This window comes from Corylus avellana, chromosome 6 (assembly GCF_965113065.1).
Source record: "Corylus avellana chromosome 6, dhCorAvel1.hap1.2, whole genome shotgun sequence".
In the NCBI taxonomy this organism is placed as follows: domain Eukaryota; kingdom Viridiplantae; phylum Streptophyta; class Magnoliopsida; order Fagales; family Betulaceae; genus Corylus; species Corylus avellana.
In genome coordinates this window covers 21,292,779-21,581,136 of record NC_142495.1, presented here as the reverse complement: position 1 = coordinate 21,581,136, position 288,358 = coordinate 21,292,779, and the positions used below count along the sequence as shown (strand labels likewise).

General features: G+C 36.6%; 21 protein-coding genes, 1 long non-coding RNA gene, 1 other non-coding gene and 4 pseudogenes across 35 annotated transcripts in view; 12 read left to right on the top strand and 15 right to left on the bottom strand.

The window, feature by feature from the left end:
• Positions 1-7,073: 7,073 nt before the first annotated feature.
• LOC132188522 (protein REDUCED CHLOROPLAST COVERAGE 3) lies at positions 7,074-21,219 on the bottom strand. The gene is given in 24 exon segments (XM_088517324.1): positions 7,074-7,918; positions 7,920-8,983; positions 9,917-9,998; positions 10,086-10,198; positions 10,411-10,542; positions 10,655-10,838; positions 11,094-11,227; positions 11,667-11,771; positions 11,870-11,971; positions 12,164-12,256; positions 12,337-12,651; positions 12,817-12,918; positions 13,013-13,075; positions 13,279-13,753; positions 14,552-14,706; positions 15,120-15,656; positions 15,786-15,827; positions 16,518-16,649; positions 18,191-18,255; positions 18,469-18,789; positions 20,140-20,212; positions 20,393-20,485; positions 20,616-20,677; positions 20,775-21,219. Coding segments are annotated over 24 exon segments (5,076 nt in total). The 5' UTR covers positions 20,845-21,219; the 3' UTR covers positions 7,074-7,356.
• A 7,377-nt stretch (positions 21,220-28,596) lies between these two features.
• LOC148585018 (uncharacterized) lies at positions 28,597-29,127 on the bottom strand. Its single transcript, XM_088517656.1, has one exon. The coding sequence runs from the start codon at positions 29,125-29,127 to the stop codon at positions 28,597-28,599; it is 531 nt and encodes a 176-aa protein (XP_088373782.1).
• A 555-nt stretch (positions 29,128-29,682) lies between these two features.
• Positions 29,683-32,602, top strand: LOC148585017 (uncharacterized; annotated as a pseudogene).
• A 15,493-nt stretch (positions 32,603-48,095) lies between these two features.
• LOC132186785 (formamidopyrimidine-DNA glycosylase) lies at positions 48,096-63,896 on the top strand. 2 transcript variants are annotated; one of them, XM_059600846.2, is made up of 10 exons: positions 48,096-48,405; positions 48,638-48,689; positions 49,688-49,745; positions 50,476-50,544; positions 50,654-50,779; positions 53,154-53,204; positions 60,609-60,686; positions 60,944-61,043; positions 63,210-63,244; positions 63,332-63,896. In XM_059600846.2, exons 1-10 carry the CDS (start codon positions 48,177-48,179, stop codon positions 63,731-63,733), a joined length of 1,200 nt encoding a protein of 399 aa, XP_059456829.1. In that variant the 5' UTR covers positions 48,096-48,176; the 3' UTR covers positions 63,734-63,896. The 2 variants fall into 2 exon arrangements, with proteins under 2 accessions (XP_059456829.1, XP_059456830.1); XM_059600847.2 differs by lacking the exon at positions 60,944-61,043 and adding an exon at positions 60,791-60,890.
• On the top strand, positions 54,471-58,400 carry LOC148585016 (uncharacterized). Its single transcript, XM_088517223.1, has 3 exons — positions 54,471-56,108; positions 56,175-57,349; positions 58,105-58,400. The coding sequence occupies exons 1-3, from the start codon at positions 54,736-54,738 to the stop codon at positions 58,398-58,400; spliced, it is 2,844 nt and encodes a 947-aa protein (XP_088373349.1). The 5' UTR covers positions 54,471-54,735.
• Positions 63,897-64,574: 678 nt separating the features above from the next.
• LOC132186782 (formamidopyrimidine-DNA glycosylase-like) lies at positions 64,575-75,188 on the top strand (annotated as a pseudogene). The gene is made up of 10 exons (XR_015912627.1): positions 64,575-64,865; positions 66,643-66,694; positions 68,363-68,420; positions 69,167-69,235; positions 69,344-69,475; positions 71,147-71,197; positions 72,291-72,368; positions 72,608-72,707; positions 74,498-74,532; positions 74,616-75,188. The product of XR_015912627.1 is annotated as a formamidopyrimidine-DNA glycosylase-like (transcript).
• Positions 75,189-77,239: 2,051 nt separating this feature from the next.
• On the bottom strand, positions 77,240-89,268 carry LOC132186783 (alpha/beta-Hydrolases superfamily protein). The gene is made up of 12 exons (XM_059600844.2): positions 88,888-89,268; positions 83,979-84,054; positions 83,803-83,888; positions 82,875-82,968; positions 82,721-82,797; positions 82,342-82,469; positions 81,161-81,232; positions 79,970-80,040; positions 79,812-79,887; positions 78,354-78,497; positions 78,154-78,279; positions 77,240-77,435 (listed from the first exon to the last, which is right to left on the bottom strand). Exons 1-11 carry the CDS (start codon positions 89,161-89,163, stop codon positions 78,240-78,242), a joined length of 1,140 nt encoding a protein of 379 aa, XP_059456827.2. The 5' UTR covers positions 89,164-89,268; the 3' UTR covers positions 77,240-77,435; positions 78,154-78,239.
• Positions 89,269-91,664: 2,396 nt separating this feature from the next.
• Positions 91,665-94,437, top strand: LOC132187039 (protein FAR1-RELATED SEQUENCE 8). Its single transcript, XM_059601192.2, has 2 exons — positions 91,665-91,778; positions 92,283-94,437. The coding sequence occupies exons 1-2, from the start codon at positions 91,710-91,712 to the stop codon at positions 94,392-94,394; spliced, it is 2,181 nt and encodes a 726-aa protein (XP_059457175.1). The 5' UTR covers positions 91,665-91,709; the 3' UTR covers positions 94,395-94,437.
• Positions 94,438-96,422: 1,985 nt separating this feature from the next.
• On the top strand, positions 96,423-102,713 carry LOC132187996 (protein FAR1-RELATED SEQUENCE 6). Its single transcript, XM_088517422.1, has 3 exons — positions 96,423-96,523; positions 99,469-99,642; positions 100,289-102,713. The coding sequence occupies exons 2-3, from the start codon at positions 99,619-99,621 to the stop codon at positions 102,341-102,343; spliced, it is 2,079 nt and encodes a 692-aa protein (XP_088373548.1). The 5' UTR covers positions 96,423-96,523; positions 99,469-99,618; the 3' UTR covers positions 102,344-102,713.
• Positions 102,714-107,196: 4,483 nt separating this feature from the next.
• Positions 107,197-111,655, top strand: LOC148585015 (protein FAR1-RELATED SEQUENCE 6 pseudogene; annotated as a pseudogene). 3 transcript variants are annotated; one of them, XR_015912664.1, is made up of 5 exons: positions 107,197-107,325; positions 107,884-108,011; positions 108,131-108,195; positions 108,280-108,327; positions 109,551-111,655. The product of XR_015912664.1 is annotated as a protein FAR1-RELATED SEQUENCE 6 pseudogene, transcript variant X2 (transcript). The 3 variants fall into 3 exon arrangements; XR_015912665.1 differs by lacking the exon at positions 108,280-108,327 and having other exon boundaries at positions 108,136-108,195; XR_015912663.1 differs by lacking the exon at positions 108,280-108,327.
• Positions 111,656-126,386: 14,731 nt separating this feature from the next.
• On the bottom strand, positions 126,387-128,887 carry LOC132187492 (Pentatricopeptide repeat (PPR) superfamily protein). Its single transcript, XM_059601820.2, has one exon. It carries the CDS (start codon positions 128,797-128,799, stop codon positions 126,532-126,534), a length of 2,268 nt encoding a protein of 755 aa, XP_059457803.2. The 5' UTR covers positions 128,800-128,887; the 3' UTR covers positions 126,387-126,531.
• Positions 128,888-130,786: 1,899 nt separating this feature from the next.
• On the bottom strand, positions 130,787-136,257 carry LOC132188345 (zinc finger BED domain-containing protein DAYSLEEPER). The gene is made up of 2 exons (XM_059602769.2): positions 135,930-136,257; positions 130,787-133,120 (listed from the first exon to the last, which is right to left on the bottom strand). The coding sequence occupies exon 2, from the start codon at positions 133,105-133,107 to the stop codon at positions 131,047-131,049; it is 2,061 nt and encodes a 686-aa protein (XP_059458752.1). The 5' UTR covers positions 133,108-133,120; positions 135,930-136,257; the 3' UTR covers positions 130,787-131,046.
• Positions 136,258-148,766: 12,509 nt separating this feature from the next.
• On the top strand, positions 148,767-165,523 carry LOC132186333 (Phox (PX) domain-containing protein). Of its 4 annotated transcripts, none has more exons than XM_059600249.2 (11): positions 148,767-149,145; positions 153,393-153,503; positions 153,873-153,937; positions 154,494-154,584; positions 154,788-154,874; positions 156,158-156,266; positions 156,407-157,188; positions 158,655-158,819; positions 158,907-159,149; positions 164,503-164,721; positions 165,093-165,523. In XM_059600249.2, exons 1-11 carry the CDS (start codon positions 148,888-148,890, stop codon positions 165,354-165,356), a joined length of 2,394 nt encoding a protein of 797 aa, XP_059456232.2. In that variant the 5' UTR covers positions 148,767-148,887; the 3' UTR covers positions 165,357-165,523. The 4 variants fall into 4 exon arrangements, with proteins under 4 accessions (XP_059456232.2, XP_059456233.2, XP_059456234.2 ...); XM_059600251.2 differs by having other exon boundaries at positions 148,999-149,145; positions 153,914-153,937; XM_059600250.2 differs by lacking the exon at positions 153,873-153,937 and having other exon boundaries at positions 154,486-154,584.
• On the top strand, positions 159,187-164,034 carry LOC148585014 (uncharacterized). Its single transcript, XR_015912641.1, has 2 exons — positions 159,187-161,456; positions 162,828-164,034. It is a non-coding gene; the product is annotated as an uncharacterized LOC148585014 (long non-coding RNA).
• Positions 165,524-166,183: 660 nt separating the features above from the next.
• On the bottom strand, positions 166,184-174,213 carry LOC132186921 (signal recognition particle subunit SRP54 2). Its single transcript, XM_059601040.2, has 9 exons — positions 173,804-174,213; positions 173,045-173,144; positions 172,668-172,821; positions 171,414-171,564; positions 171,178-171,326; positions 168,102-168,202; positions 167,863-168,020; positions 166,873-166,987; positions 166,184-166,770 (listed from the first exon to the last, which is right to left on the bottom strand). The coding sequence occupies exons 1-9, from the start codon at positions 174,032-174,034 to the stop codon at positions 166,442-166,444; spliced, it is 1,488 nt and encodes a 495-aa protein (XP_059457023.1). The 5' UTR covers positions 174,035-174,213; the 3' UTR covers positions 166,184-166,441.
• A 1,027-nt stretch (positions 174,214-175,240) lies between these two features.
• On the bottom strand, positions 175,241-175,759 carry LOC148585013 (uncharacterized). Its single transcript, XM_088517655.1, has one exon. It carries the CDS (start codon positions 175,757-175,759, stop codon positions 175,241-175,243), a length of 519 nt encoding a protein of 172 aa, XP_088373781.1.
• Positions 175,760-183,657: 7,898 nt separating this feature from the next.
• LOC132188382 (homoserine O-acetyltransferase) lies at positions 183,658-184,437 on the top strand. Of its 2 annotated transcripts, none has more exons than XM_059602814.2 (2): positions 183,658-183,996; positions 184,104-184,437. In XM_059602814.2, exons 1-2 carry the CDS (start codon positions 183,733-183,735, stop codon positions 184,302-184,304), a joined length of 465 nt encoding a protein of 154 aa, XP_059458797.1. In that variant the 5' UTR covers positions 183,658-183,732; the 3' UTR covers positions 184,305-184,437. The 2 variants fall into 2 exon arrangements, with proteins under 2 accessions (XP_059458797.1, XP_059458799.1); XM_059602816.2 differs by having other exon boundaries at positions 183,659-183,978.
• Positions 184,438-186,485: 2,048 nt separating this feature from the next.
• On the bottom strand, positions 186,486-209,804 carry LOC132186071 (Molecular chaperone Hsp40/DnaJ family protein). Of its 2 annotated transcripts, none has more exons than XM_088517332.1 (11): positions 209,250-209,804; positions 208,050-208,118; positions 206,827-206,919; positions 205,568-205,689; positions 202,506-202,701; positions 201,212-201,387; positions 200,574-200,703; positions 188,837-189,000; positions 187,828-187,919; positions 187,608-187,704; positions 186,486-186,818 (listed from the first exon to the last, which is right to left on the bottom strand). In XM_088517332.1, exons 1-11 carry the CDS (start codon positions 209,577-209,579, stop codon positions 186,773-186,775), a joined length of 1,515 nt encoding a protein of 504 aa, XP_088373458.1. In that variant the 5' UTR covers positions 209,580-209,804; the 3' UTR covers positions 186,486-186,772. The 2 variants fall into 2 exon arrangements, with proteins under 2 accessions (XP_088373458.1, XP_059455836.2); XM_059599853.2 differs by having other exon boundaries at positions 188,837-188,997.
• Positions 209,805-217,681: 7,877 nt separating this feature from the next.
• Positions 217,682-231,464, bottom strand: LOC132186070 (uncharacterized). Its single transcript, XM_059599852.2, has 6 exons — positions 231,065-231,464; positions 229,464-229,596; positions 220,033-220,253; positions 219,080-219,253; positions 218,154-218,276; positions 217,682-217,882 (listed from the first exon to the last, which is right to left on the bottom strand). The coding sequence occupies exons 1-5, from the start codon at positions 231,230-231,232 to the stop codon at positions 218,190-218,192; spliced, it is 783 nt and encodes a 260-aa protein (XP_059455835.1). The 5' UTR covers positions 231,233-231,464; the 3' UTR covers positions 217,682-217,882; positions 218,154-218,189.
• Positions 231,465-232,251: 787 nt separating this feature from the next.
• LOC132188489 (seed dormancy control protein) lies at positions 232,252-234,196 on the bottom strand. The gene is made up of 3 exons (XM_059602965.2): positions 234,087-234,196; positions 233,566-233,711; positions 232,252-233,083 (listed from the first exon to the last, which is right to left on the bottom strand). The coding sequence occupies exons 1-3, from the start codon at positions 234,113-234,115 to the stop codon at positions 232,395-232,397; spliced, it is 864 nt and encodes a 287-aa protein (XP_059458948.2). The 5' UTR covers positions 234,116-234,196; the 3' UTR covers positions 232,252-232,394.
• Positions 234,197-234,612: 416 nt separating this feature from the next.
• LOC132187280 (protein KINASE OF THE OUTER CHLOROPLAST MEMBRANE 1) lies at positions 234,613-239,160 on the bottom strand. Of its 2 annotated transcripts, none has more exons than XM_059601544.2 (5): positions 239,137-239,160; positions 237,782-238,156; positions 237,596-237,687; positions 236,785-237,258; positions 234,613-235,802 (listed from the first exon to the last, which is right to left on the bottom strand). In XM_059601544.2, the coding sequence occupies exons 2-5, from the start codon at positions 238,145-238,147 to the stop codon at positions 234,842-234,844; spliced, it is 1,893 nt and encodes a 630-aa protein (XP_059457527.2). In that variant the 5' UTR covers positions 238,148-238,156; positions 239,137-239,160; the 3' UTR covers positions 234,613-234,841. The 2 variants fall into 2 exon arrangements, with proteins under 2 accessions (XP_059457527.2, XP_059457526.2); XM_059601543.2 differs by lacking the exon at positions 239,137-239,160 and adding an exon at positions 239,023-239,122.
• A 1,404-nt stretch (positions 239,161-240,564) lies between these two features.
• On the bottom strand, positions 240,565-243,787 carry LOC132187519 (Ubiquitin-like superfamily protein). The gene is made up of 5 exons (XM_059601858.2): positions 243,426-243,787; positions 242,686-242,773; positions 242,507-242,606; positions 241,704-241,792; positions 240,565-241,294 (listed from the first exon to the last, which is right to left on the bottom strand). Exons 1-5 carry the CDS (start codon positions 243,643-243,645, stop codon positions 240,976-240,978), a joined length of 816 nt encoding a protein of 271 aa, XP_059457841.1. The 5' UTR covers positions 243,646-243,787; the 3' UTR covers positions 240,565-240,975.
• An 842-nt stretch (positions 243,788-244,629) lies between these two features.
• On the top strand, positions 244,630-255,109 carry LOC132186109 (uncharacterized). 2 transcript variants are annotated; one of them, XR_015912610.1, is made up of 2 exons: positions 244,630-244,922; positions 253,527-255,109. It is a non-coding gene; the product is annotated as an uncharacterized LOC132186109 (transcript). The 2 variants fall into 2 exon arrangements; XR_015912609.1 differs by having other exon boundaries at positions 252,818-255,109.
• LOC148585012 (protein FAR1-RELATED SEQUENCE 1-like) lies at positions 250,023-250,810 on the bottom strand (annotated as a pseudogene).
• A 7,605-nt stretch (positions 255,110-262,714) lies between the features above and the next one.
• SUS2 (Pre-mRNA-processing-splicing factor) lies at positions 262,715-275,371 on the top strand. The gene is made up of 25 exons (XM_059602677.2): positions 262,715-263,141; positions 263,928-264,051; positions 264,177-264,269; positions 264,410-264,800; positions 265,432-265,921; positions 266,056-266,846; positions 266,962-267,230; positions 267,483-267,797; positions 267,898-268,202; positions 268,291-268,745; positions 268,892-269,018; positions 269,631-269,872; positions 269,959-270,082; positions 270,186-270,375; positions 270,462-270,569; positions 270,659-270,912; positions 271,494-272,110; positions 272,197-272,303; positions 272,395-272,649; positions 272,757-273,230; positions 273,607-273,768; positions 273,881-274,078; positions 274,220-274,498; positions 274,609-274,851; positions 274,961-275,371. Exons 1-25 carry the CDS (start codon positions 262,900-262,902, stop codon positions 275,153-275,155), a joined length of 7,050 nt encoding a protein of 2,349 aa, XP_059458660.2. The 5' UTR covers positions 262,715-262,899; the 3' UTR covers positions 275,156-275,371.
• A 1,128-nt stretch (positions 275,372-276,499) lies between these two features.
• On the bottom strand, positions 276,500-281,986 carry LOC132188407 (Protein kinase superfamily protein). The gene is made up of 4 exons (XM_059602849.2): positions 281,558-281,986; positions 280,928-281,075; positions 277,534-277,796; positions 276,500-277,456 (listed from the first exon to the last, which is right to left on the bottom strand). The coding sequence occupies exons 1-4, from the start codon at positions 281,599-281,601 to the stop codon at positions 276,793-276,795; spliced, it is 1,119 nt and encodes a 372-aa protein (XP_059458832.2). The 5' UTR covers positions 281,602-281,986; the 3' UTR covers positions 276,500-276,792.
• A 6,068-nt stretch (positions 281,987-288,054) lies between these two features.
• The window catches only part of TMM (Leucine-rich repeat (LRR) family protein), a 1,500-nt gene continuing 1,196 nt past the window's right edge, over positions 288,055-288,358 (bottom strand). Inside the window, exon 1 of the mRNA XM_059601993.2 lies at positions 288,055-288,358. This exon is cut by the window's right edge and continues 1,196 nt beyond it. Within this exon, the coding sequence (XP_059457976.2) occupies positions 288,088-288,358 (271 nt within the window). The 3' untranslated portion in view covers positions 288,055-288,087.

The following is a 288,358-nucleotide window of genomic DNA, read 5'->3' as shown; positions in this document are numbered from 1 at the left end:
AAAAAAAAAATCACGGATTGATTTTCATTACTACGTCATTCCAATTGTATGACAGACATAATATTTTATTTAATAGCATTATTACTCTCTTGTATTTTTTTTTTTTTTTTAAGGCATTAATGGTTTGCTACACCAAAGATGGAACGGCAGCCCTCCAAGAGTCCCAATCCCAAATCCCTTTCGCTGCATAAATTGAACCTAAAATTTTTCTCTTGTTATAAAGTGAGACATATTACATATTATTCTTTCAACCAATTTTTTTTTTTTTTTTTTTTTTTGTAAATTTAATAGATCTATCATTGGATTTGTGGACTCATGTTGGGTTTTCTCACAAATTCAATGGTAGATTCACTCATTAACTATATAGAGATGGATGACTGATTTTTATTATTTTTTCAAAATGAAAATGGGAAGAAAATCAATTCCCAAATCCCTATCATTTTGCGACCACTTGATTATCTTTGCGTAATTGAGAAACACTTGCTAATTAGAGAATATGCCATTTGAAATCTCAATCTCTTATGATAATAATCATCACAAGCTAAAATTTCACCTTCTACCCATTTCCCCTTTTGGTGCTTATAACCCACTAAGATGTGATATGTCTCTTCTTTGTTTTTTTGCATACATATATATGTTTTTTGTGTTTTTTAGAATAGTCCATTAAGTGCATCATGATAGTGATTTGGCTCTTTCTTCACCTCTCATTATGTGACATTCTTTTCCTCTCCCCTCATGAGACTTTGTTCATAAATACATGTGCTCTCTACCTAAATGGATATGAAACCACTAGACAAACTTGCATGCTTTTGGTATATATCTTCTTGCCAATCCAATCACTTCTTTTCTATCCATTCTATCAAGGCTGTCTTTTAGTGGGCAAATAAAATATATATATTTGGACATTAAGAACTCATCTCAAAATTCTCTTAATAAATGAAGTTTAACACATAAAGAGTAATGTTATAAAGAGGATTAGAGTCAGTTTCAAAATTTATTATATATATTATTTTGTATCTTGAAAATATTTTAAAATGGAAAGTTTTAAAGAGTATTGAATGAAGAGAGTCTCATATTGAAAAGAGAGAAAGTAGAGTTGGGATTTATAAGGTACAAGAAATTTTAAACTATTAAAAATGCTTGGGTGTATACATACTAGTGTATTCTCTAGTAGGGTGTGAGCACCCAATTCACACCCACACATGGTGTGGGCTGTAGGGCTGTAATTAAAGTTACTTGGCTGATCATAACCATTCATTTTTGGATGGTCAAGGTCGTTCGATAGTTTGATCTAACATTCTTCTTAGGTAGATCCAATGTTGGATTTATTAGACTCTAGTTACCCTTTTGGCTTTTGCATACCATATCTTAGGGGTGAAAAGGCGGTTACAGTTAGCGGTTTAGCAGTTATTGGCTAAAACCGCTAGTCGTAACCGCCTTGTGGTTAACTGCTTTTTAATGGATTTTTTTTTTTTTTTTTTTTTTTAAAAAAAAAAGAGACATCATTTTTAATACCCTACTACATATGATGTCGTTTATGGCGGTTAACGGTTAGAGTGGTTAGCAGTTAGTGAGCGGTTATTAATCGCCCGCCTTTTTAGCCTTACCATATCTGGTGGAGACAAATAATTTCTTTAAGGAAAGTGACGTTGTAAGCTTATGAGCAATTTCGATTTCTGTATTTTCATTATATTTCTTATGAAGTCTTCCTTAAATTCCCTCAAATATGATGTGACATTCAAAATTCATACCCCTTCCTTTGCTTCTTTTGTTTCTGACCGGTCTTTTTTTTTTTTTACCAATTTCCTACTAATTGGTTGAATATTATGTACTATAATTTTTATTTTGGGTCTGTTGTTGTTGGAGAGTTCATCCCTTTTTTGGTGTTTTGATTCTCTCTAATCCTTTCCCAATTTCCTTTTAAAAAAAAAAGAGTGGAACATTTTAATTCACTGAAATCACGAACAAATGTTTGTGATGGGGGAATATTTCAGTGCAATGTCAAGTACCCACCAAAAGCTACCATCTTCAACGGCCCACCCTTCAAAAGGTACAAAGGATCTTAAGAAAGTAAATTTGAAAGGAAGAAAGAAGTACCACTTACAAATGTAGACCATTGACCCCCACATGTTTTTCTTTTTCTTTTTGTATTAATAATATATTAAGAAGTCGTTATTGTTTTATCCAGAAAAAAATGAAAAGAAAGAAAATGGTCCAATATGAAAAACAGCTTCCCTCCTCCCCATTGCCTATTGGTCCCAAGATATACACATCGGAGCAAAAGTACAAATGGGTGAATAGTTCAGGAGGTAAAATGTATTTTTTTTTATATATTGGAGTAAAAGTACAAATGAGTAAATAGTTCAGGAGGTAAAATGTATTTATATATATATATATATATATATATATATGAAAAAATACATTTTACCTCCTGAACTATTCACCTATTTGCACTTTTGCTCAAATGTTTAAAAAGTGTCACTTTACCCCCTCTCAAACTTCTAAATTGTTGCAATTCGACTATTCTCACTTTCAACAATTTAAAAGTTTGGGAGGATAAAATGTCACTTTTTAAACATTGAGGTTAAAAGTGCAAATGTATGGATAGTTTAGGCGATAAAGTGTATTTTCTCTCTCTCTCTCTCTCTCTCTCTCTATATATATATATATATATATATATATATATATATTAGTTCAATAATGTTTAAAAAGCTGATATATTTAGGAGTTGAGAAAGCCATTTCCAAACATATTTAGAGCACAGAAAATCTCTTTCCAACATATCAATCATACTACTTTTGAAAGCAATTGAAATAAGGAAAAAATATAATTTAGCCCTCTAAACTACCAGTCATTTCTATTTTAGCCCTCTAATATTCAAAAAGTAATAAAGTAACCTCCAAACTACCAAACAGTTATAATTTGGCAACTCCGTTAGTCATTACCGTCAAATAGGATGAAAAATTCAAAACCACATCGTTTTGGCAAAGTTAAATTACTAAAATGCCCTTTTGAAAAAAAATATATCAATTTAAAAAATGTTTCCCAAAACGATGTTATTTTGAGGAAAGAGAAAGAAAAGAGAAAGAGAAAGAAAAAAAAAAAGAAGAAAAAAAAAAAAAAAGGGAAATCCGGTGGTTTAGGGGTGTCTCGCCGGCCACCCCACAAGCTTGTGGGGTGGCCACCCAGCCACACCCACAGGTTTGGGGGTGGCCGCCGAGCCACCCCCACAGACCTTGGGGTGGCTCGGCGGCCACCCCATAGGTCATGGGGGTGGCCGGCGAGCCACCCCTAAACCACCAGATTTCTTTTTCTTTTTTTTTTCTTCTTTTTTCTTTATCTTTTTCTTTCTCTTTCTCTTTCCTCAAAACGACATTGTTTTGGGGAGCATTTTTAAAATTGGTTCTTTTTTTTTTTTTTTTTTTCTCAAAGGGCATTTTAGTAATTTAACCTTGCCAAAACGACGTAGTTTTGAATTTTTCATCCTAGTTGACGGTAATAAATAACGGAGTGGCCAAATTGCAACTATTTGGTAGTTTTGGGAGCTACTTTATCACTTTTTGAATATTAAAAGACTAAAATGGAAATGACTGATAATTTGGGGGGCTAAATTATATTTTTCCCTTGAAATAAACATTTAAGTCTTAGCCCACGCAACAAAGAAATGTCAAGATGTTGAAATTTAAGTCTTAGCTAATGCAACATTTAATAGCATCTCCAGTAGTAAGAGGTATTCTACTTAGTCAAAAAGCACAATTCTCTATTTTAGCTACTCATTTTTTAATACCAACTCCAACAGATTCTTTATTTCATTCTTTATTTTATTCAATATTATTTTTTAATCTTTCATTTTTTTTTTGATCCACGACCGTTTTTGCATCACCTTGTAAATTGCAATATAATTTATTCACGCAACATACCTGTGTGTTATTTTTATTTTTCCATTTTTAGTTTGTCAATTATATGCATGCTATTCTTTTTTTTCTTTTTTTTTTTGAGTTTTTAATGATTCAAAATACTTGAATTTGTATCATAAATTCATGAACAGAGAAGAGAGAGAAACGTTGAGGGGGGAGAAAAGAGAGGGAAACGTTGAGGGAGAGAGAGAAGAGAGAGAAAATAATGTGGAAATAATATTATATTCAACAATCTAGTATGCTACAGTGAATAGCAATATGAAGTTATTCACTGTAGAAGTTAAGGTATAATAACTAATATGAAGCTATTCTGTTGGAGCAAAAAAAAGGGCAAAAATAGCTATATGTAGCTAATATCTCTCTTTTAGTTACACTACTGGAGATGCTCTAAGTCTATTATTTATCAATGTGAATTGTACACATCCTAATAAATGGAATCACTACATGTACGTAGTCAATAAATTTCTCATCTTCATGTTTACTGATTCTATTAGATCTATGGGTTTACGTGAGTCTCACACATGACCCCATAGATCTAATAGTGATTTTAAAAGTAAAAGGATAAGAGAATAATAAAGGGAGAATGTGAAGCACATCTCATTTTTTAAGTTCTCAATATTGTAATTTTTTGTACCATAATTGAGGGCCTTATTTAGAGATTATTTATTAACTTTACACCATATTATTGGAGCCTTAAATATAACTCTTTGGTCTAATGCAAAGTAGATACAAGCCAATAGTTTCTCTCGTCTCATTCTAATTTCTTTTGTAAAGCTCTTTATATGGGTGATTTCTTGTTACTCTAGAAAGTGCTATTCTAGAGTAACATTTGGGCTTCATCGTATCCCTGTAAACTTTTTTGTCATATACCCTTAGCACTTAAAAAGGGAACAAAATACGTTCTAAAAATATTAGAGTTACGATCGAGCCTTGAAATCTTATTTTATTTTTGCCTTCATATTTTTCCTCTCTCTCTCTCTCTATATATATATATATATATTCCAACAAGTGGCCTCAAGGAAATCCTCAAGTGGCATGTACTAGAGTGAAAATTCGACTGCCGAAATGGGAATTCTCAACCTATTAGTATCAACCCCTTTGGGTCCTACCTATGTTCTGATGGGGCTGGTTCAGACTACAGATGCATCAGACTTGAGGGAGCGTCTGCAATTCCAAATATCTAGGCCCCTTCTATGCAGCTTTCAATGGACTACTATGGTCACACTCAGGTAGAATAGCTACAGTTAATCTTACCCACCTGCCTTTTTTAAAAAAATAAAAAATAAAGTTCCCCATGCCTAGGCAATGCCTTGATAAAATGCATCATTTATAACTACACTTTTTCTTTTTTCTTTTTTTCAATTTTGCGTGAACGTAGGACCTTAATTTCCACAAACATCACTGTTACAAAGTTCTCCAAAGTATACTCTACAATTGGCACTTGAGTTTTTATGATTTTATGATGCAAAAATGACTCTCACAAAAAATAATGACACAAAAAACTGTCAGCAACTTTCGGCAACCTTTAGTGGTGGTCCAGCAGTGGTTCAACAGTTTAAAAAGGAGAAACTCTAACTCAAAAAATGGTTTAAGAAATTTAAAAACATAAACTTTTTTCTAAAACTAAAGAAGTTTACTATTATTTTCGGTCGCATCAAATACCAAAAAATATGAAAAAAAAAAAAAAAAATTTCTAAAAAATATTTTATATCAAAACAAATGAAGCCTTAATATATGATTTCTGTCCAAGAGCCCTATTGAAAAAAAATAGACATATTGTCCTATGTACTTCAATGTTAATTACTCATGTCTCCTGTTAAACATGTCAGAAAATAAAGAAGCCCCTGCACCAGTTAGAGTATTTACAGTGGCTTCAACAAAATAGCCTTTTAGCTATTTTGTTGAGCCAAGATGCTAAAAACCCTCCCCAACGGGCTGGCTAAAATGGCCTAGCAGTTGTTGAGGAGCTACGGTACTCAGCATGTTTGCTGAGAACTGTAGCCTCAACAATGCATATAATATATAATATAATCTTCGTTTGAAGCAAAATGAAATAAAGAAAGAATAAAAAAAAGAATAAAGAAATAATATTAAATGATAGAGAACGAATATTTAAATGAGATAATAAAAGTGATAAATTAAAATGTTGAGCCGAATGTGAGTGATTTAAAAAAGTGAGTAGCTAAAGTAGATAAAAGGTGGTGGTTTGGCTAAAATTTTGCTAAAAAATTGCTGAGTCGGATGTGAATGCTCTTACCACCTTTGGGCCTAGAAAAAGCAAAACCAGCAAAAATAACCAGAGATCAACATGGATTTGAAGGGGTAGGGAAAGTGACACTCCAAGGGAACTTCCACCATCTCCTAAAGTGCCTCCTGGCAAACGTCCATATATAGTATAATGCCTATGTTATGTAAGTACTCCCAGCAACAACAAACTACACTCTCGACAGTGTTTATTGAATTGAATCTCCTTTAATATTTCACAGTGACCATAATCTATGTTGAGTCTGTGTATCGTGATAAAAGATAATCTGTATATCTTCTTGTAGCAAAATCTCTCTCTCTCTCTCTCTCTCTCTCGTGTTAGGGAGATTGAGAGTGTCTTGAGGATCACTTGTGTGTTATGTGTGTTTGCTCGTGCTACGCACCTTTGCTCCTTCTCAGGGAACACTTTGAGGAGTCTTTCAATGAGACCATAATATAATGTGTTGAGACACTGCTCAATTCAAAAACTTATGTCTATGGATTTAAGCTCAGTATGCTATATTAGCTCACTCATACTTGTGTCCCCAATGAGTAGCTTAATCAGCTGGAGATCATGCTTCATGAAGCGAAGGATACTAGTTCGAATCTTCCTCCCCCTCTTATATCAATATGTCAAAAAAATAAAAAAATCAAAATAAAACTCACTCACACTTGTGAAATATTTCCAATGTTAGACTCGAAAGCTACTTTCTGAGCAAGCATAAGGGATATGACAGACTGCAAACACATTATCATTTCCAAGGTTGTCAATAATTATCAGAAATAACACTTAAAAAGATATGTATACAATTCATCAGAGCATATAAAGAATGGGAATAAGTTAAAAATCCACTTTGTATCATAAAAGAAGGAAATCACAGGGGAGAGAGTGAAAGTAAAAGGAAATCATGGTAATTAATAATTAGCCAATTAGCTTTTATTGATCAAACAAAATCTCTAATAAGAGAGAAATTTCTACATGGGTTATTAGGACGTCCAAAGTGAGCTTATGAACCAATAGAATGAAATTTGATTATGACCAAAACTTCCCTTTCAGTAATTTGTGCATTGTTAAAATGTGATGCAGAGAGACACACAAGACTAGAACTAAAGACGAGCAGACCTTCCTGGTGACTTCTTGAAGATGAAAAGGCAAAGCCTTCCTGGTGACTTCGTTTCAGGTCTCCCTCACTCCTTAACGAACGGAAGCACAGATAGATTGCTGATTGTACAACCCAGTTACGCTATTTGTAAACTGCTGCCTGTTTCTTCTCCTCTTTCTAACTACTATAAATCCTTCACCATCCCCATTTTGTTTCTTATTTGCATCTGCTGTTTTTGGCTGCTTGACATCACAGGATTGAGAAACCAAGTCCTTTCCCTCATTGCCATAGAGAATTTTTATAATTGCACTGTCATTTGCTATTGCATCTGAAGAATTTTCTGAAAACTCAAAATTCTTCTCGCTAACAGCAGGCTCACCCAAAGGATCCATATTTTGCCGGAACGACTTTACAATGAAGCTAAGCAGTACCTGCCTTGCAAGCTCCAACTTCTCAGACCCAGAGAAGCTCTTTTCTGAAGCACCATCTTTGACTCCATTATTGGATTTGTCATCCAGCTTCTCCTCCTCTGCCCTACTTGTTTCAAACACAGAATTTGAGTCAGTTTGAGTCGGACAATTTGCATCACCAGGATTTGTTTGCCAAGCTCTCCCAGGTACAAACTTGGGTGCATTTGGGTTCATGATTCTTTGACCCAAATCTACCTCTTTCCTTGCTAGGCGTATGATATCTCGAATGGCCATGTTTCATGCGGAAAGAATAATTGTCTCTATGATACAGAGGTGCACAAGGAATAAGAACAGGTTCTGCAGCTAGCATGCCTTGACTGACGTTTACATCATATATACTTGTGACAGAAACTGAGTTTAAATGGTGAGGCATAGACAGTGATCCTGGATTAAATGGTTCAGCTGCAGCAGAAAGCTTACTCCCATTTGTTTCTACCGGCTTTACTTGATCAGAAGAACATGAAACCTCTTCAAGTTTTGGGGTAGTAGGCTCCATCTGAGTGCTTTTTTCATTCGTCCCTTCTATTTCGACATCTTTTGGGATTGCTTCAATTACAGATTTATTGCAGCTTTCTTCATCCTTTGATGTCTCAATTGGAATGTTGTGCATCTGGATTTCAGTTTTCTCCTCGTTTAATTCTTCTACTGTCTCTAGTAATGGTTTTAGAATGGTACCTGGTGGTGCCAGAGCAACTTCTTTGTAAGAATGAGATTTTGAAGCCAAGGAAGTAAGAGTTGCTGGACTAGTGGGAACCTTGGAAACAGGAGCTGTTGCCCGCAGATTAACTGAATCCTCTCCAGAACTCAAGCTACCAGCCTTTGACTGCTTCAATGGAAACTCAGTTGAATTGGTCTTCGGAGTTGCCTTTTGCTCTGGTGAAATGAGGTCCCGCCTGTAGATGGTTTCTTTAGAATTTGAATGTTCACCATTGCTAACGTTTAGTTTTGCAAGAACTGGTCGCCTCCGGCCAAATTTCCGGCCAGCCGTTTTTGCAGACCGTCCTTTTGAATTGGCTTCTTGCCACCCTTCATCTGAAGTGAATTCTTCCACAACTTCACATGCAACTTTCAGCCCATATCTAGTAATATCATCATTTTCTTCAGGTTCTTCAGGATAAACCTTGCTGACTTTTACTTCTGTGTTACCATCTTTTGTACCTGCAGTGTTTTCGGAGCCACCATAGTGCAAGTCATCATCCACTATAGCGTCATCTTGTGCTTGATGGCTTTTATCACTTAGCTGCAAAACCTGAAAAATTATAGATAAAATCAAGATAATCATGTTATATGCACTTAAGGTAATTTTGTTCTGTTATTTATTTAGTGGATGTATTAGATGAACGACCCTAGATATGCACATATGCTGAATTTCGTAGATTTTAGTAGCCTACTCTGATAACATCTTGAGAACTTGAAGTTTCTTGAGTTCAACAACACTCCCATTAATAAGGACTCTGAACAGCTTCTAATCGAACCTTTTCCTCTCTTTTGTATTTTTCGTTTTTGTCCTCTGCCACTCGGTAACTCAGATTATCGTTGAAACATGCTGACTAAGATTATCCTTTTACTCAATCTTTCTCAAAAACAATAAAACAAAAAGTATCTAATTTGTCTCAGATGCATTGGAAGAAAAACAGTAAGTTCCATATTATGGGCATGGAATCACGTGTAAACGTGTTCTAGAAGCATGGATCTTGGTTCTGTTAAGCTCCTATTGGTTAAAAAATTTGCCCCTTATATATACCCTTTGCTTGGGCAGTTTAAGAAACCAAAACAGTTGACTTCACTTGGCTAGATGCTCCAACTAATTTTGACTGTTACAAGACTTATAAAACGAAGCCATATTAAGTAAAAAATCAGCAGGCACTACATTTCATTTCCTAGACATGCCCAGCAAAATTAGGCGTGGAAGCTACAGTATGCTATCTGACTCGAACTGTTAGTGTATACAAGCCACGCCGAGAAACCCAACCAAACCAAAACAAATAAAAGGGCACTAAGACAGCTTAGTTTAACATACTCTTTGCGACAAGTAACGATTATATTAGGGCAAGAAGAATATATAGGCATTAAAGAACATTAGCATCAAATGTTATGAATTTTCACTCCTAGCTGGTGGAATAGTTGATACCATAAATCAATATGTTCCTAAATTCAGATAAAGCAAGAAATATCTGCCTACCTTTGCACGTCGCTGTTTCCTCTGGGCATCACTCCCCTTAGAATCTTGATCAGGACTTATATAATCCAGGAGATCTGATACACTGCAAGAAAGGGTCAAAGGGTTTTGGCACCGTGAAACATAATAATTTGATTTGGAACCAAGTAATTTGGGAATACCATATCAATACCTAAGGTGACCTTTGCTAGCAATGGATGCATCTGGCTTTGGAGTTCCATTTCTTGCTGCTTCTTGCTGCTCCAGAGCTTTTGATTCAAAGTATTCAAGCCATGCAGCAGCATCCTGCATTAACAACATACAGCATTTTAATATGTCAACTCTGGAAATCTGAACGTCCTTATGCGAGTTAATTGGCTTAAAAAAATCCATTTAATTGAACTGTTGGGTATTGCAAAATTATCTTCTTTAACAGATTGCAATAGAGATGCCAAATTAGCAAACACTGCATGATAGTAAAATCAATAAGCACAGACAACAGTAAAGGACTATGTGACCTGAGTACGAAGATCTTCGGGTCCAAGTTTGGCTTGAAGTATTTTAAGAGTAGTTTGCTCATGTTGCACACTCAGGGAATACGCTTCCATTAACGAAAGAGCTATGGCTATAGCATGATAGCTTGCAGCTGTCTATAAGGATAAATAAAACATTTAGCTTATGAGAAGACTGCATGTAATGGGGGTATCCATATGTGTGTGTCTGTGTAGAGAGAGAGAGAGAAGAGAGAAGAGAGATAGGAACCTGTATATGATCTGCTCCTAATAATCTTTGGTTGCATTTTAGAGCTTCATGTAGGTATCTGAGAGCAACATGGACATTTCCCATGCCCTCTTCCATCATAGCTACATTTATATATGTTGCAGCTGTGTTTGGGTGAGATAGTCCACATGTAAAATGAAGAAGGAACAGAGCACGGTTTACGTACCTGCCCATTGTGCAACAGTTTTAATCAAGAGAACCAATAAAAGGCACCGAGTGAACAACAAAGAGTATTGGAACTATGCTGATGAAATTAATTATAATTTCACAGTTATGGAAGTGACAGATTTGATGGGAAATGAATAGTCATCAAAAGTTCAGTTTTTAAATAGTATACAGCGTAGTAATCTAGAATGAAGAGTGCAAAGATGATCATTTTGGACAAATATACAAATTCAACAGCAGGTTATTTTCGACTTACTTCAAAGCCAATTCAATGTGTTGGAGACGATAGTAGAAAACAGAAAGATCCCCATAGCTTTTCATTGTATCTGGATGGTCAAGCCCAAGTTCTCTCTCATTGATATCCAAAGCCTTTTGCTGATATATCGTTGCCTAGGCAATGAGAAAAAAACTCCTAAAATTTAGAATATAAACCACCATAACCACTCTCACGTGGTGAAAACCAAATTTAAAGACACAGCCCACAAGACCACTTGGCAGTAACATCACATATAAAATGTTCGTGCAATGGCACTGATGGCCTCAGAGATTGTAAATTGTTCAAACTAAAAAATCTAAGGTGCACACCAGTATTTAAACATGTAAATCCCAAATGCAGAAATTTATAGCTGTGCAAAGCATATCTATGTTCGACTTGTTTGTACAGATAATGTAAGCCCACATCTGCTATAGATTGAATTTGAGAATTGCACACTTTATTAGCCCTAAACACAATAGCATCCATTTAATTAAACAAACTGTAGACTAGTACTCTGCCTCAAGAAATAGAAAATAGATATTTTGCACAAGTAAAGCTGACAGATTTTCTTACCTGATTGAAGTCTCCAGTGTGGTAAAGAACTACTGCTAGAAGACTGTAAGCACCTGCAGTAGTTCGATGGTAGGGACCACAAACAGCTATCATCTTTGCTAGTGCCTTCAAATGCAAGTAATACATACTGTGAGATTAGTTACTGTTTTCTATTTAAGAAAAGAAGTCAGTTGTCTTTTATGATGGACTTAATGGGAGAGTACCTTTGTTCCATAATTAACAGCATCCTCTAACTTTCCTTTATCAAGAGCAACTTTAGATGACTCCAATAGATTCCGTCCATCTGCTGAAGAGCATCCTACATGCTGTTGAACAAATTCAAAAAATCTAAGATACATTGAAGCCAATTTTAGCTTACTCAATGAGATAATAAGTATCAAATCAAAAACAGAGTTATCAAAGATCTAAGATATTTTAAATCCACTATTAGTTGGATCAAAGTAGTTGGATCAAAGAGGTGGCAATTAAGAGAGAGAGAGAGAAAGAGAGTTTCCCACCTTACACACAGGAACCATGCTGATGATATCATACTCCCTGAATGGGTAAGGGTTTTCCATGTCATAATCTCTTGAAACCATCTCTAATCCAACCTGGGAGAAGAATAACAAGACGAGCAATGATCATGCTTTGAACAAAAATCATAGAAAGAGCAGTAAAAAGCAATAATTACCTTATGGCAAAGCCCTCGGAGAATTGATAACTTTCTCACATGCTGCAACTCATCTTCAAGCATCCAACCAAATCTTCTGGCTAGAAATATTTGTAACCATTCGAATCTAAGAAGATGGTCATCATTCAATTCTTGGTCGTCTTCCATTTCGCAGCATCCCAGTAAAAAATTTAGGGATGCAGCTATTGCTGCAGGTAAGTCCTCGATATTGTCAACAGAGGCAACAACCGCTTTAAGTACATGCTTAAAGGCTCGAGTAACCATCTCATGGATACAAAGTGATTGTATATGGGGAAGTTTCTCAGCAAGTTCAACCTGATTTATATAATGAGATTAGGACAAACAAAATTAAATATTGCACACGTACAAGTTCCAAAACCTGCCAGGATTCCCCAAGGACCAGAGTCGGATGGGCTTTCACTTAGAATGTTGAAAGAGAAGGCAAAGAAGGAGAAAGAAATAGAGGGATTGTTTTCTCACCACTCGACCCAAAGAGTGCATCTGTAGTCCCCTTAAATGCATGAAGTCAGTTAGTGTACGGCCATCAACTGGAGAAAGTTCAAGTGATCCGAAGTCTGTTACCTAACAAAGTAAGATATTTAGTTCATAACCCTCTGCATATGATAATTGTAAACCTAAGCATGTAACAGAACTCGGTGTATAAAAAGAATATTACCAGTTTTGGTAGTGCAACTTCATCATAATATTCATGTGCCAGGCTGATAAGCTCATCTATTGACTGTTGGAGGAAGCACATTGAGTAAGTCCAAAAGATAATAAGAAATAATTATGGTACCATAATAACAACACAAGAACAAAGTAAAGTTTATTTTCTAAATAATTCTAGTTAAAATGAGCAGCAAAGAGGAAAAAAAAAAAGCGGATTACAAACTGAATTAACAAGTGAATAATGTGACACATTGACAAGGGTGTCAAAGAAACCTTTAAATGAAGACCAGTTCCAGTTTCTTTGAGCCGGAAGAAGGCATCTTCAGAAATTAGTTTCTCCAGTTCTGCTGTTTTGTTGACTTCCCCATTGCTTAGTTCTCCCAAATCAGTTTCCACATGCATATTGTCAGGTTCAGAGTCATTTTCTATGATCTCCCTTTTCTTCAAAAATTTAAACTGCTTTCCAAGTCCTTTGACAGCATGTAAAGCCTCATTATCATGATCAGGGCCTTTAGAATCGTTTCCTGGTTGAGTTTCCTGCTTTTGTAGATGTTGTACCCAAGAAGAACCAAGTTCCCATCTGATGGACTTCTTAGAATCAATTGGCTTTTCCTTCAACTTTTTCAAGCTCTCTTTGATTACTCTTCTTACCAGACATCTATGCAGTTCTAAACCATCCAAGTTAGACTGAGGTGACCAACCTCCTCCTGATGATTCAGCAGTAAACTTATGAAGCAGAAACCTCAAGCTGTAAAAGAATTTTGTACTTGATCAGTCCGTTGGATAATATGCATGTAGCATCGGCAAACCTTTTAAAACAATATTTTAAACTCTTGAAAGCACTTCAAAAGCAGTTGATCCTTTCTATTGAACCAATAACAACCTAACAAATCTTTCATACTTTACCTTGTATTTTAGTATTAGCTACTAATTTGCATGTATCTAAAACGTAGAAAACAGTGTCAGTGAAATGAACTAAATCCATTGGCAATTGTTTTCAAAGCCAAAAATCTTCGGTCCCACATGCATATCTACGATTTAGCGAGTTATATATGCAGTAGAAGAATACCCCTATTGATTTGCAATTCTCCACACTTTTTACTTTTTAGAGAGAACCCATTCTCTTTGAAGATTCAAACATGTCTGTTAGACAAGTAAAAAAGAAATCAATTTTTGCGGCCCAGTTTTCTTAGTATTAATTTCCCTGACAGAAACCCTTTAGGGTTTTAACAGCCATAATTATACTCAGAGCATCATGTTGTATGACAAGTATGGCATTTTTTTGCTAAAAGAGCGAACAAAAACCTCATTTTTACTTTTGAACTGCCATTATTTCATTTACAAAATAACTTCAAAAAGTTTGATTTTTTTTCCTTTTCTCAGTAAACATAAGGCAATAATCGTCGGTGCCATTAACATATGCAACTGACATGATTGGTATACTACTAATTCCAGCCCACAGTATTGCTGTGTGCGATATGTGCATGCAACTACAAAATGTAAAAATCAAACACCGTGTAATGAGGCATTAGCTTGTCCTTCAAACCTGTTAATGTTAAGAGCATTCGCTCCTCCATCTGGTTGATCATCTATTTCAACATCCTGAGTCTCAAACTTTTCCTTCTTCACATTACCAACAACCTTTATTGTTGCAGTGTATCCACAATGTCTTACAATGACAACACCCAAGGAGGAAGTATCCTGCAAAAGTTCCACTAGTGAGGGTTGAGGACATTTAGATGTCAAGGACAAGGAGAAGACCAAAAAAAGTGGGTATTCATGTAGTAGAATAGACATCTTGGCCTTTGATATCAAAGAAAAATATGATCCTCAATGAACAAGGCTGCAGATAGAATTGGTCTAGCTTATAAAATAGTTGGGATAAGGCAGACATGCATATGTTGAGGAAAGAAACTAAACCGAAAATGCTTAAATGAAACTAGGTTTATAAATAGAGATAGACCAGCTGAAAATCAGCGACACCCAAGCGCAAATGGATGAGTAGCATCCAATGATGTAGAGCGAAGCCTTCACCGATATACTTGCATAGATTCATATTCCTCATATTTTGAACATATATATATAAACTTGCAGCATAGGAGAAAAGTACTTACATGAACCACTACACTCTCATCTGCAGTCAAGCCCTTGAGCAAATTCCTTTGAGCAGTTTCCTTGTCAGACATATTGGATAACTGATTGTAATTAATTTTTACTTCAGATTTTGTGCTTGCGTCAGTTGTATCATGTTTTACTACAATGGACAAATCCCCAGCACGATCCTCATGCAGGACTAAACCTGTTTGACTTCTTGTAGCATCATCCTTTGCATGCATATTGGAATCAATGAGACGGCGTATTGCTGCAACAGCTTTAAAGATTGAGATATCAACAAATTGACTATGAAGCAAAAACGCTTTCCGGTCTCTGACCACCCTCTCCTCCTCAGTTTTGCAAGGAAGGTGAGCCAATATGGCAAAATCTGTTGCCCAGGATCGACGATCAGATTCACCATTTCTTTGCTGGCCACCACCATTGCCACCCCAATTTTCGTCTTCTGTTGGTAGCAATGGGAAGTCTGATGGAGAATCAGCAATAGATGGAGGAACAATCCATGTATTTGCTCGAAAACCATATGGAAGATTACCAAACTGAAAAGGGAAGGAACAAAGAGAACTCAATGATTTATTGAAAAAGCTTATACGTTTTAGCTTTAAAAAGAAAATTACATTGAAATTAAAAAATTAAAAAAAAAAATTATTTACACATAGAAGATGTACCTTATTATGTTCCACAAAAGCTTTCATTAAAGTTTCATATGCCTGCATTTATCACACATTTGTTAGTTACAAACTAAGAGGTTAAGCTCAAAACAGAACAGCAAGATTATATAGCAGATGAAAAACATGACAGTCCAGTTGACTTTCAACGAGCTGAAACAAAATTTCAGCAGAATCCAATTAGCAAGAGATATTCTAACTTCACCTGACCAAGGTTATTCTACAGAAATCAACAAATTCGGTTTGGTAGGTGACTGGAATCAAAATTGAATGTAAATTAACTCCAATGAAAATTCAGCTATTTATTCCAGGAAAGAAATCAAAATTAGAAAAATTTTCAGAAATAAAAATCTAGTTGTGGTCGGATTTTTCCAGGTTTTGATGAAATTTCATAACAAATAACGTAACCATCGTGCGGTGATTCGGTTTGGCAGTAGATTAAAGAATTTACATAGAAGAAAAACAAAAATCTAATTTTTGAATTTTCACCAACGTTTAAAAGCATACTAAGCTTTCTAGCCAGTTTACTTATATATATCATCCGGACATAATTCCGGCAATGGCCTACTCTTTGCAATTTGCACTTCACTAAGAGTTGATTCCAAGGCAATATATTTCCAACTTTGAAAATCTACAGAGTGGTTCAATATGCAACATATGTAGACAAGAGTATGGAATTCAAGCAACTGCGATATACAATATTGAAATTCAAGAAACATGTACAGTACCCACATTGGCAAAAGCTCGGCTAAGCTGTTGTAGAAGATCCACCAGGGAGTGGCTTTGTAGAAGCCGCTTTTCCACGGTATAGAACCCTTTCACTGATGCAACCACTCGTATTAGCTTCCCATTGCAGATCTTAATCTGTATGCATCAATTGCATTTTAAGCTTCTTTAGTCAAAGAAAAAATTTATTCTGAGATTCAGTCAACCTCAATTGAAAGGAGGAATCAATTAAAACACAAATATCATGTAGCGAGCCAAGAAGTTAATGGGAGAAAGGAGAACAAACTAACGTATTGAAAGGAGTACATGAACTCCTAATATATCATAATAAGGAATTTGTTCTTTCATTAGTAATGGAATATTTAGGCTCTCATGTAAAGACAATATTTCCAACAAAATCATTAAATATATTTTTAAGCATTTGGCTCGTACTAAAAATGAGAGACAACGAAAAGGCCGACAACTTCCAGCGACCTCTAACGGAGGTCCGACAAACTCTTGCAGTAGTCTGGCAAACTCCGACAATAGTCAGGTGAACTCTAACAATGGACCGACGGAAGTCTAGTGATTTGAGTAGGAGAAGTTCAAACTAATAAAAAAAAAAAAATTACGGTATTAAAAAAGGAAAACTAATTTATAGAAATTTACGAAGGTCTTCTTGGTAAACCGAAAATATTTTCAATTTGACCACAATTTTCGATCGTACAGCACTGAAAAATAGGAAAGCATTTTCTAGAAAATATTTTACGTCGAAACAAACAAAGCATTAGTAATGAAACAAAACGTCCATAAGTTTTGTATTTAACTACAAAAATCAACTCAAGGTTAAGTTGATAAATGGATACTTGAGTAACCACCATCTTAATGCTTAAGTAAGTATCAAAAAAATAAAAAGTTGGTATTGTCAAAAAGATAAATTAACTGAGCTTGAACTACCTAATACTTAGGGTCTATTTAGTTTTGCAATTTCAAAACATACAATTTAAAATTAGTAATTTTAAAACATGCAGTTGAGCGTGGTTAAATATTAATTAAAATGATTAAATTTACAATTTTCTATTATCTTAAGCTTTTGGGACAAATGGTTATTGAACATAATATCAAAGCAAAGGTCCTGAATTCGAACTTTGTTTCTACAATTAACCCATCATTTCAATTAAATATTTTACATGTTGAGCCTCACTTATTGAATTGGAATTTGAACCCACAAGTGAGAGAGAGTGTTAAAATATTAATTCAAATTATTAAATTTATCATTTCTTATCCTCTTAAACTTTTTGAATAAGTGGTGATTTAACAACAATCGTTTAGTAAAATCGCAGTTTAATCTTAAATTTACTATTTCTTCTCAACTTAAACTTTTAGAATAAGTTCTATTTTAACAACCATTTCATAAAATTGCGATTTAGCCTTTAAAATTGTGTGTTCTTTACCTACTATTTGAAAACATAAAAAAATTTCAAACCGCCATTTTTTAAAAACACTCATAATCAAAACACTTTTTTGCAATTTTGTTTAAAAACGTACTTTCAACATTCGAAATTACATGCCCATATGGATTCTTAGTTTGATCCTACTCATTATTAATTTTATCAAAGCATATTTGGATCAAGTTCCTTCTTCACCTAGGCCAAGAAGAAACACAAAGAAGTGAAGAAGAATGCTAGTAGTACTAGTACCTGAATTTCAAAATAGTCCCCATCACGCCTTTCTAGTACATCCTTCTGCTCACATCTCCTCAAATCTGCAAGTCAATAATCATTTACCAAACAATCAAATTTAACGACGTCATAATAAAATTTTCTCCTTTTCCAATTAACCATAACGACGTCACACCCTCACACGAACATATATAACATTTAAAGGAAATAATTAATAAATAATTTAAAGGAAATAAAAAGAAAAACGACAGCAAATTCTCGGCCAAAACCCCAGAGACCAAATGAGGGATACTCACGTAGAATAGGAGGAGAGAGGTGAGAGAACGAGAAGAACTCGTAGAAGTCGGAGAGCTTCGGCGTGGGGTGAACGGCGGCCATCCCGAGGTTCTCCGAGATCGCCGCGGAAACGGACGGCGCTGGTATCAACGGGGCTCCGCCATCTGGCGGCGTCGGAGGGCCGGAGTTACTCTTGGCCTGCTGGTGGGCCCTGCTTTTCTTGGACCTGGATTCCGGTGTCGATGGGCCTCTTCTGGTCTTGGCGAACCTCGTGGTGCAGGCCGCGATGTCCAGTAGCCTCCGCACGTGCGCAACGGCTTGGGCTTCCTCGGTATAGTCCTCTGAAGATAGTGGCACAGATGTAAATATTTCACCAAATTAGGGCAATAATTAAGTAAGCATAAGTCCATGCAGTCAGCGTTCATTTTTTTTCCAACATTTTTCTGTGTCGTAAATTATACCATTCTTTAGGGTCATTATTGGAAGAAAAAGTAGATGATTACTGATTGCAAAATTTAATGCTACGGGCTCGACGACGAAACCAATGTGGGTTTCTTTTACCATTTTACTTTTCTCGTTTTGTTTTTCAATAAATTCGAAGGATTTTATATATAGCAAGACAAATGGGAAATACTTTTGGACCCGACACAACTTCAATTTTTTTAATTCTCCACTTAATCCCTTCAATTTATTATTTTAATTGCGACAATTTACCCTCTAAATTATCAAAATAATGACAATATTATCCCTAATATTAACAAAATGATAAAATTACTTATAAAAAATTTTAATAAGACAAAAATGCCCTTAATATTTTGAAAAAATAAATAAATTTTAGCATTTTTATTTTTATTTTAGTAATGATAATTTTGTCATTTTATTAAAATTTGGGGTACATTGTCATTGTTTTGATAGTTTGAGGGATAAATTGTCGCAATTGATAGTTTAGATGGTAAATTGTCATTGGGGTGGTAATTTGAGGGAGTTAAGTAGACCTGTTCTTTAATTAGCATATATATATATATTATATGTTTGATAAATATGTATTTCAATATAATTAAGCTTTATGTCATTTAAAAAAAAAATTGTGCATGCGAGCACAAAAGACAAAGGGTATCCCCAAGGACCCCAACCCTCCAAATTCCAATACGCATGTGACTCACACCAAAGTTAACCAATATTGTAAAATAAAAAGTGTATCTCTTATGACATAACTGTGGCAGCTTTTAATAAGTTAACATATTAACTTTTCATCGATGAGCGTAATAGTTTATAAATTAATGTAATAGTTTATGTCACTTAATATTTAATCATGTGATAATCTATATAACAATGTATAAACATTTATCACACTAATCACTAAATACATTCATTTTTATAAAATATAAACTACCAAATAAGTTTATAGGAAAAATTTTAATACAAGTTGCACTACCTCCTCAAACATTTTTCTTTCATCTATATTTTCTTTTGTTAACAAATACTGTAATTTTTTTTTTTTTTTTTTTCTAACGGTCATCTTGCATATATTACTACATCTTTGTTGAATTAGCTGGAATATGTTTAAGCTGACAAAAATCTACGTCATAATGAAAAAATATATAGATATATATATATTAAATAAATGAGTAATAAAAGGCAGCCGACATTAGCGGTGGAAGCTGAATTACTAGTACGAGAGCTTCACCTACCTTCAACCATTCTCAAACAACACGGTTTTAGGGTAACCACTTCTGCCCTGTCATTCAATCTCTGCCCTTTGACCTGATAATCCAAGATTTAATTATGATCCACGTCAGGTCGAGATTAAAGGGATCGTGTCTAATTAGCAAACAGAAACTATTAAATGGTAGTATTAATTTTATTATGTCTTCAGGAGTATTAATAAACAATTAAAAGGGTAGTAAATTTGGACATAAAATAAAAGAGAAATGAAAAACTCACCTCATGAGATAAGGAATAGTTGGTGAGGTGGCATGTTTCTACATGCACAGCCAATAGCCTTCTTATATCAAGTATCTTGTCAGTGGAGATACCCTTCAAGAGTTTTTCATTGGTTAGCAAAAATCCAACCAAATGCATCATAATTAACTAGAAAAATAGAAAGAAAAAACAAAATTACAAGATATTTATGGAGAAAAGGAGGAAAAAAGAAATGGGTATATACCTTGAGAATAACTTGGGAATCATATGGGGTGATGACAGTGATGTCAAGAACACTAGGCACTACTGCACAACTCAAAGAGATCGAAATTAAATCAGAAATTTAATAATCAAAATATTGAGATTCTTAATTTGTAAGTAAAGAGGAATCTCAGAATCTGACGTTTTTCTTCCTTCTTCTTCCTTTCTGCCTTGGCTTTGCTTGCTTTGCCTCTGCCTGACCTTGGGGCCATTTCCTTCAAAACCCAGAAGATATGTGTGTAATATTTTGATACAAATTCAGAAACCCATTTCAGAAATCATTGACACAAAGAGGAAGAACAAGAGGGAAAGAGAGAAAAACAAAAGGGGGGAGAGGTGGAGGGGGTTGAAGGCTAGAAAGAGTGAGAGTGAGCTTTAAGGAAAATCTTGTGAAAAAGGTTTGAAGAAAAGATAGGATAAGGGACTTTCAGCTTCAACCCTCTTTATGGATTTGTGAGCAATCCTGGCCTCTCCTTCTTGCTAATAAGCTCGATTGCGCTCTCTCTCTCTCTCTCTCTTCTTTCTCTCTCTCTGTAGAAACATGTGATGTGTCTTACAGGAAGGCAGGGAGAGACACATGCACTGAGACAAAAACAAGACGAGAGGGTGGGACAATGACCCCTGAAGTTGTAACGCGGCAGGCGATAATGTGGCCGTTCATATTTTGTTTTATCACGTGTTGGGGCCTTATAGATCTCCCCACCACTAAGGGAATGATTATGGACTGTTAATTTGGCACTAAGAGGCAATAAAGGCGATACCGAATCTAATGAGCAACTCCATTATTGAACCCTAAATTTGTCACATTTTCCTTGGTAAATAGTCCCCCGTTGAGGTGTCCATTTTTACTTCGCGTGTGTCTACCTCAAATCATCTCAAAAAGCTATGCATGAATTGTTTAATTAAATGGGTCAGATATTTTAATCTTCATTTGTTAATTTTGTGTCAAAAATTGTCAGCTACAAATGTTGTTTATCACGTTCAGTTCGTGTTGATACATGGATAAAAACTATATAGGTCAACCATAATTCGCAACTCATTTAATTAAACGAGTCAGACTCTTCAACCCTAATTCATTAATTTTATGTTAAATCCATACCAAATTCATGAGTTGTATCTAAAATTGTCAGTTCTAGTCCCCCTACCACCAAAATCATTTGAAGATCGTCTAGCGACTAGTTATATATCGGTTGAGATATGAATTAAAACTATATACGTCAATCATAATCCGACTTATTTAATTAAACAGTTCAGACCTATCAGCCTTAACTTATTAATTTCATATTTAATTCATGTCAAATTCGTAAGTCATATCTAAAATTGCCAATTCTAGTCCCCTGCCACCAAAACCATTAGGAGATCCTCTAGTGACAAGTTACAAAGAAAATTGACTCTCTCCTTTGAAAATTGAGATGATGTGAAATTACAAGGCATGGTTTTCCTTATTTTGAATCAAATATTAACCTTCCTTAAACTATGTCAGACGACATCTAAATGGCGCAGCCCACGGCTTAGCTAAGGAAGCTTTATCTTTGAGTTCGGAAAATAGCCTTATTGAGAAAGTCCCCCATTTATATTTCTGATATAATTTCTGTAGAGTGTTGTGCTTAAGTTGTTTTATTTATAAGATCCGCTCGATTTCTCTAATATATATTAACCTTCCTTTAAATTATAAAATATCATTCATCTGTCATCTTCAAGGCATTAAATATCAATATTTTTAAATTATTTTTATTTTATTCTTACACAAATACTAAAAATAACTATTTTTTCGGTGACTATTACGTACAATGATTATTAAGTCTAATTTTGGGGATTATTGCATTTTAAAGGCAAAACTAAAAGTATTAATTAATCCATTTACATTAGCTAGTGACTTTGTTTAACTTTTTTCATATATATTACTGTCTTGATCGTGATTAGTATATATATATATATATATATATATATATATTTCACTTTCACTTCAAGAGAGGTTGTTGTCTAATTCAAAACAAGGGGAAATGTTGTGTAGTTTTATAAAACTCTAGAAAACTTAGTATAATTTTCCCCAAATTATTCCACTTGGAAGACCAAATAGATGCATGATCTTCAATTCTTGACCTTCCAAAACTGGATCACAGAGAAGAACAAAACAAATTACTTGATTTTATAGTAAAACTGACATTATTTCCCAAATTTTAATCTTGAAACTCCAAAAAAGAACAATTTAGAATTCAAAAAGTGAGCTGGACTGTTTTAGAGTGAGAAATTTGAAGTATTTACTCAAAGATTCTGTGTAATCTCTTTGAAGAAGGGGATCCATTTCATGGTCACATCAAATATATTAGAAAAGTGACATATTAATAGCATTAAAAAAATGTTATAAAGTCTGTTTTTTTCTTAAAAACGAAAAATGGAAAGTCTACGTACCCTCCTCAAACTACCACCAAATTGACAATATCTCCCCTAAACTTTTAATTGGGACAATGTCTGTCCCAAACTATCAAAAACTGTCAATGTTCACCACAATGACAAAACTACCCTTAGTAAAGTAAAAAAAAAAAATACTAAAACTTCTAAAAAAACCTTAAAACTTAAATAAAAAAATAAAAATAAAATAAAAAATCTTTTTTATAAGAAAATGATTAAAAAAAATCGATTTTTTTTTTATAAAAATTGAAAAATTTTCCCTTTTTTTTTAAACTTTTTTTCATAATTTCTTTTAAATAAAAGTTCTGTTTTTAAAAAAATTAAAAAAAATTTCGTTTCAAAAATTAATATATATATATAAATTTCCTTTTTTAAAAAAAAAAAATTGTTCAAAAAAATTTTGTTTAAAAAAATCATTTTTTAAATAATTTTCGTTTTGTTTTTTTTTTTTTAAAAAAAAATACAAATTAATTTTTTTTTTTGAATTCATAGGGGTATCTTTATCCTTTTATTAGCCTTAGGGAGACATTAACAATGTTTTGGCAGTTTGGGGAGTACAATATTATCACAACTGAAAGTTTGATGGGACATGATCAATTAGGTGATAATTTGAGAGGGTTAAGTGGACTTTACCCAAAAGAAAATTAAAACATGAAGCAAGAACATTTCCATCTACAGGGTTATCAAAATCTTTGACAAAGAAATTTAATTTATTAACCATTCGCAATTATCACTTTCTTTCTAAGCTTGTTTATGAGAAAAAGGAGCACAACATTGGCAAGTGATCAATAATAATTAAATTAGATAAATCAATTTTAGGTGGCTTAATAACTCCTATTCTCGATTTCAAATAAATAAATAAATAAATAAAAATATTATTCTCCTTCAATTTCGTTAAGAGAAAAAAAAAATAAAAAATAAAAAATAATAATAAAAATAAAAAGATTTTGACTCTGTTTATTTTGGTGTAAAATATTTTTTGTTGAAAATTGTTTTCAAGAAAATCATTTTTTTCTTTAAAATATTTTCCAAAGTTTGGCACATACGAAAAATCACAAATATTTTTTATATTTTCATTCAATCATATTAACCTATAAAAATCAATTTTTATTCATAACAGAAAAAATATTAATATAAATACTTCTTAAAACAAGTAACCTAAAAGTTTTGAGTTTTAATGGTGGTGGCCCAATGGTGGCACAACTATAGTCTGGTAATGGTAGGCGAAGGTCGGGTGGTGGTCCGATGGTGGCCTGGTGGGGGCTTGATGGTGGTCTGGCGATGGTCTAGGGGTGGCACAGCTATGATTCAACGAGGCCCAGATGTACACCACATGTGGTCTGATGGAGATCTAATAGTGGCCCGACTGTGGTTCAACAACAGTTGAAGAAGGTCCAATGGTGGCCTAGTGATGCTCTGGTAGTGGCCGAATTCTGGTCCAATGATGGTGTGGTTGTGGTTTGGCAGTGGCTTGGGAGTGGTCCGACAAGGGCCTATTGGTGGCACAATGGTGGTTGAGGTTGTTTGGCTATAGTCAGTGGTGGTTCGACAATGGGTTGGTAGAGGCCCGATGATCCGACAAAGGTTTAATGGTATATATATATATATATATATATATATATATATATGGGACCACGATGCATTGCCATTAGAAATCAAGATACTGGGATTGGTTCGGCGATGGCTCAGCGGAGCTCCATCAATGGTCTTGTGGTGTTCCAACAATTACATAGTGGAGGTTCATCGCTGTTCTAATTCTGAGAATGATAAACTCAAACTCAAAAAATGGCTTACGCAATTTAAAAACATACCATTTTTCTAAACTAAATAAGCTCTTTTAGTCAAACCGAAAATATTTTCAATTTGACTATTATTTTTTGTCGCACCAAACAATGAAAAATACATAAAATATATTTTAGTAAATTTTTTACACTGAAACAAACGGAGCCTTTGAATCATTTTAAACTCCATTATTTGTTAAATCAATTATGAGTATTGCCATTTTCACTTGCTTGCTCACTCACCATCATCAAGTGAAGAAAAATGTACTTAAATTTGTCGAGGTCATATTCCTAAACGGTATATGTGGCAATCATTTTCTTCATCCACGAGGTCATGAATAGGCAATAGAGTCAAGATGATTAAAAGGTTGAATTCTATAAATTTTACAATTCAATTAGTATTATCTGATTAAATGATTATTAATTGTAAATTAAAATAAACATAAATATATTTACTGAAGTCATTGTTTTCATTTTTTTTTCCTTTAAATCATTTTCAATCCTTGCTCCTTTTTTTTTTTTTATCTTGAATGAAGAATTTTCTACTCCTTCTCCCTCTCAATCAAAACAAGGTACTAAATTTAATGAGATTTAAATTACAAAAGACCACAACATTTTCACTTCTATATGATATCTCAAGAAATTAAACATTTCATGAAATTAAAGAGTCGATTTGTTTTCTCAATCTTCCTTCAAGAATATCAAAGGCTCTTTTACAAATAATATATTCTTTCAACGAATAAGACATCTTGTTTCAACAGAAAATAGTTTATAAGAAAAAAATATTTTTAGTCGAAAATATATTCGAAAAAAATATTGAATCTTCCATTGTTTGGTTAAAAAAAAAAAAAAAAAAAAAAAAAATCAAATACCGTTGCCAATAGTTTAAAAACAAATCCCACAAAAGACCCACAAACGCAAGGTGGGGAAAGGAATTGCTAGGAGGCTATAATGTAAAGGGACAAGGGCAATCGTGAGAGATGGGAGAGGAATTTACAACGAAACAAGTAGGATGGCAAGTGAAAGTTGAAAAAGTGTGGTGATGAAGAAAAGGGGCAGCTAGGTTTCTTTTTGGGTGTGGTTGTCATTAGAGGAGGAAGGTTGGGATGAAGCAGGGAGATTGTAACACCATGGACAAATCAAATTAAAAAAAAAAAAATGGAAATGAAAATAGTGGAGTAAAATATTAGATTAAGTATATGTGAACACCATATAGAAATAGTAATATCTGAAAAAATGGGATAGTAATTTGAGACTTAGAAATTGAGGTAAAAAGAGATTAGGAGAAGGGAAAAAAGAATCATAAATAGTGGAAGAATAAAGCCTAGCCACCCCTAAAAGAGAATAACTATATCCTAGAAATGGCAGAGAATAACTTAAAATAAAATTTTGAAGGTGAAAACGATAAACTTTGATCCTGAAAATGCGGTCACCATGAATAGTGTGGTGACCATGGCGTGTGTACCAAAAAGAGCTTTCCGAATTAGGGTATTATACACAATTCTAACGCACATAGCCTGAGTTACGCCCAATTTACTATCATGTGTGTGATATTGCCAATCAAATTAAGCACGGAAGGACTCGGGAGTGATAGGTTCACTCTTCAACGACCTATCAGTAGACTTCAAACGGTTTGTTGATGTAAAACTTGATGTAGTTTGATCACTCCAAGATATTGAACTTCATACACTCATATGAACAATATTTCTTTGTAGACAAATAATTGCTAAGCTCACAATGCATGAAAACAATCCATATCATCATGGAAGAACAATGCTTAGCTCACTGAAAATCATGTATTCAAAGTCCTTTTATAGATTTGTAAAAATTAGCTTTGAAACCTAAAGTCTATTTAGGTTTTTTGTGGAGGCGTCCAAACATCCTTAAGGTTTCAACCCTTAAAACAATTTTATGACTAGACATTTTCGAACGCCTTAGTGGACAAAAAATTGTCTCACAAAATTGTCCAAATATGTGCGACTGACCCAAATTGTCTAGGACATTTGCAAACAGGCCTGCAACCGAAACTCACTTGCTAGGCATTGTCCAGACATCAACAAACAACATTGCATACGAAACTCACTATCTAAGTATTTTGTTGCAAACAAAGCTCCTTGTACTTGATTTTCTTGAGCATTCTTCAGCCGAATCCTAAGTACAAATCTACCTAAGCCACAAATTATACAGGTACATGTTTTGGATACTAAATAAACCAATAAAAAACTTAACAAATTCTCCCTTTTACCATTTGGTGATAAAAATAATTACAACATGAATGAGATTACAAGATCCCTCCAAGACTCAATCTAATCCTAACAAGTAACAAACATATGTTAGATGAAAATCTTGAAAGAAATTTCCCGAAATCCACAAACAAACTTATAAAACGCATGAAGAACTGATAGATACTTTAAACAACTCAAAAATTAACACAAATAGCATACATGTGAGTCAATCGTTATATTAAAGGGTCAATTTTTTTTATCTAATTGAATAAGGAAAATGGCTACAAAGGATATCCTTCCCACTCCTAATCTAAAAGGAAGAGAGAGTGGGTGATCCTAAAACCAAAAAATTATGGGTTCTCCAACGACAGACCCAAAACAAATTAAAATAGTGCAAAAATAATTACAAACAATAAGAAATTGGTCAAACGAGTGACCTAGTCCTTTCAAGGGACTGCTTAAGGTGGTTATAAAAGCAAAAGAGATACAGATTAAGGCGAACTTATCTGAGCCCCCACTTAAAACTAGCAACAACCACCTAAAGGAGGTTGAAGCCGAAAATGCACTATCATAGTCCGATACAAAGACTACTGGAGAAAGAGGATCCACCACTAAAGTGGCTACAAAAGTTTCCACTAGAAATGCAAAGCACAATAAAGTAGGGAGACAGTAATCTACAAAACAAACAAGCAGCAAAATACAAAAAAGAAAGCTACAAAACACAAGGAAGATAAAAATGTATGGAAAAAATATATATTTTTTTTAAAAAAAAAAAAAGTGAAAAAAAAACCCACTAAGCAGCGACTTCAACTGAGTGTGGGGCCGAGGAGGATTGGCGAAGGAGCTTCTGGAAGCAGCTTGGCGAACATGCGTCGGCGCATGAGGACCACACGCCAACGTGTGGTGGTCAAAGGAAGAAAGTGGAGGCAGCAGTGGAGAGTTGGGAGGCCGGGGAGCCCAGTGTCGAGGCTATGGAGGAACGAAGGGAAATAGATCGGGCCTAGAGAGAACCGGATTTGAGATCCGCTGTAGAACCAAGCATGGTGAAACAACTGAGGGAGGAGAACAGTCAGAGAGTGATGACGAGGAGGAGGAACGTCTTCGTGGTGAAAATAGAAAACACAAAAGGAACCCGGTAACAAAGGGGGTATTAGGGGCGGCCGCACTAGGTGGAGGTGAAGAGGTCTATCCCTCCTCCATCGAAAAAAGCCACATAGAGGCAATGGAGAGCCCTTACGGAGGAGGTGAATGGGTCAAAAGAAGGAAAAAAGCAGTAGCGAGTGCCTAAGCAATAGAATTAAGTTTTGGACGGAGTTTTCCTTTAAACTAGATTGGAGAAATTTCTTTTAACCAAGTCTATAAAAATGACATGGGTCCATTTTTTTAATAACATGTGAAATGTACATTAGTTTTAAATAAAATTTATTCCAATTTTGTCTCTGACATTAAAAAAGCATGTGTTTTTCACATGTTAAAAGGACACATGTCATTTTTATAAACTTGGTTGAGTAAATTTGTAATCTTATTCAAGCTTAGTTAGAGCAAATCAAGGAAAGGGGGAAAATTCCTCCTTCCTAATAATACCACCAATACATGATAGAATAGAATGCCACCGATTTTTATCGATGACATGGGTACAGGCCTCTTTAGCTGGACCGTGGGTAGCGGAATTTGCTCCCCGAACCACATGAATAAAAGTTGACGTGTCCAGAGAGCTCATGCATTGCTTAATATCTTTCACGAAATGATTGTAGCCACTCCAACATGGCTCGTTTGAGTTCACTGTAGTAACAATCTCTAATGCATCCCTTTCAAAAATGACATTCAAGAACCCCTGCTCTTTGACAAAAATCTCCGCATGAAGGGCAGCTGGAGCCTCGACCACTATCGAATCTTTTGCCATCTTCTTTTTTATACCACAAGCTACCAGAAATCTACCATTAGTATCCCTTGCTAAGAACCCCAGGCCAATGCTTGTGTTCTTCTTATCTACAACTGCATCCCAATTAATTTTTACTAAATTCATGGGAGGTGGCTGCCACGTAACTTTTGGAATTTGCTGGTTTGATCTTCCCATCTCCTCAAACTAAGCATTTATCCTATGAAAATCCTCCAGTGCGGATACAGCATCCATATAAACCTGGGTGGGAGCAGTAAACAAACCCCCGTGGACTACATCATTACGCTGCATCCAAATCCTCCTTGCCATAATCGCGGAAACTTCAACTTCTGCTTGATCACAACAATCTATCATCTCTTCAAAGAGCTACGCGAAGTCCTTTCTATCACACGTACTTTTTTGTAGTTTGATGGAGTCGTACCCCCACATGTCGGTCGCTGATGGGCAAGACCACAGGATATATTCAACTCTTCCCTCTTCTAAGTTGCATATTGGGAACTATCAAACTGTATTAAACTAATCTATTTAGTTAGTTTTACAGTTTAGGAAGATAATTAGATAGCAGCTGGTTAGTTAATATTCATGCACGTGTGCATTACATGTAATGAAAGCAGTTAGGTTAGTTGCTGATCAGTTAGCTTGATAATCTTGTATATAAACAGAGTTCAATGTAATCACATTCATTCATTGAATAAGAAAAAGAGAATCAGTTCTTCTCTTTGTTTTCTTGTCATGGTATCAGAACAGTAAGAGTTCATGCCTTCCTCTGTTTTCCATTCTTCCGCCATTAAACTTCCTTCAAAGCTTTTCCTCTATTTTTCATTTTTTTCTTTTCTCTCAAACAATCTCCTGCAATGGGCGATAATATTTTGGTTTCTGCACCCTCTGCAGCCCTCATGAGACTTCTGTAGAAAGTCCATATTTTCTTCACCATGCAGACAGTCCTGGAACTATTCTTGTTTCTCAACAATTGAATGGTGACAACTTTGTCACATGGAAATGATCAATGGATATGGCGCTGGTGGCCAAGAACAAGTTTGGTTTTGTGGATGGAAGTCTTCCCAAACCATCTATAGGTGATCCTAACCTACATTCTTGGGTGCGTTGCAATAATATGGTTTTGTCATGGTTACTAAATTCTGTTTCCCGAGAGATTGCAAACAGTGTCCTGTTCCTCAACACTGCATCTGCTGTTTGGAGTGATTTGACTGAGAGATTTAGCCACAGCAATGGACCACGAGTATTTGAATTGAAGAGATCATTGTCCTCTCTCCAGCAGGGTATAAATTCTGTAAGTACATATTTTACTCAGCTTAAGAGTTTGTGGGATGAACTCTCTAGCTTTCGTCCTCCTCCTACTTGTACTTGTGGTGGTTTGAAAATTCTTCTTGATTTTCATTCTCAAGAATATATTTTTCAGTTTCTCATGGGATTAAACGATTCTTTTTCCAGTGTTCGAGGTCAAATCCTTCTGATTGATCCTCTTCCACCCATTAATAAAATTTTTGCTATGGTTCTTCAAGAAGAAAGACAACGTTTGGTTTCTTTCTCTCGTACAATTCCTTTGTATTCTGAGCCTACTGCCATGATTTCCAAAGCCATTCCTAAACCTCCACCTCATTTCTCTAAGCCATATAACCACAGGGAACGCCCCACTTGTACTCATTGTGGTTTCTCTGGCCACACAATTGACAAGTGTTACAAGTTACATGGTTATCCACTGGGTTACAAACCAAGAAGCCAAATTAATTACTCAGCTAGCTCTGCTAATCAAGTTCAGGAAACATCTCAAGCAGAACCTATACTGCATATTACTCCAGATCAATGTCGTCAGTTGCTTGATCTGATCAAACCACAAGAGAATCTGAATCATGATATGAGTTATGCCAATCATGTAGGCCCTGCTTCATCTACTCAAGATCATTTGTTTTCAAACATGGTAGGTAATATTTCATCTTCATATTGTAGTTCTTTGAACCAACAATATTCTGTTTTTTCACCTTTGCATTCACAAATGCATGTTCAAACTTCTGTTTGGATTATAGACACAGGGGCTACATATCATATGGTTAGTTCCATATCATTTTTCACTTATATTACTGCAAAAGTGTCTAGAAATGTTAAGTTGCCTAATGGTCAGTTTGTTGACTCACATAGGGACTATCAAAATTTCTGACTCTTTCATTCTCAATAATGTCTTGTGTGTTCCATCTTTTTCATTCAACCTCATTTCTGTTAGTAAACTTCTTCACAATGTTCATTGCTGCATTATTTTTCTTTCTGGACATTGTTTCATACAGAACTTACTCACTTGGAGGGCGATTGGTTTGGGTGAAGAGAAGAGTGGCTTGTTTCATCTATTGCTGCCTAAATCAAGGAGACATTCACCTGCTGCCCAGACTTTCATTTCACCTGGAGCTAATGTTTCTGCTTTAACTCCTTTTAAAAATTCAGTTGCTGATGTTTGGCATTTTAGGTTAGGTCACATTTCCAATTCCAGAATCAAACTTTTACATGATTCTATCCCTGCCATACCATGTAATTCTCCTACCATTTGTACTGTTTGTCCCTTAGCTAAGCAACGTAGGCTTTCATTTCCTATTAGTACCTCAAGTTCCTGTTCTATTTTTGAATTGGTCCATTGTGATTTGTAGGGACCTTTTACTGTTTCATCAATAAATGGAAGTCACTATTTTCTTACCATAGTTGATGATTTTTCCAGATATACATGGGTTTACTTACTTCATTCTAAATCTCAAACTAGCAATATCATTCAAACCTTTTACAACTTAGTTCTTACTCAATTCAAGGTCAAAATCAAAACAATTTGATTTGACAATGGCACTGAGTTTTCCATGCATGATTTCTTTAACTCTCATGGAATAATTCACCAACTTAGCTGTGTTGAAACTCCACAACAAAATTCTGTTGTGGAACGTACACATTAGCATTTGCTGAATATGTCTCGAGCATTGCGTTTTCAAGCTCATTTACCTCTTAAATTTTGGGGTGATTGTGTTTTAACAGCCACTCACATTATCAACAGAATTCCTACTCCAAATCTTTCTAATAAGTCTCCTTATGAGCTTCTGCTCTCCAAAGTTCCATCATATGATCATCTTAGGGTGTTTGGTTGTTTGTGTTTTGTTTCTACTTTACATCGAAATAGAAATAAGTTTGATGCTAGGGCAAAGCCTTGTGTTTTTATAGGATATCCTAATGGCATTAAGGGATATAAACTTTATGATCTTACTTCCAAAACTCAGGTTATATCTCGAGATGTTCATTTTCATGAGTCTGTTTTTCCTTTTGCTTATCCTCATCACTTCAATTCTGATGGTTCCTTTGTGATTCCACATTCCTTGTCTGATATTCCAACTCCCACTAGTTCAATTCCTGTTTCTGCATCAGAAAGTCTACTCGGTAGAAATGTAAACCTGGATATTTGCAACAGTATCATTGTAACTTAGCTACTCAATCTTTCAATTCAATTGATCCTAAGAGTGATATTTCTGTTTCAGGTATTCCTTTTCCACTCAATTCTTTCCTTGATTACAGTATGCTTTCTGATTCTTACAAACACTTTAGTTTGGCTGTCTCATCCCAAGTTGAGCCTCAGTTTTTTCATCAAGCTGTATCTTCTCCTCAATAGCGTGAGGCCATGGCAACTGAAATCAATGCCCTTGAAGCAAATGATACTTGGGAAATTATTGATCTGCCTTCTGATAAGCACCCTATAAGCTGCAAGTGGGTTTATAAAATCAAATATCGAGCCAATGGGAAAGTTGAGAGGTATAAAGCTCGTTTGGTTGCAAAAGGGTATAAACAAAGAGAAGGTCTTGATTATAGTGATACATTGTCCCCAGTTGCCAAATTAACCACAGTGAGATGTCTTCTAGCTTTAGCAGCAATTCATAATTGGCATCTTCATCAATTGGATGTCAATAATGCATTTCTGCATGGATCCCTTGATGAGGAGATTTTTATGAAGTTACCTCCTGGTTTTGGTTTGAAAGATTCATCTAAAGTTTGCAAGTTTAAGAAATCACTTTATGGTCTTAAACAAGCCTCGAGACAGTGGTTTTCTAAATTCTCTTCTACCCTTATACAACATGGTTTTACTCAATCCATGTATGATTACTCTCTTTTTACTCAAGTAAAGAAAACCTCTTTTATTATTCTACTTGTATATGTAGACGATATTGTCATAGCAAGTAATGACAATCTAGCTATAGAAGAGCTTACAAAATTTCTCAATTCTGCTTTTAGTTTGAAAGATCTTGGAGAATTGAAGTTTTTCTTAGGGCTTGAAATTGCAAGAAGTGCAAAGGGCATTTCCTTATCACAGAGCAAATATGCCTTAGAAGTTTTAGATGATTGTGGAATGCTTGCATGCAAACCCTCTTCTGTTCCTATGGAAGCTAATTTCAAGTGAGAAGAAGGTGAATTGATTTCTGATCCAACCACTTACAGAAGACTTGTGGGAAAGCTGGTTTATCTTACAATTACAAGGCCAGATTTATCATATTCTGTGCAATTGTTAAGTCAGTTCATGGATTCTCCTCGTCAGCCTCATCTTGATGCTGCACACAAGGTCCTTAGGTACATTAAATCCTCTCCTGGACAGGGCATTTTCTTCTCGGCTTCTTCAGAATTACATTTGAAGGCATTTTGTGATTCTGATTGGGCCGGATACCCTGATAGTCGTAGATCAGTCACAGGGTTTTGTATTTTTCTAGGAGATTCCCTAATCTCTTGGAAATCCAAGAAGCAACATACGGTCTCAAGATCCTCTGCTGAGGCAGAGTATCGATCCATGGCTGCTGTCACTTGTGAGCTTACTTGGTTACATGCTTTACTGAAAGATTTGCAGCTTCAACTTCATCAACCAGCTTTGGTTTTTTGTGATAGTCAAGCATCTATTCATATTGCTGCCAATCCTGTCTTCCATGAACGCACTAAGCACATCGAAATTGATTGTCACATTGTAAGAGAGAAAATTGCTACTGGTTTGATTCGCACATTACATGTCCAGTCCAAGCATCAGCTGGCTGACTTACTTACCAAGCCTCTCTCTCGCACAGATTTTCATTCTATGTTGTCCAAGTTGAATGTCATCAATATTTTCCATCCTGCTGAACATTCCACTTGAGGGGGCGTATCAAACTGTATTAAACTAATCTATTTAGTTAGTTTTATAGTTTAGGAAGATAATTAGATAGCAGCTGGTTAGTTAATATTCATGCACGTGTGCATCACATGTAATGAAAGCAGTTAGGTTAGTTGCTGATTAGTTAGCTTGATAATCTTGTATATAAACAGAGTTCAATGTAATCACATTCATTCATTGAATAAGAAAAAGAGAATCAGTTCTTCTCTTTGTTTTCTTGTCAGGAAAAGTGGGGTAGTAGTCACCCCCCTCTGAAATAGATTGGCTTTTGTAGGAGAAGATTGTGGCACGCCCTCGATCCATACAAACATTTTAACAATGTTGGGAACATTTAGTTGCCAGCATATCTTTCACATCTCACTCCTTTGTCCTTGGGTGGAAGCTCCCCCACGTGAAGCAGCCTGCCTCTCTATAGCTAAGTGGTATACACTACGGACTAAGAACAACCCATTTGAAATGCATCTCTGTAAGTTTTTATTAATGGGTTGACTTATTCAACTATAAATATTAAATCTAAATCAAATTATACAAAGAAATATAAATCGACCTATACTAAAAAATATATATCAATAATATTAATATCGGATCATAAAGGAAATAAAATCTACCTTCCAAGGGCTTTTGTGACAATCAAGCACTTTAATTTACATCTCCCTTAAAACTTTCTTTAATTTATCAAATAGACATCTTTATGGACCATGGAGGCACATGATCGTGACCTACCATTCAAAGCTTTAGGCCTTGAGGGTCAAATATTCTTGATCATATCGAGTAGCAGGAAAAATTTGATGCTACTGCTTCCATAATCGAGAAACACGAGTTCATGACTTGCAATTGACAAGCTCCTATCAAAGCTAGTAAGTTGTAGACTTTTGTTCCCTGTCCCTCCAGGCTCCATGCGCTCAAGTAAATAAATAATGAAGGTTCTATTTGGAATTTGCGTTAAATACTTTAAAATACATTTTAATATTTACAATTTTTTTACTCTAAAAACAACTTAAAATTGTGTGCCGAGAAAAGCTTGAAAATGAGGTTTTTTTTTTTTTTTTTTTTTCTTTTCTTTTAAAAATTCTCATTTAGACGTTTTTTATACAAAGAAGCTAGCTCTATTTTTCAACTCAATCTCCCACTAGTTCTAAGTAGTCGCTTTATTTCTATAGCTCCAAAACCGCCCTTACCCTATGGCAAACAAGTTATAGTAGATTCATATTGTTAATAATATTAAGTAATTTAAAGGGAAAACTCTACTTATCCCATTCAAACTTACACTTAAATTGCAATATTTCATCTAAACTTTAAAAAGTTACAATTGGCCCCTCAAATTACCTAACCCTTTCGCTTAATTTTTCTCTACTAGAATTTTTTGTTAAATCCGACAGAAAATAAATAAAATATCCATAATTATCCCCCTATTTCCTCGTGTGACAATACAATTATGCCTTTAGTTTTTTTTTTTAAAAAAAAAAAAAATAAAATAAAATAAAATAAAATTCCTAAGCCATGGAAATCCACGGCCATGGTGTTTTCTTTATTATTTTTTTAAAAAAATAAATAAATAAATTATTTGATGGAAGGGGATTGTTGTCATATTTAAAATTTCAATTGGATTTAGCGTAAATTTCTGATGGAGGGTTAAGTGAAGGAGATAATTGGTTTGGTGTCAATTACAATTGTTAAAAATTTGGGAGAACAATGCAATTTGGGTGCAAGTTTGAGAAAATAAGTGTAGTTTTTCCTATATTCTATATGTCAAACAACGAAAAATAATCTTAGGCTCCGTTGGTTTAGACATAAAATAATTTTTTAAAAATAGTTTTCCTATTTTTCAATGTTTAGTGTGATGTAAAATAATAGTCGATGAAAATTATTTTCAAGATGATAGTTAAAAAATGGAAAATTGACTATTTTCCTAACAAAAATTTTCAACTAAGAACGTTTTAATTTACATAAAATTAAAAAAAAAAAAAAAAAAAAACACAAACACAAGTGTTGGAAATTGACTACACAAGAAAAGATGGAGACATAATTGGTTGCTGAACATACTGCTAGCCACAAAAGAGTTGGTCGTACCCATTTCTTTCTCGTTTACTTGCTGCTCCTCGTGCTAGTTTTTTGGTGGGTTTGCCTCCAATCAACTACCTAGGATTAAAATATATATATATATATATATATATTGAAGAAGCACTTACTCTTGACGGGGACAACACTGTTTTTTCCCTAAATATGGTCGACAGCTGTTGTTAAAGGAAAGGTAAGGGGTGTTTATATGTAGAGTGTATTGATTAAGGGTCCGTTTGGGAGTGTAATTTCAATAAGTACGATTTTAAAAATTGTGTTTTTGAAATCGCTACTTTTTAAAATCGCATAGGCGTTTGGTAAAACATGTTAAGAAGTTTTTTTTTTTTATTCAATTTAGTGTTTTGATAACATTAGTATATAATTGCGGTTTCATGGCCAAATAGGTAAATATTGCGCCAAATATTGATTTAAGTAAAATCATGATTTTGATTTAAATTCACACTTTTTCAAATAAGTACAACCTACTAAGGTTATAGAAATCACGGATTTTTCCACGATTTTAAAATTTGCGTTTTTAAAATCGCAACCCCAAACATTCAAAAATTGCGATTTAGTTTAAAAATGCAGATTATTTTTTTAAAAACGCACTCCCAAACAAACTCTGAGTATAATTTGATTGATTTAATTAAACAAGTTAAACCCTTTAATTATAATCCACTAATTTTGTGTTGGGTTCATATTGGATTCGCAGATTGTGTCAAAAATTTTCAACCCTAAATGTTACATGTTAGGTGGGTCTTATCGATGCATGCATACATAGAATATAAGATTATATAGGTTAACTATAACCCGACTCATGTAATTAAACGGGTCAAACTCCTAAATTGTAACCCGTTAATCACTGTACCATTGTCACACACTGTACCACTGTCACACAAGGACTGAGAAGAAGCTCAAATGATATAGTAAAGGAAAAGAAATGTGACAAATAATCAAATTGCAAATCGTCTATATATATATATATATGAGACAATTGCATGCTACCAATCAGTTCACAGAATTCTGGAAAAGTAATGTTGATGTTACCAAAGTTTTGTAGGACAATACTAGAGAAGAAACTGTTTTCAATATATATATAATGTTCATTCCAATGCATTGGCATTTTCTTCAAAGCTGGAGGCTGGATGGGAGTTGTTCATCTCAGTTGAAATTTTCAGCTCGTTTCAACCAATGCATGCGATTGGAATTGGTACGGTTGGGATGACCATCACCTTCACATGGAAAATTTCAAAACAAAAATGCCCTGCAATGTCAAAGGACAGGCTGCCATGGGTCTCCTCACCTATTCACATCCAGCTGCCTTCTTCTTGAGGGATTGTATATATATATATATATATATATATAATTTTGAGTATTTGGTGAGTGTTTTAAGTTTAGAGTTAAAAAGCAAAGAATTTACACCCCCCCCCCCCCCAAAAAAAAAAAAAAACATTGTCAAATGAGGCCTTTTAAACTTTTATGGTTTTCTTCTATATATATATATATATATATAATTTTGAGTATTTGGTGAGTGTTTTAAGTTTAGAGTTAAAAAGCAAAGAATTTCCCCCCCCCCCCCCCAAAAAAAAAAAAAAAAAACATTGTCAAATGAGGCCTTTAAACTTTTATGGTTTTCTTTTTCGTAAAGAAGGAAACTACTCATGATTAGTAAATTTCCTTGAATCTCAATCATTGTTTTGAAATTAAGTTATTCAGATTTTATCATATGGAAGTTTATTACAATATTTATTTTTAACAATTCAATATTTGTCACCTTCCTATTTATCATATTTTTCAAAATTATGGTTGAAAAGAAATGTATTTAAGAGAATACCCTAAATAATTCAGAAAATGTTTAGGGTATTATAACTTTTACTATAACTTTCTTCACATGAAACAAAATTTAACATGTAAATTTGATTGTATATTGATTAACGTGATAAGTATTACGTAAACTGTATCAAGACAAAAGTTACAAGAGTTAAAGAAACAATAGTTACAAGAGTTCAAGAGACAATAATTATAAGAATTCAAGTGACAAGAGTTACAATTATGATTGTTGTTAATATATAAGTAAAAGAGACATGTAACGTTCAGACTTTTTCTCCATAAATATAGTCTTGTATACAATCAAATAATCAAGGAAAAATATAGCCATGAAAAGGCTTTGATGTGTGGACGTAGGCCATAGACCGAACCGCCTTAATTCTCTAAGTCTCTCTTCCTTATTCTCATATTTTTCCTAAAGCATAAGTTCTTACAAATTGTTATCTCAATTTATAAAAAAACTTTAGGCTATATATCTTATAAATCCCTGAGTCAACGCACAATAACAGAAAAAACTCCCTAAACCTTTTTTTTTTTGAATTGTTAATCTCTGTGTCAATCGAAAAGGCAAATTAACCCCTACCGTTACATTTTTACCCAAATATTTTCGTTAGTCCCAACCAAACACACCATTTTGTCACATTAGCATATTAATTTTTTATTAATTTAATTTAAAAATTAAATCTAAAAAAAAAAAAAATTGAAAGGGTGGCCGGAAAGCCACCCCTAACGCCCCGGGGGCAAGCCACCCCCAAAGGGTTAGGGGGGCCCCTAACCCTTCGGGGGTGGCCGCAAGTAGGGGTGGCAATTCGGGTAATTGGGTAGACCCGATTAAGACCCGCGACCCGATTACCCAAAACATGAACACGACCCGTTTAGCTAATCGGGTTAACGGGTTTGACACGATTATGACATGGAAAATACCCAGGTAACCCGACACGACCCGTTTAACATTACCAGGTAAGATTGGGTAAACACGACCTATGCGTTAAACAGGTAATTCGACCAGGCCCGACCCGAAAAAATATGTAGAAAAGCCATTTGAGCAACCAACATGCTTCTTTTGTTGAGTTGCTTGAGCATTAGATCTACAAGGAATTAAATAGAATCGAAAATTAAATGGAAAGAATGTGCAAGAAGGACCAAAATACAAAGAAGCATGGATGTTCTCCACCCTTAGGCATTCTTTCCATCTCCCTTCTCTAAGATTTTAAGTGTTTTTGTTATATTAATGTAAAATAGAATTACTGTAACAATTTTCTTCCTTTTTCTTTAATAAATTCCCCCTTGAAAAAAAAAAAAAAAAAAAAAAAAAAAAAGGAAAATGTAAAGAACTACAAAAGGGAACATTCACTTTCACTGCCAGCATAATAGCAAAGACAAGAAGAAGAGAGTAGGATTAAACATATAAGCACAAATATTTTCAAGTGAATCAAAGACATACCGCCATACCGGAGGGTCAGAGACAGAGTGGAGTCGGAGACAGAGAGGTGCGACTGAGTCGGGCTAAGTGCTAACGGAGAAAAACTGAAACTGAAAGAGTGACCGTGAGAGAGGGAGATAGAGCCGAGAAGGAGAGGGACAGCCGGAGAGGGAGAGAGGAGATACAGTCCGGTGAGTGGTGACCGATCGCCGGTTTGGGTGGGGGGAGCTGGTGGAAGCAGGGGTTTTTAGATGAGAGAGGGTTCGAGGGAGATAGAGCCGAGAGGGAGAGAGGAGAGAGAGGCGTCGCTGGTGGGGGGTGGGGGGGGGGGGGGCTGGCGGCTGGTGATTGGTGGGGTAGTGGGCTCGTGAGGCCGTGACTGTGAGGGTGAGCAACTGAGGTGAGTGTCTGAGAGGGAGTAATCGTGTTTAGCTGTTTAGGAATTAGGAAATTTTGATTTTAGGGTTTCACTTTCACTGTTTCACACTTTCACTTGTTAGTTGTTATTCACTTATTCTTAGTTCTTAGTTCTTACCGGGTTGCACTTGCGGGTTGGGCTTACGCTTGGGGTGGGGTTTTTTTTTTTAAAAAAAAAAATTAAATAAGTTAACGGGTCTGGCGGGTCACCCGAGACCCGCCATACCCGTTAACTTAAATGTGTCTTGCGGGTCACCCGAGACCCGCCATACCCGTTAACTTAAACGTGTCTGGCGGGTCGACCCGCCAGACACGAATTTATTTGGGTCTACCCGATTAAGACCCGAACCCGATAAGTCCAAACCCATTACCTGCTAACTTCGTGTCGTATTCGTGTCGGATTCGCAGGTTGTGTCCAAATTGCCGGCCCTAGCCGCAAGCCACCCCATAGGTTAAGGGTGGCTTTCTGGCCAACCCTTCAATTTTTTATTTTTTTTAGATTTAATTTTTAAATTAAAGTAATAAAAAATTAATATGCTTATATGTCAAAACAGTGAGTTTAGTTGGGATTGACGAGCGTTAAATATTTAGGAAAAAATGTAATGGTAGGGGTTAATTTGCCTTTTCGATTAAGCCAGTAAGTAAAAATTTGGACAAAAAAAAAAAAAAAAAAATTAGGGAGTTTTCTATTTTAGCACGTTAACGCAGGGATTTATAAGATGTTTACCCAAAAATTTATATTAAAAGCTATAATATCCATATCCAGGGACGGCTCAATGGATCTTGACGCCTAAGGCGACAAGTTTAAGTGAGGCCTATTTTATATTTAAATATTAATCATGTTATACTTTTTTTAATTTAAAAATCATTATTCTCGCTTTTCGAGATACAAAATTTCTAAATAAGTTTTTATATTTAAGTTATTCTAACATCTCATTTTCAATTGATAATATGGCCAATTCATTTATCTTTCTTGTGACATTGTCAATTTAAAATTTGATATTATCAATTTAATTCTAAAAAAATTATTTATGCATAAACAACTGTAACATTAATAAATTTTTTAAGTAATACATACATTTCGAGAAGAATCAAGTCTTTTTGTATAATTTACTATGTCAATTAGAGCACTTTTTTCTATTTGTAAAATTTATTTTAAAACTGTTTTCTATCACTTATTAGATATAGAATAAATTATGACTTAATTCAGGAACCTGAAATAATAAGACTTAAAAGGAAAAAATGAAGAGAAAAATGAAAAGTTATAAAGAGTGATTTGTAATGAAATATGATGTGAACAAAAAAATGGAGGATATTAAAAACTCATTGAGATGAAATTATATCTAATGCACAATCCAAATAATCAAAATTTATGCACTTTGAAGACTTTTCAAAGGAGTATTCAAATGAAAAGTTCATTTAAAATAGTATTAAGTGTATACAAACATGAACAATTAATTGTCTATAAAAAAAAAATAAAAAAAAAAAACACAAAAAAAGAAGAAGTGATAAATCATTTGAAATAATAAGACTTTTTTCTATGATATTTCATTTAAAATAGTGCCAAATAATGAAATATGATTTATCACTTTTTCTATTTATCTTTCTTTTCACTTATTTGTAATGAAAAGAAAAAAAAAATTCTGAGACAAAGACAAAACATTTGAAGTGGAACAATAAATTGATTGTAAGTTTTTAACTTCAAGGGATAATTTATTAGAGCATTCATAATGGAAGAGCCAAATGTTACTTTTATCTAAAATAATTCTTCAAATTTGTAAAAACTCTCCTACATTGGATTAGTCAAAAGAAAAGCTAAATGTAGCAGCACTTTTTAAGGGAGTGATTTTACTTTTTATTGTTTTTCTAACCTGTTTTCTCTTTTTCTTAAACATTTTCCCACGTTTCAAGGGGGTGATTGGTTGTTTTTGGTGTTTTTTTTTTCCATGAAAATGGTTTTTTGAATTAAAATTAATAAAAAAAAATTAAAAATAAATATTATTTTAATATAATAGATAGAAATATAGCTAATCGGATGAAGATGTATTTAAAAATTCATTAGCTAAATTAGATAAAAGTGAGTTTTGATGAGCCATTTTGCATAAAAATTTGCCTCTTTCATTGTGAATGCTCGCTCTTAGGGACATAAATTTCCTTCAAATCAATGTGGAGGAAATATCCTCCAACACATTTAAAATAGTGCAAAGTGTCTATAAATATTTAAAACACACATTAAATTCTTAAATTCATTAATTGCAGTTTACTAACTTAGACTAACGTTTTAAATATTTATAGACACTATTTTAAATAAGTTGTAAGATATTTCTTCTAAACTGATTTAAAAGAAGAATAATGGTAGGGACCATTTTTTTATTTTCCTAAAGCTGATGTGGCTTTTAAAATCACCATTAAATTTTAGATGAACCATACTTGAATTTTGATCTAATAATAATTTTAAAAGCCATATTAACTATAAAAAGATAAAAAAAAAAATTAAAAATATAATTTCTAATATTACTTCCATTTATTAGGAAAGTCCATTGATTTAAGTACTTCAATTCTATTTGCATATTCCTCGAGTCAACGGAAAGTAGGTAATTTATTAGTGCAGCGATGAACTTTTTTCAAAAAGTTTCTCAAACAAGACAAAATAGCCAACAAGGGCCCGCAAATTTTTTATATATAGGAAATGTGGACAAAAGCATGAATGATTAGCCCAAAACAAATTCAATCAAAGTTGTTGGTGATTTAGACATCCATATAGAGTCCAGTAAAATTATATTTTAAAAATTAAATTGTAATTTTATCAAAAATTTAATTATATTTTTAAATCGAATATTTTAAATTTATTATTTTTTAAATAAGACCTTTTGAAATTTTAAAACAATCATGGTAGGAGAAATGGGGGCACCAACCACACGAACATGTTATCACTGTCGAAATCGACAGGAAATGGAATCTGTCTCCATCTACCAGACAAAGACATTACGTTCCTCAAAAAATGATGGAACAAAATACTCATCTACCACTATGGGGCCATAGAAATCATTGGGGCATTTTCAATAGTGTTTATATATATATATATATATATAATCATATTTCTTTTACACTTTAAATAATTAATTTGTAAGAATAGTTGCAGCAGTTTATTTAAAATAAATAAATAAATAAATTAGAGAACAAAACTATTTTTTCTTCTTAATCTAAATTTACTTTACTATACTATTAAAATATAATTTCTTTATAAAATACAATTTTTTTTTTTACCTACTCTCATATTTTTTATAAAATTTCAACACAATCCCAATAAAGGCAAAAAGAAGAGAGGAGAAATAAATATTTAGTGTTAAAATAATAGATAGGGAAGCTATTGGAAAGCTAAAGTGATTCCCAATGCATTTAGTAGTATTAGCACTGTACTATTTTCAATGTTTAAAGAAGCAATAGAAAAATTGTTGCATGTGACTTTTTGTGATTTTTTTGAAATTTTTCCTATATTTAAGAAGATGAAGATTCACGTAAAGTACAAATTAAATATATCAATCATTAAATTTATGAACTCGTGTGAACCTTTGATAAATTTAACGATAGATTCATCAATTTACTATAAAAATAATTATAAAAAGAATGAATTCTATCGTTTAAAAAAGTAAAAAAGTTATAAAAAAAAGTGTTAATACTACTATGAGACAGACACTAGCGCTCTGCCTCAACCTTACCCTTGGAACAATAAAGATAATTACAACATATAATAATAAAAAAAAAATTAGAAAAATGTCAAGTCTCCTCAAAGGGATTGGTTGGTGAAAGGTATAATTGACAACCTTGATTCGGTGGGCAATTGCCTCGACCTTAACCTTGGAATGGAACAACATTAATAATAAGTAATGAGAAATGCATGTCAAAAAAAAAAAAAAAAAAAAATGTAATGAGAAATGCCATGTCTAATTCAAAATTTAATAATAATTTTTACGGTCACATTAAAGGATAGACACTTAAGAGTAAATACTTAAAAATATATGTAACATTTATAATAAGTAAAAGGGTCCATAAAAAAACATTAAGGGTGATAGTTCAGTGACTTAAAGATAATCATTATGTGGTTAGATATATATTAGGACATGAGTTTGACTGATGGGACTGAGTCAGACGAATGAGTTACTATGGTCACACTTTTTTTTTTTGTTTTTTTGCTTTTAAAAACGAAAGGAAAAAGAGGAAAAAAAAAGTGGGGGGGGGGGGGGGGGGGGGGGGATGGTTAGTGAAAGCAAAGGAATGAAACAACAACTTTGAATTGGTTTAACTTGTGTTGGTGAGTCCGGCATCTGTATGGAATCTGGCTGGCAACGTGGGGACAGCCGTACACGGTACGTGAGGAGAGGAAGGCATGACGATGGGATCCTTAATTTGCATCCCCAAATTCCAGCTTTCTAACGTGCCCGCACACAACTCATCATTGACTCATGCCCCCCATAACTCATCATTGACTCACTACAATTAACAAATCCCCACCGTCCATGATCCATCACGCATCATGCCCACTCTCAATTAACTGTGTTTCCTCAAATTAATGAACATATATAAGATATTGGACCACATAATCGATCTGGCTTATTCAACATGTTACTACATGGCTCCATCAATATATTTTTAGTTGTATTTTTTTGCTGCTAATACAAATCTTTCATAGTCTCTTAATATAAGGGCCCTTTGTGATGGTTCATTATCCCCAATCTGGCCTTAGGGTGGCTTAACCACCTACAATGACCAAAGAACTTGCATGCCCCCCTTAACTCATCATTGACTCACCACAATTAACAAATCCCCACCCTCCATGATCCATCATGCATCATGCCCACTCTCAATTAACTGTGTTTCCTCAAATTAATGAACATATATAAGATATTGGACCACATAATCGATCTGGCTTGTTCAACATGTTACTACATACATGGCTCCATTAATATATTTTTAGTTGTATTTTTTTTTGCTGCTAATGCAAATCTTTCGTAGTCTCTTAATATAAGGGCCCTTTGGGATGGTTCATTATCCCCAATCTGTTTGGCCTTAGGGTGGCTCAAGCACCTACAATGACCAAAATGGCCACCTGTGGATTTCTGTTTTTTTTTTTTTTTTTAAAGATTTAGTTATTATTGTTATTATTATTATTTATTTTTAATTTAGGACACGTGGCATGTTTATATGGTGACACGTGTGATGGAGGCTAACGGAACCTAACGGAGGTATCAACTTAGTCTTTTCCCATACGTTAGGTATAATTTGTGATTGTTTTAGAAACTTAAGGAGAAAAAAATAAAAAACTATAAACCTAGGTATTAAAAAAGTTATTAACCGTAAAAAATAAATTCTCTCCCTCTCATGATAAAAAGGGTTAAATATATTATTCACCCATGTGGTTTAACTTCTTTATTTTTTTGACTCTTAGGGTTTACTTTTTATCACAAGAGATCTCTCTAGTTTGTCTAAAGACGGAGATGGTCCCTCTATCAAAATTTCGTCCAAAATTTGACAGAACAACGCCAACACCAATCACGGTTTGACACGTGCTTATATAATTAATTAATTAATTAATTAAAAAAAATTAAAATTAAAAACATTAAAAATTTATATTTAATTAATTTTTTTAAAAATAAATAAATAAAAATTTGGGTCCTTTGGCCATCTAGCCACCCCCTTTGGCCATGGGGGTGATTTGATCACCCCTAAGGGCCAATTGAATTTTTTTTTCTTCAATTTGCCGGAATGCCATTGGGGTGGCTGGATGGCCAAATGGGGTGGCTTCGGCCACTCTCAATTTTTTTTATTATTATTTTTTTTAAATTTATTAAATATAAATTTGTAATGTTTTTAATTTTTTTAAAAATTATTTTTTAATTAATTAATTATATGGACATGTGTGAAATTGTGATTGGTATTGTCGCGACATTTCATCAAATTTTAGACGGAATTTTGACAAAAGGACCATATCCGTCTTTAGGCAAATCAGAGAGATATCTTGTTATAAATAGTAAACCCTAAAGGTCAAAAAATAAAGAAATTAAACTACATGTGTGAATAAGGTATTTAACCCTTATTATTATTATTATTATTTATTTATTTATTTGCAATTTCTTCTTTCCTCTTCTCTTCCTTTCATTATCTCCCCAAACGCACAAAAAATACTTCATTCTAGCTCCACGTTAAGAAAAGACAAGTTTTGAAAATATGGCGTTAAGAAAAAGATAAATTTTGAAAAATATGACCATTAGGAAAATATCAATTTTTTTAAAATATGATCATTAGAAAAAATACAAATTTTCAAATATATAAATGTTGGAGAATGATTAAAAGGACAATAAAAAAATATTTAAATTAAATAGTAAAAGTGAATATATAGCTTGAAAAGCCTGATGTAGCTAGTGATTTTAACTAGGATTTGACTAGCTGCTACAATAGTTAACAAATTTGCTGAGCATAAAAAATCAATCGAATTCTCTCTCATGTTTGGAAATAGTGAAAAGAGAATATCTTTTGTCAGGATGTGGTGTAAAGCCGGATCTGTCCACATGCGGTAGTTACGCTGTTAAACCAACTAATGGCACGAATTTAATCAAAAAAAAAATTTAACCAAGCGTTGTCATTTTAATGGTGACATTTTCTACATTTCCTTCTCTTTCATACAATGCATAATTCCAAATCATTCCACTACCTGCAAACAGGGCAAGACCCATGATTCCCCAACCACTTGTGTATATTTCTTACCACTTCAACAAATTGACATGAATAATTTCAGTTAAAAGTAGAAAAATAAATTTAAAAACTGATATCAATTGCTGGCCTCCATGATCGACAAGCTTAACATTTGATTTACCCATGTCATATATGTGCGTTTCTAGGTTCTTGATCTAGGATGTCCTCTGGTTGTGGGTCTCTTCTTAGGCCAACGAAGCCCAGGATGAAGGGTCTGAACTATGAACGGAGACGGGTCTCTGTTCCTCACCAGCCTTTCAAACATTGAAAAAATCTCGACACCTCAGGCCTGAATGCCATATGATTGAGGTTTAGAGAGAGATCTAGGCAAGTACAAGGGGTGAAACCGTTGAATAATGGAGAATTTTTTTTTTAGTGTAATGGAGATTAAGAGTAGACGATATAAGGCCAAAGAGGTGTGCGCCCCAATCTTGTGAGCACCGTGCGAGAGGGAGAGAGAAGGAAATTAAAAAACTTTGGTGAAGAACCACTAAAAACGACGACGCTTGGTTGATTTATTTTTTATTCTTTTAACAGCTTACATGCAGTAGTGAAAACTACGTAAGCCAGATCTATGTAAAGCCCATCTTTTACAGCATCCTCTAAAAAAGTGATACATCAGCTAAGAAAACAAAATACAATAAACATGAGAACAACAGATCTTGTGAGGAAAAAAAAACCGTAATGTAACAAAAGAAACACCGCCTCTCCTCTGCCCAAAACCATCGCCTAATGCTATTAGATCTTCAACCTAAAGCCACCACCATAGACCGATTGGAGGATTGGGAGGGGCTCGTCACGTTGCCATCCACTATCTGGCCAGATTTGCATCGGTTTGGCCATCGTTTGAGCAAATTTGCATCCGTTTGAGCAGATTTGCATCGGTTTGACCACCGTCTAGCAAGATCTGTGCCAGTTTGGCTACTGTTTAGCTAGATATGTGCCGATATGGCCACCGTTTGGCCATCGTTGCCATCCTGAGTCGATCCGCCATGGCCTCTCCATCTCTCCTTCTCATCCGCGCGTTAAGTTTGTGCTTCGTGGTGGGCTGAAGCTTGGGCGGTGCGGTGGTGTTGGGCGGAACCCGACAATGGCATTAGGTTGAAGAGGTGGTAGAGCCTTTTTATTGATTATTTATTTATTTTTTTCCATAAGATCCTGTGCTCTCATATATATTGTATTTAGTATTTTTAAATAATGTGTCAACCTCTCATTAAAGATGCAAAATAATACTTCCATCCCAATAGTAGTGCCTAAAAATCAGTTTAAGTGAAATAGTAAAATTGCATGACTAAAATGTTATATGAATTTTAAAAAATTTAATAGCAAAAATTTTAAAAAAATATTCTTTAACTAAAATTTAGATAAACATTTGCTTACTCTTAAAAAGAAACAAAAACCAATAGAATTTTTAAAGCCATTTTATTGTATAAAAATTTTCAAAATAATTTTAAAATATTTATTGTATACATTTTTCAATTCTCAACATGACAAGCAAAAGGTCAGAAAACGCACGCGCCACTCTCACTCAGTCTGAAAAAGCGCGCGAAAGCTCCATAGCAGTCCGTGCGACGAAGCAGAATGCCGGAGCTTCCGGAGGTGGAGGCGGCGAGGCGGGCCGTGGAGGAGCACTGCGTGGGGAAAAAGATAAAGAAGGCGATCATAGCAAACGACACCAAAGTCATCGACGGAGTCTCGCCCTCGGACTTCGAGGCCGTTCTCCTGGGCAAGACCGTAATTTCAGCCCGCCGCAAGGGCAAGAACCTCTGGCTCCAGCTCGATTCCCCTCCCTTCCCTTCCTTCCAATTCGGTACAGTGCTCTTCAGGAACCCTAAAAAAATCACAGAGAAGAACCTTGTTTTTCTTTTTTAGGGCGTGTTTGGTTTGTGTTGTATTGAAAAGAATGGTTTTTTTTTTTTTTTGAGAGAATCATAATAAACTAATATGTGTTATCTGTTTCTCCAAGTTTCCCTTGATTGTACGAATATGACCGTGTAATTGAAATGTGAGGTCCATGACCTGTGTGGTCTTATTTGTTTCAGGCATGGCGGGTGCTATATATATTAAGGGTGTTGCAGTTACAAAATACAAGAGGTGAGGCATCGTTGAAAATACATTGTACACAATTTTTCTGATAACATTATGATATAGAAGCTGTTCTAGTTAGTATTCTTAGATGGTTTTAGTTGACCCCATTAAGGGCTATAATATAATAGTTCCATTAATTTCTTAATATAGGAACTGTTCAAGGCATGTTTGTCACATTTTAACTTTGAACTTAGTGACTTATTTAAATAGATTAAAAGGAGTAGGGGATTTCATGCAGAGTATCAAAAATTAGTTGATAGTAGTTTTTATTAGTTATGCATATTTTCTTGGAAAGAAAAAGACCCTGGCTTTTCCAATGTTTCTCCATAAAGGAGAGAAATCATGTAATTGTATGGATATTTGTATTTTTAAAGTATAGCTTGTTACATGCATAACATGCGTCTCTTAAATGCCAAATTCCAGCTTATAAATCTAGAGTTTGTAAAGTTTCATGTTCAAAACAACACGAAATTTTTGTGGCATTTTTAGAGTCTTGAACTTTTCAGGGCTGAAGCTGAAAATCTTTCTTTTGGAAATATTTTCTTGCGGTGAAGTTCTTTTAAGTGACTAGAGAAACTTCTCTGGCAAATAATAGCGAAGCATGCTTACCAAATCCATGGTACTGCTTCCTAAGTAAGCCTGAAAAGGAAAAACAAAAAAAGAAAGGAAAATCTCGTGTGATTAAGGAAAGCTCTACTGATTTTGTGAAGTATAAAAGTGAAACAGGTAATTATATGATTTAATGAGTTACAAGAGTTTTTCAGGAGCATTGAACTTAGTCTACTAGTGAAGCACACCTATTGTGTCCCAATTTATTAGTTCTGCCAAATCTGAAATTTTCCTGTAAATAGACAATTTCTCACAACGTTGGTCTCAAATTTCATCTGTGTTTATTATGATAACTATCTCATATTGTTAATTGTTCCAGATAGACGCCTGTTTAATGATCGCCATTTGTATGATAATTTCCAGTTGTTAAATGTAATAACGGAGTGTTTGCACAGGTCTGCTGTAAATGACACTGATGAATGGCCATCCAAATACTCAAAGTTTTTTATAGAAGTAAGAATTTTGCTCCTTCAATGTATGGGAATATTTATGCTTGTATCCTCGTGTTTTTCTTTATTAAATTAATAATATGGGGTCATACATCATTGCGATTTTGAGAATTATTGTACTCTACATGGGATCTAGTGTGGTTCAGGTCATTTATGTACAAGTTTGTAGAATTAATGTCAGCTGAACTGTGTTTTTTTAATTAATAAGGAATCACATATTTATGCATATTCGTCTATTCTCAAGTTTTTCATTAATCTGGTTACATCTTTTTCTTTTTTTCTTTTCTTTTTTTCTTTTTTTATTTTTTTTATAATAATGAAGTTCCAAAAGTCCCTTATTAGTTAGTTGTAAATATCTCTTGGTCTCAATGTAATTAGATCTAAGAAGATGCAAAAGGTCTCATGGAGCAGATAATTAGATTTGTTCCATCTAGTTGTATTCTCCTTGTGCTTAGTATTGGAGTGGGTGGGCATTTGTATTGTTTGGTTCCCACATGTGGCATTTACACTCCATTTTGTAATAATTTATGGAATGATTTATTTTTTGTTTATTGACTTTCAATTTGATTTGATATTTCCATATCTACACATAAAAGTGATGAGAAGGCCCCTCTGCACTTTATAATGAGATTAAATTACTTAAAAAAAAAAAATACGAAGGCACTTTTTTCACTTTGGGATCTATTTGAACACTTAATTAGGATTGTAAATTCTCATTGAATGTCCTTGTGCAGCTAGATGATGGTTTGGAGCTGTCCTTCACTGACAAGAGGCGATTTGCTAAAGTCCGCTTACTCAAAGATGTATCATAACATCACTTGCTAATGAGCTTGAAATTTCCACTGGTGTTTTTGTATTTTTATTATCACACGAAGTAGACATTTTATATTGCCAATGGTTTTGTTAATACAGCCAGCTGCAGTACCCCCCATATCTGAGCTTGGACCTGACGCACTTTTGGAGCCTATGACAATTGATGAATTTATTGAATCCTTGAGCAAGAAGAAAATTGCAATTAAGGCTTTATTACTTGACCAGGTTAAAGCTGTTTTGCTCACTTCTCTTGCTGTTCCTAAGACTATACTGCTAAGAAATCTCTGCTTAATGGTTATTAAATAAATTTATGTGATTTCTGTATCATGCTTGCTTTGGAACATCAGATTTAGGTATTTAGCATTGTGTTCTCTTCTATTTTCTCTAAATATAGTTAGATGTATGCAAATTGTTTTTCATCTTTAAAATTATCTGTATCTAGGGCTGGGCGTCGGTTAAAGTTGGTCGGTGTCGGTAGAAAAATTTTTGTTTCGCCAAAATGTTGGTAAAGTCGGAAATTTCACCGACTTATTCCGCCAAATTTTTGTCCCGACACCGATAGGTGGTCGGTAAAGTCGGTTTGGTAGAGTCGGTCGGTATGTGAAAAAATTGAAAATTATCGGTGAAGTCGGTCGGTAAAGTCAGTTCGATTAACAAATTTTATTTCGCCTACCGAACCGAATTTGTCAAAAGAAAATAAAAAAAATGTTTCGCCTACCGCCCATTGGTTAATCGGTGTCAGTAGAAGTCAGTTGGCTATCGGTCAGTAGGCGGTCGAAAGTTCGTAGGCGGTGAATTTGCCTAGGCCTATTTGTATCTAATGTGAAATGTGAACAAAATGTCGTGCTGAATTATGTTCTTGGATGCATTGGCATATACTACTATAATTTGTGTGAAGTTTCATGCTTGCATAGGGTGTTATGACTTATGTGAAGTAACTGAGAGCTAACATATGGATGGTGAGAAAGATGGTTTAGAATTAAGGATTCGTGACTAAAATTGCAACACCACATGTGTACACCGCATATTCTGCTATATATACACATGGTGCCTAATTGGAATCTTGGTTGTCCCTTTCTATAGCCAGATATGCATAACTTAATTATTTGATTCCCTTTTATGCTTGATGGATCAAACTGGTTAGAATGGAAGAATCTGTTATGTACTTGATGTTGCTTGCCCTGTGTATTTCCTGTGGCTTTCCAATATTTGAAACATGGCCTAGATTCTAGGTTCTGATAACTTGAGAAGCCACAAAATAGTTTGTTTTAAAGTGATTAAGATGCAAAAGTGTTCCCCCAAATTGCTCGTTTCCAGAATCTTCTTACATTCTTTATTTGAAGTCATCACTTTTTGGATCAGCATTCGTACTTTGGTGTTTGCTTTTTATATTCCAATGAGACGCTCTCGATGAGCTTGGCACTTAGAGCTTCTGAGAGTCTGAGATCTATGTTCATCACTTTCTTGGATCTATATATTTAACCTGTCCATATTTTCAAACATGCCTTACAAGGTAGTGAGATCATTCTCTATGTTGAACCTCCTTGCACTTCTAAGACTCAATTTCAATGACTTTAAAATGGTGTAGGTAAGCCAATCCTAGTTGATAAGCTTCATAAAACAACATTAAACTCTGGATCTTGTAGATTTATTCAAGGACAAAGTAGAAGATCGAGAAGAATTAATCTTTTTATTTTAATTGTTTGCACTGAAGATCAATCAGTTCAATGTGAGACAAGCAATGTAGTTTAAATGAAGGCTTCATTTATGGGGAAGGCGAAAGACGGGTGTAAGATGTATTCTGACCTTTCTCCCCCTCCCCACCGCTACCCCCACCCCCACCCCCACCCCCTTGTTGTAGGTAGAATTTGATCCTAGATCCATGGTATGGCGAGATTTTACCAGTTGAGCTAATTCATAGTTGACATCCCCTGAAGTAGTGTGACTTTATGTTCTGAGTGATGGAAAATTTTCCCTAAAAGAGTGGAATGACATTATGAGATCTGTATAGCTGAACCAATAGTTGGGTTCAGTCTTTGTTGAGTCGAGATGCAGACACCTACTTTAATGCTGGAAAAGTGAAATACTACCAGCTTCTTGCTAAATTTGGGGAGGCTTTATCTGAGGGACAAGCTGAAATATTAGCACGTAAACACATCCTAATTGAACTACCATTGAATCAATTAGTCACTGAAAGGGATTGATTTTTTGAAAGAAATAAGTAGTTGTTCAACAAGGAGTCTTCAAAAGCCACGAGAAATAATCATAATTAAAAAGATAAAAAGGAAGAAAGCAAAGAAATTCTAAATCCATAAGCAGGGTAAGCAGCCTAAAATGATTCTTTGTTAATTGACTTTTGTAATTTTCAGGGTCCATTTTGTTTTTCTAGAAAATTAGTTTTGTCAGACCTAAGTGCATTAGAATTATCTCTATTATTTTTCCTTGATGATCTTGAGATCCTTGTGTACAAACTATGCAGCGAAGTAGCAAAAATTAGAATGACTTATCTAGTTCCACATGCAAGTGTTTTTTTGAATGATCATTACTTCATTTTGTATACTTATTAATTTTTATTTTCTCATTTTGTAAATCTTTGCAGAGCTACATTGCAGGTATTGGCAATTGGATCGCGGATGAAGTGCTATACCAAGTCAGTCTGCCCTTTATATCGAACATCAATTAAATTTTATTTTCAATAAATATTTTTGCTTCTGATTTTGGTGACTTTAGTTTGGGAACTCATTGTGACATATTTCATTTATGCTTTTGAGTTTGTTATTTCTTCATAATTTTCTCCAGATTGATGTATATAGTTTTTCTTATGAGTAAATGAATTTCATTAAAAACACAAAGGGGCACTCAGGTACATAGGAAGTATACAAGAGAAACACCTAATAAAAAAGTCATGAAAACTAGAAATATGAGAACACTCATGGGCAACCATCCATTGGTTTGGAGTGTTGAAGAAGAAGGCCTTTAATTCCACCACCATCCTTTCACTATCTTTAAAGCTTCTCATTTTTTTTTCTCTAGATACACCACATCAAGCAAGGCGGGATCATCTTCCAAACAATTTCACTTTGAGGACTACCACACTGCCCTCTCCAATAAGCGAAAGATATATCACTCAATGGGGCATGACCCACGCTAAATCAAAGAAGCCCAAGATAGAGTTCCGTAAGGCACTAGCTATTTTGCAATGAAGTAATAGGTGGTCAACAGTTTTTCCATTGTTCTTGCACATGCAATGCCAATCTACCGCAATGATTTGCTATTTTTTGAAGTTGTCCAAAGTGAGGATCTTACCTAAAATGGTTGACCAAGTAAAGAAAGCCACTCTTAAGAGGGCCTTACTCCAAATACTCTGAGGGAAATGATTGCAAACATGGATAATTAAGACACTATAAAATGAATGTGTAGGGCATTTTGTAGTAGCCTGTGTCTTCAGAAGTGTCACGGAAAATTTTGAATGGGCTTTTGCGGGTGTGTATGGACCAACTGATGCTAGCATCCGAAGCAATTTTTGGGATGAACTGGGAGGTGTAATGAATGTGTGGGATCGACCTTGGTGTGTGGGAGGGGATTTTAATATCGTGCGTAATCCTGGAGAAAGATTACGGGCTACAAGACAAACACAAGCAATGACCGATTTCGTTGATTTCATCTTCGAGCATGGGCTTATCGACCTTCCAATGGTAGGAGGGCGGATCACATGGTCTAATAGGCGTGCAGGGTCCAGACTTGATAGATTTTTGATCTCTACAGAATGGGAGGAACACTATCCAGATGTATGCCAAAAAAGATTGCCTAGAGTATTATCAGACCACTTTCCAGTGATATTGGAGTGTGGAGCTGGAAGAAGGGGTCGGATACCATTCAGGTTCGAAAACATGTGGTTACAAGCGGAGGGGTTCGTGGAGCAGGTACAGAATTGGTGGAATTCCTATTCCTTCGAAGGTAATCCTAGTTATGTGCTGGCCCGCAAGCTGAAAGCTTTGAAAGGGGACCTCAAAAAATGGAATGTGGAGATTTTCGGCGACATAGGCAAACGTAAAAAGGAGTTGGAGGAGGCTTTGGGTGGGCTGGACAGAATAATAGAAAGTAGAGAATTAACGGAAGAGGAGACGATTCGGCGAGATGAATGCTCTCAAAACTTAGAGAAGACACTCTTACACGAAGAAATGAGTTGGAGGCAGAAATCTAGAGCATTGTGGCTAAAAGAGGGCGATCGGAATACGAAGTTCTTTCATAGGTTGGCAAACTCACACAAGAGAAATAACACGGTTGCGGCAATGATGGTGGGTGGGAGAAGGACCGAGGATCCGGTAGCTATACAGGAGCACATTGTACATTTTTATAAAGCGTTATATTCTGAGCAGTGTCAGGCGAGACCAACCTCATTATTAGATCCTCTGATGGAACATATTAACTCTATTGAGGAAGGGGAGAGAATGTGGCTGGAGAGAGATTTTGAGGAAGAGGAGATTTGGGTGGTGGTGAGGAATTTGCAGGGTGATAAGGCACCTGGACCGGATGGTTTTACTATGGCGTTCTATCAGAAATGTTGGAAGGTCCTTAAGGAGGATTTGATGGCAGTCTTCAAGGAATTCCATGATAGTGGTAAATTCGAGAAGAGCATTAATGCTACTTTTGTGGCACTTATCCCAAAGAAAGCTGGGGCGGTGGACATAAAGGATTTTCGACCTATTAGCCTGGTAAGCGGAGTGTATAAAATAATCTCAAAGGTGTTGGTTAGCCGGATGAACTCCGTAATGGGGAAGCTTGTATCACAAACCCAAAATGCTTTTATACCAGGCAGGCAAATTTTAGATTCTGTTTTAATGGCGAACGAATGTGTGCATAGTCGGATTCGATCGGGGGAACCGGGTCTTATTTGCAAATTGGATTTGGAGAAGGCTTATGATCATGTCAACTGGGATTTTCTATTATACATGTTGGAGAGATGTGGGTTCGGGGAAAGGTGGAGAGCATGGATTCACCATTGTGTCTCTACTGTACGATTTTCAGTGCTCATTAATGGAACACCGGCAGATTTTTTTGGTAGTTCTCGGGGAGTGAGACAAGGGGATCCTTTGTCCCCTCTTTTATTTGTGTTGGTGATGGAGGCTTTTAGTAGGATGATGAAGGCAATGGTGGAGAGAGAGCTTATGGCTGGTTTCTCGGTGGGTTCGCGGTTTGAAGAGGTAATGGAAGTGTCGCATCTACTTTTTGCTGATGATACTATTATCTTTTGTGAGCCAAAGGTGGAACAACTTCGGAATTTGCGCTGTCTGTTATTGTGCTTTGAAGCGGTTGCGGGGTTGAAAATAAATTTAGCAAAGTCTGTGATTGCTCCTATAGGGGTGGTGGAAGATGTAGAAGGATTGGCAAGTATACTTGGATGTGGTGTGGATTCAATACCATTTATATATTTGGGGCTGCCTTTGGGGGCTCATAATAAGGACCCCTCTATATGGAATAAGGTCATAGAGAAGTTGGAGACGAAATTGGCGGGGTGGAAGCGAATGTATCTATCCAAGGGGGGGAGATTAACGTTGATCAAGAGCACGCTATCTAGTATACCCACATACTATTTATCGTTGTTTCAAATTCCAGTGAGTGTGGCGAAACGGATCGAAAAAATACAAAGAGACTTTCTATGGGGAGGTGTCGGAGATGAGTTCAAATTCCATTTGGTCCGTTGGTCCAACATTTGCATGCCTATGGAGGCGGGGGGATTAGGAGTAAAGAATTTGATACAATTCAATCAAGCTTTATTGGGTAAATGGCTGTGGAGATTTGCACATGAAAGAGATACATGGTGGAGGAAATTAGTGGAGACAAAATATGAGGTGATGAGGGGTGATTGGTGTACCAAGGAGGTAGGAGGGTCACATGGGGTGGGATTGTGGAAAAGTATCCGAAGGGGGTGGGATGAGTTTAAGCAACATGTACGATTCGAGGTGGGAACCGGGTCTCGTGTGTTGTTTTGGCAGGATGTGTGGTGTGGGGAGGCACCTCTGCAGAATTTGTTTCCCGCCTTGTTCAATATTGCATGTGGTAAGGAGGTATGGGTAGAAGAGAATATGGAGAGGGTAAATGGAGCTATATATTGGAATGTAAGATTTACTCGACCTGTTCATGATTGGGAATTGGAGGAGGTTTCAAGTTTCTTCGAATTGCTGTATTCACAACAGGTAAGGCAAGGTGGGGTAGATAAAATTTGTTGGTTTCCCTCGAAGAGGAAAATTTTTGAGGTGAAATCTTTCTACAAGGTGAAGTTAAATCCAGTCCCGGTGGATGGTCCGTGGAAGCTTATTTGGAAGAGTAAAGCTCCTCCGAGGGTGGCTTTTTTCGTTTGGACGGCGGTTATGGGGAAAATTTTAACATTGGACAACCTACGAAAAAAGAACATCATTGTGACAGAATGGTGTTGTATGTGCAAGAAGAGTGGAGAATCTATTGATCACCTTTTAGTGCATTGTGAAGTTGCTGTAGAGGTATGGAATATGATACTCCAGCTATTTGGTATAACGTGGGTGATGCCGAGGAGTTTGAAGGAATGTTTGGGAAGTTGGAGAGGGGAAAGGGGAAAGCGATCAGCCGTGCACATTTGGAGGATGGCTCCTTTGTGTGTAATGTGGTCCTTATGGAGAGAAAGGAATGCGCGGAGCTTTGAGGATCATGAAATGGGCAATACAGAATTGAAGCAAAGGGTGCTACAAACTCTCTTCTCTTGGAGGATATTGGGGTTTTCTTCGCAAGCTTCAACGCTTACGGAATTTATAGATTTATGTGCGTCCTTTTCAGTTTAAAGCTCGTGTAGTGGGCTTTTTTGTATACTTCCTGTGTACATGGGTTGCGCCCCTTGCGCTTTTTATACAATGACTTTTACTTATCAAAAAAAAAATGATCTTACCTAAAGTGGTCTGGGCAATGTCTAGGCAACCTCCTCTAGGGCACACTAGGAAACTGGGCTTCTCAATCAGAAGAGACGAGAAATCTATCAATTCTAGACCAGAAAGGAAGATCTTGATTATTCTACCAAGGGAATGGTCCCCTTACAAGAGAAAGATCTATAAGACCCTGATAAAAAATGAAATCTGAGAATTCTGTCATAGTTGGACTAAACTGGCCCTCTCTCGACGTCTCACTAGGGAAATGAGTGACCTTAAAGTTTCCCCTAATCCACCAATGTTATATTCCACCAACTAAGCAAATTTGCTAATTCATCCCTGAGAAGCCTTCTAGCCCCATTAGAATTAGGGCCATAAACACCTGTAAAAGCCCAAGTAAAATGATCTTCGACCTTCTAAATGAGCACATAATAGTAAACTCCCCCACATGCTCATTGATTTTCTCCACCACCCTCCTATCCAACGTAAGCGAAATTCCAGTAGAAGCTCGTCTAGAATCTAGACAACAACAATCCACATGATGGAAACCCCATAAACCATGAACCACTCTACAAGAGACTTATGATCTAGTTTAGTTTCCTGAAAGCAAACCACATCCGCCTTCCAATCTCTGAGCAAATTCCTTATCCTTAGGTGCTTATCCCCCGCATTCAACCCTCACAAGGATAACAAAGGACTATGTCGAGTGGTGCTGTATGTGCAAGAAGAGTGGGGAATCCGTTGATCATCTTTTGCTTCATTACAACGTGGCAGCCGCATTGTGGAATTACATTGTTTGGGATAGAGTGGGTTATGCCGAGATGGATGTTGGACTTCTTGACATGCTGGGGTGGTTCGGTTGGTTGTGGTCTAATGAGGGAAGTTTGGAGGCTGGCCTGGTTGTGCGTAATGTGGTGTATTTGGAGGGAGAGAAACACATGGACATTTGAGGATGTTGAGCTTTTGGTGGTTGAGTTGTGAAGGAATATGATTAATATGTTGCATATGTGGATGGTGGCACATCATCGAGTGGATGTTCCTACTTTAGTAGTTTTCATGAACTTATTTTATTCTTCTTCTTATTAGGGGCTCATCTTTGTATATTCCCAGTGTACTAGGGTTGCACCCCTCTGTGCTCTATTAATGATACTGAAATTACTTACATAAAAAATATATATATATATTATAAAATAAAAAATAAAAAAATTTAGGCTTCATTAAGAACTGAGAAACCTCTACCCTTACCTCATCCACGACTAGAACTTCTACCTTTAGTGTCATAATTACTAGAGCAATCCAGCCTTTTTAACTCTTTATTATCTCTATTTGCCCATTCAGAAATGGAGGCTGAATCCATACGGAACGACTTGCTTTGATGACTGTCAACAATGCCATAAGCTCCTCTTCAAAACCTTGATAAGAATGCCCCACAACACGATAGATATCTGTTACTTTTTGCAAAACTCAGTATAAATATTCCGGCTCTGAGCAATCAGTTCTCCCGAACTCAACAGGGTGACAAGGATTCAGAGGTGTGCACTGTGCAGATCATGGCCTCCTACCTATTGTGGATTTCCACATCTAGGCAAGGCAGTGGCTCACTATCAAATTGGTAGTTCCCTTTTGCACAACCCAATTCCCTCCCAAACAAAGTAGACAGTTCGTTACCTCCTCCCTATCAATAATAGCAATGTCCTCTGGCGAATTCTTAGAGGATGAAAGTGATGAAGAGGGCATGTAGTCCGCTAAAGAAATATGTGTCCCCCCTTCACCACTTTTGCCCACTCTGAAGGCTTAGGAATTTACTCAACACCCACAGGGCCCAAACTGGAGGTTGTCGACCTTGAGTCAAAAGCAACATCACCCAAGCCCTCTATTTGCCAGATTAAACGAGGCACTCTCCCAAAACAGGACACATCACCAACATTGCCAGCATCAGGTGGCCCAAACCCAAGAGCAACCAACACTACTTCTTCCTCGGCGGTATCTGAAGAGTGGGATTGAGAAAGTGGCCGAGAATGATTTTCTGGGGACAACACCTGAGAAGAACCATTGGCGAGATACCCCACTGAAACTTCGACCCCCATGACATTCTGTTTGGGGAAACCAAGGCTGCCAAGCTATTGCCGGCAAGTTCTAAACACCTCATCAAGCTTTCCTACACATGCGATGGTAGCTGCAGGGAAGGATCCAGAACCTTAGAATTCACTGGCGGATGAGTTTCCCAAAACCTCACTCGGCATGGCTTTTAGATCAACAACAGAGATGACAACACTGCATGAAGAAAATGGAGAAAATGCAGAACCAAGTGTAAATTGAGGGTGAAGGATCTCTCGTCCGGCACTACGATGAAGCCCTTCCAACCAACCCTACCATACTCTGCCACAGCTAAGTAGCGCACATGTTTATTAGAGCAACACTGCACGAGGAAGGCTGTGACCCCAACTCTGGAGGTTCTCTTAAAAAATCCTTCATCCCTTCCTATGGAAACCATGGCCTCCAAGGTGGTTGGTTAACAACCAAGCAAGTTAACCACCAAAGCTAACTTTTCCCAAATGGATAGATCGAACAATACCTCGACTCCTTTCACGAATTTGTAACATTGTAGACCCGTCCTCTGCTGCAAGCTCAAAAGATTTGGATTCAATAAAGCACTACCTTGAATTCCCCATAGGACTAACAAAATTCACTAACAAACAACTAGGACCACTGCAGCTGCCGGAAAAGCACAACAACTGAAATGGCTGTCAGGACGTGCCAATGAGAAGCCTCATTTATTTCTACAGAACAGAGAGGGATGGGGCGATGATACAGAAAATTTATTGATACAGTCTTATGTGTATAGTTCTAGGATGATCCTTAGACATGAAGATGTGTTGACATAATTTGAACACTGATCTGCTCTCTTTTCACCAAACTGCAACTTGAGATTAAATTTTTGTTCCTAGGGAGGCAAATTATGTCACATGGGGGTTGAGGCTGCGATTCTCTTTCTTTTTCTTGTTCTCTTGGAATCCTAAGAAATGTATAATCAATGGTCAGTGAAGTTTCAAAGAATATTAAATGTTCGGTGGCTTCTTCATGCTTCGATTTTTTTTTTTGTTCTCTCATCTACAATTCAATTTTTGGACTTCAATGACTAATTTAATTCCTCACAGGCAAGAATTCATCCACTGCAAGTTGCTGCCAGCCTGTCCAAGGAAAACTGCAGAGACTTACACAAGTGCATAAAAGAGGTGGGTGATAGTCTTTTGTTTTGGAGTATTTCCTCGCAATTTAGAAACCTTTCTTTTGTGGGACATGCATTCTTCATGGAATATATAGAGGACAATACATGTAGGTTATTCAATATGCGGTTAGAGTTGATGCTGATTGCAGTCGGTTTCCTCTTGAGTGGTTATTTCATTTTCGATGGGGCAAAAGGCCTGGAAAAGTTAATGGTAAGATTCTTCTGTTATATGTGATCATTTTGACAAAATAATTGATTTTACAGGTCATTGAGAAAGCAATTGAAGTTGGGGCGGATAGTAGTCAGTTTCCTAAAAACTGGATATTTCATTCCCGCGAAAAGAAGTCTAAGGCTTTTGTTGATGGTTTGGCTCCTGATCTTATGTGATATCTCATATAGAACTACAGAAACATGTTTGGATGGTATTCAATACCTCTGCCATATTTCATATCTGGTTATCTTCAAAATAAAAATCATTGACAACTTTCAATTATGAGAGCTTTCTTTCATCATTAACTTGATGAAAATAATATAATCAAACCTTAGAAACTAAGCTAGCACATTGTAGCATGTGCCTCAGATCTTTTTTCACATGGTGAAGATATTTTTTCATTGATGGTACTAATTAGTATGCACTTTGATACTGCAAGATGATGAGCATATTTCTCCTTCTGAATCTTTTGTGCTATTCATTTTGAGCAAGTGGTCCTCTAGGTTCTATTTCTATCATATCTCATCTGTTTCTCTTGTGGATTTCTTCTCAGTTTGATGATATCTTGAGACTAATATCAAACTTGAAGGATCCAGATTATGATTAATTCAATAACTTTCTTTTCTGCTTCAATTCTTTTCATAAAGGAAATTGCATATAAAGTATTTGGGTGCAGTTATGTTTACAGTTTGATTTGTTTAGTGGCATATTTTAATACTGGGATTCGATAGTCAACTGCAAGAGAAAGTGGCACTGAAATTGCAAAATTGAAAATTGAAAACTTCAGTTGTGAAAACTAATGGAAGATTTGGGATGCACAACAGAGGAAAGGTTCCATTTTTGGATCTGATAATAATACTGTTGTCTTGCCATGCAATAGGGCTTGATTGTAGTTGCTTAGGGTTACGCTGACAAAAAGAATAAAAAATTATTGAGGAGTAATCTTTCAGTAAAAATAAGGGAAGGAGATTAAAAGTTCTTGTCTCACGTGGGAAATTTGCTTCCTTGTTCTATAAATTAAAGGGAAATGGTACCAATGAGCTTTAGTTCAAATGGTACTTCTTTCCTTTGTAGCAAGGTGGAGGAGGGTGAGGTCCTGGGTTCATGTCACCAAGAGCATGTGTATGTGTAAAACTTACCAATCAAAAAAATAAATTAAAGGGAATGGTTTTCATGAGTGTTTCTTGCTATTTAACATGCTATTGGAGATATGTCTTCGAAACTTTTAGATCTAGATGATACTTACATGGAGCTGTTTTTTATATTTTAAGTTCCTTTGAAGCATCTAGTTACTTATAAAAACAAATTTCTTTAATTTCCTTTAAAGCATCTAGTAAAATCATTTCAAATTTAGGTTTTACCGACACTTTCTTGATGATTTCTGCCTGTTTGATGCACCTTTTCTGGTTTGGGTTTTCTTTAAGTTTCCCAATCATCTCCTAATTGTTTTCTGGTATGTGCCCTCATTCAATAAAGGAGTTAGCTACTGTTGATTATTTAGATTTACAATTTGAAGCCGATGTAAAAAATGGCCTATGTATTAGATATTAAAAACAAAGTAAAAAACGACCTTATTAGATATTAAAAACAAAGCGAAAAAAGGTATGCCACTTTCATGAAGTAGCACGATAAGGGATCATAAAAAATTTTACTATAGAAGACAGTGAAGCTATGTGATTGAAGATTTCCTTAGTCACTGTATTTTAGACTAGTGTTTGGTAACGATTATGTTGCTTTTTTTTTTTCGTTTACGTCTCTCTCTCTCTCCAATTAAGTGTGAAAATGGATTTCTTTCTTTTTCTTTTTACTTGGATGATTATCTATGATTATCACTCCCTACTAGACCTACTTGTTTGTCCTTGGCATATGAGTTGAAGATTCGATTCTAAGTCTAGAATACTGGCCTAATGCGCTCATTTGAGATCCATGTATACATGTTTGAAATTAAATGGTATTGATTATTATGAAACATGAACTTGACCCAGTGTTTAATTTATATCAGATATATTATGATGTAATATATTTGAACTTTTCTTCTATTCTTACACCTACCTTTTCCTAATTTAGAGAACCTAGGTAGTCCATCTCATATAAAGATTCAGACTTTTCTTTACAAAGAATGATATATTAACCTTTTAACATGCTAGTGTTGAACATCATTCTTTTAATAGGCTTTATGTTAGTTCAAAGATACTAGGTTTATTTAGGACCAAGGAATAATCGTTCATTTTCTTATTTTATTTCTTGAGCACATTTTATCCTATTTGTTTTATAGACATCTTGAGCTACAAATATTTATGAAATTCCATGTAATGGCAGGGAAGAAAATTGATTTCATCAATGCTGGTGGCAGGGTATGTCATTCTCAAACAGCACCCTTTAATAGTTATAGCTTTAATTTGCGGTTCATGTGATGAGAATGTTTTTTTTTTGGGTCTTAGACAACAGCATATGTACCAGAGTTACAAAAGCTAAGTGGAAACCAAGCTGCAAAAGCAGTGGGTGAACCCAAAAAGAGAACTTCAAAGAAAAAAGGTGGTGGGAAAGATGACAGTGATGAACCAGCAAACAAGGAAGAGGAAATTATTGAAAGTGATGAACTGAAGAAAGGACCTAAGCCTAGAGGTCGAACTAAAAAGCCTCTTATGAAAAGAAAAATTGAGGATAGTGACGATGATGAGGGAGGTGATAATGATATTGGCGGTGCTGCTGCTGCTGATAGTGATAGTGATGAAGTTCAAAAGAAGAAAATGAAAAAAGCAACCTCTAAGGCAGAGAAGGCATCCAAGAGAAAGGTGCAAACCAGTCAAAATAGTAAGAAGGCAAAGAAGAAAGCAAAGTAGGTAGGTAACAAGATATTGAGAAGGTTGTCATCCCCAGTGCATGTTTTGGAAGAACTGAAGGACCAGAATATTTTGTTTGTAACTATTGTCAGTAGGCTGACCTATTTTTTTCATGGAACTGGTCAATCCTAACCTTTTTGTCATGCACATAACTTCTATCATGGATGCACAGGACTTCTATATGGTACATGGAAGCATGGCATTACTTCATACAACATATGTTCTTTTACAAGTATGTATTGGAGAAAGTAGAGCGGAGGGAATGTCCCCATGCATCGAATGTATCCAGATAGTAGGTCCATACCCTGAGGATATTTTTTTCTAAGCAAAAAGGTAGGCTGGGAAGACCAATATTGGCTATCCTACCGCCGTGACTATAGTGGCACCTACTTGCTAGGAGTTGCATATGAGAGCCTTCAACGATGAGAACTGCCAGTGTTTTTTCAAATGCAACTACCCTGAAGATTAAACCTTTACTTATTGAAGAGTGCAGGTTCAATCTGGTTCTTCACTTAGAAAGCCCAAAATAATTTTTAATGACGTATAAGAACATTTAATTAAAAATAATAATTAATTAATTATTAAGGTATTTTATTATATAAGAATTTCAAATATGAATTATTATTTTAAAATGTTTTATTGTATAGATTTTTTTTTAAAGAATCAATGTTATATGTTAATATTTATTAATCTTTAAATCACGATAGATAATAAATAAAAAATAATAAATACGGATAATTGGATAAAGACAAATATTTTCTTAATCTCGAATTAAGAAAATTTATGCGAGCAGAAGTATTTTAAGGGCCACAAATAAAAATTCACAAAACGCCCGCGCCACTCTCACTCTTGAGTCTGAATAAGCGCGCGAAAGCTCCATAGCAGTCTGTGCGACGGAGTAGAATGCCGGAGCTTCCGGAGGTGGAGGTGGCGAGGCGGGCCGTGGAGGAGCACTGCTTGGGGAAGAAGATAAAGAAGGCGGTGATAGCAAACGACTCCAAAGTGATCGACGGAGTATCGCCCTCGGACTTCGAGGCAGCTCTCTTGGGCAAGACCGTAATTTCAGCCCACCGCAGGGGCAGGAACCTATGGCTCCAGCTCGATTCCCCTCCCTTCCCTTCCTTCCAATTCGGTACAGTGCTCTTCAGAAACCCTAAAATAATCACATAGAAGAACTTCGTTTTTCAGTCCACAGGGCGTGTTTGGTTTGTGTTGCATTGAAAAGCGTGGTTTTTGCTTTTTGAGAGAATCATAACCACTTAAGTCTGATACGATACTTTGGTTTATTTTAGCTCAGATGGTAAATAGATCTACATAACATTCTACAAATTTCAAGCTCTTGGGTGCGATCATACCAGCACTAATGCACCGGATCCCATCAGAACTCCGCAGAAAAATTACTTATCAAAAACAAATTTCAAGCTCTTAAGTATCATGATTTTCACAATAAACTGATTAAAGAAGATACCAGAATCCATGGTGAAATGAGATTTCACAAGAATTTGAATAATTATGTGATTAAATTAAATTGGGTACTCAAGGATAAGATGGAGTGAATTTAAAAGTGACAGTTTATGAGGTCTTTAATTTAACTATGGAATATTTCATGGAGGAATTAAAAGTCAAGAATAAGAATTGTCTGATGGATTAATTGCTTTAATAAAAATATAAAGTAGAGTGCAATTACAATTATTTGTTGGATTCGATTGTAACTAAATAGCAACTTGTGAGAGCATTCTTTACAGCCTCACCAAACTAGTGAGGGCATTCCTTTTTTTTTTTTTGATAAGTAATAATGTTATATCAAAAGCGCAGAGGGGCGCAACCCCGCCTAAGAGGGAGAGAAATGAAAGAGGAAGTCAGAAAAACTAATTACTAAAGGAGCTAGCCAAGCGGCCGTCCAAGAGTAAAGAGTAAAGAAGAAAAGATGAATCAATTCCTCTATAGTCCTAGTAGAGTCCTCAAAACATCTAGCATTTCTTTCAATCCATATACACCACATAGAACATAGAGGGATCATCTTCCAAACTACCGCGCTTCGAGCACGTCCTCCTGACTGCCAGCAATAGTGAGGGCATTCCTTGCTAGGTTTACATGATATATATGCTCTAGCTTGAGGGGAAGTGTTACAAAGTTTGTTAGGGTTTAGAGTACATGTGTATTTTAGTCATTGTAATATTTTTCAGCCTATATAATAAAGTATGTGAGGCTACGTGAATGTAATGTGCCTCCACTTCTCTCTAACTTTTCCATGCAAGCTACAACAAAAGCCTTCTTGAAATCTTGATTTGAAAGCATAAACACCAGAAAACGGGTTTCTCTTACTTGACCCTCTTAAGTTACACTAAACTAACCCCAAGAGGTTGGCTCAAGTGGTAAGGGCTTTGGTCTTGGTGGTCTTTCCATCATGTCTAAGGTTTGAATCTCCTTGGGTGCAAACAATTTCTTGGGGCCAGCCCATTGATGAAGCCGAAGTATTACCCAATCCGTGTAGAGGGAGCGCTTTACATGGGTTCGAGGTTTATCCAACAAGGTTAAGTACACGAAGTGACCCTGCTTTGGAGGGGTTCCTCGTAATAAAAAAAATGTTACACTAAACTGATGGATGATGTATATATTTATAGGCTAGAGAGAAGACTGGTTTTCTTAGTCAACTATAACTCCACTTCCCATCAAAGTAGGATTCCAATGGGAAACTACTTCTCTTAATGGACCAACAGTTTAATAGAATTAGGATTAGATAACGTTATAACATTATGAGTCTTAACAGTTTTTCATATGTGCCATGTCATGTGGGTCATTAAATTCTTACACGTGTTCCTGTTTCTCTAAGTTTCCCTTGATTATACAAATATGATCATGTAATTGAATTGTGAGGTCCATGATCTGTGTGGTCTTATGTATTTCAGGCATGGCGGGTTCTATATATATTAAGGGTGTTGCAGTTACAAAATACAAGAGGTGAGGCATGGTTGGAATGCATTGTACTCAATTTTTCTGATAACATTAAGATATAGAAGCTGTTCTAGTTAGTATTCTTAGATGGTTTTCATTGACCCCATTTAAGGCATATAATGCAATAGTTCCATTAATTTCTTATTATTGGAACTCTTCATGGCATGGTTGTCATACTATATTATTTTTAACTTTTTTTTGGGTGAATAAAACTATACTATTTTAACTTTGACCTTAGTGACTTATTTAAATAGACTAAAAGGAATAAGGGATTTCATGTAGAATATAAAAAAAATTAGTTGATAGCATTTTTTATTATTTATGTACATTTTTTTTAGAAAGAAAAGGACCCTGGCTTTTCCAATGTTTCTCCATAAAGGAGAAATCGTGTAATTGTATGTATGTGGGGCTACATAGCTGTATATTTGTATTTTTAAACTTCAGCTTGTTATATGTGTAGAGAGCTGGTCATGCGTCTCTTAGATGCCAAATTCCATCTTGTAAATCTAGTGTTTGTAAAGTATCATGTTCAAAATAATACTAAATTTTGGTGACATTTTTAGAGTCGCCAAAAACTACTTGTACAAATTATATTAACTCGCAAGTGCACGAATCGATTGTAGTTAATGGATTGCAAGTGAGAGGTCAATCCCATAGAGAATTGTATTCTTGAAAACAAATTTATATCTAAATCAATTGAACCCTAACCTAATTCCAAATTTTTTAGAGATTATAGTTTGAATGAAAAATCAAAAGCAAAAGCAATTTAAAGTAACTGTAATCTAATGACGAAGCACTAGGGTTTCGGAATTCGCACTCACAAATTCATAGGAAAATAGTTCTATGATCTATAATCTTTCCCAAAGTTCTCACATGTAAATCTTAGGTTTGTTTTACTATTGCTTCAAATAATTAATCAAAACATCTCATGTATCCATTCATAACCCAAATCACAAAAGAAATTCAATATTTAATTAAATCATTAACTGTATCTGTAAATCACAAGAAAATATCCAATTTTTATCAAAACATCAATTGTATCCAGAGAATAAATCACAGGGGAAATCCAATTTTTAACGAAGAAAACCAAGCAATCAATTGCATTGAATAATCTTAAATCATCAAGGATATTCTTGAATCACAAAAGATATCCAAGAATTATTCAATACAATTGATTAGAAGTAAAACAATAGGGCAATTAAATCATTAAATTGGGAAACACTACATATATGGAACAAAGTGCTAATCATAAGTGAGGCTAAACCTTCGACTTTTCAGGGCTGAAGCAGAAATCTTTCTTTTGAAATATTTTCTTGGGGTGGGTTTGTAATACTACTGGCTTTTAATGGAAAAGTTCTTTTAAGTAACTAGAGAAACTTCTATGGCAAATAATAGCGAAGCATGCATACCAAATCCATTGTACTTCTTCCTATGTAAGCCTGAAATGGAAAACAAAAAAAGAAAGGAAACTCTCGTGTGATCAAGGAAAGATCTACTGATTTTGTGAAGTATAAAAGTGAAACAGGTTATTATGTGATTTAATGAGTTACGAGAGTTTCTCAGGAGCATTAAACTTAGTCTATAAGTGGAACACGCCTATTGTGTCCCAATTTATTAGTTCTGCCAAGATGATGATTTACAATTGTTAAATGTAATAACAGAGTGTTTGCACAGGTCTGCTGTTAATGTCACTGATGAATGGCCTTCCAAATACTCAAAGTATTTTATAGAAGTAAGAATTTTGCTCCTTCCATGGATAGGAATGTTTACGCTTGTATCCTCATGTTTTACTTATAAATTAATGATACGGGATCATAATCCTTGCAATTTTAGAATTATTGTACTCTACGTGGGATCTAGTGTGGTTCAGGTCATTTATGTACAAGTTTGTTGTTTTAATGCCAGCTAGACTGTCTTTTTTCAAAAAAATAAAAAATAAAAAATTAAGGACTCACATATTTAATGCATATTCATCTATTCTCAAGTTTTTCATTAATCTTGTTACATCTTTTTTTAAATGGTGAAGTTTCAAAAGTCCCTTATTGGTTAGTTGTAAATGATCTCTGGACCTCAATGTAATTAGCTAAGATGCAAAAGGTCTCATGGAGCAGATAATTATATTTGTTCTTTCTGGTTGTATTCTCCTTGTTCTTAGTATTGGAGTGGGCAGGCCTTTGCATTGTTGTATTCCCACATATGGCATTTACACTCCATTTTGTAATAATTTATGGAATGCCTTTTTTTTTTTTTTTTTTGGGCTTTTAATTTGATTTGATATTTACATATCATACACCTAAAAGTGATGAGAAGGCCCCTCTGCACTTCACAATGAGATTAAATTACTTATCAAAAAAAGAAAAAAGAAAAGAAAAGAAAAAAAACAGTGATAAGAAGGCACTTTTATCACTTTAGGATCTTTTAGGATCTATTTGAATACTTAATTAGGATTGTAAATTCTCATTGAACGTTCTTGTGCAGCTCGATGATGGTTTGGAGCTGTCTTTCGCTGACAAGAGGCGATTTGCTAAAGTCCGCTTACTCCAAGATGTATCATAATATCACTTGCTAATGTGCTTGAAATTTCCCAAGGTGTTTTTGTATTTTTATTATTATACTTAGCAGGCATTTTATATTTCCAATGGTTTGTTAATGCAGCCAGCTGCAGTACCCCCCATATCTGGGCTTGGACCTGACCCACTATTGGAGCCTATGAGACTTGATGAATTTATTGAATCCTTGAGCAAGAAGAGGAAACAATTTACAATTAAGGCTTTATTACTTGATCAGGTTAAAGCTTTTATGCTCGCTTCCCTTGCTGTTGCTAAGATAATACTGCTAAGTAATCTCTGCATAATGGTTATTAAATAAATTGATGCAATTTCTGTATCATGCTTGCTTGGGAACATCATATTTAGGTATTTAGCAATGTGTTCTCTTCTATTTTCCCCAAATATAGTTAGATGTATGCAAAACTATTTTCATCTATAAAATTATCTGTATATGATGTGAAATTTGAGCAATATTTCGTGCTGAATTACATTTTTGGACACATTGGCACATACTACTAGAATTTTGGCGAAGTTTAATGCTTGCATAGTGTGTTATGACTTATGTGAGGTGACTGAGAGCGCTCATATGGATGGTGAGAAAGATGGTTTAGAATTAAGGATTCGTGACTACAATTGGAAGACCACCTGTGTATATAGCATATACTGCTATAGCCAGATATGCATAACTTAATTATTTGATTCCCTTTTATGCTTGATGGATCAAACTGGTTAGAATGGAAGAATCTGTTATGTACTTGATGTTGCTTGTGCTGTGTATTTCCTGTGGCTCTCCAATATTTGAAACATGGCATAGATTCTAGGTTCTGATAACTTAGAGAATGGCCACAGAATAGTTAGTTTTAAAGTGATCTAAGACTTAAAAGTTTTCCCCCAAATTGCTTGTTTCCAGAATCTTTTTACATTCTTTATTTGAAGTCATCACTTTGTGGATCAGCATTCATACTTTGGTGTTTGCTTTTTATATTCCAATGGGATGTTCTTGGTGAGCTTGGCACTTGGAGCTATGTTCATCACTTTTTTGGATCTTTATGTTTAACCGGTCCATATTTCCAAACATGCCTTGCAAGGTGGTGAGAGCATTCTCTATGTTGAACCTCCTTGCACTTCTAAGACTCAATTTCAATGATGACTTTAAAATGGTGTAGGTAAGCCAATCATAGTTGATAAGCTTCATAAAACAACAGTAAATTCTGGATTTTGTAGATTTATTCAAGGACAAAGTAGAAGATCAAGTAGAATAAAGCTTTTTATTTTAATTGTGTGCAATGGTGGTCAATCAGTACAAAATGAGACAAGCAATGTTGTTTTCTAACTGGTTTCAGTCTTTGTTGAGTTGAGATGCAGACACCTACTTTCATGGTGGAAAAATGAAATACTACCAGTCTACCAGCTTTGGGCAAAATTTGGGGAGGCTCTATCTGAGGGGCATAAGCTGAAATATTAGCACGTAAAAGTATCCTAATTGAACTACCGTCAAATCAATTAGTCATTGAAAGGGTTCAATTTGAAAGAAATAAGTAGTTGTGCAAGGAGTCTTCGAAAGCCATGAGAAATAATCATAATAAAAAGAATAAAAAAAGAAGTCAATGAGAGACGAGAGTCTTAAATCCATAAGCAAGGGAAGTAGCCATAAAATGATTCTTTGTTAGTTTACTTTTGTAATTTTTTTTCAGGGTCTTTATTTATTTTTTGTCATATCTGAGTGCATTAGAAATATCTCAATTATTTTGCCTTGATGATCTTGAGATCCTTGTATACAAACTATGCAGTGAAGTTGCGAAAATTAGAAGGACTTATCTTGTTCCATTCCACATGCAAGAGTTTTTTTTTCAAATGATCATTACTTCATTGTGTATGCTAATTTTTCTTACTGTGTAAATCTTTGCAGAGCTTTATTGCAGGCATTGGAAACTGGATTGCAGATGAAGTGCTATACCAAGTTAGTCTGGCCTATATATCTAACATCAATTAAATTTTATTTTCATTAAAGAGTTTTGCTTCAAAGTTGGTGACTTTAGTTTGGAACTCAACAACAAATGAAAAAACGCAGTCACCAAGTCCACATCCCAATCCTGCACAGGTCTGATAAAAGATAAATTCTGACAGATCAAGAAAAATATTTGAGCAGTAAGGTAGTCCAAAACTTGAAAGTAGAGGCTTCTCAATGGTGTGTGTAGGCGCATTAAGTCAGTCATCTCAGTTGTTGTGCTTTGTCGGCATAAACCGTGGTTCTAGTTGGTTATTAATGATTGTTGTTAGTCCTATGGGGAATTCGATGTGATGCTTTATTGAATCTAAAGCTTTTGAGCTTGTGGTGGAGGGTGGGTCTACAGTGTTACGAATTCTTGACAGGAGTCAGGGTATTGTTTGTTCTATTCATTTGGGTAAAGTTAGTGTTGCTTGGATGGTATCCACCGTGGAGGCCATGATTCAAGAGGAGGGGATGAAGGACTTCACAGGAACCTCCAAAGTTGGGGTCACAGGCGAGGATTGCGCTCTAATAAGCATGGGTATTATCTGGCTGTGGCAGAGTACGGTGGGGGTGGTTGGAAGGGCTTTATCGTTGTGCCAGAAGGAAGAGGTGGAAAGGGGTGGAGTTCCTTCTCCCTTGAGTTGCACTCAGTGCTGTATCTTCTCCATGAGAGTCACAATGGTGGGAGTAGACCTCAGCCAGTTGGGATTCAAAGAGGTGGCCATTTTTCGCATCGTTTGGTAGGGTGTTGTTGCAAGCCTTGAAACTGCCGGAAGAGGTGGTTGGGTATAGGTGTTATGTGGAGGTTCTGAAGGAGCATTCGGCAACATCCTCTTCAACAAGGGGTACTTCTGGAAATTTTTCTTCAACCTTGATGAAGGGAAAATTGACTGGGATGGCTGCGCTTGGCTATGTTTGCTTTTGGCTATGTTTGCTATCCCAATATGAATACTCTCAGAAATGTATAATCAATTGTAGATGAAGTTTCAAAAATATTAAATGAATACTCTCCTCTACAATTCAATTTTTGGACTTCAATGACTAATTTAATTCCTCACAGGCAAGAATTCATCCACTGCATATTGCTAACAGGCTGTCCAAGAAAAACTGTGCAAACTTAGGCAAGTGCATAAAAGAGGTGGGTGATCGTATTTTCGTGCAATTTAAAAACCTTTGTTTTGTGGAGCATGCATTCTTCATGGAATATATAGAGGACAATACGTGTAGGTTATTCAATATGCAGTTAGAGTTGATGCTGAATGCAGTTGGTTTCCTCGAGTGGTTATTTCATTTTTGATGGGGCAAAAGGCCTAGAAAGTTAATTGTAAGATACTTATGTTATATGTGATCATTTTGACAAAATAATTGATTTTACAGGTCATTGAGAAAGCAATTGAAGTTGGGGCAGATAGTAGTCAGTTTCCTAAAAATTGGATATTTCATTCCCGCGAAAAGAAACCTAAGGCTTTTGTTGATGGTTTGACTCCTGATCTTTTGTGATATCTCATATATAACTTCAGAAATTTGTTTGGATGGTATTCAATACCTCTGTAATATTTCTTGTCTGGTTATCTTCAAATAAAAATCATTGATTACTTCTAATTATGAGAACTTTTCTTTCATCATTAACTAATAATATAATCAAACCTTAGAAACTAAGCTAGCACATTTAGCATGTGCCTTGGATCTTTTTTCATATGGTCAAGATAGTTTTTCATTGATGTCACTAATTAGTTTGCACTTTGAACTGCAAGATTATGATCATGATTCTCCTTCTGAATGTTTTGTGCTATTCATTTTGAGCCAGTGGTCCTCTAGGTTCTATTACTATCATATCTCATCTGCTGCTCTTGTGGATTCCTAGTCAGTTTGATGATATCTTGAGACTAATGTCAAACTTGAAGGATCCAGATTATAATCAATGCAATAACTTTGTTTTCTGCTTCATTTCTTTTCATAAAGGAAATTGCATATGAAGTACTTGGGTGCAGTTATGTTTACGGTTTGATATATGTAGTGACATTTTTTTATACTAGGTAATGGATATTCCACTGCGTGAGAAAGTAGCACTGAAATTGCAGAATTGAAAATTGAAGACTTCAGTTGTGAAAACTATGGAAGCTCTTGGGATGCACAGCAGTGAAAAGGTTCCATTTTTGGATCCTATAATACTGTTGTCTTGTCATGTCAATAGGGCTTGAATTTGATTGTAGTTATTTAGCGTCATGCTGACAAAAGAGTCAAAATTGTTGAGTAATCTTTCAATAAAAATAAGGGAAGAAGAGTAAATGTTTTTCTCTCATGTGCGAAATTTGCTTCCTTGTTCTATAAGTTAAAGGGCAATGGTACCAATGAGCTTTAGCTCAAATGAGTTCAAGGTGTAGGGTGAGGTCACGAGTTCAAGTCCCACTGGGTGTGTGTAACTTTTCACTCAATAAAGGAGTTAGCTACTGTCGATTATTTAGATTTACAATTTGAAGCCGATGCAAAAAATGACTTACATATTAGACATTAAATACAAAGCGAAAAAAGGTACGCCACTGTCATGACATAACACGATAAAGGGTCATAAAAAATTCTTACTATAGAAGACAGCGAAGCTATGTGATTGAAGATTTCCTTAGTCACTGTATTTTAGACTAGTGTTTGGTAACAAATATGTTACCCCTTTTTGTTTATCTCTCTCTCTCTCTCTCTCCAATTAAGTGTGGAAAGGGGTTTCTTTCTTTCTTTTTCTTTTCCTTTTTACCTGGATTATCTATGATTATAACTCCCTACTTCACCGTCTTGGTTGTCCCTTAGCATATGGATTGAAGATTTGATTCTAAGCCTAGAATGCTAGCGTATGTGCTCATTTGAGGTCCATGTATACATGTTTGAAATTAAATGGTATTGATTAGGATGAAACATGAACTTTGCGTAGTGTTTAATTTATATCAGATATATTATGATGTAATAATATTATAACTTTACTTCTATTCTTACACCTACCTTTTCCAAATTTAGAGAAACTAGGTAGTCCAACACAGTATCTCATGTAAAGATTCAGACTTTTCTTTGCAAATAATGATATATTAACCTTTTAACATGCTAGTGTTGAATATCATTCTTCTAATAGGCTTTATGTTAGATCATAGATATTAGGTTTATTTGTGACCAAGAAATAAATGTTCATTTTCTTATTTTATTTCTTGAGTACGTTTTGTCCTATTTGTTTTTATAGAAATCATGAGTTACAAATATTTATGAAATTCCATGTAATGGCAGGGAAGGAAATTGATTTCATCATTGCTGGTGGCAGGGTATGTCATTCTCAAACGGCACCCTTTAATAGTTATAGCTTTAATTTGTAGTTCATGTGATGAGAATTATTTTTGGGTCTCAGACAACAGCATATGTACCAGAGTTGCAAAAGCTAAGTGAAAACCAATCTGCAAAACCAGTGGGTGAACCTGAAAGGAGAACTTCAAAGGGAAAAAGTTCATGGAACGATGACAATGATGATGAAATTGATGAACCAGCAAACAAGGAAGAGGAAATTATTGAAAGTGATGAACTGAAGAAGGGATCTAACACTGGAGGTCAAGGTAAACAGCCTCCTATGAAAAGAAAATTTGAGTAATAGTGTTGTTGATAATATTGGCGGTGGTGCTGCTGCTGCTGATGGTGATAATGATGAAGTTCAAAAATAAGAAAATGGAGAAAGCAACTACTAATGAAAGAGCTAAGACAGATAAGTAGGGATGTAAATGAACAGAGCCACTCATGAACAATCTTGAACTCGGCTCGGGATTGGTTCATTTATTAAACGAATCGAGCTTGAACAAAAATTTATACTCGTTTATTAAACAAGCCGAATTTGTATATACTCGGATTGGCTCGTATGACTTTTTTTTGTTATTCGCTTATTTGTATAATATTATTTATTATTTTGTAATGAGAACATTGTTAAGATTTATTATTGTGTGTAATAAATATATATACATACTATAAGATAAGCATATAAACTCGAGTTTAGAGTGCTTAAGATTCGAGTTAATTTATTTAATTATTCAAATAATAAATCTTAACAATAACTAAATAATTAATAATTAGTATGAATTTACAATAAAAAAGAAAAGAAAAGAAAAAAATGAATGAAGAAGTTAATTGAGTAGTTTGTGAACAACTTCGCTTTAACATATTATTTAGCTCTGTGATAGTAGGCTAACCTTTTTGCCATGGAAACAGATCAATTCTAATTGTGTCGCTTCCTCTCTAGTCATGCGCATGACTTCTATCATTTATGCACTGCATTTTATATGGTGCTTGGTATCATGGCTTTACTTCATACAATTGTACCTAAGAAAGTGTTTGGCCTTCCATTTGTGAACAAGTCAAATTTAATCCGAATGTAATTCATTGAAATCAAGAATCTTCCTGGATTTACAGAAGACAGATTGTTTTGTATTTGTTTTTTTTTTAAAAAAAAAAAAAATTAATATTATTATTAATATTTTTTTATTGTAAGTGACATGTGTCACAATATAATTGGTGTTGATGTGACACATTAACGGATACTGTCCTTTTCTAACGTTGGAGACCTATTTGTTTTTTTGCTTATCCTAGAGTCTTTAATCACTTTTTAAACCTCAGTGAGCTATTTGTCAAAATTAGGAACAAGACAAACCAATTTAGCTTTTCTTTTCCTTTTTTTTTTTTTTTTTTTTTGTAATCCTCAAACGCTGAAATGCATATATCCATTCTAATCTTTTTGGGGGGTTGATTGGATCCTAAAACAAATCAAACTTTGGCAGGCTGCAAGGTAGTATTATACTAGGTGTTTTTCTAGTGTTCTCCTGATGTTTTTTAAATTATGATATGACTTTCAAAATCACCGTTGAATTTGAAATTATCATTATTGACTTTTAATCTATTGGTAATTTTAAAAGTTACGTTATAGTTAAGAGTACACAAAAAAAACACTAAAAAAATACATAGCATTTCCCCAATAAAATAGATGGGCATACCATCTCTTATATTCTTCATGAAGAAGCTTGTTCTTAAGTCCTGGACCCTTCCTTGTTTCTGAAGATTGATTTAAAACTCGTATACTGTCGGTACCGTCCACAAGGTAAATTACAAAATTCCCCTTTTCCCCTCTCCCACTTTGACTATATTACTAAATTACTAAATTTAATGCAAATGGTCTATTATGGTATTAAAGCGTTGCAGATGCCCTCCACAAACTGACTGAAAATGCAAATTAAACAGCTGTGGAAACAAACCAATTTGTAAAGCAGTCCTCTTCTCTTTTACCTTGCTTCCTTCTGTTCACATGACTCTCAAATTTTATAAACTTGGGTCATTTTTTTTATAGAAAATCGAAAGAAGTAATTCTTTTTGTCAAAAAGACACCTAGATTCTCCTGGACAACCTCTTACATAAAAGTGTCGGGACTAGAACTTTGAACAGCTCAGAATAATAAGAACATTTATAATGTTGGAGCTGTATAGATAGGGGTGAGCAAATTAACTACCTACCGATTACCGACCGCCTACCGACTATGACCAAACCGAAATTAACCGTCAACTGACTTATGTAAGTCAAAAATCAGTATGAATTTTTTATACAAATGTCGATTTGATTCGGTTAATCGGTATAAAATTTTTGTTGTCGGTTAACCGAACTGAACCGCCAAATTTGACATGGATTAAAGCTGTGACAAATGGACTTTGTGGAGTGATATTTTGTTGAAGGTATTTGGTAAGTTTTTGGCATCTTATATTCTTATTGTTTGCATCTTATGTTTAGTAAGTTACTTTAGTCACAAAAAACAAAATTTTGGGCCCCCAAAATAACTAAATTTTGGCCCATTTAAAAATAGCATTGGCTTAATTAAAAAAGCTCACAGTTAACCGATTAACCGACCAAAATTAACCGAAAATTTCGAAATAATTTGTTATCAAAATGAAATCGGTGAATTAACTGACAATTTTGGTTAACCGACCAAAAATGAGTCTACCGAACTGAACCGATATCCACCCCTATGTATAGATAAGAAATGAGTACAAAGATTATACTCAAAAGGTTCTTAACATGATTCATCTTTCTTTTGGTAATGTGCAAATGGAAAAGACAAATATATATGCACATGTATTGCCAAGATCAAACCCGGAATCTCTTCAGCAGTTACACTGTTTGGCATAATTATGTAGCGGATGATCTGCAAGAAATCAGATTGCCAAGTAGGAAATGTTACTGCTCATGCTGAACTAGCAGATGTGTGTTCGGTTAAATGTAACAGGTATTTCTAATTTCAAGGTGTTCAAAAGTTATCTGAATCCATGTATAAGAAGAAAATTGATTGCGAAAAAAATTGCTCTACATTTTTTTGGCAGGAATAAGTCTATCTGAATCCATGTCTATGGTAATTTCTCAAGCTTGTGGGGCCATAGGAGAAAACTGTAGAGTCAAAATGTTGAGATTGGAGGACTTGGGGGGCGCCATGCCGGCCTCCCCTTGTAAATCTGTCCTTGATCGGCTTCAATCAAAAGGGACCAAGAGGTTGTTTCAAGACAAAATCAGTTATTAATCATATGAGCCTAGTAATAAACTAGCCCCAGATACAGGATCTACCTCAAAATGGAACATACTATAATCAGAAGGTAATGACATTTTCAGAAAAGGGGCATATTTCATATTTCCAAGGTGTCCAAAGAAATAAAATATTGCTCAAATCAATTAGCATCAGCTATTACCCTTGGTAATACCTAGGTTTGTGCAATGACAATGATTTTGACCATAATGACAAGGAACACTTTGGAAGGCTGATTATTTCTTTGCTCATGAAATAGGTATTTCGTAGAGATCACATGAGAAAAATTGATAAGAGGGACAAGGACTTTCAAGTGAAACATACACAGGGAAGAAGCTTTTCTTACCTACAAACAAATGGCAGCACATTTGGATATTAATACTTGGCAATGAACCAATCTTAAGGATTATCGCTTTGATTCATGCGTTGACATTAGAAAAACACCCTCAAAGAATCGACCACTTTCTCGGGCCTGTCAAAATATAAAGGTCATAATTTTTCACAAGGAGTTGCAATTCACATAAATGCTCTGAAAAGGTCACTTACCAGTCCTCTTGTGGCATATGACCGGCACCTTCTATTAACTTAAGCTTGATAGTAGTGGGATTTCCTTTCTGAAACTCTTCTGCCACAGATTGAGGCAGATACTTGTCTGATATTCCCCAAACAAGTAGTACAGGTTTATCCCATCTGCAAGTCCAGAATTCATTGATTCATAATTTATTGGCAGAAAGTTGAACACAATATTAGTAGCATGAACAATGTGCAGTTAGTGAAGTGCACAATACTGCCTCTCTTATGCTTTGGAAGTATTGACCATAACTTGATAAGAAACCATCCACAATGGATGTTGAATATGGCCATGGGTATGACTACCTTGATCATTGTTAAGATAACTATAACCCTTGCATGTACATGTATATATCTATTTAAAAGATGGACATGCATTTCTTGCCTTCAGTCTGCAGGGTTGACACACAACTTCATTGTACTCAAACTCAAGCTCTATTCTAGTAAGCCCTTGCAAAGTATGATGCGCACCTCAAGATGCCGGCTTGACAAATAAGTGAACTTTCAGATGCATAACTCATTTTGAAGTGAAAAGTTAAACATATTAAACATCATGAAGGGATGGAAAATATGGAAATTTGTCACCATTAAAACACCCATATAAGGTCATAGAATCCCAGCATTGAATAAGAAAGGGCATACTGAATCTCTAATACAAGTCAAACATAAATTAGGACCTAGAATGCAAGACTTTGTGAGCATACACAGTAACCAAAAGGTAGCTAGGAGATACAGGCACTTGAGCTTGGAGGGGTTTACTCATCTGGAGAGCAGGTTTCTTCCTGCTTTGATGTGGAGTATTTGATCACAAAGGAAAAAATGGGCGTTTAAGGGCAAGGGGAAGTTATATAAATGTGATATCCAAGGACATCACTTTCTTGGGTTTTTTACTCATAAGAAAAAAACACAGGCACCTGAAAAAAATAAAAAATAAATAAAAAAGAAAAGAAAAGAAAGAAAATCCTATCCTCATTTTGCAAGCAGCAGCATCTAATTGGAACTTCATAAATGACATTGAATCTTGTAGGTTTCTACAACATAAGATACATAAAAGAATAACTAAACGCTGAAACTGCAGTTTAGTACGTATTAGCACATTAAATAGCAGAGATTGATCGCTCTTTTTTAGTTCCAGAGCATTTGATCTCATTCCCTGTCACTAATACACCATCTCAATAATATTTTACTGGTTAAGTATTAGTACAGTCATTGATTTTTTGTTTCTTTTTTCTCTTTTCTTTTTTAAGGTCAAAATATAGATCTAGAATATTTTACACCAAATATAAAAAGGAGTTTTTAGATACTCTTATCTTCAAGCGTTTTGAAGTTCAAATTAACATGTCAGAAAGTATATCACTTTCCTCTCTCTAAAGCCAAAGAATCTGTGCTATAAACATGTAAATTTGATTCTCCAAGAGAAAAAAATATTTATACCTTCCAGATGCAAAGCCTGCTGCTATTTGGCTTAAGATATCTCTGAAATTAACCTTTCTTGCAGCTTCGAGCAGAGCTGAAACACCAACACATAAAACTTCAATACCCATAATTTTCATGGGTCAAAATCTTGTCAAAAGAAGAAATGGAATACAAACCAAATCCAGGTCCACCACTTGCCAAATATGGTAACCGATACACATCGGCCTTTTCCAGCTTCAAGACATAACTGTCAAAAGGATAGAAAGAGAAGCACACATATAAATAGTAGTTATTATGCTACAATGCAATCCTTATATATTAAGGAAATAACTTATGGGATGAATAATAGAATTCCTTAACAATGATGTTGGTACTATTTCTTTGATAGCATATTGGCAACAAATAAAACTATAATTTCATTTATTAACCACTTAAATGAATAATGACTGAAACAATTTCTAATGCACCTCTGGCACATATATGCATGCAGCTTCACTTAAAGGTTATTAGCAATTTTTTAAAATAATGAACATGATACCTAACGCCTAGAACCAGGTACATGTGTGTGTGTATATTTAGCTGCTAGTCATAATAAATCGAGAATTTGCAATTGATTCTGCTTATGCTTTTTCTAGATTAAGGTGCCAGTCATTCTTCGACAATCAGTTTTAGCTTTTAGAGATGTATGGATGTAATGTCCTTAACATCAGACAGGAATTATTATTATTAGCAAGTTAAATGGTAAAGGTTGATGCTTCCACACTCAGCTATCTTGCTTCTCTGGTTATATGACCAATAGCAGTCTGCTTTTCTTTGTCATCAGGTAAGGAATTCTCTCTAAATTTTTAGTCTTAATTTTTGTCAGCTTCAAGCATATTACATAGGATTTTTTTTTTTTTTTTTTTTTTTTTTTTTTTTTTTCAACCATGAATCCTAAAGTTCTCCAAATAGAAATGAAGTATCATTCAGGCAGGAATGATGCGTCACTCCATTTTGCGCTTGAGAAAAGTTCAATTTACAGCATGCTGACATATTCTTCTGTTCCAAGAATCTAGAAACCAATAACTTGTGAAAGCACAAGGATGATGGCAATCATTATGTTTGCATGCCCCGTTTAACATAGTATACACTCTTCTTTCCTAACAACATTGTTGAAAATAAACAAAGCCTTAGAGGATGTAATGCATGATGTTACCATTTATCGCAACATCGCTCTTCCTCTAAACAAAGCCTTAGAGGATGTAATGCATGAAGCTCTAATATTAAAAAAATCTAAACATATATGAGACAGAAGATGTTGATGACTAAAATCAGAGGTTAAGTTTAAAGTAGTATCTCAAAGAACTAGATACACTTTTGATACATACGGGCTACCTGCTTCAATAAAGCGCTCAGCCATAATAGCATTCTGGCATGTGAATTCACCATAAAGAGGGATTCTAGAAAGAAACCAAGAAAATGAGAATGAGAACATGTAATTTAATAAATAAATTAAAAAATTCAGAAACTGTAATGCCTTCGATAAGTTTAGATGGATTAAAAAAGGGGGGGGGGGGGAGGGGGGGGGGGAAGGGAGAATAGCAGGAATAGGCCTTCAGTTTTAGTGCTCATCGTTAGTGGGAAAATAAATTCTGTCAGACATCAATCAACAAAAAGGGTCTATTAGCCGAACACATCATACATCAATTAATCTTCTTATGACATTTTAAGGTACTTAAGATTTGGAAATAGAGTAAAATTATGCTGGTGAAAGATTGAAGAACTAAAATTTATAAAAAAAAACTTGCTATTTTAGATACAAAAATCCAAGAATGAATTCATATATCATTCTGCGTCAGGAAAATGGTCATTAGAATCTTACATCAAGGGAATATGAATGCAAAGTACCCAAAAGAAATGGATAAACATGAAATGAAGGACCAAAAAGAAACTCAAGCAGATGATCTAATAATAACGTGATAGAAAGGATGAGAGTTAAGACATAGTAACTACATGATGAGAGAGAATCACTTAGTGAACCAACCAATAGTACTAATATATACATATTAGTAACTACATGATGAGAGAGAATCACTTAGTGAGTCAACCAATAGTACTAATATATACATATTTTGATACCACTCTAGCCCAAAATCCTAAGTTAATGGGCTTGGGTTCAGTTAAGTATAGTAAGTACTCAATTTTTTTATACTTTGTCAATGTGGAATACAACATTCATAAGTGCACTCACAACAGTACTGTTGTGGCCAATGGGGTTCCATGGATGGCCTAATAACTTAATCAAGACCCTAAATTAAACCTTTATGCAGAGCATAGTCCCAATCCCAACTGTAATGAATGGATATACAAGATCAAAGTTTCAAGGACATATTGACTAAAACAAAATTTCCAGGACATATTATAAAAATATTTCACGGGTATTTTTCTATCTGCATTTGCATTGTCATTGCTTTGAGTGTAGCCAAAATGTTTTGTGAACCAAACATAATCTGCAAGATTATGAAATATAAACATTCCATTAGTAGAATAGGTAATATAAGAACTGAACCTTAGCTGTTGAAACAGTCCAGGAATGGGAGCTGAAACTGTCAACGGACTGTTCAAAATTGCAAGCTTTGATATCTTGCTGGTGTTTTTCAAGGCCCAAGTCAATCCATATGAACCGACAAGAAACCCCTTCATGTAAAACGTGAGGAGAACATGTTAGATATAATATTTAACTGCAACATAAGCTATAAGATCATGTAGTTATAAACTTGACTTGACACTTAGTAACTCTGCCAACCGGCATATCCATTGCAAATTTTGGGTGCTTTTGTACGTTATCCAACAAAGTAACATGATGCAGTCAATTCTATTGATCACACACACACAGTTTCATCAGAAATAACAATCCTCTACCTTTTTCTCTACTAGTTTATACAAACCTGAACAACGAGAAAAAAAGGAGATTTGACACTGAGAACATCGAGTAATCTATCAAATGCCTCGTGGAACTCCTTTTCTGTAAATGCCGAATATGAGCTCTATGAAGGAAGAAAAATATCATATAACAGTAATCTTATCAGAAAATATTAAAACCTGTGTAATCGAAGCCGTATCCTGGCTGTGGCTTGTCACTGAAACCAAATCCTATCCAATCAGGTGCAATGCAGTGGAACCCAACATCTGACATCTATGCAAGATGAAAGAAAAGATAAATATCATTTGAACAATAAATATGCGATAAAATCACTTGAGGACAGCTAACAGAAACAAAATCACAACAAATGGATGGACAAAGGCACTGACAGAAAAAATTAAATATTCAAGATCTGGTAATGGCGGCATCTTAGCGCATGTAGATGGCTTGAAGACAAAGTGTAGATGTAACGACCCAAGAAAAAGTGCTAACTACATCTGCGCTATGACCCAAAAAAACTAGTCAATTTGGAACTTCCCTAGAATTTCTTATAAAGTCTAGTTTCACCAAGTAACTACGCAATATGGAACTTAGCACTCATGACTATCTTTATAACCTACCCACTCTATATAGGCTACTCCCCATTTTCCCAATATGGGATCGGGGTGTTACAATAACACATAGCTTGGCTTTATTAGGTATTTCTGATACCATTTATAACGATTCAGAAAAAAAAGTTAACTATATCTATGCTATGACTTCAAAAAGACTAATCATTTTTGGGTGATAGCGCAGATGTGGCTAACGTTTTTCTCTGGGTCGTTACAATAGATAAAATCATATATGGTTGTTTAGTTTCTGATATATAGCAGCAATGAAACATAAACCAAGCAAAAAAAAATAAGTAGAGGCCACCTTGCAGCTCCTCTGGCAATAGTATACCAGCTTTTGACAAGCTAGAAAGCCAACTTCTAGACTCAATCTTGTGTCAGACTGAAAATCCTTTCTTTAAACAGGAAAATTTAAAAAGTTCTATGTTTCTGGTAGGTAATCTGATAAAAATGTGGAGATATGTCATAATGTCGAAAAAAAATTCGGCAAAACAACCTGAGACATAACAACTCGATAGCTATAAGATTGTGTTGGGGCCCCATGAAGGAAGACAATTGTTCCACGTCGGGTCTCAGCTGATCCTGCAAGGACAGAATATCCTTTTTTTGAAAATCTAACTTGATAAAAAAGAAAAAGAAAAAAGGAACTAATGTCGCTGCAGAGAAGTTTACCAGTTTCCCTTACAAACCATCTAAACTTCCCAGATTTGATGTATGAGCCATATTCCTTTCCCTTGTCTTCTATCCTCTAGAATTGGAAAACAAGCAAGTTATACAGTGGCAATGGATACAGCATGGATCCAACACGCTTCAAAGAACAGGAAGAATTCATCAATGTTTACAACAAACACCAAGATGGAAAAAGCAAATGGGTATTCAATCTGGATTAATTGATGCAGTAAATAAATAACAACATCCAGGCATCATATTGTATGGTGTTTTAGTGAGATCATCAACAAAAAAGTTCCTACGGAAATAGCAAACCAAGGAATGCAAGGTGGAATAGCCATAAACTCTACATTAAAAAAATGAGTTTATTATATATCAGCAAATTCCACCCAGACCAAATAAAGAGCTCAGAAAGTTACAAGTATTACAAACTTATATTCAATCGTTTATAAGAGGAAAATGATTAAATTGAGCCATTTCTTTATCGAGCAGCTAAAATTTTTGGGAATATTGTATACAATTACAGCATTTGAAAAATGGGCTGTTGAAATTCGGCTGAATATTGGAGGATCTTTTTAAGGCTATCGAAGCTTCTAGGAAGCAGTACGATTCGAACTTGGGAGGTGCTTCTGCATGTGTTCCTGAACTCGAAGGCCTTGAAGAGATTGAGGAAAGTGAGAGGGGCGCTTTGGTGGATCATGAAGCTTAATATTGTAGTATGGAATGTGAGAGGGTTGAATGCCCTCAAGAAAAGGTTGCGCATTAGGGGTCTTTTGAAAGAATGGAAAGTAGATGTAGTGTGCTTGATTGAGACGAAGATGGAGGTTATCTCTCGAGAGGTGATTCATAGTCTTTGGGGAGGTCAACATGTGGGGTGGAAGTATAAAGGTTCTAATGGTTTGTCGGGAGGGATGCTTATGATGTGGGATAGGAGGGTTGTGGAGTGTAAGGAGGAGTGTGTGGGACTTTTCACTTTGGCGTGCTCGTTTCAAAATGTAGAGGATAGATGGGTGTGGGCGTTTGGGGGAGTGTATGGTCCGAATGAGGAAGTGGAGAGAAGGGCGCTTTGGGATGAGTTGGCTGGTTTGATGAGGATTTGGGAGGTTCCTTGGTGTTTGGGCGGGGATTTTAATATTGTACGATTTCCCAGTGAGCGCTCCAATGTTTCTTATTATTCATCGGGCATGATGGATTTTTCGGACTTCATCTCAGAGAATAATCTGGTAGATATTCCGATGATGGGGGGTCAATTTACTTGGTCCAATAATCAAGAAAATGAGAGTTGGTCGAGGATTGACCGGTTCTTGTTTTCTTCGGATTGGGAAGATCACTACCCAGCAGTTGTACAAAGGATACTTCAACGCCTGCTCTCGGATCACTTCCCATTATTGTTGGATTGCGGGACTCCTTGTGGAGGTAAGAAGGGTTTCAAATTTGAAAATATGTGGCTTAAGGCAGAGGGTTTTGTTGATAAGGTTGCTTCTTGGTGGGGGTCGTATTTGTTTGAGGGTTTGCCTAGTTTTGTGCTTGCTAGTAAATTAAAATCACTTAAAGTGGACTTGAAAAAGTGGAATGAGGAGGTCTTTGGGGATATTGGGAGGAAAAAGAAGGAGTTATTGGGAGGTATCCAGGAGTTGGATGAGTTGGCAGAATCGAGAGGCTTAGATCAAGAGGAGAAAATCCGGAAGGCGGACAAGTTGAAAGATTTGGAGAATACTTTGTTGTGTGAAGAGATTCATTGGCGTCAAAAATCGAAAGCTTTGTGGCTCAAGGAGGGGGATCGAAATACTCGCTTCTTCCACAAGATGGCTAATTCTCACCGGAGGTACAATCGGGTGGAAGTGCTTCGTATTAATGGCGCTTTATCCGATGATCCAGTTGAGGTAAAAGAACACATAGTGCAGTATTACCAATCTCTTTATTCGGAACAAAGCTCTTGGCACCCTAGAATGGATAACCAGCAGTTCTTGTCCATAGATGAGGAGGATAATAGTTGGTTAGAAAGAGAGTTTGAGGAGAAGGAGGTTTGGGAGGTGGTAAAAGGCATGAATGGTGATAAGGCTCCGGGTCCAGATGGCTTTTCCATGGCTTTTTTTCAAGCTTGCTGGGGAGTTATCAAACAAGACATTATGGCGGTTTTTGCAGAGTTCCATAGCAGACGTCAAATGGTGAAGAGCTTGAATGCAACTTTTATTTCTTTGATTCCAAAGAAGGCGAATGCGGTGGAGATGAAGGACTTTCGGCCCATTAGCCTGGTGGGAGGGGTGTATAAAATTGTGTCTAAGGTTCTTGCCAATAGGATGAAAACTGTTTTGGGTAAGGTCATTTCCTTTTCTCAAAATGCTTTTATTGGGGGTCGGCAAATCCTAGATTCCGTTCTTATTGCAAATGAATGTGTGGATAGTCACATGAAATCAGGGGTCCCAGGTGTTCTTTGTAAGTTGGATTTGGAAAAGGCCTACGACCATGTAAATTGGGACTTTGTTTTGTATTTGCTGCATAGATGTGGGTTTGGTGGGAGGTGGAGGGCTTGGATAGAGTGGTGTATTAAGACGGTAAAATTTTTCATCCTAGTGAATGGTTCTCCGGAAGGTTTCTTTAGCAGTTCGAGGGGAATCCGGCAAGGAGATCCTCTCTCACCGTTATTGTTTGTGCTTGTTATGGAGGCTTTGAGTAAGATGGTGAATGCGACGGTTGACCAAGGCCTTTTGACTGGGTTTTCGGTGGGAAATAGGGTCTTGTCGGAGTTGATGGTCTCTCATTCCTTATTTGCGGATGACACTTTGATCTTTTGTGAAGATTCTATTGAGCAAATCCGGTATGTTCGTCTCATCCTCTTATGTTTTGAAGCTGTTTCGGGTTTGAGAGTGAACCTTGGAAAATCAAAGATTGTGGCCATTGGTGGGGTGGAGAACATTGGGGGCTTAGCTAACATCCTTGGGTGTAGTGTTGCCGAGTTGCCTATGAAGTATCTGGGTCTCCCTCTTGGGGCTTCTTTCAAGGATACGGCCATGTGGAATGAAGTGATTGAAAAGATGGAGCGTCAGATGGCAGGTTGGAAGAGAATGTATCTTTCTAAGGGAGGTCGCTTAACCCTCATCAAGAGCACTTTGGCTAATCTTCCGACTTACTTTTTGTCTCTGTTTCCGATTCCTGTAAGTGTAGCTAAAAGGATCGAGAAAGTCCAAAGAGATTTTTTGTGGGGAGGAATGGGAGATGAGCCCAAGTTGCATCTTGTAAGTTGGAACCAAGTGTGCAGCCCTCTTCGTTATGGTGGTCTTGGCATTCGGAAGTTGCACCAGTTTAATCAAGCTCTTTTGGGGAAATGGCTTTGGAGATACGCAAATGAAAACGGGGCTCTTTGGTGTAATTTGATCAAAGCTAAGTATGAAGATCAAGAAGGTGGGTGGTGCACGAAGGAGGCTTCGGGCCCTCATGGTGTGGGTCTATGGAAGCATATTCGTAAAGGGTGGAATTTCTTTGCCAAAGGTATTCGGTTTGAGGTGGGGGAGGGTTCGAAAGTCCGATTTTGGCATGATATTTGGTGTGGGGACAACTCCTTGAAGCAAGCTTTTCCGTCCTTATACAGTATCGCTAGACACAAAGAAGCTTGGGTGAAGGATAATTTTATTGGGAGGAATGGGGTTGTTGAGTGGAATGTCATTTTCGTGCGATCGGTTCAAGATTGGGAGATGGATTTGATTTCTCCTTTTTTTGATCGGTTGTATTCTTGCAAGGTTTCCTTAGGCAATGCAGATCGTATTTGTTGGTCTTCTTCCAAGAAAGGCAAGTTCGAGGTTAAGTCGTTCTATAAGGCCTTGTCTTCTTCTTCTCAAGAGGAGTTTCCTTGGAAGAGCATCTGGCGTACTAAGGCGCCTCAGCGGGTGGCTTTTTTCGGATGGACTGCGGCCTTGGGCAAAACTTTGACTCATGATATGCTGCGTAAGAGGAACATAGTGGTTATGGAGTGGTGTTGTATGTGCAAGAAGACCGGAGAGTCAGTCGATCACCTTCTTCTCCACTGTGAGCTTGCGAGTGCTCTTTGGCACATGATTTTTCAGCGATTTGGGTTGCATTGGGTCATGCCGTGCAGGGTGAGGGCTTTGTTTGCTAGCTGGTGGTCGGGAGGACGTTCTCGAAGCGCGGTTGTGTGGAAGATGATCCCTCTGTGTCTTATGTGGTGTATTTGGAGTGAAAGAAATGCTAGATGTTTTGATAATTCCACTAGGACCATAGAGGAATTGACTCATTTCTTCTTATTTACGCTTTACTCTTGGACGGCCGCTTGGCTAGCTCCTTTAGTGATTAGCTTCTCTGATTTTCTTTTTCATTTCTCCCCCTCCTAGGCGCTCTCTGTTTATACTTCCCGTGTATATGGGTTGCGCCCCTCTGCGCTTTTTTATATCATGATTACTTATCAAAAAAAATTCGGCTGAATAAAATGAGAAACCCAACAGAATATTGAGAAATTAGTCAGTTTCAATAACTATTTAGGCTGTTTAGCCCAAACGTTGGGAATTTTGATTGAATTTTTAAGGTACTTGAGAACTGGATCTTGGAATTGGTGAATTAGAAAAAAAAAAAAAAAAAAAAAAAAAAAAAACCATTAAAGAACCTGAAAAGTACCAATCTCATTCTGCCAAAGCCTGTGGATGAGAACCCTGAATTTAAAGTACAGAATGTCATGAATTCCACAAACACACCCTCTCATTTCCAAGAAAACAAAATAAAAAAAACATAATAAAAATCTCCAACGCTTAATAAGGTCCAAAAGTCCTAAACTGCAAGAATTAGCTCACTGATCATAAGAGCTTGATTACACAACCCCAGAAACTCAACAAACATAAATGATAACAATCTTTGAAGGCTGAAGCAGAGTAACTTCAATAATCAATCAGCTAAGTGAACTTACATTAAGCATTTGTCCAACATTGCCGTCCTCGGCGGGGTTCTCCGGAAGCTGGATAGAACTCCGGCTTGAAGGGTTGTCTGTTACAAAACCAAAGGGATTGAAGGCAGGGCTGTCTTTGTCCTTGTCCTTGCCCTTGTTTGCAGCATTAGCTCTGATAGTTGTTCTTCTTCTTGTTGTAGCGCTGCTCCACTGTCTGCTGTAGTTGGTCTTGGCGTTGATGGTGGCGTGAGAGAATGGGACGTTGATCAGTCTGGGAGAGAGGAGAGCCCAAGCCATTTTTGGGTGATTCGGGTGGAGAGAGAGAGAGCTTGAAAGCCAACATATAGCACGAGCCACTAGCTCCTCCTTTTGTATGTTCTGGTGGATGAGGAAACATTGGCAATTGGCAAAGCTACAATTTTGAATATTCTGTGGATGAGGAATGCTCTTATTCAATCATCCCAATTACATTAATTCAGGGAATGTTAGGCGTTATTCTCATTTTTTTTTTTTTTTTTTTTTTTGGAATAAATGTAAAATTGCTCTGGCCTAAATTATAAATTACTCATTATAATGTAACAAATAATTTATACGTCTTTGTAATTGCCTAAATTATAAATCACTTTATGTCGTATAAAAAATAATGTATAGGTTCTTAGGATAAGCCAAAATAATAGTTTACTGCTTAAAATCAATTTTCGTTAGGTAATTTAACAGAATTCATTACTTTGTCACGCCATAGTACTATAGTAAATTAGCATAATCTCTTCTATCCCCAAACTTTTACTATGTTATCTTCCTTGCCACAATTTGAGAGTATTTTGGGAGAATTTGATGATTGCATTTTATAAAGCTGTTGACAAATATGAAGATAAGGAAAGGTTATGCACATGGTAAAGTTTTGGGGATATAAAAAATTATGTTAATTTACTATAGCCCGTATGACGTGGAGTAAGAATTGATGTGTAATCTTAACTAGCGTCGTAAATAATATGAAAAATCCTAATTGTCATTTTTGAAAGTCGAAAATTAATAATAACATATGTCGCGTTTTTATTGGGTATGACGTGGCAAAATATCATATTTTGTTAAGTTATTTAACGAAAATTGATTTCAGTGAGTAAACTGTTATTTTGGCATACATTGAGGATTTATAAATTATTTTTTATGCCATAGAGAGTGATTTGTAATTTAGGCTAACTATAGGGACCTATAAATTATTTTTTATACTATATTGAGTGATTTGTAATTTAGGTCAACAACAAAGACTAATTTTACATTTATTCCCTTTTTTTTATTGGTATTTTGGTTTTAGGTAGATATTATTTTTTAAAAATGGGGTGAGATAAATAATGACCAGTTTCTTTTTTACTATTTTATAAAATAATATTTACCTATGACCAATAAAATACTAAGGTCCCGTTTGGTTTGCGGAATGAGTATTCCATTAGGAAAATGGATAGGTATTACTGGGAATAGAAGATGTTGGAATGAAATAACTATTTCAATTCTTTACTTTGGTAGCAACACATATTTCATAATTGAAATTGAACTAAAATTACTAAAAAGCCTATTTTATTTCTAATTTTTCCAATACTCAAATTTTTTTTTAAAAAAAGGATAACGTGTGGTGGCTGACCACCCCAATAGGTGGCCGGCCACCCACAGTATTGCCACCCCCAGAGGACCTAACATTTCTTTTATACGAGAAGAACACCTAACATTTCTCTTATATTTCTAAACTTTGATTCACCGATACTCAAACCTATAAATTATGAAAATGTTTTAAAATATACCTTAACTTAGATTTAGCCGTTAGTTGGAATAAAAATTTGAACTCATGAACCATTCATTCTACAAATGGTCGAATCTAACTCAAAGTGTAACTCAAAATAATTTGATAATTTATAGGTTGAATTGTTGTAGTGTGTTGCAAACAATAATTCTTTACCGTTTGATCACTTCAAATTTTACAAAATTTTACCTTATGTCCGGTGGTCATTAACACATATTCATGACCCTTAGAAGAGCCATTATCTACTCACATATATAAAACAATTAACACATGAAGTGAAACATGTGTGCGACATATGTTGACAAAAAGCACATTTTGTTTCTAGAAATCAAAACTTCGTATATACAGAGGCTTTTGTCCTATACTCTCTCTTTAGCAAAAGAAACAAGAAATTCATCTTTTACATTGAACTCCTCAACTCTACATTTTATTTGGCCAAAATCATACAAAGCATTTCGCCTTCACATTTAATAGAAGTGAAAATGCGGTTACGGTTAGTTGTTATCAGTTAAAATCACTAGCCGCAACTGTCGAGACACTTAGTAAAATCGATTAACTACGTAGGAAGACAACCGACGGTTTGCCGTTATTTAATAACCACATTTAAAAAAGAAAAAAATCAAAACGACTTCATTTTTAGAGTTTTATTAATTTTTTATATATTTAAACACCAAAATAACTTTGTTTCATATGTATAGGTAATTAGCGGTTAGCAATTAAAGGAATATTTTTAAGATCTTTCTAAAGAGATTAGATGATTAACATTAACGATTAAGGCGGTTAATTGGCAGTTAATCACTATTACGGCCCTATATGTTGCACCGGCGCGAGTGCCATCCGTGAACACGCTTTGTATATTCCCTTAATCCCTATACCTTCATATAATTCCAAGAAAACCCCAAACCTTTCACTTTCTGTTTGACAGAGATCGTAGTTACACGGAACCACAAGGACCTAAAAGCAAAACAAAATAACGAAGCCAAAGCAGTTTAGGGCAAAACTAACCTCTCATACTTTGACGCAACGCGTGTGAACCTCTCCGCCAAGCATGACCGGCGATAGCACGTTTTCTCCGACCGACGATGCCTTATCACCGCACACCAACCTCGACATCACCGTAAGTACCCCATCTTCCCCTCCAATCTCGCCCTGTTGTTCTTTAATTCAGTACTTTCTCGTGTGAGATTAGTATCTCTCTTCCCAAGATCAATCTTTCCCTAGGTTCCATTTTCTCTTCATCTTTAATGCTAAATTTCAGTTTGAATTTTATTTTCCAAATTGAAGCTGATTAATTAGTTTAATTCGCTCACTTTTGTATTTAATTTTCGTTTTATGTGTATAGGATGGTAATTATAACTGAAATGGTTTGGTCCATCAGTGAAAGCGGGGGATATGAATTATATATAATGATTTTGGATGGGATGTAAGTTAAGAATTACAAATTTTTCCCAAAAATGTTGAATTCTGCATGATGTTTGTATTTTTTATTTGTTTTTTGAAATACGACGAGTAAATGGTTTGTAATTTCAAACACAAATGAGATTTATGTTGTTTTTCTGTTTTTTTGTAGATGTTATCTTTTGAAACATCATTGATTTTCATGGTTTGTTTCTTATACCAGCTAGAAGAAGGTTCTCAAAATAGTGAGCAACTGCTTGAGCATGATGATGACCTCGAGAATGACCATGAAACTGAGCAATTGTTTGAGATTGAAGGAAATGACCATGAAGGCAATGATTTTGAGAATGAGTGTGAGCAATTGTTTGAGATTGAAGGCAATGACTTTGAAAATGACAGGGATGATACAACCCTAGATGATGGTCAAAATGGGTTATTTGAAAGAAAGGACTATCCTCCACCAGTTGTGGGGATGGAGTTCGAATCATATGATGATGCTTACAATTATTATAATTGCTATGCCAAGGAACTCGGATTCGCTATCAGGGTGAAATCTTCTTGGACGAAACGCAACAGCAAAGAGAAGCGTGGTGCGGTGCTCTGTTGCAATTGTGAGGGTTTCAAAACAATTAAAGAAGCAAATACTCGAAGGAAAGAAACTAGAACCGGTTGTCTAGCAATGATAAGGTTGAGGCTAGTGGAATCGAACAGGTGGAGAGTTGATGAAGTGAAGCTTGAACACAACCATTCATTTGATCCTGAAAGAGTGCAAAATTCCAAGTCACACAAGAAGATGGTGACTGGGGATAAAAGAAAGGTGGAACCAACTGTTGATGTAGAAGTACGAACAATCAAGTTGTATCGAACACCTGTAGCAGATGCAATGGGTAATGGAAGTTCAAATTCCAATGACGGAGAAACTAACGACCATGTCGATCGGTCCAGGCGCTTGAAGCTAAAAAATGGAGATGCGCAACTCATTTGTGAATTCTTCTGTCGGGTTCAGTTAACCGATCCGAATTTTTTCTATGTGATGGATTTCAATGATGAAGGAAATTTGAGGAATGTGTTTTGGATTGATTCTAGGTCTAGAGCTGCATACAGTTATTTTGGTGATGTGGTTGCATTTGACACAACATGCTTGTCAAACAATTATGATACTCCACTCTTTACATTTGTTGGTGTGAATCACCATGGGCAGTCTGTTCTGCTGGGTTGTGGTTTGCTTGCAGATGAGGGGCTAGAGACATATATTTGGTTTTTTAGGGCATGGTTGACATGTATGTCCGGTCGCCCTCCGCAAACTATTTTAACAAACCAGTGTAGGACCGTGCAAAGCGCAATTGCAGAGGTGTTCCCCAGGGCTCACCATCGATTTTGTTTGCCGCATGTCTTTCAAAGCATTCTTGAAAATTTGGGAGACTTGCAGGAATATGGGGTATTTCAGACAGTATTGAGGAGGGTGGTGTATGATTCTATAAAAATGGAAGAATTTGAATTGGCTTGGGAAGATATGATCCAGAGATTTGGAATAAGGGAACATGAGTGGCTTCGAAATCTGTATGAAGATCGAGAGCGTTGGGCTCCAGTATACTCAAAAGACACATTTTTTGGTGGGATGTTCGACTTTGAAAAGGGCGAGTCCGTGAGCCCTTTTTTTGATGGTTATGTGTATCAACAAACTTCTTTGAAAGAATTTTTGTACATGTATGAATTAGGTCTACAAAAGAAGCATCAGAAAGAAACTCTTGATGATCTCGAGTCAAGAGATTCAAGCCCCATTTTGAAAACAAATTGCTATTATGAGTTGCAGCTCTCTAAATTGTATACAAAAGAAATATTTCAGAAGTTCCAAGATGAGGTAGTGATGATGTCTTCCTGTTTTGGCATAACACAAGTTCATGCAAATGGGCCAGTGGTAACTTTCATGGTTAAAGAACGTGAGGGAGAGGAGATTATGAGGGATGTCAGGAATTTTGAAGTTATGTATGATAAAGCAGGAGCAGAAGTCCGCTGCATTTGCAATTGCTTTAACTTGAAAGGCTATCTTTGCCGGCATGCTTTATGTGTCCTAAACTATAATGGCGTTGAGGAAATTCCTTTTCAGTACATATTGTCAAGGTGGAGGAAGGATTTTAAGCGTTTCTATGTGCCAGATCTTGGCTCCAATAATGTTGATATTACAAACCCAGTACAGTGGTTTGATCATTTGTACAGACGAGCCATGCAAGTTGTTGAGGAGGGGATGATATCCCAAGATCATTATATGGTTGCTTGGCAAGCATTTAAAGAGTCTTTGAATAAGGTCCGCCTTGTAGCAGATAAGCATTTGTAAATTACAATAAGACTAATAACAATGTGGATAACTCCTTCTGTCATCTCTTGTTTTCTCCTCTCTCTTTAATGTGTTCATGCAGGCTGCACTGCTTGCTGCCTTGGAGTTGGATGTGCTTTGAGCTTTGTCTTTTCAAAAGTAAAATAAATGAAGGAAAGTATATACTCAGATAAAAATTATATATAACTGTGAATTCCTCTGGGTGATCTATACGTGATTTGGCTTAGCAAAGCTTACATTCACATGCGGAAATGGTCATAGGACTTACGAGGAAGGGGTTCATGATGTGGATGCATACCGTTAGGCTATTGAAACAAAGTTGGAATCTATGTATTCCAAGTTTCGAACCAAGTTTGGAAACTTCTAAAGGCTCAAAACGCAGAAAAAAAAAATCCTATAGGATGTAAATGGTTCTACAAGTGGAAGAGATGGGTAGATGGAAATGTTGAAACCTTCAAACCAGGTTGCAAAAGGTTTTACTTGGAAAGAATTGATCGATTATGAGGAAATATTTTTGTTAATTATGCTGAAGACTATTCGGACTCTCTTTTCCGTTGTTGCTTATTATGATTATGAGATTTGTCAAATAGACGTGAAGATGGCATGTCTTAATGGTCTTAACGGTGACATCTAAATGATGTAGGCAGATGGTTTTTCACTCGTTTGGTTTGCGGAATAAGTATTCCAGTAGGAAAAGCAAAACATCCACAAAGCGGATATGAAGTATTGATTTGTTTGAGAGTAATAAAAGAATCGGTTTCATAGAGTAACACAAAGGAGTCGTGATTGAGAGAACGCGGCGTGCTTAGCATGCCGTGAAGGAATTTTTTTTTTTTTAATATTTTAATGCAAAAAAAAAAAAAAAAGATTTGCACTGGCGTGCTTTGCACGCGGCGTGCCCTTTTGTTTCACCCAACACAAAGAGATTCAAGTAACACAAAATATCAAAGAAAACAAATGGGGGAGAAGAACGAACAATTCTTTTTACTTTTTTCTTCTAGATTATTTTATTTTATTTATGTTTTCAATTTGTTTTTTATTTTTTAAATTTATAAACAATATTAATAAATCATGGGACATGTGTCACGTTTTGAAGGGCAATCATGTGTACTTTCGTTAGTTTTATTGATAGAAGATATATGAAAGTACCATCCCTGTATTTACTTATAAGAGATTATCAACATAATAGTCCCAGGAAAATATTTTCTATTTGACCAAAAATATTTTTCGTTTGACCAAAATTCTTCTTTAATTTTCGGAAAATAGTTTTTATTTTTGAAAACTATAAACCATTTTTTGAGTTTGAGTATCTCATACTCAAATTGATAGACCTAGCTGAGACGTCGTCGGGACCCCACCGAGACCCCATCTGGACCTGCCCAGGACTTGATTCGGACCTTGCCAAGAACTGATCGAGACTTGACCATGACTTGCATGGGACACAATCGAGACTTGATCAAAACCCGTACGGAACCTGACAGGACCCCATTTGGGACCCAGTTAGGACACCACTTGGATGAGGTTGGGATTCCATTTGGACTCGGTCGGGACTCGTGGGATCCAACCAGGTCACTGCCGAGACCTAGTTGGGACATTTTTGTAATTTAAAGTTTAATATGATTGAATGAAAATATATATCTAAAATACTTGTGATTTTGTGTACACACCAAACATTGAAAAATATTTTCTAGGAAATCTTTTGTTAGGAAAATGCTTTCAGAGGAAAATATTTTTTGACAAAAACATTTTATGTCGAAACAAACGGAACCATAGTTAAAAAAAAAAAATCATTTAAACCCATGGACCAAAAGGACATTTAACCCTTTTCTCTTATTTTATTTTATTTTATTATTATATTTTTATTTTTATGAGAATTAGTCATGAACGTAATTGGAGCAAAACCGTAAACAACCAACCATAGGGTAGCCAATGAATTTTATTTATTTATTTATTTTTTAAATTGTGTTTTTTTGATGTGGGGGTAAAAACGGAAAACGAAAATACGAAGGCTCCACCCAGTAAAAATTGAAAAACAGAAGCAGAGAAACTTGAGACTCTGATAGAGTCCGACCGGCGACTCTGCGAATTCTCAGGTCGGCGGATCCAACTCTCAACTCTAACACTGCACTGTAAGCACTCACAAAATATGCTTTTCCCTAATTTTCATTTTCTTCTTTTAATCTTTTTCTTTTTTATTTTTGCTCTTCGGCCTTCTTATGATTAATCTTTGTTTCTCTTGATATATTTTGAACTGTTCTGTCAAATAGATTTTTTGCGTTTGATTCCCGAGAAAAGGGAAGAAATGGAAAAGAAATTATATGAAAGCTTGAGTCTCTTGGCTTAAGCTTTCAATATTATAGTTTTCTTTTGTTTTCTTTTATTTTCTCGCTTTTTAAAATTTTTTTTTTTCTGCTTCCAAACGCAGCTTAATGTAATATAAACAAAAAAATAAAGTTGGCTTGACAAATTTTTAACCTCCGATGTGGTCTTGCTTGTTTGATTTTTCATGTGTATATTTATAGAGGCTAATTATTATCTCAATTTAGAATCGTGTTCTAATGCAAAATCATTTTCAGTATATATATATATATATATATATATATATATATATATAGATAACATTTTCAATGATATTAGTATTAGAGAAAGATAAGTTTGTGGGTTTATTTGAAGTATAGCTGTGCATGTCATGAATGTTGAAGGTGTCATGGAAACTTTATGATAATTTTTGGTGTTAAAGTGTAACTTACACTAATTAGCTCAACTTAATTTAGTTTTGCTCATTGGCTGTAGAAACAAATCATTATAGAACTTGCATTTTTTTTTTGATAAGTAATCGCAAGTTCAATAAAAAGCGCAAAAGCGCAACCCAAACTAATAAGATGCATACAAGAGAGACACCTAACTAGAAGAAGAGGAGAGATTTAGAAAATACAGCAGCTTAATGATAAAGTGTCTTAAGGAAAAAAGCATTTAATTCCACTGATGCTACCTCACGGTCCTCAAAGTTCCGATAATTTTTTTCTCTCCAAAGACACCAAATTAAGCCACATGATGGTCTAGGGCATCATTTCCTAAAAGGATTACCAACTTCCATAATTTAAACATAATAAACTAAAAATAGAGGTATCGGAGTACCAATTTCATTTCTTGCTATTAGTGCAACCAAGAGTAGTATCATTGGCTTATTGGATAGATTATACATTTGCACTTGAATCCCTTTTTTGGTGTTCAATTTTGATTTGAAAAATGCTATTTTTTGGAGTGCCCCATTTCAGATCTATCCAGAAAGATGTGGTAGGGAGTATTTAGAAAGTAAGAAGTGAATGCTTTTTTTTGGATGAAAGGGAAGGTGAATAGTTGCATCATCGTTAGACTCTTTATAGGGAAATTCCTGGATGTATGACAGTGCTTCTACTCAGAATCCGAAGAAAGAAAGGGTTTTGGAGGGGGGGATGTGGGGGTGGGGTTGGGGTTGCCTGCGGGAGGGTGGGGAGGGGGTGCTGTGGGTGGAAATAAAGTATGACAGTATTGGTGGCTTTTGAGTTTAAGCTAGTGCATGGACCCATAAAAAAGTTTATGTTATTGCATTGTGTGATGTAAGAAACTGTCCAGACATACATACATATGTAGATTGGCAAATTGGAAGTGCCATTTAAGCGGAGCTCATTGGCAAGAAATTGTAGAATAATATTAAAAAAGGTAGATGGGATTTAAAGATGCTGCCTTGACCATTGCAGATATTTATGGATTTTGGCATCAAATGGGCTATGAGATTTCCTCTGAACAGTGAGAAAAAGTGTAGTGTCAGTGATGATATAGAGCTACTATTATTTGTTTTGGTCATCTTGTGAACTGCAGATCTGAAGGTATTTCAAAACTCAAGTTTGCCCTTTTCTGCAAGGGAAAATCTTGTCCAAGCCCTCTTGCAATGAGTTTTTTTCTTTTATCTCAGACAATTAGGCACCAAAGTTGACAAATTGTGTGTGCCTGTGGTTATTTTTCTCACATAGAATGCGTAACTTTATTCTTTTCATTTTTTATTTCTTGGTTATTTTCCCAGGATTTATGATCTTATTAACAGAAAGAGGAGCACTAAGATGAATAGAATGAGGGATTCTGTAGAATACCACATGAGAGGAGGTATAAAGGGGTAAAAACATGGGTGACGCTTTATCATTATAGTAGACTTTAATGTTTGGCCTATATGCATCATTCCTAGTTCATATGTTCAAGTCTTGGGGAGCATTGCCCTATAGTCCATATTGAAAAAGGGAAGTAAACAATCTGGATGGTTAGCCAATAGCAGAAAAGGAATATGTAGCCGTGCTTTGCTGAGAGATCTGTAGCCTGGTTGCTCTCTTGATAAGTATGCTACCATATGGTGTAAAGAAGTGTCTGCAGATTTCAGGAGTTGGTAACACAAAAGCATCCACCGTAACAAAGCGTGAATTTTTGGCAAATGACACTGATATCACACAATACTGATATACCCATATGGCTAATACTGATATACCCATATGGCTAATACTGATATCACACAAAAAACTATAGTGCAGCATATTAGGGATATGCTAATAAATGAAATGTACATAAATTATTTTCTGTTTATACAATTTTCAATATTTTGATATGTGTAACTAAGTACCTCAGAATTTTAAAAGGATATATAAAAAGGAGAACAAATATTCTGGCATAACAAGTTTAACATCTCATACAAATTACATTCTCGCTAGTACTACATTTTCCCCTTTTAACTTATTTGCATGCTAACCGCATCTTTTTTGCATGTACAAACCATAATCAAAATGCAAAAACAATATTATGTGTGGCTAGCCGTGTTCACCAGTATGCTACACATGACAAGTCATGTAGCACCTGTATCCTATGTGTTTCCAGCTGTGTCTCCTTAATACAAAATTTTATTCTTGTTACATAGGACACTTTTTGGACATGTCGGTGCATCTCGGTGCTCCAAGTACCCAGCATGCCATGCTTCCTCCGAAGCAGGGTGCTTCATAGCTTCTAACTGATTTATGCTGATATCAGCAACTAATGGAAGTCCATCATGCAGGGTCCATATTTTGGCTGCGATACTGGACCCAAGACCTATATTACGCATAAACCCACAAACCCCTTTCCTCCATAATCAATCCTCAAGCACCCCTTATCTCATGCTTTTTCATAACAGAACCATCAATGTGGAGTTTAGACCACCCTGAAGATGGTGGGTGCCCTAAATATGATGGTAGGTACTGTAATTATTGTTCTATACCTGACTCAACTTTTACATTCTCCCTGGAAGTTTTTTTTAGAGTGTTTCTCTCTTTCATTTGCGCAAAATAACTATGTGTTTGAATTTTGACCAGTTTCCAAAAAGCCATTTTGAACTTCCTGGTGTCCATTCGAGCCACTAATTTTAAGTTTCTCATGCTCTAGGAATCAGTGCGAGGTCCTTAGGGAATTTCTAATTATCAGAAAGCCCAAATGTCCTGCATGCCCCTGCTCTGTAATATGTATATAGTGTTTAATCCCCTGCTGTATCTGATTGCTTTTTGGTCTTCTGCTATTTTATTTTATGCAGTAGTCATGGCGCATAAAAGTACATTGCCCAAAAGCAAGTTTAATGGGACCCGAATGATACCAATTTATGTACACCATGATTCACCTTACAAATTAAGGCATTAGGTTGATGATTATATTCTCAATATTGATATTCTGGGGTTAATAGCCTGATGTATTACCAAAAACTGATAAGGTTCTTCACATCTTACAGAACTATGTATTCTATGATTCTCCCTTAATTTATAAATGGCCTATCATCTCTGTTGTATGTTTAGTTTACTTTTCAGATAATACTTCACTTATAGTTGCGATTTGATATTGTATTGCAGATGGAAGAACCCTCCCTTAACAATAAGGAAGTGCCTGATGATGAATGCAATGAGATTCAAAAAGAAGAAGATGGTGTAATGACAGAATTAGATTATCAAAATGGCCTCTCTGAAGGAAGGAAGGAATTCGTTGCACCTGCTGTTGGAATGGAGTTTGAGTCATATGATGATGCTTACAATTATTATAATTGCTATGCAAAGGAAGTGGGGTTTCGTGTTAGAGTGAAGAATTCATGGTTCAAGCGTAATAGCAGAGAGAAGTATGGTGCTGTACTTTGTTGCAGCAGCCAGGGTTTCAAAAGAATCAAAGATGTAAATCGATTAAGGAAGGAAACAAGAACTGGTTGCCCTGCGATGATAAGAATGAGGTTAGTTGACTCCAAAAGGTGGAGGGTACTAGAAGTTACACTTGAACACAACCATTTGTTAGGGACTAAGATCTACAAATCAATTAAGAAGATGGGTGGTGGAATTAAAAGGAAGACAGAGTCGAATTGCGATGCAGAAGTACGAACAATCAAGTTGTACCGAGCACTTGTGATTGATGCAGGGGGGAATGGGGGCTCGAATGCTAATGCAAGAGAAGTAGGGAATTTTACTGATCATCCCAGTCAGCTGAATCTGAAAAAGGGTGACACACAAGCCATTTATAACTATCTCTGCCGTATGCAATTGGCTAATCCAAACTTCTTTTACTTGATGGATCTCAATGATGAAGGGCGTTTGAGGAATGTGTTCTGGGTTGATGGTAGGTCTAGGGCTGCATGTGGTTATTTTGGCGATGTTATTTACTTTGACAACACATATTTGTCAAACAAATATGAGATTCCTCTTGTGGCATTTGTTGGAATTAATCACCATGGCCAGTCGGTGTTGCTCGGTTGTGGCCTACTTGCAGGGGAGATGACAGAATCTTATATTTGGTTGTTCAAAGCCTGGCTTACATGTATGTCAGGACGCCCTCCACAAACTATTATTACTGATAGGTGCAAGGCTCTGCAGAGTGCAGTTGCAGAGGTGTTTCCAAGATCTCATCATTGTTTTGGTTTGTCACACATTATGAAAAGAGTTCCTGAAAAACTTGGAGGATTACGTAACTATGATGCAATCAGGAAATCAATGGTTAAAGCAGTTTATGAAACTTTGAAGGTCATTGAATTTGAAGCTGCATGGGGATTTATGATCCAGCGCTTTGGAGTTGGTGATCATGAGTGGCTTCGATCTTTGTATGAAGATCGAGTTAGGTGGGCACCCATTTATCTGAAAGACACATTTTTTGCCGGAATGTCTGCTGCACGTCCAGGTGAGACCTTGAATCCTTTTTTCGATAGATACGTGCATAAACAGACTCCTTTGAAAGAATTTCTCGATAAGTATGAATTAGCTCTTCATAAGAAACACAAGGAAGAAGTCCTTGCAGATATTGAGTCAAGAAGCTCAAGCCCCACACTGAAAACAAGATGTTCTTTTGAGTTGCAGCTCTCAAAAGTGTACACAAGAGAAATATTCAAGAAGTTCCAATATGAAGTGGAAGAGATGTATTCTTGTTTTAGCACAACACAGTTACACGTTGATGGGCCAATCATAATATTCTTGGTCAAGGAGCGTGTTTTGGGTGAGGGAAATAGGAGGGAGATCAGGGATTATGAAGTTCTGTACAATAGAACAGCTGGTGAGGTTCGTTGCATTTGCAGTTGCTTTAGCTTTTATGGGTACCTGTGCCGGCATGCGTTGTGTGTGCTTAATTTCAACGGGGTGGAGGAGGTCCCTCCTAAGTACATTCTGTCACGATGGAAAAAGGATTACAAGCGGTTATATATTCCGGATCTTGGCTCTGGTAATGCAACTGACCGTTTGCAATGGTTTAATCAATTATACAGGAGTGCCTTGCAAGTTGTGGACGAAGGGGTGATCTCTCTAGATCATTACAAGGTGGCATTGCAAGCTTTTGAGGAATCATTGAATAGGGTTCATGATGTAGAAGGCAGGCAGGCATTGCAAGCTTTTGAGGAGTCATTGAATTTGGTTCATGATGTAGAAAGCAGACGTGAATAACTTGCATTGTGATGATGGTCCATGATAGCTTTCACTACATTTGTTGTCTTATTTTTATTCCCTCTCGGGTTGTTTCAATCTCTTCTTCGTGCAGAATGTCCATAACATATATAGAATATAGATAGGCGATGTGAGGTCCACTTGTATGTTGCTTATTCTTCTTCGTCTTACTTTAAATTGTTCTTATTTTTTCAAAATTTCGGATTATATTACCTGTTCTACCTTCCTCTATGGGCAAGTAACTTTGTGTATAGCTTGTTTCTGGGATAATGTAGGCTTCTCCTGTCCCAGACTCGTTTCTGGAATTTGATGTATATATTGATTGACCCCTTCTGTAATCTTTTATTTCTGTTAATATAATCCTCATGTTTTGAATCTTAAATTTTCCACTCGAATGTTAATAATTTGGCTGCATTTTTTTTTTTTGGGGTCTGAAAATTTTGACTACACTGGCCAATTTTTGGTTATAAATGCATCAGTCCCTTTTGAAATTGTAAATGCATTGTTTATATGATGCAGATATTTAGGTTAACTTTGTTTATTTTTCGATATTTGGTTAGAATATAAAATACTGATAAAAAAAAAAAAAATTGTATTTTTAGGTCAATAACAAATTTGACACTTTAGGGTGAAAAATATTTTCTATAGTCTGTTTCTTCTTTTCTCCCGTACTTCTCTTTCAATCCCCTTTTCTCTATCTGCGGATCTTTTGGCGGTGGAACTTGGCGTGCAGGACGGAACTAGAATTTAGATGTAGAGGGACAAAATTAAATTTTTTGAAGGGGGGGGGGGGAAGAAATGTGATTTTAAAAGAATTATAAAGGTATTTAGAAAAAAAAAAAAAAAAAAATTGGGGCTTAGGGCCTTAGAGCATTCCCAATAGCTACGTGATCATTTTCCTTAAGTTTAAAGATCCAAAATACTTTTTACTTTTCTATTCAAATACGCATCATAATTGTTTCTCTTTATAGTTCCCTATAATATTAAAATATTATTTATTTTACTTTTGTTTTGTTTTTATATTCTTTTATTTTGCATAAAAAAAATGTGAGAGGAGAGAGAATATTATTTTATGATTATAATAAACCATGTGGATTGGTACAGTTGAACCCAATGTATTGGGTATTGGGTTCAACTGTAGCAATTATAATGTATATGGAAGATATATGGATGCGAGCGAGCTCGGGATCGGCTCGTATAAGCTCGGCTCGTGTTCAATTCGATTATTAAATGAAACGCTTCGTGAACATAAATCATGACTCGAATATTAAACGAAGCAAGTTCGACTCGACTCGGTTAGACTCGTGAGCAAGCTCATATAAACTCGTGTGTGTGTATATATATATATATATAAGTAACACATAATTAATTATAAATCTCATAATTATTAAAATCTTAAAATTTCATTTATATTTAAGCGTTAGAAAATGAAAATTCTAAACCCTTCATGATCAAAGAGAGAGAGAGAGAGATCAATTCTTAAAAAGACCCTGATTCAATTAGAGCAAACCTGATGCAGATTGCATAGCTGTCGGTTTGTTTTATTTTCTAAATCGACTTTATGTTGTTATTTTATTAGGGTTAGGGTTTTGAAAGTTTTTATTTTGTTATTTTATTAGGTTTAGGGTTTTGAGGGTATTTATGTCATATTTTATTAGGTTTAGGGTTTTGAACTATAAATATATGCTTGTAGCCTCTATAGTAAATCAATTGTTGTTTGTTATCGATTTTGGTGAATAAGAATTATTCATAGGTGAATTTTCTTCATATTTTTCCTTGAAATCATAGATAGCCTCTATATTTTGAGAAAAATTTTTAGGTTATTGATAGACTCAAGATCTAGAATTATTTATCTGTTGCTTATTGATGTTCTTCACCGCAGCCCACTAAGTCACGCTGCATTAGTTGGTATTAGAGCTCAATTACTTTCAATGAATGGGGAGGAGCAACTGCTTTACAGACATGAACGAGGTGCACGTGCGCACGAAGGCAGCACGTAAGGAGCAATCGGCGATTCGTTTGCGGCACACAGAGGAGAGGTTTGGTGGTCTAACTATGAGGAAGAAGGGGCGTCTGTGCACCCAACACGGGGTCCCTATCGATCACTTGACCGATATGGATGGCCAGAGCGTTTGTCATCATCAACCAAGATTGCGGTACGTGGGAGCGAAAGACAAATTTATCGTTGATGGTGAACCTATCAATCCTTATGCGGGGTGCAGAGTGCGGAATGAATTTCCAACAGCACAAGCCCATGCTATATCAAGGGACGCAGGCGTTAAGCTTGACACCCAAAAAGAAAAGATAGAAAAGTCTGGAAAAAAGAGGGCGCCTAGGGAGGTGACGGAGATGGCGAATCAATCGGCGATTTGTTGGCAACGCATGAAGGATGATGTGGAGATACTGTGGAAACAAATAGAGGCTTTAACGACCCGAGTTAACAACATGGGTGGCCCTAAAGTTCGTCACCATAAAAAAACTCCACGCTTTGTGGATGCAGATAATGTGGTTGTCGCTCGTAGGGCGCAATTTCAACGACGGAGGGCATGGATTAAGACGGAGATGCCGCGACAGGCCAACTTGACCATTATTCGCGAGCCTCAAATCCATAAACCAAATCCATATTCTGTGGAGGAGGAATGAGAATTTGTGGATGAAGAGTTTCAGGAATCTGAATTCATTGATGAAGAGTTCAGACATGAAGATATTGAAGATCCTTTGCAGGGATTCGTGGATTGGAGTTCTCCACCAACCTATGATGATGAGCCCGAAGAAGATGACTTATAGGAAGAGGAAAGACCCACGGAGGAGCACAAAGAAGATAGGGTTTTTCCCATGTTTGGCGGTCTCTATCTCAAAGAAGACGACCCATTGGAAGAGGAAGAACCCACGGTTGACATTGGCGATTGTGAACAGGTTGCAGGCCTTCCAGGTGAATTACCTAATTTTAGTGATGAATAATTAAGTTATGTTGATTTCTTTGGTGTAGACGATATCTTATCCGATTCTCATAACAATGATTGTGTGAGTTTTATGTGGATGAAGAAAATTATATGCTCACAAGGGAAACAATGGTTGACCCGTTCTTGAGTATTTTCATGGCACATGGAAGGGAAAAAGAGCGAGAGAAGTACGGTAAATCTAAAGTATTGCCAAGTGGTGTGTGGGGCCGTCACGACAACCGTTAAGGTATTCCGATGATGAGGAGCATCGCGCTTATTATGAGGTGTTGTCTTGTTTTAATCTTGAGGAAAGGTGAGTGGAACGAGTTGATAGGGCATCCGAAGAACCATGGAAAGAACTAGTCGAATTCGAGGACGAATTCTCTCAAACAAGGGGAGAATGATGCAGATTGTGTAGCCATCAGTTTGTTTTATTTTCTAAACCAACTTTATGTTGTTATTTTATTAGGGTTAGGGTTTTGGGAGTCTTTATTTCATTATTTTATTAGGTTTATGGTTTTGGGGGTATTTATGTCATATTTTATTAGGTTTTGGGTTTTGGACTATAAATATATGCTTATAGCCTCCATAGCAAATCAGTTTATGTTGATTATTGATTTTGTTGAATAAGAAACCTCAGAGTTGAATGTTTTTCTTTCTTTTCCTTTAAAACCTAAAGAGTATCTAGCTTTTGTCAAGAAGATTTCTTTTATCATTGATAGAATCAAGATCAAGTATTTATTCGCTGCTTATTAATGTTCTTCGCTACAGCCCACTAAGTCACGCTGCATCAAGACCCAAACGAAAGGAAAAAAAATCAAGCAGAAATTATTGAGGGAGATTGCGAAAGACAGAAACTATTGAAGAATCAAACAGACCCAAACATTATCACTACCTGTTTGGTGAACGAGAGTAAGAAAGTGAGAAATGAGAGTTCAAGTGGAAGATGCGCTATGACTGGTGAGGGAGATTGAGAGAGAGATGTTGAAAAAAATATTTTTTTGTAGGGGCGTTGTCCCAATGTAGTCTAAATACAACTTGTTAACTTGTCCCATATTACTAAGAAAACATCAATCCCCATGTTTGCTTATCTATAAAAAGATGCATATCCTCTCTCTTTGAAATATAAGAGCCAGCTTGTGAGCTAGTTCGGCTCGATTTATTATGAGCTCAAGTTCAATTTTTTTGGCTCGCCCTTAAGTTCGGCTTGAGCTCGAGCTCGAGTAAAATTTAAACGAGCCAAGCTTGAATAAGGAAAGCTTGCTCAATCTCGGCTCATTTACACCTCAAGCTGTAGGTGAATTTTTGTGATTTTTTTGAGATTTTCCTTATGTATTGGGAAGGGAAGCAGCTTTAGTTACCCCTATCGGTGTGGTTCAACAATTTTGGGTTGATTTTTTAGTTACAATGAAAATTAATGTTAAAATAATTTTTTGAGTAAATCAACGTTAATATGAGAAAGGATTTCATTTATGGACTTTAGCTAACAAAACATAGTTAAAATTGTTTTTGTAAAATATTAATAAACAATTAAAAATCAAACCCCTATCGGTGTGGTTCAACAATTTTGGGTTGATTTTTTAGTTACAATGAAAATTAATGTTAAAATAATTTTTTGAGTAAATCAACGTTAATATGAGAAAGGATTTCATTTATGGACTTTAGCTAACAAAACATAGTTAAAATTGTTTTTGTAAAATATTAATAAACAATTAAAAATCAAAACACTTAAAATTGTGTTTGATTTTATATTTAAGCTATGATTTTCTGAGCTTTTGCTGTGTGGTTTCGCCTTTAAAAAAAAAAAAAAAAAAAAAAAAATTAGATCATTTAAAAAAGAAAAACAAAAAATAAAAAACATTTCCATTATTCTTCTATCTTATAAAATATTGTTTTTTTGGGTCAGTCATCCTTAAACTTAAACTTAAAAGCTCTCTCACTCCGGCGCACAAAATCTCCGGCCACGCGAGGTGAAAATCGTTGGGTTTGGTCATATCTCTCTCTCAGATCCGGAAAGGCTCTCTCTCTCCTCCACTGACGGTAAGTGGTCCCTTTCTCCTCCAGCGGTTGGGTTTTAGGTTAATTTTTCTCTGTTATTCCATTATGAGAGAGAACTCCGTACCCCTTTCATTCTCGTATTCTTTTTATGTGTGTGTGCGTTTTTTTTTAATCAATGTTTGGGTTTTAGTTTCTCGGCAAATTTGGTTGTGGGTGTGGTTAATTCGCGAGATTGTTAGGCATAATGATGAGAGATTTCGATCGATAGTTTATGTGATGAACTAATTACCTCCTACTAATACTGAATGCCTGATAATAAATCTTTTATTATTATTATTATCGTGAGATTGTCATTCTTGTTTTTGGTCAAGAATCTATTCAATCCCACAATGGTTGAGTAGTTGCCAGAAATTGCCGTTGTTGGATTTATCATGGAATCATTTGGGTGGAACCATTCCATTTTGGTTTGGATTTGGAATCTCCTTTTTACTTGGATTTGTCAAATAACTCTTTCAAAGGGGAGATACCATAGAGCTTGACCCTTCTACAGACCTCATAAGTGGGAATATCTAACTTGAAGAGCCTGTTTCAAGCTTTCAGCTTTCAATAGTTAGATAAGGTGGGCAAAGCTTGAGAGCACATTCCACCTTGTAACCCACGCGCCCTGCCTGCGCTGCGAACTGCACTCTCATCTCCTCTGGCGGCTCTCCGGCGAGATCTGTGACCAGGTAAATCAAGAGACCAATAAAATTCAAGCCAACTGTATTGTTCAAATTTCCGTTTCTTTCCCGAGAATATTTATGAGTCTTTTATTTTTTTTTTTGATTTGGTGTCTGGGTTTTGACAGCGCAGCTCAGCTCAACTCAACTAAGCTAAGCCGAATTCTTATTGTATTAGGCTCCATTCGTTGAGGTTCGAGGCTCTTTCCTCCTCCTATTTATTTATTTGTTATTTTTGTTTCTCAGAAAGCAACGTTTTTGGTTGTGTAGAAACTAGAAAGTGGAGGAAAGTTGAATCGTCTTGTTCTTTCTGGTCATAAGCAATGTAAGACAGTCCCTAAAAATTCAAATTTCAAATAAACAGTTTGGAATGTTTATTTGTTTTACTTCATTGAATGTCCACGATTGGAAAGAATTGCTATATGCAACAAAGCTAATACTAGAGAATGAAATTATTGTAGTTCAATTTTTGTTCTTCAATACTAGAGAGTGGAGAATGAAGTTCAGATGAATTCATATTGAAAAATTGTGGCTTTATATGGACAAGATAATCGTTGAGGCTTAGTTTTTCAACTAGGTTTTTGTTTCGATCTTAAGTGTCTCACATAACTTATGTACAAGCTTAACTATGTGTATATAAACTATTGGTTACCCTTCCCTTGCAATCTGGTTTTTAAGAGTGAATTATACCCAAAATTTGTATCATTTGGTATTAAAGCCAGCCATCATGTCGAATATGGTGGTTGGCTCTCATACCAAATGATATAAATTTTGGGTAGAACTCATTCTTTAAAACTGGCTTGTAAGGGTAAGGTGCTTAAGAACTTATATACATATGGTTAAGATTGTAATTAAGCCATTTGAGACACTTGGGATCATAACAATTTTGCTGGGGGTATTGGGTAAGAGTTTTTGCTCAAAAAGAAAAGGGGTTTGGTTCCAAATGGAGAAGACCAAAAAGAAAACTCATTTTATAACTCAACCCTAAGAATAATGGTTGAGAATGTAACTAAATAAACGAGCGAAAGTTGACAATTAAGATGGAGGATGTAATGTTATTTGTTTTAATATACTTGAGATGGTTTGTGATTGATAAGATCAATTTATTTAAGTACTGCGACAGAGCATAATTTCTTGACACCATTTGTATAGTGAAATTTGATGTTATCTGTCAGTGCATTGTATTGGTGACTGTTTAAGATACCACCATGCATCAAGTTGCAATTGCTTGACCTCAAAAGTAGAGGTATAGTTATTAAAAGTATACCCAATGCTGATGAGCTCATTAAAATAATAGTCGGACCAAAATTTAACTTCTGAAGTGTCCTTAAATCTTAGTGAATTTATCCATGGAGAATAAAATGTGGAGTCCTGTAAAAGATCTTGATTGTGCAACTCTCTCTTGATTCTAATTTTCTTTTCCTTTTTTTTTTTTGTCAATTTTTTGTTGTTGTTGTTGTTTCCATTGTTACTACAAGTACTAGGACTGTTGTTGTTGTTTGTTCTGCTATGCATCTATTTACGGTTCTGTGATTTCTCCTCTTCTAGATGGATGAAGTTTCTCTCAACAGTGAGCCAGTTGGTGATGATGATGCCGATGAATTTGAGATAGAAGGAGACTGGACAATGACAGAATATGTTGGTCAAAATGGCATAATTGAAGGAGAGAATCCTCTTCCTCCTGCAGTTGGAATGGAGTTTGAGTCTTACGAGGATGTATATTACTATTACAATTGTTATGCCAAGGAACAGGGATTTGGGGTTAGAGTAAGCAACACATGGTATAGAAAGAGTAAGGAAAGATACAGAGGAAAACTTAGCTGCAGCAGTGCAGGTTTTAAAAAGAAAAGTGAAGCAAACCGCCCAAGGCCAGAAACAAGAACTGGTTGTCCAGCAATGATAAAATTTAGATTGATGGACTCCAAAAGGTGGAGAATTATTGAAGTTGAGCTTGAGCACAACCACTTGATTAGCCCTAAAAGTGGAAAATTTTATAAATCTCATAAGCACCTGGGTCTTGGAACCAAAAGAACGTTGCAGTTAGATGGCAATGAAGAAGTACAAAAAATTAGGCTGTTTCGGACAGTGGTTATTGATGCTGAGGATAATGGAACCGTAGATGTTGATGAAGGAGAATTTGGGAATAATGTTGACTACTGCAATCAATTGAAGCTTAAAGAAGGAGATGCTCAAGCATTTCTTCAGTACTTCTGCTGCGCGCAACTGATGGATCCAAACTTCTTCTATGTGGTAGATCTCAATGAGAAGGGATGCTTGAGGAATTTGTTTTGGACAGATGCAAGAGCCAGGGTTGCATATGGCTATTTTGGTGATGTAGTTACAATTGACACTACATGTTTGACAAAAAAATATGAAGTTCCCTTGGTGTCTTTTGTTGGAGTAAATCACCATGGACAATCCCTGCTGTTAGGTTGTGGTTTACTTGCTGGTGAGACTACTGAATCATATACATGGTTGTTTAGGGCATGGCTTACGGGTATGTTAGGACGCCCTCCACAAGCTATTATTACTGACCAATGTGCAACCTTACAAACTGCTGTTGCTGATGTTTTCCCAAGAGCTTCCCACTGTCTGTGCTTATCAAATATCATGCAAAAAGTTCCTGAGAAACTGGGAGGATTGTTGGAATACGAAGCAATTAAAGCAGCATTGAGTAGAGCAGTTTATTACTCGCTGAAGGCTGAGGAATTCGAAGCAGCTTGGGAAGACATGATGCTGCGTCACGGACTGAGGGAACATAAATGGCTTCAAGCATTATATGAAGATCGGAAACGGTGGGTTCCAGTTTATTTGAAGGAGATATTCTTGGCTGGAATATTTCCCACCCAACCAAGCGATGTTGTATCTTCATTCTTTGAAGGATATCTTGACAAACAAACTAATTTGAAAGAATTTTTAGACAAGTATGATCAGGCTCTGCAGACACAACATCAGCTTGAAGCCTTGGCAGATATGGATTCAAGAAACTCAAGCTATATGCTAAAATCAAGAAGTTATTTTGAATTGCAGCTCTCAAAATTGTACACGAATGACATATTAAGGATGTTTGAGAGAGAGGTGGAGGGAATGTACTCTTGTTTTAGCACCAGACAAGTAAATGGTGATGGACCAATCTTCACGTACATTGTGAAGGAACAAATTGAAGTGGAGGGAAACAGGAGGGAAACAAGGGATTTCGAGGTGGTGTATAATGCACCTGAAATGGAGATCCTTTGTGTTTGTGGGTTATTCAACTTTAAAGGTTATTTATGCAGGCATGCACTGTCTCTCCTGAACCAAAATGGCATGGAGGAGATACCAGCTCAGTACATTCTTTCAAGGTGGAGAAAGGATATTACACGAAGTTATGTTGTTGATCACAGCTCCAACGGTATTGATGCTAATAACCCAGTTCATAGGTATGATCATCTCTACAAATGTGTTGTTCAGGTTGTGGAGGAAGGGAGGAAATCACAAGAACGTTACAAGGTTGCAGTGCAAGCGTTGGATGAGATATTAAACAAGCTTCATCTTGTAGAGGATCAGCCGGTGTAGTTTATGTAACTTGTAGTAGACGTTTGTACATATTAATGTAATTTTTTATCTCTTTCACTTTTCATTTTATTATTCACTCTGAGGAAACATTTAAACAAGTCCACAATCTGCCACACATATTTCCTTTTCTTCTTTAAGAATTTTAAAGTTGGAGTTTCTTAAATGATTCTTAAAATTAAGGAGGTTTTCTTAGTCAACCGAAAATGTTTTAAGATTTTCGATTGTACTAGATACCGAGAAATAAAGAAATCCTATTTCAAAAAAGAGTTTACGTCGACAAAAACGGATGTAAATAAAAATATTACAACTTTTGTGTCACCTTCTCTTCTGTGCCTTTGGAAATGGATCCCACTTTAGTTTGATGTGTGGTGCTTTTGGGTAGTGACTAGCTAATATAAGAAAAGTTGAGTTTTAAGTTAAAATTTGGAGAAATTTTGGCTAGTTCACTAAGGCTTTGTTTGTTTAGTGTTAAATGTTTTCCGTCGAAAATATTTTCAACAAAATTATGTTTTGGTGTTTGGATTGTACTGAAAATGAGTGATAGTGAAAAACGGTCGGCGACTTCTTGTAACCTCCGACGGAGATCTAGTTGTGGTTTGGTGGCAGTTCAACAGAGAAAGAAATTCAAACTCGAAAAATAATTTACTTTAAAAAAAAAAAAAAAAACCTTTTCCGAAACTAATGGGAAATACATGTAGAAAATATACACGTGGACACCGGAGTTCGTCTCTTTATGATTGTATAAGTTTTAGAAAATTGGAAAAGATGAGACAAAAAGAACTACTCTTTCATTATAGTTACAATATACATATATTATTATTTTTTCCTGGGTAGTAGTCTATTTAGTTATAGGGTCACACGGTCTCTTTGGTGGTAAAGATTAAAAAGAAAACCGAAAAATCATATCTATTCCTTTAAGTTTTTATCTAATTTGAATTTAGTTATAGTATACACTTTTTCGGTTTTACCCAAACTTAAAATAGGTCAATCTATCACATTATCATTAAAGTTAACAATTTGTCAGCTACCACATGTTTCATTTAACACTCCATAAACACTCAAATGCAAGGACACGTTAACAAGTGTTAATTCATTCATAAAAAAATAAAATAAAAAAGGCCAAAAAAAAAAAAAATCAATCTGACACATAATTGAGATAAACATATAACTTGAGAACGTAAAGAGCAAACTCACAATAACAAAAGACTTATGCTGTTGGTGTGGCATTGCATTAAGGTGTTGAGATGGATGTTGACGTGTCAAATGAGACACATCATAGAGGGCAAACAATTATTTGACAGTAAAGTGATAGAGTAACCTATTTTAAAATTTGACAAAACCTAAAGCCTTTATACTTGTGTTGATTGTGTTGTATTTGTGATGCTTTGTTCATCTTTAGTTTATTTGTGTTGTTTGTTTATCGTGGAGGTAGACCCAAAGTTAGGGTTTTTACATGTGGTAAAGTAACTATGTTAGTCCATAACTTAGTAAGCAAACAGTCAGTGAACTTAGCCCATATATTGACTCCGGTTTAGCTGGAAATAAGTATACGTGTAATACCGTGGTCTTAACCCTAGCTAAGACATGGAGTATTTTGAGCCCAAGGGTTAGTAGCAATCAAGTTTGGATGGTTCGGGGGGAGTTTCTAGACCCAGAACGATCCTCTATGCAAAGGATTGATCCTCAGCCCAAGAGAATCGATCCTAGGGGCCAAGAAACCCTAAGGATCAATCCCCCATTTAACGGTATCAATCATCTCGAGTTTGAATACGATTTTAGGGTTTTTCGAAGCCCTAGTGCAACCTAACACACACACACACACACACACACACACATATATATAATCGAAGCCCTAGTGCAACCTAACACACACACACACATATAACATTCTCTCAACCTATTTGAATGACTTTCAAGGTACCAAGAGGCTGCCAAAGAGCCGTGGTGAAGAGAGAGTTCTTGTTTCGTCCGTTTGAGAGTGTATTTGAGAGTTTATTAGCCTCGAGAGGTTAGTGAGATGATTCGTTGTAGTATTGTTTTTTTTTTTTTTTCGTTGGTCAGCACCACAATACAAGTGAGTTTGTGTTTTTAAAAAGAAGATCGAAGTAAAAAGATACATACAAAATTCATATGCGTGAATCATAAGTCAGTAGTAGTGCCACGTGGAATATGAGTTTATAATTATTCCATTTTTTTACTTGTATAATTAAGTGAGGGCGTCACATATAATATAAAATTGGTTTCATTTTGTTGTATTTGATTTTAACAATAAACATGAACTTTGATTGGAAAACAAAACTCCTCCTTTCCAAGAAGCACCAGTTGGAAATTGCTATTCCTAACTTCCAATTACTAGCTCAACCAAGAATCACCAAATAACCCTTTTTTATTTGTAAAGGACTCACAGCTACCTAAGGGGTGAAGCTTCCATCTAACCCGATGACCTATTTTATATTTATGTGTTTCAATATTCAAGTGTCTTTTCATTTTGAATACATGTTACCCTTTGATTGTCATTTAATTTGCATATGTAAAGTTAATACAAATTTACAAAATAACGTTTTGAATAGCTTATCATGCTAGTAATACAAAATCTGTCACGAAAATTCCATAACTCAATATCCACCCTACCTTGCAAAAAGCCATTTTTCTTAAACAACACTTCCTTTTTTAATTTTTATTGTTTGAATAAAACATACCGTTATATGAAAATTATTACTATAAAATGCCTATTTTAATCTTGAAGAGTTCATTACGAATTTGTGAGCATCCATTTGAATAGATGTTACCTTTTGATTGACATTTAATTTAAATATCTAAAAATAAAAAAGGGGAAACTTCACTTTGGATCCCTGAACTTTCAATTGCAGTCAATTTGAACCATTCCGTTAGATTTTAAACGTTAAAATTTAAATAATGACGTTTATACCCCTGATTTTTTTATAAAATTTTAAATTTACCCTTAATTTCAAATTAAAAATTAAAAAATATATATTATATATTAAAAAAAATCAGTAGGTGACCAACGGTTGGGCCACCTTGTGACCATTTTTTTCAATTTTTTTTTTCCTTTTTTTTTCTTTCAATTTTTTCTTTTTTTAATAAAAATAAAATTGAAGGGTAATTTTGTCTTTTTAAGGGTTTTAATGGCAAAAATCGGCAAAAATTCAATTTGGGTTTAGGAGTCCAAATTGAGAGAACAGGTAGTATTTCAAGGGTCTAAAGTAAAGTTTTCCCAATAAAAAATTATAAGATTACATTTCGAATAATTTATCATGCTAGCAATACAAACTCTATCACAAAAGTTCCATATGTCAACTAGTTTGCCAAAAGCCTTTTTTTTTTTTTTTTTTTTTCTTCTTAAACAACATATTATTTTATTAAAACTTTTTTTTTTTTTTTTGAATAAAACGTAGCTTTCTATGAAAATTATCAAACAACTCTAGCCTAGGTGATTGTGTTCAAACTTATAAATTAGGACATTGTTATTCAACTTTTAAATTGTGCAACTACATTTTAGGAGTGGGAAAAGAAGTATAGATAGAAATAATATGACGTTTGTGGGAATGATGGTAGTGTTTTGCATTATTGTTTCCATTATAGTGGAAGCCAATGACGATCGCGAGCGGCATCCCACCACCCTCCCAGATTCTCTACCTTCATATCGCCTTCTTTTTTCCGCTGAATTCCCTAAGTCTCTCATATTCGATTCTGATTGCATAGGTGATTGCTCCGAACCACTTCAAGACGGAGCTCGCAAAAAGGTGCCAAAAAAGAAGCACCCTCCTCCCGCTCCCCCTCTCAAGCTCCCTTCTCTCGGATTCAATGTTGATTGCTTTGATAATTGCGTTCAGAAAAAAAGGTGCAACAAAAGAAAAACTCACTCTGAAAAAGAGAGATGTAGGGGAATTTGCAGAGGTGACTGTATTGAACCCTTTACGGGACATGGTCACCTATGGAAAAGGACGCAACAGAAGACAAAAGCTCATGAGCACAAGCTTCGAAAATGGTATATATATATATATATATATTTCATTAATCATTTGCATGATTATTCATAGTTTAGTTGTAACCTTATTTTCCATGATAAATGCATAAACACATGAAACATCTCCTCTAGTGGAGTTTTAGATTGATGACCCGAAACTTGTCTTTTAACATTCTTATATTTATGAAAAAAGAAGTTCAAGAGAGAAATTATATATAGCAAAGACAAGTATTTGTAAAAGTCTTTTAATTTTAAACTAAATCTCATCTCAAAATTCCTGATCCAAGCACCATATAAATTATTCTTACCATGGCAGATTGAGGGAGTACAGAAGAGTTGTAGTTGAAGGAGAAGTGTTCGATTTGGAGACCATCTTTTCAGTTGCCCACCCATGAAGATGAAGGACTCATTCGGGGACTAAGACGTGCAATACAATTAATTGTTCTTTAGCAATGTTTCCATCTTATCATACTATCTTTATTATCCATTAGTTAAAACTATCTTTATCTATTTCTCATTTTGAATAAGTGGATCAATATATATATATATATATATATATATATATATATATATATATATATAGTGCCATGCATGTACATAAATTAATGAAGAAAGCTATCTTTTAGTCACACTCTTGTGAGTTGAGATAACTCTAGTTTTTTCCTTCCTGTGCGACATTGTTTGCTATTATTTTGTGTTGGTCGTTTTGTTTTCACTATTTCTTTGTTGTGCTGCGTCAATAGCATGAAACAACACGACACGATATAGTAAATTAAGCGACAGCTTAATACCTTTTGGACCCAAAAAAATCTTGATCATGACTGTTAAAATATACGGAAAATATAATATATTTTCTGTATATTATATTTTCCGTATATTCTATAATTAGATTGATATCAAATATTTTCTATTTATGGGTTGATCCTAATTAAATATTAGGATTAGAATCAAATCAAGAGAATTTGATTACTATACTTGTATTTAGACACTACCCTATAAATATGGACATTTGTATTGTAGACAAGTTAAGTTAATGAGTACAATGTAACCCTTAGGGGTATTCCGGTTGGTGGATGTAGGTGTCTAACACCAAACCACCCAGACATCTTCGTGTTTATTTTCTATCTTGCTTCTGCTCATATTTCTGCTATAATTTTCACATCATAATTATTTCAACATGGTATCAGAGTTTATATATTTCTACATTGTATCAGTGCCACTTTCTTGTGGCCTTCAATAATCACGCACTGCCTTCGGCCACCACAATCCGCCCAATACTTCTGCTTGTTCTACCACACGTCACCACATTCCATGAATCACTCCGGGTGTCACCCCATCTGTTGTTCACAATTACCTATCTAAATTAATAGGCAAATAACTGGATGTTTTACCCGCAAGTGCATGAGGTCAACATAGCAGTATAGTGTGCAAATACCGAGTCATTCCCACGATGATTGCTAAATCTTGTCTAAAATCAATTCCCAAAGTAAAATAAAACAGAGATTGGATTTAAATTGATAATGATAAAAATGTAGGGCTTTGATATCCACCATTAATTATATTAAGCTAATATATCAATATGCCAATGTTTTGATCAAGTTATGTCTATCTAATGTTTGTCAATCTAAGAGCATGGGTGTATACTCAAGCTATAGATTTTTCTAAGCAACGGGTTAGGCATAGGTGTATACTCTAACTCTTTTCTTTCCTAAAGGATTTAGCATGGTGTATACTAAGTTGTTCTCTAGGAAAGCATACATTCTGTGAAAATCGATAAACACTTGAGGCCTAGGGTATGGGTGTATACTCCCGGTTCCCCATGTTGATTAACCCAAGAACCCGATGTGGATTACTTTTGTTACTTATGTTAAACTCATGACTCGGTCATCCAAATTGATTTAACTAACTAGTCCATACCACATGCACATGTTGATCAGGCACACACATATGAGGAATTCATGAAACTAGGTATTAATCAAGTTATATATCATAACAAGATCATCACAAAGGCACCAATATTGAATATTAACAAAACATAACTAGGGCTTCAATCTAGCCCTACTAATTAAATTAGTTACACATAAAGTTGATGTTAAACATTTTCATAAAATAAAATAAAAGAAAGGAAAAGAATAAACCCGAAACTTGAACTTGAAAAGCTCCAATTCTTCTCTTTACCAAGTATACCTATTCTAGAGGCTTAAGGGTTTACTTATACGCTTTAGAAATCCTTGACAAACTAGTAAACTTAGGAATTTCGTAGGGTTTCAAAACCTATTACAATTGGGAGTTGGAAAACCCTAAGATGGAAATACTGGCATTCTGGCCGCAGCTTTGATGTGTCTCCTGCGCACTGGTGTGATCGATCGCAACCCGTGTGCGCTCTACGATCGAGCCTCTCCTGTTGTGCGCTCGTGGCTTGCTTCATGCTTTGTCTTCTCTGGTACTGTGCTCGATTGCAGGTAACCTGTGATCGATCGCAGTGTCAGGGGCACCCACTTTTCTCATCTTCTCTCTTTGAGCCCAAATCTTCCAAATTTACTTCATTTTCTTCCAAAAGCCTACAAAAGTATGGAAAACACAAAAGGGAATTAAAATGACCTAATTAACTAAAACCAAAGGATTAAAACATGTAAGTTAAGGGCTGAAAATATGAATATTTTAGCACTTAACACACCCCCAAACTTACATATTGCTAGCCCCTTAGCAATACAAAACTAACAACAAAAGTGAAAAATAGAGAACAAAAAGATAAATCCATCTTTCGTGGGATGTACGATTGCATTTAGCATATGCAACAAGCCTTTTAAACCTCTAGGAATTCCCTAGAGGACGAGTGAAGTTTCGTGAGGGTTTTTCAGAAATGTTACCTATAAACATCATGCACAGTTCATGTTATCCCAAAAATTAAATTATCACTTAAAGATTATGATTTTCATTCATAAGCAAGCTTAAAAAGATGAACTCCATCTTCACAATGAATTGGAACCTCAAAGTGTAATTACTTACAAAGGGCATACTAAATAATCACAAGTTTGAAATTTGTGTACAGTGAATTAGCACAAAATTATGAGGCTTCCAAATCTTTCTAACATGTAATGTCTCCATCTCTCAAAATTTATTGAAATCCCTATTATAATGAACAACCATGGCATATTTCTTTTTCTCTCTTTTTTTTTTTTCCTTTTTTTTGGTTAGGTTGTGCAATGCTTAGTTCCTTTAAGCTTTCTAATTGACCAATTGTAGCGAGTGTTAAGTCAATGACTCCCAAACCAGATGGTTTTAGGAAGGGCTGGCAATTTTGACACGACCCGCGAACTTGACATGAACACGACATGAAGTTAACAGGTATTGGGTTTGGGCTTATCGGGTTCGGGTCTTAATCGGGTCTACCCGATTAAATTCGTGTCTGGCGGGTTGACCCGGCGGGTCCACCCGCCAGACACGTTTAATAAATAGGTCTGGGGGGTCAACCGGGTTTGGCAGGTCAATTGGGTCTTGTGGGTCAACCGGGTCTCGGGTTACCCGCCAGACCCATTAATTATTATTATTTTTTTTAATAAAAAAAACTATGTCTAAGTTTTAATTAAGTTAACCCTAACACTTACTGACTCACTCATGGCTTCACTTCATTGGCCTATTCTTTGTTTTTCTGTTACTTTTTCTATGTGGGTCTATATATTAAAACATTCTCTTTTAAAACTTTTTATTCTTCTTGGACGTTTAGGATAAATTTGACTAATCTTTTGGCCCAAGAGATCCCTTTATTAGATTATTTTTTTCTAATTTTGATTAAGAGTTTTTTTTAACGAGTCGGGTCGAGATACCTGTTTAGTGCGCTAGTCGGGTCGGGTCGTGTCTACCCGATATGACCAAGTTATGATAAACGGGTTAAGGGGGTCATGTCAGGTTACCCGGATATTTTCCGTGTTATAATCGTGTCAGACCCGCTAACCCGTTTAGTTAAACGGGTCGTGTTCGTGTCTCGGGTAATCAGGTCGCGGGCCTTAACAGATCCTAATCGTGTCTACCCGGTTACCCGTTTTGCCAGTCCTAGTTTTAGGGCATTAGGTGTAGAGACACTCCTAAGGACCTACTAACTTGAATGAAAAATACTACAAAACCAAACTAACCATGACATTAATCAAATTAACATTTTTCACCTTTTGATGTGAACACTCAATGCTTTGAGGCAAGAGGTCCTGTTATTCAGTGAAAAGCCATCAATGATCATTTATTTCACTTTCTTTTTTTTTTTTCTTTTTTTTACAATATATATGCCATAGTGTCCTCTAATAAGTCATCCAATTTCATCCAAGATGCAGAAACACACATATCAGACCTCATGTCATACCTCACAAATTATGTGCTAATGTGCTTGTGTGATCAGATCAAACATGTGATTTTTTAACTGTCCTCAACAAGTAACCAAATTAACAGATTCACTCATCAGATCATGTGTTCAAAATTTTAAACTCACTGATGAATTTAAGCCACCATTCTTTTAGATCAACTTAAAATTTTAGGGCAAACATGAACATGCATAATTTTTTTTTTTTTTTTTTTTTTTTTTTGAATATAAACAAACAAACAAATGACTTGAAATTGGGACAAAGTGTGTGAACAATCATGTTTGTCCATACCCCCAAACTTAAATGACACATTGTCTCCAATGTGTCTAAATAAAGGAAGGAGTGTACCCGGGAGATGGTCGACATGATCTAGGAAAGCATGGCTCATAGCACACCCCAAACTTGAAGTGAAGCACACTTGTCCCTGCAAAATAAGAAAACACACAAACAAGTAAAAAGGAACAAAACTAAAGATAAATAAAAATCTTAACTTAAAACATATTTAAACAAAACAAAATATAAGGATAAACTATGGGTTGCCTCCCATGAGCGCTAAGTTTTACGTCTTCAGTCAGACGGTAGTCCCTGCTCAGTGCTGTCCAGAAGTAGATGCACTAGATGGTGGTGGCAAACGGCTAAGTATGGATCGCATCAATTCTTCCAAGGCAGCTAATCGTTGATCCATCAGTGCTTTATCTTCCCGAGCTTCCCTTCTTTGATCAACCAATTCTCTTCGAAGGCCCACCATTTCTTCACTAAGGGAGCGGTACTGTGCTGCTTGAAAAATGATCGGGGCCTCCTCCTCCTCTGCTGCTATCGGCTTAGCTACCGGTTCAACTTCGGCCATTGGCTCAGCCTCACTCTCTCCTTCACCAACTGCTGGTGCTGGGAGTACCCGGGGCATATGGGAGCAGCTCTTGTTCCATTGGCGAATGCCAAATATGGGAGTAGTGGTAACTGGCTCGTCTGCTGCGGTGCCCTTGATGCCTTTTTTCCAAAAAATATACGTGATTAGGTATGAGAAAGGCAACCCCTATGGCTTTTTTGAATTTTGAATTTTGTGAATAAGTGATATATTTGATATTTTCACAACACTCACTTTTGTTATTCCATACTGATATGTCATCCTCTCAATGAAAGGCACAAAAAACTTGATTTATGGCAAGTTCCTATAGAAGTTATTTTTATTATTAGTATTATTATTTTCTCTCTCCCACTCTCTTTTTATCCTATCCCTTAATAGCAAAAATTACATTGAAAAATAATATTTAAATAAAGTAAAGAGTAAAATAAATAATAGGGAAAAATACATTTTACCCCCCTGAACTATCCACTCATTTGCAGTTTGACCTCCAATGTTTAAAAAGTGACACTTGACCTCCCCTCCCCCCCCCCCCCCCCCAAACCTTCCAAATTGTTGCAATTAGACCATTCTGACTTTTTTTTGTTTCCAAAATGCCCACATCCCAAGTTAAGAAAAATTAAAAAATTAAAAATTAAGGGTGTTCGGTCTGGGGTGGCCCAAGCCACCCCTTAATTTAAAATTTTTTTTTTTTAGGCATTTTTGGGAAAAAAAAAATGGTCAAATTGTAATAATTTAGAAGTTTAGAGGGTCAAGTGTCACTTTTTAAACATTGGAGGTCAAACTGCAAATGGGTGAATAGTTCAGGGGTAGGGGTGTAAACCCTTTCCCAATTTCTGATTATTGGCTAAAACCAGGAACTGGAACCAAGGAATCTGGTTTTTCATTTTTGAAAACTGGAACCGAAACCGGGTACCCCAGTTAACCGGTTATACAATAACCAGGTGGTTCCGGTTGGTACCCGGTTATCCAGACCAAGAAATTGGGTTTTAAAATTTTTTATGTTTTGAGCTTAATCTTATATAAATTTTACACTTTAACAAACTAACACAATTAAAAAGCCAACTAGCTTGCACATGAACTTGTACCAAGTTGTGCATTAGCTTGCATCTAACCCATCTTATTTATAGATAATAAATGTTGAGTGGTTGTTTTAACTAAGCAATGTGGGACAACTAGTTTTGTGGGAAAACTATGGAGAATTTTGCTCTGCACAGACTGAGGATGAGCCACAGCCCACTGGCTGGGTTGAGCTTGTTTTATTTGCTGAAATCCATCCCAAATGAGAGCTTTCTTGGTGTCATTATTTTACAGAGCTGGGAAGCAGCAACTAGGATGAAGCGTCGCTGACTTCCCTTTCTGGAAGTTGCTTCAGCTTATCATCATAGTCGACCAAGATTTGCTCCAGTGAAAGCAAATTCACCTTAAAGAATAACACTTCGGTTTCCTGGTTCCGGTTCCGGTTTCCCGGTTTTTTTTTTACATCCCTGAATAGGGGGGTAAAATGGATTTTCCCCATTATAAAAAATAAAAAATAAAAAATTGTCTGCAATCTTGTAGCTTTCTGCCTTTGATGATACTAACCTTGAATTTGAATGTTGTTTTTAATTTTTTTTTCAAGTAAAAATTAGCAGCCAAAAAAACCAATCTTTTAGCACAACATAAAAATATTCCCATTGCATAGGATGAGTGAGTGATGATATATAAATTGACATTTCTGTCTCTCATTCTCCTCTTAAGGCATTGCCTCCAACCACTACCTAAGAAGTGAAAACAGAAACAGAAAGGCAGACTGTGCTTTCTATAGGATTGCTCCACAGGGTGCTTGCTTGACTGTGATATTTCAATTCTTCATTCCCGGTTCTTGTCAGACTGATAAATCAATCAGTCTACATTGCAGGCTTCTTGTACTTGACCCAGGGTCCAGTTGAAGGGCAAATGAGTTCAACATCAATGGTTAGTTTCTTTGGCTTTAGGAGTAAAATGGTCACTATGATATAATTAACTGATTGTCACTCACAGTTGCAGGGCTCTATGCATTTGTTCTACTTCACCAATTGTATTTTGCATTCGCAAGCTCTTATTTCTTTGTCAATATCACAACTTTCCTGTATGGGTGAGGGTGTTGCAGTCCTATGAATGATTGCAGTAGTATTTTAGTTGGATCCTTCAATTGTAGTAGAAGTCTCTGTCAATTGTTAGGAGTCCTTTCACTTTCAATTGTGTCTAGGGGTCTTGAGTTTATTTTACATTAGGATTAATATGGTTGTAAGCCCTTATAGAGAGAAATTTATTCTTAAACCCTTGGTCTGAAGGAGGTCCAGATTTCCTCTAAGAACCTTCCCAAATTATCCCGTTACTGACTAAGGATCAGAGGGTTTGTGGATTTATGGTTCTATTTTCCAAAGATGCCCTGTGCGGGTATCCGTATCTTGCCCATCAGCAATTACAACAAAGCCAAAATGGCTAAGGAACATGAGTACATGACGAAATTTGTCATGCATGTCATCTTTATTCCAACTTGAATAAACTCCATGATTTTAAGTGTTAAATATATTGGATAATATATTAGAAGCGGAAGAAAGAGAGAGAAGAGAGAGAAAGCGAAAGCACACAATGGACTACATTATATTGACTCTTATAATAATAATGAATACAGAGACCTCTATTTATAGAGAGGCAAGTAACCTAATAGATTAAGAAAAGGTAAACCTAGTAGAATAAGAAAAGGTAAACCTAGTAGACTAATAATACCTAAAGAAGTAAATAACAAGTAATATTCTTAACATCCCCCCTCAAACTCAATGTGTAAACTTGAGTTTGGATAAAAGAAAAGGGAAAGAAAAAGGAATTCGCCGAAAAAGCTGCTTGTGCCAAAACAATTGCCGAAGTAACGCCATAAAAGTTGTTAGAGACCGGTGGATTCTGTCTAAATTTGAGCAATGTATTTAAGCTGGAGCTTGGTTCACTTAGTTGTAATTTGACTTGAAAACCATATACTAGTAATGAAGTAGCACACCTGGTCGGCTGAGAAAAGTAGGTTCAGTTAAAAGGGGCTTGTTTGGCCCGTAACCCTTGGACTGTCTCGCCTGATCGGGTGAGCTAAAGTCTGACCAAAAAATTCTAGCTAGTAAATCATCTCGCCTGGTCGGCTGAGATAAGTAGGGCCGGTTGAAAAGGCTAATCATGTCTGAAACCCTTGGACCGTCTCGCCTAGTCGGCTGAGATAAGTAGGCCCGATTGAAGAGGCTAATCATGTCTGAAACCCTTGGACCGTCTCGCCTTGTCGGCTGAACTAAAGTCTGACTAGTAGACCGTCTCGCCTGGTCGGCTGAGATAAGCAGGGCCGGTTGAAGAGGCTAATCATGCCTGAAACCCTTGGACCGTCTCGCCTTGTCGGCTGAACTAAAGTCTGGCCCATCTAACTAATAGACCGTCTCGCCTAGCCGGCTGAGCTAAGTAGGGAGAAAAATGGCCGGTTGAAGAGGCAAATCATGCCTGAAACCCTTGGACCGTTGAAAGGTCTAACCCAAAAAAATTCTCATTAGTAATGGATCAATGGCCTAGGAGAGGTTGTAGTGACCAGTAATGGCGGCATTTGACAAGGTATAAGTGGGCCGGTTGAAAGGGGCTTCTTTGGCCCGAAAACCCATGGACCTGAGGAAAGATTGGTCTGACCTGAGAGTGCCTACCGCAAGAAGAATGAACCGGATTGAACTGCGCCAAAGAAAAGGCTATGGAACCGAATTGAACAATGCATGAACCAACTTGAACCGCATAAAACAAACGCCTAAATTTGGAGAATAATATTGTTTTCTGCCATATAGAGATGCCAAAAGCAAAAATAGACCACAAATTTGAAATCAGGACGAAAAATTGAGTAGAAAACACCTGATCAACTTTTTAAGTGGTCAAAGTCAACGGTCAACAGTCAAAGTCAACGCTACAAAAGTCAACCATGTCAAGGTGCTGATGTGGCATAGCCGCTGACGTGGCAGATAGGGCTGACGTGGCACAAGGTTGACGTGGCGCTGATGACGTGGCACTCTGGTGCGATGGCGCGTGTACCGAACGAAGGCGGCGTGGTCTTGGCGCGTGGATCTAACGTGCGGAACTTCTATGGGCGTGTGGAGGCACGTGCGGCGTCGTATGGAGGATATGGGACTTGTTCTGGAATCACCGAGATGAAAGCTATCGATCGGTGGCCTTGGAGAAGTGATCGGACCATTGTGGCGGCTGGTGGTGGAAGGGCAGTGGCGGAATTGCCAAAAATTTGGGCGGTGCGTGAGGGCGCGTGGAAGCTCCTATGGGGCTGTGTGCGGCGGCTCTGGGACGGTTGTCTTCCGGGTTTTCAAGCGGTATAGTGATACACTGAAAACCTCAAGGAGAAGATAAAGAACCGTGAGGAGCAGAGAGAATGATTCGCCGGATAACACTGGCGGCGCCGGAAAACGTCAAAGACGTTTATTGGAGGCCACAGAAAGGTGGCTTTGATACCATGTTAAATATATTGGATAATACATTAGAAGCGGAAGAAAGAGAGAGAAGAGAGAGAAAGCGAAAGCACACAATGGACTACATTGTATTGACTCTTATAATAATAATGAATACAGAGGCCTCTATTTATAGAGAGGCAAGTAACTTAATAGATTAAGGAAAGGTAAACCTAGTAGAATAAGAAAAGGTAAACCTAGTAGACTAATAATACCTAAAGAAGTAAATAACAAGTAATATTCTTAACATTAAGGAATCAATTTTTAGAAAAATTACAGTTTAGCCTTTAAAATTATGTGTTTTCAAAAATCACTTCCTGACTTGCGATTTGCAAACACACATTTTTTATGTTTTCAAACTGCAATTTTTCAAAAATGCAATTCCGAACAATTCATTTTCTACAATTTAGTTTAAAATAACATTTTTTATCTATAAAATTGCAATATTAAACGCTCCATAAATATTAAACTAATAACTTATGAAATTCGCTACTGCTCATCAAAACTCAAAAGAGTCAAAACCAAAATGCATGCTAGTCATGACTCTTTACGTCACTTGATCCTAATCATGTTTACACTATGCAAGTCGAAGAACTATCACGTGTGCTTCAACCATGCTTGATGCAAAATAATAATAATAATAATAATAATTAACTAAAAGAGCAGTCCAAGAAACAAAATATGTGCTTCAAAGGACAGTTCTCGGAAGCAGTTGAAAGCCAACGCTATTTTAGCGAAAAAAGTTCAGGTCTATTTTTAGATCAGATTATGTAGTGATTGAAATAAAAATTACTCATTGATGTGTGCGTGCCTTATTAGCTTTTTGATAAGATAATTAATAAGAGAATAGGATTTTGATATATAAGATAATTCAAGGAATCATATACTTCCTTACTTTAGGATGGTTCAAGGAACCCTAAACCTTCCTACAACAAAAGTAAGCATTTGATAACAATTAACTCATTGATTTTTTTGTTAACTTTTTGGTGTCTTTAAATAGATATTTACAATAAGATAAAATAGAAAATACCCAACTAATGATTAACCTAATTTTAAAATAAAACTAATCTTAATCCTAATAGATGACTAATAATCCTTAATAAATAAAATTCTACTTAACAAAATTTTCTCACATTCATAATTCAATTGAAGTCCCTCACGTTTAATTGTCTCTTCATGGTTAAACAATGCCATGGAAGTATTGATGCTCTAGTGCTCTTCAGAACCAGATGATGATATAGAGAGAAGAATAGATCAACAACTTATAACAGTCTCCTTTTCACCAAAAATCTTTACATGAACATGAACCATGCCTGAAATGATGGAATCGAGTTTTATCCCTAACAACAATCTCTCTATTGTACATCTTTGAAACCAACTTTGCCATATGATGACAGTCCACACACATTCTGAGGTTCTTCACAACTCTAATTGTAACCCCAGGTCCTGAACTAATAAGCCCAAAGGCAATAGCCAACTTTTCACTATGCCGGTATAGTGCACTCTCTTTTTCTTCTTCCCCTACATCAAGGGAAATCTCTGATGTATCAGGTGAATACCCTGCAAATTTCAACTCTGTTTTCATCTCATCTAATTTTGAATAGATTTCTTCAGATTTTGGATGTGATGGGTCCCCAGCTACAAATTCATGGACAATACCATTCATCTCTATCAAACTGCAACCTGGGGTTTTCTTGATTCCCCTATCAATCATCATTTGTCTTACTTCACGCAAATTTTCCCATCTATTGCAAGCTGCATACATATTACATAGTAGAACATAAACAGCTCCATTTTCAGGCTCTAACTCAAGAATCTGTTTAGCTGCCATTTCAGCCATTTCTGCATCTTTATGTACTCTACAAGCACCAAGAAGTGCCCCCCATACAGTTGAATTTGGTTTCATTGGCATATTCTTTATAACTTCATGAGCTTCTTTCAGATGTCCAGCTCGGCCAAGAAGATCAACCATGCACCCATAATGTGCCACATTGGGCTCAATCCCATGTTGGGTGGTCATGCTAGCAAAAAGCTTTCTTCCTACATCTACCATGCCAGTGTGAGTACAGGCACATAGAACACCAATGTATGTTATCTCATCTGGGGCTATTGAAGCTTTAAGCATTTCAGAGAACATATCAAGAGCTTCATCACCATGTCCATTAATGCCAAGACCAACAATCATTGCCGTCCATGTAAATTTATCAATCCGAGGCATTTTCTTAAAAATTCTTTGTGCTTTTTCGACATTTCCGCATTTAGAGTACATATCAATTAAAGCATTACCCACATACACATCATTCTTGATCTTGTTTTTGTCAATATAAGTCTTTATCCATTCTCCTAATTCAAGTGCCCCTAGATGAGCACAAGCAGTTAGAATGCTGACCATGGTGAACTCATCTGGTCTTATATTTGAAGTTTGCATCTCACGGAAAAGTGCCAAAGCCTCTTTGAAGCAATTCACCCGAACATAGCCATCAATCATCGCAGTCCATGAAACATAGTCTCTTTCAGGCATCTGATCGAAATACTTCCGAGCTAAATCAACTTCTCCAGCATTGGCAAAACCTGCAACAATGGCAGTCCAAGAAATCACATCCCTGGTCTTCATGTTCTGAAAAATCCCAAGTGCAAGATCCATTCTTCCACAAGCTGCATACATATCAATCAAAGCATTTTCCAATCTCAAATCATCTTCAACTTTGCATTCTTTGACATACTCATGAACCCGCTTGCCCATATTTAAGTCCTTCAATTTGGAGCAAGCTGATAGCACCAGAACAAGGGTAACTGAAGTGGGCAACACCCCGTTTTTCTCCATCTCATCAAAAAGCTTCATTGATTCATCAAATTGCTTAATTCTGTTGTACCCAGATATCATTACATTCCAAGTGACCACATCCCTTGTCTGACTCGTATCAAAAACACAGCGAGCCATATCAATCAGGCCACACAGGGAGTACATAATTACCAAAGAATTTTGAACGAACACATTAGAATGAAACCCACATTTCACTACATGCCCATGCAACTCTTTCCCACATTCCAATGCAATATCACGCGTAAAACCCTTTAACAAGAATGGAAAGGTGTAGTGATCAGGCTCGACATTCCTTCTCAACATTTCTAAATACATAGAAACTCCATTCTCAGGCACCTTAATCCTAGAGTAGCCTTTGATCATGGTGTTCCAAACGAACATGCTTGGTTCAGGAATTGTGTCAAACACGTGACGGGCATAATTCATATCACCCGATTCATTCTTACAACAAAACGCTACGATTCTATTTTGTACGACTGGGTTTGAGGTCATACCCGTTTTGATTGTTTGGGAATGCAGTTGCTTGAGATAGTCCATGGACTTGCAATTGTCAAATAGAGAGAGTTGTGGGTTTTCTAAGGAGTGGGGCTGAGTGTGTGGAGTGAAGTGAGTCGGAGATACGGATGCCATGGTTATCATTTTCATAAGGGTCGAGGAACGTGAAGTTGATAAGGTCAAAGGAGAGTAGAGCAAGCAAGTTTTGTGGAGGAGAGAAGGTGGCATACAATGAGATTTTACTCGTTGCAGAAGGTTAAGAGATTACAAAGGTAAAAGAAATGCTTCGGGAGAAATCACGCGTGTAGGATACCAAGTGTGCTTCTCGAGGCAATGTGGAAAATGGTAAATAGCTGGAGAGCATTGGAGTATTGTGTAATAACCAATCCTACCATTGATAAAATGCGTTTAGGTGGGGATAAGGTTCACGCGGCATATGGAAAAAGCCTACTCACAATCATCTCACGATCAAAAAAAAAAAAAAAATGACAGTTTGATAGATATGATTCATTTAAAAAAAATATATTATCAATCATTTCAAAAGAAAAAAAAAAATTATCTATAATATTTATTTAATTTAACTACAACTTATTGTTACAAATAATTATTTACCGAATTAAAAAATATATATTGATCATTGTTTTGTGTTATGCATGAGTTTATACGAGCGTGCTCACGAGTCTAACTGAATTGAGTCGAGTTTGCTTCGTTTAATATTTGAGCAAAAATTTGTATTCACAAAGTGCCTAATTTAATAATCGAACCGAGCTTATACAAGCTTATTCCTAGCTCGCTTGCGAACACCCCTAAATGAAAGAGACACCGGCACATAACTTGGGATCAAGCCTTGCATTGCATAGGTTTCAAACTTTCCAAGGAAAAATCAAAAACTTTAGTGTGACTTCTTTTTTTTTTCGCCTTTTATACGGCAAACTTTACTTGCTTATTATTTATAACTTTTGCAAGAGTCGTGATTCAGAGCACACGGCGTGCTTAGCACGACGTGCAAGAAAAAAAAAATTTAATATTTTAATGCAAAAAAATAATAATAATAAATAATTTTGCCGGCATGCTATTTTACTTCACCCCTTTTGCAATTATATTCTTAAATTTAAAAAAGTATCAATATTAAATCACCAACCTTTTAAAAATTACAATATCACCATTTTATTAAGATTTTTCATTTATTCCATAAGGTTACAATAATACAATCCTTATCAAATCGATCATTTTGTCAACCTTATGTTAAATTTCTAACAGTGATACCATGTCATCCCCACAACATGTATCCCTTCTGTAAAAAATATATAAAGAACAAAAAAAAGGTATAAAATAAAATAATAGTTTTTTTTTTTTCTGATGGTGGTCTAACCCCAGGCCAAAATGGGTGGCCAAATTCACCCCCTATATGGCTATATTATAGGGGAATCGGGGATACATGGCGCGATAACACCACTGAAAATTCAGTAAAAAATGGACAAAATGATTTATTTTATAATGGTTCTAAGCGGAGTAAATTGATAACTTCTAAACCTTAGTAATTTGATCAAAAGTCATACCTCATGGGCCACCAAAGCAATTTTTTTCCTAAATTTTAAGCTGAATGTCAATGATGAATAATAATAAATGCTTATGATACTAAAGAAAGCTTGTGAAAATAAGAAGAGCTCCCAATAAGAGGCAGTCCCGAAAAGAAGCGTAATAACCCAATTGAGTGTTAAGAGTACTACAACTCTACAAGATCTCTTGCTAATTATTAGATGGTGCACAGCCTGTGAAGTTCGTCCACCACCAAGCTTAGTGGATTTATTTTTCTTACAACTTTCATATATATATATATATATATATATAATGCTAGATGCTCTTCTAATATTTTCTTATTTCTAGATGAATATTATTTTCTAAAAACCAAGTGAAAGAAATAAGAGTCACTTTCTTTTTTGCTATTTTAGAAAATGATATCCATCTAGAATCAAGAAAACACCATAAGAGCACCTAACAAAGATAAGAGTAACCGTGCATAAATCCCACCATTTCCACGGATCCATGTTCACGAAACAGTGTTTTCATACATAACCACGAGGGAAATGGGAACATAAGAGATATGCACACAACGAACAGCACATCGATCATTTCATGCATGTGACTAGTTATATAAGCATGCATGCATGCAAATTGCAAACAGCCTCTCGATCATTTCAAGATAGAAGTAAACAAAAAAAAAAAAAAAAATTAATATTTGGAAAACAAATCTAATGAAGCATGGTCAACAAGAAATGTGGTAGGCGATGAGGATACAAAAGAGAGACCTTGCAGGAAATTCACTTAACTAAAAGAACCCTACAAACAATACCTAAAGTTGCACCACCAAATCCTCAACTGTAGAAATATCATGAGAGATGAATCACTGTTGAAAACCTAAATACCATGAAAAAGCAAGGAAATCTACCTACAAGACGAGAATGTGACCTAGACCTAGAATTCCATTTTCATAATTGCATTAGAAACCTGACTAGATGATATCGATGATGATCCACATTGAAACCAATCTTTAGCACAAACAAGAGCCTCAAGTGTCACAGGATGCAACAAACTCTTGTAGCTGTCCACCTTTCTGAGTTCAGTGTCAAACACAGAGTCGGGATCAACAGTACATACCGGTATCGTCAAAACATCAGAAGCCACCTTTGATAGAGTTGGGTACTTCTGTTTATTTAGTTTCCACCAACATAAAATGTCAAACTCTTTTTCCCGAGGCAAAAGAGATTCTTCCAGATACTGATCTAGTTCTGACTTCATGTGCTGGCTACTCGTAATCTCATTGATATAGACTTCAAAATCCAAAAGCCCATCCACACTAGAAACAAGGGCTCCTTCTTGAGATCCTTCTTGTGGCGTCTCCATTTTGGTCATACCCTCATTACCTTCTTCAAGTACCGGAAGAGGATGTGCTCGTGCAATATATTCTAGAAAGAGTTCATGAACACTATCGTCAACAGCTCTAATCCATGATTCAGCATCCTCACCGTAGATCTTGGAGAAGGTGAACTCGACAAGTTTCATTTTAAACCTTGGATCCAAAACTACAGCTATTGCTAAAACCAGATAGCAATCTTTCCAATATTTATCAAACTTTTCTTGCAAAGGTTTGATCAAGTTGCTGACAAAGGGATCCTGGCTCATGGCTCCATGTGTCAGCTCTATCTGAATTTTCGACACTTCCGGAAAGAACGTGTTGGTAGATGGGTACCTTGGTTGAGTTAAAATGTTAGCCGCATCAAACAAATGCCTCAAGTGGGTGCAGAGAGTTTCTACCTGCTTCCACTCATCCATTGAGGGGGTTATCTTGTAATCAGGATCATAGGTATCCAAGCAATTAAAGACTTCCCTTAACTCACAGGCAGCTATTAGCATATGATAAGTTGTGTTCCATTTAGTTTGATCATCAACTACAAGGTCCTTAGAGCTAGGGACTTGAAGTTGTTGCTTCAGATCAACAAACTTCTCTTTGTGTGACTCTGAAGCATTCACATACTTGACACTGTCACGGATTTTTTGGATTGTCTCCTTCATTGTCCCTAGTGCATCTTGTGCAAGACGACTAAGAACACGAGCATAGCAATTCCCCATTAACAACTGACCATTGAGCATGAGTGGGTTCCTGACAGAAAGAAGGCCTCTTAGATGTCCAGTTGAAGTTTCATTTGTCAATGATCGATCGACGGTGAGGGCAAACAGCCGGCCCTCCAAATGCCAATCAGATAGGGAAGCCACAACAGCTAGATTAAAAGCATAATCTGATTCAGGTGAAGGTACCATAACCACATTAAGGATCCGACGCTGTAGATTCCAATCGCCATCAATAAAATAACCTGTTAGGACAATATAGCCTAAAGTTTGATTTGATGTCCATAAATCCAATGTGAGGCTGACATGTCCAGGAATTCCATTTATAAGATTCAGGAGGCTTTGTTTCTCCCTCAGGTACATGGCCACACAATCGTCTTGAACAGTATTGAAGCTCACAGTATTGAACTGAGGTTGAAGAGTCCGGACGAAGTCAATGAAACCAGAATGTTCCACAATGTGAAGTGGATAGTCATGCAGAATGACCATCTTAGCAATCTCTTGGCTGCAGCGGTCTTGATCAAAAGGGATGCTTGCAAGTCCATTGGTTGCTTTATGGCGTTTTTTTGGTCGATCAGTAGCAGTTCCTGAAACACCCATTTTGGAGCCTGGTGTATGTGGAGATTGCTGATTTCTCTGGCGGACTACTGGGCAGATTCCCAAGGAAATATGTCGTTTGAGGTGGCTGGTGCCTGCTAGCTTTGAACCAGTAATGTAGGCAAAAGATTTTTTGCATAGCTTACAGCATGCTTTAGTACATCCAGGTCCAACAGTTTCTATAGTGAAGTGCTCCCAGACAATAGATATCTTTCTCCTACGCTTATTAGGCTGTGCTTCTAAATCAAGTGGCTCACAATTTTCAGTAGGTGTAATAGGGATTATGGAATTAAGAGGGGAATCTATCTCCATGGAGAATGTAGACCTACAAAGGAAGAGGAATGCAGCATTAGAAAGGGCATGAATAAGCACATAATCCAATAAACAAAAACTGACCTTGTGGTGTAAAATAAGCAAAACTTCTATCATTAGAATAAAGATTACAATCTGGCATTCAATAACTAAATTTCACAAAGTGCACATGGTCACCGACAAATCACTGTTCAATGACAAGCATGTCACCAATTGTACATCTCAAAGTAAAAGGAATGCCTTGTCCCATCCGGAATAAGTGAATTAAAGTAACTATTTGTGCAACATCTAAAAGTAAAAGGACATGGTAAGTTGTAGTGAGTATTGTGTACTGCAGCTATAAATTATTCTCAGAATCGAATGATAAATCATCTGCTTTCCCATGTGAACATATCAAAATGAGTTATATACAGTGAGAAATCATATAATTGAAAGACAATAAATAACTTTAAAAAAAGAGAGACAATCAAAGGATTCACACCATTATATCCAGAAAAGAAGGAATTCATCTCACCAATAATTCATTCAAAAGGAAACAACGTAGTAAGTTCATCACAAAAAATAAACTAAAGGTTTTAGCCATGATCATGCAGTAGCACTACAACTAGTGAACAGGTTCAACTAAACGTAGATATGAAAGTCTAAATAGCACAGTAGACCATAAATCCAATTAAAGCTTTGAAAGAAGATGCAGCATACATCAACATGGTTCATAATTAAAAAGATAGAAAATCCATGGTTCCTATGCTCATCCTCTTAAACAATGATAACCCCAAATCAAGTTTGTCAAACTAACAATGCAGAAGTTACAACAAATTTTCTGTGTAGTTCACAGCTCCCAGTAAGGATCATCAGTGATGTAACAATTACAAGTGGATCCGAAAAAAATTACAAGTGGATCCAAGTGAATCTCAAGGATCTTTTATCAACAAGCCAGTGCAATTGCAGATGCAGAAAAAGCTTCTTCTTTTTTTTATATAGGTCAAGTGAAGGCCCAGACAGAATGTTGGCATATAGATAGATGAATTAACACTTCAATACCCAAACAAAGAAAAAAAAAATTCTCTAGAGATATAAAAAAAATTATATATATACCGCTGCCCCAAAAAATGGACAGTGAAATAAAATGTATTAGGACAGAGACCAGAGAAGTGGGACACCAGATAACAGTCTGTCGCAGTTTAATGCTTATAACTTGTAGTAACACTGGGAAAAAAATATTGTTTTATAAAACTTATACCCAAAAGAAGGGGGAAAAATCCCCCAAAGGAATAAGCAACTCCGTATATTTGTCTGATATATCTCAATTTAAAGAAGTAATTTTTCTTGAACAATTCATCTCAATCTAAAGAAATGCAACTACGCCCAATGATGCCTGGATTGAGAGATACATAGCCATAAGAATCTATTGAAATAGATACCCAAGATGTGGGGACGTCAAACACTAGCCTTACCCTTTTAATATTATCTCAATTACTTATAAAAAATAATAATAATATGATAAATAATGACCTGAAGTTTAAGCCAACAACAAGTGTGGACAAGGTGTGAATAACATTGTTTGTATAGAAACTGCAATTACACTACTCAGGAGAAAATTTTATTGCATGCATGGACATATAACGACATGATGACAGGCATGATCTGCACCACCATTTAAAGTTGCAGTATAGAGAAAAAAGAAAGAGAAGTTTCCGCATTTTGATTTAGAATGCATCATTGAAAATTCCAATGGATATAAGAAGGCCTTTTTTAAGAAAAACAATTAACACAGTATCAACCAAGCCCAAAACCATACAGCACTGCAGTCAGGTTTTTAACAAAACTAACAACCTATTCGAGGGGATCATAACTCCCAATCACAGTGCCAATCCCCAATTTTTTTTTTTTTTTTTTTTTATTTGGCACTGGGTATCCGAAACTTCGCTCTGACTAATCCTAAGGGTGCACAGGCCCTCAGCAAGTAATTTTCTGCAAGTGCACTTCAGTTAATTCAAGAGGCGAACTCCCGGTCCATGCCCCAATAAGCATTCTACACAGTGGGTTTCGAACCTAGGACCTTGAGGCCAATCCCCAAATCACCTCACTTCATGTAAAAGTAGTTTGAGCGCATTCCAACACCATCCCATCCCTTTACCACCTGAGCTAGGTGGCAGGGGCAGATCGGTCCATTAAATGCATTCCCCTTTTTCATTGGCTTACAATTGTTTTTTTGTAAGTCAGTGAAAACATTGATACTTAACAAAATATGCACTACAACCGCGTTTTAGTCTTAACTGTCATTTTGGGCCATCAGAAAAAGCCCACTGGACAAAAACTTTACTGAACAGCGTTACATAAGACTCCAAACAACTAAACAAAGAGAGAAACACACACACACACAAGTAATATCGAGGACGCCTTCAAACATCTTCCAAAAGAAGCGCCTATTCTCAGAATTCAGATCGGCCCTCGAGCTTCGACCAAAAATTTAAATCTCAAAACCCTAAAAAGACATAATCACCCACTCCGCAGTAGTTTAACATATACATAGTGCACACATAGACATACATACATAAAATCATACACAGATTACATACATGGATTTATCGACCTGAAATTGAACTAAAAGCCCAAAAAGGATATCAAAAACAGATTAAAAACCAGAATTAGGACAAAAACCAGAAAACCTAATAATCAAAACCGCCAAACAGGCCAGGAAACAATAACAATCAGATCGAAGAACTAAAAACGCCGCACAAATCACAAATAACACAGAGAGAACAACAAATTCAATATCTTGAAACAATAATCAAAGAGAAGAGAAAGTAAAGAATTCTTACAGCGAATCGCGGGCCTGCAAATCGAAAAGTTTCCTCAATGCAACTCCCCCAATCTAGGGTTTTGATTTTTTCCAAATTTCTGTATTGTTTTTGCTTTATTTTTTTCTTAATTGTCTAATAATTTTCAGAAAAAAAAAAAAAAAAATTTTGAAATTTTGGGTAGAGGGAGGTTGAAGACGAAGTTGATGGGCTTGAGCTTTGAATGGAGGGTTCTGAGCTTTAGAATGGAAAACCCTAATGGACCCTAAAGGGGCTAGGGCTAAGGAGCCGCCTCAGGCCTTTTTTTCTTTTTTTTCGGAGGCGTTGGATGAGACTTGAGAGGGACAAAAGAAACGTGCTGAACAAGAATTTGTGGACTTGGGGTCCATTTATACGATTTATATAGTATTTTTTTGATGGACCATGAGACCCAACTGTGTGGTTGTGATCAGAGCCCACCCACCTTCGAAGCGGGGAATCTTGACCGTTCGATTTCTCTGATGGATCCCACTTGATTTCATTGAACGGTGGTGGGGGGATTTGGGGAATTAAGCGACGTTTGAGTGGGGGCGGGTCTTTGGGTGACGACAGTGGAGGCCGAATCCCATGAGGAAACGTAATATAGAAAGATTAGTGGACCGCGGAAAAAGCAATTAGTAGTTTTACTATAATTTAAATATTTGATGACAGTTAGCATTGGACACGGACTCAGCATTGGACACGGATTAAAAAAATTTTAATTCAGTTTTAAAGGAAAATTTTAAATTTAATTTAAAAAAAAAAAAAAAAAAAAAAAAAAAAAAAAGTTAATGCTTTTCATAAATACTTTTGAGGAAGTGTCACCAAAATATTAGTAAGACTTTAAACAAATTATGTATGATGACAATTATTCAAAATAACTATGCCAATAGGAAAACAATATATTTAAAAGATAATTAAGGCATATTTCGAAGAAACATTCTGCAGTTTTAAGACAGAAAATCATGTTAATGTGTACAATATGATAGCAATAATTATTTCATAGTCCATAATCATCCTCTACATGGCCCATCCATACCCATAATCCTTTCACAGTAATAATGAGACCATGACAGGAGAGGATAATCTCAACTATTCCACAATACATAGGCATGATAGGATCATCTTAAGTAAAAAGTTGTAGCCTATTTCTCACGACTGCTAAAAGACCATGAAAAGAACTATCCCACCCACAATTTGGAGTTTGTTGTGGTAGCACGTGCATTGAAGGCATGGAGGCATTATCTATATGGTGAAAAGTACGAAATATTTACTGACCATTAGAGTTTGAAGTGTTTTTTTCACACGGAAAGAGATGAACATTATGCAATGAAGATGGATAAAGCTGATAAGAGACTATGACTGCAATATCCAATACCATCATATTAAGGCCAATGTAGTTGCACATGTGTTGAGTAGAAAGTCGCAAGTCAAGGCGATGACATCCATGCCTACTTAGAATTAACTCATCCAAGAGTTTAAGAAACTCAATATTGAAGTGGTGCTAAGGCTTCATTTGTTAAACGGTTTTGGCAAAGGCAAAGGCAACCTACTTTTTTCATTTTCCAACATTCTCATACTTTTTACATCACATTAATCACTTTTTATTACTATTTAAATAAAAAAATCACTATAAAAAACAAAATTTTTTCATTTTTCCATACCAAATATTCTTACTTTTTTACTTGTTCAAAAAAAAACATTCTTACTTTTTTCACATCAATCAATTTTTGCTACAGTTTAGAACCGAAACCGAAACAAAATCATTTACCAAAGTGAGGATCCAACATTTGTCATGACTTTAGTAATCCAGCCTCTAACTGGTGATAGAGTCGGGGAGGCACAAGAGAAGGACCCAATGTTAACAAAGCTTAGGGAGAAAGCTAAGTATGAAGAAGCTCCTAACTTCTATTTCACGATGGATGATTGTTTAAAAACCAGCAGCAACATAACATTTGTCCCTAATGATGACGAGTTAAAAAGAGATATCCTAGAAGAGGCGCACCAAACATTGTTACATTGCATATGGTATTCTTAGTAGCACCAAGACGTACCAGGACTTGAAAAAGAAGTATTGATGGAACAACATGAAGTAGGACATTGCTAAGTATATAGCATAATGTTCCACATGTCATGTGAGTGAAAGTTGAACATTAGTGGCCGATAGGGCCACTTCAACCGCTTCACGTCCCATAGTAAAAATGGGATGAGGTCACAAAGGATTTCATTGTCAATTTGCCTAAAGCACCAAGCGGACAAGACACCATCTAGATGGGTGATTGATGGATCATAAAGAGTGCACATTTTGTTCCCTTCAAAATCACTTATTTGATGTAGAAATTGGCAGAGCTATACATCAAAGAGATAGTCAGATTGCGTGGTATACCATAGTTTATGATTGAGATCCTTGGTTTATATCGAAGTTTTGGACAAGTATACAGAAGGCAATGGGGACAAACTAGAATTTTAGTAGGGTACCTGTCACGAAATGGTTAGAGTTTTCCCGATTGATCCTCAATGGATCTCCGATCGATCGAGATTAGTCTGAACGAGATGTTTAGGATTTATTTTAAGAATTTTGAGACATTCGAGGACCATATGTATTGACAAAAATATTAGGGATTAAAAGTACGGGTTAGACCTAACCGTTAGACATGGTATTAATGTAGAGGAAGTACAGAGAATATAAGTACATTTTAGGAATCTAAGCCTAAGTTGTAAATATAAACTTACAAACCATGCACTATTTTATAAAAGTATGATGTATATATAATTCAGTTGAGCCATGTTATTTTGCATATGAGTATGATTACAGTTTCAAATGATTTTCATGCGTATTAAATGAAAATGTGCTTTTAAAGGAAAATATTTTATGGAAAAGTGCTTCGGAGGGGAAAACAAAATTTTTGTAAAAATGTAACACTATGATAATGAAAGTGAAAAGTTGTAATGAAAGTTATGTGAAAGTATGTGAAAATGAATGCATGTGAGAACCTGGCTGATAAATGGGATCATAAGCTAAGCACCCCAATATTAGGAAAGAGAAATAAAGTTGCCTTACAATCTGGTGGTTAAGTGTGGTTATTAACTTAGTACATTGATCCCTTTTTTTAAAAAAAAAAAAAAAAAAAAAAGAACTTAGCACATTGACACTATAAGAAGGATAAATTTGTCAACAATTCAGCAGTTAAGTGAGGGTATTTACTTAGCAAACTCCAACGGTCAAGTGGGAGTATGGATTCACTTGTTTATGATAAAAATAAAAATAAAAGTATGTGAAACGTATGTGAATGACGATGCATGTTAATCTTATATAAAGCATAAGATATGAAATGTTTTAATTGTTGTTTCAATTATCATGTTATGGAAACAAAAACCCTAACCGCACTCCCCCATCCCCTCCTTTTTTCTTTTTGCTTATTTTTCTTTTGTTACAGACTTAAGCCCCACTGCGCCAGGTGTGCCGTCCACCATTTATGCCGTGCCTTTTTCTAGGGTTGATGGGGTTATTGGATCGGATTATTTAAAGCTCAATCTACGTCCCTCCGTCAAACCTATCTCGACACGTGTCACTCCACCACGCGCACCGGTCCTGCCCACTTCCAACGGCACCTGTCACTTCTGATTCTGACAACCCCGTGACGGATTGTGACTCGCACGCGCCTACACGTGATTTTTTCACTTTCTGGTTACAATCATCCAGCAGCCTTTCTCCAATGGTGTTTTGTGGGCTTTTGTGCTTTTTTTTTTTTTTATCTTTCCTTGTTTTTTCGTTTTCCCTATATTTTGTGGTCCTAGCCTATTAAGTTGAGGATGTGAATAATTTCCTGACTTGCGAGTTGAGGATGATGAGTTTCAGTATGAGAATGTTGCTACCTATGTATCGGATTGAGTCTGTCTAGAGCAGACATATTGTTACAACTAAACATTAGTCATACGTTAGCAGATTTTGATGTCATAGATGAGTCTTGAATGTCAGATTGTTATGTATGTGTCTATGACTTGTAACCTAGTAGCTTCGACTATGATTTTCTCAGAGCTTTTGCTCTGTAATGTAAGAACTTTATACTCGTGATCATATGTCATCATTTAATGAGACTAGAATGATTTCTCATATATATATATATATATGAAGTTATACATTTTATGAGATGTGAAGTTATACATTTTTTATAAAGAAAATGCGAAGGAAAATAAGAGAATTTTTGGTCTTTATGTGAGTGGTTATTCTATCAAATATGACATTTTGGTGGTAAACTTTGTTTTAAAAAACTGTAGTTGTTATTATAAACATTAGCTGGAGGGATTTTCAAAGTGAGGCTCATATTACAAATAATCAATTTGCTTAGACTTGATGAGCTGTGGACTCACACATTTACCTGTAAAATTGTCATAATTTTACAAATGCTGCTCGAGAAAACAAAGAGGAAGACTCATACACGTGTCTTCAATTTTGTGCTTGAGGCTAACTAGAAGCCTCGTACTTTTGAAAAATGCTGACTTTCAATAGTTAGTTTGTAGTACCTTTTGATGTGTCTTCTGTAGCATCAATCTTTTAATAAATAGTGTTTAGTTCTTTATATTAAGTTTGTAATATCAGTATTAATGTTTATTTAAGTTGAGGTTTACTTAAAAGCATCAGTATTTTTACTTCAGATGAGTTTGTCATGTCATAAAAAAGAAAATAAAAATGTATTCATGATTATTTTATGCTGCCATATTTCTAATGTTATATCATGTAGTAGTATCACGTGAAATACCAATCTATTTTTCACTACGACTTATCAATAAGTTCGAGCATTACAATCCCTATGCACTTAATTCTTACAGAAAATATGAACCACAAATCCTTCCACATTGTAAACGAACTTGACAATTTCATTAAATTCTATCGAATTATGCAAAAATGCAAGCAAATGATCTCATAATTTTAAATGCAATACAGCTTACAATTGAGAAGAAATAAACAATTAATGGATGTCAATTATGTATTACAAATGAAAGTTCCATCAGAAAAGAAGAAGAAAAAATGCAAGCTATAATGATATATAGTTTCATAGAAAATATGAATACAAACTTAAAAATGCTTTGTAGGTAAATATCACACAATATGCGGAATTAACAGATATTTAACAATAAGCATACAATTACCAAAATACGTAAAATCAAACACAGAGATTTTGGTGACGAAGAGGAAACCTTTTAGAAAACGTTCTAAAAGTAAAATCTTTCTAGGGCAACCAAACCCAAGAAATCACTATCAAAAAGATATTTAGAGATTACAGACATTAAGAACACTTACAACCCGATGCAAGTCATTGACTCTATAAGATCGACAAGCCTTTAACTCGTCTCCTCTCTCACAATCTCCTTCAATGTGATTCTCCTTTACCAAACCCTTCCGATAAACTTCTCAATGACGCTCACAATGAAACTTATAAAATCCTCTAACAGTAACGATTAGGCTCACCACAGATGTTTTCTCTAAGCACAGCCTCTCACAAAACCTAGGATAGAATTTCTTACCTCTCTCTCTTAATAGAGATGTATATATATATGGCTAACCAAACCCACATGAAAACACGTTTTGAGCATAAAACCTACGGGCCATCTAGACGGGGTAAGTGCCCATCCGGACGGGGAATTGCGATGGGGTTACAATGTATCTTGCTGAAATTCACGTCCAGACGGACTAGCTTCCCGTCCAAATGGAGCCTTGCGATGGAGCAAAACGAGCTTGTTGGAATTCGTGTTTGGACATGCTATCTTCTTGTCCTGACGGGGCCTTGCGTTAGGGGTGAATCTTGGTGCTTTGGAACTTCTGTTTTGATCACCGAATTAGCCAACACAAGAACTAACACAAACCATTGTCCAACCAAGAGTTTCACATAGTTATCAATACATGAAATTCATTCATCATGGAAAGTGACAAAAAATAATAAAAAATAAACTAAAAATGTATTGTATATTTTACTGACTTTGACTACTAGATTGAATTTACATTAACATTACACCAAAACGAACACTAATCAAAAGAAAGATGACGATTTACATTACATGGGAGCAAATCACATATCAATTACCAAGCTGGTGATAGGTGTTGCCGCCTGCAGTGAAAACTAGAAAATAGAACAAAAGATTCTATCACATCATGACGGTGATAGGCTGCTGATTTGCTGAAGATAGGCTTCAAACTAGGGCATGATACACATAAAGAGAGAAAGAGAGGTTGCTCTCACCTTTGGACAAAACAATCTCCAGCTAGCATGCTACATTTTAATATGATAGCTTCAATCGGCGTTACTTCATCAATGCTGCAAGACTAACAAAACCCCAATTGCAAAAGAAAGTCGGGAAAAAAACATGAAATAGAAGCAATTTAACTGTAAAAGAATGAACTTTTTCCATATAGGAAAAATGAGGAAATTAAAGAACATGAGCCTACATTGTGATTGACTCTCTACAATGAAAAATATACCGAATATATCATTGTTATGTTTGGTGCGCTGAATGCTTTTATATATATATATATATATATATATATATATATATATGAATAAGATTTCAAATAACAACAAACACAAGATACTACACAAACCAGTAGTATCAACTAAAACAAAAGCCACTATACCCAACAACTAAACAACAACTATAAACAATTTACAGAAACTAAAAACATTCTTAATTTAACAAGACATTACATATTAGGTAAACAGCATATGTAAAAGCAAAGTCCTTACTCACCATGTTCTCCCACAACTTTCTTAAACTTATGTGCCACATGCAGAGGGAAGGAGTCAAGGAGACAAAGTTCAAGAAAGGAAATGAGTCAAGGAGACAAAGTTCAAAAAAGCCGTGAAAAAGCATGGCATCACACACACACACACAGAGCTTCATAGAGGATGGGTGGAAGGGTGGGATGAATGATTTATTATTGTGACCTGTGAGTGCCCACTGTGCAGTAGAGTGTATGTACATGTGAGAACACACACACACACATAGCTTCATAGAGGAGGGGTGGAATGGTGGGATGCATGATTTATTATTGTGACTTGTGAGTGCCCACTGCGCAGTAGGGTGTATGTACATGTGAGATGGATTAAGGGGAAAAACAAAGAAGAAGATAGCATTCATTTTATGTATAAACCAAAAAAGAAACAAAGGTATCAACTTCAGATAACTATAAAAACAACCCATCCCATCACATGCCAACACGTGCTCCTAATCCCATCTTTTTGGTTCTGAGGTTGGAGGATAAATCAAGAATAAACTATGATAGGATGGCATTTTATGAAGATTGATAGAGACTCACCCAAATATGAGAAAATAATCAATTGAAAACTATATTTTGGAATGAATCTTGCTTTTCGATTGACACAAAAATGTAGTATTGTTCACCATATAAATGTTAGTACATATCATATGACATTTTGTTTCAAACTTTCAGTGCTACTTAAAGGGTAATTTAGAATCTGTTAACTTTTATGGTTCATTTATATGTGTGTGTGTCTATATATATATATATATATTGTAGGTTATGGTTCATAGATTTATTCGAATAATTTCGATTTATAAAGATTTTATCATTGCATGTAAAATGAGTAATGCTAGAAGTTTATTGCTTGTCATCATCCTTTTTTTTTTTATTCAATTGTTATCCTTATATTTCTTGGTTGTCTTATTTCCTTTTCTTTTCTTTTTTGGCATATATTGCTTGTCATCTTTATCTATCCACATAATAGTGGGAGAAAAAAAAAAGGAGTAATGCTAGATTTTTTTTTTTTTTTTTTTTTTTTTTTTTTTTTGTATTTCTTAAAAATTGATGTGGCTTTTAAAATCAACATTAGGTGATTGATCATTATTAAATTTTGATCAAATAATTTTTTAAAAGCCATCTTATTTTTTGAGGGACACGAGAAATTTATAGAATTATTAAAATAAAATAAAATAAGAGAAGGTGCTTAGTTTTTAACTAAATTAAACCATAAATCAAATAAGCAAGATGCACAAGTGATCTCGCCAAGAACGCCTCTAGGGTTTTAATGAGGATCAACATTGTAATAACAAAGACGCCGGGATGAGTTGTTGCGGATTTGCAAACAACGATATTTTAGAAGTCCTCGTGTTAGGACATCTTGCTAATGACATATTCTGTACGTCACTTGAATCATCTCGTCATGACGGCTAGCTGACGCCTTTGCTGATGAGGCTCTCTAGAATCCTTAAGTTCTTCACTTAACCAATTCCAATTTAAAACCACCAAAACACCTAAGTGTAAAATGACTTACAAACATTGTTTTGGTTATCGTTCCTACATACCCTCACATTTACATAACAAAATTTAAATTTAGGGAGTCTCCCTTTGAGCATTCTCAATAGTTTCCTTTTGATTTTTCCTAAATTTAGATAATGAAACTATTTTTTGCTTCCTTATCCAAATGCAATCCACAATAGCTTCCTTTATATTTGTCCTACACTATTAAAATATTATTTATTTACAAAATGTAAGTTCCTACATACTCTCACATTTTTTTTTTTTATAAAATTCCATAAAATAATAGATAAGGAAGTTAAAGAGCTATACCCAACACACTGAGTAATGGGTAACATTGTAGCTTTTTTAATGTTTAGGAGAAGGTATAGTGTATATGCTACATGTGGCTTTTTGAAAAAAAAATTGGGAATTTTCCTAAAATAAGGATAATGCAAGCTAAAGTGGCCCTTGGCTTTCCCTTAGTTTGGAGAACACCAATAGAGTCTGCTATAAGTGGGTTTTAGGAATTTTTCCTACATTTAGGCAAGGAAATGGAATTTAGGGAGTTTGATATCGCTTCCCTTAAATTTCCTTTAATTTTAGGAAACCAAACTATTTTTTGCTTTTATATTCAAATAAACTCTACAATATCTTCCCTTATTATTTCCTTATACCAAAAGAGCTTGTCGGGATGTGGTAGCCAGGGGTAGTTCCAATGTCTAAATTAGTAACTTGTTATCTATGAATCCTCCTCCGATGCTTAAGCTAGTTCATTTGATTTGATTCAATTGTATGCCTAATGCCAATTATTTAGTTTAGGGTTTGTACATGATGCAAGGGCCTATTTATAGGCTAGATTGTTTAGCCAAACATGGCATCTTGGCCGAGAATTAGGGATTTGATATGGAGAGTGATTTTCACATGGTTGGAGTCTTTAATATAGTCTTATCCTTATTTGTAAAAGATATCTACATCTCCCCCTATTATGGTATTCCCCGCAAATCGGAGGATTCATATTCATCGTATATCTCCGCGAATATCTTCCTTGGAGAGGATGCATGTGCCCTTCCGGGGACATTGTTGTCCCGAGTGTTTTGACACTCGAAGTTGTTTCTAGGTCCCAGGTGGCCTTTGTTATCGGGATGCTTCCTACCTACGGACTGCTATCTTCTTCTGAACCCGAACGTCGAGCTTCTTAGAGTGAACCCATCTATTCTTGGTGCCAGAATTCCCAAGGGCCATTATCTCTCCGAGTTAATGTTGACAAACACCCATGGCCCGATAGTTGTGGGCCCAAAGACTTGCGTTGGGTGAAATATCCCTAACATACCTATCACAAGCTACTCGAACAATGGACCTAGTTTTGGACTTAGTTAATTCCTGTGATGTCACCTCATCTGATATCAACATAATGGTTTCTGATTGGCCCAATACCCAACACCATTTTAAATATTCTTTTAAATTAATTAGGCTAAATGTATAATAAATCTCTAAGTCAACGCGTGAAAACAAAAAACTCCCTCAACTTTTGTATTTTTAATTTTTACTCCTTGAGTCAATTGAAAAGAATGTCATAAGTCCTTTCGTTACATTTTCTTCAAAATGTCTAACGTTCGTTATTAAATCTCAAAACTCACCGTTTTGCCATGTCGACATTTTTTCACCTCACTTTAAAATATTAATTTTTATTAATTTAATTTAAAAATTAAATCTAAAAAAAAAAAAAAAAATTGAAGGGGTGGCTAGCGGTGGGGCTGCCACCCCCACCCCCCAACCAACCTTGAGGTGGCTACAAGCCACCCCCAGGGGCTTTGGGGTGGCCGCAAAGCCACCCCTAACCCCCTAGGGGTGGCTTGCAGCTACCACATGATTGGTTGGGGGATGGCAGCCCCATCGCTAGCCACCCCTTCAATTTTTTTATTTTAAGATTTAATTTTTAAATTAAATTAATAAAAAATTAATATTTTAAAGTGAGGTGAAAAAAAGCTAACGTGGAAAATTGTGAGTTTTGAGATTTAATAACGGACGTTAGATATTTTGAGCAAAATATAACGAAAGGACTTATGACATTTTTTCGAATGACACAGGAAGTAAAAATTCAAAAAACGAGGTTGAGGGAGTTTTTTGTTTTCACGTGTTGACTCAAGAATTTATTATATGTTTACCGAATTAATTATAGGAAAAATGTTAGGTTTTAGGTTGGCTGTATTCAATGATATTTCTTGTATGTTTATGTATTTAAAACTTTGTTGAACTTTGGGAGTTGATTCTAAGGTTTTTTGGGCTTCCGAGTGTTCCCTGTTTTCCCGTCAAAAGTACCATTAGAATGAGACATGTAACGGGAGTAAAAGTGGTCTCCTTGGTTTCTCGTTAGGTACGACGTCATGACAAGGATGTGATGGGAACAGAAGTTGGACTCACTGGTTTGTCGTCAGGAACTGCGTCAAGCGAGGATGTGACGGGAGCAAAAGTTGGACTTCTTGGTTCTTCGTCAGGAATCCCGTCAAAACGGGACAAGTAACGGGAGCAAAGTTGAACTCCCTGGTTTCTTGTCAGAATGGGACAAGTGACGAGAGCAAAATTAAAGCCTTTGTTTTATCGTCAAGAACCCCATCAGGACAGGACATGTAACGAGACCAAAGTTGGACTCTCTGGTTTCCCATCGGCTGGTGCGTTAAGACAGGACATGTGACAAAGATGAGACCTTTGGTCTTCTCGTTATAACGGAATGTTCCCTCGTTAAGACGTGGAATTCTCAAATCTACGAATCTATTCTTTCCATCATAATGAAAAACGTCCCGTTAGGACGTGACGAAGAAAATGGGTCTCCTATAAATAGTCTTCCTGTCACTATTAATTCTTTAGACTTTTGAAAATTATTTTGTTGAGCTCTCTCTTCACTAAAGTCTCTTTTTCTCCACTAGCACTAGATCTTGGTGGTATTGATATTCAAGAGGGGACGTATTATGGCTTGAAGCTGCCATTTCTCTTGTTTGGCGTCTTAGCCTTTGGCGTGTTGATTGCTGCCTTGCTTGCTTGATGATAATAAAACTGGTATCTTTGGTTGGTGTTTGGTGAAGAAGTATACCGAATGGTCAGTAAAGAGATGCATTGCTTGAAGATGGTCACAATGAAGACAACGTAGGAAGCTTATTGTTCTTACAAAATTTAGAGGTCCTCAAAGTTGTGAGTATTGTCTATTCTGTAACTGTGAATCTTCATTTAGTGATTTTCTAGGTTTGACTGCTCCGAGGTGCTCAAGGGTTTTCCACTTCGTGAACAAAATCTATGTTGTGGTTGTGTTTGTTTATTTTTCTGCTGTGCATATTTTGTGTTTGTTAATATGGCTTAGTTATTCATTGTTGAATATTTTGGTTGTTCGAGACAAAACACGATCCTTATAAACTTTCAGAAAAGATAGAGGAAATAAAATGTCTTTTTTATTTTATTTTATTTTTTTTTTAAATTTATATATATAAAATAAGAAGAAGGAAAACTAAAAATTAACATTTTAGCTTCTCTTTTAAGTCTTGACTTTCTCTAGGTTTAAAGAATAAGTTTGTAGGAATTTGGGTAAAATATAAAAAAGCTCTCCAAACTACTAATCATTTTTAATATAGTCCCTTAATGTTCAAAAGGTACTAAAGTAGCCCCAAAACTACCAAAATGTATATAAAATGCCACTTATTTTTGTATATTCCTATAATACCCCTATTCTTTTAACAAATAAAATAATAAAATAATTGTAAAAATAACCGAACAATTTTTTTAAAATATAAAAAAAATTGAAATAAATAAATAATTAGTCACTGTAGTTGATCTAAATTACAAATTGCTTTAGGTCATATTAAAGTAAATCAATGCGCTAATAAAAACAATTTTTTAACAGAATTTGACTCCAAGGACTAAATTTACTTTAATAGGACATGAAGTAATTTGTAATTTTTTTTTTTTTTTAGACATGTCCACACAAGGGAAGGGGGAGAGAGATTCGAACTAGTGACCTTCGCTTCATTAGGCGTGGTCTACAGCCAATTGAGCTACCCTTTAGAGACATGAAGCAATTTGTAATTTAGACCAACTACAGGGACTAATTATTTATTTATTCCAACGAACATTTTTTTTTTTTTTTGGTATTTATTCGCTCATTGGTTTTTTTGTATTTTTAAAAAATTGTTTGGTTTTTTTTTTTTTTTTTTTTTTTTTTTACAATTATTTTATTATTTTATTTGTTAAAAGAATAGGGGTATTATAGGAATATAAAAAAAGAATGCAGGTAGAATATAAAAAAATAAGTAACATTTTTAATACATTTTGATAGTTTAAAGGACTACTTCAGTAACTTTTAAACATTAAAAAATTATATTACAAACTACCAGTAGTTTGTAGGGTTTTTCATATATATTTTTTCCTAAAAATTTTCTCTAGGGAGGTAAATGAAATTTAGGAATGCAAGTAGCATCGGACGTTACGTCGTCAACATCCAAAGTATCAACAGGTTACAGGTGTCAACAGGTATCAAACTCCACGGAAACTTTCCCCTTTTCCCTTGCCCCCGTGCCCGGTATGAATAGAGAGACAAAAAAAAAAAAAAATCTCCACGGAAACTTGAAAGAACAAGATTGCTTTGAATCTCTCCGTTCGTTTGAAGTTTTACAAGTCGGTCACAGGAGAGCAGAGACAATCACGAAGGCTTAGAGATAAAAAATGAATCTCTACGCGCACGACCTCTCTCTCTTGGACTTCAACCTCAACTTATCCGATCCAATCCTCCAACCCTTCTCTCATCGCCGGACTTCTTCCTCTTCCAATTCCACAACTGCCCCTTGCGACGACGATGATTTTGTTGATAACAACGGTGGTGACAGGCGTGTGATGGCCAATCGCAGCCCTCCAAAGCACCGCCATGACGGCAAGTCGCCGCTCCCTTTGGGCATGGACTGGAGCCCCCCTCCTCGCAAATGGGTACTCTTTTCTTTTTGTGTTTGATCCACCTTTTTTTAAAAAAAAAAAAAAAAAAAAATTGTTTTCTTGTGGGGTTGAATTTTTAATTTGTGGGTTTGGTTAATTTGGTAAATGCTTTGTGTTCGTTAGAGCTGACTGTTTGACTTGATGGGGCCTCTGGGAATGGTTGGCATAATTTCCCATTTGTTGTTTTTATTTTGGTGGCTTTGAATTTAGTTAGTGGGTTTTGGTAATTAATTTTTGAGTTTGTTTTAGCTGACTGTTTGAATTGATCAAGCTGTTCAATTCTGAAGAAGTAATTTAATTTGATTTATGTGTCTGAAAAGTTGCCATGGTTGCTTCTGGGAATAATCCCCTTTTTTTAATAAGCGTAGTGAAATTGAATATCTTTTTTGTTTTTGTTATTGTGGTTGGGTCAAATCTAATTGAATTTCTGGGTGTGTTTCTTATACTTTTACACCATTCTATAACTTTCAATTAGAATAGTATTTTGCCAAGTACACCATTTTGGATTACATGTCTTCTATACACATATCATGCATGCTAAATTTCACATCAATTTGTTATTTACTATCTAATCCAAAACTTATTTGTTTACTGCATTGTAAAGTATATATATATATATAAAAAAATAAATAAATAAATAAAAATTGAACATTTTTTAGACAAGGTAGTTCTTAATCTCCGATAATCTTTATATATGGCAAGTATTATGGGCATGTGTTGGTCATATAATCTCATAGTAGGTTCGGTAAGGATTGATCTTATGAGAAGTTATTAAGTGGTGTAATATTGTAAAATACGATTCACTTTTCAAAACACAAAACACTTTATAGTTTTCAAAAAACAGAATACAAAATATTTAAAGAGAAAACACAACAGACCTTTTAAAAAACTTGCTTTTTTTTTTCTTGATTAATAAGTGATTCATTGAAAAGCGCAGAGAGGCACAATCCTAGTACACAGGGAGTATACAAAAAAAGGCTCCACTAAAGGCAAAAAAAGGAACATAAAGATAAAAATTGAGACATAGTAGAAAATTGAGGCACACTAAAGCGTCGGCCCAATGGAACAGAGTTTGAATAAGCAACTTTTTGAGCTCTTCCATTGACCTTTCTTGATCTTCAAAACATCTTCCATTCCACTCTCGCCAAATAATCCACATTACACACAGTGGTGCGATTCACCATACCTCCTTAGCTAAAATATTACCTCACTGACCGCGCCAACAGGCTAACAAATCTTCCATTCTTCTAGGCATGACCCATATAACAGCAAAAAGAGAGAGAACCATACTCCATAAAGCTTGGGCCACTTCACAGTGAAGGAGAAGATGGTTTACAAACTCGCCACTGTGCTTGCACATACAACACCATCCCACCACAATGATACCTCTTTTATGCAAATTATCCAAGATCAAAATCTTTCCAAGAGTCACCGTCCACACAAAGAAACTAACTCTCAATGGAACTTTTACTTTCCATATATTCTTCCACGGGAAAGAGGAAGCCACATCTGTCTTCGAAGAAGAAAGCTTACGAAAAAAAAGACTTGACCTCAAAGATATGTCGTTTAGAAGGAGTCCACCGCATGCAATTCGACACCCCCATGTGATTACGCAAAGCATATAACTTCCCAAAAAAGGCCATTACCACCTCTACCTCCCAATCTTGGACCGCCCGTGAAAAAGGAACATTCCACTATATAACATCATTGACCAGCCAGCTGCATATGATCCCTAACCCATGCCTCCTTATTGCTCGCAATTCGAAATAGCGCAGGAAATGCTTCCTTTAAGTACTGATCCCCGCACCAAATATCATGCCAAAATCTAATGTGGGAGCCATCTCCTACTCCTAAGCTAATAAATTTCGAGAAAACTTCTCACCCTATCCGAATATGTTTCCACACCCCAACTCCATTAGGGTCCTCTACCACCTTGGTACACCATCCACCGTTCATACACCCATACTTCTACAACCAACCTCCAATACGCTTCCCTTTCCGTTGCATATCGCCATAACCATTTACCTAATAAAGCGAGAATGAAAGTGCGCAAAGTTTCGAATTCCTAAACCCCACCATCTTGCATGGGAGAATAAATTTGAGCCCATTTCACTAGATGGAACTTAGGCTCCTCATTTAGACCCCCCCACAGGAAATCTCTTTGTAGCTTCTCCAATCTATTCGCCACACTCACCGGAATAGAAAATAGAGACAAGAAATACGTAGGGAGGTTGGACAAGGTACTTTTGATTAGTGTGAGCCTCCCACCCTTTGATAGATACATTTTCTTCCAACCTGCCAATTTCCTTCCCATCTTCTCAATAATATCATTCCAAATGGTGGTAGACTTATAAGGCGCCCCCAAAGGAAGACCCAAATATATCATAGGTAATCCTGCCACCCTACACCCAAAAATGTTTGCCAGCCTATCAACATCCTCTACCTCACCAATTGGAACAATCTCAGACTTTAACAAGTTAATTTTTAGCCCTGAGACTGCTTTAAAACATAGAAAAAGATACCGTAGATTTCTAAGATGTTCCTCGTCGGCCCCACAAAGAATCTATGTGTTATCAACAAACAGCAAATGTAAGACACTAAGACCAGGATTGTTCCTTGTTCCCACTGAAAAACCAGCCACAAGACCACTAGTTTCAGTAGCCTCCATCATTCTACTTAGAGCCTCCATCACAATAACAAACAGAAAAGGAGATAGTGGATCCCCTTGTCTTATACCCCGGGAGCTATTAAAAAAACCTGAGGGTTCTCCATTAATCAAAACTGAATATCGGACTGTAGAAATACAGAACGCTATCCAATTCCTCCATTTCTCCCCAAACCCACTTCGTTGCAATATGAATAGCAAAAACTCCTAACTCACGTGTTCATACGCCTTCTCTAAGTCCAATTTACATAACAAACCGAGTTCTCCAGATCTAAGATGGCTGTCAATACATTCATTAGCTATCAGAACCGAATCTAGAATCTGTCTCCCCTTGATATATGCATTTTGAGACTTCGATATTATCTTCTCTAACACATTTTTCAATCAATTCGCTAGCACTTTGGAAATCAATTTATACACAATGCCCACCAAACTAATAGGTCAAAAGTCCTTTAACTCCTCTGCCCCCGCTTTTTTTGGAATGAGTGCTATAAATGTTGCATTAAGGCTTTTTTGAAACCTCCCCTTGCTGTAGAAATCTCTGAAAACAGCCATTATATCTTCTTTAATTACCTCCCAACAGGTTTGCACAAAACCCAAAGAGAAACCATCGGGGCCTGAAACGATGGACCTCACTTTCTTCAAAATCACTTTCTAACCACAAACCTTCCTCACTTCCAATAGACTAAAATGATAAGCCATCCGGTATAGGCCTTCGACTACAGCTTTCGGTGAACAATTGTGTATAAAACTGAACAATGTGCGCCTTTTAAAAAACTTCCTACACCTTCTTATCGTTGTGGAGCTTGATTTATTACTTCAAAAAAAAAAAAAAAAAAAACGATATAAAAACAGAGAGAGGTGGTCGCACAGACACCCCCAACAGAGGAGAGGGGTGGCTGCGCAGCTACCCTTCTCCTCGGCTGAGCCACTCTTTTTTTTTTTTTCTTTTTTTTTTTTTTAATTTATTTTTTAATTATCTAAAAGAAAGTCAGCCCCACACCTGAAAAATAAATTAGTGTTTGCATGTTTAGTGTTTGTTTCTTTAAAAACACAAAACACTTTTCAAAAGGTTTACCTACAGCACTTTTCAAATGTGGGCCCCACCAAAAACGCTTCTCAACTTTTTGTCGCATCAAAAACTTCTTCAAATCAAAAAACAAAAAGCAGTTTTCAAAATGTTTAACAAACATAGCTTAGTTTTCACCCATGGTATATTGTTATGCTTAAAAAAGTATTTATTATCAAAATATATGATGGATTATATGGTCAAATACATTGAATATTAAAGAATCGATTCCATGATTGGGACAGCCAAACAGGCTCCGGCTATGTATAATTGATACCTGGCTAAGACATCACCGATTTTGTGTTTTTGACTATCAAATGAACTTGTCTAAAATTTTTCTTCTATATATATTTGGTGGGTGAGCCTGGATCAGCAGGTTTAGAGATTTTTTCCCTCTCTGTTTTACTGGTATGATCTCTACAGGCACTGGCACATATCACAGAGCTTGGCATTGAGGTTTTGTAAATCTTTCCATTTATGACAATGTTTCCTACTCTTGGAATGTAGGATGGACGTGACACTGTTTGGCCACATGATTTTCATTCTGGTTGGAGTTACTGCGTCACAATTCCTTCCTGGCTTTTCCTTCCCAAATCAAGAGGTTCAGATCTTGTGGCGGTATGTATATATATAATTTTAATTTATAATGTTTTATTTTCAACTATTTTAGATCAAAACCACTTTGCTGTTTATAGGTTTGATAAATGTTAGCTGTTTCTTTTATACGTGCGTCTTATAAGTGTTTGTTATGGCAGTTAATTTTTTTTTTCTTTTTTATTTATTTATTATTTTGATAAGTAATGTCGATATGATTAATTAAGCGCAAAGGGACGCAACCCTAGTGCACATGGAGAATGCAAGGGAACCCCTAAACTGAAGAAAAAAGAAGAACAAAAAGTCAAAAAACAACTGACAACTCAAGTGGCATTAAACTTGTTGTGTCTTCTTGAGTGTGTTTCTGACCTCTTTTTCCTTTACTGTTTCAAGTTGGAATTCTCAGAAGATCTTCATTCTTGTTTGTTTTGTAGAAGTATCTTCAATCATAATTTAAGGTTAGTTGCTATTGTTAATGCGGCTTCAATGCAACTTCAATGTCAAGAAACTTTTATGGTCTTTACTTGTCTGTTTTCATCATCTTTATTCTTGACACGTTTTGTTAAAGCAAGTGAAAATTTGTTTCATAAGATAAGAGATTTCATTTATTTTCTTCTTTAGTAAATAATAGAGATGTTGGGTTCGAAGCTGTCTAGTTTTACCCATTTCTTTAATTGGGCTTCATAGGGTAACAATGCTGTAATATGTATCACACATTCTTTTTCCACTTCTCTGTCTTCTTTATTACAAACAGGTTCATGAGGTACGATTTTTTATAAATGATTGTGGAGAATGGTTTGTTTCTCTAGTTACTGGTAGCTAAGTTATCTAATTTTTTGAAGCAATGAGATTTTCAAATGGTAAAATCTGAATAGTATGAGTTATATTATCAGCAAAGTTTCTGACACTGAGAGTTGCTTAGTAGTGTTTTGAGCTGGTTCTGTGTAATTTTAGGTTTAACTGTACACCACTTTAGTTATTCTGTTTTAACATTCATAGAGAACAGTTTTACAGGGTTCAAGTTGGTATACAATCTCCAGAAGGGATTACTACTACTCGAGTGATATTACGAAGATTTAATGATTTTTTGAAGCTTTTTTCTGAAGTAAGTGGCATTTCCTGTGTATCACCCTAAATAAAGCATTTTCTGTTTTTCTCATAATTGCATGCATTTTGCGTTGTTTTCCAAAATTAAAATATCCGTAAATGTGTTTTTGACTTTTGTCATTCTCTGCGTTGCTGAATACATCATATCATTTTTCATATTCTGATTGGAATATGTATTCATTTTTTTTACTGGCTTTGTAGGTCCGAAAGGCATTTCCTATGAAAAATCTGCCTCCAGCTCCTCCAAAGAGGATTTTGAAAATGAACAGCCGGAAACTTTTGGAAGAGGTGGGTTACATGATTTTCTTGTTTGTCTATCATACTCTTTTGTGGCAATTATCTAATTTTCTTTAACCATTTCATGACATTCAGAATTGATATCTAGATTAGATATACTCTTCCGGACACATTGCATGAGCATTGAATTGTGTAGATTGTGCAACTGATTCTCACCACTGCTTTATGAATAAAATGCTTAATGGACTGAAGGGGAAGTTTTGAGTTCTGCTATAGTGGTCCCCTTTCTTGTTTTAACCCTTCTAACAGGAGTTAATTGTTTCTTGGAGTTGAGTTTTTCTGCTGAATGGATGTGTATGGAAGTATCTATACAATATAGAACTGAACTATATGGAAGGATCTGAGCATCAAGATTGGTTTAAGCCCTGCAAAAGCAGAACCACTACTGGTAATTTCATTGAAGGCTGCAGATGAATCTAGGATAATGTCATGATGACAGTCTTTCTTGGTCTGCATTCTTTTTACGCTTGAGGTTTGCTTGGGAAGGTGTGAGTTTATCTCACTATATTGCCCTTCTATGAAATTTGAGGTTTATTTCCTTTCCATTATTAGAAGGTTGGTCGTGCCTTATCAAGGCGTATGTGAGGACGTTCAGAGATTACTTTTCACAGTATATTGCCTGTTGGTTGGATGGACGTGGTCATTACTCTTGGTGTTATTGTATGAAAATTCCTACTCATTACTGTGTAGGCGTTGATGAGCCTGATGATCTTGAACTTCACTCATTATGGGTAAATTTTGTTTTGTTTGGCATGTTTGGTTAGGCTGTTAATATGTTATTGCATGGAGCTTTTGAAGGATTGTTTTAAGTTTCATAGCATGTGCCTTAAGCTTCCTGTCTACAGGGATAATAATAAGGGTAAAACTCTTGCTTCAGTTTCTTAGGCACATGAAATGGTAGCGTAGCTTGTTTGACCCTTAATTTTGGCTTCTAATAGAACCTGGAAATTGTAGAAAATGTATGAAGTGAAAGTATACAGTAGTTCATGGCATGGATAATACATGGTCCGTTTTAATTTGGCTTTGCAAATTCTAGGTTTCTCCTTTTTCCAATTCTCTGTCTAAATATTTGGTTCATGTGTTCAATAATTAGTGTGCAATTTTTGGGCAGTGGCCCACTTTTATAATATTTGGCTGCATTGATTATCTGCCGCCATTATTACACTATCAAGCATTTTAATTTTTGTTGGTTAGTACTGAAGAGTTTAAAAATCAAGTATATATCTCCTCAAAATAACAGTAATAATATTCTCAAATTGGTTAGTTTGTTGCAGCGAAAGTGTTCCTTGGAGGATTGGCTGGAAAAACTATTGTCGGACATTGATTTATCAAGAAGTGCTCCAATGGCAACCTTTCTTGAGCTAGAAGCTGCTGCGAGGTCTTGTAGGTGTTTCCTTGTTGCATCTTGGAATCAGAATTATATTAGTTTTCTGAATTATGAACCACACTTAGTGGTGATATTAAGAAGTAGAATATAAGTCCCTACCACCAAATTAATGCAATCCTGTGTTTTTAATCTTCAGCATTCAATGATGAGAATCAGAAAATTCCAGATGCATATTCTTCAACTCAGATGTTTCCATCATCTCTGTTCCATGCCAACTCAGATGTTTCTGTGCTTGCTGCGAGTTCATCAATTGCATCAGATCATGGTAATGATACTCCTTATGAGATATCTGAGGTCGGAACACCAAGACACTGGGATGATGGTTCCGCTGATCTTGGCATGGAGAATTCAATATCTGAACAAGATCTATTTGATCCAATTGGAACAACTGACAAGTATGGCATGTTTAACAGAAAGTTTATTCGGGAGAGCCTACAAAGATTTTCCAGGCGTAGAATGCATACAGGAAGTGAGGGCTACAGTACAGGCAGGGATGAAATAGTCGAGAATACTTCCGATGCTAAACTTCTCCGCATGGATGGAACAGAGTTTTTTCCTGAACTAGGGGACTGCAAGCCGGCTGGCCACGTTCATAGACTCTCAACTGAGAGTGTTGGAAGTGACTTGAGCTCTGTAAAAGCCAGTGAAATATCGAATATAGGGGCAGCCAATTTACGTGGTGATTACCCTGACCATTCTGAAGGTCCTGAAGCTCCAAGAAACATGGATTCTTTTGGCAACCCAGATTTACAGCTTCCAAGGGATTTACTGGTTGCTCTTCCCTCTGATGAACGACATAAATTGAATAGGGTACTTGTTACCATGCAGCGGAGACTAGCCACAGCAAAAACGGACTTGGAGGATCTTATAGCAAGATTGAATCAAGAAGTTGCTGTGAGACAATTCCTCACGACAAAGGTATATTTTATAACATTAATAAGTTTGTTTTTGGTAATTCTGATTCTTTAGGGCACGTTTGGTATGCGGAATGACAATTCCATTGGGAAAATGAATAACTATTACCAGAAATGAATGAAGATGGAATGAAATAGTTATTACTATTCATTAGCTTGGTTGTAATAACTTTACATCAGTCATTTGCTCTTTTACAAATAGGGATAGATACCATACATTGGTGTCCATTGATCTGATAGTTGGGCCTTATATTTTATGGCAAACCAGTTGATTTTGTAGATGACAGTTATTCCCATCCAATTCTGAATATCAGTACTCTCTGTCTCTATATCCCTCTCTCTTTGTGCGCATATTTATATTTTGACATTTTTATGTTGGCTACAAATAAAACAATTTTATGGAGAAAGCTGCTAGGAGTTCTTGTCATGATATCCTGCGAGTTCTCTTCCATTTTAAATTAGTTTTGCATGCAGAACGGTGCATGCTAAAAGATGCATCTTACATTTTATTTATTTATTTCTGGTCACACCTTACAGTTTATTTGTTAATCAATTCTGAATGGATTTTGAGTTGGAACTTTTTCTGTAGAATTATTTGTTAATTGGTGCTCTGTGGAGACGTGGTGTCTGCATAAATTTAGGTGCCTGCAGTTCTCTACTAAAGGGAGACTTCCTTGCAAGGGTTGTTTTCATGGTGACCTTTCTCACCTCTCTACTTGATACAGTGATCGGGAGGGCTTAGTTGTTTCGGACTGTATAACACTACAGGTCACAATTTCGTTGAAGGCTTGGTAATGCCAGTAGCTTGTGGGTCAATTGCAACTGTTGCACTTGCAGGGGTGGCTCTTATGGGTTTGTGCCATCCTCTCCTCACCAGCACTACATGTGGAAGTGCAACAACAGGATCTAATAGTAGATTGCCATGTAAATAGTAGACTACAGTTCCCCACACTTATTTGGAAACCATAAAACTGGGTTATTTTATTGGTTTTAGTTTGTTTATTTTCATATTCAAAATTGGCATATACTTACGCAGAAATTTGGAAGTGCATGTAGGTTCACCCCTGCTCTTTGCCAAAATTACATTAGGAATTTCTTGTTTGGTGATCCACAAAAGAGTGAAACAGAAGTTTAATGCAAGGGGCAAGACCCAAATTTTACTATAATCTAGTTTTATTTAGGTCTAATAACTGGGTTATTAGTATTTAGTTTTATGTTTTATTTAATTTTCAAGAGGCAAGGGTGTTTTTGGTAATTCAATAAATGGGTGTTGCCCTACACTAGGGTTTAGTCGTTTGTCTATTTAAGTGTGTTTTGTACTCCAATGGAGGCAAACTTAATAGAATCTTTTGCCTACTTTCACTTTGTGATTGTTGTGATTATTGTTGGTTATTTACTTTAATATTTTCAGGATCAATTTAAGTACCATACCATACATGTAATTCATAAATGGGGGATATTCTTTTTTAGGTCAAAGATTTGGAAGTGGAGCTTGAAACTACCAGACAGAATTGTAAAGATAACATGGAACAGGCTGTTTTAACTGAAAGGGAAAGATTTACTCAAATGCAGTGGGATATGGAGGAGCTTCGCAGTAAGTGCTTGGAGTTGGAACTAAACTTGAAGTCTGAACAGGTAAGACATTTCCCACCCCTATCACTTTCTGTATCTCCTTATTCTGTTTTTGGGGGGCTTCGGTTATGATGTGCAAGAATGTTCCAGGATGAAAAGGTGCGTGCAGAGTCAACAAAAATAGCAATCATTCAAGAGAAAATAACGTTGCTGCAGGAGTTGGATTTTGCTAGAGAACAGCTTGAGAACTTGCAGAGATGTCATGAAGAGTTTGAGGTGAAATCAAAGGCAGATGTAAAGCTGCTGGTTAAAGAGGTCAAATCTCTTCGAAGTTCTCAGTTAGACTTGAAGCAGGAGCTCAGCCAATTAATGAAAGAAAAACTAGAAGTAGAGGTAACATCCTTTTTTTTTTTATTATTTAAATTTTTATTTATTTATTTTGTATGTACTTGGGTATATAATATGGTTTCTGGTTCTTCCATGTGTCTTGAACTAACATTATCCTTTTAATATTTCCTGATTTTTCCTTATGGATAATTAGTTTTTTAGTACAGTTTTGATGGGTTTATTACTTGTTGTATGTATAACTAGCTAAAGGAAAAATTGTTTGTTAACATATTTTTAGTACAGTTTTGATGGGTTTAAGAAAAAATGCAAGGCTGGAGTTATGATCTCAAATTTATGGCCATATTAACATAGTGCATCAAGGGGATTTCAATGTCACGCGCTTTCCTAGTGAGAGATTAGGTGTGGCCTGTTACTACTGTCCAGCTATGTTGGAGTTTTCTGATTTCATTTCGAAGCAGGAGCTCATGGATATTCCTCTAGTGGGTGGTTCTTTTACGGTCTAGCAACTGGGACCTCCCATCATGGTCTCGGATTGATAGATTTCTTGTTTCCCAAGATTGGGAAGCCTAGTTCCCTGATTTGATTCAAAAGAGGTTACCCAGACTATGCTTGGGTCACTTACCTATTCTTCTTGACTGTGAAGATCTTCTTGGAGCTATAATATATTTCAAGTTTGAAACTTGTGGCTAAAATCAGAAGGATTTGTTGATATGGTAGTCCTCTTACCACTTTCAGGGTTGTCCAAGTTATATTCTGGCTCACAAACACAAGGCTCTAAAGCTAATTTAAGAGCTTGGTAACATAGGGAGAAAGAAACAGGAGGTGTTGGAAGAATTCTCTTAGAACAAGGGCACCCAATGAGCAAGAAAGAAGAGCTCATGCTTTAGCTAGCGCGACAAGTAACCCTACTGATTGCGGGTTCTAGAGGGTTTGGAGGAAGAGAGAGGTTTATATGAGGAGATAACAAGGAAGGCTACAGTGGTTAATTATTTGGAGAGGTCAATTCTTTTGGAGGAGATGAGTTTGAGGCAAAAATCGAGGGTATTTTGGTTAAAAGAGGGTGGCAAGTGCACAAAGTTCCTTCAGTGAGTGGCCAATTCGAATAGAAGGAATAAAACCATACAGCAATTGGTGGTTAATGACATAGTTTGTTCAGATCAGACTGACTAGAGAACATATTGTGCAGTTCTATGATAACTTGTTCACCGAGCGTTATAGTTGATGACCTAGGTTGGATGGCCAAAGTTTCAAGTCTATTGAGGGGGAGGAGGCCATTTGGTTGGAGAGACCTTTCGAGGAGATTGATGTTTTTGAGGTGATGAAAGCCCTTAACTATGACAAGGCTCCTGGTCCTGATGGCCTGATGGTTTTTCTTCCAAACTTGTTAGGAGGTGCTCAAAGCAAACATTATGAATGTCTTGCATGATTTTCATGCTAGAGGTATGAGAGGTATGTTTGGAAAAAGCCTCAATGCCACCTTCATCTCTCTTATACCAAAGAAACTAGGGGCAATAGATATAACACCCTGGCTTAAACATATTAAGTTGAGACGTGGAATACTTGCATTATCCACATGGCACTACTACAATAGCCTTTGATTCACGAAACGGAAATGCGTGCATCTTCTTTTTGTTTCCCCTCTTTTTGAACCCACAAGCTTCAAAATGTGCTTGTGTTCAATTGAGCTCTTTTAGAGAAGTGGCTTTGGCACTATGCTCATGAGAGAGATGCCTTTTGGAGGTTCGTTGTGGACCATAAATATGGCATTGCTTGGGGAAGGTGGTGTTCCAATGAGGTCCATGGGTCGTATAGGGTGGGGCTTTGGAAAAATATCATAAGGGACTTGGGGGATTTTTCTAGCCTTACTGAACTTGTGGTCGGTGATGACTCTAAATTTCATATTTGGCATGATGTATGGTACAGGGACCAAGCCCTCAAAATAGCTTTTCTGAACTTGTATAAAATAGCCCATTCTAAGGAAGCTGCAGTGGCAGACCATTTGGAGCTCTTTAGTACCTCTAATCAGTAGAATATTAACTTTCTCAAAGCTACTCACGATTGGGAGTGGATCTCTTTACCTCGTTTTTCACCTTGTTATGTTCCTTTAGAGTGAGAGGGGGGAAGACAAGCTTTATTGGGTATCTTCTAAGAGAAGGTTGTTTGATGTCGGATCATACTATAGATAACTTTTATAAGGACCTGGCATACACCATGTCTTTGGTGACCAAATAACATATAGACGAAAACATAAGATCAAAACCCTCTTTTTCCATTCAATCGACAACCCCCTTTCCCCATTCAACAGGCAACAAGAACCCCACCAAGCCACTACATCGTTGGGAACCCAACAAGGCTTCGTTTGGCAAAAGCTATGGCCCAGACCCTGTTCACTTTTGACCTTTTGACCATCAAACTTTGACTATATTGCCCTTATCTTCCTCTAAGCCACTTTTTGCGTTTTTTTTTCCTGAACGACGAAAAACCTTTCATCTTCTTCAACTTCTTCACTGACCCATACTCCACCGCTGAACCAGACTTCATCTTCTTCAGTGAATCCCGAATGACCATCCTCGCTTGCTTCTCCATCGCCATTCTCACCTCCTCACCACCGTTCCCCGGCACATAGCACTCCGCCACCGGGAACAAATCCAGGTGGCTCAGAAGCATCGACGTCAACCCAGCAGGTTTCACGGCAGAACCGATCTTTGAACGCACTACATCAGCAAAAGAGCGCCCAGACGAAGACGCCTTCAGGTCTACCCTTCTGCTTCCCCGCCGGCGAGGACTCATCAAAGACCAGTGACCCAGACTTGGCTTCGAGAGACCCCAACATCTGTCGCAGTTCACCCACAAATCGACGCTAGCCCCGGCCTTCATGACTCGTCAGGGAGAATTTCAACTGGTATAATTTGAATTCTACCAAACAATTTCAAATTTCACTCGATGAAAAATTGAGCAACAGCGATTTTGATGGACAGATTTTAGCTGAGAAATTGTCGAAACTCAACAATTCGCAACAAAGCATTGAATGTATCCTGCAACGAAATCCCCATACTTATATCTGATTCATGGCATGTTGTGTGGCATTCGGTTATAGATTCACCGTACATGGAGTTCATATGTGGTTCCAAAATTATTTGAGGAAGGGTGACCTGTTTCTTTGTGGCAGAGTTAGCATTTGAACATATATAACTATTTTCTCTCATGTTTTAAGTCTACTTTATTGTACCAGCCAGAATTACTCGTCTCCCTGATATTTTGGTTGTGACATCAGAGTTGCATCTATGGTTTCCCTAATTGCTGTTTCACCACCGCCGAGGACGCCGCTCGCGCCTATGACCGCGCCGCCATCATCCTCTACGGCTCAAGGGCTCAGCTCAATCTCCAGCCCTCTAGCGGTTCCTCGTCCCACTCCTGCTCCTCCACACGTGGCACCTCCTCCTCGTCTTCAACTCAAACCCTCCGCCCTCTTTTCCCTCGCCCCTCTGGGTTTCTTTTGTGTATTTATATTTTTGGCAGAGAGAGAGGATGCAAGTTTGGGGGTGGGGGTGAGACGGAGATGGAGAGGGAGCCGGAGGAAAATAGAAGTTGGGGGAAAACAGACGCTGCACAATCCGGTTTTGGGAGAAATATAAGCAAGGGTAAAAGTGTAAAGACATATAAGGAAAAAGACAAACACAGTATTTAGGCCAGGGTCAAGGCCGTTGCCAAACACCCCCCAAGTCTCTCTTCATACTTCACACTTATTTTGAATACCTGCGTCTACTTCTTTCATCATCTGTTCCCTCTCAATATCTTTCTTCCCTAACCACTTCCACCTCAACTAAGAACAAGAAAAAAGAAAAATCTTAGGGTAAACAACTTACATCCTCCCTTCCCTCTTTCGTCTCCCTTCCCTCGCCATGTTTTTGAGTTTTTAAAAGATTTAAGGGAGGGAGATAAGCATATATGGCCAATTTTGTTGTTAATTTCCTCGTAGAGCACTTGTCCTAGCTATTGGCAGAATAAGCAAATTCCTTTGGTGGAGTGCAGGATCATGGGGAGCTTAGACTGATAAATATATTCCTCAAGAACTCTGAGGGGAAATGGAGTAGCCATGAAATGGTGGCGCATAAATCCAAGGGGAAATGCAACAAGATCTTGCAGTGGCGGGGAATGGCTCATGGGATTCTTGTTTGCCAATTGAATGGGGAAAGGGGGTTTTGATCTTGTGTTTTGGTTTTTATGTTATTTTGTCTGAGATGCTGATGTGTCTCTTGTATTGGAGGGCACAAAGAACCTAATTCATGCCAGGTCCGTATAGAAGTTATTCTCCATACTATAATGTTCTTATTTCCCATGATAGTACTCATTTCTCATGGAGGGGTATTTGGTGGAATAAGGTTCCCTTGAGAGTGGCGTTCTTTACTTGGACAACAACATTAAGGGAGATCCTCACCATGGGCAATCTAAGAAAACAACATATTGTGGTTGAGTGGTGTTATGTGTGCAAGAAGAATGGAGAGTAAGTAGATCATCTTCTACGCTACTGTGAGATTGCCAGTGCTCTTTGTAATATTATCTTCAGCAGTGTAGGGTTGGCCTGGTTTATGCCTAGTCAGGTGATACATCTCATTGCTTGCTGGAAAGCGATTGTTGGTAGGTTTAAGTTGATGCAGTTTGGAAGATGATTTTATCTTGCCTTATGTGGTGTCTTTAGAGGAAAAGAAACAATTAGAGCTTCGAAGACCGTGAGAGGACTTTGGTGGAATTGAGCGCTTTATCCTCTTACTCTTTTTTATTGGGCTGGAGCGCTTGTCTCTAATATATATATATATATTTTATCTTTTTTCTACTACTAGCTAGGTGTCTCTCTTGTATACTTATTGTGTACTTGGGTTCAGCCCTTGTGCTTTTCAATAAAATTACGATTACTTACAAAAAAAAAAAAGTACATGTCAATGGTCTTAGTGACTGTTGGTTGTACCTAAGGTGGCTTTTAAAGGCATGCGAACTAAGAATCATTTGACGGGTTATATTATCCATCTGGACCATATGGACAAAGCAATTGTTTTGGTTTTAGAAACTTTGTATGTATCAAACAACTAATGGGGAGAAATTCTACTTTTCTGAGAGTAGGAGAACCAATTGGTTATCCATATGCGGGCATGCACTCCCACACCCACACAGGCTACCCCAAAAGCACGACATAGAGATGAAACAACCAAGTCTTTTGGATATTCTGAATCTGGGCTCTCATTAGTGGCTATTATTTCGAAATCATTCCCAATCAGAATGCACTATTTTTTTTCTAACATTTTTTGCTGATTGGTTTGTATTTAGACGTTTGATTGTTACTATTTTAGATCATTTGCAAAACTCGTCTATTTCATGCTGTTGTTCCTTGTGTCTCATTCAGAGGCTTCTTCAAAAGGAAAAGCAAAAAATGGAGCAAGCAAATACTGCTAATTCCAAGTTACTGCATGAATGTGGAATTCTTCGTGATAGGCTTCAAGAATGTAGTGTTAATTTTCTCGTTGAAGAGGAAGATAAATTAACTATGGACACTTCATCACCATCTGATGCAATAGATTTGTTGACAACATCTGACAATAGAATTGGTCTCCTGCTTGCAGAGGTATCTTTTACACCTTGATTCAATTCTCTCTGTTTTGCTTGCTGTAATATGTCCTTGCCAATCTCAATTTTGAAGACTGATGCAAGAGTAATTCATTTGGGGTATAAAACTTTTTCTTTCACTGTTTCTTATATGAAATATAAGTGTTTTATTTTTAAAATATTTTGGATCCATTTCAACTAGTGGGGTGCATTTCAGGCTGATATGAAATGAGAAAGTTATTCATGCACAAAAGCATGTTCTTTTCCTCTCCTTTCAGATCTGACAAGGGCAGACAAAAATAGTATATTTGGAAATAGACTTAAATTTTTTATTTTTATGTTGCATCTTATTTTTCCTATTATTACATATTGTTCATAAAATTGGAACAGGCACAGCTCCTTGCACAAGATGTAGAAAATGCTGTTATGCCAGCGGACGAAACCCGCAGTATAAACGGCAGTTATAAAAGGACAACTGATGATGAGTTGAGGAAGATAGTGACAGATATATTCGTTGACAATGCTACATTGAGGATGCAGGTGAACTCAGTTATACGTTGTGCTCTGAACACAAGTGTTAAGTCCGAGAAAGATGATGAGGACGAGGAGGTTCCTTTGAGAAAAACTGTTCTAAGCAAGTTCTTAGAAAGATGACGTGGTTGATCTTGTAGATTAATATTTTGTATGAAAAATTCTACTACATTCTCCAAGTAAATGCAATAGTAACCCACCCGTTGAGTTTTGTAACATATGAGGTATGTGCCTGAATAACATTGTTGTATCATATTGTTTTCTGAAATAAATTGATTTATTGAAGTTTACGTGAGCCTATTACAATAAAATCTGTCCAAATTTCATCCATTTGCATAAGTTGCAAGTGTAGCTTCCTTGACAATAAACAAAAACTAAGGATTGAAGGCTAATTCAGAATGAGAGAAAATCATTGATTAGGGAAGAGAAAGGTCAGTCACCCCAAAGAGGAAAAATAATTAAGAAAGACTGAAATTTGATTATTAATACTTAAAAAATTAATTGAAAAATAACGTAGTCCATATGCCTTTTATATAGGCCAGGTTTTTAGTACTTTTCGAACAAAATACTTGGAAGAAGATAAAAATACAGAAATAAACCTAAGACTTGAGACAGCAAAATAGTTGTAAACAAAGCAAAAGGTTAGTATTCAAAAATAATAATCCTCAAATCTTATGCCCATTCTTGCCATTATTGTGCTAATCTATCTCTCTCAATATATTCCAAAGCTTTTAATTCGGTATGAAACTCAAGGCTGATTCTCCAGCATCATTCCTCCACCCTCCTGTACACCAGACAATCAGCAGCTTGTTTATCGAATGATAGGTCCGGTCCACCACCATTCCAGGTGGGCGGCAACGAGTGAAGAGCACTATGACCATGAGCCAAACGTGGGTGTGGGATGGGGCTGCGGATTTCTTTATTCTTTTTGGGTCTCCAACTAGGGAAAATGATATTAAAAAGTGCAATAATATCATTTTTCTTTTGTTTAATCACTAAGAAATAATAGATAAAAGATCCAGTCTGATGGCCTTAAAAATAATTTCCAATTTCTAACCTTTTTAAGTAAATACATACAAAATGCCACCATGCTTGAGAATATTGATTAAACCTAATAAGGCCCGCTACAAACAAGAAAATATCCGGCAGTAGCATCAACTTGGTTGGAGCTGAGGTGGAAACTCTTATATGATTATAGTGGGCAAAATCTACTTGTCTCCACCTCCGAACATCCCCATCATATCTTTTGTAGATCCCATTTGCTTCATCAAGTTTTGTAAGCCACCCATGCCACCAATCTGCTTCAGCATCTGTGGGGGTAGGACTTTGCTCATGTGCTGTGCATTCATATTGCGTGATAGGGCACTCATTTCACCCTTCTTCGGAATCTTAAGCCCTTTCATTTTGCTCCATACTTTAGCAAGCCGCTTGTACTCTTCCAACATCTCCATTACTTCTCTAACATGACGACCAGAACCTCGTGCTATCCGCATTATACGAGACTCGTTCATCAGCTTTGGATTCATACTATCCAACTCTGCAATTAGGATCAGAAAAATGAATTCGATAAGCATAAAATCAATAACATAACCATGTTGCCAGATACATAGCAAAACCACATTAAATGCCCTTGATTTACCTTCATTTGTCATGGAGTCCATCATGGTCATGTAACGCTTGATCTTTGTCGAACTTTCCTTTTCGCGACCTTTTGGCATCAACTCGGCACTAAATCCTGGAAGCATTGAGAAAACCTACACAAACCAAGTCTGTCAGGCATGAAGAAGCATAAAAATAACAGCTTCAGTCAAACTTCAAAATGCCACAGCTCAAGGATAGTAGCATCACTTGTTGCCTTTCAGATAGATTTATAAAGCTAATGACCACACAGTGGTAGTCAATAATGGTCTGTCCTGTTGGATATACTTCTCAAGGAAATAGACGACTTCTGAATTATTAATAACCAAAATTTCATATGGTGGATAAGATTCTAACTAGCTCAATATAAGTTCTAGTCACAAGCCTCCATCTTCTCCACATCTTATCCTATCATTAATTATGAAAAATAATGAAACAGTAAATAAGCTACAGATTGAAATTATTAGGAAAGATTTCAAGGCTGGAAAAAAAGGGGAAATTTTACCAAAGAGGATGTAATACTGGAAAATTTGTTATGGCAATACCGATCTCCCTGATTGGCTTGATTATTTTTATATTGCATTAATTTTTTTTTTTTCTATAAGAGGAAAATTCGGAATTTATATCTACTAGTGTATCAAGCAACGAAGTTTACACTGCCAAATGTTCTGTTTTCCTGAAGCCCACTGACAATAAAGCACAATACACAACATAATACCATAAAAAACATGTCGGCAGCATTTGCAAGAGCAAGTAAAACAATGTCTCATACCAAATACAACAGAAGAAAAAATCTCATGAAAAGCTATATGCAAAGGTCCAAGACACTTTTTCCTCATGTTAATCAATAATTAATATTGCTCCACTAGTTGCCTTAACACAGCAACTACGTGGTCACCCATTATTTCTCACACATGCTACAACAACTGAGGATGCACAATAAAGTGAAAGGCATAAGGCTTCATTAAAATAGAATAAGTCAAGTAATAACCTGGCTAATTGGACCCATTTTAAGTATGTTCTGAAATTGCTCATACATAATCCTTAACGTAAAGTTTCCTTCTGAAAGCTTTTGAAGAAGTTCAGGCTGCTGATCCATAGGAACAACTTCATGAATTTTGTCCATAAATCCAGACCAGTCGCCCATGCCTAATTGGAAAGATAATCAACATGTAAGTACTTAAAACATTCAGAAGAAATCTAAGTAAAGCCACAGAAATCAAGGCACACCTAAGAGACGGCTGACAAATGGCTTAACATCAAAAACTTCAAACTCGTCCATATGCTCTCCAGTCCCAATAAATATGACAGGACTCTTCGTTGCTGCAACACTACACAAACAAAGTGGCACAGAATTTAATTGTCAAAGTAAACAAAGGAGACATGCTTTAAACTTTAAATTGCACCTATCAGAATGAGGAAGAAGTTCCCAATTTCCTAGAAAATTGAATGAAATTGGTAGGTAGCTTAAACTTCATAAGTTATGGAAACTGCTTTTAGCAAAAATGTTTACGGATCACACACCATAGGATGGACCCAAGCCTTGTTTGTGTAGAGGGGATGGAACAACATATTTTTCAGCTTTAACATCGAAGTCTCTCGATTTTCAAAGCTTCTTGCATTCCGCTCTCTCCAAATACATCAAAATAACACAAAGGAGCCAACCTCCAAACTCCCAGAGAATTACAATTTCCCATTTGTCCTCTCCAACTCACCAATATCTTTCTCACCCTTCCAAGCATAACCCAAACAACACCAAATGAATGGAAAAGTGAACTCCATAATTCTCTTGCAATTACACAATGAAGGAGGTGATCAATAGATTCTCCACTTTTCTTGCACATACAAAACCAATCCACCACAATGATGTTCTTCTTCCTCAAGTTATCCAAAGTCAAGATTTCCTTCAAGGCCGCCGTCCACACAAAGAATGTCACTCTCAAAGGAGCCTTAACTTTTCAAATACTCTTCTAAGAAAAAATGGAACTTGAGTAACACATGATAATAAGACTTCACCACAAACTTCATCCTTTTGGAGGGGATCCAACAAATTATATCCTCATCTCCTTGCCTTACTTTGTGGGAATACAATAGCTCAAAGAAAGAAAAAACCACTTCCACCTCGCATCACAAGGAATAAACCACACCTAAGAAATAGAGGAGGTGCACTTCACATACATAACTCCTTTGCTTACAAAATAAACAATGCCAAAACTGTTCTAGGCATCACCAACGAAATTCCAAACATAAAACAAGCAATCATAGCCCTCTATCAACATCACGGTGAACAAATGTCCATCTTCTGTCTCACCACCCTTCATACATATGCAGAAGAAACAAATTATGATCAAATTTCACTTAATGTAATTTATCCATAAGAATCTCTCCCCGAGATACATTATGAACAACAAAAGGCCCTTTGAAGGCACCATAGCTCACCAAGCACTTTCAAGGAAAAGCATCTAGGAGCATCTCTAGTGCACGATAAGAAGACGAAGCATAAAGAAAAATTCTTTGATAATCCCCACCCATTCCACACATTTTCACACGATATAGCAAATAGAAAAATGAAATCACCAACTCCTAAACTGTACTGCATGCACAAACCTCCGGTAACAACAAGATTTTCACATGCCAAACCCAAGAAACTGCAACTGAAATCTCTCCATGCTACATATCATGCTGAAGTCAGACAGAAAACCATGATCACTCTCAAACATGGCTTGAAATCCTAGGTGCAAGTTAACAATTTCCTACATAACAAGTACAATTTGATATTTAATTATTATTGCAGTGGATACCTAGTAGAACCCTAGGTTGATATAATTTCTGGAATAGCATTAAAATTCAGAGAAAAGTAGAGAAGGGAAGAGATACCAAGGAATTAGTTTAAGTAATGAAATTATGGGCAAGGATGATGGAAAAATTACCAAAAACTTAGATCCTAATGCTCTGAGTACTGGCAAAAGTTCTCTATTGCAAACCTCTACCAAAAGGTGGTATCTTTTAAAGGAAAAACTGTTAATTATGTACACGGTAAGAAGTACTAAACTAAACAATCAGAATGAGCACTTTTACAACACGTTTGTGACACCGAGTCCCAGATGATTATCCTTCCAAGCAACAAACATATTGCAAACTCCTGCAATCATGCATGTGTGCATTTACACATGCAAATATACAATACAATATCATGTAATAAATGTGTTACTTGTGGCCTAGGCAAGTACATACTGCTCAGTGGTGTTATTTACTAAATTTAACTAAAATGATACTCCTCCCTCTGATAATGAATGTCTCACTTTCCTTTTCTCTGTCACAAAATCAGCACTCGCCATCAAAAATTCAAAACATCAACTTTTCTACTTCCACAAAACCCCTTTCTGTTTTTTTTTTTTGATAAATAATCGAGATATCATAAAAAGCATAAGACGCCCCCATGTACACATGCAGTATAGAAGAGAAGCCACCTAGATAGAAGGGCAAAAAGAACAATAAATCATGATAACTAATCACTGAAGGAGAAACATAAACAGCTGTCCAAAGATATAGTGTGTTGAAGACTAAGGATTTCAACTTCTCCAAAGACCTCTTGTGGTCCTCAAAATACCTATCATTCATTTTCCTCCAAAGACACCACAAGAAGCACAAAGGCACCATCTTCCAAACAGTTGCACTTCAAGTGTTTTCAGCAGTACACCAACAAGCAAACAAATCAACTACTTATCTAGGCATAATCCAAGACAACCATAATCGTTTGAAGAAGACATTCCAAATGGCACAAGCAACCTCACAATGAAGGAGAAGGTGATCCACATACTCTCCATTCATTTTGCACATAACACACCAATCCACCACGATGACATACCGCTTCCGAAAATTGTCTATGGTAAGGATCTTCCCTAGGGTAATCAACCACACAAAAAAGGCCACCCTCAACGGAACCTTAGTCCTCCAAAAACTAAGCTTCCAAGGGAAACAAAAACCATCCTGACAACCTGAGACACTATAGAAGGATTTAACACCAAACATCCCTCTTTTGGAAGGGACCCACTCAAAGTCAGTTCTTTCATTTAGTACTTTTAAACACCAAGCCAAGGGGTAATTTTGGGAAAACTGTGTTATAATAATAGTTTTCTTCATTTAAGACACCCATTATGGGATGGAGGGAACATATGATCTAGTAATTAAATTCTAAACCCAAAAAGTATGAGAGGCAACTGCACAGCTTCAGAAAACACATTCATGGAAGCTTTAAAATTACATTTTGATCCAACTAAAAACATGAAATTGCAATAAAACTTACGCGCTAAGAGAACCACCTCCCTTTGCATGCCCATCCATTTTGGTAACAATTACAGCTCCAACTGAAACACTTTGCTTGAAAGCTTTTGCTTGATCAAATGCAGCCTGACCAATACTGCTATCCATAACAAATATAACAAGATCTGGTTTCTGGAAATGCACAGAAATTTTTTTAGCATTTTTTTTTTTTTTAATAAAACACAAACTGAGAGGAACAAAGCAATGCCAGAAAAGTACCGTTGCTTCAGAAACTTGACGCATTTCTTCAAAAAGAGCAGCTTCTTGTTTGTGACGCCCACTGGTGTCAACAATTATTAGATCACAATTTTCTTTCTTGAACCTTTCCACACCTTCTACTGCAATTTTCACAGGATCTGACTCTGTATAGCTGTAGGGTTTAAAATCCCAAACATTACTTAAATACTGAAGAATACATTATCTGATGAAAGCATCAATTAGAGTATAATGATAACAGGACTTTTTTGATAACCTAGAATATAATGAAGAAGCGTTTACTGAAAAACGTTTTATGTAGAAACAAATAGAGCCAAAATTAAATGAAGCTGGCTTATTTCTTGCCTGCATTACATATATTATGTTCAATCTAACCAAACAAAAAATTAGTGAGAGAGAAACTAGTTGCAATTCTTTGTGCCATCATCTTTTAATTTTTTTTTCCTCTTTTATTTTGGTTTTCTTTTCCTTATCTTTTAGTCAAGAGAAGGGGGAAGGAGGGAAGGAAGAAACAAGCGAAAAGATAAAAACAAAATAAACAAACAACACAAGAAGAGAAAAGTCAGGATAAAGGAAAAATAGAAATAAGAGTACAATTAATTTAGGAACAGGAGGGTGGCATGAGATCATCAAATGTCCAAAGGATCAAATAACCACAATTATGAAGCCCAAGTTTGACAATCATTTTATTCTGGTCTATGAGGCCCAGAGAGAGAGAGCTACTTTCTCAAAGGGACAGAGCCAACACTATGTTCTGAGACAGCTAATGAATATTGTTATATCCTTTATAACTGCAAATCAAGCCTCTTAAACAAATCCATATTGTTTCAGCCAAAGCAAATCTTTCGAGTAACATCTTCCAAATAACGATTATTAATATCTTTATCTCTAGGATCAAAATATATTTCAAAGCTCATTCAATTTGTGTGGAGGGGGCGCTTTACATGGATCTGAGGTTTATCCGACAAGGGTGGATACACAAAGTGGCCCTACCTTGAAGGAGTTCCTCGTCATCAAAATATATATATATCAAAGCTCATTATTCTTATCTACGCATACCCATTTTAACAGTTTACAGGACTCTTGTAGAGCATTATTATTGTTTTGTTACGCCCTCCATTATTGTTGTCTCCACAATTTTTGTTTAAGATAATTGTGTCGCCATGGTCCAACATTTCCCTTCATTTGCTTCTCTTTTTCCTTTCATACACTTATCTCTACACTTCAATGACAACCAGTAGAATGTGAAAGAACTACCTTCCATAAAACGGAATCTTAGCCTTAGTTGCATTCTGCTTCAGCTGATCAAAAGCACCAGCTCTGAACGTATCTGCACACACGAGGGCGGGCCTCCAGCCCTTTTTCTGATGATAGTATGCATATTTTGTACATGTCGTGGTTTTCCCCGACCCTGAATTTGTTTTACAAACAAATAGAGGTGCAAATAAGAAAAAGATACTGCAAAGTTCTAAATAAAACAAAAAAGTACAAAATACTTTTGGTCCTGTGAATCAACTAACATACATAACACCCCACTTCCCAAAGAACAATCTCATTGATTATATGTATGAGATTGTATAGGACAATTGCTGGATGATCCAATAAGCATGAAAGCAATCTGATAAATAACGTACCTTGTAAACCTACAAACATAACAACACTCGCCTTCCCTTTCTTTGGGGTGAAAGAAGGCTTCCCAGGATCCAGCATTTTGCAGAGCTCGTTAAATATAGCCTACAGTAAAAGTAACCTTCTCATAAGAGCACCAGCAGATACCAAGTGATAATATACAATGAACACTGGTCTTGTATAGCCCCCGACACAAAGAACTAGCTTCGTCGCAGAATTTAGTTTCTAAAAATAAATTTAACTAGTCATCTGAAGATAGAATTATTTAATGTAAAGAGACATACATAATCTTTTTTTAGCAGTCAGAGCACGATGATGATAGAGGCCTTGACAGATACATTAACTACCATTAACACCTTCCACTATCATCAATCTCTTAACGCGATGCAAACCTTGTCAAAATTGATCCAGAATTCTGTAAACTAAATCTGAATAACCCGATTCTAGGGCCTACAGGCCTTGGTATTATTATTTGTCTCCATATCGGGTACTCTCTAAATCTTCCCTAGAAAAAGGTTTTATATATCAACCACATAGGAAAAAATTCAATGGAAATCACGGACAACTACCCTCAATCCAATTAAAGCGCAGGAATTCACAAGCTTAGCTAGCTTTCCGAAGCAAATTCTAACCCCCAAGCTTATGGCAGACATTCCATTCCATCACAATAATCATAAACCCCAAAATGACTTGCAAAGTGCAATCTGGCAATAATAGAATTAAACAAAAAATATAAACAAATAAATAAAATTGGGAATACGTACTTGCTGGATGATCTTGCGTTTGTTGTGGCCGGCGGCGAGGTCGTCGAGGTTGACGATCTTCTTAATGTTGGTCTGCATGTCGCGGACGAGATTGAATTGCACATCGGCCTGAAGAAGAGCCCGCGTGATCTCGTTTAGGCACTCGTTGAGGACCTTCTCGTCGATTATGGTCGCATTGCTCATCTGCTGGAGAGCACGCGATATGCTCCCCCCTAATTGCGCTAACACCATCTTCGCTGCCTGAAAAGCGACAAAGAACTGAGAAATTCGGGTGCAATTGGAAAGAAGAACAGGAAAACTAGGGTTGGAGTTAGGGCTGTGGCCTTCTGGGAATCAAAATGTTGATAAAATGTTAAGAGAAGGAATTTCAGGTGGTGGTGGTGGTGCTTGTCGTTGCGGTGAAACTGAAAAACGTTTGCTAGAATGAATGGGCTTGGATGGGCCAGAGACTGCACTTAAAAGCCCGGACATTAAGCACAGCATTCATTTTTAAAAAAAACAAAGGGCTAAATACTAAATACCCCTATGGGTTTCATAACTTTATTTTTTTTCTCCTAGAGTTTGATTTTTATCATAAGAGGTTCCTATGGTTTTGATAATAGACCAAATTAGTCCTTCTGTCAGTTGATCGTTAGTTGACTTTACGGAATTCCACGTAGACCAATCAGATGTTGACACGTGACACCTACTTAATTTTTTTTTTTTTAATAAATAAAAAAAAAAAAAAAACAAAACAAAAAGAAAAGGAAAAAAATTTGGGGGTCCTTGGCCATTTGGGGGTGGCTCAGCCAGCCCCTTTGGTCGTGGGGTGGCCTGGCCACCCCTATCTGGCCGGATGGAGCCACCCCCAATTTTTTTTCCTTTTTTTTAAAAATACATTTTTTTAATTTTAAAAAAAAAAATTAAGTAGGTGCCACGTGTCAACATCTGATTCGTCTACGTGAAATTCCGTTAAGTTAACTAACAGTCAACTAAAAGAATGACTAATTTGGTTTATTATTAAAATCACAAGGACCTCCTATAATAAAAATCAAACACTAGGGAAAAAAAAATAAAGTTATGAAAACCAAGAGGGATATTTAGTATTTAACCTAAAAACAAATTAGAAACATAAGAAAGTGCCCCATTGACATATTAAATTAAATTATAAAAAAGACTTTGTTATTTGGTTTCAAATGAATGATTTTTAAATAAATATTATTTAATTAATATTAAATATAAGAAAATGGCATCACTTAAACGTATGGTCTTAGCCTCAAAATATATTAAGCCAGCCTCCACCTATATTGGGTCTAAAATAGACTGTTCCACAAGTACAATATCTTCCAAAAAGGAAGGCAAATTCGTAAATCAAAGCTGAGCTTCGTGAAGTTGCAGACCCATCTTTGCAAGGTGGTGTGCCACCCCATTGGATGATCTTCGTGTATGACTCACCTTTCAATGACCTCCGTGATTGAGTAGGAGCTTAATATCATTGATTATCTGACCGTACGTTCCCCTGCATGGACCTTCTTGGTTTAGTGCATTTACCACGACTAAAGCATCACCCTCCAAGATAAAGTTTTGCAACTCAAGGGAGATGCTTAGTTCCACTGCTTCATGAGCTGCCAAGGCCTCTGCCAAGGAGGGATCATTGACGTGCACCTTTCGCCCACTTGCCATTGCAAGAACCCTACCTGTATGATCCCTTGCAATAGCTCCCATTCCTATCTTACCCTTCTGATGGTCCACAGCACCGTCCCAGTTAATCTTCACACTTTCGTGTGGTGGTTTCTCCCATGCCTCAACGTCTTGAGCCCTAGTACTAGATCTTGGCTCTGTTATTCTTTGGTTGGCGGTGTCAAACGCTTCCATCTGGTCCCTTGCAGCCAGCTCCAGTGAAGCTGGGTCTTGAAAAACCCCTTCGAATACCGGCTTATCCCGCCTCAACCATAGGATCCTTGCAACCGAGGCCATGAGGTGCCTCTCTTCCTCTTCTAAGCCTTTCCTAATTTTGGTCAAAATTTCCAAAACATCCCCCTCCCCCCCCCCCACCCAAACACTTTTTTGGAGTCTACCGTTGCATTCGACCCAAACATCCTAGGCTGCAGGACAAGTCTAAATAATGTGGCCAGACGTTTCCGGTTCACTCTTACAAATGGGACACAATGGATTTTGAATAATTTTTCGTTTGAACAACTTTTCTTTAGTCGGCAAGATATCATTACAGGCTTTCCGAAGAAAAAATTTGAAGACTCGTGAGCCCTTATATTCCCATATTTTCTTTCATAGGTCTCAAGAGTTGATCATTGGAACAACTACCTTCTCCTTCCTCCATTTATGCCATAGCCAAATGATAGGCACTCCTAACAGTGAATGATCTATTCTTTATGCCTGCCCATGCTACGATGTCCATACCTCTTCGGGGGCAAACTCCCAAGCTATAGATCATTTTGGCCTCCGCTTCATTGAAAATCTCTTATACCAGAGCCGTACTCCACCAATTAGTGTTCTCATCCATCAGCTCACAGACTTTTGCTTGGTTATCCAAAATATTCACCTGTGACCTTGCTAGATGGGCTTTTGGTGATAGTAGCCACAGATCCTCCCAAATTCTAATCAAATTTCCATCCCCCATTCTCCAGATGAGCCATTCTTGGAGAAGTTTTCTTGCATTCCAAATATTGCGCCAAACATAGGAGGGTTTCCTTCCAATGTCCTCCTTAAGGAACGTGTCGTTTGGGAAATATTTCGCCCTCATAACCCTAGCCACCAAAGATTCTGGATTTTGAATCAATCTCCACCCTTGCTTTGCTAATAGAGCCATATTGAAAAGCTCCAAATCCCAGAAACCCAACCCTCCTTTATCTTTTGCTTTCCCCATTTTTTTCCAACTCATCCATGCCATGCCATACAACCCTGCTTTTCTTTATCGCCCCACCAAAACCTAGACATCATTAAAGTGATATCCTGACATAGTTTCTTTGGAAGCTGGATGACACTTATTGTGTAAGTGGGGATTGCTTGTATGACCGCCTTCAACAAGTCCTCTTTAACAGCTTAAGATAAAAATATTTATGTTAATCTATTAAAACGCTCTCATATCCTCCCTTGGATGCCCGTAAAGGTGCTCACTCTAGATCTGCCAACTAAAGGAGGAAGTCCTAGGTATTTCTCATAGCTGGTATTGGAACAGACACCAGCAATGGAGGTGAGAAAATCCCTGGTCTCTTGCTTTGTATTGCGGCTGAAAAAAAATAGACGTTTTCTCCCGATTCAATTTTTGCCCCGATCCCTGCTCATATAGCACTAGAATCTCCTGTATTCTGGCCCATTCAACCCTATTCGCCTTGCAGAAAAGCAAGCTATCATCAGTGAAAAAAAGATGGTTGATTCTCATGCCTCCTCGAGCAATTGGCAGGCCTGTGATCTTTTGCTCTCGCTCAGCCTTAAATAGTAAATGACTCAACCCATCTGCACACAAGATGAATAAATATGGAGACAAAGGGTCGCCCTGCCTTAATCCCTGTAAGGGTAAGATACTCTCATGGGGTTGCCCATTGATCAATATTTCATAAGAGACCATTCTAACACACTTCATCAGCAGATTAACCCACCCATTTGCAAAGCCTATCTTCAGCAACACCGTTTCCAAGAAAGCCCACTCTACTCTATCATAAGCCTTGCTCATGTCCAGTTTCAATGCCATATACCCTTGATGTCACGCCCCCGTAAGGTGAATAGGGGAAACACAAACTTAAAAGGACTAGCAACAATTAAGGAAATATAATTATTATTATCATTACAATATTAATATTAAACCAAGAAAAGATAGGAAGGCAATAAGTTATAAAACAAGTGTTTAATATAAACATTCATAACATCTTGTCTACAATAGGCTGGGAATCCAAAAATAAACATTACAAGCCCTGATAGGAGGCATAACCAAAAGTGACTATTATAGGGAGGTTATAACCTTCTCATGCATCAAATGTCCTCATATATACAAAAATATCAAAAAATTGTGCAGTCTACAAAAAAAACAAAAGTCTGCACAATACTGGCTTGATCCATGCAGCCTATTGGAATCCCAGGCTCTACAACTCCTACCGCTCCGTGAAACAGTAAGTCCACGTGTCCCAGTCATAGGGCCATATGACCGGGTCCTCAAGTATAAGGACACCCACTAGAAGCCCCATTCTTAAAACTATTATGTATAGCGGCATCTGAAAAATTTAAAGGAAAAATGGGTGAGTTCGACAACTCAATAAGTAGCCACAACACCAAGGTGCTATAAAACATGCCATACAGATTTTATGCCATAATCTCAGTTACAATTAATGCAAGAATAACAAATAAGTTATGAGATGTGCAAACACTTCCTTTTACTTTTCTTTCAAAACTACCGTTTTATCCTTTGACCCGACACCGCAATTTTATTATGAGCGGCGCATGTTAGCTTGTCCCGAAAGACCTATATGCTCATCCTGTAGTTAGAGGAGAGAGCTACCAGGTTAGGAACTTCCCTAGGTGAAGGCCACCTGGCCGATAGCACACATCCGTCCTTTGGTGTGCTTGCCATGCTACCCTATGCGGTACTAATCGCCACTATAATTGTGTCTTGGGTTAAACATTTATAAACATAAATGCACATATAACATTTTATATGATCTGTAAGCTCATCTGTAACTGTATATTATGCCATGAACTTTGAGAGCTATTTTCATTCATAATTGCAGTTATGCATAAATTATGAAATATGGTAACTGTAATACGTAAAATTCTTAAACAATGACATATGATTGAATAAAACTTGGAATTAAAATATGAAAGGAAGTGTGATTGGAAATCATGTAAGTGAATTCTTTAAAAAATCCCCAACATTTTTTTTCCAAAGATTTATAATAAAATTTATTGGGGTTTTTGGTGTTGTGTCCCCTTATCTGTTTTCAATGATGAGTTGAGGCGTCCTTCTACCTATGTAAAATGCAAAGGTAAACTTAGAGGAATATTCTGAAATTTTAGTCTAAAATAGGTACCCTTAAGGTTTAATCTTATAAGGTATAAATCTTGATAAATTAAAATTAAAATTATATTGATCCTATGATAAGTTATTATGTGGTGTAACATTGTAAAAGACTACGTGTCTATTAAAGGTGTTATAGTCTTCATCATTTTTTTTTTTTTTCAATATATAATGACTCATGGGCTTGTGATAATAATACAAAGCTTTTAGATTTGCATGTGATAAAACAGTTGTTAAAATAATAGAAAAGAATGTAGATGACAAATTCATAAGCCTCCACCACGTACGGCACCATCATGATTTTTTTTTTTTTTTTTTTAACTGAACATTGACTTGGTTTGGATCCTTCTATTTGCAAAATATTCCCAAAGTAATTTGATCTGACGGTGTAGACAAATAAGATTTAAAAGAGCACAAAACCGAATCACCTAACTAACAAAACACCACCACAACTGAAACTTTTATTCAATCACTCAAGTGAACAATTATAAATTAAATAATAATCCCCCAAAACTAAAGCGTTGTCTCCCAACAGAAACCCAGCAAATACAACCCCAACAACATAGAGAATGATAACAAAACATTAAACACATTTCCAATTAAACAAGAATCTGAGATAACCCACTAAGGAAACAACCAACAGAAACACGAACTCACATCAAACAGAAAAACTTAAAAATTACCAAAGATTCAATTAATCCAATTAATTCCAGAACCCCAAAAACACAATTCCAGCCCATAGAGACTCAACCAAGAAAATAAATAAGCAAAATATCTAATGGGTATAAGAGACGATTTCTACCTTGAAAAGCTAATTAGATATTATGGTTTTAATGCTGTCATGGAAGAAGAAGAAGAAGAAGAAAAAAAAAAAAAAAAAAAAAGACAGAGAATGACGGTGAGAATTTCGACAGAGAGAAAAGCGTGTAGAAGAAAAGGAAAAGAAAAGAAAGAGAAGAAAAACAGTATTGATATATTGAAGAGAAAAGAAGAACATTACCAAACTAGAAAGATACTTGAAAGAATTATTTCCTGTGTTATGTTTCAAAGCGTAAGGAGAAGGAAGAAGTTCTAGGTTTTTTATAGGTAACTAAGAAGAGAAAAGATAGCATACTGGTGAAAGGAAAAGTGGCTGCTTAGGTGTCAACTGCTAAAACAACTGATTGTGCATAGAACACAATTGTCCAAGAGAGAAAGGAGAGAACACATTGATTTGCCCCTTTTCTAGGGGCTACGCTGGTTTTAGAAGAAAAAAATAAAAAAAATAAAAAAGAAATTAAGTCCTTATTGGAAGAATACCCAAGTTGAGTTGGGGAAAGAAAAGAAAAAAAAAATCTCCTTCTATATTCTAGTAGATTTACCAGATATCTAATTTGAATAAAAATCTCACCTAAAATCCTAGTGGATATTTTTATAAATATATATATAAATATGCACTCAAATAATTAATCTCGTGGATTAAAACCAACAACCACATAAATATTTTGAATAGATATAACCATGTATTTACATATAATTTATTTAATAGATAAATAATATTAATATCACTTATAAAAGCACTAATATATACAAAGATGCATTATAACTCTAGTCTAAATCTATAAAATCTACAGGATGTCACACCTGACACCCTTTCATTCTCGCATCCTTCTTCCACTCCCTTCCCTCCTCAAAATGGGGTATTATGATCCCCATTTTTATACCAATTCTGCTTTCTCCGTTGTTTCCATTTTATATCCTCCTGTTCCAAAATATACTCTATCTCCATTTGAAGATTTTTGATGGCTTCAAAATTATCAAGTCCTTTAGTCAACTGAAGCAGTTCGAGTTCTTTTGTTTTTTCCTTCAACAACTTTTCTGTTTGCCTGAATTTTCTTCTACTCCATCTTTTCAACTTCGTTTGGCAATGCGCTAATTTTTGCTGGGCTGTTTCCATTACTGTGAGACCCCCTTCATCTTCATCCCATGCCTCCTAAACGACATTAGAATATTCTTCATCCAATAGCCAACTTGCTTCAAATTTAAAACCCTTCGAGTAGGAAACTCTCCCCTTTTTTTCCTTGAAGAATCTATTTAGGAGAGGCTTGTGATCAGATGCTCTTGCCGCCATCACTTGCACCGACATGCCATGTACAACCCGAGCCACTCATTGTTGGCCACCACCCTGTCCAACCGTTCTTTGATAAAACAACCATTACTTTGACAGTTAGTCCATGTGAACTTCGCTTCTTTGTAGCCCATATCACTGAGATTGCAAGTTTCCAATGCTTCCTGAAAATCGGCCATCTGCTTCTTATGATTAGCACCACCCGATTTCTCATGTTGGGCCACTATTTCATTGAAGTCACCACAACAAAGCCAAGGGTTAGGCTGGAAGTTCTTCAGATGACAAAAAAGTGCCCATGATTCCTTCCTCCTATTCCACTTCGGTTATCCATAAAATCCAATGAACCTCCATGGAATCGAAGCTTCTGTCTTCTGCATCATGGCATTAATATGCCACTTTAAGTAATTTTGTATTTCCAGCATGTGATTATCCTTCCACAATAGAGCTAGGCCACCACTCCTACCAATAGGTTCTACTACAAACAGTCCTTCGAAACCAACTTTTACTCTAATATTCTCCAGCTGTGCATTCTTGCATTTAGTTTCCATGAGGAATACAACATCGGGTTTCTTCTCCTTCACCATTTGGCAAAGGTCCCGAGCTGTCCAAGGTTTGGCGGAGCTGTATGACAGCCTCTGCCAATATGATTTCTTTAATGCCTTGTTCACCCTCATTCATTTTGAATTTATTTCCCTCCTTGTTTTCTTCTCCCATCGGGTCATATGGGATGTTCTTTCTCTTCGGATCAGTTCTTTTTCCCTTGCTCACCTCCTGAGGTCCTTCTGAATCAGCTCTAGCCATCCTCTTCCACATTCGTAGATTTGCTCCTTTTTTCCCCCGGGTCTTAGTCGTCACTGAGCAAACCAGTTTGACAGAGACTTGCACTACCTCTACAGTGGCTCCATTCAATTGGCTTTCTATCGGTTGGGTAGCCCATAAAGGGTTAAGAGTGAGTTCCATGGGGGTGGTCTCCCCGTTTATATCCTTTTGGCCCAGTTCCTCTACTACCTTCTTCAGGCTCACCTAATTCCTTTATGGATTTGAATTAGGCCCAAAGAATTTTGGCCCACTGCTAATTCCACCTTCCTGGCCTACCTCCATTGACTTTTCAGACGATGCTACTTTTCTTTTCTCGCTATTTATTACAAACGTGGCCGGATCCCCATCAAATTCCATGTGAGATTCTGTTCCCGTACCTGCATTTAGTTTCGCACCCCTCACTAGGTGAATCCCCCTCTGACTCCACATGGGCCTCTTTTTCCTTTCCTGCAATAGATTTGACACCCCACATTTGGAAAGAATATGTCCCTTTCGAGATACTCGCACATCTATGCTTGTTATTGGAATTAGGGTTTCCGGTGTTTACATTACTTTTCTTCTAGTGGGAATAGCCTTCCTGTGCCCCGCCACTACCATGGTCGTAACCATCGTCCCTACTTTGCCAGTCATCAGCCCCTATCCATCGTTGTCGTCCTCCTGCTTGCCTTCTTTTCGAGTCCTTTGCCCGGAGCCAAGTGCCCCATTCTTTGATACCTTCTCTGGCGCTCAGCCTTGTTGGTTTTGATACTAGACAACCTTTGACTCCACGCACAAGACACCCACAACTGAAACAGCACTGGGGCAGTTTTTCATAACGAAAACTCACCCACGATGTTTTCCCGTCCACTTCCAAAGCTCTCCCTCTTTCTAATGACTTTGTTACATCAAGAGTTACCCTGATATGCAGACATCGGCCACAACCCATCCCATCTCCTGCGATATCGACATCCTCCAGAACACCTAGCGACTTGCCAATCCTTTCTCCGACCCCTTTTGTCATACATAACAGGGGCATGTCATGCACTTATATCCAAAATAGTGATCTCATGAAATCCATCTTGGATGGGGGGATACTCCCATCAAAGTCATTCAGCACCAATATTTGTCTATCGAAAGAGAACCTTAGAGAGAGAATCATCTTTTAAAGTCATCTATTTTAGATGAAATTCGTATATTGATTCTACATTCTAACTTAAAAATAAAGGTATTTTTAAGATAAATCTTTGAGTCAACGTGCGAAACAAATTATACCTCAAATATTTATTTTTTCAGTCCGAAATTGTGTCGTCCGTTAGTATTATATCAGCATTTTTGCCATATTACATTAAAATAATAATCTAATTAATATATATATATATATATATATTGAAAGGGTGGCCCCAACCCCTATGCGGGTGGTTTGTGGCTTATCTTTAGAGTTTAACCTTTTTTTTTTTTCTTTTTTTTTTTTTTTTTAAGAGTAGAAGGGTTAAAAGAAAATAAAAATAAAAATAGTTTTTTTTTTCTTTGAAAATTCTAATTTTTTTTAGAGGAATAAATGAACCTCTTTGTGAGAAACTAGTTCTTAAGAATAGGTTCCTATCAAATAAAAAAAGTCATTCAATTTCAAAGTCTATTATGTAAACCAAACAATACCTTAGTTTTTGAGTAATGATACAAAGCACGCGGCGTGCGTGGCACGCCCACGCACGCCAGTGCAAAAATTTTTTTTTTTAAAAAAAAATAATAAAATAATAATAAAATAATAAAAAAAAAAAAAAATTTGTGCCTGGTGTGCATCACTGTTGATGCACGCCAGGCGTGCATTCCATCATTACTCGTTTTCAATAGTTCCACAAAAAAATATCTTATGCACGGTTTAATTATTAAAAATGGTACAAAAAAAAAAAAGGAAACGTGGATTATCTTGGTTGGGCTCCACCCAAATTTGGGTGGGTAGCGTGTCAAAAATTGAGCAGTGTACACGGCCACCACACACCTACACGCCAGCAGGTGGATATGGCAGCCTCTGCCACAGCAACCGGAGCTGCCAACCTCTGCTACTCAGCGTCCCAACACCGCCATTCAAAGCCTGCTTCAAAGAAACCAATGGGTACCCTAAAGTTCGTCATCCAGAACCCAGTCCACCTTTCAAGGACAAGGGCCGAAACGTCTTTCCCCATCCGAGCTCTCGATCCCCAAACCGAAGAGCAAGAGGAAAAAGAGAATGACAGTAACAGAACCGGCGCTTTCACCTCCTCGCAGGTCACCTTTTTTCACTGGGTAAATTTACCTTTTTTTTACCCATAATTTCACTAATTAGTGTGGATTTAACAAATTTGAAATGGTCTTTCTTTATTATATTTGCTGCATTTCTTTGGTGTAAGCAGGAAGATTTGGATTATTTGTGGAAATTGATAGCTGGTTCAGTTGTGGGTGGAGGTGTAATTAAGTATGGAAGCATAGTTTTTCCAGAAATAACCAGACCCAACCTCGTACAGGCTCTGATTATGATATCAACTCCTGTTGTTGTAGCTGTTTTTCTTTTGGTCAAGAGAAGTCGGGCAGAGACACGAAGCGAGGAACCTTAGTCTTCTCTTCTGGGTTTGCTTAGAGCATTTTCAGCATATGTTCTAAAACATTCTTATTCTGTATATTTATTTATTTAATATGAGACAAAAATTACATCCAATAAATAAAATTTGACTGGGTTTTTATCGTGAAGGTGTAGAGGAATTGTCTTATATAGCAGAATCATTAGGGACTGTTTGCCTAGTATTATGACAAGTGACATTTTAGGAGTGTTAAAATTGTGACAAGTGAAACTGTTATTTTGTAAGATGTTTTAGCAAAAATATTTTTGAAATTAAATTATAATATAGTCATTGAAAGAAGCGAGACAAACGGAAAACGAACAATTAAGATGGAAATGAACATTCTTAAATCAATAATAAGCGTCAACACTAAAGAAAAATTGTTAAGTTGCTAAGGTTGGCAAGTAACATCATTGAACCCCTGAACCATTTGAAATACATGGCTCGAATCCTATGGAATGCCACGCCAAGAAAAAATGGACTTTTTTCTTCAAAATAAGAGAGTACTTAGGGGTTGTAATATTTTATGTGACTCGCAAACGTGATACGAAGTTACAATATCCAGAGTACTACGGCTTTTAATCAATGAAAATTGTGTAAATCAATGAGTCACTTGAATACGGTCCAATCCATGTTCAAGAGGTTACTCACTTTCAAGTTTCATGAACAGGGAAGAAAAAAATTAACAAATATCACGTCTGCAATTTGACATAGACATCAATTTAATTCCTGCATCTTCAATTTCAATTTGAAAAATAACAGGAAAAAAAAAATGAAAAAGAAAAGGAAGCCTGTTGTCCTAGATAAATTTTTTATTTTTCTGTTAGAATAAAGCGTATTTGGAAATTGTGATTGCTTAGGAAGTTGGTATGAACACTACAGTGATGCCATATTTACACTATAAATATTGTGATTTGTCAATGCTTTTATTGAATGCCAATGATGTTACATCATTTTTCCTTCAAACGGGTCATGTTGGGTAGTGTCAACTCGACACGACTCTTGACCCGAAATGATATGTAAGTTAAACGGGTCGTATCCGGTCATGTCAACCCGACAAGACCCATTATTTTAAACGGGTTAAGCAAGTCGTGTCAAATTATCCAGTAATTTACCGTTCCGTGTCCGGGTTTTACTATTCAATCTGTTTATCTAAACGGGTTGTATTCGAGTAAGGGCGGAATTAGACAATTAAGATTGAAGGGACAAAATGTAAAAATTTAGTTTTTGGGAGACATTTCATAAAAATCCATAAATTTTAGGAGTCAAATTTTAAATTTTAAGGGTAATTTTAAAATTTTGGGGGGACAAATGGACCTGTGTAGGTCCACCCCTGATTCAGGTTGATGCTAAATGGATGGCGGGTCAACTCGAACCCGACACACCAACCCATTTTGCTAGGCTTAACTGAGCACCCTCATTAAAAACATTTACCTGAGATTTCCCTTCAAAGAGAACACACGCACACACACTAAAAAAGACAAAGGGTTCAAATAGCTTAACCAAAAAGACCCAAAACAATAATACCCAAAGGATTGCCATACCAAAAGGGGGGAGATAGTCACTAGCTACTGTACCAAAGAATTAGTTGTTCTTATTCTGCAACCACTGAATCACATCTTATTCCCTTAATCACTCTTTTTCCTTGTTTATTGAATAATTAATGTGTATTATTCTTGAGGATATCGATTAAAATGCAGGAGTGTTTCTTTTCTTATGAATGATATACTACTGCACCACTCACACATCGTGCATAATTGATAATTATCCCGCTAAACACCTTACCACACATTAATTTGAAAACTTCATATTTACTCGTCACCCGTGTGGATTCCCTTGTGCCTAACCACAAGAGCCCCATAAGAACCTAAACCTAGAATTGATCTAGTTGTAAGCCTTGTTGCCTTGGTAGTCGTTTGATCTATAAGGTTAACGTGAATGTTGGGCTTGATTCCCTGACCCATCAAACAACTCGCACCCAAACTCAAAAAGGCCCCTAACATAATCTCTCGCAACTTTGTAAGGTTCCGATGAACATTGCAAATTGCTTGGTAATTCAATGAAAAGCGGAGTTTTAAGTATAGTTTCCCCTTAGTAACTGATTTGAAATAACACATCTGGGGTGCAATTTATTCTGCAGATCTACATTTCCAACAAGTAATAGAAATACATTTAACAAAAGAAACACCAAGCCTTAACTGGCGCAGAAGTCTTGCTTAGAGTGACCATGACCTCCAAAAGAATTTGAATATATATTTGAAAATCTTAACTAAATTTCCTAGTTTTGCTACCTAACCTACTCATAGGGTACAAATCAAAATAAGTGCAGAGGTAGTTCTTATTATTTGGCAAAAAAATGGCGAGTAAAACAAATAAAAGAATTTCCACTAGAGTGCAATTCAATCTGTGTAGTACACAAAGCAAGTGATAGTGAGTTTGGACCACACCTAATAAATCTATCAAGACTAGATATTGTCTTTCAGCCATCTTAGAGCTCCATTTGCAACAGACCTGCATGTTCCACCACTTTTTAGCCAATGCCATGCAACTAGAATGATGGAGATAATATTGATGAATCATATATATTCATCAGAACAGAAACTAATTGAGAAAACACAGAGGCATGAGAGAGATGCAAAAATGCATTGCAAGTGCAAATAGATAACATGGCACCCACTTGCACGAATCAGGTCTTGGTCCTTGGTAGCACAAAGCACCAATCAGGTCTTGGTGAGTAAAGAAAAAAAGCCCGTGAATTAAAGGATGTGATCTAAGATACCTAGAAGTTAAAAATTCAGATGATAACACGAGACCAACCACCTGAATGTACATAATTTACATGGTAAAAAATATTTGGAAAGATGCCAAGATTTGCAGGTTAGAGGGGTTTACAATCATTTGATTCTGTTAACCCTTAGAAGATCTTCCAAACCAAACATGTTGTGTTTGATGGATCTCGAATCACTAATGTACCCATCACAAATTTAGAGCTTGAAAACCCGTGCTTGCAGGTGGCTTATAATCAATGCAAACTTCTTTCATAGTGAAAAAACACTTCATATTACTTGCAATAAAATAAATAAATAAAAAATGCATTTTTACATCATTCAGTGTAAACCTAAATATCCTTGCAAGACTTCATGGAAATATCATGGGCGACATAGTCTCAAATAGTAAAACAGAATTGCACACAGAAATTTGTAGTAACAGATGAAGAAATTTCAAATAAATCATAGCAAGAAATACTCAATTAAGTAAATAAAGAGAGAGAGAGAGAGAGAGAGAGAGAAGAACCATTACCCGGCAACCTCTTTTAACTTCTTCCATATGTCATTTTGGTCTGCTGATTCTTCGGTTTTCTCTGCAACATTTCCCTCCTGGTTTTCTGTGCTTTTAGCTGCAGAAGTAAAATGTGAATTGAAGTTAAACGCAGATACCGAGTATTTAAAAGCGTATTACAAGAAACAGAAGGAAACGAAGAAAAAAAATTCACTCACAAAACACAAATGGAATTACTTACAAGCTGGCCGAGTTTTAGGACGAGTACGTGAACGGCTGCTAGTAGTGCTATTCAGCAAAGCAAGTTCTTCAAGCAATTCACGCTCCTTGGTACTGTAAATATAGGCAGAGAAGTGGAATAAAAATTCGATTAAAAACAGACTATTATTACTTATAGATTTAGAAATTGATCGCAGATGTGAGTCAAAACTGACAAGGAGAAACTGGAATTCTGTTACTCTCGGCATTAGGAACCATGTTTATGAGAAGCTAAACATGAATCTTAATCTGCATGGATTACTCTGGAGGAAATCTAACATAACAACGAGGGGTTCCAAAAACTACATATTGGAGGACCCGGAAGATACTGGATCAAAGTTTAATATGACATTCTAAATTTCTAGTAAGGTTGGCTTGAATTCCACAAGCTATGGGGCTCATGTTGAAGCCTAAACAATAAATAGAAAGAAAACAGAACAATGTATCAAATCTGAAATTTTATTCTCCATGGGCAGCCTTAAAGTCCTTGTTACAGCACATTCATATACACTTTTTGAAGCACTTTGTTTCCAAGTTAATTGGTATTTAACTGAAAAAAAGAAAAAAAAAAAAAAAAAAGAAAAATGAGAAGCTTTATCCTTGGACATGGACCGACGTTAAACCAATATAAAATTTTAGCACAGTCAAAACCAAAAGTCCATAAGAGCAAGGGCCAAGAGAAAAACCTTAAACAACAATGATAGAGATTGCACCTTGAAAGTTAAAAACAACGTACCAATCCACTAGTTTATTAAAACTTCAAATAAATAACAATCAATTGAAAAAGGGCTCACAGAGCCAATGTATCTTTGTTTGGATAAAGGATGAGTTAACTTGAGTCAGTCTAGAATGATGCATAAGAGATAGGAACTAAGAGCAAACCATTGGATGGATGCACAAACAATAGAAAGGGTGACAGTATCAGCTATATAGTTTTTGTCTTTTTGAGTAATAGTAGACGACTAGAACAAATAAACAAAATAACTCTGTACCTGATACGTTTGGGTATAGTAACTTTAACTGTGAATAAGTGGTCACCACGTATTGATGGTTTGTTCAGTTTTGGTGAACCTTTCTTTGCCAGGACAAGCACATCGCCAGGTTGGGTACCTGGTGGAATTTGTAGTTCAGTTATTCCTTCAACTGTCTGTACCTGCTTAGATGTTAAAAATTCAATTATTTCTGTTGGGATACAGACCAACAAGAAATTGAGAGGAAAAAAGAAAAGACCCCAGCAGGAAATAAATCGCAGAAGGCAATGACAAAAGATCATTACAAATGTGGAATTGCAGTGGGCTCAGAGGTATGGATGCATGAAGCTGCATTCTAAATATCCGCCATAAGGTATATGAGTAGTAGTTCAGATTATGTTACATCTCATTAGACAAACTCAGGAGGCCCTACAGATACTAAAACAGTTTGTGCATTCTGCAATTATTTTATGTTAATGCAACCAACATGAAATTTTCAGATTGGAAACACATCATAAATCAATGTCCTGTCCAGGCTACATATATAAAGGACGAATCATGTTCCAGATTCATCAGTCTTATCGGCTCTACCCATATTTGAGTCTCAGTTGAACTAAACTCATGGACAGAAATCGAAGCTGGAGGATTCCTTTTATTATTATTATTATTATTATTATAAGTAAAAAATGCTAAAGCTGGAGGATTCCTACAAGGTTGGTTGGAAAATAGTAAGTTACATCAGATTAAAGAGTATCATTAATGCCCAATACTGCTCTTGGCCAGTCCGCTGTGGAAATCTGGTTTCACAACAAATTTCATTGCCTACCACCTTACACCACTAGAGAGGTTCAGCAGCTACATTCACAAGGCATTTTTATGTCATAAAACATTGTTCAACAATAGAAAATGGTAATATAAGATCATGAGGTTTTTTATGAGAAAGTTCAATACATCCAACAACCATCAAGGGAGTTACAAAAAACTTTCTTAGGTTGACCAAGGTTCAGCTATATCATTGGATGAAGAAAGCAGGAAAAAACATTAAATATTTGAAATGACAGAGTTTTTTTCCAAACTGGGTTGGAGGAATTTCCTTCAACTCAGACTATAAAAATGGCGTGTCATTTAAACATGTGAGATACACATGTTTTTTTAATAGTATGGACAAAGTTAGAATAAATAATATTAAAAACTCATGTGCATCTCCCATGTTATTAAAAAAAAAGGCACATGTCATTTTTATAGATTGGGTTGAAAGAAATTCCTCCAACCCTGTTTGGAGGAAAACTCTATCCTATTTGAAATACTTATTTGAAAAAGAAAGTGACTTAATCATTGAGGAGAAAATGAAGGCGGCAGAAATTGTTAGCGAGTTAGAAAGATCAACTCTTATGGAGTAGGTGAGTTGAAGGCAGAAATCTAGGGTGTTGTACTAAGGGAGGGTGAAAAGTGTACAAGTTTTTTCACACTGGCTAATTCCAATAGGAGGAAGAATTCCCTTGACTCCTTGTTGATTGATGGTACTATTTCTACCAATCGGGCGAAAATTAGCGAGCACTTTGTCCAATTTTACCAAAAGTTACACACCAAACAATTTAGTAGGAGGTCATTGATGGATGACCTTTCCTTTGCTTCTATTGAGTAGGTCGAGGCTAATTGGTTGGAGAGATATTTTGAGGAAGAGGAGGTGAGGGGGTCATGAAAGCTATGAATAGTGACAAGGCACCGGGCCTTGATGGTTTCTCTATGGTGTTCGAGGTTGTTTAAAAGAGGATATCATGAAGGTTTTTCATGACTTCCATGCTAGAGGCAAGTTTAAGAGGAGCCTTAATGCTACATTTATCGCCCTCATTTCGAAGACTCAAGGGGTTGATGACCTCAAGGATTTCGCCCGACTAGTCTTATGAGGGGGCATTATTGCTAAGATGCTGCAAACAAGCTTAAATGATGTTGGAGAAGATCATCTCTAATTTGCAGAATGCTTTCATAAGAGGTAGGCAAATCCTTGATCTTGTTCTTATCGTCAATGAATGTTTTGATAGTAGATTAAGGTTTGGTGAGCCAGGTCTTAAGCAAAATAGATCAAGAAAAAACTTATAATCATGTTAATTGAGACTTTCTGTAGTATATGTTGAGGAGGTGTGGCTTTGGGGGGAAATGGTGCTCCTAGATAGCTCACTGCATTTCTTCAATGTGTTTCTCGGTTTTGGTGAACAGTTTTTTTAATAGTTCCCAAGGCTTGAGACAAGGGGACCTTATGCCCCCTTTGTTGTTTGTCCTTGTGATGGACGCGTAGGGTAGAATGATTTTTGCTGCTATGAGTGGGGGGTTATGTGGTTTCTCTATGGGTAATGCTAGTGGGTTTGTTTAATCTCACCTTCTTTTTTCTAATGATACTTTGATCTTTTATAGTGCTAATCCAAATCATCCTCGTCATCTGCGTTGCTTATTTCTTTGCTTTGAAGCTGGTTCAGGCTTGAAGGTTAACTTGACTAAGTCAAAATTGGTTCCTGTGAGAGATGTTGATCAAGGAAGGGTTGGATGATATTCTAGGTTGTGGGGCTTCCTCTTTCCTAGTGAAGTATCTCGGCCTACCTTTGGGGATCTCCAACAAGGCTAAACATATTTGAGACAGTGTTATTGAAAAGATAGAGCGACAGTTGGCTAGTTGGAAAATGATGTACTTGTCCAAGGGTGATATGGTTACCCTTATTTTTTTTGATAAGTAAGTAGCTGGTTTTATTAAAAGCGTGAGGCGCCCCTAAGTACACTGGATGTATACAAGGAGAAACACCTAACTAGAAAGGGAAAAACGTACAAGGAAGTCGTCATAGCTAACCGAAATCGGGAAAACAAACGCTACAGTCCAAAGATACAGAGTATGGAAACAAAAGGATAAAAAGTCCTCGAAGGACCTCTCCACATCCTCGAAGCACCTATTATTTCTCTCTCTCCAAAGACACCAAAAAAAGCAAATAGGCACCATCTTCCAAACTGCAGCACTCCCCCCTCTTCCTGCAGACCACCAACAGGCTAGCAACTCAAAAACCCGACCAGGCATCACCCAAGATAACCCAAAACGGCCAAAAAAGGCACTCCACAACGCAGACGCTACCTCACAATGGATAAGAAGATGATCAACTGTCTCCTCACTCTTCTTACACATCCAACATCTGTTTACTACAATCACATTCCTCTTTCTAAGGTTATCTAGGGTCAGAATTTTCCCCCAAGCCGCCGACCACGCAAAAAAAGCTGCCCTAGGAGGGGCCTGAGTCCGCCACACACTCTTCCAGGGGAACCTCCTCCCCCCTTCCGAGCAGGCCAAGGAGAGAAAGAGAGACTTGACCTTGAACGTACCTCTTTTGGAGGGGTTCCACCATAATCTATCTTCCAACCCTCTTCTCACTCCTGTAGAATGTAACACCTGGAAAAATGAGGCAAAGGCCTCCACCTCCCAATCATGAGCCTCCCTCGAGAAACTCACGTTCCACTGATTGGACCCCCCTAGCATCTCCACATTATCCGCAACTGAGGCTTCCTTCGCACAAGCAATGCTATAAAGGATCGGGAAAGCTATCTTGAGAGCTGAGTCTCCACACCACCAATCATGCCAAAAGCTAATCCTGGACCCATCCCCCACTGCATATCTCGTAAAGCCTTTGAAAGTTTCCCACCCTTTCCTAATATTCTTCCATAACCCTACCCCAGAAGCTCCTCCAGGCTCAACCGAACACCACCCACCCCATAAGCTTCCAAACTTCGCATCTATCACAACTCTCCACCAAGCTTCTCTTTCCACCCCATAGCGCCACAACCATTTCCCCAAAAGAGCGCGGTTGAAGACCAATAAGTTCCTAATCCCCAACCCTCCTTCCTTAATCGGAGTGCAAACCTGCGACCACTTCACCAAGTGGTATTTGAACTCTTCGCCTATCCCTCCCCAAAGAAAATTGCGTTGAAGCTTTTCAATACGCTTAGCAACACTCACCGGAATAGGAAAAAGAGACAAGTAATAAGTGGGCATGTTAGCAAGAGTGCTCTTAATAAGGGTGACCCTACCCCCTTTCGACAAATACAACCTTTTCCAGCTGGCCAACCGATATTCAATCTTCTCAATCACTCCATCCCAAATATGCTTGGACTTATAAGAGCCTCCCAATGGGAGACCAAGGTACTTCACTGGCAAAGGGGCTGCCTCACACCCTAAAATACCGGCTAGCGAAGCCACTTGCTCCACATTCCCCACCGGAATAATCATTGATTTAGCCAAATTAACCTTCAACCCGGAAGCAGCTTCAAACAACAAGAACAAACTCCGCAAGTAGCGTATCTGGGCAGGCCTAGCATTGCAGAAAATCAAGGTGTCGTCGGCAAATAAAAGATGAGAGACTGTAGTGTTGCCGATTTTGAAACCTTCTAACAACCCCCCATGAACCGCCGCTGAAATCATCCTACTCAGAACCTCCATCACAAACACAAAAAGCAAAGGAGAGAGTGGATCCCCTTGTCTCAACCCCCTGGAGCTACTAAAAAAACCTTTAGGAGACCCATTTACCATAATCGAGAACCGCACCGAGGAAATGCAATATTGAATCCAAGAACACCAAACCCCTCCAAAACCACACCTTCTTAGCAAATACATCAAGAAGCCCCAATTCACATGATCGTAGGCTTTTTCCAAATCCATTTTGCAAATGACCCCTGGCTCCCCCGATCTCAATCTACTACCAAGGCATTCATTAGCAATCAAGATAGGATCTAGAATCTGTCTACCTTTTATGAAAGCATTTTGCGACTTGGAGATGATCTTGTCCAACACAACCTTCAATCTATTTGCTAAAACCTTGGCCATAATTTTGTACATACCTCCCACAAGGCTAATCGGGCGAAAGTCTTTAAGATTGTTGGCACCGGGAATCTTCGGAATAAGCGAAATGAACGAAGCGTTGAGGCTCTTAACAAACATCCCGCCAGCATGGAAGGCACTAAAGACCCTCATAATGTCCTCCCTCACCACATCCCAACAAGCTTGGAAGAATGCCATAGAAAACCCATCGGGGCCCGAAGCCTTGTTACCATTCATCTTAAACACGACCTTTCTAACCTCTTCCTCTTCAAAATCTCTCTCCAACCAGCTGGCCTCTCCCTCCGAGATGGAATCCAAGGAGATACCATCTACCAAAGGCCTCCAACTATGTTGTTCAGCGAAGAGCTTTTGGTAGAAATCCACAATGTGCTCACTAATCTCATCTTGATTTGAGGAAAGATTGTCCCCAATCATAAGATTTTCTATCGAATTATACCTTCTATTAGAGTTGGCTATGGAATGAAAGAATTTAGTGCACTTGTCCCCTTCCTTTAACCAAGACACCCTCGATTTCTGTCTCCAACTTATCTCCTCCATAAGAGTACACTTCTCTAATTCTTGAACAACCTCGGCCTTCCTCGCTAATTCCTCCACATTCAAAGCCCTACTTTCTTCGTGCTCATCAAACACCCGAAGATCTTCAAGAAGAGACCTCTTATTCCTCTCAATGTTACCAAACACCTCCTCATTCCACGTCTTCAAATTCAGCTTCAAGGCCTTGAGTTTGCTAGCAAGAACAAAGCTCGACGTACCTTGGAACTCGTAGGAGTCCCACCATTGTTTCACTAAGGCAACAAACCCTTCCTCTTTAAGCCACATATTCTCAAACCTGAAAGGCCTTTTCCCCTGGGAAATCTCCCCTAACTCAAGCATAATTGGGAAATGATCCGAACAAAGACGTGGGAGCCTTTTCTGCCTCACCCCTGGAAACCAGGCTTCCAACTCTGGAGAAACAAGAAACCGATCAATCCTAGACCATAGCGGAGGGTCTTGAGAGACCGACCAAGTACAAACACCCCCTACAAGGGGAAGGTCCATAAGCCCTTGTTCAGAAATAAAATCTGAGAAACCCATCATAGCAGAATCCAGACGAGCTCCACCCGATCTTTCACTAGGGAAACGTGTAACATTGAAATCTCCCCCAATACACCATGGCAAATTCCACCAACTAATAACGCCAGCCAACTCATCCCAAAGGAGCCCTCTATCCCTATCAATATTCGGGCCATACACCCCTGCAAACGCCCACACAGAGAGATTTGCCACATTCCTGAAAGACAAAGCCAGGGTGAAATCCCCTATACAGACGTCAATCTTCTCCACCACCCTTGTATCCCACATGATTAAAATACCTCCCGAGGCCCCATTAGAATCCAAACAGCACCAATCCACATGGTTCCGCCTCCATAAACTGCGAACAATGTTTCTAGACATATCTTGAATCTTGGTTTCTTGCAGACACACAACATCTGCATTCCAATCCCTAAGTAAATTACTCACCCTCAAGCGCTTATCCCTCTTATTCAACCCTCTTACATTCCAAGAGATAATGTTTATCTTCATAACACAACTACATTCCCCCTCCCTTTCCTGCTTCCCCGAATCGAGCTCCCACTTCTGGCATCATAGTTCACCGAACACTCCAAATTTTTTATCTCTCTTTTACCCTTAGTGCCGCTACTAGAAGTAGATACCATCCCATTATTTCGGCGCTCCTCTTCTAGAGAGTTTAACAAAGCTAACAACTGCAGCTTATGACCGGCGAACGAAATTCCCAAGATCGGATATATCTCATTGGCACACTGGATAACCCAATCTGAAAAACCTGCTGCATCCCCTGAATTAGGACCATAGCTGTTCAAAGGCGAAGGCCCCTCTGATCCACACACCTCTGCCCTCCCGTCTTCCTTACTCCTATCATTAACAATGACTTCACCCCCACAACTCTTAGCTACCACCTCCTGCCCAGCCTCTCTAGACTCCACCAAGCCTGAGCACCGGACTCCAATAATTGAAGGATCAACATCCCAAAAATGCAGCCCACCAGAAATCCTAAGTTCCTGCTCTTGACCCATTCCCCCACTATCCTGACCGCCACACCAAGGAACCACCTCACTGCCCTCACCTACTGTACCATTCATCACCGGCAACTTCTGGTGCAACACAGTCTCCCTCCCGCCCAAAACCACCATCCCCGGTACTCCAGCAGCTCCAAAAGTCTCCTCAGACTCGGCCCACTCAATTACCTCACCGGCAGCGACCAAAACTGGCCCCTCCGGCCTTGTCTGGCTCGACCGAGACTCCTCCTTGTCCGAAATCACGACCACCGGAGCACTGAAGCACTCGCCGGCCATCTCTGACTCGCCGGCGCCAACCTCCGACAGCCTCTCCGGCTCTGTCTGGCCCAGAAGCACTCTCGCCGGCGTGCAACAGCTCCTTCCGGCCAGACTCGCCACTTCTCTGCCACCCGGAATCTCACCGGGACTATCACCAACAGCTCCAGAAGTCTCCCCAGACTCGGCCCACTCAACTACCTCGCCGGCAGCGACCAAACCTGGCCCCTCCGGCCTTGTCTGGCTTGACCGAGGCTCCCCTTTGTCCGAAATCACGACCGCCGGAGCACAGAAGCGCTCGCCGGCCATCTCTGACTCGCCGTCGACACCCTCCGACAGCCTCTCCGGCTCTGTCTGGCACAGGAGCACTCTCGTCAGCGTGCAGCAGCTACTGCCGGCCAGACTCGCCGCTTCTCTGCCACCCGGAATCTCACCGGGACTATCACCAGGACTGTCCACTGTAGCCGGCGGTCTCTCCTCTGACCGCGTCCCTCCTGCCGCCGACGACGACGCACCTGGGTCGCCTGCCTGAGACCTTCGGCATCCCTCCTGCACGCCGATCGTGTAACACACCTCCGGCGCTCCCTTGGGTCTTGCCCCTTCTGGACCAGACTTACTTGGGCTGGACTGACCAAGGCTCAGGCCCAACTTCCTGCGCCTATACACAGCCACCACCTTCTTCTTTCCCTTAAACTTTCTCTTGGGCCATTGTTCTTTCCCCTTAGACCCATCCACCCCCTCCAACTCCCCAACCTCCAAGTTAATCTTCTTGGGCTGGGCCATCCCTTGCTTGAGAGAGCCCCCTCCTGCCATCCCGCACACGCACATCCCTCCAGCCCTTGTATGCCCACTCCCTTCCTCCAAATTTTTTATTAAAAAATCAAACCTTTCTAGACCCACGTCGATCTCTCCCCTCAACCTGTTCAACGACTCTTTCGCATTAATGAGTTCAGATTTTACACGAAACCAGGCCTGCGCTTCGAGCCTACCTACTCCCTCCCATCCCTTCACGTGATCATCTCCAACTTCCGAAGCTGTCATCATTGCCAAGGCATTCGACCTACTCGCCGGAAACTGATTTCTACTCGCCGGCAACCTATTAACAACACCCCGAGACCCCCCTGCCTTCAGGTTGCACATTCCTTCCTGGCCAGAGAAATGGTTCCTCTTCGATTCCTCCATGCAACCGCCATCATTCCTCACCTGAAACCTCTCCTTGTATGGACCCACCACCTGAACCGTGGGAGCAGGGTATTGTTTATTCTTCTCTGCAGCAGCCTTGGCTATCGGCTCGGAATAAGCATCAGAACAGTCGTCTGCCGGTTGCAACGACGACCCCAGCACTTCCGCGAAACTCCTCCTTCCCACCCCCTCAACCTTCTTCTTATCCATCGTGGCCTCCCTGACTTCGCACATTGCAGACTTAGCCAAACTCACCTCCGAGATGAATCGTTCCCAACCTTGACCAGCTCGCCCTTCTGGTATAATAATCGATCCTCTTCTTTGCCTTCCATCATATTCTTCTACCGTCAGAAAACGTCCATTCCTGTTGGAGCATTTTTGCGCAATAATCCGAGGAAACCCTGCTCTGGATTGGTCCCAAAAAACCTCTGTGGTTTCCACTGCCACCAAGTCCTTCGCAATGCGCCCCAACCACATCAGCTCATCTTTCTTCAAGAAAATGGTTTTTTGTATCCTATTGCTTCTTTCAAAAATCCTCACCCCTGCGCTTTTCACCAGTAACTCAAACTTCTTGGACTCCACTGACCACTTCCTCGATTCAGCCATGACACTACCCAAACAGCTAACAAGCTAGACACCCAAACAGGTCACACGCGCCACCCACACGCCTGCCCTCAGGCGTGGGTGGATGAGAGAGAAGAGAGAGAAGTATGCATGAGAGTTTGGGATGACTTGGATCATGTAGGAACCCTATAGGGTTTGCAAAGATCAGCCAATTTTCAACAATGACCAATTAATAATGATCTCTATGTGGATCCATGTAATACATATGAGTGTTAATATATCAAACCTCATAAAAGAACATGAAGATGAAAAGATAATAGCAAACAACTTGCTAAAGGCCATATCTTTTGTTGGCAAGCCTCAAACTCAATAACAAATTTGCCTCTTCATACCTTGTTAGAAAGAAACAATTTTTGTGCACCCTTGACCTTGTTATTTAAGATCGCAGAATTTCAAGTCAAAATCAACATAGTACGAGAAGAATCCAAATCTATCAGTCTATTAATCAAGAACACAACGAGAGAGAGAGAGAGAAAGAGAGAGAGAGAAGATGAAGGAAAAGCAAGCAAAAGAAGATGGTTACCCTTATTAAGAGCACACTTTCCAGCTTGCCTACATATTTCATGTCCCTCTTTCCTCTCCCTGCGAATATTGCAAACCGAATTGAGAAGCTCCACCATGATTTCTTATAAGGTAGGCTAGGCGAAGAGTTCAAATATCACTTGATTAGCTAGTCCAAGGTTTGTTCACCACTCTAGGAGGAAGGTTTGGGAATTTAGAACTTGTGGTTGTTCAGTCATGCTCTCTTACATAAATGGCTTTGGCCCTGCGTGCATGAGAGTGAGGCTTGGTAGAAAGTGGTGGCAGACTCTGAATTTGGCCGTTTGTAGGGTGGGTGGTGTTCTATTGAGCCTTCTGGTACATTTGGGGTGGGGTTATAGATGAATGTTAGGAAGGGATGGGGGAATTTTTCATGTCACACTAGATTTGGAGAGGGAGATGGCTCCAAGATTAGATTTTGGCACGATCAATGGTGTGGGGATGTGGCCATTAAGGAAAGCCTTTCTAAATTTATTTGGTATCACTTGAGGAAAGGCTGCCTTTGTCACAGTTAACTTGGAGTTTTTTGGTGGTTTCAATCAGTGGAACGTAAGCTTTGCTAGAGTGGCTCATAATTGGGAAATGGATGTCTTAGCCTCAATCTTCAAGGTGTTGTATTCAGCTAGAATGAGACGAAGTAGTGAAGATAAGTTGTGGTGGGTCCCCTCCAAAAGAATGTTGTTTAAGGTTAGATCCTTCTTTTGTTCTTTGGTATGTAGTGGAGGCTACCGCTTCCCTCGGAAGAGTGTTTGGCGGACTAAGACTCCCTTGACGGTGGCCTTTATCGCTTGGTCAGTAGCTCTAGGTAAAATTCTTACCATGGATAACCTTATGAAGCACCATGTCATTGTGGTGGGCATATATTGTATGTGTAAGAGGAATGGAGAGTTCATGGACCATCTTCTTTTTCATTGTGATGTGACTTATGTCATTTGAATTGCCTTTTTCAGTTGTTTTGGATTGTCTTGAGTTATGCTTAGACGTGCAGTCCACTTGTATGCTTGTTGGTAGATTATCGGCAATACGCCAAGTGCTACTATATGGAAGATGGTGCTTACATGCTTTTTATGGTATTTATGGAGAGAAATAAATGACAGATGTTTTGAAGACTGTAAGAGAACTTTGGAGGAGATAAAGTTATTTTTCTTCAAAATTTTGTATCTATGGATAGCTGTTTATGTTTCTCCTTTTAACTTTAGTTATAGTGATTTCTTTGTTCTTTTTGCTCCTAGTTAAGTGCTTCCTCTTATATACTTCTCGTATTCTTAGGGGCGCCTTTACACTTTTAATGATATTTGCCAATTACTTATTCAAAAAAAGAAAGTTTTATTAAATTGAAAATGCAAGGCCAATAAAGCAATGGAGATGCAATAACAGTGCAATAATAAATACCCAAAAACCTAATCAAGAAAAACATTGGCAGCAAAAGTCTCAGACATGCAAAATTTGCATAAAAATCCTTTTGATTCTAAATAAGTAGTCCTTTTCCCCCCTTTCTTCCTTTCCGATTCTTGATAAACATTCTTCTTACTAGGTTTTGATTCAATGATAATAAGATAGCTTAGGATCTATTATCATGATCATGTAAGTGGACATATGTATCGATTCAAAAGTTAAGAGCAGAGCGGAAGGGCTATGTGTCACCAATCCTTTTTGTGCTTAACAAGTAAGCTTATCAATGGTTTAACACTGAGTCACTGACATGTTAAAACATACTTAGGCATTATAGTTACCAAGCTAGAAATCTACCTTACCTCATATTCTGTTATCAGAATCAACATTCAGGATAATTACAGGATTTTTAAGTATTATTAGCTCACATTAAGCATTACTGGGCAGAACCTACATTTTACTTGGATTCTCCCATTATTAGCTCACAATATTTAGAACATGTTAAGCATTAGCGAGACAGGTTAATCACTACTTTCCGTTCCAATATTGTCCACCACATTATTCTCCTAAGAAGCTCATTTAAATCATCCTTAGATAATTCAGTTAGGTTGACAGAGGATCACTGGATCAGTCAGGCAGACAAAAGATGATAGATCCCACCCCAGTTCACATGTATTGTTGCACAAAAAGATTCTGGTTGACTTGGACCTCCATTGTAATTTCAGTTGATGTTTTAAAGACAAGCTCATACAACCTCCCTTGTGAACATCTAACTTCTAAAAATAAGAGCAATATTTTTGGGCACGCAGTAATTTACCTTAACAACAGCCCCCAATATGGCATCTAGATAACTGATAGATACATTTGATGAGAGATTTATGCCATCTCTTTGAATTCCGGGTATCTCTTCAACATCAAGATATACAAAAAGATCTCCAGGAGGGCCCCTGCTGAAACGACAAGATCAATTACCGAGAATGTACCCTGTATAGTATCAAAGCTTCCAGAAAATCACATGTATGGATAAAACTTAAAATATGAACTCTGAAATTAAACTACTAAATATGTCTGAGGAGAAATATATATACACGTCAGATATTTCTTCAGGAGGAAAAGAGGGTAGATAAGAGAAAGATGCAACTCAAGGGTGCCAGGGTTCTTCACATACCACTAAGAAAAGAAACAAAGAACGATAAACCCCAATGTAAGATGTTAGATATAACCAAGAAAGCAGTGCACTTTAATGCCCAATGGGAACATTAGGTCATACTTTATATTATATATAATTTGCTACACTTATAAATGGCAATTATCTACCTTTCATAAAAAAATAAAATAAATAAAAAATAAAAAAATTATCTACCTTGCATTTGTAATAAGGCAACAACTTGTAGATCTTTTCAATGATTTACCAAATGAGGTTACAGATTCTACAATCGAAATTCAACTACATACCCTTTCGGTCCGGCATCACCCTCTCCAGCAACTCTAAGAATACTGCCTGCGCTAACTCCAGGAGGAACTTTAACTTTGATACTTTTCTTAACACGTATACGTCCTTCACCAGAACATTTCCGACAGTATTCAGATATAACTTCACCATTCCCACCACAAGTTGGACATACAGAAACCTAATATTAATAGAGAGAAAAGTAAGTTGAGTGTAGAAGAAAAGGTAAGTCTTGAATTGTGAAACTGTACACAAGTTAAAATATATGCAGAACATGCAAGTAGCAGAAAATCAACCCAACTATCCACCCCATCTTTGTCTTCTGAATGATATTAGCTTTCATAACTTCAGCATTACCAATGTATGCTTGTTTCTAGAACCTAACAAAGAGCCAGTTCTTTTTTTTTTTTTTTAATAATTAATAATAGTCAAAGAATACACAAAAACCGGTGCAACCCAGTAAAGAAATTAGACAGGTGAACAAACCAAAAAGCATGGGAAACTGTATGGAAAAGAAACCAAACTAGGACGTTCAGAGAATCAAGAAAATCAAGAAAGAGCCTGACAATTACGTCAAAACCAGGAAACTAAGGCCTTTAGGAGTTCATCTTTCCATTCACTTAAATATTCATCTTGCCCTCAAACACCCCCGTGTTTCTCTCCAACTAAATTCTCCACATCAAACAAGGAAGAATTACTTTTCACAGCTAAACCCTCTATGCCACCAATGTTCCTATCCTTACAAGCTGATAAGTCTACCACAGAACTCAGCATCATCCGATTAATAACAATGTGAGTGAACAAGCACCACCAAGAGCTGAGAACTCGAGTCTTTTTTCACTTATAGCACCATCTAATAACAAACTTTCTAGTCTCTATACTTCACTAAATAATTGGAGTAAAATATTCAGCTCAAAGCAGTATCCCACAGAAAGAGAAGCATTTAATAGGAACCCCACACAGAAAATGCTTCTTTAAAGAAACTTCCCCCAAAACATCATAGAATTCTTTTCACGCCAAACATATGATTCATACTTGGTTTTCAACAACTGGACACTGAGACATCAGATAAAAACCAAAGGACAAATCAGTATAGACCACCTCTTGATCCATAGAGAGACAAAAAAAATATATATACATTAATCCCAGTGCAATGCACTACCTGATCATCCCATGTACCTAGCCACCAAAATTTACTTTATAATCTGAACTAATGGATGCTCTTCAAAGTTTACATCACCATAGAAAAAAGGGAAGCAATAACAAACCCAAAGTCAGGAAGAAACAGTGCTAAGATACCTGTGAAAACATGCCAAAAGGTGTTTGCTCAGTTCTCATAACTTGACCCCTTCCACCACAAGTTGAGCATACCCTCATTTTGGAGCCTATCTTTGCTCCAGTACCAGCACAAACTTCACATGTTTCCAGATGGGAAAGCTCAAAATCTTTTTCCGCACCAAAAATAGCCTCAGAGAATTCTAAGGTGATGTCATAACTGAAACACATATCAACCATAGGCCAACTCAAAGTCTTCAATAAACAATTAAGAATAAGTTCATCATGTGACATTACAACCAATGAACAAGAGGATATAGTACGCATTCGCAAGACAGAAAAGACAATTAGCCACAAATTAGTAGGGGAATATTACAGATATAAGCTGTAAGAAATGCTCTTATGTGATGCATATTTCAATAAGCCAATATCATCAATCTGGACAAAATAAGCAGGCATTGATGTCTAATCCTACTAACCATTTCCCACTTTTAACAATAAAATGATGTTTCACCCCCAAAGAAAAGAACAAAAATAGGGGAAGAGGACATAAGGAAGACAATAGATCAAATAATAGTTGAAGTACCGAAATAAATATGATAGAGTAAAGGTATGGAACTAAAACAAAATGTTTAACGATTCACATGAGTGCACCTCAAAGTGAATATGGAAGGTACACTAATGATTATGCATCAAAAAAAGAATAAGGAAGCAATTTTGCAGGCACAATTTATTTTTATAAGTAATCAAGATATCATGTAAGGCGCCCCCAAGTATAAAAAAAGTATAAATGAGAAAACATCTAACTAGAAGAAGAAAAGAGAGTAAGGAAATCATGGTAACTAATCACCAAAGGATAAACGAAAGTTGTTGTCCAAAGTTGCAAAGAATAGAAAAATAACGACTTAAACTCCTCCAAAGTCATCTCACTGTCCTCAAAACTTTAATCATTTATTTCCCTCCATAGACATCACATGAGGCATGAAGGCACCATTTTCTACATAGTAGCACTTTGAGCGCTCCTGACAGACCACCAACACACATATAAGTTGACTACTTGTCTAGGCATAACCCAAGACAACTCAAATCGACCGAAGAAGACATCCCATAAGGCATTGGCCACCTCACAATGGAGAAGAAGATGGTCTACGGACTCCCTATTCCTTTTACACATACAACATCTATCAACCACATTGATATGTTGTTTCTTCAAATTATCCATGGTAAGGATTTTCTTAAGGCCGCCAACCAAGTAAAAAAGGTCGTCTTCAAAGGAACCTTAGTCCGTTAAACACTATTCCAAAGGAAACATAAGCCATCATTGCAAACCAAGACAATGTAAAAGGATTTAACAACGAAGAAAACCTCTTTTGGAAGGGACCCACCAAAGCTTGTCTTCACCATCCCGTCTCACTCTAACTGAATACAACATCCTAAAAATAGACGCAAAGGCATCCACCTACCAATCATGAGCCGCTCTAGCAAAGCTTACATTCCACTAAGTGGGGCCACCCAAGAACTATAAGTGTGCCAAAACAAAAGCATCTTTCACACACGCAATGCCATATAAATTTGGAAAGGTGTCCTTAAGAGCCATATCCCCACGCCACAAATCATGCTAAAAACTAACATTGGTGTCATTTCCCACCTCAAATCTGGTATGGCTAGAGAGCATCTCCCAACCCTTCCTAATATTCTTACATAAACCTACCTCATATGTCCTAGGAGGCTCATTACAAAGATTAGCCAGTTTGAGGTAAATTTGATTAGAATTTGTGGCCATCTATTGCTTGATGGTTGACGGTGGCAATAGTTGGACTGCAATGAATGATGGGTGGCGTTGTGTTGCACAACGGTAGCACTTGGAGGTACCCACAAGTTCAAGCTCAAATGATACTTCTCACCTTGTAGCAATAAAAAGAAAAAGCGGTAAGAGGCCAAACACCTTTTCTTCAATTTCCTACTCACTCAATTTTTTTTTTCTTCCACTTTCCCTCTTTTTGTCTTTAAGTTGGCAAGAAAATTTAAATTTAACAGTCAATTTTGGACAAAATTTCCATTTAGATAGCCACCTAAAAATAAAATGCTACATTATGCTGGGGCATACTAACAAGCATAGGATGAAAGGATCTGCCTGAACTGAACCATAAAGTTGAGTAGTTGAGATTAAAAAAAATATATGAACTTGAAAGAATTCCGGACATTTTATTCCATAAAATTTCCAGACTAAATGTGTCTCGACTTTGTAAGAACCCCCCTCGGGCTGGGGGGTTATTCTCTCTACACCACAAAACTAGTGAGCATGATAGAGGCTGGGTTATAAACGAAGATTTCCAATCAGTAGTAAGTTGCATACTATGTTACATTATCTAGAGAAAGAACCTTAAATGCAACTAATAGTATGATAGTTCATTGGCAAATGGAAGTCAATAAATCAGTTATTTTTTCAATATGGTGGCTTGAGGAGCTTACAACATATATATATATATATATATATATATATATATACACGAGAAAAATCCACATACCACTTTCAAACTACCACCTAATTGACAATGTCCCCCGCAAGGCTAGTAAAAAGACAAAAAAAACCCTAAATTTTTGTCAATAGGACAAAAATACCCTTATAAATTCGATACATAAAATAAAATAATAATTTTAATTATTTTTTCTTTAACAAAAACGAAATTAAAAAAAAAAAAAAAAAAAAAATTGCGCTCCCTTTTTCATTTTTATTTTATTTTTTGAATTTTTTATTTTAATTTTATTAAGGGTATTTTCATCATTAGGAGGGATATTGACAATTTTTGGTAGTTTGGAAGCGACATTGTCACAATTGAAAGTTTGGAGCGACATTGTCAATTAGGTAATAGTTTGAGGGGAGCATGTGGACTTTCCCCTATATATATATACATAATTAAAAAAAAAAAAAAATGTTTGAGACCTGAGATGGCTAGGCTAAACAGATGGAACAAACAACATTTTTGCATATTATTTCTCAAGCAACTACGTAACCTTATTGTTGCATGTAAGAAACGGTGGGAGTCAGAGATCAACTTGTATCTTTTAATCGCATTTTCACTCACCGTATATCTTCACCTTTAGTAACAGTACTACGACGGCTTGTTCTGAATCCAGCTGGATCCATACCAGAGAATCCACCCATACTCGGCCCAAAAAAAGCCTCAAATAAATCAAACGGATTAGTCTGCAAAATGGAAATTAGAATAATTAAATCTGTAATAAATATAACCATCAAGCAGATTATTGTGACACGGTCATCAGTAAAGTATGCAATGCATAAAATAGGGTAAAATAATTCAAACTTGTTTTTTTCAAGTTACATTAAGAAACAAACTTTCTAGAGAAAGTATGTGATAGCAGTCAGTATTTCGGCATGCTTAAAAATTAGGTCATCAGGATGAGAAAGCAAGAGAAACCTTAAGCAGATTCATCTCCTATTTATTACATGATAAAGCAAAATCAGGCACACATTTCAGGCCATCAGCACATGCCAAAGAATAGCAATCACTTCTTCTTTTTTGGGGGGTGGAAGCAGTCAGTAATTCTGCATAAATTTTCAGGTATAAAAATTTTCCCGAACTTCCATATGCCAGTAAACACCACATTGGAGAGGAGAGAGAGAGAGAAGAAATATTGGCAGCAACTAGTATAGTTAGAGCTCTAAAAATGCAGCTATATGACGAAAGTTCTAGAGAAAGTAGCACACATCCTTGACACATAAGAGTGTTCACAATGGACTCCTCAAATAAACGCTAAATTTGAGGAGGAAAATTCGCTTTATCAAATTTGAGAGCCACTTTTAAAATGAGTTAAACATCAAACTCTCTATACCTTTCTCTACTTTAGTTAAATATTATTATTATATTAGTTTTAAAATAAACAAGAGAGAGGAGTGTAAAAAATAAGCTTAAAAAATTATATAACTTTAGCTTTGTGGCTCTTGGAATGTAGGGAGCATCTATGACGAGAGTTAAATATAAAGTAGAGAAGGGAGCTTGTTAAATGGGTGTTTTCATGAGTTTTGTTAGATTTTTAGAGAAAAGCTGAATATAAAGAGCCCATTGTGAATGCTCTAAGTTCATGAAGTTGAAACAGTATCTGTTGGCTGACGTTTATTCTCAAATTAACCTGACATTCTGAATGTAAAATGACCAAATGGAGGCCATGCTGCCCCCATAATAAATCTGACAAATGCATACTGCATGTCACCCAATGATGTCAATGACATGCTTACTTGTCAATGCTTCAAGTGTATGCCACCTTCCAAAGTTACTATTTGCAAGATAAAATAATAAAAGAGAAGTACGATTGTATCAAGTACCGTGTAAGCATTAGATGGTCCACCTACTGTACTCTTAACTCCAGCTTCACCATATTGATCATACAAAGCCCTCTTTTTATCATCTGATAGCACCTGACAGCGTTGTACTTCAGAATTCAAAAGACAATATCATAAATATATTTAGAAATTTGGATGAGATAATTTGCTTCAGTCGCAAGTTGATTGCATCAATGTGGGGAAAAAAAGGAAACCTTGTTTTAACATGTACATAAAACTCGAATAATAGTAGTCACAAAAAAAAAAAACTGATGGTGATGCTTCAGAATTAAAACATTGAAAAGAAAACAAAGCCAGAAATATGCCTTGGATACATTACTAGTAAGATTATAGATAGAGGCAAGGCCATGGTTGAGGAACTAAAGAAAACTGTTCTGTGAAGCATATTTTGATGTTTTAATAATTATTATAACTTTTTCCTGTGCATATCTACACATAAAAGCATTAGTGCCACAACAAGAGACATAGTGACCTACATGCATAATACTTGAGTTCAAACCAATCCACGCCCATAAATAAAACAGGATAGAATGCTGAACACCCAAAACTTGAAAATTTTTGCTTTCATATGGAACCACATTTAAGGAAAGTAGCCGCACTTTAGATGTTCCATGAAAACTAAGAAACTAGGCACTGCAAGCTCCTTGCTGTGCACTTTTCCCCAATTATACCCCATTCACAAATCTTCATTCGTATTCAATCTTCAAAGTCTACAATTTTTCAAAACTAAGGGGGAGACGATGAACAATCACAATAAAACACATATTATGCTTATGCGAAAAGTATATAGGCAGAGACATGCTGGATTGATCTCACTCCAAATGAGTCCAGGAAAAGCTTACAGGGTTATACAGCATATGTCACCAAAGCCTAACTAAAGATTTTCCAATGATTCCACTAAGTAGGAAAGAGAATGGGGGAGACAAACAAGTATTATATGTAGAAAAAGAGGGCAACTAGCATCTTCTTATATGTTCTAATAGAAATCTCGAGTAACAAAGTAATGAAGCATAGTCCATAGAAATTTATTAATGATTAAATCTTTATTCATTCACAAAAAAGGATGGATGAAATCACCTAAACTGGAACCACAAAGTTCATCACTTGCTTTAAAGATGCAGCAAACATATTGTTTTACTAAAGAAGAGGTCAAGAAAAAAGAGGAAGACAGATGAAAAACTGTCAAATTTTTATTCTGATCCTACCTCATATGCAGCACTAATCTCTTTAAACTTTTCTGTAGCTCCAGGTTGCTTGTTAACATCAGGGTGGTACTTGAGGTAAGAATAACAAATGAAAGTTAGGATTGAAAGGAAAGCTTACAAGATATATACTTCTAGTGATCATCATTAGCAACCAAATTATTAGAAAGTGAATTACATTGACAGTAAATATATAAATCTAATTGACAAGAATAAAAAGAGGAGCACATATCTGCTTTGTTGAAAAATTTAATATCATCGCCAGCATTTTGCTACCTAAATCAGTCAAAAGCACAAATTACAGAGGCACTCACCTTTTTACTTGAAATACTGGCATGGCACACATTAATTTAGTTACCAAGGATATAGCTGGCAATGGGTCTGTACATATGAGCACAGGACTGTCTGATGAAGACATGAACCCATTTCGTAGCGATTGGCAAAACCAAACAACACGTTTAATATTGAAAAAGCAATTGCAAAATTATAATTTTTAAAATTTTCAATAAATTGAATATTTAAGTATAAATTAAAATTTAATTGATCTTTCCAGCAGAATAACCAACCCAAACCAAATAATTTAGTAAGTTGGAGACCACAAATCAGATTTTAGCCAACAACATATTGGCAGAAACACACAAATAGGCACTTAGAGATAACACAAAAGCTCCTCCAGAACCTAAATATCAACGGCAAGGCTAAGCACATCAAATTAATGCTCAGGCACAAAGTAAATATCAAAACCAAATATCCTATCCAACACAGAATATCTTTCTTTTGATAAGTAATAATCAAGTTTTATTAAAAGCGTAAGGCACCCCTACGTACACTGGAAAACACACAACACAGAATATCTTCAATTACCAAAATCAATCTCTGACATTATCTTTTAAGAGAGTTTTCCAACTTACAGAAATTCTCAAATACCCACTAAAGCTTCTAATAAACGAAGCACGTAACACAAGCAGGAAAGCCATTTAGTTATCACATTTTGTTAGGCTGCTGAGAAAACGTTCAAGAATAAACAAAAAAGAAAACCCCAGAAACTCAAATTATAATCGTCTTCTATTCTATGATAGTTCAGGTGCCCACTCTAATTTTCTTTTCTTTTCCTTTTTTTGCAACCAAATGTAAACCCAATAATATCTTTTAAAGAAGCTGAAAAAAAATAGAAACAAAGAAACCCCAAGTAAAATTCAGTACCTGGCGAGCTAATCTTCGATAAGCTGCCTTGATTTCCTTGCTATTGGCAGACTTGGGAACCCCAAGAGTGGCATAGTAGTCCCCGGAAGCATTAACCACTGTTCTAAAGCGCCCCGCAGAGACCCTTGTATTGAATTTCCAATTAGAAGAAGAAGAACATGAAAGAGAGATGAAGTTCTGGTGGGCCCGGAGATGAGTCCAGCCGAAAAAAGAAGAAGAAGATGATGAAGAAGAAGAAGCAGAAGAAGAAGGAGAAGAAGAAGAAGAAGAAGAAGAAGAAGAGGGTGGGAAGAGAGAAGGTTGGAGGAGTGAGAGAGACGTGGTCGCCATTGAAGTGTCTGTGGTTGTGGGAAGGCAAGAAAGTGTTCGATAAAATTCCTAAGAGCAAAAGAAGAAGAAGAAGAGGTGATTTACGATTTCGTTCATGTCTTTTCGCCGGAATTACGGTCCAGGAGAGGGATGGGAATGGTCATGGAAGAATGAAAAAGGTTTTGGCTTTTATGGATGAAATGGGGTTTGGAAAGTGTAGGAACCAAAAAGATGTGTGGTGTTAAATCTTGCTTCGATTACAACACGTTCAGAATGCCTTTTGTTCTTTTTCGTATATTTTAGGACAAAGTACTTGGTGAAAAAATAATAATAAATAAATAAAAGTTGGTGGAAAAATAAAAAATAAATAAATAAACAATTTTGTAATAATTGGCCATAGGCTTTTATTAATAATGTAATTCATTATTATTATTGTATATATATATATATATATACATACATATATATGGATGAAATGGTGCAATATATATATATATTTCGACGTCAGGAGGAGGGGGAGAGCTCCTGCTTTTCTTCACCCCCTACTTTTGTTTTTTGAAAGCTCAGTTCCATTGCCGTCCACCATCTGTCTTTTTTCGGGTTTTGATTGAGCTTTTGGATCAGACTTTTCAAAGCTTGATCTACTTTCCTCTGTCATACTCACCTCGACATGCGCCCCACCACCGCGCTCATCGGCTCCGCCCACTTCCAACAGCACCTTCGGCATCTGTTTTGGGCAACCACGCACCGAGGTGTGGTCTGTTGCACTCAAGCCAGATTCTTCCGACAGCCTTCCTTTGGTGCTTGTGGGCTTTTTATGTCTTTTACGCTCCAACCAGAATCTTTCGGCAGCTTCCATCCACTCCTCATTCCGATGGTGCTGTTGGTTTGTGGGTTTTAGTTGCTTTGTTTTTTTTTTTCCTTATATTTTCATGTATATTTTGTTGTCTTGGCCTTTGAATTGAGGATGTGAATAATTTTCTGGCTTTCGGGTCTAGAAGGGAATAGTTTGAATGTGAGTCTTTTGCTCATGCCTGGAAAATATGCTTCCTTTGCCCAGAAGGAGTCTGCTAGAGTAAATCTGTACTATAAGCTGAAGATTGGGTTTGACGTCATAGATAGGATTTCAATTTAAGATCTATATGTCTCATTAATCCCAAAACCCTAAAAGAGCTTAAGGAAGTGCCGCACAGCTGAAGGGGAGGGGCTCCCCCTCTCCTCTCTTTCCCCCTCTCTTTCCTTGATCTATTCCCCCCTCCCTCCCCCATTTTCCTTCCCCCCCTCTCTTCCCCGATCTGTGTTTCTTTTCTTTTTTGTGTTTGTTTTTGGATTTCGCTTTCTTTTCCCTGTTGTTGTTCTTTGTTTGCTTGTTTATTTTTTTCTTGCTAGGTGTTTGTTTGGGCACACTTTGTGGGTGCCACTCATGGGGGATTCACTCAAACTTCCCCCCAATTTCTTTGAGTGCGCCGCTGATCTCCTTCGCCCCAGCTTTACCATTTACTGTCTTCTGCTGGATCTTTTCACACGTCCTCACCGCGATGTGCTTCTAACGCCATCTACGCATCGGTTTTCGGCAAACACGCGATCGGCTTTTCTTCCGGCTGTTGTCATCCGCCTAGTGTGCTCCTATTTTTAAATTTTTAGTTGTATTGCTATGATTTTCCCTGTATTTTTCTTTTTTTTTCTTGCTGCTTGTAATAAAGCCATGTCCTCTTGATCTCCTCGCTTGTTATTTTGGTCCAGACCCCTGAGGTTGTGGATGTGAACGATATCCTAACTTTCGGGTTTAGGAGGATGTGTGTCGGCATGGGGTACTTTTGATCCCAGAGTCGAGGAATAAGAGCTACCTATGCATTAGTTTGTGTCTGCCTAGCGCAGATCTGTTATTTTAACTGAAGATTAGTTATAGGTTAGCGAATGTTTGGCGTCTTTGATGTGTAATCTTTTAGCTACGACTTTGACCTTTTAGCTTCGGCTAAGATCATTCAGAACGTTATGTTCTGTGATTGTAAGAGTTTTAATGCTCTTAATTCCTCTATTAATGAGATAAAAATGATTTTCCTTCAAAAAAAAAATTTAACATCTATATGTTTTTTACCTCTATGACGTGTAATCTTTTAGCTTCTGCTATGATCTTTCAGAACTATTTTATTATGTGATTGTAAAGAGCTCTTATGCTCTTGACTACTCTATCAATGGAATCAAAATGAATTTTCCTAAAAAAAAAATAATAATAATGTAATTCATTTTTGTTATTATATATATATATATATATATATATATATATAATAATAATAATAATGCAACTCATTTGGGTCTCATTGGTAAAAGTTTTTCTTCCAAAAATTCCGATACATTCATAATAGGGCTAAATACATTGTTTCTCTGTGGTTTAATTTCTTTATTTTTTCTCCCCTAGTGTGTACTTTTTATTACATGAAGTGCCTCTGGTTTGCCTAAAGACGGATATAGTACCTCATTTTAAATCTCATCCAAAATTTGACGGAATGCCACGTCAGCACCAATAACAAATTGACACGTGTTAATATAATTAATTAAAAAATAATAATTTTAAAAAAAATTAAAAACATTAAAAAATTATATTTTAAAAATATATATATTAAAAAATAAATAAATAAAAGCCACCCCCATTTGGCCGATTAAATGGCCAAGTGTAGCCACCCCCAAACTTTTTTTTTAAAAAAAAAAAAAAAAAAATTAATTAATTAAATATAATTTTTAATGTTTTGATTTTTTTTTAAATTAATTAATTAATTAACTAATTATATATGGACACGTGTCAATTTGTTATTGGTGCTGACGTTGCGTTCCATCAAATTTTGGACGAAATTTAGACTGAGGTATCATCTCCGTCTTTAGGTAAACCAAAAGTACCTCCTATGATAAAAAGTAAACTCTAGGGGGGCACAAAATAAAGAAGTTAAACCATAGGAAAGAATAAGGTATTTAACCCTTCATAATAAGAATTATCTTAAACTTTACAATGATTATTTTCTTGATGATTGAGAAATTTAGGACCAACAATTTTTTACACCACTCGTGATTCCAATAAAAATCTAAAACAAAATTAATGAGTTGAGATTTGGGTCACTACCAGGTCGAAGTGTCAAACTACTTGATCATTTAATAAATGGGTCAATCTCAGGTTAACCATTTAACCTGTGGGTGACCTGTTTGACTCATTTATAAATCAGTTCTTTTTTTTCAATAGAAAAATAAAACCCTAAAGCTAAGAGCCTGAGAGTTTAATTAACGAATAATTTTATTTAGTAGATTGTTATATGATTGTCATCTGACTAGGATGATGTAGTAGAGAAAATTAGCCTTTCAATTAGCAAGAGCTTGTAAAAAAGAAAAACCAAATGTTGATTTTTACTATAACAGCATCCGAGTAGAATGGTAGTCATATAATAATTTACTAAATAACATTTATCTTAATTAAATAATTATCATGTTGTTTTAAAATAATAAGGTTGAGATAGTAAAATAAAATCATATAATTCGCAATTAAGCATTAAAAAATGTATGTGATAGATTTTTGGAACAAATCTAAAGAATATGAAGAAATTCATACTATAATGGAGAATAAAATACTGTTATAAGTTACCTAAAGCACATGTATGTCAAGATCATGTTTGTTTCAAAACTTCATTTGTCTTAATAAAAAACATGCATAATTCAAAAGTCATATTAGAGAATCCTTTTTTATGTCTTTTGTATCCTTTTACTACAGATCACAAAGGAATTATCACAGAAGTTTTAGGAGAGAAAGTAAAATTTAAATTCTTCAAAAGACCCCATACTAAAGATCTCAATATGTTAAAAGAAGTTTCAATTTTTAAAACAATTAACATTTTACAGAATAAGAGCAAGTATTTGAACTCCCTAAAAGAAGAAATTAAAAATAAAATAATCGAACAACATTATCGAGTGACGTCCTTTTACAGAAAATTGAAAGATTCAAATAAAAAATACAAAATGAAGTTTGTTCTGATCTCCCGAATGCTTTTTGGCATAGGAAAAAGCCTATTGTAAAACTTCTGTATGTAAAAGATTTCAGTGAAAGAAATATTCATACTAAAGCTAGACCCATCCAAATGAATCAAGATTTAATGAAACTTTGTAAAATTGAAATTAAAGAATTACTTAACAAGGGAATAATTAGAAAAGGCAAGTCTCATTGGTCCTGTTCAGCTTTTTACGTACAAAAAAATGCAGAATTAGAAAGAGGAGCTCCAAGATTAGTAATAAATTACAAACCTTTTAATAAAGTTTTACAGTAGATAAGATATCCTATTCCAAACAAAAAGGATCTAATAAACAGAATAGGTCAAGCCAATGTTTTTTCAAAATTTAATATGAAAAGTGGATTCTGGCAGATCCAAATCCATGAACAAGATAGATACAAAACAACATTTGTTACACCATTTGGCCACTATGAATGGAATGTCATGCCCTTTGGGCTAAAAAATTCCCCAAGTGAATTTCAAAACATCATGAATGAAATTTTTGACCCTATAGCACATTTCTCAATTGTTTATATAGATGATGTCCTCATATTTTCAAAGTAAATTGATGAACAGTGGAAATATCTTCATTTGTTTCTTAGTATCATCAAAGTTAGTGGTTTAGTTGTTTCAGCTACACAAATCAGATTTCTAGGATTTAACATCAGTCAAGGAATGGTTAAACCTATTGATCGGACTATTCAATTTGCAAACAAATTTCCTGATATCATCCTTGATAGAAACCAGCTTCAAAGGTTCCTAGAATCTTTAAATTATGTTGCTGAATTTTATCAAAACCTTAGAAAAAATTGTAAACCATTGTATGATCGTCTTAAAAGCAACCCTCCACTTTGGACAGATCTTCATACTTCAATTGTTCAAGAAGTCAAAAAATATGTCAATACTTTGCCTTGTCTTGGAATTCCTGACGTAAAAGCTTTCAAAATTTTAGAAACAGACGCCTCCAACATTGGATATGGGGGTATTCTCAAACAGAAAATCTCTCCAGATTCTCTTGAACAAATTGTTTGTTTCCATTTAGGAATTTGGAATTAAGTACAAAGTAATTATAGTACTATTAAAAAATAGATTTTATCTATAGTATTATGCATCTCAAAGTTTCAAATTGATTTGTTAAACCAAAAAATTTTAATTCCAGTCGATTGCAAAAGTGCAAAACATGTTTTAGAAAAAGATGTTCAAAATATAGCTAGTAAATAGATTTTTGCCAGATGGCAATCAATTTTAAGCATCTTTGATTTTGATATTGAATACATCAAAGGAGATCAAAATTTTATACCTGATTTTCTCACTCGTGAATTTTTGCAGGGAAAAGATGGCTAAAAAGCCACAATTTAGTAAAAACAAAAATAAAAGACCTTCCATCAAGTCACAACCAAGTCACCATATAATCCTAAGCCCAGGAAATGTAAACCCCTATGACACATGTTCACCCATTAACATGTTAAACAAGTTTCAGGTTCTTGGTTCCCCAAGACCTACTTTTTCATCCACTTTAGCATCCCCAAGTCATCCGGATCCTTACCAGTTGGTAGAATGTCCTACAGCAACCGTTATCCCTACCCAACAGAACTCTTCAAAACTCATACAGCAGCAAAAATTCTATACCAACTAGCCAATTACCCATACCAATAGATCTAGGTTTGTCCAAAAAATCTATATAAAAAACCTTTTTTTTGTAGAACATGACCAGCGTCATCTCAAGAATCCTTTGGATCTTGTAAAGAATTTTTTCCTTCCTAAATGAAATTTCATTCCATATCACCCAGACATTTTACTCTAAACAGCATCAATTACCAAAGATTTTGTCCCAGACAAATTTGATCCAGAACAAAAAAGAATAATCTTTGATAAAATATGTATCACAAAGATCATTTCAGCAAAAGAATGGGGTCACCCAGCTAATCTCAAAGTCCTGCAAGGCCACCAAGTTCAATACAGCTACTATGATTCATTGAAGCATGGTCAAAAGTATTTTTTTATCAAAACAATAATAACAGTCATTCTTGGTATCTTTGTTTTGATAACAACTTCAGTAGTCAGTTCCCTATTTGGTTCAATAGATGGTGGCGAAGTCATGGGATTATTCCTGAGATTTTACCCCCAGAACTTGCAGATGCATTACAGCAGTTCTCTGCAGCTTACAAAGTTAATGAAGCAGAAAGTCAATTTCCTTCCTTGCTCCATATGACAAAGAAATATAAAATCCTATGACTCTTCAAATGGGATTATGCCATTGATCAAGGAATTTGCAGAAGAAACAGATATGTCCGCTGGTGGGACAAATTCAACATTCAGAAAATACTTTCATCAATACAAAGAGAATTCCCTTCCTTCACCACTCAAAGCCAATTCTTGGCCAGCAAATCACATATACAGACAGAAATTGCAACATCCATGGCCCAGGTCCAATGTAAAGAAGACCTCAAAGACCTTTGCAGAAGTCTTCTCCTTAAAGCTGAAGGCATTGAAGAACAAGGAGAACATTGATCAAGGAATTTGCAGAAGAAACCGATATGTCCGCTGGTGGGACAAATTCAACATTCATAAAATACTTTCATCAATACAAAGAGAACTCCCTTCCTTCACCACTCAAAGCCAATTCTTGGCCAGCAAATCACATATACAGACAGAAATTGCAACATCCATGGCCCAGGTCCAATGTAAAGAAGACCTCAAAGACCTTTGCAGAAGTCTTCTCCTTAAAGCTGAAGGCATTGAAGAACAAGGAGGACAAAGCATAGCTTCGTCCTCCTCTTCAACAAATCAAGTACAACCCATTAACCAGGAAGCCCAAAACCCCTATAATCTTGGTGAAGATTAAGACTTAAAGAAGCTCAAATACAACAATCATTGTTCCAAAATACAGCAAACACTGTTCCCAAATACAACACTGTTCATGTCACTGTTTTGGCGGCCATTACTGTTCAACATTGTTCATGCCACTGTTCACGTAATGTTCATGTCGGCAGCTACTGTTCATAGCACTATTCAGCACTATTCACCCCGACAAAACACTGTTCATCTACAGTATTCAGCTTTTAATTTTTATTTAAAGTTCCTTCAGCTCTTGTAAACGTAGCTCGGATTCTTCCGAACTCTCTTTTCTTTTCTCCCTCTTTGATCATCTGTGAAATCTCACAATATGTATGTCAGAGTTTCATCTATGTATTACAGAATGTTTCATTCAATGAAAGCTTCTTCAAGCTAATTTTACAGCATCATATTTTTGTAAGTACTTATTTTCATATATCTTATTTTCATTATGGATATTCTTGAATTTATAGTTCCAATTTAAGTATCTTCAACATTTCATATTCATATTTATATTTATATCTTTGTGTATCCATCTAAATATTCAGTTCATATTCAGCCTAGAATCTCATCTACAGTCTCTATTTAAATTTATCATTATGTCTTTAATTCTTCATATATATATATATATATATAGATATGATTTGCAAATGAATTGAGTAGTGTTAGTCGTTGCACTTACATGTTTTTAGATAATTAATGTATGAGAGTAGAAAAGGCTAGCATTGAAGTTAGCATGGAATTCAATTTCAATATTTCAGTAAATAGAAAATTTTCTCGCGTTTATTTTTTATTTTTTAAATGAATTTACAGGAATCCTTTCAGTAAAAGCAAATCATTGTTTTGAATTTACACTAAATTTTATTTTTTTTATTTTTTAACAATGGTTGATTCATGTGAAAAGATGCCATTAAAATTAAAATTCTTAGATGTGGTTGTGTTTGATCATAGCAAAAGACCTTGTTTGCCCTACAGATCCACCCATTTGGATTTTTTCAATTGAAGTGAGGAAATTCCATTTTCAGTGATCTAGCTTGGACTTCTCCAAGACCCTAAAAGTTTCTCCATTAATACCAAGTGATATCCATTATTGTGATATTCACAATTCTTTCTTCGAGACCCAAGTGATTTGATACTAGTTGCTATAACGTATAATTCCTGAGCTAACTCATCTAATCTAATGTGAGTGATTGGTAGATGAAATGAAAAGTTGAATTTTGTAGGCTTTTTTATGAAGCCCCCTCCTGCGACTGTTGAGAATGAACTAATCCCAAATTCAATACCTCCTTATTCTTTACAATGTCTATTTATACAATCTAACTCAGCTGATTACAACAAACTCAATCAACTGGCGGTGAAGAAAAAGGGCATTGGCTTTGCTGAAAACTGGCATGGACAAAGAGAGAGATTCTAGCAAACATCAACAAACCTTTCCTTGGGCTAATCACATCCCTCTCCTTTCTGCAATGTATAGCATAAATCATAAGCATAGACCAAACCAAACCAAACCAAACTATATAATGTTTCGTTAAACAATGATGAAATTGACTGAAAACTATTGTTTGCCTAGCATCACCTCATAACTAGGGAGATTTTTTTTTTTTTTTTTTTTTTTTTTTTTTTTCATAAGTAGGTAGATTGAGACATGAATAGCCACAACTTATGCCACACACAGCCTTTAACATTAATAATTTAGAATAAGATAACAATCCAGCATGCGCTGCTGACCCACCCTATTATTGAACCCCAACTTCCTTCCATCTGTTTCTTAGAAGACATCAGGATGAAATCGCCCAGGAATGGAGCCGCCTTGCTGAGCATGCTTCAGATGCATTGATAAGGCATAGTTGTTCACCTGGATCCAAACTCATTATATTCACACTGGTTAGTATGCTATGCCATAAAGCACATTTCTACTAAATATTACAATGCATGAAATGTATAGAATCCAGATCCTTTTCTTCCTCCTCCCTCCTTCTGTAACTGGGTTTTATGTAGCACATCTCCATGCAAGTAAACTTTTTACACGTGGAATTCACTTCCTCTGTACAGCTTCTATTTTCACACTTTCAAACAATATGCCATCATGAAGTTTTAACAAATTTATTCTACTTTCTTTTCTTATGTCTAAATAGTATGAAAGATATCACATATGAAAGATATCACAATCGGACTACCATTATTTAGGCTGGTTTTGCGGCTTTGGGTCATTTGGGTAGAGTTTTGTGAGTTTTTTTGAGGAGAACTCTTGGCAGAGACTTGGGTTTGCAGTTTAGGAACTAGGGTTTCTTGGTCTTGGTTGTTTTGTGAGCTGGTTTAAGTGGTTCTCTTGTTTTCTCTTTCTTGATCGTAGACCTGGTTATTTAGGCTAGAGTTATCATTAACACTAGAATAACAAGCTATTATCATTTACGTTGTATTATCTTGAAACAAGATATGCTTTAAATATTGCTCCAGTTTGTGCCCAGGAGAACTCAACTGTCTCGTTAAAGACTGGATTAGCTGTTGTACTAATTGGTGATACGTAGGCATTTAATAGACTGGAACCCACAGTGTCACGTGAACATGCTTTTTTATTTAATTTTGACCCTTGTGGCACTACAAAAGTCCTAATCAATATTTTATTTCTATTGAAACAAACAAAGTCCTAATCCTAACCTCAAGTGTTCGCAATTGTTCTTGATACTGAGACACCAACTGCTTCAAATGCTGCATTTCTCTGCTCCTATCCTCGTACTCTTTCTGACGTTCATGTTGGATAGCCACAGCACGCTTGAGAATGACATTCTCCCGCATGACTCCCTCAATTTGTTCCTTAAGCATCATATTTTCCTGACATTTGAAAACATTTTAAAGAATTAAATAGATAATAAGTTAAAAAGATATGCGCAACCATGGTTTTGGATGAAAAAAAGAAAATGACTTCGTTTAATAACACTTTTTCCTTCTCCCATTTGTTTTCTCTTTCAAAACAAAAACATTAACAAATAAACTAAAACACTAAACACTCAAAACTATTCACTTTTAATATCTCATCAGAACACTTTTTCATACAAAAAAACCAAAAAAAAAAAACTCTCCAAAAAGTATTGACAAACGAAGCCATGCTATATCTATCAAATTTAGAAGAGTAATGTTATACACTATATTTTTATCCCACTTTGGTTATGCGACACTGTTAATCAGCCATTGGATTCTTTTTTCAATAGGGGTTAATTAAAAACGCCACATATAAAAATTGAGATAAAAGTGTGATTTTAAGCATTTCTCAATTTAAAAAGATGATCCACATAAATTTTTTGCAACTATATACTCTGTCATCCCGCCATTTTTCCTTCTATTTTAAATACCGCTTCTTTGTTCTCTTCTCAAATGTCAGTTATCCAAGCGAGTTTTCAAATGTGATCCATCACTAATTCACTTTTCAAAACAAACTACAAAACTATTCTAACAAAACAAAAAACTTATCAAAAAATAATTAATACTATTTTCTGTAAGCTTTTTGTTTTTCAAAACAATTTTCAAATATTCTTTTGTGAACCCCATACAACACTTTTTTTCAAAACCCAAAACACTTTTCAAAACTTCGCCAAACACACCCATATATGTACCTTGTGAAGAATTTGTGTTGCCTCCACACCAGCACGTGAACTGATGGACTTCTCTAAAATCTCTAGCAGCCTTGCAGCACGAGCTTTGGCATCATCCATACTGGTAGCACACATCATTTCTCTTACAAACAAGTCTACCCATTCTGCACCTTCCACAAGAAGGTTGTTTGGAGTTGACAAATTATCAGGGGCGACCACATTTTCATCATTTATCAATCTAACTGCCAATTATGCAACTGTGAGAATCTTCCCAATAAGAGACACTGCTCACTCCAAAGAATGCAAACTTAAAGCAAACAACTTAGAAGACCAACATTTAACACAAAATCATAGAATTAAAAACAATGAGGTTCCAACTGAAAATGACATATTGGAACTGGAGAGCTAAAGTAGAGTTCATATGACAGTAATAAACTCCTCAAAGGAAGATTCCTTAAAAGCTGGCCATAAATTTTGTTTTGTTTTGATAAATAATGGAAATATCAATAAAAGCATAAGGCACCCCATGTACAGAGAAGCTACCTAAAACTTAGTAGCAAAAAGAACAAGAAAATCATGAGAACCGAGCACTAAAGGGGAAATATAAGCGGCAGTCTAGAGATATGAAGTGTTGAAGAAAAAATATTTAATCTCCTTTAAAGTCCTCCCACAGTCCTCAAAACATCTATCACTCCTCTCTCTAAAAACACCACAAAAGGCACAAATGCACCATCTTCCATACAACCACACTTTGAAAGTTGCCAACAGTCCACCAAGAAGTAAACACTTTTTCAAGAGAACCGGAAACCATCACGACAATCCATGACATAGTAGGAGGATTTAACTCTTTATTTTTATTTTTATAGGTAATGGAAAACTTTTATCAAAAGTGGAAGACACCCTTAGGTACACCGGCAATATATATAGGGAAAACACCTAACTAGAGCGAGCAAAAGGAACCCGCAAAACACCTAAAACCCACAAAACAACAAAAGCCCAAGACCCACAACAAATGCTCAATGCTAAAAAAAGTAAGCCTTGCCTTTCCCACGCCTTAAGGACACACACGTAGATTTATAATTAATGGAGCATTCTAAGTTGAAAAGCTCCCTTCTACCTCTGGAACAAACACCCTTAACCTCCCATGCATGATCCCCTTCTTCAATGGCTGTTAGGAGAGCCACCGTTTGATCCTCATTCCCCTTGATATCCTTAACACAAAAAAGAGCCCATTCCAAGGGGCAAAGGGGTTGAAAAATCCCCAACCTCCCCATCATCCCTCCCAACCAGCACCGACCACAAGACCAGACCTGATGAAGAATACTGATCATCCAGCAATTTCTGGGGGCAAACCAAACCAAGCTCAGGCAAACACCTATGGGCCCCCTAGCAGAGACACTCGGATTGAGAAACCCCTGCTGTAGAGGGTTCCCTGACATTAGCACTCACAATCTCAAATTCATGGGCAGCCTCCAACAGAGTCTGGCCTGCAATCTTGACAACCGGTAGAAAAGATGCGATTTCAGACCAAGACCAAGGACTCAACAGGCAGAGCAATGATTAGTGACACAGCCGTAGCGATCAAGCTAACATCCATCTTCGAGAATCTAATGTCCATGGACTTACGGTTGTAAAATTTTAAAGGCTTGGGCTTAGGTGACAATGAAATCCCAGGACCCAACGACATGCATCGACTCGGCGAAGCATCTCCATCAAGCCAAACCCCTTCTACCTTGGCATACACTTTGGGCCCAATACCTACACTGGCTCACATAGCTCCGGCAAAACCAAACTAAGAACATCAGCGTGCTCATCCACCTTCGAACTATTTGGAGCAACGCCATTGAATTGGAGAACATCAAACATGATTACCGAATCATTCCCCTCCTCCAAAGATGCCTCCGAAGATCCAACAAACGTTAGAAGAGCCTTTGGTGAAGGAGCCCGCGGATCATCCCTCTTCGACTTGGGTGTGGACCAAGGAACCCTTTCTGACCCCAAACAAGCAGCCCTCTTGGAGATGGACTTGTCCTTGGTCTTAAGTTTGGGCTTAATCTTAAAGACCTCTTACCATTCTTGCACCCAATGGGCTTATTGCTCTTCTTATCCTTCTTGGCCCTTAAGTTTGAACCACCTAAAGGCAAGCTGAAACCACCTAAAGGCTCAAGCTCCACAATCCTTGCCAAAAGCGTCTTCAAAACCCGGTCTGTTTCTTGTTTAAAGTTGACAATAATTCCCTTCAACACCCAAAGCGTATCGCTTGCGTTCTTCCCCTTTCCATTTCCATGTTTTCCACTAAGCAATCCTAAGCCCTCGTTTACAGCGCCAAACGGGCAGAATTCCTGCCCTCGTTCAGAGAAACACTGATCCGTCACCCCTTCCATGACTGAGGAATCCTTACCCATCGGATACCCACTACATACCTTAAGTCCATTCTCTAAGGCTGACGAACACTCCTCCATCCGCACCACCTTCGCAAATGACAGTCTATGCCCACACTTCTCCAACAAACGGGAAATTCCAGGATGCGAGCAAACGATGGTGCAGATGTAGAAGGAAACTAGGCACGCTTTTCCCTTCCATAACGCAAGTAGGCACAAACTAACTCAAGTGTTGGTAGGGTCCTTGAAGACGCATCAACAAGATCGTCAAATAAGCAAAAGCACGTGTAACAAATCCCTCAAGTATGTTTCTACTCTTGCGACACTCAATATCACAGGCAAGTAACTAACTTGAGCATCCGAGGGCCCTCAGAGTCACCGAGGACCGCCTTGCGGGAAAATAGCACTGCCACGAGAAGGATACATCAACAGGGACGCCAAATAAGCAAAAAGCCCAAGTGTAACAATCCCTCACGTATGTTTCCACTCCTGCGAAATAGTCAATATAATGGGCAAGCAACTAACTTGAGCACCGAAGGGTCCCTAGTCACTGGGGACCGCCTTGTAGGAAAAGAGCACTAGCCACAATAAGGACGCGTCGACAGAAACGTTGAATAACCAAAAAGTGTGAGTATAACAAATCCCTCAGGTATGTTTCCACTCTTGCGAAACACTCAATATAACAAGCAAGCAACTAACTTGAGCATTCGAGAGACCCCAGAGTCGCCGGGGATAGTCTTGAAGAAAAATAGCATTGGCCAAGAGAAGGACACGTCGACAAGGACATCAAATAAACAAAAAGCCCGAGTATAACAAACCCCTCATGTATGTTTCCACTCTTGCAAAACACTCAATATAATGGACAATGTACCCTAGTGACATCTCCAAGGGACTGAGAACCGAATCCACACGAGGTTCTCAGGCCCACCAAGCTGATGCATCACCAGGGGACGAACCTATAACTCCAATAGCGTCCCAGCCCACTGCCACAAAGGGCTCGACTTGACAGGCCCCCAATTAAATCCCTTCAAGTCCTAGGCCCGTGTCAAGCTTGCATCTCGATCCTTTTACCAAAAGTCCCCTCTCCTACTGAAAAACCTTGATTTCATGCATGTGGCACACTGCCCCCTACAAGCCTCTCGTGGACATCCTAGGGTGTGTTGAATAGTAATAAAAAGTAATTGATGTGATGTAAAAAATAAAAATGCTAGGGTTGACTTTGAGAAGAATAGTTGGGTCTTTTTTTGGAGTCCTTTGGCAAACACAGCCCTAAGGACTCCGTCGACATCTCCGCCAGTGTCACCAAAGCAGGCCTAAGGCACTTACGCTCCTCATCTCTACAGCGGCACGGGATGGAGTCATCATGCAACTCCCTAGGGACCAATTCAAAAAAGCAGGTGCCAACTTAAGCCACGACTACTCTCTACTCCTTCGCCAAGCTTTCCCTTCACAGTGGGTCCAAAGGCGGACAATTCACCATTGGCAAAAAAATCTCCCCCACGAAATTGCCCACTTCACCAGACAAAGAGCCGCCGCAGCTCGCATCCCCTCTGCGTCTTCAACGAATACAAACGGCCCTCTTTTCCCTCAAAAAACTCCCCACCCTAACTCACAAAGAAAAATCTCCACAACCACTCCTTAATCTTCAACACTCTGCTACGAATCTCCACCACCGCACGATCAGGCCTTGAATGGAATTTCCAGGCACCGTCGTCCATCTACACTGGTCTCGCAACTCTATCAAACCAAAAGCGCAAGAGCAAGCGGTATCCGCCGACGAGACCACACAAATTACTATTGGCGGCAAGGGCAGGTCACCCCTTGATCACGGTCCTGACACACTCAATGGTAACCCCATGCCTTAGGAGGTCGAAGATGAAGACCACGCAAAAAGGTGATGAAGGGGGGCATATGATTCCTCTAAATCCACACGAGGTTCTCATGCCCGCCAGGCCGATGCATCACCAGGGGACAAACCTACAACTCCAATCGCGTCCCAACGCATTTGATTAGATTTGACGCTGGCATTAGCCAAATCCCTTCAAGTCCTAGGCTCGTGCTTGCATCTCGATCCTTTTACCAAAAGTCCCCTATCCTATTGAAACACCCTGATTTCATGCATGCGGCACACTACCCCTAGAAGCCACCCATGGACATCCAAAGGACTCCGTCAACATCTCTGTCGGTGTCACAAAAGCAGGCCCAAGGCCCTTACGCTCCTCATCTCTACAGCGGCATGAGATGGAGTCATCGGGCAACTCCCTAGGGACCAACTCCGAAGAGCAAGTGCCAACTTAAGCCCCGACTACTCTCTACTCCGTGGCCAAGCTTTCCCTTCTGAAAGGTTGTTGTTCCATAGAGACTTCTCCAAGTGCTTCGCCCTAAGGAGTCAATCACAGTGGGTCCAAAGCCGACTCTAAGTGTCAGAACAACTCCCCCGTGAAATTGCCCAATTCACCAGACGAATGGCCGCCACCAAGACTTGCGGCGGTTGGAGTGCAAAGGCAAGCAGCACCCCCTTTGCGTCTTCAATGGATACAAACGGTCCTCTTCTCCCTCAAAAAAGGCCCCACCCTAACTCACAAAGAAAAATCACCACTCTGCTACGAATCTCCACCATCGAATGGCCAAGCCTTGAATGGAACTTCTAGGCACCATTGTCCATCTCCACTGGTCCCACGACTCTATCAAACCAAAAGTGCAAGAGCAAGCGGTATCCACCGACGAGACCACACAAATCACTATTGGCGGCAAGGGCAGGTCATCCGTTGATCGCGGTCCCGACGCACCCATAGGTACCCCCACGCCTTCGAAGGTCAAAGATGAAGACAATGAAGACGGTGATGAATGGGGGCATAGGATTCCTCCGAATCCACACAAGGTTCTCAGGCCCCCCAAGCTGATGCATCACCAAGGGAAAAACCTACAACTCCAATCGCGTCCCAGCCCATTGCTGCAGAGGGCTCTACTTGACGGGCCCTCGGTTGATTAGATTTGACGTTGACATTTGCCAAATCCCTTCAAGTCCTGGGCCCGTGTTGAGCTTGCATCTCGATCCTTTTACCAAAAGTCCCCCCTCCTACTAAAACACCCTGATTTCATGCATGTGGCACACTGCTCCTGGAAGCCTCCCGAGGACATCACCGATGTCACCAAAGCAGGCCTAAGGCGCTTACGCTCCTCATCTCTACAATGGCACAGGATGGAGTCATCGCGCAACTCCCCAGGGACCAACTCCAAAAAGCATGTGCCAACTTAAGCCCCGACTACTCTCTACTCCCTGACCAAGCTTTCCCTTCTAAAAGGTTGTTGTTCCCTAGAGACTTCTCCAAGTGCTTCGCCATGTGGAGTCAATCACAATGGGTCCAAAGCCGGCTCTAAGTGTCAGAACACCTCCCCCGCGAAATTGCTTGATTCACCTTACGAAGCCCCCCCAACCACAAAGAGCTGTGGAGGCTGGAGCGCAATGACAGGCAGCACCACAATTGGTGTCCTCAACAAATATAGACAGTCCACTTACCCCTGAAAAACTCCCAACCCTGAGTCGAACAAAATTCTCCACCACCAATCGTTGATCTTAGACGCCCAACTAGGAATCTCCACCACCGCACAACCAAGCCTCAAATGGAACTTCTAGGCACGACCATCCATCTCAACTAGTCCCACGAGCTACTACTAGGTTCCACGACTCTATTGAACCAAATACACGAGCGCTCGTAGAATCCGCCAACGAGTCCACACTAATCACTACTGGTGGCGAGGGCGCGTCACCTGTCAATCATAGTCCTGACACACCCAAACCCCCACACCTTCGGAGGTCAAAGATGAAGACCTAGCAGAAGGTGACGCACGAGAAGCAAACGACTCCTTCGAATCCAAACGATATTCTCGAGCCTGCAAGGCGGCTGCATCACCAACAAACAAACCTGCAACAGCTCCAATCGCGTCCCCCTGACTGCCACAAAGGGCTCATCTTGACGGGCCCCCCGTTGATTGATATTCTCCGAATCCCCTCCGAGTTGTAGGCCTACATGAAGCGAGCGTCTCGACCTGTTTACCAAACGCCCCTTTTCTCGCCGAACCACAACGCCTTTGGAAGCCTCTCGTGGACATCCCAAGGACCCCCTTGATGCCTCCACCAGTGTTGCTAAAGCAAGCATACGGCGCATACGCTCCTCATCGCTGCGACGGCACGAGATGGAGCCATCAGGCAACTTCGAGTCGTAGCCTACATGGAGCAAGCGTCTCAACCTGTTTACCAAACGCCCCTTTTCTTGCCGAACCACCCCGATCTCACCTAGGGCACAACGCCTTCGGAAGCCTCCCGTGGAAATACCAAGGACTCCCTTGATGCCTTCGCTAGTGTCCCCATAAGCACCATACGGCGCTTATGCCCCTCATCTTTGCGACAGCACGGGATGGAGCCATCGGGCAACTCCCCTGGGACCAACTCCAGAAAGAACGTGCCAACTAAAGCCTCGAATGCTCTCAGCTCCCTAGCCAAGTGTTCCCCTTTTAAAGGCCGCTTAGGATGCTGTACTCTAGCGACTTCTCCAAGGGTCCAAAGCCAACTCCCGAGTGTCAGAACGCCTCGCCCACCAAATTGCCTAATTCACCTGACAAAGAGCCACCACCTAGAGCTGCAAAGGTTGGAGAGCAATGACAAGCAACACCTCCCTCTACACCTTAAACGGATACAAGTGGTCCTCCTCACCCCTCAAAAAACCCCAAACTCGTCTCACAAAGGAAAATCTCCACCACCACTCTTTAATCTTCGACACTCTACTAGGACTCTCCACCACCGCATGGCCAAGCCTCAAATGGAACTTCAAGGCGCTGCCATCGATCTCCACTGGCTGATAAAGATACAAAAATTCTTGTGTCATCAATTGGAGGTGCCCATTGAAAATTTCAGGCCATAGGACACATGGCCATCAGTATGCACCACCCATTTGGAGACACCTAAGACAGCGCTAAGTTCAGAATCGACAACATCTCCCGTGCAGGCTTGGGAATCAAGAAGCAAAGACCCGCTCTAAGAATGTGGAGGAATCGATGCATACCATGGCGCCCGCAACTCCAATAGCACCCTCCTTGGTGAAAGGTACCCACAATTGCATGCCCTCAGGGAGGGAAAAAGCTTGCTTTTCCTTAACCAAATCAGTAGCCTCCACCAGACTCCAAAGACACACCACAGAACACCATTGCAAGAACCATGGGAACAAAGACTATAGAATATGTACTCACAAAACTTCGGTTTCAAAAGATGGGGTGAACAGGTCCCTCAACAACTTAAAAAAAAAACAAAACCAATTTAAATGCATACAGACTACCCCAACATGCCATGCGCCAATAAAGGAAACATCGCTGGCATAGGTGCCTCAAAAGACGAGCCCACCAAAATAAACCTGCCATCCTAGGCGATCTGCAACCCACATGTCCACCAGAATCTAGAATAGGCAATACCCAACCACAAACTCGTTCCCCACAATAAAGGAAAATTGGGCCCAACCATTGCATGCCCCATTTTGCGTTCCAAATAGGGTGGCCCTCTCACAGTCCCAAGGAACGAAAGGCTGGGTAAGGCAACAAAGGAAAGTGACACCACTTAATTCCCATTGGGCCACACTAGTAACCCAAGGGAATGATGCTAGAATGGAGACCCGCAAGCCACCAAGGCCTAGCGAACCCGCAGAGTGGAGCTCAAGCAAAAGCCATTATAACCAAGAAAAGACCACCCAAACACATCCCCGCCCATGTAGGGAAAGAAGCTAGCCAGACAAGAAAACAATCACAAGATACGAACTTGATATGGGAGGAGCAATGTGAGAAAAAGCCTCGAAAGGAAAGAATCGACCCAAAACAAGAAGCACCAAGAAAATCCTCCCTCTGTCCAATCACAGCCAGGGATCAGGTGTTGACTTATCGCCCATGAAACTCCAAGGAACGAAGGACGACCATAAAACCAAGATGCAAGCACAACTTGAGGTATCCAATCTTTCTCACTTCCTCTGTTGCTTACCTTGCTTTTCATACATGTCACTTTCTGACTTAAGCGTCGAAGGTGGTGTTGTCCCCATCCCCCACCTGTGTGGCACTCCACCACTAATCATTTGCCTGTTTTTGAGGGTTCCAAGCTGCCAACCGCTAGGTGTGACAATTGCATTAATAGTTAAAAACATGGAAGAAGCTATCTCCAATGATTCTGTTATGAATCACTCTTTTACTCCCCCATTATAAATGGCCCAGCCTAAGGTCCACACTAACGCCGTCAACAAGCTCATGTCTCTCACGCACAAGAAGATGATCATTGAGTAGGGAGAGAGTCAAGCTTCTCAAGGAGGGCCCCTTTGCCAATCGCCACCACCACTGCTCTCTACAACATTGCCATCAATCGGGAGAGGGTACACTTCGTCAAGGAGTCAGTCAAAGTTCCTATGAGTGTTAAGGTGCTCAAGGACTTGACGGTGAGGGTTCAAGCCTCAATAGCGAGCCTCATGGCACAAATGGCCAAGCTAAACCCCGATATGCAGGAGTGTGCGAGGGAATGCAACAAGGCCGCTCGTGTTGATGCTAACCATGGACATGATTTTGGACCATCCAAAGCTTTAGTCGGATAAGACCAACATTCATTCCCTTAACAAAGAGCTAGCTAAGAACGACAAAGTTCCACAAAACTATCCTAACAATAGTGTGTCATTGGGTCATTTGCATTCCAATGGGAGTAGCAAAGGTAACGATGTGTGTGTGTGTGTGTGTGTGTGTGAGACAGAGAGAGAGAGAGAGAGAGAGAGAGAGAACTGAAAGATTGGAAGTGGCAAGAATAAAGTGGTTTTAGAAAATGTGGCATTCAGGTTTTTAAGGCTAAAAGTGTAATTTAATTATATAGCTTATGCAAGTTAAGCGGGTTGACACGAATTTGACCCATTTATTAATCATGTCTAAACGAGTTGACCCATTTTGACCCAAACCCTATTACACTAATCCTTAACCCTCTAATTTCATGTCAATTTCATATCGGGTACATGGGTAATGTCAAACATTATCAATCTTATTAGCACATTAACATACCTTTCTCCACATTTACATCTGGTTCTTCAGCAGAACCTAAATTTCCCTCTATAGATTCCAAGCAAAGCTCATGCAGGCTCTTGATGGCAGCATCCAAATCATTACCACATTCTTGTAGTGCTCTCTCAAGAATCTGAAAGGTAAAATCATCACATGATCAGAAATATGGAAAAATAATTTGGCTAAGAATGTTATACTTTCAATCGTGCAATCACTTACTATATAATTTCAACACAAAGATTAGGTAAGGTAATATGTACCATTTAAAAATGAACTTTAACAAGGATGCAACCTTTAACATATAGGAAAATTGTAATACTTCAAATTGTATTGATTAAATTACATGAAAATATGTTTACTCTCATATCAGTCAAGAAAATATGTTAATTTTGCTATATAAACGATTATAAGGAACCTCAATTGTGATTAATTCCTTTAAGGTGATGTAAATATGTTGCTTTGCAGTGTGCACTGCAAAGCAATGCAGGGCGTAACGAAGACCTCAAAAGATTTGAATGAGGAAGATTGCAATATCATGAAGTATGGATTGGATTGCCTGGGGACATTACACAGGATATATTGGGTCCCACTTGGGGAATATACAAGATTAATCTACCCTATACAAGTGATTTCAGAGAGCCCAAATTGTAACAGACCTTTCAAGGTATCACAAAAAATTGTAAACGCATCCCCAGGCCGTGATAGAAATTGTAGCAAAAACTATTCTCTCAAAAGAAACTAATTTCAATAAAGCACTACATCTTGCGCCCACCCAGGAGGGATTTCTTGCTGTAACAATAATATTATAAAGCTAACGTAAGGACAAGACAAGTATGTCTTTAGCATTACACAGAAACACCTTGATGACAATGCCGAGATACACACAGTCAAATCAAATACATTTATGCAAACATCCCCTCAAGCTTCTTGCCCAAAAAAATTCAAAACCGATCCTGCAAACTTGATGTGAAAAACAAACCTTGAATGGAGAAACATTTTACTATATTCATAGAGAGCGAGATAGAAGAAGAACTCTGACATGGCATGGCCATAGAGGATCATAACTCCCAAGTCACAAATTCTTACCAAGGATAAAAAATAAAAAAATAAAAAAATAAAAAATAAAAAATAAAAATTGTTTTTTGATAGTTGACCATTCATTTCGTTGAAAATCCTTTTAACATAAAATAAAGATATTGAAATTTAAATAATCCTATTCGACATTAGCTTAGCCTGCCAAAAAAATCCTAGACAAAATCAAGTAGACGCACTAGAACCAACATAACGAATTCTCTATTTGGCAAAATCCAATAGACAAAATTCAAAAAAAATCCCACCAAACTCTTTGCTTGGCGAAGAAGAATTAAAAAAAAAAAAGTTCAAGTTAAAGCAGAATAAAAATCTGACCTTTCAAGTTGGAAATTTCCCAGTAAATTAAATCATAATTCCCATTCCACAGCAAACAAATCATCACAATAAATTACACAAAACTTAAAAGTTTCACAGCAACCAAACACATCACCACCACAACCCAAAACCACATCAGTTCAACATCTACAAAGTAAAAAATCGATTCAAGAGACCAGAGAGAGGGCGCTTACATGAAGTTCCATGTGAGGAAAGACGGAGCGGAGCTGATCGAGGAGAGAGGGCGCAGACAACCGAATCGGCGAAGAAGAAGAGGCGCAACGGAGCCTTTTGGCGACCGGAGGCGATGACGGAAGCTCTTCGAAGAAGGATCTCTTGCTCCCACACACAGCAGCAGACATCGTCTTCTTCTTCTTCTTCTTCAACAACAACGGCAACAACAGCAACAAAACAAGAAAGAACTGAAACCCAGGCTTGAGATAATTAGGGTTAGCGCAAGGGCTAGAGAGAAAATTTGTTGGCTTTCTTGGGGCTTGGGTTTGGAATTCCGGAAAGAGAGTTTTTATAATGGTTTGAAGAAACGGTGGAGGACGAAAAGCGTCTTGTTTCCGAAATTGGGAGGCTCCACGTCGAAGGCAAAGGGGTCTCGCTGTTATACGAATCCGTAACGTTAGAAATAAATACAACGGTTATATTTTTTTTTTAAATCAAATTTTAAATTTGGAAAAGGATTTATTTGCATCATCAACCATTCTCTTTTTTTTCATTTTTCTTTTTTAATTGGGTAATCCATCATCAACTTCTCATTTGGTAATGTATTTAAAAAGTATTTCTATTTTTAAAAAGGGTTCCCGAAAAAAGTGAAAATTGTAAGTGCTTTACAAGTATACCACTTTCCAAAAGTTGAGACTCTTCCAAGAATTGGAACTCAATCAAGAGAAGCAACCCTTTTTAAGAAGTGTTCTCCACATTTAAAAATTGAGAAGAATTTTTCAAAATTTTGCCAAACAAGCAATAAATTGTTGTCATGTGTTGGGAAAAATTTTTCTTCACACTTATTTATAATATGCCATTATCCACTCACCATGTGACACGTGTGCATACTATTTTTTGCACCTAGAAATAAAAGGAGAAAGATGAAGCTTTTTTTTTCGATCCTTCTTCCTCCCCATGGACTTGATTCTCCAAAGGTCACTCACGTCTCTCTCTCTCACATCTCTCTCTCTCTTGTATATCTCACTTGACACACTAATCCATGGATATCATAGGCAAATTACCATTATATTTTTTATCCATATATAAAATGCTAATTAAAGTATTAGAGAGTCTTCGACCTCAACCGGAGATCCTTCGACCATGTCCTTGTTTTGCAGGAACACTATTGCCGTATAGAACACCCTGTCCTCTCATAGCTCAATCATGAAGAAAAATCGCTGGCTAGCAAATTCTTGGACCAAAAAACACATCAACATCATGAAAGCACAAAATTGTTCATTATCTATACAATTTTCACAAACAGGAGTTTGTAACAACATATTATCCTGCGCCACCATTTCTTTGTTCTCAACCATGCCCCAAGGCCTTGACGGATAAAGTGGCTGGACCCATTCGGAGCCTTTGGGTTGATGCAAACTGGTGGATCACATCTTGAATTCCCTCAAAAGCGACCCAGAATTCAGCTGCATCATTTTGGCTCAACACCTTCTTTACCACCAACTCCAATGCCTTGAACCTGAGATTTTGGGCCTTGGTGATGACAAGCTCAATCTTCCTGAACTCGGACTGAATACATCCCAAGCCAAACCCACCTGAGCGATTTTTGATTGGAGTGAAGGGAAGATGTAGGATGCATGTAGCTTGAATCTCAGCCATTTCCTCATCCAGTATTGCCTCCTCAATACGCGTATCATGTCTAAGCTGAGAGAGGAGGTCTTCATTGCCCCCGGCCATTGAGTCTGATAATGATGAGCCAGAGAGGCCACGGACAAGGTCGAGCATGGCGGACGGCCGCCAGTCGCCGAGCCAGGTGAGGGAAGCCAGCTGCTGCGGTGGAGCCCAGTTGGGCATGAGGAGTTGGACCACATCATTGGGGCGGGTAGGGACCATGGCTCGGTTGTAATGGGCACGGAACCTGTTCAGTTGTTCTTCAATTAGATCCTCAAGTTCCCACCTTGTCTTCAGCTGCTTCTCTAGCCTTGCTGCTCTGTTCTTCTGCTCTTGCCTCCACAGAATCTCTCTCTCACAGAACAACTCTTCACCTCATAAACATATATTAACTGCTTATACAATAAATCCCTTTCCTTGTAACTTTCTCACAAAAGATGAGGTAATTGTAAACAAGTAATGTTATTAAGTAGACTATACGGCTCTCATATAATTGAGAGTGAAAATTAATTTACGTCTTACTAATTGTATAGCAATATACTAAATAACATTTTTCAATTTCAAATACCAAATGAAGCTAGTCAAATTCCCGAGTGTGAAATCCAATTATCAAGTTGGTTTTCTAAAAAATTTAGTATATCTTGTAAGAAATGATAATGCACTCAATTCTCCTGCTGTCTGCAAACATAAATCCTATAAATGTTCCCAGAAAGGAAATGAAGGAAATTGTACAGATTTTTATTTGTTTCTTTAAAGTAATCTTCAATAATTCCATCTAAGGAAAACCCAAAAAGAAAAATGAAAAAAAAAAAAAAAAAAAAAAAAGGTTCAGGGAAAATTTGGGACATACCTCGTTTGGGTGTTTCACGCTTGTGGAGGACCAAGCACGGGAATTTCTCTGCCATGTCATCACCACATTCTTCTTGGATGACTAATTTCCTCGCCATCCTCTCATTCTTTTCTCCTCTTTCATATTCACTCTCACTACAACTATTCCTGCAAAGATTTCCTTTTGATTAGAAAAGAAAACAAACAGAAACATTATAAAAGAAAATTGGGGTTCTAAAACCACCATTTTTCTTTTCATCAGGAAAAGAAAAAGAAAATATGGAACCCCACACCTTCTTTTGTTTACATTACTTTCTTGGCAACAAAGCAGAGGCAAGCTAAGTGATTGCATAAGTCAACAAGAAAAGAAAAGATAGTCCAAAAACTTCCCATATATTCTATTTCCGTTGTTTCCCGAGAACCATACAGAAAAAGTCAAGTGCAGGCGTTTGATGTTCATAACCAATACACAGTAGCAGAAGAAACATAACCCAAAAAAAAAAAAAAACGGAAAGAAAAAGACAGAAGAGCAATGGAGCTTACAAGAGGAGTTGGGGTGGTGCTCTTTTCATTGATTTTCCTTCTTTTCTCTCCCCTCTGATGGCTATTTCTTTTAGTTTTCGCTCTCTTCTCTCTGAGCTAAGATTGTGAAAACCCTGAGAATGAGAACGTCTCCAAGTGAAAAGAACCGGGAATTTACAGTTACGAGGGGCCAAGGCCGTTGCATCTTTAAGTGGGCCTTTGTGCCGGGCTTATTAGCACCGAGTGATAAACACCGTTGGATCTGCCACGTCCATCGAATTCGTGATGTTGATAATGGGAGTGTCTTGCCAGCTCACATGGAAGCCTATTCCCACTTGGTTCCAATGGAATAATTTTTTCTTTTTTTTTTTTTAAGTAATGGAATAATCTTATTAGTGATATTTGTGGTAGATCATGTAGAGACTTTGAAATAATGTAAGTGGAAACGAAGTTCCAAGTCAACAATCATGCCTCAGCAAGAACTTCAAAAGAAAAAGAGTACCAAAATTCATGAATGTATGGATGGATTTCTACAACAGTGTGAAGCTAGCAATTAATTTCTCATGAACATTGAATAAATCATCAACTTAAAAGGCATACAATGATAGTTAAACAAGTTTTCCTGTATATACATACACAAATTATGAACAGACTTAATTTTCTTTCCTAACAACATTGAATTAAGAAGTTGTAGTCCCAGCCACATCAATCTACAAGCAAGTCTCTGCTGTCTATAGGCTTCTAATAAACTTTGCTTGTGGCCACACATCAATAAATTACCTAGCAGCAGGAGCAGTAACACCTTCCTTAAATAGAATATTTGCAACTGGAGGTGGAAGCCAACCTGCATTTCCACCAGTCTGGCCATCCTGGTAATCCCCATCATGCCGCTTCAAATTTCTCCGGCCTTTCTTCAGCCTAGCACCAATGTTTTGTCCAACAAATAAGCCAAGCTTCATTGCTGTGAATAAAGTACATGCAATTGCAAGTGGCCTCACGGCCCAGTGAAAATCCTCAATGTGTTGATACTTTTTCACAACTCCTGGACAAGTATCAAAAGACACTGCCTCCACTTCAGCTGGATCTGCCAAGATAATATTAGATTCATCTCCAAGCACCAACCTCCCAGGGAAAGAAACAACAAGGCAGCCATTTGGAAGGACTTGTGAGATCCTCCCAGAGGCCCATGCTGGTCCATTTTTATGAGGCCACTCAAACCGGGGAGCGAAAACATTTGCTTTCAGCCTCACAAACTGTCCAACATAATAAGCTTTAGTCTTTTGAAGATCAGAAGCGCTCCCTCTCCAGAGAGTCTCTAACCCTATAAATCCAACTGCTGCATTCCCATCACGCCGTATCGAGTGCAAAATTCCCACAGAGGAGTGCTTGTTGTTTTCCTCTTTCAAACACACCCAATCACCCATTGCCAAATTAGATGTCACCCTCTCAACTGTCGAAACCTGAACTCTCAGAGGGTTGTGTACTCCAGGTATCTTCACTAGAGCAAAACTGTCTCTATCATCGCCACTCTCCAAATCAACCACCGTTCCTTCAGAAAAATCTGTGGTTTTTGGTTTGTGTGCATTTATTGGCTTTCTTGAACGAACTATGTCACCCACTTCAAGATGATCTTTTGAAAGATACCATGCAGTATAACCAGCATCACTTGATCTATTTGTAAGTGCACTGCTTCCTACTTCAAGTGACCTTCCATCACTGTCAACAGCATTCTGAGAGCTGGAAATGCAAATAATCAGTACATAAAAAAAAAAAAAAAAAAATTAGACATATGAGTTATATGTGAGAATCAAAAGCGGATACATCAATACGGTTAAGCAATTCTCAATAGTTAGCCAATTATTAACATTCAAAGATAAAGGAATTCCTGGTTCAACTGCAGTCTGGTTGTAATTTCTTTTTTCTTTTTCCTCTCTTTTCTTCTTCACTACGACTATAACTTATACATTCTGCCAAAGACAGTTCTATTTTAGTTGTTTATTGGATTAATCAATATGATCCCTAAACCAATGTATTAACATAATTAAAGAATGAGGTTCAAATGTATATGAAACAAATCATGCACTCCTAAACGGGGAAACCCACCCATTTTGTCAACTGAAACTAGCTTCCCACTAATCAGAAAAATACTACCATACTGAGGAAAGTTAGACGTCATTCTGGAAATTCTTTAGCCATAAATGGGGGCAAAATACATTTGATACTAAATACAATGCACGAGAAAGATTACTTCTAGGGAAAAGAAAAAGAACCCTAAAATAAGAACTTTCTGCAAAATTACCCTGTATTTTATTAAGATCTAAAACCTCTAATATTTAACCAGAAGTCTCTCTCAAATGGCCTGTCTCACACACTCAAGTGAAAAGAATCTTAGCTAGAAGTGAGGGTACAAATTCACTGATATGTGTGCACTAACCAGATATAGAATTAACAGAAAAAAAAAAAAAAAAGACCTTATTGACAACATTTTTTTTGTGCTTTTATTACTCCCAAAAAAGGCTTTACATCAAGCACACAATTTCAGAGTGCACCGATTTTTAAGAGCCAATAGATCGACTGGAACTAGGAAAGAGAAAAATGAATACCCCTCAAACACATTAAGGCTATGAGAATAGATTGCGTGCTGCCCAAAGTCGGCCCCAGCAGTCTGCTAAAAACAACACCTTCAATGAACAACAACTATATTCTTCACAGTGAATACCTTTTAAATGCATGTAAAATATCGGTCATTAAAGGCCGATTCCGGAAATCATACTCGAAGCAACCATTGATAACATTTTCAACCGCAGGAGGGAAGCCACTTGGAATATGTGGTCTTTCTTGTTTGATAACAACTGAATGGTATATTTCTTCAGCTGATTTGCCAGACCAGGGCTGAACACCAGTTAGCATCTCGATTATGCTACATCCAAAACCCCATGAATCTGTCTCAAATGATATAGGACCTCTAACTTCTGGTTCCCACTGTTCTGGGGCCATGTAGTTTGGAGTTCCAAGTCTTAGTGTCATATCTGAATTAGACAATGCAATCCCAAGAAGTAGATATGGGATCCCAAAATCTCCCAGAACCACATGGCCACGTTCGTTAAGCAGAAAGTTAGAAGGCTTAAGGTTCAGCACCAGGGCCCCAATTGAATGCAACTCCAGAATTCCTTTTGCCAACTCGATCCCATACCTGTAAGCATCAGCATTCTGTAAGACTATATCTAACCATCAAAACCAATTGTATACTTCACTAAATTCTGGTGAGTTTTAGACCATTCATAAAGTCTAATAAAGTTTGGTTAAATCATATACTAGAGCATCATTTCTAATTGAAAATTTTCACATTTCACATGCTAAATGGGACCAGCTAAACAGCAGAACCACTCTCTGATTTAATTGTTGACATAGGAGAACCCAACAAATCTAAATTTATGAAATTATACCCAAGTCTAACCCTATCTCATAAGGAAAATGACATTATTTCATAACGAAATAAATAAATAAATTAAAACCCAAAAAAAAAACACCTTAAAACATCAGACAATTGGAGCTTGCCACCCTTGAGCTGAGCCATTCGATCACCCACTGATCCCTCATGAAATTTCACAGCGATGCAGATCTGCCAAGACATCAAAAGTGAACTAATACGGTGAGACATATAAAGATCTTTCAAGAGTTAAAAAGTATCTAAATTCATTTTTTGAGGAAGCCACCTTTCCATTAACTATTGATATACCGTACAACCAACAAACACGTTGGAGTTGTCGGCACTTAAAAAATAAATCTTCAAACTTATCCAAAAACTTTTGGGTATGGCCCTCCTTCAATGGATGTAACATCTTGACAGCCACTTCATGATACTCCTCAAAGTCATGACCCAATTGGTGATGAGTTGCCAACCAAACATCACCAAAGAGGCCCCTCCCAATCCTGTGCTTAAGTTTCAAAGAGGAAGGATCAATCCATGGACCCGTCTGATTTGGTGTGGCTTTAACAGTCCTAAGGTGGTCAGGGTCTCCTTCAAAGAGTTCATACTCAAAAAAAACTGCTGGCTTTGCTGCTTCGATCTGTTCGGTCATATTTCCTTCCTGCAGAAACGATATGGGTAAAAGAAGAGCACGTCCAATAATGTATTAAGACTGAAAAAGTAGAAAATCACATCATAATAGAAGCTCTAAATGTTAGAATATATGATTGTAATCAGATTTGATTACAATCATATATTCCAACTAATCATATATTTTAATTACTGATGTCTGTCACTACGAATTCTTATTGAACAGAAAACATTTGGAGAAAAAGCCTCGAGGCATAAAACTAAACCATCTCAATGAGCTTCTCTCTTCTCCTTTAAAATTCTTCAGATTAAATCCCACCCCATTCAAGGCATGGGCAAAAGAAACCCCACCCATGCGTTAGCAACCGAGTAAGCAAGCAATTGACAGATGAGATGACACAGCTTTGCTTACAGAAAGTTAAAACTTTACACTTGAAAACCAACAATCAAATTAATTGCTTGTTTGTTTAGTTGTTGAGAGTTTAGTCTTGGTGGGATTTTGTACTTTGTTAGAAAGTTCAGGTTTCTGCTTATTTTCTGCAGAAGTTGTAATTGTTTGGTTGTTGATATAAAACAATCTCCTAGAATCATTTGTTCATAGCATTAAGACACACCAATTAAAGCACCACCCATGAACAATTTTCTGCGTATATTTCAGCACGATTTACCCAGAAAACTAGTAGATATCTACTTCGATCCATATAGACAAGTGGGTCTGAAAGTTTTTAAGCCAATAGAGCTCCATAACTATCCCTTTATTTCCACTTGTTCATATTCTTAATAGATCCAAACTTAAACATTCATGGGTATCTAACATACATGCGTACATAACAGTCAAATTTGCAGTTAAATTCCGTTTCTTTGCTGAGAAATAGATACAGAAAAATACATACTTACCAGTACAGAGAGAAAGAGAGAGAGGCGCTCTGTGATAAAGTGCAAATAAAGAAGGAACAAGAAGAAGCAGAGCAAAAGAAACCAAAAAAGATGGGATGGGTTACGGGTACGTACGGAGAGGGATACGGGGCTCCGGTGCGGCCTGTCTCAGCTGAATACCACGTCACCAGAAACTCCATCGCGGAAGCTGCTGGATCGAACACGTCACCGAGAAGAACGTTGGGTAAAGTGGACACGTGGCTGTGATATTTTACCGCGAGTTTTGGAGACATGGACCGCTTGCAGGTGGAGCCCTCAGATTCTCTAGTTGTGGATTTGATGCTAGTGGAACCCACATCACGTGCGATCTGTTTTGGTCATTTTGTGATGACGCACACGACTCCTCCGCAGGTAATTACAGGAACTGCATAGAATATGATTTTTTTTTTGTTTTTTATTTTTTTATTTTTTTTCTTTTTTTAGTCACTGTCAAAGCACTCCCGCATAATTTAATCACACAATTTAGTGATGAAACTCTATAAAGGATAATAATAATAATAATAATAAATAAACTCCACATAACCTTCAAATTATCATTCAATTAAAAAATATATTTTTTAAACTTTCAATTATGATAATATTATTTTAAACTACTAAAATATTGTCAATATCTCTTTAACGCTGAAAAAAAAAATGCATTTATAAATTTCTCAATAAGATAAAAATATTCCTATAAATTTGAAAAAAATATATATTATTTTTTTTTTAAAAAAAAAGAAATTTTAATTAAAGAAACAATTTTAAAAAAAAAACGATTTTTATCATTTTTTTAAAAGAAAAAAAATTAATTTTTTTTTATTTTAATTAAAAAAATTATTAAAAAAAAAACGAAAATTTTCAATTTTCATAAAAGAAATTGATTTCTTTTTCCCAATAAAAAGGATTTTTTATTTTTATTTTTAAATTTGGCCACCCTTGGATTTATTTATTTATTTTTTATTTTTAGTTTTAAGGTTTTTTTTAGTTTTAGTATTTTTTTGTTTTTATTTTACTAAGGGTAGTTTTGTCATTGAGAGGAGCATTGACAATGTTTTAGTAGCTTGAAGGGAACATTGTCACAATTGAAAGTTTTTGGAAAACATTATTAATTAGGTGGTAATTTAAAAGGTGTACGTCGACTTTTCCCTTTAAAAAAATATATTAATTTAATGATGAACTGTAAATATTGAGAAATTGATATATGAATTCTGTTAGTAGACTGAAATTCAGTTAATATAAAGATTAATAAAAACAGACACGAGTGACTCGTTAAGAGATACTGGTGAGGAATACTCTAATACCTAAATCAATGAAATAATTTTGTAAAAAATACAATGCTAAGAGAAAGAAGGGTAAACTTGGTTGAATTTCGGTAGGGCGGTTAACTGCATCAACAAATTAAAATTCAATTTTCATCTTTTAAGGGAAAAAGTAAATATGAAAAATGTCTTCAAGTTTAAGCTGTCATTTGCACTGCACATATGAGAATATAAAGATTCTCCCATTCAAAGAAGACAGGGAAAAGAGAGTACTAATTGGAAGTAGATAAAAATTAAAAGCTTTACAGGGAAAACATCTAATAACAGATGGACCCAACCATAAAATATTTACACTGAACTAGTCTTACTTCAAACTAAAAAAATAAAATAAAAAATTATGTTAGCCGAGCTTATAGAGCATGGTCAGAGGGATTGGAATCCATAATAATTAGTTAACAAAACTGCTAACAGTTAATGTGAAAAAGTACATACGGGATATACTTGTCGAAATAAATGTGGAGTTGTCCGACCACCTACCTAGACAAGTGAATCTCATATATATTCTCTCTCGCATTTTGAGAGCTAGTTGTCGTGAATCTCAATCCTGTAGACCACCTTCTGGAACAAAATGGCAGCCCATGGGCAAGCCTGGACAGGCTTTCACTTACATAGTAGCCTACTCGATTTTACATCCATTTCTAGTAAGCTTTAAACTTATATCATCATTCACCCTAGTTCCACCTCCGAAGCAGTGCAGACCCAATATTGAACTACTTGGATTCCAGCCTTCTGATCTCTTCCTTGAAATGCCCCACAAGCAGGAGTTTGAGAGCCACCCTCTCAAGACAGTAGCCAACTTCAACTCTGGTGTAGGAGCATCCTCCTGGTTGTCATCACCATGGCACTTGGAGCTCTCCTCCTGATTTTCATCATCATCAATATCATCTGAACCAGTCTCTTCTGTCTCTTCATGAAAATTTGACCCTGATGACAACCTTACATTAAAAAAAAGGTATTAGTTCCATTTCTCGGTAAGCACAGGGCAGAAACAAGAAGTTGAATTCTACCCAAGGTATGTATCTTCTGTTTAAGGTTTATGCATAAATTGCATATATTTGGGCCAAAATTGATGCTTAGAAAACATTTCTAATCTGCTTCCTGCACCTAAAGTCAGACTCAGATCTTGATAGGGCCTCTCAAATTTTTCAAATATTCTGATCGTTGTTTATTTTGTCTGGTCCTCAATCTGTTAATCGCATATGCATGTGCTTAATTACTTCCACCACAGTCCGCTTAAGTGATCTAAAGAAGATGTCTTTGCAAAAATCAAGGACACGGATGAACTGTCTAATACATCTTTGAGCCTCACTAACAATTCTGAGCAGAAGTTATAAAGATTCTTACAGTGAGTGCAGTTTGCAAGCAATGTTCTTGTTCTTGGCACTTTTGATCATAGGTGAATTTTGGATGGACAGATGTCGAATGAATTGCAGCTGCATATACCACAAACAAACACTAGAAACTTATAAGCAGCACCTTCAAATTGTAAGGTGCAAAAATAAATGAATCCAAGAAGTCAAAACAAAACTTAGAAAAAGCAAAAACCAAGCAATGGAATAGATATAGACCTCTCTCTTTATTTCTTTTCTTTTCTTTTTTCTAGACTGGGAATTAGTTAAGTAGAAGTTATATAATCTGACAATTGCATTAAAAAAAAATAAGAAAGCAAATGATGGTCTATTGTAAGAGATATACCCTTCAATAAAAAAGATCAAAAAAACACCCTGAAATCCAATAGCTATAAGACTTACGACAACACCAAAAAAAGAGAAGTTAATCTGAAGAGCATAAATCAAAACCAAGCCATTTGGGATTGCTCGTGATTTGTCTAAGTAATACTCATCAATAAATTGCAAAAGCACTTATGAACTATACATAAGGAAATTATGCCAAAGTTTTGGTTGAGCAATGAAAGAAGTGATCAAATATTATCTATTTTGTTTTAGTACCTTTTTTTCTCCTTTTTCATCTATTGGTACTTTGAGTATAAGTTGCGAAATATACACATTATTATCTAAAATATTAACAGAAATTTCCTCATTGCAAATGCAAATACCAAAGAGTAACTAATTCACATATGTTTCAAGACACTTAAGAAAAGAAAAAGAAAAACAAACAAACAAAACAAAAAATTCAGTGACACGGACCTGATCACCATCCTTGATCCTAAAATTTCGAAGCAACGCTTTATCATTAATTAACTGTTGATCAGCATAAGACAAGCAAAAGTGCCCCCATACATGCGACCTAACCACATGGAATCCAAAGCAGGTAAGCCATAAAATTAATCGAACTATATGGTTCTAAAGCACTATCATCTGATTACCATGAAATTTCCTTTTGACACGAAACAAAAACATCCTCTACAGCTTGCTTGAGCTCTGCCACCGTGGCATTCTTGGCGACACAAACATCTGTGAAATCAAAACCAAAAATAAGGATTTGTTTTTGAATGTCACTACAAATTGTTGTGCTAATGCCATATATATACCATTGGGGGAATTGGAGGCCACATCTAATCCCTATTAAAGCACAAATTGATTAAAAGCAAAAGACAAGAACAATAAAACCAACAACAACAAAAAAAGACAAGAACATTCACATCCCGCGTAGTAAATGTTTAGCTAAAATTAGTTACAATTTTTCTATTTTAGTTACCCATTTTTTCAAAACACTTGCATCGGACTCAGCATTTTAACTATATTTAAATATTTTTTCTCTATTCTTTTTCCAACAACCATATTTTTTAAAAATTTGTCATTTCATAACAGGTCATATTTTTCAAAAATCGTCTTTTCCTAAGAGTCATATTTTCAAAATTCGCCTTTTTCTAACTTCTACGCGTAAATTCTTAGCTTCATATCTTTCATTTATAAGAGAAGTTCATGACAACACATGTTATAATCGATGTTTACCTCTAAGATCTGTAAATTTGACATTCTAATCAATTCAACATTCTATTCGCCAATCCAATTACAACGCATCATCATCATGGCGTATTAATCCTACTGTGAATGATAGTAAGGTCCGAAATTCGTGGCTGTAAGAATGAGAAAGAGACGGTACCAAAGAGAGAGCCATCGAGCTTGAGAACGGAGAGGTTGAGGTGGAGCGGCTGAGGCTGAGGCAACAGGCGGTAGGGATGATGGTTCAGGGCACAAATCTGGACGTCGTCGTTTAGCGTTATCGGGGCCAGGCACCGCCTCTCAAAGAAATCCCTTAGATTTCTACCGCCACTACTACTACTACTCCTCTGTTCCTGAACAGTCAGGCTTCTGCTTCTCATGATTGACAGTAATATAGAGTTTGCTGGTTAGGGCTTTCTCATATCCGGTTTTCTATTGAGAGTGTGGGAGAGAGAGAGAGAGGAGTGTAACCGAACGGAGGGGGTTTAGGGAGTTTGTTTGTCTATTTGATTTTGGAGAGAGAGAGTAAGGTTGATTATTATTATTTTTGCCAGATTTTAATAAATTAAAACAGATCAAGCGAACCTACGTGAAGAGCCATAGTATTTACGTGATGGATTAACTGATCTCAAAGACCCTTCATGCAGTAAGGTTTATTTTTTTAGAAAAAAATAAAAAATAAATAAATAAAAGGAATAAATGTAAAATTAGTTCATGTAGTTAGCTTAAATTACAAATCGCTCTTTGAGGTATAAAAAATAATTCAAAAATTCTCGGAGTAAGCTTAAATAACAATTTAATCTCTACTGTCAAATTCTATCAAAACAATTATTAGATTCCATTAACGCGCCACATCAACACTAATGATGAAATGATGACATGATAAATAAACATCAATGCAAACATAATTGACCTCAAAGACCCTTCATGCAATAAGTTTTATTTTTTAGGAAAAATAAATAAATAATAGTAAGGGAAAAATGCAAAATAATCCATGTGATTTCATTGACTTGCAAATAGTTTCTTGAAGTGTAAATAGTGACTAAAAATTTCTTATGGTAAGCAAAATACATAAATAGCCAGGCTAAGCCCCAAACCATGGTTGAACTGCTTGAACTCCACAAAATCCAGCATACCTCAAAAGCTACAACCCTCTTCAAGCCTAAAGGGTTGTAGTCTAAGTGATCATAGGGTGCAAATTTTTAGAGTAACTCTACATGGCCATCCAGCGTCCCTCCAGAGTCCATTCATGCTGATGTGGTGCGGTCCAATCAGCCACGCCACATCAGGCCTTTTTTTAAAATTAAAAAAAAAAATTAGAAAAAAAAATCTGAAAACCAGCGTGCAGTATACCTATAATTTTTCACCAAAATTTCAAAATTCCTTATCCCTCAAATCCCTTCCCTCTTGTCTCCATCTTTTCCTTCCCCCACCCATCTTTTCCCTCCCCCATAGGCAAACAGAAGCACCGCCGCAAGCCATCCACTGGCTCCCACGAGCTCGTCCCTCTCCCACCGTTGTCGAGTCATCCCCGAGCAATCCATGAGCTCCTCCCTCTCCCACTGTGGTCCTCCCTCCCTCTCCTCCCTTCAACACACTCTTGCTTCCTACCGAAAACCCGAGGCACCACCACCGACGAGTCTAGCCACCAAAAGAAGTAAGTTTTTTTTCTCTATTATTTTCGTTTTTTGATTTCGATTCCATCTGGTAGAAGATTTTTGATTTTGGACTTTCTGTTTGGCTATTGTTTCCTCCGTTGGGATTTTGGATTTGTGGTTGTTGTTTTACATATTTGTTTGTGTAGTTGATGTGTTTGATGATTTGCTTGTATTTTTTACTTTAAGGTTTCTGGTTTTTTCTACAGATGGTGGTTTGGGTTTGTTGGTTTCCTTTAATTTGGAGTACATATTGTTGCTAGGATGGTATAGGAGACTATCTGATTTTCTGTTTGGTTTATTTCTGTTTTGAATTTTGGATTTTTTTTATTGTTATCTTACTTACATGTGTCCTGTGTAGCTGATGTATTTGATGATTTTGCTTGTATTTTTTAGTTTTAGTTTTTTTTTTTTTTTTTGGGTCAATCTGGATGAAGTTTCGTGCTTGCATATATGTGTGTCTGCTTGATTTTTAGTTTTTCTTTATTCTTTAGTCTTTGTATTGGATTGCTGGCATTGAACTTCCATATTGTTGCTGATAAATAGGCAAAACCTGTCGTAGATGCTTAGAAAACGTCCCAACAGACACAGTCATCCAATCCCGATGAGTTGTGAGCTATTCACATTAGTCTTTTTGCTTGTGAATTCCTTGATGATGTCTGTCTCCTATTGTGGATCTAACATGTTATATGTATTGTTTTTAACAAGTTCATTTTGCTTCTACCAAGTGGTTATAGTTATTGATGCGGCAACAGAGCTAAAAGTGGTTATGTTCTTACGGAAGACATGAAAATTACTGAAAGAATTGCTCTACAAACAAATTATGTAATTTATGTAAACAAATTATGTAATTTAATGCAAAAAATTGAGTTTGAACACTGGCAAGAGGACTTGATGTATGTGCTGCCCACAATCATGGATAATAAGAGTTAATTGCAATGAAATTTTGTGCAATCAAATTGTCAAAATATTTACCAGCATATCAATTGCCATTTCCCTGCATATTTCCATGCACATCAATTGCTAGACAAAAGCAAAATATTTCCCTTCTATTCAACAAGGTCGCAAAAAATGAGATTCCATAACTTCGACAAAAAATGAGATTCCATAATGATACAAACCTTGGGTAGAACTCACCCTTGAAAACCAACTTGCAAGGCAAGGGTGCCCAAGAACTTATATATACATGGTCAATATAAGACTTAACCCATGTGGGACATTAGGATCGTAACATACCACCAGGCTTCCGTGGCCGACGTTCACGACGGCTCACTATATCGACATTAACCTAATGGTAGCACTTTATCTTTTGATGACTCTACTTACCTATCAGTATTTTAATCTAGCCCATAGGTCGCCCCCTTCGTGACTCGAACCCCTCCCCCTTCGTGACTCGAACCCCTCGACATGATGGCTAGCTTTGATACCAAATGATACAAACTTTGGGTAGAACTCACCCTTGAAAACCGGCATAGAAGGGAATGGTGCCAAGAGCTTATATATACATGGTCAATATTAGACTTAACCCATGTGAGACACTATGATCGTAACATACCACCAGGCTTCTATGTGATAGGAGTCCTATTCCAATCCGGATTAGTGTTGTGCCAAATACTACCTAAATTAATAGATAATATTTAGTACGTTTTACTCGCAAGTACACAAGATCAAAAGATAATATAGTGTAGCAAGTACGAAATCGATCCCACGAGGATTGTTGATTTTGTTTTAGAATTGATAAAAATATCAAATTGTCACTAAATTGATATTGTGAAAAGAAATAAAAATATATAAAGATAAATGAAAAGGTAAAGACAGGACTTTGATATCCACCATTAATCATACTTAGATAATATAACAATATGCCAATGATCCAATCATATTATGAATACTTAATGTTTGCCAACCTAAGGGTATGAGTGTCTACTCCTTAAGCTCTTGATTTTCCTAAGCGACGAATTAGGCATGGATGTCTACTTTAATTCTTTTCTTTCTTAAAGGATTTAACATGAATGTCTACTAAGTTGTTCTTTAAGAAAGCATAAATTTGTGAAAATCGACAAACACATGAGGCTTAGAGCATGGGTGTCTACTCCCGATTCCCCATATTGATTAACCCAAGAACCCGGTGTGGATTTCTTTTGTTACTCTTATTAAACCCAGGACTCGATCATCCAAATTGATTTAATTAACTAGTCCATATCTCATGCATATAATGGCCAATCACATACATATGAGGAATTCAAGAAAACATGAATTAATCAAGTTAAGCAACATAATATGATTATCACAAAGGCGCCAATATTTTTAATATTAAATAAACATAATTAAGACTTCAATCTAGCCCTCCTTAAGAGTTAGTTATACATAATTAAAAGAAAAGGAAAGGAAAATGGAAGAAAGAACCAAAAACTGCTCATAGAAGTAGTCTCCAATTCCTCTCCTCAAAGTTGTGTTTCTTCCAAGATGATTATTCTAAAGGTTTAAAGGTCTTATTCATAGGCTTAGGAATACTCTAGAAAACCTAGAAACCCTAGTAAAATCGTAGGGTTTAGTCCTAGTGCAACTAGGACTAGAAAAACCCTAATATGGAAAGCAAAGAGAGTCTAGCCGCAGCTTCTGGAATTCTCCAACGCATGGGTGCACTCGATCGTAGCCTGTGTGCGCTCGATCGCACCTCTGCGATCGATCGTATGTCTCCTATGCTCGATCGTAGTGCGATTGAGTCTTTTCTTGTGTGCACGAGCGCACGCCTTGCTTTTCACATCTAGACCTCTCTAGAAGTGCGCTCGATCGCAAGATCGCACTACCAGAATGCTTTTGCTTGCTTCAAGTCTTCTAGCGTTTTCCCAATTTTATCCTTTAAGTCCGATACTTCCAGGAATGCTTTCTTTTCTTCCAAAAACCTATAAAACAAAGAAAATATAAAAATAAAGTAAAATTGCACAAACTAACAACACTAAAGAATTAACACATATATGTTTAAGGATTAAAATATGAATATTTTGGCACTTAAATTAGCTCAAAGACGTTGATAGAAGGAAGAGACGAGAGAGTATCTCTGGGAGTAACTATGTTATCATTATCTGTTATGTTCATCTTTAATGTTATCATTATTCAAATGTTATCATTATCTAGCTATAGAGTTAGCAATAAGGTAAGAGTGTTAGTGTTAGCTTATTTAAAGAGGCAGAAGGTTAGGAGATTGTTATCTGATTATTCAAACCAAACCACGTATGTGTAAGGTATTTTCTATCTCAAGTGAAGAATCTATCTATTCATATTTCATTCCATTATTACATTCAACCCCCAATTCATCTATCCTTGAGTTCGTAACCTATCAATTGGTATAAGAGTAATGACGACCTAAAAGGAACGCATTGAGAAACTGGAAAGCGACATGCTGAATCACATGGAGTCTATTCAGAAGTTAACAAAAACTACTGAGTCCATCGAGCATACCTTGCAGGAGTTGTCGACGAGCTTTGCCAAATTCAGTGGCAAATCCTCACGGCCACCAGAGATGGAGATGCCAGGGTCCAACCCATCCGAAATAGTCACAATCATGATCCTGACCACCGCACGGAGGTCCCTATACCAAACCCATGAAAATGGATTTTCCTCGATTCTTAGGGGACAATCCAATTGTTGGGCTTGATTGGGCTATGCAATTCTTTAAGAATAAAAAAATCGAGGACGACAAGAAGGTCATGTTTGCTGCCTCTTACCTGAAAGGGGAGGCAAATCAGTGGTGGCAATGGTTAAAAAAGGGTCACCACGTCGACAATGTAACTGTTACCTGGATCATCTTTGAGAAGGAGCTGTTGGCTCGGTTTGGCCCAACAGAATTTGAAGATTACGATGAATTCCTTTCACGCGTGCAACAATGGGGCACCTTGAGGGATTATTTGAAGGAGTTTGAGAGACTCGCCAATAGGGTGGTTGGATGGCCGCAAAAGGCCTTAATCGACACCTTTTTGGGAGGTTTAAAGGTTGACATCTCTACTGATGTGCAGAAGTTCAAGCCTCAGACATTGCGAGAGGCCGAGGAATTTGCACGCTTGAAGGAGAATGAACTGCAACGCACAAAAACGACTCCACGGCCAACCAATCCACTAAAATTCACCCCGCAACCCAATGGCTCACAGACCCAAATGAAGAAGCTCTCGTGGGAGGAAATACAACAAAGGTGAGAAAAATAGGCTTTTGTTTCAGTTGTAATGAACGGTTTACTCCTGGGCATCGATGCACTGCAAAACAATTATTCATAATTGGGGCAGAACCAACCAGTGGAGAGGGACGTGTTGTGGATAATCTTTTGGACGTAGACAATGAAAATGAAGACATGAGAGATGATCATCAACGTTCTCTACATGCACTCACAAGGTATATGACTTTGTACCTTCGACCTTGACCTTGAGGACAAGGGTCGTGTTCAAGGGGGCGGAATTGATAGGAGTCATATTCTAATCCTATCACTTGGATTAACTCAAAGACATGGATAGAAGGAAGAGAAGAGAAAGATAAGGAAGAGAGTATCTTTAGGAGTAACTATGTTATCATTATCTGTTATGTTGATCTTTTATGTTATCATTATTCGAATGTTATCATTATCTAGCTATAGAGTTAGCAATAAGGTAGGAGTGTTTGTGTTAGCTTATTTAAAGAGGCAGAAGGTTAGGAGATTGTTATCTAATTATTCAAACCAAAACATGTATGTGTAAGGTGTTTTCTACCTCAAGTGAATAATCTATCTATTCATATTTCATTCCATTACTACATTTAGCCCCCAATTCATCTATCCCAAAGTTCGTAACCTATTACATAACTTCCACAAAAAATGAGATTCCACAAGCTCTAAAATCTCAAACTGAATAAGAGATGACAGTACATCATTTGTCTTCTTATGTTCCTTCTTCCACAAAAAATGAGATTCCACAAGTTCTTAAATCTCAAACTGAATAAGAGGTGACAATACATCATTTGTGTCTTCTTGTGGTCATTCTTCTTGTGTTCCTTGGCAAAGCTTCAATTAGAAAATCATATAAATTTAAATAAAAATGTTAGAAAAAGCATTTACAATATTCAAATAACAAGTAGTATTAAACAACTTGGCAAAAATAACCTTTTTTTTTAATTATTTTTTGTCTCTTTTCTTTCGGATTTATGTCATTCGGTTGATTCTTTCTTGTGATTTCTTCACCACTATTTTTTTCTACTGCAGACACTAACCTTCTTGATGGTGGTTTCCCTATAGTTCTCTTCACAAGAGGACTATGCACCTTATTACTTTCCATCATCTTACCATCAACAAACAAATTATAAGTAGTAGATCCACCTTGAAGTGCTTGGGAAGTGGGATTATGTTAACAACTTAAACCATTTAATTGCTTCGTTAACATATGAATATGATTTTTCATTTTCATGTAATGCTCCATGGTAGTTGATGTAAGTTCTGCTAATACATGCATATTTTTGCACAAGTCAAAATATCCTTTTGCACTAGGGTTGCCACTCGAAGAATCATAACTACTGTTGATAAATTTATATTTTGCTTCAAGTCTTTCCTCTACCAATTAAGGAAATATTTATTTGACAACGATATAACATCAAGTCTAGTTAGTACAGATATAGCATGTCTGCACAAAATTCCTCATGATTCAAATTAACAACAACTGCAATTCACTTCACACGATTCATTATAGTAAACAGTAAGAAATACTTTTTTCATGTAGACATCAATAACTTCTACCCGTTCAATCACTTGATAAGTACAAATAGCACCTTCTTTTTTGATAAGAGAGATACTACAATACATCACCTCTCTAATCTCCCCTTGTACTTCTTTGAACTTTGCAATGCTGAAAATGCAGTTTACTCCCCTAAAGTTTCAGGAGTTTTTCAATTTTAACCCCAAAGTTCAAAAATTGGCAATCTACCCCCCTGAAGTTTCAAAAATTTGCAATTTAAACCTTCCGTTTAATTTTTCCGTCAAAATAGACGGAAATCTATGAAATTATATCATTGCCCTTAGGCTTTTTTTTAAAAATTGAACGGAAAAATTAAACGGAAGGTTTAAATTGCCAATTTTTGAAACTTCAGGGGGGTAGATTGCCAATTTTTTAACTTTGGGGTTAAAATTGAAAAACCCCTGAAACTTTAGGGGTGTAAACTGCATTTTTCCCTTAGCTTTTTCTTGACTTAATCCATGATTATTAGTAGATCTACGAGTCATATATCACTTTGTATCAATTAACCTTGCATTCAACTTGGCCTTACATCATGTTCTTATTGTTTGAATATGATTACAAACACTACAAAAAATAGGATGATTACTGACGTGGCAAATAGTAACCAAATTTTGCCGCGTCAGTAATTATTGACGAGTCAAAAGTGGCACGTCAACAATTTTTTTTTTTGACGTGTTGAAAATGACACGTCAACATTTATTGACGTGTCACATTCAACACGTCAGGATTTTCTGATGTGTTAAATTTGACACGTCAGGAAATTTAAATACAATTTAATTTTTAAAAATTTTATTTAAATAAATTAATATTTAAATATTTATATTATATATTTCTGACGTGCTAAAACCAGCACGTCAGTATTTCTTAATTTTTTTTTTATTTTTTTTTATATCATGTTTATATATATATATTTTAGGTTTAGCTGTTTAGTATACTTCCTCAGCCTCTTTTTTTCATCCTCATTTTCTCACACATTGCACCGTCGCCCATTCCACCTCTCTCTTTCAACACCCAGCTTCTTTCTCTCTCTGACTCTCTTTCTCAAGTGACCTCCATGCTCCACTGCTCCGTCAGGCCGTCTCCCTCTCTCGTTCCCCTCCGTCAGACCGTTTCTCTCTCTTTCTCCAACCGAGCAATGAGCACTAGTAGCCAGGTATGGACTCTCTCTTTCTAGGGTTACAAAATGGTTCTTTCATCTTTGTAAAAATTTAAAATTTGTTGGATTGTTTTGCTGGGTTTTTACTGTTTTAGTGTTTGCCTCTGTTTGGTTGCCGAGAAAATGTGTTTGGCTCTGTTTGTTTCTCTCTTTCTGTAGCTTCATTCTTTTTACTCTTTCTTATGTGGGTTTCATAATCTAATTTATGTTAACCTATGGAAAAGGTCACGTTAATGATTCATAGTTTCATACCTTGGATTAGCTTAAATCTAAATGTATGTAATTCATTTGTATTTTATGCCCAGTTTTTGCAATTTTAAGCATTAACTATATTGTTGGTATTTTCACTATATTAATTGAGCTCCATCGAATGCCGTATGTGATCAATGATACTTTTGAGATTGCCTTGACTTCTTAGGCACAACATAATCGGTCTAACATTTTTTCAATTGAAATCCAAATCAAAGACAAGTTCTACAAAGGACATGATCTTAAAGAGAAAAATTAGGTGGTAATCCTTTCAGCTCTTCATCCCTAAAGCCCTTTATATTCTATATTCACACAAATTGACTGATTGATTTTGGGTATTTTGGCAACCATTTTCTTCCTAAAACATGAGGTAGAAGCAGATGTATGAAAAGAAGAGCTTAATAGTTCACTGCATTATATGGTCTTCCATCAAAATGCTTAACTATATGTTGTCCTCAATTTCAAATTCCCATGACTGTGTGTGAAGATCATAAACCAAATTATTTTGTCCTGTTTAGAATAATCTTGCACCCTTGTGGTACCCAGAATAACATGGCTTTCAATTTGTTAAGCTATCTATAGTTAGACTTTAATGCATTATATTTGCTAGTATAATACCTTTGGGAAATTTATGTTCTTCTTTGGAGGATTGTTGCTCATTTCCTTATTTATTGCCTTTGATTGTTTGAATATATATATATATTGTTCATTTTAGTGTATAACATCTAAACACTCTTAATAGATGGAGGAGACAAATAGTTCTAGTATGCAATTACAAGGTGACAACTCTGGAACTAATATAGCTTCTTCTACAAATACATTGTAATCACAAAAGAACCTATCCAAAAAACCATCGGCGAATCAGTCTATTGTATGGGATCACTTCCAAAAAATAGAACCAATTGATAAGAACAACCCTAGGGCAATGTGTAATTATTGCAATAGGGTGTTAGGGTGTTACTGGAAAAATGGTACTTCAGTCATGATGAGCCACTTTACCAGTAGATGTCCGACCTCTCCACTTAGAAAATCGAATATACCCAAAGGTCAAACTTTGTTGTAAATGCCAGTTAAGACTACAAAGAAGGCAATCAAAGAGTAGGATTTGTGAAGTATGATCTGATTAATGTAAGAAATTTGGTTGTGCGGTATTTCATCAAAGAGGAGTTGCCTTTTAGGCATGTGGAGAGTGATAGGTTTAGAGAAATGATGAATGGAGTTGAACCAAGGTTCACTGTACCAAGTCGCAATACTCTACAAAAAGATTGCATGAAACTATATGAGGAAGAAAAACTTAAGTTAAAAAATGTTTTGAGCGGTAAAAGGGTTTGCATAACTACTGATACATGAATATCTCTTCAAAATTTAAACTACATGGTTGTTACCGCTAGCTTCATAGATTATGATTGGATAATGCATAAGAAAATAATCAAATTTGCCATGATTTCTAGTCATATAGGTGATGATCTTGGAAGATTGTTGGAGAGTACAATGATGGAGTGGGGGATTGATAGTTTGTTCACTATTACAGTTGATAATGCTACAAACAATGATGTGATGATCAAGTTTTTGAAAAGGAGGTTGAAGGCCAAGCCTTATTCTATTTTGGAATGTGAATTTCTTCACGTGCGGTGTGCCGCTCATATTTTAAATCTTGTTGTAACTGAAGGGTTGAAAGGATTCGGTACTTCTATTTCTATTATAAAGAATATAGTGAAATTTGTGAGGTCCTTACCAGCGAGGATGACAAAGTTTAAATCATGTATAGAGCTAGAAAATATTACATATATGAAGATGGTATGTCTAGATGTTCAAACAAGATGGAATTATGTGTACTTAATGTTGAGCTCCGCTGAGAAATATGAAGCTTTTGCCCTACTTGAGGAGGATGAGAGTGATCATTTTGTTGCTCCTAGTTCTATTGAGTGGGAAAATGCTACGCTATTTGTGAGGTTTTTGAAATTTTTTTATGATGCCACATTGAAGTTCTCTAGTTCAAAAAATGTCACCTCTAACTCATATTTCATTCAACTTTGTATTATTCAAAATACTTTGAATGATGGTATTTGTAGTGATAATCATATTCTTAGTTTAGTGAGTTTTTATATGAAAACAACGTATGATAAGTATTGAGAGACAGTGGAGAAGATTAACTTATTGTTGTATGTGGCTTTTGTTCTTGACCCACATTTCAAGATGAAGGGGTTGGTATTTTGGTTGAGAAGATACAATGATGTTGATTGGGCGAAATATATCAAGGATAGTGTGGACTCCCTCTTAAACCGTTTGTGGGATCAATTCAATTTGTTTCATGGGGAGGATGGGTTATCTAACACTAATGTAGGTATAAAAAGTTCAACTGCTACTTTTGAAATGTTGATGATGAAGACTTGGAGGATCAAGATGTGAAATTTTTGAAGGTGTTCTCCTAACACCAAGAAGAGAACGACTTGAAGTGTAAATCGGAGGTGGATCGATATTTGTCTGATCAGTGTGAAGCAACAACCCAAGATTTTAATATCTTACTTTGACGGAAGGTTAATAATGCACCCAAATATCCTATTCTTGCAGAGGTAGCCCGTGATGTATTAGCCATTCATATTTCCACTGTTGCATCTGAGTTTGCCTTTAGCAATGGAGGACGTATATTAGATTCATTTAGGAGTTCATTATCTCCATTTACAGTTGAGACCTTGATTTGCACATAAGATTGGTTAAAGAGCTGCCCAAATAACATTGAGGAGATGCAGAAGTTTATGGGAATGGAAAGTTATGATGAACATGGTAACTAAATGATTATAAATTCATTACTTTTAATTATTTACTATGTTTTCACTTATTGACATTTTATATTTTATGATATTAAAATGCCATGATTTTAATATTAATCATTCTTAACTTTGTTTGTTGTTTTATTCACATGATATAGCTAGATGATTTCTAAAGCTTATGTGACATGATGAATGATTTGATGATTTTTGAAACTTGCGTAATATTGTATTTGTAATATGTTTATGAACTACTTTTATTGTAAGGGGTATTTCTTTTGGTTGGTGGATTATTTAAATACTTGTTTTATTTTTTATTTTTTTGGGTTTTGAATTGTTGTAGTAAGGTGGTATTTCTTGTGCATGTTGGTTTGTTTACATAGTTGTTTTTATTGTTTTAATGTTTTCTTTATGTGCCTAATTTAAAATGATTTTTAGGACATTTTTAAAAATTGAATTTTTATTTATAAGGCCCATATAGGCAAAAACATTGATTTTTTTAGAATTTTTGGGCTTTTTTAGGTTTATTTTTTTAATTATTTTCAACAATTACAATAAAACCTATTTAATTTGAATAAAAAGACTAATAGATTTTTTTTTAAATGAGCCAACTTATGAAAAAAAAAAAAAAAAGGCTTATTTTAGGCCCAATACCTAAAATAAGCTCAAAAAACAATTTTCTTAAAAGATCGGTTACTGGACCGGGTACAAACTGGAACCGGCCGATAACCGAGACCCAGTTCCCGGTTCCGGTTGCCCAAAACCAAGAACCGAGGTACCCCAGTTCTGGTCCCCAGTTTTGGCCAAAAACCGAGAAACTGGACCGGGTTGACACCCCTACCCTGTATGGACTGTATGAAAGAGATGAACTAACACAAATTCGATTACAAAAAGTCTCTGCTAAAAGATCAAAACTCTTAAGAGCTGGAAGACAGCAACCCACAAAATAACCAAGCAGCAAAATACAAAAAGAGTTACAAATCTGTGACGACCCGCTTGATAAAAGCATGATTAAAAAATTTTCTTTTAAAAAGCATTACCCACAATAAAGCGGATTGTCACAGTGGCATGTCAATACCGCAGTATGCCATGAACTCATGCATTAACCTGATTGATAGTATAATAAGCCACACAAAGCTATATGCATCATAAATGATTTATCAGAATTCATATCTTTGCAGCGGAATATAAATAACATTAGATCTACATAACACATTTGAGCTGACTAATACATCTATGTGAATAAAGTTTTACATACAAAATAATGGCTATACAAAAGTGTCACATGCGACATGAGCCATATACCGGATGCAAACATCTAAGCATATCAATGAATGCTCTAACAAAAAGGACTAACAACTAGTCCAACAAAGTAGACCTCCAACGCATCTAAACCTCCGACATCGCCCAAATACAAGGCTACAAGATCCTTATCTACTATCTCTGTACCTGCATCCACAACATCATTTGCACCACGGGAATCACCACCACCCGTGATACAGGCGGAATTATGAGCCCGCCATCTCCATAAAATAGAGACGGTCAGCAGTATAGAACTCACTAGGCTTTCCAAAAGAGTTATAATTTGAAAACATACTTACAAATTATATAGCTTAACAATGAATCATATTGAAAGTCATCATGCAACATCTAGCAATAATGGTATACATATGTCATCTTGCATCATCTAACGATAACAGTATACATATGTCATCATGCATCATCTAGCCATAAAAGTACACATATGCGTCCGTCCCATACCAGTCACATATGCATACTGATACGTCTAGCATAAAAATCAACCATTCATATCGGTATACATTATGCGCAGTTGCGCCTCTTGCACATAGGCATACTGATACGCCTAGTATAAAAATCACACAAAATCAATCATCATCATCATACAATCATATGTTATGCGTGCGCATGCTCATACTCATGCTCATCATATTGTGCCAGTTCTATTGTAAGGGCAGCTCTCGGTAGTGAGACAATACTCAATCACCACCCGAGTTATTCATGAGGCTCGTTCAACGGTAGTGAGACCATACTCAATCACCACCGGAATCATACATGTGGCCAGCTCAACGGTAGTGAGACCACACTCAATCACCACCGAAGTTGTCACCCCGTTTTCCATTATGCATTGGGCTAACTCCACGACAGTGAGACCATACTCAATCACCACCGGAGTTGTCTCCCCGTTTTCCATTAAGTATTGGGCCAACTCCACGGCAGTGAGACCATACTCAATCACACTGGAGTTGTCACCCCGTTTTTCATTAAGCATTGGGCCAACTCCACAGTAGTGAGACCATACTCAATCACCCTTGGAGTTGAACCCCGCTTCCATTATGCATGGGTCAGCTCTACGGTAGTGAGACCATACTCAATCAACACCGGAGTTAAACCCCGTTTCCGTTTCATTGCTCATGCCATGTTCATGCCATGTTCATGCTTATGTCAATGAATCCTTGAACTCATGTGTTATCATAACTCATATCATAAAATCATATAATCATGTCATAAACCATTTAAACCAACCAATGCTCATAACAGCATAATCATCTCATTATCTTACAAACCTATAAAGTTTATAGAAACATTTCATCAAACAGATCTCATGAAGCATCATCACTAGTCATAGTATCTCAAAACATCATACATTAATCGTTCAACAAAACATCTTTTATCTTTAAAAATTGTGTCTTTTTTTGCCCAGTAAGTAAAATACTTACCTTGATTTGCTTGGGTTCTCTTAGCAACCTTGACCCACTTGCGAGTACTTATATATTTACATAATAAACACATAGTTAAACTCTATTATAGGCTCTAACAACACAAACTTCACCAAGATACTTGCATCCCACAAGCATCTCTCACTACATCGCTTACTCCCCTAGACATTAACTAAGCACTAAAGACCCTCCAAATAAGCCAACACAACTAAGACCTTATTCTAATTAATTGCTTTACACTAAGACACCCAAAGTTACCATATTCTTACACCATGTATTAACTTGATTATTAAATACACATTTAATGAATTCCATCTTTACATTAGCAATTTATTACTTCATTAATTCATGATGAAAGTATATTTGATACTTATATAATTTAAACGCATATTAAGTTAATCCAATTTCAATAATGCGTTTATGTCACTTTTATTGTACATATATATTTAATTGCAATACTAAGTGAATCCAAAGTCTAGTTATGCATTTTTACAACATAACCAATTTATACATATAATACTCTAATGCCTTAAGGTTATATTTGGACAACCAATAATATACAATCATCTCATCTTAAATCATTTTATTACATAACCTTATCATACTCTATGTTTATCAACATGTTTATCATTATACCCATCTACTTATCTATTTACTACTCATTACATTAAATACTCATTTACTCTCTTATTATACGTAACATGTATATATCCATTCTCATTGTCGTTTACCCTAATTTATAATATTTATAAACACTTACAATAATTACTATGATTCTAATATAACATTAGAACCTAAACCCGTATTCATCAATTTCTATTAAACCCATGAAAGCCTAGGGTTAATTAATACTTCAAATGCAATTAACCCATCCAATTAGCCATCCTAGTGTTTACATACCAAAAGCCCCAATTTAATTCAAACTATATAAAATTAGGATTTATGCCCATGCTTTACTAATAGGTAAAATTAGAGTATCAACCCATTAATTCCATAAGTCGAAACTTGTATAATGCATAACAATTTAATAAGCATAAATGCTTGACATTAATTTTAGGCATTTAGCTTCATACTACAATCCCCCCCAACTTTCGGACCTAAATAGAAATTTCCCAAATTATTATGATTTCAAACTTCCAATCCAATGGGTAGAACAGAAAATCATGAAAGAAAGCTTAGAGATTTACCCAACAACAATCCATGGTTGGAAATCCCATTTTTGTTCCTCACTTTCTTCTTCTTCTTCTTCTACTTCTTCTCCACGGTCAGCAGCTCCTCTCCCTCAATCTCACCATCGTTCTCTCTCTCTCTCGGCTATGTGTGCGTGTGTGTGTAAAGAAGAGAAGGGAGAAGGAGATGAGAAGGAAATAAACAAAGGAAAGAAAGAAGGGGGAGAGAGAGTGTGCGTGAGATGAGAGTAGGGGAAAGAGATGAGATAAAGGGATAAGGGATATCTCACATAACCAATGATAGCCCGACACGTGGCATTAGTTAGATCTCCTTTTTATTTTAAGCCCCATCTTTTTAAAATTGCAAGATTACCCCACTACATATTAGTTCTATCTTTATTGTCCTCTTTTATTCCTCACACTACTTTTATTTATTTTAACTACAACTTACCATTAATCTATTTTATTTATTAATCATTTGTCCACTAACATTATTATTAGTTAATCTCATTATCACTTAAAACTTACATTACATAATATATGGTAGCCCGACACGTGGCATTAGTTAGATCTCCTTTTTATTTTAAGCCCCATCTTTTTAAAATTGCAAGATTACCCCACTACATATTGGTTCTATCTTTATTGTCCTCTTTTATTCCTCACACTACTTTTATTTATTTTAACTACAACTTACCATTAATCTATTTTATTTATTAATCATTTGTCCGCTAACATTATTATTAGTTAATCTCATTATCACTTAAAACTTACATTACATAATATATGGTAGCCCGACACGTGGCATTAGTTAGATCTCCTTTTTATTTTAAGCCCCATCTTTTTAAAATTGCAAGATTACCCCACTACATATTGGTTCTATCTTTATTGTCCTCTTTTATTCCTCACACTACTTTTATTTATTTTAACTACAACTTACCATTAATCTATTTTATTTATTAATCATTTGTCCACTAACATTATTATTAGTTAATCTCATTATCACTTAAAACTTACATTACATAATATATCATCATTAAATAATATTGTTATTATATTATTATCACATAAATATTATTATTATTAATTAATCTTGTTTATATTTCAATTATGATAAAATCATCATTATTATTATTATTATAAATCATCCCATGTGCAATTTATCTCATTAATTAATTCAGATTACTATGAGGTTATTAATAATAAACTTAATTATTTTTTTCGGGTCTTATAAAATCACAAGAAAATTAAAAATACATGGCAAAATAAAGAAAGCAATAAAAAAACTCACTAAGCAGCAGCTTGAACAGAGGATAGGGCGGATGGAGGTAGGTGGAAGAGCTTCTGGCAATAACTTGAAGGATACGAGATGGCACGTGAAAACCATGCACAGACGCGTGAGGACCACACAGTGGCGTGTGGTGGTTGGAACATGGCGGGGATGGCATCGACGGAAGGCTGGGAGGTTGGGTAAGTCTCTGGTGTGGCACGTCGAAGCTGAGGAGGAACGGAGACTGACATATTTGGCTTTGAAAGTTTTGAAGTTGAGAACTACCGAAGAATTGAGAATGACGCAGCTGCAGAATGTGGAAAGCGACCAAAGGAGGCCGACCAAGCGGGTTGACATGGACTGAGGAAGAAGGAATGGCGGCGCCGCTGCTCAGAGGAAAAAAAGAAAGAAACAAAATGAGAACTGGCGACGAAGAGGGGAAGGGAAACAGCCGCACTAGGTGGAGGGGAAGAGGGGAGGGGGGAGAAAACAATGTCTCTCCCTCCTCCTCCGGTAAGAGCCACACAGAGGCAATGGAAAAACCTCACTGAGGAGGTGGAGAAAGTGCAAGGAAAAAATAACTATCTTTCAAGAGATAGAAGAGAATGTTTGGGAAGCCTCTAACAGTTCAACTCAAACACTTGAGTCATGCAAATTTTTATGCTCATTATTTAGCTAGATGACAATTCTCTTCCCTTTGTTAGACTTTCCCCTTGATAGTGGGAAGGATCTTGCTTTGTCTTTGTTTGTTATCTTGTATTTGTCTTTCTTTCTCTTGTACATGTTTTTGGGTTCCTCTTCTACTCATTTCTCACCTATAAAATGGAAAAAAAATCTCAGCTTTGATGTCATCATCCAAGACAATTTAGCAATCATAGCAATATTTTTATAGGACTATCAAGGTCCCCACGCATAATTTGACAAAAAAGTCTCTATAACTGAGGAGATGAAAGCAATTCTAGTTGTATCTCAAATGCTAATAACTTGGAGGATATCGTCTCCAAATGAGACTTCATATAATTATACAAGACATCCAAAATTACATCCAATAGGTGTATTGCATTATTGAGATAGAAATTGATGTATTGCATTATTGCTCTATAATTTGAGGGAGAAGAAAACAAAATCCATACGAGATGCGTAATAAGGATTTAACTTAGGTGCTGTAAAAACAAAGTTTCAAAACATGTGTTGTAATTTTTTTCAATTGTCTAAATTTAATTTCACTATATCTCTCTTTTTCATGGAAATTTGAAATTAAATATGGATCATTGAAAAAATTACAACACGTGTTGTAATAAGAGCACTAGCAACATGCTCCATAAATTCCACTCAATTCTTAAATGTAGGAAAAACTCTCAAAAAGCCTCATGCAAGTATGCATCGTTTGGCATGTGGAATAGACCATTGAAATATCTACTTTTGATTGGTTGCTCACCATTTCTTGGAATAGCTACTCCCCTATGAAGATGAATATTCATCCCTCTCATTTATTGAGGAATAACTATTCCTTAATAAATGGAATGAGTTTTTTCAAAAAACCCATTATTATTATTATTTTTTGCAAGCCAAAAAACAAAAAACCTGAAAAATAAATTATTTTTAATTTCTAATACATAGTAAACAAAATAAATCATTCAAGAACCAATTAAACTAATACATTCAAGCAATAACTATTTTAATTTATAGGTTAAAACTAGAAATAGAAGAACCCAAATTTACACTAAAACGTATTGCTTTTACTTAAAGGAACATGGTCCCTCACATTCATTCGCAAATACTCTGCTGATTAGCCCAATCACATAACAAATATCAAACAAAAAAAAAAAATTTTAATTTATAGTCTAAAACTAGAATTAGAAGAGTCCAAATCTACGCTAAAATGTATTGTTCTTTAAAATAAACAAACATTGTTGCTCACGCCCATTTGCAAAGGCTCCACTAATTAACTTAAAGAAATAACACCAAAAATAAAGGTATACAATCATGTCAAAGCAAATTTTCAGTTTTTTTTTTTTTTTTAAATATATTTATTACTTCTTTATATATATTTAGGGTATTTTAGTAATTTTAGTACAATTCCAACAAAAGCAAATGTGTAATCACCAAACCAAAAAATATGATTAGCTATTTCATTCCACATTTTCTTATTCCCAATAATAGCTATTCATATTTTTAATAAAATTGTTATTTCGCATACCAAACAAGGTCTTAATGTTCTCTAAACAAAAAGAAATAACACAAGGGAAGGAAAATTACTAACCTACATCTAGAGTAGCACTTTTGGTCCCCTTGCCATTATTTTATTCAAAAAAAAGGTTTTCTCTTTTCTTTATTTCATATTTCTTTCCCTTAGTATTTATTTAAAATAATTTCTCTTTATTCTCTCTTTCTTTTATTATTTATTTAAAAGAATATTTAAATAGTATAAGAAAATGATATGAAAGTAATTTAATTCTTTAAATTTAAAAAATAAAATAAAGCAAGCTGCTAAATAGCCCACTCCAACATTGGGATTTGTAAGGCCCAATGATACCACCCAACCCAAAGCTCACATCTAAAGACCAAAAAGGAAAAGCCCACATCCCAGTCGGTACCCCAATACCACAGTCACGTGCGCCACCATATCCAACTCCATTGTCCCACGAAATATAAGCCAATCTCCACCCTCATTTTCTCTTTAGTTTCTCAGTGCCTCTTTTCTCACTGAGAGAGAGGGAGACAAACCCACAAAACCCTAGAAACTGCCACTGAATCTCCTCAAAAAGAAAAAAAAAAAAAAAGCTCTCGTACAGAGAAATCTCAAATCTACCAACGCTATAACTCATTTTGCTTATCAGAGTTTTTTAGGGTTTTAGGGTTGAGATTCGAACATTTCCACCATGTGGAACAGCGGCCAGATTGCGCCGCCGGGGACCACTGGCTCGTCGATACCGCCTCCTCCAGCGGCGCAGCCCTCGTACACGGTGCTGCCGTCGCCGGCCGAGGCCGAGGCGCGGCTCGAGGAGAAGGCCAGAAAATGGCAGCAGCTCAATTCGAAGCGCTACAGCGACAAGCGCAAGTTCGGGTTCGTCGAGACGCAGAAGGAGGACATGCCGCCCGAGCACGTCAGGAAGATCATTAGGTGAGCACTCTTTTCGCGTCTTCTTCGTGCTCAGTTTGGAGGATTTGTTACGTATTATAGTTTATCTGATATGTATATATGTTTTTGTTTCTGTTGGTATTTCTATTGATGTAATTATGCGTTTTTTGGGCATCGAATAGTAGCATTTTTTAGGTGGTTACTTCAACTTTCCTTTTTATTGTTTGTTTGTTCGAGGTATTGTAATAATTTGTTTTGATTTCGTAAGTTTGTATTTGATGATGGGGAAGTAAGTTTAGTTGAAATAAAAGTGAAGTGAGTTACTACTTACTATGACCCTTCACCTTGCCGGACCCGTGTATATAGGACATGACTTGGGTTGATATGATTACCAGAAACTCCACAATGGGGCATAGCTTTTGGGGAAATTAGCGTGACAAATAACCTGTAATTTAGAGTGTGAAGTTACTGTTCACTGCTGGTGGGTTAATTGTTGTTACTGAGCGAAGTTTTTGGCATTAAGCACTGCAAGGGTTGGCCTTGGTTTTTTAGTTGTCCTTTTTCAAATTATTTTTTTTAATGATACGCTTGAGTTTTCTGATGGGTTCAATGCCTTAAAAAAACTTCACCAAGTTATAGATTTTGCATTTAGGCACTTTTATGTATTTAAGGAGCTACGTGTTTCATTATTCATTGCTTGTTTCATGCATAAATTTCATTATTTATTTATTTATTTTTTTCATAAAGTATGTCTGTATAGCTGTGACATAAATATAGTTGGTTGTTCTGGGTGTATAACTGTTTTCATTTTGGTATTTGTTTTGACAGAGACCATGGGGACATGTCCTCCAAGAAGTATCGTCATGATAAACGTGTCTATCTTGGGGCCCTTAAATTCATTCCACATGCAGTTTACAAGCTCCTGGAGAATATGCCTATGCCATGGGAGCAGGTACTCATTCTTTGCTTCTTTTGACGATTTTATTTTGGTTTTAATACTTAGAGTGTTTCTTTTCTGTCCTTGATTGTTTCTTGCATGTTATTGTCAGTTGCCTTACTATGTCTTTTTGGTTTTAGGTCCGTGATGTGAAGATTTTGTATCATATTTCTGGGGCAATTACATTTGTGAATGAAATACCATGGGTTGTTGAACCTATATATCTGGCTCAGGTTTGTTTCTCTCTTTTCTAGTACAACCCCCCTGAAATAAAATTATATGGGTACTGTGCAGTGCGTGTTCTGTTATGTCTTATCATCTTGTCAATGCTCTTTTTATTGATGATAACTGACTGAATCATAAAAATTTTCAGTGGGGTACAATGTGGATCATGATGCGAAGGGAGAAGAGAGATCGTCGGCATTTCAAGAGAATGCGGTTTCCACCATTTGATGACGAGGAACCACCATTAGACTATGCTGATAATCTTTTAGATGTTGATCCTCTGGAGCCTATCCAATTAGAGATGGATGAAGAAGAGGATTCTGCTGTATATACTTGGTTTTATGACCATAAGCCTCTTGTGAGAACAAAACTCATAAATGGTCCAAGTTACCGTAAATGGCATCTCTCCCTTCCTATCATGGCGACTCTTCATCGGCTTGCAGGACAGCTGCTTTCTGATTTAATTGACAGAAATTACTTCTACTTGTTTGACATGGAGTCATTTTTTACAGCCAAAGCATTGAACATGTGTATACCTGGTATGTCTCTTTATTTCTTCTCTTTCACGTTATTTTATTTCTTTATTTCTTTCCTTTTCAATCTGAGATCTCTGGTGCTCTGAAACATTTTTGGACATTCTAGTGGTGCAGATTTTATTGTAGATTATTGGCTTGCGGTGTTCCCTTTGATATGATACGTCTGGCTGGATCTTTTAGGGAAACACATTGGTGCCATTTTTTTTATCCTTTTGCATGATGGGGGTGTGTTTGAAATATATGTGATGTGATGTCAAGTAACAACACAGGCGCATCATCATCCAATGTCAAATTGGGCTTCTTTAACGTGTTTTTGTGCTTTAGAGGCACTTCAATTTGAAGAGATCTGGTGTAAGTGTTGCTTGGTTGTTCAGTTTATATTACTTAAGTGGGATGTCAGTGGTACGATTGTTATGCTGGTATATAGGTGTGTTGGCAGTTGGTTGTATGCTGTGCTGTCAGTCCTATTATTACTGAGTTTTAGTAGTTGGTAATAATTTAATATGTTTGCCTTGAAGGTCTCAAAAGTTTTATTTGCTTTCTGTTGGCCTCTAACTAGCTAGTTACTCTTAAACTTCCGAATCTGTTCATTAGTGTAGTTCATGTATGTACTTACTTTGTAGCACTCATGCAGGTGGCCCTAAATTTGAGCCTTTGTACCGTGACATGGAGAAAGGGGATGAGGATTGGAATGAGTTCAATGATATCAACAAGCTAATTATTCGGTCACCTCTCAGGACAGAATATAGAATTGCATTCCCTCATCTCTATAACAATAGGCCTAGGAAAGTTAAGCTTTGCGTGTATCACACTCCCATGATCATGTACATAAAAACGGAGGATCCCGATTTACCTGCATTTTATTATGATCCCTTGATACATCCAATAACTAGTACTAACAAGGAGCGGCCTGAAAAGAAAAATCGTGATGATGAGGATGATGATGATGATTTCATCTTGCCAGAGGGGGTGGAACCTTTTCTGAGAGACACTCAACTTTATACTGATACTACAGCTGCTGGTATTTCCTTATTGTTTGCCCCACGTCCTTTTAACATGAGATCTGGTCGGATGAGAAGGGCAGAAGATATACCCCTTGTGTCGGAGTGGTATAAGGAGCATTGGTGAGTTCTCTCTTTTTTCTTTCCTTTTCTTTTCCTTCTTTTTTTTAATGCTGCTCAGATGTATATATCGCATATAAAGTATCTAATATATATTGAATATCATCTGATTTTTCTCTGTTTCTGCAATTTTGCAGTCCTCCGTCCTATCCAGTTAAAGTTCGAGTCAGCTATCAAAAATTGCTAAAATGCTTTGTGTTGAATGAACTGCATCACAGACCTCCCAAGGCTCAAAAAAAGAAGCACTTGTTCCGATCTCTGCAAGCAACAAAGTTTTTCCAAACCACAGAACTTGATTGGGCTGAAGCAGGTCTTCAAGTTTGTAAGCAGGGATATAACATGCTAAATCTGCTGATACATAGGAAAAATTTGAATTACCTCCACCTTGATTATAATTTCAATCTGAAGCCTGTCAAGACCCTCACTACAAAGGAGCGTAAGAAGTCACGATTTGGTAATGCTTTCCATCTCTGTCGTGAAATTCTGCGTTTGACAAAGCTTGTAGTTGATGCCAATATCCAGTTTCGCTTGGGTAATGTGGATGCCTTCCAACTGGCCGATGGTTTGCAATATACATTTTCTCATGTTGGTCAACTGACTGGCATGTACCGTTACAAGTATAGGCTTATGCGTCAGATCAGAATGTGTAAAGACTTGAAACACTTGATTTACTATCGGTTCAATACTGGTCCTGTTGGGAAAGGACCTGGATGTGGGTTTTGGGCACCAATGTGGAGGGTGTGGTTGTTCTTTCTTCGTGGTATAGTGCCTCTCCTGGAACGATGGTTAGGGAATTTACTTGCACGTCAATTTGAGGGACGCCATTCAAAAGGAGTGGCAAAGACCGTTACTAAACAACGTGTTGAAAGCCACTTCGATTTGGAGCTTAGAGCAGCTGTTATGCATGACGTTCTTGATGCGATGCCAGGTAATCTATGGTCCAACTTTTTCATTTCCTTTTGGCTTTTTGTTTTACTGTAAGATCTTTTGGCTGTTATAGTCCAAGTGATTTGTGGCTCTAACATTCTGTTATCGAATTGCAGAGGGCATTAAGCAGAATAAAGCTAGAACTATATTGCAGCATCTTAGTGAGGCGTGGCGATGTTGGAAAGCAAATATTCCTTGGAAGGTTCCTGGTTTGCCGGTTCCCATTGAGAACATGATTCTTCGTTATGTCAAGTCAAAAGCAGACTGGTGGACAAATGTTGCTCACTATAACCGGGAGCGTATAAAAAGAGGAGCGACAGTTGATAAAACAGTTTGTCGGAAGAATCTTGGAAGACTGACTCGCCTTTGGTTGAAGGCAGAACAGGTGCATTTACTAACTTCATCATTCTTTTTGTTTAAATTTCCACTCCATAACATATGCATATGTTTGTACGAATGTATGTATGTGTGTGTATATGTATACACACAATTGTAGATATTTACAGAGGCAAACACATACGTATGTGTATCTATATTTTTCTGAAGGAGTTATTTTCAGCCCTTTTATTTATCAACTTCTGATAAATGCTGTATTCTCTGTCTTGATTGTTTTTCAATTTTTCATTATCCCTTGTAGGAACGACAACACAACTATTTGAAAGATGGTCCATATGTCACACCAGAAGAAGCGGTTGCCATTTACACGACGACAGTACATTGGTTGGAGTCAAGAAAGTTCTCTCCCATTCCGTTCCCTCCATTGTCTTATAAGCATGACACAAAACTACTTATCCTTGCTCTGGAGAGATTGAAAGAATCTTACAGTGTGGCTGTGAGATTAAACCAGCTTCAAAGAGAGGAGTTGGGTCTCATTGAGCAAGCTTATGATAACCCGCATGAAGCACTGTCACGAATTAAGCGACACCTACTCACTCAGCGTGCTTTCAAAGAAGTAAGTTTGTCAATGGTTAAGAGTGATTTGATTTTGAGCCTTGATTCACAACCTAATGGAATGAGTTTGAACTGATTTTTTTTCTTTTTCTTTTTTTAAGGTTGGCATAGAGTTTATGGATTTGTACAGCTATCTCATTCCAGTTTATGAGATTGAGCCTCTCGAGAAGATTACAGATGCATATCTTGACCAATATTTATGGTATGAAGGTGACAAGCGTCATCTCTTTCCGAACTGGATCAAGCCTGCAGATTCAGAGCCTCCCCCACTTTTGGTTTATAAATGGTGTCAGGGTATAAACAATTTACAAGGTATATGGGACACAAGTGAGGGGCAATGTGTAGTGATGCTTCAAACAAAGTTTGAGAAGTTCTTTGAGAAGATTGACTTGACAATGTTAAACAGGTGAGTACATTGTTGGTGCTAGTGTAGTTAGGTAGTTAGTTAATTTTTTGAATTATTGAATTGATATTTTTTTACTTTGCTGTTGCAGGCTCTTGCGATTGGTTCTTGACCACAACATTGCTGATTATGTCACTGCAAAGAACAATGTTGTGTTGTCGTATAAGGATATGAGTCACACAAATTCGTATGGTCTTATACGTGGACTCCAGTTTGCTTCTTTTGTTGTACAGTATTATGGGCTTGTGCTGGATCTCTTGCTTCTTGGATTGACTCGAGCTACTGAAATTGCTGGTCCTCCACAGATGCCTAATGAGTTCATCACTTATTGGGACACAAAAGTTGAGACCCGGCACCCTATTCGGCTGTATTCTCGATACATAGACAGGGTCCATATATTGTTCCGCTTCACCCACGAAGAGGCTCGTGACCTTATCCAGCGGTATCTTACGGAGCATCCTGATCCTAACAATGAAAATATGGTTGGATATAACAATAAGAAGTGCTGGCCAAGGGATGCTAGAATGAGGCTCATGAAACATGATGGTATATATCTTAATTCTTTTTTTTTCTTCCTTTGGTCTGGAGTTGCTTATGACCAACCCCTTTTACATAGAAAGCATGGCTTTCTTGAGATTTAAAAGAAAAAAAAACTTGTCTCATGTTTCTTTTTCTCTAAATTCTCCTTTCAGTAAATCTTGGGAGGAGTGTTTTCTGGGATATGAAGAACCGTCTTCCTCGAAGCATCACAACATTGGAGTGGGAGAACAGCTTTGTTTCTGTTTACAGCAAGGATAATCCGAACTTGCTTTTCAGCATGTATGTATATCTAGCTATCTAGTTTTTGCATATATTTTTGTATGTGTTTCTTGCTTTGGACCTATGCTTTCTATCAAGATTATATATATACTCAATGTTGCTTTGAATTTGTTTTTTTTTTTCATTGATATGCACTGGTCTGGCTGCTTTTTATCTCTCAAGTTGGCAGATTTTCCATAGATTTTTCCAAAATATGAACTAAAGCAAAAAGAATTGGTGGATAGTGTCAATCCAAATCTTATTCAACTATGAGACATCGTTTTGCACCCAGATTTTTTAATTTATTTGTTCTTTGTGTTTATGGTTGGCATATGTCATATTGTGCGTATGAGTGTGTTATAGAGGTTTCTTATTAGTAAGACCTATTTGTTTGGGTTTAATTACTTGTTTCTTTTTCTTCTTTTATTTATTTTTTATTTTATTTTTTTATTAAAACAAAAAATTCTGTACACCTTTGAGAAGTCTCGTATCGTAGTACCATTTTGCTTTGGAAGATGTTTTTTCTTTGCCTCACTAGGCCCCTCCTTAAAAAGCTGTCAGGTTATGATTGTGATGTTTGTTTAATGATGAATGGAATTGTTTTCTTAAAAATCTCTCCTCTTTGTCTTTTAGGTGTGGGTTTGAAGTTCGGATACTTCCTAAAATAAGAATGAGCCAGGAAGCATTCAGTAATACAAGAGACGGCGTCTGGAATCTGCAGAATGAACAGACCAAAGAACGGACTGCTGTTGCTTTCTTGCGGGTTGATGATGAACACATGAAGGTGTTTGAGAATCGTGTGAGGCAGATTCTTATGTCTTCAGGATCTACAACATTTACAAAAATTGTCAATAAATGGAATACAGCCCTGATAGGTACTTGTTTTGAAATTTGTATTCTACCTTGTAATAATTCTTTTGACATCGTGTGGGTATTTATTAATGGTTCTTGTTTTTGCTAGGTCTCATGACTTATTTCCGTGAAGCCACAGTACATACTCAAGAGCTGTTAGATTTGCTGGTCAAATGTGAAAATAAGATTCAAACCCGTATTAAGATTGGGTTGAACTCAAAGATGCCTAGCAGGTAAATATATTGGTCATATGAAATACTATATTCTGGTTGAAGGTTTTTAATCTTGTTATTGTTGAATTTCAACCTGCCATTCTGAAGCTCAATCTGCTTTCAGGTTCCCTCCTGTCATTTTCTACACTCCAAAGGAAATTGGAGGACTTGGCATGCTCTCCATGGGTCACATATTGATTCCACAAAGTGATCTCCGCTATAGCCAGCAGACAGATGTCGGTGTAACTCACTTTAGGAGTGGAATGAGTCATGAAGAGGACCAGCTGATTCCCAATCTTTATCGATATATACAGGTAAATTGAGATTCATTTTTCACGTGTATATGGTGTGCCTATGTATTTACTTTGCTTGTTTGACCATCGTGCTTGTTTCTTGACAGCCATGGGAGAGTGAGTTCATAGATTCACAGCGTGTTTGGGCAGAATATGCACTGAAAAGGCAGGAAGCTCAGGCACAAAATAGGCGTTTGACCCTTGAAGATTTGGAAGTGAGTGGGCTTTATTTTTCTGATGTTTTTAGGACTCGTACGAAAATTCAACCATCCTAATGGCTTTGCTCTCTCCATTCTTTTGGCAGGATTCATGGGACAGGGGAATTCCCCGTATAAATACTTTGTTTCAGAAGGATCGACACACACTGGCATATGACAAAGGATGGAGGGTGCGCACAGACTTTAAACAGTACCAAGTTTTAAAACAGAATCCTTTCTGGTGGACACACCAGAGGCATGATGGTAAACTTTGGAACTTGAACAACTATCGAACTGATGTCATCCAAGCTTTGGGAGGTGTTGAGGGAATCCTTGAGCATACCCTATTCAAAGGAACATAGTAAGTATACTTTCTTTTGATTTTGTTTAGATTAGTTGTCACAATTGTTGTCATTGTAATAATTTCTTTGAGGATTGCATAATAATCTTTAGGGGCTTGTGAAAGAGACAAGTGGGCATATAGAATCTGGGTAGTTAATACGTCTAGTAGAGTAAGTTTTTGTCCTTTATAATGTAGGATAGAGTTTGTTGCACTCTTTTTCATGCTCGTAACAGAGTTGAATTCTTGATCTTCCATTTTAGAAGGTTCACTGTAATGCTACAATTTTATTGCTAGATAATTACGACACTCGCCTACAGAAGGCTGAACCCATGACCTCTCCACCCCTTATTTATGGGGCGGATATGTCATTTCCAAAGGACCAATGACATCTATGTTGGAGTACATGCTCTGTACACTGAACCAATTCTGAAGGAAGTGGGTCATATGGTAGAGAACAGCAATACTGTTTCTTTTAAATTGTTACTGTAGCTATGTGGATAGTTTATATGTTGATGGTCGTCTTTCTCCCTAAGAGATTAATATATTTATAAAGAAAAAGAAACACGTCGTGATTGACTATGCTTATTTTGAATTTTCAGCTTTCCAACTTGGGAAGGTCTCTTTTGGGAAAAGGCATCTGGCTTTGAGGAATCAATGAAGTATAAGAAGCTGACAAATGCTCAGAGATCTGGTCTCAACCAAATCCCTAACCGTAGGTTCACTCTTTGGTGGTCACCTACTATAAATAGAGCAAATGTTTACGTGGGTTTCCAGGTCCAGTTGGATCTAACTGGAATCTTCATGCATGGGAAGATCCCTACCTTGAAGATATCGCTGATTCAGATATTCCGTGCTCATTTGTGGCAAAAGATTCATGAGAGTGTTGTTATGGATCTTTGTCAAGTTTTGGATCAGGAGTTGGATGCTTTGGAAATTGAGACTGTGCAGAAGGAAACAATCCATCCACGGAAGAGTTACAAAATGAACAGCTCTTGTGCGGACATTCTTCTCTTTGCTGCTCATAGATGGCCAATGTCAAAACCTAGTCTTGTGGCTGAGCCAAAGGATGTGTTTGATCAGAAAGCAAGCAATAAGTATTGGATAGATGTGCAGCTCCGCTGGGGAGATTATGACTCTCACGATATTGAGCGCTACACGAGGGCCAAATTTATGGATTATACAACAGACAATATGTCTATATATCCATCTCCTACTGGTATGCTTTTATTTCTTTTTTGCTTTACTCCATTAGATGCTTCAGGTCTTTCATTTGAATTGATAATTATTGGATTTTCCGTGCAGGGGTGATGATTGGGCTTGATTTGGCCTATAACTTGCATTCTGCATTCGGTAATTGGTTTCCTGGGTCAAAGCCTCTGCTCCAGCAGGCGATGAATAAGATCATGAAGGTACTCATCTTAATTTTAGGTTGATGTATTTGTTGATTATGTTATAAATTAGTGATATAGTGCTGAATAATGGTTCTTTGTGTGTATGCAGTCAAATCCAGCCTTGTACGTCTTGAGGGAACGTATAAGAAAAGGTTTACAGTTGTATTCTTCTGAGCCCACTGAGCCGTATTTGTCATCTCAGAACTATGGAGAGATCTTCAGCAATCAAATAATATGGTTTGTAGATGACACAAATGTGTATCGTGTTACTATTCATAAGACATTTGAAGGAAATCTTACGACAAAACCCATCAATGGTGCCATCTTTATATTCAATCCAAGGACTGGGCAGCTGTTTCTGAAGGTCTGTTTCTTTCTTTCTTTTGCTCTTTTTTCCAATGGTATTTTGGAAGTAGCCTGTCTCTTTAGGTGGGATTCTGAACTTTTAGTTCATGATATGATTTCTTGCAGGTCATCCATACAAGTGTGTGGGCAGGACAGAAGCGTCTTGGTCAGTTGGCTAAGTGGAAAACAGCAGAAGAAGTTGCTGCCCTTGTGCGGTCTTTGCCAGTTGAAGAACAACCGAAGCAAATTATTGTGACTCGTAAAGGTATGCTGGATCCATTGGAGGTCCATTTGCTGGATTTCCCCAACATAGTTATAAAAGGTAGTGAGCTGCAGCTTCCGTTCCAGGCATGCTTAAAGATTGAGAAATTTGGTGATCTGATTTTGAAGGCTACAGAGCCACAAATGGTTCTTTTTAACATTTATGATGATTGGTTGAAAAGTATTTCATCATACACTGCATTCTCCCGGCTCATTCTGATCCTGCGTGCACTTCATGTCAACAATGAGAAGGCAAAGATGTTACTAAAGCCTGACAAAACAATCATCACTGAGCCACACCACATCTGGCCGTCTCTCACTGATGATCAATGGATGAAGGTAGGTAACCCCATAGTTGTTTTTGTTTTTTTCTTGATGAGTAATGTAAATAGGTAAAGAAAGGTAGGTAACCCCATTGTTGTGATAATGCATTTCTTTTTCTTGGATTTGTAGCTTATCAAAAAAAAAAAAAAGATTTGTCACCTTGTTTATCTTTCAAAATACTGCATCCAAGTTTTGTGATTGAAATTGATGGTTAGGATTTAAATTTAATATTTTCAGGAAGTGGCCTTGATTAATAAATGAATTATTCTTATACTTTGTACTGCTTGTGCCATATGTTTGCTCAGATTTTCGTCCAACTGTCTTTATCTATTAATAGATTTAATGTATCCCTTTGATTTTAAGAGTTATGCCATTGTTTTTCATGGTACAGGTTGAGGTTGCTCTAAGAGATCTCATACTCTCAGACTATGCAAAGAAGAACAATGTGAATACATCAGCTCTGACACAGTCTGAGATCCGTGATATCATACTTGGAGCCGAGATTACTCCACCTTCTCAACAGAGACAGCAGATTGCTGAGATCGAGAAACAGGTGATGTTTCTTTTTCTGTTTCTTGGTTTTAACTCTGTTTCTTCATTCTCAATATAAACTGATATTCTTTCTGCTGCTTATTAACTTAATCATCTTCTGTTAACAATATCAGGCGAAAGAAGCAAGTCAGCTGACGGCTGTGACAACAAGGACTACAAATGTGCATGGTGATGAACTGATTGTCACGACCACAAGTCCATATGAGCAAGCTGCATTTGGATCTAAAACTGATTGGCGTGTGAGAGCAATATCAGCGACAAATCTCTATCTTCGTGTCAATCATATTTATGTGAATTCAGAGGATATAAAGGTACACGACTACTTTCTCATATTTTTTGCATTCAGATGCTCGTACATTTATTTAATATTTTTTCTTTCCTTACAAAAAAAATATGAAAATCTGATAATTGTAGTTGTTTATATTTGTTGACATGGTCACTTGATAATGCAGGAAACTGGATATACTTATATCATGCCAAAGAACATTTTGAAGAAGTTTATCTGCATAGCAGATCTGCGGACACAAATTGCTGGTTACTTATATGGAATAAGCCCCCCTGACAACCCACAGGTGAAGGAAATCCGCTGCATTGGCATGCCCCCACAATGGGGAACCCATCAGCAAGTTAATCTCCCAGCAGCTCTCCCAGAGCATGATTTCCTGAATGATTTGGAGCCTTTGGGATGGATGCATACTCAACCTAATGAACTTCCCCAGTTATCACCCCAGGTTTTTATCTAATCCAGTACTCTGATTTCTTTTTTCAAAGAAAAAAAAAAAGATGCAAAGGAATGTAGTAAATCCATGATTTGTTATCTAACCGGAGATATTACTTGCAGGATCTCACAACTCATGCTAAGATCTTAGAGAGCAACAAACAATGGGATGGGGAGAAGTGCATTATTTTGACTTGCAGTTTCACTCCCGGTTCGTGCTCCTTAACTGCGTACAAGCTGACACCATCGGGGTATGAGTGGGGACGCGTGAACAAGGACACTGGAAGCAATCCTCATGGCTACCTTCCCACTCATTACGAGAAGGTCCAAATGCTCCTTAGTGACCGCTTCTTCGGTTTCTATATGGTAAGAGCATTCTCTACCTGTCTTTCAAATATATACCGCTTCTTTGAGTTAATATTATTGCATGTAGTTATTTGTATTGGATTGGTGAATGGGTTTTTGTTGCTTGTAGATTCCGGATAATGGTCCATGGAATTACAACTTCATGGGGGTGAAACACGCACCAAGTATGAGGTATGGGGTGAAGCTGGGAACACCTCGAGAGTACTACCATGAGGACCACAGGCCAACTCATTTCCTGGAGTTCAGCAACTTGGAGGAGGGAGAGACGATAGCTGAAGGAGATCGCGAAGATACCTTCACTTAAAAGTTGAGATCATACAATGCGGAGGAGTTGTAGAACCTTTCTTCCTTTTTTTTTTTTTTTTTTTTGTTGTAAAAATCATGTGTAATCTTGAGATCCAAATTGTTGTTGCCAGCTTTTTTTAGCGGTTGTATTTTACTAGTATTTGTACATATTATATGATTTTGCCAGTTGAAGTATATACATTTATAATGAAGCTAAAGCCTCGAATTCCTACTTGGCCACAATTTAAGCAACAACGTGAGCATTTTTGTTATCTTTGCATGCTGTAAACAAAGATTGTGTTGCTTGTGGTGGCGCGCGAGTACCCCTCTTGTATTGATTTATTAAAATTACGTTTCCTAAAGAAAAATATAAATGAGATGACATTACTTCGGACTTTTAAACTACCATGCATTTTGAAAAAACTCTTTCAAATTTCAAAAACTTTCAATTTTACCATTTGAATTTTCAATTTGATACAATTGACTCTTCCGTCAATTTTTTACGTTAAACCCTACTAAAAACCTTTAAAAAGGCTAAATTATTCTTAATTTTTTTTTTTAAATTTAAAATTGAAATTTTATAAAAATTTAAGAGGTATAAAGGTCATTTTATTACTTTTAACGTTCAGAAATTGACGGAGGGAGTACATTGAAAGTTTTTAAAATTTAGGAGGTATTCTCAAAACGAGTGATAGTTCAATGGTTTTAAGTAAAGTTTCCTCATGATAAATATTGTATGCAATATTTTACCAGAAAATCAACATGATAATGGCAACTATGGTTAATTTGTGTTTATAAAATTCCTTAAATTTTGAATGCCCATTGGAAAGTTCAAAACTTTCAATTTTTTGGACTAGAGTTTAATTGTTGGAATGAGTGGCTTCCTGGACTCAAAATGAGGTTTGCTAGTGTACAATATGGTTGGATACTTGGATTAAGATTTATTATAATTATTTGCCTGAATTGCTAGCAATTTGGACAGGTAATGTGAGAGACTTTATATAAGACTCACTTATTTTAGTAAGTGGTCAGACAACTCAAAATTTATTTGAACAGATAGATTCTTTTACATTAACTGCTTATCCTTAAAAAAATGTCGCAGAGATGCGATTCGCCTTTGAAAAGAGACCCGAGAAAGAAAGAAGTTCGCTATTGACATACCCTTTTGTAGTGACTTCTAATCAATAGGCCTCTCCTTTTTTTCTCATTAATTATCGTTGTTCACCTTTACCCGCACCAGTTGCAAACTTGCAATAGGGGCTGTACTGGGATGCATGCTTTCTACTAGAATGTTGAAAGCAAAACCCACCACATCATTCAATAAAATAGAGATGGAGCCAAAAATCCGAGCACCATCCAAAAAAAAAAAAAAATCTCACTTTTCAGTAACTGTATAGTAGAGATAGAACCAAAAATCCGAGCACCACCCGAAAAAAGTATCACACTTTTCATGTCATTCTTCCAGAATAAAGGAACAAAAGTTGATGAGCAACACAAATACATCTCACAGCACTCACAAAACCAAGCTTTCTTGACAGTAGCCATGGTTCCAGGCAACACTAATAAAACGAAGGCCAGTGACACATTGCCCTGATAAACCCAAATACTGTAACTAAATACATATTTCACATTGAATCTATACTGCAGTTAGGCTTTTCAGTGATTAAATTCATTTCTTAGCTCGATCTCCTCTTTCAATTCCTGTTTTGAATCCTTCTCCTCTGAGATGAAGTCTGAGCTGTCTTCCGCAGCTGATGCCCCATCATTATAATCTGCAGCTTGAGGAGCCTTGAACATTTCATCATTTTCCAGTTCAGCTAATTTCACTTTTGAATCTCCCTTCAGAAGTTCCACCACCTCGAGCATTGTGGGTCTTTTCTCGGGCCGACTCTGAGCACATATGAGTGCAACCAAGACAACTCTTTTCAGCTCTTCCTCTACATACTTACCATTAAGCTTTGGATCTGCTACCTCATCATACTTTCTCTCGCAAACCAATGGCAGTGCCCAATCAGTAATTGAGCGTTTAATTGTTGAACTCAGTTTTTCAATCGGTTTCCTGCCACTGGCAATCTCTATCAGTAGTATCCCAAAGCTGTAAACATCACAACTCTCATTTGCTTTCCCCAACATAGCATATTCAGGTGCAAGGTAGCCAAGGGTACCCTTAACTCTTGTAGTTACATGTGTTACGCCATCAGGGATTAACTTTGCGAATCCAAAATCAGCAACTCGAGCCTGAAAATCTGAATCCAGTAACACATTGCTTGCTTTAATGTCTCTATGGATTATATGTGGGGTCGCGTGATGGTGGAGATAGCTGAATCAAACAAATTTAGGAGGTTTAAGTATGTGCTGCAAGAAAAGATGAACAGAAAAGTTGGGTTCAGTACTTACGCAATTCCATCAGCAGCTCCAACTGCAATACTCATCCGCCGGTTCCAATCAAGAAGGCATTCCGCTGAATGCTGCCCATGAAGATGAGATAGTAGGCTTAAATTTGGCATGTAGTCATATACAATCAAACGCTCTTGCCCCTCTGCGCAATAGCCACGTAAACTTAGCAGATTCTTATGCCGTACTCGTGCCAGTATCTCAACCTCAACAGCAAATTCCATATCTGCTTTGTTGCTCCAAGCCTTCAACCTTTTGACTGCAAGCTGCATGTTTATCACCTTTCAGAATGGTATCCAGTACAAGGAATTAATTAAAGCAAACACCCAAAAGTCTATGGGAGAAAAGAAGCATTACAACAATACGCAGTTGCTCAGATTACCATCAGGAGAGGAATATTGAGGAAATGCTGCAACTTAGTAACAAATCAAGATCCTTATGGAGGCCATAAGTAAAAAAAATATATATATAAAAAAATAAAAAAAATAAAAAAAAAAACCTTGCTTCTAATAGCAATAAAAATTACAGATGCTAACTTTTGGTATCGTGATGCTTGTCAACTTACAAATATTTTACTATCAGTCTATCACAATTAAAGTGATTTCTTGAAAGAGCAGTGACAAGAGAATATAAGGAAGTTTAACTGAACTTTGTAATCTACATTTCATGCAGTTTCATTACCAAAGCACTTTGAGCCCTCTTTAACTAATTTTCTTGTTATTCTAAAGAAAATGAGCCACCACAGGGTTAATATCCACACAAGCAGTTCCATTTGCACCCTTGCAATTAAGAATTATAATTTGACAACATATATATATATATATATGAAAAAAATGCATACTTAGAAAAAAAGAAAAAGAAAAAAGGAATTCCTAATCAATGTGCATGACAGGGGCAGCAAAATGAAAGACCACACTTATTTATCTTCGGTAGTTAGTGCAACAAATATATCAAGAAGAAATCAATCAATGAAATTAGCAGTAAATTTCTCCAACCGTCTTCCTACCATGTCACTTACGATGCAAGTTTTCTGTATCCCAATACGGGCTATAAACCTATTAATATTAGTTGGTAACAGAAATTAGAAGGGTGCACTATTGGCAATTGGCTAAAGAAGAGCGCTTCAAGATAGAATAACGATGGCAAAAGCTCTTCCAAATATTAGGCAGGAACTTAAAATTAAGTAGGCAAATAAACCATGTTGGCTTAGGCAGTGATTGAGCAACTTTGATACCCACAACTTTGCGTGGCTACGGGACAAGTCTAGTGAAACAGGGCTGGCAATTTGCCATTTACAAGAAACACTGTAAGGTTATATGATTGATACTCACCTCCGTCCCAATCACCTTACACCCTACAGCATTACTTCAATAATAAGTTTAAAACTAACCAGCAAGGCTGAATCACCTGTCTAGTGCAACTGTACCACGACTTCCCAATGCTATGTCCTTGCTTGACTTGCGAAGTCTTCCATGCCTTATCATTACATTTTACAATGCCAAGCTACAAAGATTTGGTGCTAAGTTGGGCACTAGATTTTTGTGGTATGCACAGCAAGGATAGGTACATAGAAGACCATTTAGCATCAAACATAGCACAAACTAGAAGCTTTAAATTAATATTGTTTTGCTATGTGCAAGTTAAAAAAATTGCCTCGGAGAAAGGGAATATTGTGGAAAGTATGTAGAGCTCAAGCAATCTAAATTGAAATTGCTAGTGTGGGAAGCAATGCTGACACTAGGGAAACCCAATCACTAGATTAGACCACATCATCTGTCATTCCATATAACACGATGAGACATATCCACAACATGTGCTGAGACTGAGGCCCCATCCCACCTCTTCCCTAGTGGGGTTCCTCATGCAGGTTCTAAACAAGGTTGGGGTGGGTTCAGGTGAACTACAATGACCCAAGCAGTGCAGTGGCAGCTTTTTGGTTGCCCCACACATAACTAAATGCATATTAACACATGTATTTTATCCTAACTCTAGAAGTTTCCTTAATACACATTTCGTTAAGAACTTTAATTTATTGGAATCATTACAAAGTCTGTTATCATTGGTACTCAACTCAACTTAACCAAGCCCTGATCCTGCTTAATTAGGGTTGATACACGAATCTTACTTCAACTAAAAGGAGTCAGTTACATGTACCTTTCTTGGCATGTCTAGCTTGCAACCATATTCCCTATTGTGTTTTGTTTATCATATCCTTCACTACTTAGACCTTTCTCTAACCCTTTTCATTCCTTCAAGTTAAATCAAATCTCTCTTTCCCATTGATGCATTAATTGATCTTTGTTGCACATGGTATTAAACCAGTTTAGGCGACTCTTTCTCATTTCTTAAAAGATGCTATCCCACTTTTGAACAGATATCTCTATTCCCCATTCTATTAACACTCTGAATCTTCAATCTTAAACATTCTCTTTCTAGATTGATGCTAAAAGAAATTGAAATTAAGGTTAAAAAAACTGTTCTTGTAGCTTGACTCCCGCCTTGCCTTTATTTCTTGTTCTGCCAACTCAAGTATGAAGCAGGCTTAGGGATAGATACTCCCTTCCCAATCTTACTTCTATACCATTACTGTCATCCAAAAACTTATTTCTTCACCATATTCCAATGGGTGACGCCATTCTCAGAACTTTTTTTTTTCTTTATTTACAACTTCTGGCTACACCTAACTCCACACCATCATTAGTAGTACCTTGCTATACCTAAGTTTGTCACCAAGTTGTGGTATCTTTACTTATCATATCAAGCATGGCTTCCTAGACTATCCAATGTTTAATATCCATTGCTGATGTAAGCTATGGAGTCTTCATGCCAATGCTTAATTATCCAAATCGTGCATTTGGGTGCATTTCTTTCAATGCAATCTTTCACTTGTTATGCTTGATTATCTTATCATTTAAGCATGGATTTCAATTAAAATTTGGAACATTAGAAAGATATCGCTTGTAAATATTCTTTCTAAAATAAAAGAAAGCTAAAGACCCTTTTGACAAAACAGAGAAACTAGACACAGGTCACACGACTGTTTAGATTTGTTGACATTGTCTAGTAATCACAAGAAGGGGGTGGGAGACTACCAAAAAGTGGAATGAAGCAGTGTGAGATTATACAGTTCCTAAAAATATAAACAGATCCAAAACCTAAAGTTGAATTAACAAAAAAGCCAACACTTAAAGATATTCATTTTTCTATATTCATTTTAGATTATATCGACAATCATAGCCATTCAATGTTGTTAAAAATTAAATTAAATAAAAAAAATAAAAAAATAAAAAAACCTCTTTTGCACAATTAACAAATGATAGAGGGGTAAAAGTAATTATATACTAAGCATAATTCACATTAGAGAACATAAGTGGAAAGCTTGAACAGTTTTCAGTACTTGTGATCCATCCCAAAGCTGACCCCAGTAAACGCTGCCAAATCCCCCTTCTCCAAGCTTGTTATCATAATTAAAATTGTTCGTGGCTGCGTGCAGCTCCTTCAAAGAAAAGACTCTCCATGTTTGCTGCTTCTTCCCTCGTTCTTTCCTGTACAATTAAGCACTCCACTAATTAAACTTATATCATAACATTGTAATAAAAATAGAAATTCAATTATGTCTAATGAAATTGAGTGTGTGAGTCTTCGTTTGGTTGCCAACAAAACTGTGGTAGAAAACATTATTTTGCTAAAATTAATCATATACTACAGTCCACAGATGCCTCTGTACAATGTTTCATTTACTCCTCAAGATTCCATTTTTATTTCCTTTCTCATACTTCCTTTTTTCTTTTCCCACCATTTCTCAACAACCAAACCGACCACTGAGAAATTCCTCTCACCCACACCCGACTGCTTGTCCCCCAAATCTAAACTGAACTCAGAATTCAAAATCACCTTAGCTTTCTCTCATCTCGCCAAAATACAGCACATCATAAACAATTTCTCAAACTCAAATTACACCAACAATCCAATAACATTAAGGAAAAAAAACCCACAAAAGAAATCAACAAAAAGAGTAATAACATACCGATCCGAACCCTTCCAGCAAACAAACATTGAGCAAAAAGCCATATTCCCCCACTCCTAGCAAACCCAATAAAAAAAAATCAAAGAACCGATTCTGGGTTTTCAAAATCAGCTCCTTCTTCAAGCTTTTGACCCTTTAAAACTTCCAACTCTTGCGCTTCTTGTCCTTACTCTTTTGCTATGCTGTTCCAGAGTGAAAGTCAGAGTAAAGCTGAAGCTGAGGAAGATTAGATGCGAAACGTAACGCTTTGGAAGAAGGCACACACATTTCTCTTTCTTTGTTTTTTTTTTTTTGTATAAATATATATTTTTAACAGTCTCGAGGAAAAGCAAATATTTAGGGAAAATGTTGCGCTACGAGGAAGACGTCGGAACAAAACACTTGGGGGTTGTACTTTTTAGCTTTTCTTGCAGATGGAAGCGTGTAGTGGGCTAGCACTTGAATCTATTCCTTCTCCATCAAGTCTTTTTCTGTTTTTTTTTTTTCTTGTCCTCGCTGTTTTCAATTTTCAAAACACAAGGATGGGGACCATTTTCATTTTTGTATTTTAACATTTGATATTTCTCCATCTTTTCTTTTGAAAATTCGCCATTGAATTTTCTAAGAGCTACCACTGAAAAAAATAATGCTATAAGTTCTCATTAAAATTGACGAGGCTTGGTCCTTAAGGGGTAGCTCAATTGGCTGTGAATCACGTCTCATGAAGCATATGTCACTAGTTTGAATCTTCCTCTCCCTTTCCTTATGTAGATATGTAAGAAAAAAAAAAAAATTGATGTGGCTTTAAAGTTACAATTAAATTTTGATTTAATAAAGATTTTAAATGTTACATTAGTTTTGGAATGACACAAGAAATATACGTAAAAGACATTTAGCATTACTTAATGAAAAAAGAGAAATAATACGGTTTATCCTGTGTTCTCTGGGTGTTCCCTTAATTCTACGTAGATATTGCTTTTTTTTTTTTTTTTTTTTTTTTTTTTCAGAAAACAATATTCATAGCATTTCTCATTAGTAGGAAAAACCTTAGTATTTCTCATGAAATAAAAAAGAAAAAAAAAGAAAAAAGAAGCAATTCTCAATTCATCTCCTGTCCATCATCTTCTTAAAAACAACCATTAAATATATAAGACTCATATGTAAGGAAACAAATTCAATGGTTAGATTTAAAAAAAAAAAAAAAATGGATGAGAGATCAACAGAAGATCAAGTCTAAAGAATATAATTATATATGAATCCAATCAAATATGTTGTTATCCTTAGATCGATCGAGTGGTTTGTTTAGAATATATTTGTTATAGGAGGAGACCTTGTAACTATTTTTATTTATTGAGTAAATATGAAGGAGTTTTCGAGTTGGACTGAGCATCATTAATTTTGTATTTCATTGCCAACAACTGGTTAATTAATAATAATAAAGTTTAGAGGTAAAAATATTATTGGTGATGGACCACGTATGTTTTAACGGCGATGGTCCACGTTGGTAGGGACCTTTTTTAATTATGTATTAAGGGGCTACAAAAGATCCTTTTTGTGTCATTTTCCTCCTCAATCATAGACTCCCCCTATCTATATATTAATCCTCTTCCTCTTTTGTTTTTAAATAAAAACTAGCTAATTGCATTTATATCCTTAGTTTTTGTCCCATTTTATTCGCAAAATGAAGTACCCGAAGTGATTTTAGAAGTTTTTCTTATACCAAAAATGAAATGACTTTTAAAATCATATTTTGATCAAAATCTAATAGTGATCAATCAGAAATTCAATGATAATTTTAAAAGTCACATTATTTTTATAGTGACACATAAAAGGCTTTTAGCTAAGATTGTTCATGTGCTTAGCAGGATTTTGGCGTGTTATTTTGATGAATCTTTTTTACTAAAATATTTTAGAGAGAGAAGTTACTTCTCCATCTATACCAATGAGGATATGAGATGCTTTATGGGTGAAAAATACATGATTTAAAACCGATGAGTTGGTTGGATTTGAAGTCATAGTAGGAGTAGAAATAAAACATTTAATCTAAATAAATGGGGAATGATAGGTACTCTCTTGGTGTTCTTTTGATGTCCTATTGATTCTAGGTGGATATTATTATTTTTTTTTAAAAAAAAAAATTGACCCTTATTTTTCTCACATGATTTTTAGAAAATAATATCCACCTTGTATCAGAATGACACAGAAAAATACTATGAGAACACTTAGCATTTTTTCAAATAAATAAAGAAAATAGGTGCTCTCCTAGTATTCTCTTAATGTTCTTCTAGTCATAGGTGTATATTATTTAAAAAAAAGAAAAAGAAAAAAAAGACCATTATTTTTCACTTGATTTTTAAAAAATAATACTCATTTAGACTGAAATAACTAAAAAAATAAAAAAAATAAAAAATACTAAAAAACCACCTAGGACGATAAGGATAGTCAATTAATTAAAACTCAAAAGGCATCTCCATGGGTGGTACGAATGGCATTGTACCCGTCAACCTCAGCGGGTCATTTTCCATTCACATACATATAGGTGACAAGATTGTTAAAAGTCCAAGTTCATTGCCCCCACAATGTTTATAAATTATATTATTCCCCACTACTTTCAATTGGCCTTAAAATAAGACCTCAAATCTATCCTTTTTCTATCTTCAACCCCGTTAATCTTGCGACCCAATTTTCCAAATTTGAAGATTTTGAATTTGGTTGGTTTCTGAACCTTTTTTTAATTTTATTTATTTATTTATTTATTTTTTATTTTTATCATTGAGTAGGAGGAATGTATAGCATCAAATGTGAAAGGGAATTGCTAAGAAGTCAAACAAATAAATCTAATTTTTTTTTTTAAATTGACGTGACAGGCTGTGAGTGGCAGACAAAAAAAAGAGAATTGCATTTTTAAAATTTAAAAGCCCTTGTCACGTTAATTTGAAAATTCTTCTGGGTTCATTTGTTTGGCTTCCTACGACTTCTCAATGTAAAACGTCATGTTTTGAAAATTCAAAAATAAACTATCACTTGTACCTTTTTCTTGGATGCTCATTAGATGAAATAAATAAATAAATAAAAACTAGAACATGCCAAGTTGTTAGGATTATCACTTTAGTGGGTATTATTATATGGGACTCAAGTTTGGCCTCTTCAGGCCTGGCTGATTCTGTGCACAAAACACAAAACAATTGTGGGAATATGACTCCAATGAATGAACCACCCAAATAATCGACAATAAATAATCAATATTCATAAATAAATAAATAAAAATAAAAAATAAAATAAAACTTTGGAGACAGTTTCTGAAAATTATGATCCAAAATTTTGAGTAGGTAAACCTAACCAACTAATCATTGATGTCAGAGCAGTTGCCTTGGTTGGGGGAGCCTTATACGACAAAACAGTAAGTTCTCCAAGCAATGTTGCTTAATTTTGTAATATTTGGATTTACTATTATTTTTAATGTTTTTCTTTAATTTCCTCTTAATTGACAAGATTATTTAGAGAAGTCAAGATTCAATGTGTTGGGTGAAAAATAATGAACAAACAACTATTACCATTCACGTATAATTAACCATTACGTACAATGCCTTACATTTCACTATTTTCCTAAAAAAACACACTTTTCCATTATTTTATTGTCAAAGTCACTACTATAAATAATCTCAAGAGGTTGACTTAAGTGATAAGGACTTTGGTATAGGTGGCATATTCATCGGTTCAAATTTTCTTAGGTGTAAACAATTCTTTGGGGCCATGCTCATTAGCAAAGCCATAGTTTGACCCGATCCATGTAGAGAGGGTGTTTTTCATGGGTTCGAAGTTCGCCCGACAGAAGTAAATACATGAAATGACATTTCTTTGAAGGAATTTTCTGTCATAAAAAAAAAAAATAAGTTACTACTTTCTTTTTCCTTTTTTTTTTTTGATAACAGGGAACTTCGACAAGGTAAGACCCTTCAAACTCATCCTTATATGGTAAACCTTGGATTTGTGCACCATATTCACGAAAGTTTTTCTACACAGATCAGAGTAAATCATTGGCGGCAAGAAGTTATTACTTTAATATTTCTTATTTATTTATTTATGGTAAATTATAGGATTTGAATCTACATAAAAAACATCCATCCTAATGATTAAAGTATTGTGATGAGATTGAGACATGCATGTGTGAGACACGTAGGTGTATGAAGCAAGATTGTCGAGTTTCTGGATAAAACAAGAGATGGTATCTCTCACCCCAATTATGTCCAGTTTTTGATACTCCTTAATCACACAAATTAAGTCTTAATGAAGATGTTTACTTTTTTGTAAGTTGAATTAATGTTGTATCCAACTAACACAAGCACGTGCGTGTTACACTCTCGAATTTGTCGGCAAAGTGTGCAAGTGGTGGTTACAAACATGTTATATCTTGTTTGTAACTAAAGATTTGTATTATTAATTATGAGATTCACTTAAAAATGTTATACATTCTCCTTTTCTTTGAGGGTAACATTAAAGATTGAACTTATTATTATTGTTGTTTGCTAATTTGACTTGTGCTAATTAGATGGAAAAAGGTGATGGTTGTGCGACCACCAATTAAACATGATAACCCTACTATCGTATTAAATACACATGTAAATTTTTTTGTGGGAAGTTAAATTGATCCATCCGACAACCACATTGGTTAATGGAGCCATAGATTTAAATTAAATAATATAAGGATTAAGTTATTTAAAAAGGGTTGTTGCGTGAGTGATATAAATAGAAGATTTGCTAGTTCAATGAAATATTTTGGAGAAAACTTCACTTAAAATTTTTGAACTATCATGGGTTTTGAGATGATTGCCCTAAATTTTAAAAGATTTTAAACTTAAAAAAAATGATAAAGTAACCTTTATACCCCTGAATTTTTTATAAAATTCAAAACTTACCCTTGATTTCAAATTAAAAATAAATTAAAAACAAAATCGATGGGTAATTTGACATTTTTAGTCATTTACGTCAGGGGTTAACGGTTGAATTTGATAGAAGGAGGTCAATTGAATCAAACTGAAAGTTTATGAGGTTAAATTGAGAGTTTTTAAAATTTGGAGGTTTTATCAAAACGCATAGTAGTTCAGAGGTCTAAAGTGAAGTTTTCTCAATATTTTAATAAACTCGTCAATTGTGAAAATTTTAAATTTGTGCAATATTTCTCGGAAAACTTGTGTATGTATGACCATAGTCATGTTGTTTTAAGGAAAATTGTTAGGGCTTGAACTTCTTTGAGTGAAGATTTATTTAATGAGGAAAAATAGGCTTCAATGGTGTTAAGATCATAGCCAAATGAGCCCCCATGCATATGACCCACATTTGCGACAAGCTCAATTCATATTGATTACCCACGCAGGGTGCCCACACATTTATTCTTATCTCCACTCACATACCCAACTCAGAAATCTGAATGAGGAGAAGACATCATGGGCCGCAGGCGGGCTACACTAATATATTCAACGAGTTTATAATCTTGGCCGACAGACTTTATATCAGTTACAACTTTAGCGTGAAATTAAGATAAACTAATAACTCTATTAATCATTTTTACATATTGTGAGGATTCTAAAATTCTATAAATTCAGAAATGTTTAATCTAATTATTCAATTAAAGTAATTGAATAACAATGGCCGGAGATTAGTGTTTCGATGAGTATTTTTTTTTTTGTTGCTATATGGCATGAAAGAGCTAGACGACAAGGTAAGTACTCGATGACTGGGGTTAAATATAATTTTTTAATTTTTTTTTAAAAATTAATTATATGACACGTGGTGACATCTGATTGGTGCTGACGTGGCTTTCCGTTAAATTTTTTACGAAAATTCAACAGAAGTACCATCTTAGTCTTTATGAAAACTATAGGTACCTCTTGTGATAAAAATGAAACTCTAAAGAGAAAAAAATAAAGTCTTAAAATCTTAGGGGGTAAAAGAATATTTAACCCTATAATTTTATATTTATATTTTGACACAATCCAAATCCGACATGTGAACACAAATTGCCACCTGTAGAGCGGCATAGCAAAGTGAGGCTATTGTACAATTGGCCCAGCCGCCCAGGGAGATGAGATGCACACACGTCCGAATCTTTTCAATCCTTAAGATAAGTCCAAAGCCTATATTTCACATCACATAGTCAAGGGTCCAAAACGAGGTTTCACCAAAGATAGGCGAAGACCCGCTGCAGACAAACATAACCTGAGTTGCAGTGTTTGAATTTTGAAAACGGCTCAACTCTCGTTGGTGTTGCTATACGAATCGGGTCTTCAAAATAGATCTAGATAATATGGACTTGGGTTGGGTTGGAAAAATTAGAATTGGACTTAGCCCAATAGAGTTGGATTTAATGGGCTTCCAAACAAGCCTACAAGATTCTTTGTCTAAGCCCAAATGTTATTTCTTTTCTTCTGCTGCAATGTGGGATGCAGTCAAAATGGTGTAAATACTTATTTATATTACAGCCAAAACTATATATATATATATATATATATATATATATATATATATGACATGGGTTTTATTTCTACATTACATTAAAGCCACAAAGTAGAAATTACAAAAGTAGCTAGCTGAAGCAAACTTACATGAACTGAAAATTTCAAAAAAGCAGCAGAGGATACAACAAATTTTCTTGGCATGTATGTTTCAATGGTAGAAAGATGCTCTACTGGTGTTGCTGGCCGTGGCATGTCACATAAACCAATGCCCGGATGAAGCCATGCATCCAAATCTTCTATGCCACTATTGGCATTGTAGCATAGCCCGGAATTGTTATAGAGCCTTAATTTCCTTCTCATCCTCCAT

Coding starts and splice junctions, on each gene's coding strand:
- LOC132187519 (XM_059601858.2), bottom strand. CDS start 243,645: ATGAGAAGCAGAAGCCTGACTGTTCAGGAACAGAGGAGTAGTAGTAGT. Junction 242,774..243,425: donor GCTCGATGGCTCTCTCTTTG/GTACCGTCTCTT, acceptor TTGATTTCACAG/ATGTTTGTGTCGCCAAGAAT. Junction 241,793..242,506: donor GGATCAAGGATGGTGATCAG/GTCCGTGTCACT, acceptor TGGTATATGCAG/CTGCAATTCATTCGACATCT.
- LOC148585016 (XM_088517223.1), top strand. CDS start 54,736: ATGAGTTGGAGGCAGAAATCTAGAGCATTGTGGCTAAAAGAGGGCGAT. Junction 56,109..56,174: donor TCCAAGGGGGGGAGATTAAC/GTTGATCAAGAG, acceptor AATTCCAGTGAG/TGTGGCGAAACGGATCGAAA. Junction 57,350..58,104: donor TACGGAATTTATAGATTTAT/GTGCGTCCTTTT, acceptor CCTTATCCTTAG/GTGCTTATCCCCCGCATTCA.
- LOC132188382 (XM_059602814.2), top strand. CDS start 183,733: ATGGCAGCCTCTGCCACAGCAACCGGAGCTGCCAACCTCTGCTACTCA. Junction 183,997..184,103: donor AGGTCACCTTTTTTCACTGG/GTAAATTTACCT, acceptor TGGTGTAAGCAG/GAAGATTTGGATTATTTGTG.
- LOC132186785 (XM_059600846.2), top strand. CDS start 48,177: ATGCCGGAGCTTCCGGAGGTGGAGGCGGCGAGGCGGGCCGTGGAGGAG. Junction 53,205..60,608: donor CGGATGAAGTGCTATACCAA/GTCAGTCTGCCC, acceptor AATTCCTCACAG/GCAAGAATTCATCCACTGCA. Junction 60,687..60,943: donor TACACAAGTGCATAAAAGAG/GTGGGTGATAGT, acceptor TTGATTTTACAG/GTCATTGAGAAAGCAATTGA.
- LOC132186070 (XM_059599852.2), bottom strand. CDS start 231,232: ATGTCTGCTGCTGTGTGTGGGAGCAAGAGATCCTTCTTCGAAGAGCTT. Junction 219,254..220,032: donor CAACACAAATTCTTCACAAG/GTACATATATGG, acceptor TTCAAATGTCAG/GAAAATATGATGCTTAAGGA. Junction 218,277..219,079: donor AACAATTGCGAACACTTGAG/GTTAGGATTAGG, acceptor GTTTGGATCCAG/GTGAACAACTATGCCTTATC.
- LOC132188345 (XM_059602769.2), bottom strand. CDS start 133,107: ATGGAGATAGATTCCCCTCTTAATTCCATAATCCCTATTACACCTACT.
- SUS2 (XM_059602677.2), top strand. CDS start 262,900: ATGTGGAACAGCGGCCAGATTGCGCCGCCGGGGACCACTGGCTCGTCG. Junction 264,052..264,176: donor TGCCTATGCCATGGGAGCAG/GTACTCATTCTT, acceptor TTTTGGTTTTAG/GTCCGTGATGTGAAGATTTT. Junction 270,376..270,461: donor ATCTTTATCGATATATACAG/GTAAATTGAGAT, acceptor GTTTCTTGACAG/CCATGGGAGAGTGAGTTCAT.
- LOC132186783 (XM_059600844.2), bottom strand. CDS start 89,163: ATGGCTTGGGCTCTCCTCTCTCCCAGACTGATCAACGTCCCATTCTCT. Junction 84,055..88,887: donor ATGTTGGACAAATGCTTAAT/GTAAGTTCACTT, acceptor TTCCAATTCTAG/AGGATAGAAGACAAGGGAAA. Junction 80,041..81,160: donor TTTATTGAAGCAGGTAGCCC/GTATGTATCAAA, acceptor TCCTTTTGACAG/TTATGTCTTGAAGCTGGAAA.
- LOC148585018 (XM_088517656.1), bottom strand. CDS start 29,127: ATGGGAAGATCAAACCAGCAAATTCCAAAAGTTACGTGGCAGCCACCT.
- LOC132187996 (XM_088517422.1), top strand. CDS start 99,619: ATGGTGGGTGCCCTAAATATGATG. Junction 99,643..100,288: donor TGGGTGCCCTAAATATGATG/GTAGGTACTGTA, acceptor ATTGTATTGCAG/ATGGAAGAACCCTCCCTTAA.
- LOC132186921 (XM_059601040.2), bottom strand. CDS start 174,034: ATGGTGTTAGCGCAATTAGGGGGGAGCATATCGCGTGCTCTCCAGCAG. Junction 173,145..173,803: donor AACGCAAGATCATCCAGCAA/GTACGTATTCCC, acceptor CTTTTACTGTAG/GCTATATTTAACGAGCTCTG. Junction 171,327..171,413: donor GTCAAGTTTCTGAAGCAACG/GTACTTTTCTGG, acceptor GTGCATTTCCAG/AAACCAGATCTTGTTATATT.
- LOC132186071 (XM_088517332.1), bottom strand. CDS start 209,579: ATGGCGACCACGTCTCTCTCACTCCTCCAACCTTCTCTCTTCCCACCC. Junction 205,690..206,826: donor GACCATCTAATGCTTACACG/GTACTTGATACA, acceptor TCCATTTTGCAG/ACTAATCCGTTTGATTTATT. Junction 200,704..201,211: donor GGTGATGCCGGACCGAAAGG/GTATGTAGTTGA, acceptor TCGTTTCAGCAG/GGGCCCTCCTGGAGATCTTT.
- LOC132188407 (XM_059602849.2), bottom strand. CDS start 281,601: ATGGCTTTTTGCTCAATGTTTGTTTGCTGGAAGGGTTCGGATCG. Junction 281,076..281,557: donor TGCTGGAAGGGTTCGGATCG/GTATGTTATTAC, acceptor TTAATTGTACAG/GAAAGAACGAGGGAAGAAGC. Junction 277,797..280,927: donor AGCTTTGGGATGGATCACAA/GTACTGAAAACT, acceptor ATAAACATGCAG/CTTGCAGTCAAAAGGTTGAA.
- LOC132186333 (XM_059600249.2), top strand. CDS start 148,888: ATGAATCTCTACGCGCACGACCTCTCTCTCTTGGACTTCAACCTCAAC. Junction 154,875..156,157: donor GCCGGAAACTTTTGGAAGAG/GTGGGTTACATG, acceptor AGTTTGTTGCAG/CGAAAGTGTTCCTTGGAGGA. Junction 156,267..156,406: donor AGAAGCTGCTGCGAGGTCTT/GTAGGTGTTTCC, acceptor TTTAATCTTCAG/CATTCAATGATGAGAATCAG.
- LOC132187039 (XM_059601192.2), top strand. CDS start 91,710: ATGACCGGCGATAGCACGTTTTCTCCGACCGACGATGCCTTATCACCG. Junction 91,779..92,282: donor ACACCAACCTCGACATCACC/GTAAGTACCCCA, acceptor TTCTTATACCAG/CTAGAAGAAGGTTCTCAAAA.
- LOC148585013 (XM_088517655.1), bottom strand. CDS start 175,759: ATGGCCTCGGTTGCAAGGATCCTATGGTTGAGGCGGGATAAGCCGGTA.
- LOC132187492 (XM_059601820.2), bottom strand. CDS start 128,799: ATGCCACCTTCTCTCCTCCACAAAACTTGCTTGCTCTACTCTCCTTTG.
- LOC132187280 (XM_059601544.2), bottom strand. CDS start 238,147: ATGACCGAACAGATCGAAGCAGCAAAGCCAGCAGTTTTTTTTGAGTAT. Junction 237,688..237,781: donor TATCAATAGTTAATGGAAAG/GTGGCTTCCTCA, acceptor ATGTCTTGGCAG/ATCTGCATCGCTGTGAAATT. Junction 237,259..237,595: donor CAATTGTCTGATGTTTTAAG/GTGTTTTTTTTT, acceptor TGATGCTTACAG/GTATGGGATCGAGTTGGCAA.
- LOC132188489 (XM_059602965.2), bottom strand. CDS start 234,115: ATGAAAAGAGCACCACCCCAACTCCTCTT. Junction 233,712..234,086: donor GCACCACCCCAACTCCTCTT/GTAAGCTCCATT, acceptor AAATCTTTGCAG/GAATAGTTGTAGTGAGAGTG. Junction 233,084..233,565: donor GCGTGAAACACCCAAACGAG/GTATGTCCCAAA, acceptor TATGAGGTGAAG/AGTTGTTCTGTGAGAGAGAG.